At 42.4% G+C, this 252,348-nt stretch overlaps 5 protein-coding genes across 15 annotated transcripts; 2 read left to right on the top strand and 3 right to left on the bottom strand.

Annotated features, from left to right (window-relative positions):
- Positions 1-6,587: 6,587 nt before the first annotated feature.
- On the bottom strand, positions 6,588-73,547 carry NPNT (nephronectin). Of its 4 annotated transcripts, XM_083571325.1 has the most exons (14): positions 73,029-73,547; positions 67,076-67,176; positions 50,007-50,057; positions 46,889-46,981; positions 43,299-43,391; positions 37,672-37,791; positions 35,896-36,015; positions 33,434-33,568; positions 29,869-29,991; positions 23,829-24,293; positions 17,340-17,435; positions 16,037-16,135; positions 13,810-14,066; positions 6,588-11,840 (listed from the first exon to the last, which is right to left on the bottom strand). In XM_083571325.1, exons 1-14 carry the CDS (start codon positions 73,097-73,099, stop codon positions 11,745-11,747), a joined length of 1,920 nt encoding a protein of 639 aa, XP_083427451.1. In that variant the 5' UTR covers positions 73,100-73,547; the 3' UTR covers positions 6,588-11,744. The 4 variants fall into 4 exon arrangements, with proteins under 4 accessions (XP_083427451.1, XP_083427452.1, XP_083427453.1 ...); XM_083571326.1 differs by lacking the exon at positions 50,007-50,057 and having other exon boundaries at positions 73,029-73,546; XM_083571327.1 differs by lacking the exon at positions 43,299-43,391 and having other exon boundaries at positions 73,029-73,544.
- A 9,336-nt stretch (positions 73,548-82,883) lies between these two features.
- Positions 82,884-141,968, bottom strand: GSTCD (glutathione S-transferase C-terminal domain containing). Of its 4 annotated transcripts, XM_083571316.1 has the most exons (14): positions 141,829-141,968; positions 135,299-135,456; positions 131,335-131,752; positions 130,599-131,051; positions 129,825-130,079; positions 129,038-129,131; positions 100,427-100,542; positions 100,189-100,233; positions 98,118-98,246; positions 95,031-95,164; positions 93,097-93,127; positions 88,780-88,849; positions 84,212-84,330; positions 82,884-83,047 (listed from the first exon to the last, which is right to left on the bottom strand). In XM_083571316.1, the coding sequence occupies exons 3-14, from the start codon at positions 131,743-131,745 to the stop codon at positions 82,934-82,936; spliced, it is 1,971 nt and encodes a 656-aa protein (XP_083427442.1). In that variant the 5' UTR covers positions 131,746-131,752; positions 135,299-135,456; positions 141,829-141,968; the 3' UTR covers positions 82,884-82,933. The 4 variants fall into 4 exon arrangements, with proteins under 4 accessions (XP_083427442.1, XP_083427443.1, XP_083427444.1 ...); XM_083571317.1 differs by lacking the exon at positions 135,299-135,456 and having other exon boundaries at positions 141,829-141,938; XM_083571318.1 differs by lacking the exon at positions 82,884-83,047 and having other exon boundaries at positions 83,900-84,330.
- Positions 141,969-142,024: 56 nt separating this feature from the next.
- INTS12 (integrator complex subunit 12) lies at positions 142,025-155,127 on the top strand. Of its 3 annotated transcripts, none has more exons than XM_083571526.1 (7): positions 142,025-142,150; positions 144,460-144,617; positions 145,639-145,791; positions 146,945-147,135; positions 150,453-150,612; positions 152,177-152,329; positions 154,312-155,127. In XM_083571526.1, the coding sequence occupies exons 2-7, from the start codon at positions 144,468-144,470 to the stop codon at positions 154,888-154,890; spliced, it is 1,386 nt and encodes a 461-aa protein (XP_083427652.1). In that variant the 5' UTR covers positions 142,025-142,150; positions 144,460-144,467; the 3' UTR covers positions 154,891-155,127. The 3 variants fall into 3 exon arrangements, with proteins under 3 accessions (XP_083427652.1, XP_083427654.1, XP_083427653.1); XM_083571528.1 differs by having other exon boundaries at positions 146,948-147,135; XM_083571527.1 differs by lacking the exon at positions 142,025-142,150 and adding an exon at positions 142,186-143,226 and having other exon boundaries at positions 143,450-144,617.
- A 684-nt stretch (positions 155,128-155,811) lies between these two features.
- On the bottom strand, positions 155,812-208,940 carry ARHGEF38 (Rho guanine nucleotide exchange factor 38). Of its 2 annotated transcripts, none has more exons than XM_083571244.1 (14): positions 208,564-208,940; positions 198,683-198,873; positions 191,169-191,292; positions 184,455-184,602; positions 183,169-183,186; positions 176,160-176,359; positions 174,240-174,373; positions 170,766-170,870; positions 169,747-169,869; positions 168,395-168,715; positions 165,499-165,639; positions 162,043-162,241; positions 160,653-160,918; positions 155,812-158,841 (listed from the first exon to the last, which is right to left on the bottom strand). In XM_083571244.1, the coding sequence occupies exons 1-14, from the start codon at positions 208,763-208,765 to the stop codon at positions 158,656-158,658; spliced, it is 2,358 nt and encodes a 785-aa protein (XP_083427370.1). In that variant the 5' UTR covers positions 208,766-208,940; the 3' UTR covers positions 155,812-158,655. The 2 variants fall into 2 exon arrangements, with proteins under 2 accessions (XP_083427370.1, XP_083427369.1); XM_083571243.1 differs by having other exon boundaries at positions 160,644-160,918.
- Positions 208,941-217,850: 8,910 nt separating this feature from the next.
- PPA2 (inorganic pyrophosphatase 2) lies at positions 217,851-239,555 on the top strand. 2 transcript variants are annotated; one of them, XM_083571677.1, is made up of 12 exons: positions 217,875-218,788; positions 221,735-221,799; positions 222,885-222,929; positions 225,136-225,189; positions 225,616-225,735; positions 227,082-227,168; positions 228,046-228,172; positions 232,166-232,293; positions 235,684-235,769; positions 237,227-237,296; positions 238,608-238,647; positions 239,318-239,555. In XM_083571677.1, the coding sequence occupies exons 1-12, from the start codon at positions 218,587-218,589 to the stop codon at positions 239,344-239,346; spliced, it is 1,053 nt and encodes a 350-aa protein (XP_083427803.1). In that variant the 5' UTR covers positions 217,875-218,586; the 3' UTR covers positions 239,347-239,555. The 2 variants fall into 2 exon arrangements, 1 of the variants encoding a protein (XP_083427803.1); XR_014538442.1 differs by lacking the exons at positions 235,684-235,769; positions 237,227-237,296; positions 238,608-238,647; positions 239,318-239,555 and adding an exon at positions 233,514-234,770 and having other exon boundaries at positions 217,851-218,788; positions 232,166-233,381.
- The last annotated feature ends 12,793 nt before the right edge of the window (positions 239,556-252,348 follow it).

Here is a 252,348-nt window from a genome sequence, read left to right on the forward strand (position 1 = left end):
GGTCCTCCGTGTGCCAGTAGTCGTTTAGTCATGTTGGCCACATGACCCGAAAGCTGTCTGTGGACAAACACCGGCTCCCTTGGCCTGAAAGCGAGATGAACGCCATACCCCATAAGTCTCCTTTGACTGGGCTTAACCCTCCAGGGGTCCTTTACCTTTTTTACCTTTACAATACAGTGGTACCTCGGGTTACATACGCTTCAAGTTACAGACTCCGCTAACCCAGAAATAGTACCTCAGGTTAAGAACTTTGCTTCAGGATGAGAAAAGAAATCGTGCTCTGGCAGCGCGGCGGCAGCAGGAGGTCCCATTAGCTAAAGTGGTGCTTCAGGTTAAGAATGGACCTCCGGAACGAATTAAGTACTTAACCCGAGGTACCACTATACAGAACAAGCTAGGTCAAAGGTTTGACTCGGTATAAGGCAGCATTCTGTGTTTCCATGTCCATCTGCTGCCGACACAGCCACCTTTTTGGAAATTATATCCATGTGACTTTCTTAATACAGGTTATTTTTCCTGTTATAAAAACACAACACAAGGTCATTGCATACTTATTTATCCTCACAACTTCAGTTGGCCTTAACTGCTCATGACTGAAATCTTACCTGACTGAGAATTTGCTCCTTCCATCAGAAAAGAAGTTGCTCTCACTGATCTATTGCCTTTCAGCTCACGTTTAATTTCATCTATTGACTCTAATCTATGGCCAAAACAAACAAGCCCGCCGATGCTGCAGGGAAATTGGCCCCTTCCAAAAACAAAAAAAAGGTGGTGCATAATGTTTTAATATGCAATTAATTTAACAGCTTCCCCTGAAGAAATTAGCAATCAGCGCTGGTGTTTGCAGCAGTCAAAAAATCTAATTATGAAGAACCCTTAGAAAGTTATATGGAGGCGGCTGGCTCATTCATTCCCTGCTTAATGGTGCCCATAACCGCTAAATAGTCCAATGTGTCTGGCTTTTATGTAAATCACTGACCAATTCAGCGCAGGGCTAGGAAGCTATTTTTCTGCCTTCAGCTTGAGTTACATAATACGTTGTGCAAGGCATTGCTATATTTTACCTGAGGGCACCCACAAAATATAATAATATGGCTAATATTCCCCATGCCCTCAGTTAAAAATTAAGGACAAATCTATTAAGAATCCCATCTGCCTGAGGAAATTTCCTGCAGAGATTTGCAGTACATTTCTTCTCTCGCACCTGCATGGCACTTGGTCCAGGGAAAGAGCAGGGTGGGAAGTGTGAGGGTTTCAGCCTCCAGTCATGCCTTTAAGGATATAGGCAAAAACCCAGCATTCTTCCTTCAGCGTTGGGGGCAATTTGCCCCTAGTACCAGTTGTTGGGGAACACCAGTGTGGAATGTGCTGTGGTCTTGCTTTCTGACTTCCTGCAGGCATCTGGTTGGCCATTGTGAAAACAGGATGGTGGACTAGATAGGCCATTGACCTGGTTCATGCTGTCAAGTTAGTGTGGGGAAATCTTCAGTACTTGCAAAACGCTCTCTGCAAGGGCACACCATTGCTCTTAAAACTCCCCCGTTTGCTGCACTGTTAGAATCTGAAATTACAACTCAACATTATACCCATTGCACACCTCTCAAATAATAAACCACTTCCTTAGTGTTCATGCACACCCACACACCCTGCTTGGGTTCTTTGTGCAATTGGTCTCATCCTGATTCCTGCTTTTTAAAGTAAATCAGGATGGTTAAAAGGTAAAAAAAGGTAAAGGACCCCTGGACTGTTAAGTCCAGTCAAAGGCAACTATGGGGTGCGCTGCTCATCTTGCTTTTCAGGCAGAGGGAGCCAGTGTTTGTCCACTGACAGCTTTCCATGTAGCCAGCATGATTAAACTGCTTCTGGTGCAACGGGACACCATGATGGAAGCCAGAGTGCACGGAAATGCCGTTTATCCTTCCGCCGCAGTGGTACCTATTTATCTACTTGCACTGGTGTGCTTTCGAACTGCTAGGTTGGCAGGAGCTGGGACAGAGCAACGGGAGCTCACCCCATCATGGGGATTCGAACCACGACCTTCCAATCAGCAAGTTCCAGAGGCTCAGTGGTTTAGACCACAGTGCCACCCGTGCCCTATTGTTAACAGAGGAACACTTAAGTGATTTAAGTGTTATATAAGTTGCAATGCAATAGAGTTAAACATACATAAGCCCAGTCACATCAAGAATCTTAAACTTGCTTAACTCTGCAATAGATTGTGTCTAGTATTAAATATTGGGGAACATGCACGTTATTTAGTTTTTTTTAGAAGAGTGATCACAGCCAGTGTGTTTATGTAGCAACATGTTGATGATAGTAATACTAATGACGTTATTATTTTTAAAAGGCCCATATTGGCAGTGGTTGTTCACCCGCAGCTAATTTGAGGAATGTTCATAGGTCTGTGGTACAGTAACTGCATTGCATGCAGAAGTTCTCAATTTCAATCCCGGCATCTCCAGGTAGGGTCTTCCAGTCTGAAACCCTGGAGAGCTGCTGCCAGCCAGTGTATACAGTACTGAGCTAGATGGATCAATGATGCTGACTGTGTAAGGCAGCTTCCTTTGCTACTGATAGCTCCCAAACGAATCATGATCTACTACAATAAGTAATATATAAATAAGTGACGACATTGTTTCACGATCATGTTATTATACGCAAATCCTTGCATTAAAATATCCAGCTGATGTGGCATACTACGCATGGTTTGGGCTCAGAAAGCCGGGAATGCTTCCCTTTGTGGCAGAGCTGGGTGCCGCATGCCTTTGTGTACTCGATCACAGCTGATGACACAAGCCATCCGAAAAAGCAATTTGTACAGAGAGGAGCAAAGGATGACAGGTTTCACTGATTGCTTGCCAAGGCCAAAGAAACAGATGGAAACACTGGCCTCAAAAAGTCTACAATCACAGGAAAAACAATGAAATGACTGGGTCAAAAGTGTGATTTCTTTTTTTAATTTTTTAAATAAAAGCTTGGACTACTGCAATGTGCTCTACATGGGGCTACCTTTGAAGGTGACTGCAACTAATCCAGAATGCGGCAGCTAGACTGGTGACTGGGAGTGGCCGCCGGGACCACATAACACTGGTCCTGAGAGATCTGCATTGGCTCCCAGTACGTTTCCGAGCACAATTCAAAGTGTTGGTGCTGACCTTTAAAGCCCTAAATGGCCTCGGTCCTGTATACCTGAAGGAGCGTCTCCTCCCCATCGTTCAGCCCCGACACTGAGATTCAGCGCCGAGGGCGTTCTGGTGGTTCCCTCATTGCAAGAAGTGAGGTTACAGGGAACCAGGCAGAGGGCCTTCTCAGTAGTGGCACCCGCCCTGTGGAATGCCCTCCCTTTAGATGTGAAGGAAATAAGCAGCTATCTTATCTTTAAAAGACATATGAAGGCAGCCCTGTTTAGGGAAGTTTTTAATATTTAATGCTGTATTGTTTTTAACACTTGATTGGAAGCCGCCCAGAGTGGCTGGGGAAACTCAGCCAGATGGGTGGGGTATAAATAATATATTATTATTATTATTATTATTATTATTATTATTATTATTATTATGGCACATACACTCATCCTTTATTGTCAGGCATTACCCTATCATTAGGCAGAGTGAGCCAGCTGCCTTAGCTGTCTGAAGCTGGGAGGCAGAGGGAAATGGCAGGCTGTTGGAGGGGGAAAGGATATATGCCACACAGCCGGCCCTCACATCCGAAGACGGCCCTGCTCTCCTCTGATGTGGTAGAGAATGGTGTATCACGCCTGGCGTTGAAGTAATATTCAACGGCTAAACTTATCAGTTTCTCTGAGTTAGGTGTGAGGAAACTTTGGTCCTCCAGAAGTTGCTTAACTACAACCGACATCTTTCCTGGCCATTGGCCATGCTTGCTGGGGATGGTGGGAGTTGTAGTTCAGAAGCACCCAAAGGTGCAAAGGTTCCCTATACTTCCTCTAAGAGGAATACGAGAAAGGCCACCATTTTGTCCCTCTCCTCAGGCAGCAAAATATCTTGGGCCAGCTCTGTTACTCTAAGTCTGTCTTCAGGGTGCATATCTTATTCTGTTTTCTTTTTTTCTGATAGGATTGACTTCGTTGGCTTTCTTGTGGGACATCGGGCACCGGCAGCATTTAGAGATGGGGGCTCCAATTCAGTGGCAGGGAATTCTCCTCCTACCCCAATGTCAAGCTCCTTTCCACGTTCACAAGAATCAGGTTTGTTCCTTTAAAAAGCTAAGCGGGTGTCAAGAATGTTACTTTTTGAAATATGGCAACCCTACAAGAATACAATGTTGATATAAATTCAGCGTGGATCAAGAGGTATGCTTAATTTAAAAAAAAACAAACCACAGTGTAAGCATCATTGACCTCTCCGCCCCCACTGCTGTAAGAAAGAGGAAATGATCTCCCATACAGAGATGTAAACCTGAAACCCAGTAAATTGTGACACTTAGGCTGTAACAAGGCAGTGGAACAATTAAAAAGACATTGCATTTCTTCAAGGCAAGGGGGTGTAACTCCAAGAAGCGGGGGATATGATTGAATGAGCACAGGCAATTTTCACAGCAACTTGCTGTTGGGTTTTTCTGCCAGAGGGATAATAAATTGGATTTAGTGGGTCACATACAGAGTTATGGTGAGAACCAGATGTGCGATACTTCCTCTATCTTTCGGGAAACAAGGAACATAATAACGAAAACATTTGCTATAGTTCAGTCTGCTTCTAAATGGAAAAGCCTGTTAGGAGGGTATCTGACCAATTCTGAGAGGAGATGAGAAGCCTGTTGTGCATGAGGATTCCATCCCACCCCCCGAAACAAGAATGCATAATGGTGGCTGCAAAAAATTGGGCACTATCATTACACATTCAGGTGGTGCTGGTGACCAAGATTGGTGCTTTGTTTTCCAAAGCATTTTCAAATGATTTGCCATCTGTGACTGAAGAAAGGGACTGAATTTTAGTTATGTATACAGTAGCTCCTCGGGTTACAGACACTTCAGGTTACATACGCTTTAGGTTACAGACTCCGCCAACCCAGAAATATTACCTCGGGTTAAGAACTTTGCTTCAGGATGAGAATAGAAATCGTGCTCTGGCAGCGCGGCGGAAGCAGGAAGCCCCATTAGCTAAAGTGGTGCTTCAGGTTAAGAACGGACCTCCAGAACGAATTAAGTACTTAACCCGATGTACCACTGTATATTGTTATAATCAGAGTTGCCATGCGTCCTCTTTTTCCAGGACACGTCCTCTTTTTTCAGGGATAAAATTTGGGACAAATTGCATTTATTTGCTTTTGATGGCCATCATAGCATTCTCTCTCTTCTTTGCTCTTCAAAATATGGCAGCCCTAAAGTATTGCAATGCTTTCTGTGTGGAACTAGCCTTAAAGTTATATGGAAGCTTCAGCTGGTGCAGTGTGTGTTCCAATGCACATATAAAACATTACCCATGGGCTTCAGTGAAAGGATAATCTTCTAATCTTTGCTCATGATTGCTGTGTTGCTGGAACTCTAGCTGGTATTCTGTAGTCTGACTGGCCTTCACTGGGTTGAGGAAATCCAAGTCAGTTGTATATCGTGTTGGCTTGCATCTTATCCAATGTACCTTGCACACAATAAATGCTTGCAATTCCTTTCCTCCTTTTTCTGTCCTGATTAGTGTAGCATACCCATCCCCTTCAAGCTTCCCACACAGATCTTGGCTCCCCTAACCTAACAGGCCTCTAAATGGACACATTTAGAGAGCCAATGTGGTGTAGTGGTTAAGAGCGGTGGACTCGTAACCTGGTGAACCGGGTTCGCTTCCCCGCTCCTCCACCTGCAGCTGCTGGGTGACCTTGGGCCAGTCACACTTCTCTGAAGTCTCTCAGCCCCACTCACCTCACAGAGTGTTTGTTGTGGGGAGAAAGGGAAAGGAGGTTGTGAGCCACTTTGAGACTTCTTAGGGTAGTGATAAAGCGGAATATCAAATCCAAACACATTTATGTCAAACAATGTCCTTAACCTGCACAAGGTTCTTAAATTGTAAAAAATAAAACTGTTTCGGTGGTGCAATATTTGTGGTGTTCCATTTCCATGTGCTGTTCAACACATGGTGTGGCTGTCATCATGTGGAACTGGGATGTGCAAACCAGCCCTGCATTCCAGTTATAGTTTTCCCTGTAAGGATGTGTAAGATGACAAGGATTCTTTCTCTCCAGAGCTGTTGAGTGCAGTCTTAAAATGATTCAGATGTCAGCAGTGCAATCAGCTTTGTTTCTACATTTGCTTTGTAGAATTTGTAGATGTTGTCTAGAAGATGCAATATGCATGGCCTTTTGGCCTCTCTGTTTAGTTTTAGTTTCTAAAGGAATTTGGCCATGGAGTTAATGATACACATCAAAGAAAATGAAGGGGAGGGGAAGGTTGAAAATAATGTACAATGGTCAATGATCAGAATAAAATCATACCAAGATTAGGACTTTCAGAAATTATGCTTGTTTATTTCACCAAATGGACATAGCCTTACATGGATGACAAAACCAGATATTGTATTGTACCCATGGTTATCTGCATTTATTTTGCTTTGAGAAATAACAAGAATGACAAATGCATGTGAATTTACAAAGATGTCTTTATTTTGAGTCTGTTTTGGAAAAGTATTCATTTCTTTAAAACCATATTAAATTATTAAGATGTCCTACAGTACATTTGATAAAATGTGTTCCACTTGAACTTTGTGCAATACAGGTTTGTTGGCACCAAAAAAAATATTTTTAAAAAAACAAAAGAACTGTTGTCAGAGAGGAAAGTAGTCACTGAATGGAGGAAAGATATATATATATATATATATGAATGATATTGGACTTTAGGTACATTTTAACGCCCAAGTCGAGCAAGAGGGATCTGTGTGTACAGAAAGCTTGCTACATGGGCATATCAAATGCAGATGTCTTGATCCAGATCTTTTTATTGTTTGGACACACATTGACATCTTTACTGTAATGCAATGATACTTCACCCCTTATCTGCTCTTGTGCAATACCTTCTTTCCCCATATATACAGCTGGACCAAAATAATTGTGTGTAAAATACTGTGTGTATTGCTTGTCACGATAGTGAGATTTGTAGTTTGGTTTTGTTGCGCTTGTCTATAAGAACCGTATTTCCATAAAACACCCTGTGGAACATAACTAGAGCTGTTCTATATATAGCATGAAAACAGGAAGATCAGCCAAAAATAAAGAAGGGAATAGCACACACACAAACAAAAGTCAGCATTTATGTTTGTTAGATCAGACTAAGCCGAATAGTTGGGGAAAGGTAAGATCAATAAAGCTGCCAGTAAAAATTATGGAAAAATGTATTTTGAGATAGAAGAACTTTCGACAAGTTATCAGAGGCTGTCTTGAGATGCTGTACTGCAGACTACATGAACTAATGGTCTGACTCAGTATTAGACGGCTTCCTATGTTCCACTGAAGATGTGCATGCAACTTGGCTTTAACATTGTACGGGGAAGTCACTCCCTCATCCAGCCATGAGTACATGAGCTTTCATGACATCTGGTGCCCATGCATGTCACCACAAAAAGAGATATAAGACTTCCCCCCTGTAGTTATTGCACCAGCAACATGGTAAGCAGATGCGAAAGCAATTCATGCATCTACTTTTCCGATTGGCGATTTGAAAAACCACCCTTACTGAAATCCTCTTAAGCTGGATAAAGTGATGCCAAATTGTAGCCATTGGAAGCAGCAAGCCTTGTCTTTGTCAGGGACTTTTCTCTATATGGGAGACACTCAGTGGCTTTTGCCCATTGCAAAAAGCAAAGCACAATATGTTGGGTGAGCTGTATCAAGGTTAAAATACCAAGTCCTCAGTGTTGAATGTCCTGCCTACTCTGACATGCAGAAAGTCTCCTATGTGAGCAGGCATCCCATTCACTTCAATGGATAGGGCGTCTCTGTCAGGGCAGAGTTCTTCCATTAAACTGAATTGGGATGCGCTTTTTGGTGGTTGCATTGGAGCTCCAGGCCCTGTAAGATATTATCATGAAAAACTGTAGACACACACAAACACACACAAAAATCTCATCTGAACCAAGTAAAGTTGTTAAGAGCATACACATTTTTAGGATTCCAAAAAAAGGTTTTGTGAACACTTGCTCTCCTATCATACAACATGATTCAGGCCCATGATAAATACACACTTTAATACTGCCAGTATATGAGTAAAATCCATGAACAATATGGAAACGTTTGGCCACAATCTAGAAAAAAACACTTGATAAGCTTTTGAATTTCATCCTCTCCCCCCCCCCTCGGGAGCAGGAAAAAAGCCTCTTGGACTGGTCCAAGACACAGGCAAATAACAAAATTATGGCCGCATTCCAGATACAGAAGCTAACCAGCTCGGCAACTGAATTTTGCTCCAACGCTGATGGTTGGGACAGTGTCTTTCACAGCACCTGAGAGCAGTGGGCTAGTTTAGGAGTGCAGGGCAGGCCATGTGCTAATCATAGAATTGTAGAGTTCGAAAGGACCCCAAGGGTCTTCTAGTCCAACAGCCTGCAGTGCAGGAATCTCAGCTAAAGCATCCATGACAGATGGCCATCCAACCTCTGCTTAAAAACCTCCGAGGATGGAGAGTCCCCCAGTTCCTGAGGGAGACTGTTCAACTTTCAAACAGCTTCCAATGTCATAAAGATCTGCCTGATCTTTGGTTGGAATCTTTAACTTCTCTTCTAACACCTCACTGCTGCTCACCACTCTGACCCCCCAGCATCTGCTGCCTGAGGCAACTGCCTGGCTATGTCTACTGGTTGAGCAGGCCCTACCTGGCTCTGAGGAACGAAACATCTTTTGGAACTTGGGATAGCTTCAAAATCAGATTGCAGTGCAGTGTGAGAGGACGCTGTACAATGGGAGAAAAGTCAAAAGTCTCAGGGTGCAATACTTCAGATTAAGGAATTATAGATTGTGGCAGATGCAGGGGCGGAGGAAGGGGGTGTGATGGGTGTGGGCCGCCCCAGGTGTCACCACTGAGGGGAGTGACAAAATGCCGGGCGGCACTCACTACAGGGCCTGCAGCATGCCCGAGCCACAAGTGTCTCCTGGGCTCTGCCCAAACGGTCCACCCGCTGCCTCCCCCCAGCTGTGGGGCGGCTGAGTGGGAGGAGGCACGTAGACTCCAGAGGCCCCGCGATGCACCCTGACCCTATGGGCAGCTCGCCCCGCTGCCCCAGGTATCTGAGTGGCTTCCTCCGCCGCTGGGCAGATGGCAAGCTATGTGCCACTAAAAGGCTGTACTGGAATATACTCTGTCTTTCAGCAAGAGTTAAGTTAGTATCACCTTGCATGTTACTGGCTTAAATAGAAACAAAAAGCAGTTGTGTATAATACTGGGCTAAATTCAGCAAACATTAATCATGGCCAAGTAAGTCCCATTGAAACCAGTGGAGCTTAAATAGATTGCATGAATGCACCAATAAAACAGCCACATTCCATGCCTTTCCTCTGATATTTGACATGACGAATTTGCAAGATTCTGCCCATTACCCTTAATCTGCATTTTACATTTCAATATAGTTTCTCTATAATAGTACAAGATTCAAACACAGCTGTACCTTCTTCTTTTTAAAAAAATATAAAACAAAAGGATGGCATTTGGTCTGAGAAAAGAAAACTCTGAAAATATTGGTTGTGGTTAAAACCCCATTTCACACACCAATCCAACCAGAGAAAACCAAACAGTGTGCATTTAATGATTCCAAAACATACTTAGACGGAAACCTTACCAAGTTATATGTGCAGGTGAGGGACAGGGGTCTTGCTCATAGCAGGAATGCTGCAACAGGTTGCCTGGCAGAACAATCAAGCTGCATTCAAAACTTTAAAAAAACAGCTTGCCTGTTCAGCTGTGCAAGTAGCAGCAGTTTAAAACTCCCTTGTGCACACCTTTAAAATTGCAACTTTAACTGATAAAAAAAAAAATCAACTGCCTAGATAAACATTATTCTGGCCCAAATCTAATGACATCATTACTTCTATAAATGGCTCATTTGGTGTGTCCCAAAAGCTGCATGGTGACTTCAGGGGGCTCGGATTAACCTTGGAGTAAATTGAAAAGATCCTGGTATCTGTGTATACTGCTAATGGCAGTATGCTTCATTCATGGCATCGTTCACTGCTAGGATGGTACTTAGCTGTACCAATGACTGAGCTACCTAAGCATTCTTTAAATGCACAAATCCTTGCGTACTAAGGGCATACAGGCCCTTAAGAGTGAAGACTTTAAGGGCAGGGACATCAAGCTTGTTCTCTGCATCTTGCACCTGTTGGACTGTCTGCACCCATAATATATCTGCCCATACACCGAGACTTAGATCTACAGCTCTGCTCCAAGTGCCCCCGTGATCTGGAGTGAAGTGAGTGGCAGGCAGGGAGGGAGGGAGGCTTGTTGGTGGTGGTGACCTGCCTGTGGAATGGCCTCTGGGGTAAATCTCGCTTGCTCATGTTGCTGTCGTTATTGTGATGCCATATGAAAAACCCTCCCCAGGTTTCTTCATCTTTGCAATCTTTAACTCTTTTAAGCCATTTGAATCTCTATTTGACTGGAGTTTTGTTTTATTATCATTCCATTGTGTTTACTATTGCATTTTTATTTTCCTTTTAAGCTGCCCTGGGCAAAGTATGGTAGACCAGTCAATAGCTGGAAACCAGTCTGCCGGCTGCTATAGTCTTTTGCTCAAGATGGCCAATTCCTGACCCAAAGAGAGCTCTTTTGGCTTTTAATAGCTGCTGAGAAATGACATTAGAACCTGGCCAAATATTCCCTGGCCACATGCCTATTAAATTCACAAGAGCACCTTTCAACGCTGTTGCTACCAGTTATGAGCGTCTTTCCTTCCGACATGAGACCATTGATTTGAGTAACTCAATACTGTTGCAGTGAATCTAGCACCCAACTCATCATTACATCTACTTATAGGTGAAGTTCATTGCCACCCTATAAAATTGTCCGCACATGGCAACCTGTGTCGTAAATACTTACTGCATGACTATCATTGTGGGTTTCTGTGTTCTAATCTAACTTGAATGTGCACAGCTGCCACTTAATCTTACAAATAGATCCTGCAAATACACAACACATATAAATACATTAATATCCATACACATTTATACATAACACAGCACTACGAATATTAAGGGATGCAGTGCCTACTCTATAATAACTGTCTCTTGTTATTAAGATACAACTAAAGAATAAATGCTATTATATATATATATATACATACACACTCTCTCTCTCCTTTAAAAGTTGATGGCAGTAGAAGAACAGCTCAGGTCTATTCCTGAGTTATTTTCGATTTATACAGCTGAACCAGTCCCATGGTAGAGTATAAACAGCAAAATGGAGAAACACCCAGAAGTCTATTAATGCAATTGCTGTATGTACTGAAGTTTCCTTTCGATGAATCCTAGCAACAGTTGGTTCTTCTTCATAGAGGATATTCATAGCCTTAATTCAGAATTTAGGCCTTTATCACATATGCAAACGTGAGCTGGATAACTCATTTTCATTAACAATGAAAATCCCCAATATTGGCTTGAGCTTACTTTGTCCTTTATGGAAAGTTCATTTTCTTTAGATGTAGGTTCACTGGGATTTCATAAAGGCAAGGGAGAACCAATTGTCAGTCCACCATCTCTCTTGGCTAAAAGCCATGGGCAATGTAAGTATGTTCTCCTTACCAGTTTGTCTATTACCACTAATGGTCTTGAGAACACAGGCCTTTCCTTAAGCTCACATCATCCAATCCAATTTCCCCAGTTCTTCCTTTTCCTTTCTCGCCTTTGAAAATAACCTGGGGGAGAGAAATATTTATTAATTAATTAAATTTATATACCGCCCAATACCTAGGGGTCTCAGGACGGTTCACAGAATAAAATCAATATATAAAACCACAAAATACGTAATAAAAATAAAAAACAACAACCCAATAGCCCCCACTATTGTGAACTGTGAGTTTATTGTATGAACCAAACTGTAGCACAGCTATCATCCCAATGTAGGAAAATGTGTGTATTGGTGAAAGACAAGAGGTTATTTTACCATGAACACATAGGTTAGACTGCATCACCTGTATTCTGACAGTAAAATGAACTCTCAAGTCACACTTTATATGTGGTATTGATGAGCCTAAGAAAAAATATGCAAAGAAAAATATGACCTATATAGCATTTTCTTAGAAGCTGCCTCCGGTAGAGATAGATCAGCACCACTTTGATAATCAGAAAAGGTCCTCCTGGTCATGCCACATCCTGCAGAAATACATCACATGATCATATGGAGAAGGGCCTTCTTGGTGGTGTCTAGAGTGGACTTTCCTCAAATGTCGAATCCCGTATGCCTATGAATACCAGCTGCTCAGAATCCTAAGTGCAGAAAATGCTGTTGTACTTGTAGTAGGGATGCCATATATCTCGGACATATATGGGTTTTGCGTGTTGGAAATAGCATCCGGGCAGAATTCCCCAAAATTGGTTAAAATCTCATGGAAAACCCAGTCGTATGGCAACCCATGTTGGAAGTGTTGGGGTTTTTTTGTGAATTTCCATAAAAATAACTCCAAAACATCTTCTTTTTTATTTTTGGAGATTTTGCATAGAAAGCTCAACAAAAAAATGTCAACAATTTTGCCTCCCCTCCAAAGAAGAAGAAGAAGAAGAAGAAGAAGCTCAACAACCAGAATGTATGCAACCCTAGGCATCAGGTTGGTTACTCAAAGAAGAAAATGCTGGATTAGATTACCTTTGGCCTGATCAAGCAGGTGTTAACAGTGTTTGCATTTCACCAATTCACCAAGGCTATTTTAAGGCCAGTTTTGCTGCTTCATGGATGTTGCGGTTTGTGAGTGCATGCATCTATACACACACAAATTTGATTTGTTTTATCATGTCACGAACCACCTTGCTGTTGTTGTAAATGAAGGTGGTATATAAATAAATCAATAAAATAATATGGATAAAATCTAACCATGACTCCAGTTCTGATCATCTGTCTTCTCAATGCATCTGGCTCAAACGCTCCAAAGACACTGATACAATCCCTGCTCTTACAGAAACCGTGAGAACTGCCGCCATCTTCATAGCTCATGCAACCTGAGTTTGGTCTTAAATATGACAATGCCTCTTGTTTAATGGCAACAGCGAAGGGAGACATTCTATTTCAGGGAGATCTCCACTTCCTGCCAGCATGGCTTTCTCCCAACAGTGAGGAAGTTGATGACTTCTTTTGAAGTACAACAGGAATGCTGTCATCTATGGTAATTAGGAGAGACTGGATAACACATGGGCCACAGGCAGCCATGTGCTCTTGTTATAATCTAAGATTTTTTTAGCTCCACATGATCACAAGGATGAAAGTAACGAAAGGGTCTGAAACACCACAAAACTAAAAGAGAACCCCGAATTACTTATAAGCACAGGCACACCAACAAACCACTGTTTACTGCAGCATGAATGTGTGATATGGTTGAGTTCTCCCTCCTCTGCTGCCTTCTCCTCTTGCATACCTGGCTATGGAGGAAACATCATGGTTTGTTAAGCCACAGTTTCCTGTGGCCAAACTGGGAATGGCAATTATTCTATGTCTGGGAAGGAAAGCTTAATTTTTAACTTTTTATATTATTATTAACCATACCCAGGAATCTCAGGGATTCAAACCCAGTAGCCACATTTTACAACATAATAGTTTAACCCATGTGGAGTTTAACAAAGAATAATATCATTCTCAGGAACTCCCTTTTTCATGCACCCGAGAATGATACTCACACTCTTGATGCCAGATCCTTGCAGACTTATTTGTGTTTGCCTCCAGCCATGACCGCCATTCCTTCCCCAAACTGCTGGTCCGTGAGCCCCGGCCTTTCTCACAAAGACTTGAAGTAAACCAGAATGGATCCCGGACACCTTATGCCTGAAGGACAGACACAGATCCCCAAAGTGACCTAAATGGCCAAGAGGAAGGACCAAGCGTGCAACGTGTCCCGATTTTCCTTTGGGTTCAGAGACAGATAAATACTGTCCTCCTATAATAATAGAGAGAAAGAGAAAGAAAGAAAATGTTTGACTCAAAATGCTCATAGTCATCAAACTTAAACTAAAGCACAAGTTGAAAACTTCAGGCTTTGGGGGCAAATGTGGCCATTCAGGCATCTCTGTGTGGTGCTCTGAACAGGTCACAACCCTTCACTGGAAATGCTTTGCACTCTGAGTGTTTTAACCTGGCTGGAAGATTGTACTCCGATAATGCCAGCATAATATAACCAGCAAAAAAAGGTAAGGTAAAGGTAAAGGGACCCCTGACCATTAGGTCCAGTCGTGGCCGACTCTGGGGCTGCGGCGCTCATCTCGCTTTATTGGCCGAGGGAGCCAGCGTACAGCTTCCGGGTCATGTGGCCAGCATGACTAAGCCGCTTCTGGCAAACCAGAGCAGCGCACGGAAACACCGTTTACCTTCCCACCGGAGCGGTACCTATTTATCTACTTGCACTTTGACATGCTTTCGAACTGCTAGGTTGGCAGGAGAAGGGACCGAGCAACGGGAGCTCACCACGTCGCGGGGATTCGAACCCCCGACCTTCTGATCGGCAAGTCCTAGGCTCTGTGGTTTAACCCACAGCACCACCCGCATCACCCGCAGCAAAAAAGGTAGTGTAAGTCAAATTCCTTCTGAATGGAGTTTGGAAGAGGAGTAACTTACCCTAGTGTGACACATGTCAATAGAACTTATGCCAGCTTTCTATAATTCTTTAGTTCTCTTGCTGCGCAAATAAAGAGCAGCAGCAACAGAACAGTGTTAATAATCTAGGACTTACTAGACAATCCTCCCTTGCTTAACTCAGATTGTTCATACATCAGTTGCTTGGATGTATGGCCTGAACTTACTGTCTGAAACTTATCATGGGAGATTCACTTAGTTCTCTGAGTCTTGCTCCCTAGTAAATGTGCATATGATTACAGCCTTGGATTCCCACCCATTATTTTTAAAAAAAAAAACAGCATGTCCATATTTGTAAAAATTGCCCCAAACCCAATAAACATGGAATAAGACCCCAGTACTCCCTAGTGTCCATTCCCTTGCTGCCAAGCATGTGGGATTCATCTGAAGTCATTCATGCACCTCTTCCTCTCTGGGATATTATCTGTTCAAAAGTCATCAGCTGCTAAATGAAAACCAGAAGACTGGCACCATTCAGAAGAGCCAAAATCAAAAAGCATGTAGTATCAATCACTTATTTCATGGGGCCTTTCATGCAAGAAGTCAAAACTCTGCTGAATGAGTCTTCGTGCCACATAAACATTAATGTGGATTTCTTTATTTTGATCTCATTTTATTAAGTGTTTCAAAGTTGGGGGTGGAGTTCATGACAGGATACATAGTTTTTATACGAAAGTGGTAATAGAAAAAACAATCAAACATACAAAACAATTGCCCTGATCCAACAAGAGAGATCCATGCATGTAAGCAAGTCTTATACATACACATGCAGAGTTTCAGTAGAGATGTCTATCTCAAAGAACATCCTATTTTGAAACATGATACTCTTTTAAGCATTATTGAACTGGCTAGATGTGTCCTGTATGTCAGAGACACCAGTTACTGTGAATGTCTAGCTGCTTGTAGCAACAAATAGGTGAGAGACCCACATGTTTCTGGGCTTAAATATCCTGAGTATCTTAGGAGAAATGCACACTAAAATTGTGGTGAATTGTCATAAGGAAATTCCATGAAATGTGGTAAAGCAAACTTAAGACTAGAAAAAATGAGAAACTGAGAGGGGAAAAAATTGACACCTGTCAATTCCTACTAAAGAATCCCCCCAAAATAACCTGGAATTGGCTCCACACATTACCTCCCCTCCATAAAATCTTTAAGTCTGGAGTAGAAAATTACCCAACTACACAACTGTGCGGCTGTTCAGATTGCTTGTTTCTTGCCCCTCAAACTTTGGTGATAAAATAGGCTTGAACTAAATCTGAGGAAATCAAGCAATACCTGAGGCATCTTTCACAGGTTCCCAGTGCAAATCATCGTCTTTTTCCTTCATCCACCCACACAGACCAGCATCAAAGTTACAGCTGTGAACCAGAACACCTGCAGATCAAAGGTCAAAAAAAGAGTGTAAGGTCTTGACTGTTGGAGCTGGTGAACTTTTCAGCCTAAAGCTGGTTGGTTAGAATTTATAGCCAATGTTGGGGGTGGGGGGGCAGAGTGATCAAATCAGAGAAAGTTGGGCCTATGGATTTTATTAAGGCTTCACTATTGTGGGTGTGGTGGTTTTTTTTTGGGGGGGGGTGTGAGAACTGTCCCTAGTGCACTTGTTTTGCTAGTAAATGTGACCCATATTTTTATGGCAAACACAAATACTAATGGTGACTATGTTTGTCCCAACAGTTCTGTTTGCTGCAGGAAAATACAGCACACACATAGCAGCATCAACTGCAGCCTATAACATAGATTCACTCTGTATTACTAGCAGTTGGAGAATACTGGTAAAATATTTTATCTATTTTATTTCATTCCCCCCCCCCTTCATGGAATCCAAGGTGACATGTGTATGGTTCCCAGGTGGCCCAGGCACCGACCAGTCCTGCTTAGATTCAGCAAAGAGGTGTCTTCAAACACTTGGACCTTAAGGGGCTCCTTAGTGCATTTTCATAGGTAAAGGTAAAGGGACCCCTGACCATTAGGTCCAGACGTGGCCAACTCTGGGGTTGCGGCGCTCATCTCGCTTTACTGGCAGAGGGAGCCGGCATACAGCTTCCAGGTCATGTGGCCAGCATGACTAAGCCGCTTCTGGCGAACCAGAGCAGCACACGGAAACACCGTTTACTTTCCCGCCAGAGCGGTACCTATTTATCTACTTGCACTTTGACGTGCTTTTGAACTGCTAGGTGGGCAGGAGCTGGGACTGAGCAACGGGAGCTCACCCCGTCGCGGGGATTCGAACCACTGACTTTCTGATTGGCAAATCCTAGGCTCTGTGGTTTAACCCACAGCACCACCCGCGTCATTTCCATAGGTGGCACCAAAATGTGTCATGATGACCCCTGTAGCTGGCAGTGATCTGGACACAAGAGCTGGGTACTACAGGGGCACCAGACTGGGAGGCAGGTGACGATCTGGGCTCAGAGCTTAAAGTAAACAGATCTGAAAGGTGGTGTGTCTCAGCGCCAGATTGCAGGCCAGTTGACTCAAGGATCGCATTGCAAATGAAAGGAGTAAAAATGTTGCACGCACACACCATAAGCCAACAAGAAACACAATTAAAAGAAGATGTGAGAACTGTGGTGGCCACCTGGATCATCGTTCGCTTCATCGTCATCGGCACTAATCCCTCTTTCAATTTCAAATGTTTCAAAGAGATTATTGCTCACTCCAGGCTGGCGTGGAACTGGGGGAAGGAAAAAAAGGGAAGCTATTTAGAAGGAATGAATGCAGTAGATAAGGAAGTAGGCCACTGAGTAATTCCAACTTTAACATTAAATAAATAAGGAGGGAATGCTTTGTGCTCCTGGAAAATTCAATCTATTTAATCGCCTTTCATATGTGGATTTATAGCCCCCAACTCAACAACTTATACAGTAACGTTTATCTGGTTTCTGTCAAAGGTAAGTTGAAAAAGCTCAACGACGTTTTGAACTTAGCAGACTTTGCCCCATAGAAAACTTCTACTGTCTCCTTCTCCTCCTTTCCTATCCCTGACATAGCAATTGTTATCGTGGCAGCATTTCGAAACACAGAGATGCTGCTACTGCAATGCAACCTTTTTAGAGCGGTGGCATCTTAGAAAAAGTAATCAATTTTGTCATGAGCCTTTTGCAGACAAGACCCACTTTCAAATCCAGTAGGTACACATGATTACCAGCTGTGCAGAAATCATGTGAAATGCCTGCATTCTGCTGGCTTGTGTCCAACTAGTTGTGTGCAGGATCTAGTTGCAAGAATCATAGGAAGCAACCCTGTACTGAGTCAGACCAGTGGGCAGATCAGGATTGTCTACACTGATTAGGTGTAGCTCTCTAGGGTTTCAGGCATCCTGGGGCACCCCAACCCTACCCGTAGATTCTAAGGATCAAACCGGAGGCCGTCCGCATGCAAGGGTTTACCACTAAGCTACGGCTCTTCCCTCACATAAACAAGTCAGGTGTGTATTGGTTCACCAAGGCAAAGTGGAGGATGCTCTCCACATTAACACAGTGCCCAAAGGAAAAGGCTGCCTTAAACCACTCCTTGTTGAAACTGACCAACCACCTGCAATGCAGGAATCTCAACATGCGGTCCCTCAGCCACTTTGAAACCATCCTGGACCCTGCTTAGCTTTGCAATTGTGCTAGTAGTTTTATTGCCCCACTGGATGCAACCTTAACTGGTTAAAACCTTTAACTATGGAGAAGAAATGTGGTCAAATGCCTTTTTGTGTATGTGAATTCTAACTGAAGGAATGTTGCAATGGATACTACTTGAGATATGGCTTTCATCGAATATACTCTGCACATGAGCCTTGTTGCTTTGTATCTTGAGTGGATATAACAGGGGAAAGAACCAATAAAGTTATTTCTTGCACATCTTCAAAGAAATGAGTTGTGTACCAGAAGATTTACTGTGACCGCTGTACAGTGGTATCTCGGGTTACAAATACTGCAGGTTACAAACACTTCAGGTTACAGACTCTGCTAATCCAGAAATAGTACCTCGGGTTAAGAACTTTACCTCAGGAGGCCCCATTACCTAAAGTGGTACCTCAGGTTAAGAACAGTTTCCGGTTAAGAACAGACCCCCAAAACGAATTAAGTTCATAACCAGAGGTACCACTGTATAATCATAGATATCTAGCCATATTGTTTTAATTTTTTTAAACTATTCTATATGACATCTGAATGCCATTTTATCCCCTTATTATCTCTGCACAGCATGTTTGGCTTTCAAAATAAGGTTGACAAATAAACAATACAGCCATTGTATTAATACAAGTTAGCCTTCATTTAATAAAAGCTTTCATTGCTCTTCATTTTTTTAGCTCTTTCTCCCCTTAGACACATTTTTGTTAAAACTGAAGGCAGAACTAATTCGTCTGAACACATAACTCTAACTTTGCAATAAATAAGGATGGATGGGGAATCCTGTGACAGATCTCCCAATATATGCACAATTCATATAAATTAAAAGTAGGTGACAAAAATCCTAATGAGAAACTGTTTAAATTTCCCATTTATTTCAACCTATTATGTTCATTAAATGTAATTTTGATGTTTTCTGCATTCTTTGGCAGAAGGGTGGAGTTGTGGTGGAAATGCTTGGCTTGCTAGGGCAACATATTAATTCCAAAAAATTAACAAAAAGTAAATAAAGATCTCTAGAAAACAGGAGTGCCAAGAGGAGGGAGTGGGAACAGAATATTTTGAAGGTCTAATTAAAACCATTTTTTCACTCTGCCTTTTAATCTTGAATGCTTTTATCTATTTGCCAGTGGCTGAATTTGGTTGGGAAAGAGTTGCATTGTGGTAAGCCATGATTAAGGGTCTCGGTTTCAAGTTGATTCAACGGGGCAAAAAGAAGCTTACTCAATGCTGTCAGAAAACCTGAGCACTAAATATCAGCCACAGGATTAAAGAGAGTGTTAAATTAGGACTTTCTTGAGAGAGAGGATGCAGAAAAGGAAACATAACCACCCTATGAGCTAATAGAAAACTCATTCTCGACTGCTGATCCTTATGTACTCAAAACTGCCATCTGCACACCAGGAGGAGATATCAGCAGGCCTCAGGAGATTGGCAATACTGAAAATCTTTAAGACAACACAAAAGCTTAGTGAGTGGGATTAGTGGGCATGGAATGCTCATTGAATTTAGAATTCAAAGTCCTGATTTTGACCCCTAAAGCCTTAAATGGCTCAGGACTGCAGTACCTCAAGGACCGCCTCTCCCCATATGAATTGATCTGGATCCTACAATCATCATCTGAGGCCCTTCTTCATGTGCCCTCTCCACAAGAGGTCCAGTGTGTAGCACATGAGAACAGGCCTTTTCGGTGGTGGCTCCCTGTCTGTGGAATGCTCTCCCCAGGGAGGCGTGCCTGGCACCTTCACTACATATCTTTAGGCGCCAGGCAAAAACATTCCTCTATAGCCAGGCATTTGGCTGATTAAACAAACCATAGCCTTCTAAATGTGTTTGTGGGAGGTGGGTGTTATTGGTTGCTGTTGTTGTTAAGATATTATTTTGTATTTTCATTTTGTATTTTTATTCTGTAAACCACCCTATGATCTTCAGGTACACTAATATGATTAATAATAATAATAATAATAATAATAATAATAATAATTGGCCAAGGACACATCTCAAATAAAACTCCCCAAACTGGTCCAGACTGAAGGCATGAAACTGAAAATGTAAAGGGGACAGAATCTAAAATCCTTCTTACAGAGTTTATCACTAAATCAGTTATTTTATCTAACACAGAGTATTTAGTAAGAAATTGTCTAGGCAAATGGGTTTTGAATACAGAAGGGAAGCTTCCCATCACATGCCCTGCACAAATTTTCTGTCTAAACTGAGAGGGCGCCTGTTTATTGTATCTTTAGATAAAGTTAATTACAGTGCTAGTTTTCAGCTTATGTTGTATCTTCCTATTATTTAACGGTTATGATTAAAAAAAAAAAAATTATGCACTGCTAACAGGGTCCTCAAGGCAGTTTGTAGCAAAACACGATTACAGTATGAACATTAAACTAAAAAGAAAATCATAAAACCCACCATTAGTCATCACCAATTAAAATAGCAAAAAAAACGACAAACAAAACTTTTTAAAAAATCAAATAAAAAGAGTTTGCCCAATTAACCTGCTCAAAAGTACCTGCAGAAAAGTAGTTGCCTTTGATTGTCCTTCTGCTCAGGGCAGTTTCTGTGGGCTGGCTTTTTTTCCCTATTAGCCAACATGCTTTTATCCTGGACTACGTCATCGACTGTCAGGGACAAGAAGATCCCTGGCAGTTGATGTGCCCTTATACAGTGTGCCTTTTAATTTCAAGCCACTTTGGGCGATAATCTTGTCAGAAAAGAAAGCAGCTCGTGAGCTGAATAAAAAGTATTTTCTAGGGGGAGAAATCACCGCTCTGAAATATTTTGGTCCAAATTACACAAAGAGCAGTTTATTTAAGTAGTTTGTTCAGGACCGGGCGCAATCCTTCTTGAACAAAATGTAGCTGGAGGGGGGAGACTGTTCTGGAACGTTTAACTTTCTCCTTTAATGCTACTTGGAAGTCGGTTGGCTCAGTTGGTTAGAGCATGGGGAGAGAGGGAGAGAGTGCCTTGCCAGGCAATATCCACCTAAAACTTAAATTTAAAGCTTTATTTCATTGTCCACGCTATTTTTCAAAAACTGCCCTCGAGTTAAGTTAATAAAAGGCAACATAAACTGGCCCTGGGCTCTCTGGAAAGAAAAAGGCCCCAGGGCAACCACCATAGGAATGCTTAACAAATCGTTAGCATCCAGAGAATGAAAGGAATCTTGTGTGCAGAACACACAGCTGTGCCTTTGCTTCCATGTATATCAACTAAAGGATAGCATTTGGTTAATATTGCCTTGACTTGCATATATCTGTAACTCAGAATGTCAAGGCATGCATGCTGAGTACCTGACATTTCTGCAAGGCTGATATGTGGTGTTTGCATGGCACACCTATCACCCTATACTCCTTACACCCATATGACTTCCTTAAGTACTGGGCAATTTCTTCCAAGTATCCTCTCTCACTTGCTCCTTTCTATGACAATTCCCTTTTCCTCCACTTTCTTCCTCTTTTATGTAGGTACCCTCGGACTTAGAACCTGCAAAAGGACAAAATTCCAGCCAAACTGGGAAGATGGGCTGCTTTTTCAGAGGTGAAACCTTAGAACAGGGGTAGGCAACCTAAGGCCCGTGGGCCGGATGCGGCCCAATTGCCTTCTCAATCCGGCCCGCGGACGGTCCGGGAATCAGTGTGTTTTTACATGAGTAGAATGTGCCCTTTTATTTAAAATGCACCTCTGGGTTATTTGTGGGGCCCGCCTGGTGTTTTAACATGAGTAGAAGGTGTGCTTTTATTTAAAATGCATCTCTGGGTTATTTTGGGGGCATAGGAATTCATTCATTCCCCCCCCCCAAAAAAAATAGTCCAGCCCACCACATGGTCTGAGGGACAGTGGACCATCCCACAGCTGAAAAAGGTTGCTGACCCTTGCCTTAGAACCTGTGAGCACTCCATGCCATCATGCTACCCTGGCGGCCAATCACACTGTGGCTTTAGTGCCACAAGCACATTACAACATAGACCACTTGAATGGTCAGCCAGAGCGTTGAAAATACTTTTATCTGTACAAATGTACTTATAACTTATTCTTTGACAGTGATACCTCAGGTTAAGAACTTAATTTGTTCCGGAGGTCCGTTCTTAACCTGAAACTGTTCTAAATCTGAGGTACCACTTTAGCTAATGGGGCCTCCCGCTGCCACTGCACCGCCGCCGTATGATTTCTGTTCTCATCCTGAAGCAAAGTTCTGTAACCTGAAGCGTCTGTAACCTGAGGTACAACTGTACTTGGATACATTAAACTGAAAGATGCTTACAACACAATATTCTTTTCCAAAAACAGACAGAAAGGAGACACTTTTTAATAATGCCAACACAGAAGCAATATTTTGGTCACACTGCGAACAGTGCCCGCATGAGCACCCTTGAAATGAATGGGAATCGCAGTATGGTTCCTCTTTATTTCAACAAGAATTGTACGTTCCCAGATTGTCACTTCATTTTCCTTAAACCTTTTGTCGTGTTTTGTTTCTTCTGTCCCAATTTATCAAGCCTTCATATCTGCAGCATGTACTTAAAAGGAACAGATATCAAACCAGATAGTCGTTTCAACAAGGGGAAGAGCTTAACATGCCTCAAACTGTGCTGCTGGGAGTTGCTGAAGCCAAGCCAAAATCACTCCCAAAGCCATTAAGGAATGCGCTTGTCCAACTGCCATAAGATAACAAAACTCACAGACTATTTTGCTCAGCAATGCTCCTGTTTATGAGGCTGAAGAGCAAGACTTGTCCAAATACCAACCCCAAGCTCTATAATTAACCTCAGCCCTGGTGCTATAGATGAAACAGAGTGCTGGGTATTTCTTGGCAGGCATGCTAAAATGAGCAAGCCAGCAAGTGTCATCTGCGGCATGAAGTCAACTTGGCATAAAAGTAATGCAGTATCAATACAGCTCTCCGAAAGATACTTCCTCATACGAGGAGCATCTTTACAGCACCACGAGCTTTAAACGTGTCTCCTTTTGGTGGGCACATTCCATAAAGCAGGAATCAAAAGTTATTTTTAATTTGATTTTTGCAGTTGCTTAGCAATAAATACCGAGGGGATGACTCTGTGAATTCATGGATAAGAGCATTGTGCCACTTAAAAGCTTGCACTCGAAAATAGAAATGGAGCCAATAAAGTCACCGCTTTATCTATTTCGGGTCCCTCGTTTCATTCAGCCGTAAAGTGGAAGAAACTTTCCATAACACAGCAACCTGCTCGATTCATGGCCTTCCAGATGTTTGGTTAAATGCTTTCATTTAAAAAAAGCATTTAACCAAAGTCACAGTTGATTTACCAGTTTTAGCTATGGCACAAGGCCCCCCCAGGCCTTGAGTGACCAGAACTACAGTTATAGCTATGTACAGTTTTGTGTGTTGCATGAGACTTCAAATGTTTTTCATGTACAGAACGGCAAGGTTCGTTGATAGAAAAAGATTCGGTGGTACTTACTAAAGACATCTCCTCGCGGTTTCTGAGGATCGATTGGTATCCTGTTGTCAACTGTGAATCCCTGCGGAGCTGTGGTTTCACTAGGAAAGTGCAGCGGCTCTTTAGTTGTGAGTCGTGGTGTTTTTGTCGTTACAGGCTTAGGCGGAGTTGGAGGCGGCGTTGGGGGCCTTGTGACTGGTGGGAGTCTTGTCACTGGCTTCAAAGCTGGCCTTGTGGTTGCAGGCTTGGGTACAAACCTGGTAATTGGTTTGTGTGTCGGCCTCGTGGTTGGCTTTGGGCTGGGTCTCATTGTTGTCCTGAAAGGAGGCCTCGCTGTAGCTGGAGCATTCGGTGGTTTGATAGGATGCCTCACACCACCAGTTTCAGGTATCCTATTTGTCATGCCACCGCTGCCTTTAGGAAAGGTTGTATTTCCCTTAAATACAGTATGTGGGCCAGATGGATCAATCATAACTTTGGGAATAGCTGAAGGAAAAAAACACATGGATGATGTTATCTCTCTATGCAAAGCATACCAAGGACGCAATTGAAATATTCGGAACTTATGTTTGCTTCATGATTATATGAACAGCATCGCATAACTCACAGCATCTGTTAATATCAGTTCCTTTCCTCCTCTCTTTTACTTTTGAAATGTGATTGATATTATTGCTCATACACACCCTTTCATAATAATGAGAATAGTGTGCAAGGTTCAAGCTGATCAATGGTCCCCAGACTTTATTCCCATGGACCACTTGAAAATTGCTGAGGATCTTTGTGGACCAGTTATATATTTTTTTTCTGCCTGTTGCAGCAATTGTAACGCTCTGTGCCAGCCACTGGTTTTTCATTATATTTTTACAGACATGCTGCAAACCACCTGAATGAAGTTTGTGAACCACTGGTCAACCACAGACCACAGTATAGGACATGGTCTTTTCAGGGATGTGTTTGAAAACACTGAATCAAATCTGACACAACCAACACACTCAAGAACCCACAAACTGAGCACATGAAAAGTGTATATGAATACCTCTGAAGTGAAGAAAAACTAAGTTTTGAAGAACTATAAGTACAAGACTATCTGGCTGAAATGTTAAGGTATTTGTTCAGGGTGGGGTGAGTTCTACATATATGAATTGGCCTAAGCTGCAGTGCCATAAGGCGTGAATTGAGTCCCTGCTGCTGAAATGTGATTCTACACTTAGAAAGAGTTCCCCAGGGGAAGAGACTGGCACCTCTGTGGTTTCTGTGGGCCTAACTTACCCATGTTGTGATATAGCCCTATCCCACCAGGATAGTCTTGCATGACAGTGCTAGGCTGCATGGTGGTGCTTGCTAAGCAACATCAATAGGCTGTAGCATTGGTGCAGGGACTCAAGCTGTCTTTGACCCTACTCTTAGGCTGTACGCCAGAACATATTGGAACACTTCTATTACCGTATTGGCCTGAATATAAGCCTCACTTTTTTCCTAAATTCGAGACCGTACAGTATGCAGCCAGGACCGTGGGGCAAACAGTGCCAGGAGAACAGCAAAGTGGCGCCCGCCCCACACATAGTCCCCCATCCTCTCCCCCAAGGCCAGGCAGGGAGAGAGCAAGGAAGAGGAAAGGCCCCTGGCAATGCAGCTTATATTTGGGTATTTTAATTTTTTTTCCCTTTCTCACCCTCCTATTTTAAAGGTGCAGCTTATATTGGGGCCATCACGGTACAATCTGTGTCTCCCGTGTCCTTGGCATTAGCCACTAGAAATGTGAAGCAAGGCTCTGGAGATTCACAATGCAATGTGACAATTTACACAGCAGGTAAGTCTAGACTTTGTGTTGTGTCAAACAAAGTTCCACTCAGAGTCAACCCATGTTCATTAATTTCAAAGGGTCATCTCTGGGTGATGTAATCAGGATAGAAGGGAGGACATTTTTAGCAGCTTCTTCCTAGCAAGTTTAACCTGTGCTTTTGTTGTAGTTTACAGGCTTCGTCTATAAGGTAAATACAAATAACTTCCGGGTTAGCGCGATCGACCAATGGCGGATTCCCTCCGAGCTCCGGAGGGAATCTGCTCAGTAGGGGACGGGTCCTGCCGCGACGGCGACGCGGGGACCCTCAGAAACCACAGGCGCTGAAGCCTGTGGACTTGGTGACTCGGCGGGCACCATTTGCGCCCCCCGACCTGCGAAGGAGCCTTTTTAAAGGCTTCGGAATGGGGGACAGGGAGCGGCGCGGTGCTGTGAGTCGACTGCTTCCCCTACGGAGTGAAGCCGCATGCCATGGTCGGAGAGCGCTGACTTCTTCCTTTGAACATTTGGACTAAAAGTAACAACCCGTGAGTAATACGGAAATTGGACTTAAAATTTCTTTTTTGGATTTGGCACGAGCGGGGAAGGCGCAAAGAGGAAGTCCGTCTCCCCGTCTTGTAAACATCTTAAAGCAAGGACTAGATAACTAAGGTTGAGAGAACACCTTCTTCTTGAGAGGATAAAGGTAATTAATTTCACGTTTTGGCAGTATAAGTGAATTTGCTGGAGGATAAGAGTTAATTTTGAGAGTGGAACCGTCACCCTCCCCCCAGGACCCGGGAGCGATCCGTGAGAGAGCCTGTCGAAGAGACATAGAAGATTTTGACAGCTGTCAAACTAGCTGTCAAAGCTGGGGGAAAAAAGAAAACTTTGTTTCTGTTGTCTTTGCTGGTTATATTTGTTACATTCAGGTAATAAATTGTTGAAAATAAAGAGAAAAAGTTAATTTGACTTTTGGATTGGAACTGGAAGGAATACTAAGTACCAGAACTCCTCTAGAGGGGGCTCTGGGACATTACAAGAATGGCTGCAAGTGGAAAAATACTGACTGAACTGGAGAGGGCTTTCCTTCTCTTGGGAAAGTTACAAGAACAAAGCAATGTTTTGGCTACAAATGTCACAACATTGAATGAAACAGTAAATAAACTTGCTGAATCTGGAAGGGACTTGACTCAAGTCTTTGTATCTGAACAAAAAGTTTTTGTAGCTGAACTAAAAATCTTTGCAGCTGAACAAGAAAAGAAATCTGAGAATTTTGAGAAAGTGGGGAAAGAGATATATGATGATTTGGAGGGAAAGGAAGGAGGAGCTATAATGCCGCAGATGATTAAGGAGAGCCAGAGGCCTGCTAAGATGGATATAAAGGAAAATAAGAATCGGATCATGAAAATCTGGTTTGAATTGAAGAATGAGGAATGGAGAGATCCCCTCATGTGGAGATCTGAAGACCTATGGATTATAAACTTGACTAAAGTGGAAGCTGGAGTTTCTGGGACATTTGGACTTAAAAGAAGTAAGAAACAAGATTTGGGCTACACTTTTAAATATGGAGGTCTGGCTGGAAGAAATATGGACCTTATTGGGACAGAGCTTCTCCGAGATTTGGTGTTTAATACAAAGGACTATCAAAAAAACCGGCAGAGAGGAATTGAGAGAGAATTAAGAGCCTCGGACGTGAGGTCACCAGGCTGACAGCAGATAGACTGATGGACATTTGTTGGAGTTCGAAACCGGGAAAGGCGGGGAGTGGGGCTTTGGGAATCCAAAGGGTGTACAATTATACTTTGTTTCTTTGTATTTTGTTTTGCTACTTATATCAAAATGGGGAACTCGTGAAAGGGAATTGGGGTCGACCTTAGAAAAAGATATTAAGAATAAGTACTGACGTATAAAGACTGAGGTTTATGTTAAAATTGGTTAACTAAAATGAATTAAATATAATAAGGTAAAATTTGGGGATAAGAACTTGCTGAACTAAAAATTGAACTGGAATACAAGAAGGGGAGGTGTGGGGAAGTCAGGGAAATATGTTATTGAAAGTAAGGAATGCAAATTATATGTGTGGTTTTTTTGTTTTTTTGTTTTTTCTCTATTTTTTGAAAATTTCAATAAATATCTTTTAATATATATATATATATATATATATATATATATATATATATATATATAAGGTAAATACAAATAGCCATCTAGCCTTGACATAGAACAAATAATCTTTTCAAATGACTGAGACACTTAGTGTTTGAAAAGCTATAACCACATCCTTAAAGGTTAAGGGTAAAGGGACCCCTGACCCTTAGGTCCAGTCGTGGCCGACTCTGGGGTTGCGGCGCTCATCTCGCTTTATTGGCCGAGGGAGCCAGCGTACAGCTTCCGGGTCATGTGGCCAGCATGACTAAGCCGCTTCTGGCGAACCAGAGCAGCGCACGGAAACGCCGTTTACCTTCCCGCCAGAGTGGTACCTATTTATCTACTTGCACTTTGACATGCTTTTGAACTGCTAGGTTGGCAGGAGCAGGGACCGAGCAAAGGGAGCTCACCCCATCGCAGGGATTCGAACCGCCGACCTTCTGATCGGCAAGTCCTAGGCTCTGTGGTTTAACCCACAGCGCCACCCGTGTCCCTAACCACATCCTTACTTCCCCACAAAAATGAATAAACCAACAAAGGAATTATTGTTAAGGAAGAGGACTTATCATTTTCTGCAACTGTTACATTGGTTATCTGTCATCCAAACATCTAAGGGTTGAAGCCTCACTGCATTAGGAACGGTACAAAGACAGACGGAGACCATCCCTTACCCCACATTTCCCTCTGATATGCCATCTCAGAGAGAAGCACATTAAAAGGATCCCGTTCACCTCTGCCATGCGCCTCAGCTGAGCCAAAACCCGTCTCATTTTCAATAATATCGAAAGCTGGTGAAAGATTTAGCACTATCAGCAAGGCTATCAGTCGTGTTCTCGAAAGAAAGACATCTTTGAAAATCACCTATTTGGATCCATCAAAGTCTTTCATGCAGGTTGCCTGACCAAGTCAGGTTTCTGTGCAGTCCAACAATAACCACACTACCAATCTTGTTTCTTCACAATGACAGGCAAGCACGTTTCTAATTCGCATGCGGAAAATTCCTCCCAGCAAGCAAAGCAAAAGAAGCCAGAAGCAGCTTCTCTTGCACAGATTCTCAGATCTCTCTTAAAAGCTAGTCACATGCTGTCAAAAGCATGCAGGAAACAGAAGTTACTATTTGCTTCTATAACTTTATAAACTCTCTAACTTTACAAACTCAGAGGTGACTGTACCATGCAAAGTCCCTAAAGATTTCAACATGCTTCAGACAACAGGAAGGAGTAATTTGGGGGACAGAATTTACAAATGCGGATGTCTATAAAGACATCTTTAAAGGTTTTCTTCCTTTCTCCTGTGATTCTTCACATATAACTATTTTCAGCGAAAACAGTGAACATACTATGCTTCCTTATACTGAATCAAACCATTGGTACACCTGGCCAAACTCTGTCTTCTTTTCAGGTGGCCTTAACCTCTCCAAGGTTTCAGACAGAGGGCTACCTGCTACCTGAAATCCGAATTATAAAGCACTGAATTTGGAGCTTTCTGCACACTCTGCCACTGAACCTGACCAGAATCCACTGGGTTAAGCCAATGACTTCCAAATGTTCAGTTAAGATCAAGTTATAACTATATGCTTCAAGGAAGGCTTCTTGAAATGGGCACTGAGGCCCTGAGCTGTGAAAAGCAACTGATAGTGCAAAGTAGGAAAATGGCTTTCAACTCAAAGAGGGACTAGTGCATAAATGGCTGGGGAGACTTCTTAAGAAAGACCACATTGCTTAGTACTTGAACTCTATAATGAAATCATAGAGATGTGTGTGATCTGCTGAAGTTAACTACTGAGAATTACAATTTTATGCAATGCACTCCATGACAGGAAAAGCATTAATAGCAGTCAACAGGAAAGGCTTAGGCAAGCAGACCATATTCCTAAGAAAAACCGCAGACTGCAAAACATTAAAACAATTAGAGCAATGTACAGAGATGTAACTGCAAACTACGACCACTGGCTTTTCATTCTAAAAACGAAAAGTGCTTGAGGAAATTTATTTTTACACTGGCATATCAAGGCTCATAAAACTTTAAATACACTATCCATTCCTTCAAAATTAGATGAGTGTGATGGCACGAGAATGCCTGGCGATGTTTCGGGATTTGGAATTCAAGAAGAAAATGATCATTACGTACTTATGCAGTTCATTCCGTCACCTCTGTATCCTTCTTTACATTTGCATTTGTAAGATCCCTGCGTATTGTAACACTGTGAAAAACTCCCACACTGATATTGGCCAAGTGAGCATTCATCTATGTCTGAAACGAAAAACATTGCATGAAACTCGTGTGATAGCAATCATAGGGCACATTTTAAAACTGAGCATCAATTATCATTCTCTTGCTTGCTGAAATAGTGAAGCAAATCAGGAATAGGTAATCTGTGGCCCTCCAGTTATTGATGATCTTCTATTATCACTGACCATTGGGCATGCTGGCTGGGACGGATGTGAGTTGGAGTCTACCAACATCAGGAGGGCCACAAGCCAGGATTTAGGTTTAAGCTACTGGAGGTAATGGGGCCCTTTATATGTCCAGCTGTCCTTTGTCGAATATTCGGTATGCTATATGGTAATTTATGGGCACCCTGTATATAGAAATGAGCAAACCAGTGATATTTTAGGGAGCAGGCTAGCAGGCAGGGCCTATTACAGTGGTACCTCGGGTTACATATGCTTCAAGTTACATACACTTCAGGTTACAGACTCCTCTAACCCAGAAATAGTGCTTCAGGTTAAGAACTTTGCTTCAGGATGAGAACAGAAATCATGCTCCGGCGGTGCGGCAGCAGCAGGAGGCCCATTAGCTAAAGTGGTGTTTCAGATTAAGAACAGTTTCAGGTTAAGTACGAACCTCCGGAACAAATTAAGTACTTAACCCGAGGTACCTCTGTACTTATATCATAGGAGCCTACACAACACAAAATACTGTTGCTGTATGTAGGTTTTATTTTATTTATTTTTTTATCTTATATTTTGGAAATGTACATCCAGGTTTTTTTTCCTTTAAATTTTTTTGGGCCTCCCAAGAGAGTGGAGCACTAAGCTATAGCTTGTTTAGCTAATACGTAAATCTGGCACTAGCCACAGGTTTCCCATCCCTAAAAGAAATTGTATTTATATTTTAACATACTGAAACACCAGTTGTGAAAATAAAAAGAAGTTGTTGACAAATGATTGACTTTATTGGTATTCTGAGGCCCAGCCCCAACACTAGATGTTCAAAATAGTCTTTGGAAGTAACCCTTCTGCCGCAACAAATGCTTGCATATTTTTAGTAAATGGTTTTTAAAGAGGCATTGGAAATTTTGTAGGCAGGCAAGCGAGAAGGAATGGCTGAGATATTTTAGGCCATTCTAATTATAACTTACAAGTGGGAAAGAAAAATATATATATATTTTTTAAAAAACAAAAAACTTACGTCTAGTAATTCGCTTCATGAAAACATTCAACACACTTCCAAATGCATATTAGGATGTGCAAAGTCAAATTATATTCGGCTGACTACGTGGTTCCTCCATAAACAGTTGGAAAAAATATTGGTTATTTACAGGAGTTTGGCCATTGTTTTGAGGATTCCAATCTTTTGGGTGAAAGTTTTAGGAAAGTTTTATGTCTTCTACTGAGTCAGTGCATTGATCCATCTAGCTCAGTACTATCATCACCATTATCTACCGCCCTTCATCCGAAGATCTCAGGGCTGGCCACATTAACTGGCAGCAGCTCTGAGGGCTTTCAGGAAAGGGCATCTCCCAGCCTCACCTAGAGATGCTAGGAATTGAATCTGGGACTTTTCACATGCAAAGCAGATGCTCGAACCCTGAGATACAGCACTTTTGCTTCACTGCTTGCATGTTCTCACAGTTCCCCTGAGGAACTGTGGTGTGGGGTAGCTGAAGCAGCTGTGCAGCACTCCTGTTTGTTGTCTTGCCTATGGGTAGGCAACCTAAGACCCGGGGGCCGGATGCGGCCCAATCGCTTCCTCAATCCTGCCAGCAGACGGTTCAGGAATCAGCGTGTTTTTACATGAGTAGAATGTGTCCTTTTATTTAAAATGCATCTCTGGGTTATTTGTGGGGCATAGGAATTCGTTCATATTTATTTATTTTTTCAAAATATAGTCCGGCCCCCCACAACGTCTGAGGGACAGTGGACCAGCCCCCTGCTGAAAAAGTTTTCTGACCCCTGGTCTAGTCCACGTTTAGCTATGAGGCACTGGGCCCCTATTTGGGTGCTGAAGCATGGAGGAATATGTGGTATCATCAGTTTCAACAGCAGAAGCAGTGATGCCAGCTAGATGACTAACAACTGCTACCATAGGGCCAGTGTTTGCTCAATGGCACATATCGTCTTCTCTCCTCAGGTGGGAGTGGAGCCTAATGCATGTGTTAGCTTCCAGTTTGTCAAAAATCTTTTCGAAAAACCTCAGTAACGGATTGCTCAGTGGTGATCAGCAATAGCAACGTTCGGGATTTCTGCGGCAAAGAGTTCTCTGCACCTGAGCCTGCAATAAATCCGAATGTGGACCTTTATTTGCACAGGAATTGTTGGAGAGGTCACCAAAAAGTTTGTTATATGCACGGGCCTTCGCAAGAATGAAATCCTGCTGACAGGTCATAGATTATTTTAATGGATAAGGCCTACGTTAGCTATTTCAGGACTTTGCAAATTAGTTCATTGTGAAGAGCTTGTGCAGCAGCTATAAAAAATCTTTCCCTTCCACAGCCTCTTATCCCCTAAATCTCAGTAAATCTTAAATTAGTATTCTACCACACGCAAATCACATTGGAATCTGTCTCTGTTTTAAGCCGGCTGATTGGGAACGAGAAAACTCATGACCATCAAGATGAGGTATCGGCTGTAATGCCAGTTACAGTGTGAATGCAATACTTTTTAAAAATTTAGCACTGAAGTAACTCTTAAGGAATTGAAGACAACTTCTGTGCAATTACAGAAAAACGGGGACTATGCAGATTTGTCATTTGTTGATGTGCTGTCTGAACTGCTTTATCCACCAGAGAGGAGTTTGTGGACTTTGTAGTATTATCCCCAGCCGCAAAAATGGGACGAGTAGTGGAGGCAACAATTCTAGCCCAATGTGAGGGAAAGTTTCTGTATTCTAAGGATGGAACTACACATTATGGGAGATATAGACCTGCATATCTCAATAAAGGTAAAGATAAAGGACCCCTGACAGTTAAGTCCAGTCGCGAACGACTCTGAGGTTGCGGCGCTCATCTCTTTACTGGCCGAGGGAGCTGGCGTTTGTCCACAGACAGTTTTTCCAGGTCATGTGGCCAGCATGACTAAGCTGCTTCTGGCGAAACCAGAGCAGTGCACGGAAACGCTGTTTACCTTCCCGCCGGAGCGGTACCTATTTATCCACTTGCACTTTTGACGTGCTTTCAAACTGCTAGGTTGGCAGGAGCTGGGACTGAGCAACGGGAGCTCATCCCGTTGCGGGGATTCGAACCGCCAACCTTCTGATCGGCAAGCCCAGAGGCTCAGTAGTGGTGGAGCTGTGCTGAAGATGCAGGACTACTGTGATTTGGGGGGGGGGGTCTCATGATGGGCTGTTGTGCACATCACAGAAGGGAAGACTGCCTATGCCTCCTGTAATAAGTAGGTAGATTTGGAGTAACATTATATTTTGCACACAGTTTTCTTCTAGGAATGCTTTTGTGATCAGCTCATTTCATTACCGTAGCACTGGTATTTGCCTCCAATGTACATCAAATCAAATCCTTTATGGCACTTGCAAATATAGCTTCCAAAGGTATTGACGCACTTCCTGAATCGAGGACAGGTAACTCTGCCAGTGGCACATTCATCCACATCTACAAGTAGAAATCCATTAATTTCACCAAAAGGTTTAATCATAGTACATTCAAAAGTATGTTCATGCGACAAAACCCGAAGGTCAAAAATACTTTTTGGAAATTACCTTTTGCTCTAGCTTTGTGTTTTAAACTGCCTCACGGAAAATACGGTTTTGTTTTTAAGGCATATCCATGCTCAACTTTTCTGTCTCTCCCCACCCATTTCTCCAAGGCTCTCCCCTCCCAAACTCAGGTCACACACAAGACTTCCTTTTGTGCCACAGTTCTAGGTACAGGACTGGACTTTAAAGTTCCATGTATGAGTGCTGGAGTTTTATTGTCCCAGAGCTTTCCCTGGGGAAATCCACGTTATACTGCATTAAAACCAGATTTTTTTGCAGATTGTTGTTTGCTCCAATTCAGCAGTAAGACACAGGTCTGCCCAGGAAAACGCCAGAACCCAAAAACCCCCCACCAAGCTTAGGCACAGAGCTTTAAAGCGTCTGTAAAACTGGATAGAGGAGTAACACAGTTCAGTTTTGTTTCCCAAACCTGAATGGATTTTAGTATAGTATACAGTTACCCATGTGATTTTTGGTGAAGTACTGATTGTAGGAGAAACTTGAGGGGCATTAGCAACAGTTTTTGTTGGGGGGCAGTAAGGGAAAGATGCAAAGCCTCAGACTCATGCTTAAAATAGGTGGTTTGTTATAGTCTGAAAGTTGTCTGACACATTTCAAGAACGATCAATCCTGGGGCAAAAGGTCTTCATATATATTACTCTGTTGAACCAGTTGAATAAACTCACTCAGGGAACATTCCTTCAGTCATGAAAATGTTCTTTCACAAAAATATTTCCTGAGTGAATTGTTTCTGCCGAGGTACCAGGGTAAGAAATACAGTGACCCTTTGCTCCTGAGAAGATTATTCTCAAAATGTGTCAGGCAGTATTTTCAAAACTCCACTCTGAGACTTTGACCTTTCCCTTTCCCCCCAGTGCTGATGCGCATCAATTCATTCACTATTAGATATTGCCTTTAATTTTAATTAAAAGTCACTGGGTGAACTCACACAAAACACCCATGTATAGTTTTGTGCCCTCCAGATGTTGCTGGACTCCAACTTCCATCAGCCCTAGAGCCAGCATGGCCAAGATTGAGGGCTTATAGGATCTGTTATCCAGCAACATCTAGACGCATGGTACCCACCCCTAGTTTAGCTGTATCCAGCCTAATCAAAGTGTCAGCTCCTGTGCTTCTCCCCTGCAACATATAACCTAAGTCGTCTTTGTAGATGACAAAGCGGCAGCAGGATTGCCAGCTTTTTAATTAGCTCTGCTCTTGTTAGTCTATCAGGAAAAAATAAGTTGGCGAAGGCTGCATTTAGGAGTAAGCTTCCTTGATCACAATGCGAGTAACTTTCCAGTACACACACAGAAAGGATAGGCAACAAAATACAGAGACTGTCTCGGGTAAAAATGGGCAGTTTTAAGCATGTGCTATTAGGGTGTGTATGTGTTTTGCTGCTGGCATCCATCTGTCTCAGGAGATAATGAAAGAGTTCATCTTCAGGGGTGAAGTCAAACCATTGGAGAGTTACAGTGCCTGCTGTGGCTGTAGAGACAAATACAGGAGAGACATGTTTTGTTGCAGCTGGGGCAGATGACGGCATGTACCATGACATTTTTCCCCTCTGCACTCCTCCTAGTGATCATTTCTCCTCTGGTCACTGCTGTGGATACATGACCTGACTGATTGTCTCCAGGCACTGTGGTCATCTGCAAGGGGTTCCCCCATGTGTTGTCAGCTATCCTGTCACATTTGCGGACATCTTTGTAATGCAGAGTTGGTCTGCCAAGGGACCTGGTGCCTGAAGCCAGCTCCACATGGAGCACGTCCTTGGGGATCCTGCCAGCTTTTGTTCTGTGGACATGACCAAGCCAGTGTAGATGTCGCTGAGACAGGAGTGTGAAGATGCTGGGAATATAAGCTTGGGAGAGCACATTTTTGTTTGAGGCTCTGTCCTGCTATGGTATCCCCCAAATCTTCCTGATGTAGTGCATGTGGAAGGCATCGAGGCATCGTTTTTGGTGAGTGTAAGTTGCTCACGACTCACTTCCATAAAGCAGTGTGGTCAACCGTGTGTGTGTGTGTGTGTGTGTGTGTGTGTGTGTGTGTGTGTGTTTCAGCCAAACAACCATCCGATGTAGCAACAACAGCTCCGTGTAAAGCTAGGTGTCTTGCCTCCCACCCACCAGTGCCAATGGCCAACAACAACCACTGCTGCCCAGAATTCCCCAGTGTGCATGAAAGGGAGAAATAACACGCTTACAACTTTTGACTTACCTACACAAGTTCTACCATCAGGAGCTAGTTGCAAGCCTGGGGAAGGACAACGGCACCGCACCTCCCCTTTCACGACATCACAGCCGTACTGACAGTTTGCCATGGAACATGAGAGAGCGTCTGTGGGAACATCGTACAAATTAAATTATTTGTTATCAACAACAACATTTCAGAGGCTTTGTGAGATTGGGGAAGGGAGGCCTAGCTCAGTGGTAGAGCATTTGTCTTGCTTGCAGAAGGTCCCAGCTTTAATCCCTGGCATCTCCAGGTAAGAAGGTGAGAGATTGCCTGCCTGGAACCCTGGAGAGCTTCTGCCAGTCAGTGTAGACAATATGGAGTTAGATAGACAGGGCTTCTTGGAGAACAAAACATGTTTTGTTTGATCTTACCTACTTAGTGCAGGAACCAGCCTCAATCTGGTGAACCTCCAGGTGTTGCTGGACTAAGACTGCCATCATTCTTGACTTCTGGCCAAGCTAGAAGGCACTGATGGGAGTTGTAGTCTAAAACAACTGCAGGGTACCCTGTTGGAGAAGGCTGTTGTACAGCAAAGCTCCAGTATAGAGGGAGTCCATTATTCAAATGACCACCCTATCCTGTGGTGATTTTAATTGTCTGTATTCTTCTGTCAAACAGTCCCAGTTACTGATATGGGAAAAACCTGTGACAGAATGGCAATATCTGTAACCACCCTATGATTTCTGTACCTTGAAGTTACTCAAGAGGTTGGCTGCTGTGTTTTTGCAGAATGGATCTTTCAGTGAACTGACTAATGAAAAGCAATTTCCATTCTTAGAAGAAACTGGTATGCTTTTATCTGAAACCCTCCTTCTAAAAGCTAATCTCTTGGCTGTAGGGAAGGTTCTGTCATTCCCTCTCCCATTCTTGGTGTGGTGAAGTATTCAAAATATTCACTTTTGTAAGAGGAAGGAAGAACCTGGCCACTGGGGAGTTTTGTACTACGGTTTCCAAACACACAAACCAGCAGGCACCTGACAGTTTTAGTGAGTTGTGTTTACATTGTACAGTAACACACAGCCAGGTATGTTGCAGCTCTTGCTAAGAACAACATTCCCAAATGAGCTGATTGTGAGAGAGAGGCTGTGCTTGTATATTTCGAAGAAATTCAATTTCTGCGTACTCCAAAATTAACTGACCTGATCCACACCACCCAGACAAATGTGTGAATTGGAAGCTACAGTAATTGTCCTTCTACTACTCCAAATATTGCCTTTCAGTTCTTGGCTCAAAAAACCCAAACCAAAATTCATCAAGAATGTAGATTTTAAGATAAAATATATTTTGAAATGCATGCATTGACGAAGTACAGTAGAACTTAGTTACATACAGTTCATGACAAAGTACAAGGGCTGTATATAACTAAGTTCTACTGTGAGTAGGGTCGTTGAAATTAAGGACCTAAGTTAGGTATGTCATTTAATTACTGTTGGTCTACTCTGCTTATGACTGACATTGGATACAACCCCATATTTTTACACACACACACACACACACACACACACACTCAAACACTAATTTATATTTTTAATGTGATTATTTTCTGAAACAGGACAGAACAGATTTATCGATGAACATGGGCTGCAAAGAAACTGCTCTGTCCATCCCATATATCTTGCAATAATAAAAATAATGGGATGAATTATTCCATTTTTATTGTTTGCTTTTCCAGTTTAGCAGACCGTTCATCCTTTACTCGCGGCAACGTTTTCTTTAATCAATTAAAAAAAAACCCTAAACAGAAGGGTCTTGACTTACTAGAACATGATCCATCTGGCATAAGCATGTATCCATTCAGACAATAACACTTGTAGCTGCCATAGGTATTCATGCACCGGTGTTTGCATGGTCTTGGTTTCAGACCACACTCATTGAGATCTAAAAAGGGCACAGAGGGGAGGAATCAAAAACAGAGCAGGCATTGCATATTGGCATCTTTAGAATTGCAGGAGATGGTAGTGATAAGGTTCTCAAAACCAGACCAGCCTTGATCCTAAAATGCCTCTTGCCATATATTCCCATACCTACATATAGTCAGAAGGACAGTCTGTTTGCAGTACTTCTAATCTCATAACAATAGAGGCATTGCACACTCCTCACTTCCATCCCACATCAATTTTCCTTGCCTATGTAGCTGTAGTCAATGTAGTCAATTATCCCTGCCTATGTAGCTTTGTTGGCACCAGACTTAACCTGCATCAGTATAAACGATTCCTAAGGTCTGGGTTGGTGTAAATCATAATCATTATTAAAGCTGACTGGCTGGGGAGAGGAGGAGTTGTAAGTTTGGAGTGTATGGTTCAGCATCCCTCAGAACAGGGACAGGCAACCTTTTGTCTGTCAAGGGCCACATTCCCACAGGGCTAATCTGTCAGAGGCCACCTGCCAGTGAATCAAAGTCAGCATGGGATGGGGCCAGAATCAAAAGTGTGTGGAGTCATCCATTTTCTCTTTCTGCCATTTGCTCTTCCTTTCTGCCATCCCCTTCCTTTCTTCCTTCTCTCTCTCTCTCTCTCTCTCTCTCTCTCCCATCCCTTTTCTTTCTCTCCTTTTCTGCCACACCTTCCATCTTTTTTATCTCCCTCTTCCACCACCCCACTCCAACAGACTGAAGGGAGAGGGGCAACATAATTTTTGCCAGAATATTTTTAGGACTGACATTCTATCAGCCCTAGGATAGATTTGGCTATAGATAGGCACGTATGACTCAATTGCTCCATTTCCTTTAAAATCAAGTTCAGCTAAACTCTATAGGTTAGAAGGCAGATATTAAGTGAAGAACATAAACTAAACCCAGCAGATAGAGTAGGTTCCTATCTTTTTCTCTCCCAAATAATGCAGTGGCTTAGTAAAACTAAATCCCAGTCCACCTGTTGTATTGTTTGGATCATTCTACTGAGCTTTGAATCTGACACCATCTGGCATAATATATTTTGGTACTCAACTGTAATGATATTGGCTAGCTATTAGTGGCATAGTCTAAGAATAATGTGCACATACTTTAAGTGTTTCTGCTGGGAAGTGTATTCATACTTTGTTCCAGTAAGCTTCTATAAGTTGCTGAATTTTAATTAAATAGGCACAAAATATTTTTACTGGCTTTACTCGATTGCTTCATCAGCAAGACAGTGCGAGCATCTACTATTGTGCTAGAGTTTTGTTTAATGTTTTGAGATTCACTTCTTGCAAAACATTCTAGAAACTTTAGGAAGATGCATAAGGTCACATTTGTTTTCCCACCACTGGTGTTCCATTCACTGGCCAAAAGCAATACAAGGGGCTTAATTAAGGGTCTCCATTATAATTCCACTAAATCTAAACAAACATTGTGTGATTCCTTCCCTTCCGCAGCCATAGCTTCTTCTGGGAAATGGTTTACACTTTCAAGTTATATTTGTAACAGCTTTCCCTCTGCCTTGTTTAGAGCACATAGTACACAGGCAAGTGAAAGAAAAGTCATCAAAACCCTTTTTATGGTTGCTGTGGCTAGTTTGTTGTTCTTTTCGCACACTTCTTACCATTTCAGAAGCACATTCAATATGTGTGTGTAGCAGGTTTTGCTCTGTGGTATTTCTCTCAGTGGTTTTCTCTTCCATTTGAACTAGCTAGGAAATGCCACTGATTCCATGTGCCTTGTGAATATCAGTTATGCTGAATCAATGCAATGGACATCTGAAAAATACATCACCTGGAACTACCTTAGCATAGTTGCATTGGGTGGCCACAAATGCTGATGGACACCAGCTACCATAGACTCTAACCAGAGGCCATACTGGCTCAGCCTGATGGGAGATGGAGTCCAAAAACATCAGGTTTCCCTTCCCTGTTTAAAATATATTCTCCACTTCTTCAACCATGGCACAGCTTCCTTTCTCAAGAGTCAAATGGTTTCCATCAGTGGGGCGGTGAAAGCAACCACTATTTTCTCCAACCATGCCCCTGCAAGGATAATATATCATGACTGAATCAGGGAACTAGACACTTTAAAGAGGAACATGTGCCCTGTGACACTCAACTTTCATCAGCCTTGACTGGAACTGATGGCTGGAACTGATGGAAGTCCAAGCACATCTATAGGGCACCATGTTGTCTGCTGGTTCCTTGGTGTGTGAAATCATTTCACAAATGTTGCATTGGAGAAATATATACATATTAGCTTTGTCTAGGTCAACAAATAATCCTTTCAACATCCCTGTAAATTAGATCACTATGATTATCCCTAAATGCCAAAGAGGGTGTGTGTGTACAAGGCTAAAAGAGAGAGTGCAGCAAAGAGAGAAAAGGCCATCCATTTTCATGGAGGAGAATAGTGTTTAGCCAGGAATTTCCTGGGTTTTTAAACAACTCATTCTCTTAGCCACTACACTTCACAACTCATCTTACATATGGTTTTATATTGTGATGTTTAGGGGAGGACTGTTTATTACTGAGCAGGTTCAGGCTAACATTAACATTTAGCTTGGAGTCAGAGAAATGTAAGACTCTTAATAAATTGGCACGTACATGCTGTGTTTACTGAAAAGGTCAGGAAACTTTATCTTTTGTCTATTTCTTATTTCACAGGCTCTCCAAACATTTCACTTAGCACAATTTCTCTCTGGACAAAAGAGGGGAAGAAGTATAACCCAGCAGCCTGAATCTTCTAAGATGAAAAGTTCCAAAGACTTTGCAGAATCTTTTCACAACATCTATCGCAATCCTCCTTGCTTCTTTGCAAAACTTCTAATGGGGGTTAAGAGGGTTTTTTTTAATGAACCCACTTATACTCCTCACTGAGATTTCCCTTCATTATTCCAAGTTAAACAATTTGACAATGATGCTATTCACACTCATGGGGTGGGGTAGGGAACCAACAACAACAACAACAACAACAACAACAATGCAAGAAGAGTGTCACCGTCAAAGCTGCATACTGAAAAGCTTTTAGAGCAGGTTGGATGCTGCAGCACTTTGGAAAAGCAGTCTCAGAAATAAGCACAGGCTGCTAAGCTTGAACATCACATTGCAAGAAGAAAGACAGTTAATGTGAACACATGAATTACTCCAGAAAGACAACTACTTGTGTGCTGCTATATTTGCATGAGAGCTACAAAGAGATAAGCAAGACTCCTCCTACAGTAATGTGGTGTGCTGTATGTAATAATGAATTATTAGTTGATCCTGAGGATATAATTGCATCCCTACATTTCATTATTGGCCTGAAGCTGCTTTCAGTCATGCATCTGGGGTCAGTATCAGGGGCTGGCATCAATGGATACCTGCAAAGAACCACAACCTGCTGGGTGCCCATCTCTAAGCCCTGGAGGTGCCAAATCCTGCCGCTCTTTTTCTTTGCTGTGTCTACCTGTTCACCTGCTGTCTCTAAGCATGGAAGCAATGACAAGGATGATGCAAAGGTTGGATGGACCCTGGGGAAGAAGACAAATTGGCAGCAATGACAATGAGGAGGAGGAGAGCCCCCTCAGAGAGGTGAGTCCCCTAAAGGAAGTTTCTTGCCCAAGGCCCACCACAAAAAAACTAGCAGTGTCCTCTTTTCACACAATTAACTCTGCAGATTCCTAGTATATGGAAGTGACAAGTGTATGGAGGACACAGCCTGGGGCTGTTTAAAAAAAGCATAGGGAGAGATTCATGTCACACCTTGTGTCACATCTCAAGTACCATCCAATGAATGGCTTTGACACTACTGAGAAGACTTTCCCCACAGAGGAGGAGATGCTATAGTGTGACTTGCAGGGGGGAGGGCAATGGTCACAATTTGTCAGCAACAGGTGATCCTGGACTGAAGTGTGAGCACAATTTTCCCAACAACAAAAGCACCTGCACCCAGCAGCCCTCCTTTTCCAACCACCACCAAGGATCCCTAGCAAAAACACAGCACTGCTCAAGAGCATTCAGATTTTGATCGTCAGCTTCAAACTGTACTGTGCCAGCGAGCATCACAAACAATCGGGAGCAAGGATCTGTGTGGCTTGATGCAACTTTTAAGAATTGGTTGTTGCTGGCGCTGTCTCGAAGGACAGTGGAGTGGGCCTCTGGGGGTGAAGTCAAACCACTGTTTTAGCAGTACTGAAGTGACGTCCCTGGGGGCGCAAGCCTGGGCAATGTGTTTAGAGGTCCTCGGCTGCCCAGGCAACAAGCCCCACCCCACCTCGGCCTCTCTGATTTGGTCCAAAAGGAAAGCAAAGCAATACGTTCGGCACCAGCTTGGCTTCAGGAGTTGCCAGAAGGAGGCGTACAAGATGCCATCCGTCTTGGGGACTCCAATCCGGATTTGTGCAGCGTTTACTCCTTTCCCTGTTCTTCTCCTGAAGATATCCCACAAGGAAGTGGAGATTTAGGATCAGAGTTTTCCTTCTCCTAGATGGGCTATCTTCCCAGGTTGATGAGCTCCATCTGCTCCTTGCTTCCCTCTGCAGCGTGTACAGAAAATGCCTTCTTGACTGTTGTTCTAATACCAAGTCAAGTTATTTAACCATCCATCCCAGTGCTGTCTTCTCTGCCTGGGAGTGGCTCAGGAAGAGACCTCAAACAGAGATACTCCTGTTTGAAACCCTCAGGAGCCATTCCCAGTCAGCGTAGGCAATAGTGAGATGGATCAATGATTTGACTTCAGATATGGCAGCTTCTTAATGTCTACTTATGCTCCTAACTGGAGATTCAGTAACTGAACATGGTCATTCTGCATGCAGAACATGTGCTCTGCCACTAAGCTATGGCCACTCTTCCTCAGATATTAATGCCTATGTCAGGATGGCATGTAATGCTATAAGTTGCAAGACTGCCTGTATTGGTCATGTGTCACTGCCATTCCCACAGTACATGTTATGTTTTACATGCATTAAACATGCTAACCCAGACATTAATATCTGTGTCAGAACTACCCCAATATTAAAGATTATTAAATAAAATTCTTCGGCCTATTTCAATCAGACTGTTTCCTTAACCAATGCAGGATTTGGGTTTTGTTGTATTTTGTTTTTAGTGCTTTGGTATTTTATGGATTTGTAAGTTGCTTTGAGACTTTGTGAAAAGTGATGAATAAATGTAAATAACAACTATGGCAACAGACTGTTTTCTTGGTCTGAAAAAGAGCTTAGAAAAAGCAGCATGTGTCGTAAAAGATCTGAGTAGGAAGGGAACTATGAGAGCAAATGAAGAGAATTGTCTAAGGTCAAGCCTTTCCAGGAGAGAGAATTGCAGCCTCAAGGAAGTGTCAAAGCAAAGTCGCTTTGCATGCCAATTATATTGCAGGCTGGGCTTTCACATGGCAGCCAAAATAAGTTCATTGTCCTTTCAGCACACTTGCAAGAGGTTTCATGGTGGGGGTTTAAAGCCGTGCAGGTGGAAGGAACGCACCACCTGAAGTAAAGGATTGTCCTCACCCCTCCACGGGAAATGTGTTGCATGATGATCTGGAGGGCTGAAAAAATGTGGTTCACTGGGCCAGTCGTGTGAGGTTGCATATGGGTGGTCAGCTTCACATGTTGAGGAGAAGGCATAGCAGAAGTCAAAAGACCGAGACCCAGTAAAACAACATGGCAAATACCATCAAATACCTGTATGTGCAGGCATGGAGCTCTGGATAAGGAGAATTTTAGGCGTATCCCGTTATAGACCTTCACACTGAACACCAAGCGAACTACAGATTGCACATGAAAAGTCTTTTGCATGTAACTTATGCTTCCCTCCTAATCCAGAGGTGGAAGTGCTTACTTTCTGGGGAGAATCAGCAGATATTCAGGGCTATTTTACCCTTTCTTTGCATACAGATTCTGTCCACCTAGTATTCTATCCCACCCCCAACAGTTTAAAATCATTTCCCCTATGTCAATTCCAAAAGCAGAGATGACACTAGCTAGTGGCTGAGTGGCCTGCCCTCTGGGAAAGCTGTTTCAGGGAAGAATTAGTGACCACAGGGCAGTAAACTCCGCATGTCTGTTATCTTAGCCAGCACACAAATGGATCCACAGGTTTGCCTCCTAGTTCTACTGTAAGATTTGTCGAGGTCCTGCTGATTCTTTGAACTGTGACTATTTCAGATTATTATTTCAAATAAAATGTAAGTGACCACTTATATGTTATAAAAAGAGGAAATGCGTCATCATCACCACCATAAAAAAGGAATGACACTATAAATAGAATGCAATAGAACGGTAGAGTTGGAAGGATCATTTAGTCTCAACCCCCTGCAATGCAGAAATATGCAGCTGTCCCATGTGGGGATTGAACCTGCAACCTTGGCATTATCAGCACCATGCTCTATCCAACTGAGCTATCTCCCACAGTATTACTATAAATCAAGTAGAAATCCAATACGTCTCATAGTGGGAAAGTCTGTTACCAGGTAACCTGTGTGCCTGCTTAGTCTATTCTCCAGGTGTGAATGGCTGGTGGGCAACTTCAAGGCCCCCACTCTCCCTTCTTCTGACCATCATTAAGCCAGACATGGGCCAGTCAAATAGAGGACTGTCCTCTGCAAAGTAGGATACATGGCTACCATGCAAATGTGTTATGGCAAAAACAAATGTGAAAGTCACTGAAAAAGTACATGGTAGATTTTCTATTTTCTACTCACTCAATTTACTGTACAATCTTATGAGAACATCTATGCATCTGGTCTCACTTCAGGTAAAGGTGTATAGGATTATAGCCTAAGGCAGCAGTTCTAATGCACACCCTCTACCCTTAGGACTTTACAACTCCACCACAGAATCACAACCCAGTTGCTCACAGCATCAGCTGCCAGAAGTGGGAAATTTTAATGTCTTCAGCTCAGCTAAGTTGGGGAAAGGAGAAGAATTTGGAAGTCATGTATGCAATCAATTAATTAATTAATGCAAGCAATTGATCACATAAACATCATTATTTCATTTCAAAGTTCTGTGTTTAGTGTGCAAGAAATGGAAATAAATATTAAATGTTCTGCCTTATGAAAAGGAATAGTCTTCCGCTTGTTAATGAGAAGACCCTTAAATGTGTTTAACACACAAACACTTGCACATATATAGAACTCTGTTATAAAGGGAATGCACAGGAATTGTAGCCTTTTGGGATTATGACAATCAGAAATGCACTGGAAATAAATTGCCACAGACAACACCATCCTGTTGGAGCTGGACAACTCCATCCGATCTCATTTCCAGCAGGAGAACTTTTATTTGATGATGGTGCGATAATAATTTGGGGAGACGTTTCCAGTTCAGGAAAGGCCATTCATATTACAAAATGACATTGACCTATAATAGAGCCAGGCAGTGGATGCCAAAGAAAGCAACAATAATTACACCCATCCGGCTGCTTGACGTGTGATCGGCAGATCTGCCTTGTAAGTACGGTTTGTTTAAAATACAGGCAACTCTTTGCAGCCAGGGCTAGAGGAGTGAACAGCTTAATCTGGTCAGGTGAGGTGCTGGGCCCTATTGCAAAGCTCTAATTGATTCCTGTTGAAATCAATGAGAGGAAGAGCATATCAAAGCCACTGGGCATGGAGGTAAATGTGTCTTTGTGTTCAACATGCAGGTTTTTAACAAATGCAAATAGTATCAGTACAAGCACAGTCCTCACCCCATACATCAGCTGATTCTATTCTATTCTATTCACCCCATACATCAGCTGATTCTAAAATCACACTGGAAAGCTCCTCATTGAAATGAATTGGAGTCCTATGATTAAGTAGCAGATTTGTCAACAGGATGCTGTGTATAATCTAAAATCAGCATGAGCTTTCTTCTCTCTGTTGAGCTCGTTTCACAACAGCTCCTCAGTTTTTGATATTTTAAATTGCTGCGGACCTACAGTATCTTTGTGGCGGACACTTCTGAGAGCTGAAGTTCTAGAATAAAAGCAATACATAACAACATTTATCCCCAAAGTAAAACAATATATATATATATATATATATATATATATATATATATATATATATATAGCAAAGTGCCTGTAAGACGGAGAAAAAGAGGGAAGCAGAGGAAATGAGGTCACAGGGAGGGTGGGCTTAGATTCCCCATGAATCCATCAAGGAAGGATTAATATATCCAAACAAATGAGTTTTAAAAAGCGTTTAGAAATCATTATGCCATCAGAGGATTAGTAACTCTCAGGGAACACAGTTCTGTACAGCACCACCTTACTCAGATTGTCAGGTTTTCTAAAACACTCGTTTGCTTTTCTGTAATGAGCTTAGGAAAGCTTTATCAAGGCTAGCTGGAGAGAGTGGCTGTGACTTCCTTAAGTACCTGGCAGTGCTCAGCACTATATAAAATAATACTTTGGGGAGAAGTGAATAAAAATAGTGTAATATGTTGACAATACTGGTCATTTTAAACAACACTGTTCTTTTTCATTATAATATGACTGGGGTCATTGTGGGTAGTTTGCTATTACAAAGTGAAACTGGAATAATAATAATAATAATAATAATAATAATAATAATAATAATAATACTTTAAATTAGCATGGGGACTTGCTTTCATAAAAGCAAGGTCCTTGTTACCTAAATCAAAACCAGCATTTTAAGTTTTAGGCCTTACAGCTGATCTTGGAAAGGAACCAATCTTGTACCTCTAACAACAAAAGCACTTTTTTAAATACTTTCATAAAATGGATTGTGCTAGGATGCAGTATTAGCAACTCCCAAGTGGGTGTCTTTGAGAAGGGTGGAAGCTCTAATTCAATTCAAGTAGGTGATTGGTGCTGTGATTTTCATGCAGGGAGACCTAGAAACTCCAGTTCATAAACTGCATCTGGCAGGAAATGACCGCCATAGATATTTTTCCACCAGTTCTTCTTGGGCATCACCAATAGGGCTGCAAATATATGAACCAGCTTTCACCCTGCTAAATTCAGCAGCATGTCAGCTGACCCAAGGGCAGTTGAAACTTGAACTAGCTGCAGAACATTTAGTTCAAGTTTCAATTGCTCTTTTCAATACCTTGAAGCAATATCACATTCCTTAAAATAACATAAATCTTACCTTGATTGCATGTTTTCCCAGTGTATCCTGGATGACACTTGCACTTGTTTGGTCCAACGCATTCCCCATGTTTACATCCAGGCTGACATACAGCTGTGAATACACGTAAGCAGACTTGTCACTCTTCTTGTCAAACTGAGGTGCACAAACATTATTTGATTATAATGCATTTGACGCAGTGGTCTTATTCACATGAAATGCTACAACAAACCATGGTTTAGTGAAACTTACTGGGCAAATATCGTGGCTGGTTTGCTCCTCCTCTGGGCCTGTTGCTGCCATGCTAACCTGAGCTAAGGCATGGTTTGAACCTGGGCTTGTGGTTTGTGTCACTCCCAACAATCCACGAGCTTGTCCTTTGCCTACAGGTTGTGGTTTGTTTGGGGGATGTGCCATGAGCCCAATTTTGCACATAATGTGCCTAATGCATAGCTCCAGGTACTTGGGGAGCAGCAGCACAGGCTGATGATGGAAGCAGTTGGAATTCCTCACCCTTGCTAAACCATAGTTTAGGGCCAGTGAGGAGTAAAGGAGAGTGTTGGAGCACAGAAGTGATGGGAAGAAGCAGTGCTCAATCCTTCCCTGTTCACCACTTTTCTGCTACAACTCTCCCCTGCCGCCCAATATGCTTCCATTAAAATACACACAAACAAGGGGGGAAATGGCTAGCCTCACTTTTAAGCAATTTAATTTAAAATGCAAAATATAACATGTGGGTTGCTGAGGGAATGTATTGTATGTCCACTACAACTTCCAATGACACTATGAAGAACCAGTAAAAAAGGATATAGCAAAATAATAGGCCTATGCATGTCTACAACTAAGCTGCATTGAGTGCATTGGGATTTATGCCCAGATGTGGCTGGGGCAATGCAGCCAGATGGGTGGGGTATGAATAATAAAATTATTATCATTATCAGATATGAATAGGCTTGCAAGCTAAGTGTAGTGTGTATAGAGTTACAGCCTAAGAGTCCATACATTCATACCATAATAAGGTGATAGTTATTAAAAGGAATTTTTAAAATATATCCTACAGATGCATGCATTGTGTATGTTTTATGCATATTTCGGAATGTCATGCTTGAACTTTTCCTGCTATTAAAACTTAACCAGATGTATCTGGACACATGTTGGGTCCCTCTTCCACCATACATACATAGCCTCATGATCCAGTGTTGGTTCATTATTTGTAGGCAAGGAAGAAGCTTTCAATTAAATGAAGAGTAGCCCTTAAAAGCTTCTCTAGACAGGCACTGCAAATGTATTTTCTTGTCAAAAGCATCTCCATGTATCTAGTATGGATGACACTGAAAACATGGAACTTGATAGGTTGGCAGTGACATTTCCTGAATTTTCTATGAAAAGTTAGTGCATAAAATATCACATTTCTAGAGTACAGGATTGGTGGGGAAGCAACCTAAGTCAATGATTAAACTGCCCTTTCTGATTAAGGGACACATAACTATCCTAGTTGTGCTATTAGTTTAAGTTTTCTTAATCCAAATAAAAAATAATATGTAAGTTTATAAAACACATGCTTCATTCATGAAACGTATTTTACTATAAAGCCATTGTAATGGTTTGATGTGCACATTTACAACCTTTTAATGTGCTTTCCCAAAACTTTATTGCGGGCAGCTGGCCTTTAATCTTTAAGCAGCTCTCTCTCTCTCTCATATTGGAATGACAGTGCCAAATGTTGGACATATGCTTCCATATGCAATGGGGAGAAGCACTGGAGAACTAAACTTGTGGCCATCTTAAATAAAACAGGTATTGGAATTCCAATCACCCACCATATTATGGCATTATTATTAGGATTGTGTATGAGAAAACTAGTGCAAACAACATGCTGCTACTGTTTTTGAAAATGGCTTTCATACTGCACATACAGTTGCTTTACCAAAAAATAAAAATCAAGTCCCAGGTACCTAACCAGCTAAGCTACTTACATTTTATGTAGCAGTAAATCAATATTGCACATCAAGATAATATATGACAAACATTCCTTTTTATGGTACATAATGTTGGAACACCTCCAGGAAAGTTCAGTGCAAATTACTCATACACCGAAGTCTGAAGCAGTATTTCCCAAATCTTATGTTGCAACAGAGGCTGAAATTGGCTTCAAAAAATTAAGCCACCATGTTGGATGAGTTCACCATTTTCCCCCCACAAGAGCTGGGAGGCTCTGGGGCAGATTTGATCCTCATTCTCTGCCAATATTTGGTCAAATGGCATCAGTCCAGGAGCCCTTGTTGTGCCTTGCATTAAAACTGACAGGTGTGAGGAAATCTCACATTCGTCAACCTTGCTCAAAAGGCACAATCGCATCCCTAAGCCTAGCTGACTAGGCAAAAGAGACACCAGAAACCAGAAGGCAGCCTCTTGTTCTGTGAGCTGATTGATAAAATACGTATGCTCACCAGAGTGTGCCTGAAAACTCAACATGGCAAGTGGAGTTGGGGTTCCCAGTTTTCGTAAAAAGTAGAAGGAATCAAACAATTGTTTTAAAATGTATACCATGCCAATCATGTGCCCCCTTCCTCTGCTTGTTTACTGGGAAGCTCTGCTAAATTAAACTGAACTTTCTTTCAAAAAGTATTCAGAAGAAAGTCCAATTGAATCCAGTGGGGCTTGCTCCTGAGTACTCGTGCATATCAGCTCTATGCTTATTTACTCAGAAGAAATAAGTCTTGCTATACTTAATGGGTCTCTCTCCCAGGTAAGTGTGTATGGGTGTGTGCTACTCACACCGATTTCAATTCACAATGAGGTAAGACCTCTTTAATAAATTGTAAATATATTACAAAACATATTAATAGCATCCATAAAGGGATAAAGCAAAGTATTTGGATCTTAAAAGCCAATCATTTAAATATCAAATCATATATATATATATATATATATATATATATATATATATAATGTCTACATTAGTCATTAAATACATTCGTGAAGTGCTGCTATCACCCTAAAACAATAAGCAAAGTAATTACATGCATATTTCTTGTTGGGTTGTTATATCATTCTTGCGCTCCATGCATGACTTTAGAGATCATGCCTCCAAAACACCATCTTGCCAAAATTATTTTGAGAAATATGTTCAGCTAACCTTTGGGCTGGCACCTTATCCTGGCTATTCTCTGCCTTAAGATGTAGAAAGCTGCAAAACAAATGTCCATAAAAAGCAATTCCAGCTTTTTGTGTTTCCCTGCAAGGAGGATGGACTTGGCTTGGATTTTATCAACTTGCTACATTCCCGGTGACTTACACACATTCAACATTCAGAGCTTTTCTTCTGAAATAAAAAAAATAAACTGGGACACGTTTAAAAATAGAAATGTCTTATGTCACTATCTTGTTATGAGATGTCTGCAAACAGATGTTGCAATGCACTCTCTATGAAAGTTACAAAAAGGAATGATGTTGTGCTATTCTTATTTCACCCATCAAAGAATTCCAAGTAAACAGTGAATAGGACAGTGTTTCCCCCCACTTCCAGCAGCAAAGGTGTGCACCATTCCGCAGTCTAAATGTAATGCATCTTACAGAACAGTGTTGGGTTGTGGGTTTTTTTTGCCTTTAAAGAGACAGTATCCCTTCATATCTAACTATAATAACAGATTTCCCCCTAATTGTCTTCAGGGTGCTAACTCTGGTTAAACTGACATCACTTGCAACTTGAATAGATTTTTAACAGTTGGGGACCAATAAAGGAACCAGCCATCTTTTCATTCTGGTTTTCATTAAACCTAAATAAAGCTTTCGGTCCACAAACCCTTTCGACTTCCCTAATGACAGATCACGTGAAAGGCAGATCGCCGTACTGTAGAATCAAATGGAAATTAGATGAAATATGTTTGGCTTCAAATAGTCTGCCATGCCTCAACAGCTGATTATAGTACTGGATTATTTAAAAACATGCAAAATATCAAGTCCAGATTTTGTTTTATTGCATTAACAAGATGGGATTGCAACACATCTGGAGCCTAAGAGTTCAACTTCAGTATCACTCGTGTGAGTTTAAATTCTGATTTAAAGAGGAAGTTCTGACTCAAACTCAGACCCTGATGAAGCTCAGGGCCAATTGCTCCCTTTTACCTTTTCAAGGAGTGTGGCCAGCAGGGATTATCCTGCTCTGCATTGCAACATGCACCCCCTATATGTACACCATATTGTGTGAAAAGTCTGTCCAACACTGATGGAACAGTTTGCCAATAAAACAGCAGCAAGTGGTATGGAGGGGAAGTTTAAAAGAGGCACACCGGCATGGCTTTTTGCCCCCTAAAATATCTGCTACTGAAGGCCACTTTTGCTCCTGGGCACATGTCTCTCTGTGTTGGTGCTGAAGCAGCAGGATTGGATAGATATGAGAGGAAAAGGTAAGTCTCTTTAAAGGTAAAGGGACCCCTGACATTAGGCCCAGTCGTGGCCGACTCTGGGGTTGCGGGCTCATCTCGCTTTATTGGCCGAGGGAGCTGGCGTACAGCTTCCGGGTCATGTGGCCAGCATGACTAAGCCGCTTCTGGCAAACCAGAGCAGCGCACGGAAACGCCGTTTACCTTCCCGTCGGAGCAGTACCTATTTATCTACTTGCACTTTGACGTGCTTTCGAACTGCTAGGTTGGCAGGAGCAGGGACCGAGCAACAAGAGCTCACCCCGTCGTGAGGATTTGAACCACCGACCTTCTGATCGGCAAGTCCTAGGCTCTGTGGTTTAACCCACAGTGCCACCCGCGTCCCAAGACCTCCTAAATGTAGCACAGTACAAAACAATACAGCCAAATTTCACATATATACCTTTTTTTCTGAGTTTTGTCGGAAAGCAAATGGTGCCAATTACATGTATGGGGAAAATGGGTCTGTGTGCACATGGGGAAGGATACTGTTTCCTTAATACACAATTCATTCTTCTGCAGTGTTTTGCTTAAAATACATTTTGCTGTTTTAAAGCAACACGCTGGGGATGGGGGGGGGGAGCGGAACAGAATAGCAGAACCTCATTTTTGACATAAACATAACAATGCAGTTCTGTACTATAGGTACAGCATAGTTAAAGATTCACGAATTGAAGTACAAAGAGTTAAAATAAGAGTCCCAAATTAAACAGCTCTTTTAGTGAGAAAGGTCTATTCCAGGTCATCTTCAAGACCATCATTTAATTTCTATTTAAGAGTTCAGATTAGGGCATATTTAGTTATTATACAGAATTGCATTTATGTTCAAGCACACAACCCCCCCCCCCAAAAAAAACAACAACTAGTAGCTTCCCCACCCCCCACCGACCCCAATATCTGTAACTCATGAAGGAATTTCCTATGGGCAACATTCAAAAACGATCCCAACAATTAAGCATAAACATGCATGAAAAGGAATATAAATAATTTGAGATGGCAGAATCTAGCATGTATTTTTATCCCCAAAGCATAAAGGAGGAACAGCAGTTTCTAGAGTGTTGTTTCTTTGCAGCTGTAGCAAGAAGGCAGAAGCATGCAGAGCTCTTGGTTATATAGCGGCATCTCCAGCACCCTCCATAATCGCTTTCGCAAGCTCTGAACTTTCTTACATGCATTCTACTGCAAGTAGAATATCCTGCACAGATTAAAGAGTCACGCTCTTAATCTCAGGGAGGTGGGCTTGAGCCCCACACCTGGCAAAAGATTATTGTCAGTGGGTCCTTTCAACTCTACAATTCTATGATTGAGTGTTTTGTTGAAGAAGGCTAAGCAATGCAGCCGGTTATTACACTATATTTTCATTATCAAGGATATTTTACTGGTGATGACTTTAAAAACAACAACTTTGGGTCGTATCCAGTTGTCATGTTTAGTCACTTAGCAGTACGCATGCTCTGCTGGTGAAATGTTTGGCACCTGCAAAATGTTGCTACACAAGAGAATGCATAAGAAGATTGCCGAGGACTTTGTTGCACAACAGACTGTGCAACCTGTTGCGCAACAAGTTTCCACTAGTGCAACTGTTGCACTGGATTTTTCTGTTGTGCAACTCAGTACTCTGTTGTGCACTCGGCAAGAGCCTGTTTGCTAGCAGACAGATGCTATTGGATGCAGCCCTTTGTCTTATTCTTTAACCGTTAGCTCAGTTGGTGTTAAAAGCTACATTCTGGTCTGTCAGGAGCTTTTTCAGATGTTGCTCAGTGTCACTTGTAGTAGAAAAGTGTCCCTGAAATACAGCTTGCTCAGTGCTGCTGAGCTTTCCCTGCAACGCATAGCCTCAGGGTTGTGTTAGGTCCTCCCTAAGTTCAGTGATGTAGTGGGCAGGCAGAGGAGAAGTACCAGAGATTTTCCTCAGAGCTGAAGCAATGGTGCCCTCATAAATGGGTGTGGGGCACTCCACTTTTTCTAATAATGACAACCCTGTGAGGTAGGCTAGGCTCAGATAGTGACTGGCCCAAGGTCTGATCAGGGATGTGAACCCAAGCTTCACCACTGTACCACTCTTCATCAGCTTCCTATCCTATGACTGTCAGCTCATCCCAGTAAATTAGGTATTTATGCTATGCATTGCTGCTGTGTGTGTGTCTGCGTGCACTTGTATGTGTGTTGGGCTCAACACTGTTGGGCTCTCCTTGGGGGTGTTAACAATGGACTCTCCTTAGGAGATAATAAGGTTTGAGAAACACTGAGCTAGGCATAAGCAAGATTCTTCCAGAGATACTTGCAGTCTATCATTAAGGGGTGACAATTATTTCCCCTGACCATACTCTAAAAGCATGACATAGACCTGTGTTCTCAGTGTAAGGGCATCTTGTGATCCTGAAATGACCAGAACAAAGCCAGTCAAGTTCAAAAACTTGAGATTACATTCTTTAAAAATCTGTGAACTGTTCTGCTTGCCATGCTTACATTTTTAGAAAGAAGTCCACTATTGCTCTGAAGATGGAGCAACTTTAAAGGCCACATGTGCAACATAGCTTGATTTGTTAAAGCTGCTGTGCAAACAACAAGCAACAATCAGGCATGCAGGTCAGCCCAGAATAGGTTCATCTTACCAAAATAACAACAAAGGCATCTATTGGCATTTTAAAACTATGTTACAAAGAACCCTGATGCTCCATGTAAGCTTCTCAGAGGTTTCTAAATGAGAAGATCAATAATGATAGGCAAGTTTCTCTGAAAGACAGCTTGAATGTCCATATATTGGTCCATATATTTAGCATGCTCTCTCGTTTCTCATAGTGCTATTGTACAGCTCAGCAGGCCTGGCGGAATTCTGTGCAAGCTGACAAGACCCTAAGTTAGTGATGGCCATTAAGCTCAATAGGTCTACTCTGAGAAATATTTGTTGAATACAATCCAAAAGCTAAGAAATAAAATAAGTAAAAAAAAAACCAACATAATTTAAAATCATATAGCAGCTAGCATATCACTTTACAATTTGCTGCAACAGGCAAAAAAATTCATTAACTGGTCCACCAAGACCTTCAGCAATTTTCAAGTGGTCCAGGTGCAAAAATTTAGGAATCACTTTATTTGCTGTTGAGTGGTACACAGATTCTGTTAAACAAATAAATAAAATAAAAATATGTGTAGTAGATTGAGCAGAACTGTCACTCCCATTCAGGGGGGAGGGAGAAAGACACTCAGAAATGATGTAACCCATATGCCTTATATTCAGCTATCTTTGCAAGTAGCCTTTCGTTCACCCAGCTCCTTAACTGCCTGGCATGCTAAGACCTTAATGTAATCGTAGCCAGTATGCAATAGTATCACATAAATACACCATTTGTGTCATCTAGTCACTTAACGTATTCCAGGCATTGCTGATTTCTAATTAAGGGGCAACTTCTCAGCTGATGCAAAGCAACATTACTTTATAGCCTTCATCATGTGGACAAAGGGAGACGGACACAGTTTTGCCTTCCTGCACAGGGCTGGGGAACTGGGACCAAATTAAAGGACAAGTGGATTCTGAATATACACTAGAGGTGTGGTCTTCCAGATGTTAGACTCCCAGAATGGCTAATGGTCAGGGGTGATGTGGCTGAAGTCCGGCAACATCTGGAGGACCACAGGTTCCCCATTTCTCTCCGATATCCACAATGTTCTAGAAACCCATGTCTTTCAACCAAGTTATGCTTGCCTCCATCTGACAACACTAACAACTCTTCTCAAATTTATGTTGAGCGGAACCTGCCTTTGCCCTATTTCAGTGCAGCACCAATGCTTTGTGCAACACTAGCCCTGACCGGAGGGACGCGGGTAGCACTGTGGGTTAAACCATAGAGCCTAGGACTTGCCGACCAGGTGGTCGGCAGTTCGAATCCCCACGACGGGGTAAGCTCCCGTTGCTTGGTCCCTGCTCCTGCCAACCTAGCAGTTCGAAAGCATGTCAAAGTGCAAGTAGATAAATAGATACTGCTCCGGTGGGAAGGTAAATGGTGTTTCAGTGTGTTGCTCTGGTTCGCCAGAAGCGGCTTAGTCATGCTGGCCACATGACCCAGAAGCTGTACGCCGGCTCCCTCAGCCAATAAAGCGAGATGAGCACCGCAACCCCAGAGTCGGTCACGACTGGACCTAATGGTCAGGGGTCCCTTTACCTTTACCTTTACTTTTAGCCCTGACTGGAGAGCCAGAAGCAGATCACAGTCATACACAGTCATGCACTGTCTCCCTTGCCAAGAGCCAGGTCTGCACAGGAGATGGACTTGAGGGTATGCATCCATCGCATGCGGTTAATTTTTTTGTAGGGGAATAGTTCAGGTCAAAGGCGCCAGCTTGTGAAGGCAACTGGGGGCGGGCGGGCGATTTCATGCATGTGATATCTTGACATCCTGACGTGAGTGTTGTGCCTCTGTCCCTAAACCAATCAGAACATTCCCGGACTTTAGGAAGGAGGCACTAGGGGAACATTTAGGCGAATAGCCTAATCACCCTAGTCCACTGACCGCACCCAGTGGGATGCATCCATGTTGGGTCAGAGAGACAGAGTGGAGATTTTGCTACTAACCACCTTGCCCCCCAGCAGTCTCTCTGTCCAATCTGACAGAGGTGGTCTTGAGTGTGATGCCAGAAACCCACCAGATGCTTGTCTTGGGAGAGTTTAGCATCCATGTGGAGGCTACCTTGTCTGCCCCAGCTCAAGACGTAATGGCTGCCATAACAACCATGGGGCTGTCTCAGTACATCACTGACCCAACTCATGAGGCAGACATATCCTCAGCCTGGTTTTCATGACTGGGCAGTGGGTTAATGTTTTGGCTGGAGGGGTAGATATTGAAATGATCTCATTATCAAGGACCAACCATTTCCTGGATTCCATCTTGCCCCTAGAAGCCCAAATGACTTTGGCGGCATGGGATGTCTATTTCCAGCTACACCTGCTAGCTACAGCCTAGACAGGGATATCCTGGCCGCTGTGACCCACATTCTAGTGGATTCCAACTTAAACTACTGCAGGGTGTTTCATATGGGCTGGCTTTGAACACAAGCCTGGTCTTATTTATGTGCATATTGGGATGGAAGGGAAATTCCTATTTTCTGTGCAACAACCAAAACTCTTCTTTGCAGTATATAGAAGTGGCAAAGAGTTGGCATGGCTACAGGAAAAACCTTGAGGTACATACCACTCTTCATCTGTATAGGAGCAAGGCCAAATTCTATTCCCTCAAAAATGTGAGTGGGAGCTTTGCATTTCAATGGAGTGGGAAAAGGCTGACCATTTGCAGACCTGCATTTCTGGACACTTTTCAAAGATTTTTCTTCTCTATAGTAAACATGCTGAAAGTTCTTACTGAGGTCAAATATGTCATTACCACACCAGCTTAGTTCCTCAGTGCAGGCCCATGCCACTAGAATGTTCTTGTGTAAATCTCCCATCTTCCTTACACAGGAGGTGGTCTGGTGGATCATGCCCTGGTTTTAGATCACCTGTCCTCAAAGTAAACAGCAGAGGGGAAAGTCTTATCTGAGCATCTATAGATAAGAATTTGCTTTCATTTGGCTTAACGTCCTTCTATGAGCCACACTTCTCTTTCTTGCCCAGATGGAGGACCAAGGGTTAAAACTCAGTGTGTTTTGCAAGTTTAGCATATACAGTCAGAAGCACCACTGAGTTCAAGGGAGCTTACTTATCAAATCATAGAATTATAGAGTTGGAAAGGACCACCACCCACCGGCTCACTCCAATAGTTAAAAGAGAAGATGCTTCAACACTGTTCCCAATTGCCTTATAATTTACAGAAGTGATTATTGCATAGCAAAAATCTAGTACACCTGCAACATTTGTCCAAGATGGGGGGGAAATACATGACCAAAAAAGGACAAGTTAATCCACATAGTTACATATGACTGAGTTTAGTGAAGTTCTCTATTACGGAAAAGAAAAGCTGTGTTTGGGATAATTAACCAGATGCTCATAAACGGAGACGTATAATTATTTGTGTCTGCCTTTTTTCGGTACACTGTGGCTGACTTAATCTGCTGAGTAAAATTTAATAACGTAACAATTCTGGAACTTAGCACACAGTTTGCTGTTGAGGCAAGCCTCAGCTTTGTTGGAGCAGTAAGAGTAGAAATAGATTCCTATATATCTCACTGAAGCAGCCAAAACAGAATCCAAAAGCAGAAGTGAGCTATAAATCACTGTTGCATCATACACCCAAACCCTTACAAACAAGTAAGTAAAGGTAAGAGCATCCATTATTTCTAGGTCCTTTTGTAAGAGGATTTAAAAAGAACTGTTGCCTTCGTCTTCAGCCGTGTACAGAAATTAAATACAGCTATAAACTGCATTATAAATCCTCATAAAAGAACAGGCACCTCAACAAAAGATTTCGCTGGTGTAGCACTCAATTGACTTTTTGATATTCCCTTCTCTTAATATTAACTGAAGTCTGGAAAACAGAATTTACCACACCCAGGACCTTGTCTTCACTTGTTTCTGGGGGAAGCTGGTTGCTGGGAAGCTAGATGCTATAGAACCCGGACCTTAACATAAGGGGTTGATAAGACCAAAATCTAAATGGATTTGTTGCAATGAAGTTTCATTTACTTCATTCCAGTTACTGGCATCGAAAGATTCTCTAGAGCTACACAAAATGAGTTTATCTGAGTTTCTTTTTAAATGCACTGTCGATTCTTATTTTCAAATCAAGATATACCATAATTTCCCCAAGTTCAGTAATTTGGTTTGGGTGTTTAGAATTCTCTTCTGGCTGACACCTACACTGAAACCAGGCTTCCATGTTTGCTGCAAGGCTAATCAACTAGAAGAAGATGCTAAACAGCTGTAGCCAAAGTAATGCCCTCTAACTAGTGTTGTGGTGCGACTCCTATTAGCCCCAACCAGCATAGCCAATGGTTAGGCATTATGGGAATTGTAGCCCACCAAAGATATTTGCTACTCCTGGGATAAGGATATGTCTCCATCTATTGCAGTTTTGTTCTCATTTCTCCTTTTATTGCTCCTCACTTGTTCAGAAAAGAGAGTAAGGGACCAGTAAACACACAACTATGTTGGTCCAGGTGACCATGTTGGTCCAAGTAGGCATGGCAAACTGGTAGAGATACTCTGAGATAAATGCAGCAGAACACCTTGAAACTTGGATGTCAACGTTCTTAAGTGCATCATACATTGCAATGGATCCTGAAGGGAAATTAGTACTGACCTTTCTGTGACAAATGTGGAAGTGGAGCTCTAGCCAGGGACATTAGCCAGGATGAGATGCTGACTGCACCAGTTGTTCACAGTATGTTTTGGGACACATGACGTGAAGAACAGCTGGTGCAAACTTAGTTTTCAACAGAGTAGGATCTAAGCTATCAAAAAGCAGTATCTCGCTAAGTACCTGATACTGGAGACAAACAGCAGGGATTGCGTATCACCATTAGGCCCAGTTTGTGATATTTGCAATGTCTTCCAGCTGGTTAACCATTGGGAGAAAGTACGCTAGTCTAGATGGATCTTTGATCTGACCAACCAGGCTATTATTTTCTTGTTAAGAAGTCAGTGGCCATGTTTGCATGTAACACCAAGCCCTGGTGGTTTGTGTTAGCCATGCTTTGGTTAATAAACAATGGCTTACAAAACCACAGCTTAGTGTTGCGTGCAAACCGGATCATTGTGTATGGCACACATGTTTCTACAGTGCCTTGTACGAAACTGGTTTTAATGGGAGCAGCATTACCTAATCCAGGCATAGGCAAACTCCGGCCCTCCAGATGTTTGGGATTAAAATTCCCATCATCCCTGACCACTGGTCCTGTTAGCTAGGGATGATGGGGATTGTAGTCCCAAACATCTGGAGGGCCGGAGTTTGCCTATGCCTGACCTAATCTAACCCCCAGCCTGAGAACTTGCAAGGATTCTCAACACCTTTGTTCTGCTGACACTGATTTCGAAAATCCTAAACTGCAAATCCAGCAAACACAGCAAGCTATGCCAGTCTCAATAGGGCCCTGCTCCGATCCCATTAAGAGAGCACACGGCTCATGAGCAATGTCAAGAAAAAACAGCAGCTACTTAGCTTAAAAAAGAAAAGTTTTAATATATGACTGCATGCACACACGTGTACACATATGTGTGTGCAGTGGCGGAGCAAGCCGATCGGGCGCCTGGGGTGGAGCGCATGTCCTGTGCCTGGGGGCGGGGCCAGGCAGGATGCTCCACAGGACCTCTGAGTAGTCTGCCTGCCTCCTCCCACTCAGCCACCCTACAGCTGAGGGGGAGGCGGCAGGCGGACTGTTTGGGGCAGCACAGAGTCTGCAGGTGCCCAAGCCACCGCGTCACTCCCAGGAGAGAAGTGTGGCTCGGGCGCGCTGCAGGCCCCGCGGTGAGTGCCGCCCGGCATTTCGCCACCTCCTCAGTGGTGACACCCGAGGCGGACCGCCCCCACCGCCCCCCCTCCTCCGCCCCGCTCCCCTCTCTGTCTATCTATCTTTTGAAGACTGTGTCTTTAATCCAAACATAAGGTGCCATTTCTATAAAAATAGAGCACACACGTTTAAACCAGGTACTGCCTGCAAGGGCTCATCACTAGATTCATCACATATTAGTTTATGTGATGAGTCCAGTGCTGCCACTTAAGAAACTGCAGAACTTTCCATTCCATAGCACAGTAGGTATTTCTCCTTTGGAGCCAAAGTTGCACATTAACTTTTAGAGGATGTGCTATGTTTTATGCCGACTGCACTCAACGGTGAAGCAATACTGCTAATCTACTTTGCTATACAACCCTGTCATACTTCCTGAGAAATGTCACCTGGAGCAGTCTGTACCACTTAGGATCCTAAATGAATCATTGGTATAAAGCTTTTAAGAAACCTGCCAATTTATCCTATAATTTTTTTCAGGAGGTTTTGTCTCAGGCACATTTCAAGTCAATGTAAGTGGTAACCGGTTGGTCTCAACTAAGTAGGTCAGGAAAAAGTAAATCAATGATCCAAAACAGATCTGCCTTGTCTAAAACCAGCTTGCTCATGAAATGGAACACTTCTATCCAGTCATCTATAAATGTTTCATGTTATCATTTACTAATAATACTATGAATTATCCAACCAAATACAGGCCAGTAAGTCTTCTAACTTTTTGGCCTGTTTGCTTGGATTATTCACAGTCCTCCTCTTAAAACTGGCATCAGACTTGCCCTGCTCCTGTCTCTTGTCATTCATCATGGTTTGCCTATATGTAATTGTAGAAAAAGCTGCTAAAATGGGAGCCCATCGCTTGATGCTGAAATTCCATCTTTAGCACAAGCATGAAAAATCTCTTTTCTATCTGACTAAAGCTGAAAATAACAATGACTTTAATACTATTGGCAAGCAGGTGGGGGGACGGGACTATGTCTTAACAGCCCAATCCTGTGTTTATTATTCTGCTATTGCTTCCCTGTTCCAAGTGTCCAATGTGTTTTAAAATTTTGATTTCCATGTGGTTGTCTAATGCAGCCTTTGCAAAGCTGATGCCCTGCAGATATTTTGAACTACATCACCCATCAGCCAGCACATACTAATGGGAGCCGTAGTCCAAAACCTTGGGAGGTGTTATGTACTGAGTTGAATAGGATCCAAAATGCAGCAGTCTGATTGGTCCTAGAACAATAGGATTCAGAATGCAACAGTCTGATTGGTCCCAGAACAATAGGATCCAGAATGCAGCAGTCTGATTGGTCCGCAGGAGCCACCCAATCCAATTCCAGGTGGAAGTGATTGGGCAACCTGATTAGCCTACAGGAGAATCCCGGAATTAGCCAATCACGTGGGGCCCATTGTGTAAATAATGTATATAAAGCAGACATTTCAGGGGAACTGGCATTCCTCACTACTATGAGCTGAATAAAGAGCATGAAATCCACACTCAACTCAGAGTATATTTCAGGAGGGCAGCAGTCTGGCAAAGGTTGCATCTAATACATCTATTTTTTATTCTGTTTATGAAGCCTGAGTTTTGGATGTGTAGCCTGCCTGCCTTGGTGTCATGTTAAGAAGCTCAGTCCCTGTGTCCATTCAGGTTCCTGGTTTTCTCTTGGCTTGTACTTTCTGCTTTGGTCTTGTCAAAAAGCTTGACGGCTAGAGCTGTGCTTAATGTTTGCCTACAAATATTTTCAATGATTCTATGGGATCTGAAATATCCCACACCTTCTTCCACAGCCCACGCATAACTACTACATTAGCAGATACTATAGTGCTTCTCAAACTTCTTTCAGGGAACACTGATGCCATTGTATAGCAAATCCACTTGGACAAAGCTAATTCAGAAGGCACACAGTGCTTAACATAACCAGTCAAATTTAGTTGCTTGATGGTGTCTCTGGGGGCAAAGGGAGCTATTTCAAAGTGAGAAGGCAATGTTTCCTGTGTTGTATTGTTAGGAATCTGAATGTGCAAACACTTCCACACCTTTTCAGAAACTCCTCTTTTTTTAAAAAAAAGAGGAAGCTGAAAGGAAGAACGGATTTGCTGGTGGAGAAATGTTCACAAAGCACCCGCCTCCATTGTTTCAGATCAGCCCTGCTGGTGACCTTTTCAACACACCAAATGGTATTTGTCACTTTAGTGATGAACTTTTAGTTTCTAATAGGAAGGAATTCTATCTTGATGTATTTATTTCAGGCATTAGGTAGATACTTTTTTTCTACTGGTTCTTGCTCCTTTGCCTTCAACAGATACTTGTTCAGCAGACATTAATGCTTATCTACATGTTGCGTATAGGACACGGGTGGCGCTGTGGGTTAAACCACAGAGCCTAGGACTTGCCGATCAGAAGGTCGGCAGTTCGAATCCCCGCGAAGGGGTAAGCTCCCGTTGCTCGGTTCCTGCTCCTGCCAACCTAGCAGTTCGAAAGCACGTCAAAGTGCAAGTAGATACATAGGTACCACTCCAGCGGGAAGGTAAATGGCGTTTCCGTGAGCTGCTCTGGTTCGCCAGAAGCAGCTTAGTCATGCTGGCCACATGACCCGGAAACTGTATGCCGGCTCCCTCGGTCAATAAAGCGAGATGAGCGCCGCAACCCCAGAGTCGGTCACGACTGGACCTAATGGTCAGGGGTCCCTTTACCTTTACCTTTACATGTTGTGTAGATTAGGCATAGGCAAACTTGGCCCTCCAGATGTTTTGAGATTACAGTTCCCATCATCCCTGAACACTGGTCCTGTTAGCTAGGGATGATGGGAGTTGTAGTCCCAAAACATCTGGGCGGCTGAGTTTGCCTATGCCTGGTGTAGATCTTTATCCACCGATCTCTGTGAAGCAAGCTCCTGCTAAGTCCCAGGGATTTTTTTCCTGAAAATGTATTTGAGCATGAAGTCATTGTGTAACCTCAAGCAAAGCATTTTCTCTTGCTTCAACTTTCAAATCTGACCTTGGCTCCATCCATGTACCAATAGCTGGGGTTAGGTAGAGGAGCACTAGGTGCCTCTTTCTTTTTCCCCAATAAATGAATGCACGTGGAAGAACAACCCATTTGTGTTCTGTACAAACTATATTGTAATACGCATGCATGTTCAACTTTCAGCACTGCCTGAGCACCTGTATGTTAGGTAAAAACACACACACACTTCATAAAGAAGCCCCCAAACGGATAATCAGCACGGCTACCTTAGGCTCAGAGAGCACAGTGGTCTGCTGCCCTCTACCCCAAGTCTCCCTTGTTCTTGGAGACAAAGGGCAGAAGGAACAGGTGCTGCTGCCGTAACCTGTCGAGTTTGCAAACTCCTAGGATGGAGGTTAGGTGAACTGTTGGCAGAACACATTGGCTCTCCCTCTGTGAATCTCTCTCATCAGATAGGGACCTATTGCACCTGCAATAAGCAGCACCCACTCAGTGTGGGATGCACAATCTCCATCCTGGTTCTATCTTCCTGCTGCCTCCACCCACCATGACGCAGTGTGACTCCTCTTTCACCTACAGGCCTGCACAACTTTTGACCCATTAAGCTGAGCACAGCCCAGCAGTCATGCATGGGAGCATACTAGGGACTTGCTAAACCTGTTTTTGTTGCCCACCTGAGACTACAAAAATTGGGGGGTGGGGAGATATGTTGTCAAGCACATTGCAAGCCACCTTATAGTTTTAGTGGGCTGAATTCAACTTGGCAGGTCATTCATTTTTCAGACTTGCCCAGTAGTTAATGGTGATTTCCTTCGCAGGGTTACTGCAAGAGTAAATTAAATGGGAGCTGCAAAGTATTCTGTATATTAAGAGTGATAACAGCAGCTACAAAGATGATGCGGATCATTCTCAGAACAATTACTACTCTTCTTATATAGCATCTTCCTTAAAACCCAGTTGAAATCTCAAGTAGTTCTCTGTTAATCATTGCAATTTTGTTTGCTCTTCCTTAAGGGAATGGCCCCAGTGACCATTTTTAAATAATGTTTAAAAATAATTACACAAAACCACTGGCTATTATCTGCCCTTGGATCCACAAATGGTATTCTTGAATTGTTTGAATAAAAACATGCCTTCTCCCCTCAAAAGAGATGAGATTGGTTTATTTCTGTCTTTAAAGAAGCTAAATGGGTAACAAAAAATATGTCATTTAATGTGGCTCGGAAAATAATAGCCTGGTAACCTATTTATTGTGGATAAGAAGAAATAATGCCAAATGAAAGTGATATTGCTGGATCCTACTATTCCGGACAACTTCCTAATCATTTGACCAGCATTTATTACATTGATGTAAAGTAATGATTTTCATGCCTTGCATCACCAAATGTGAATTGCTTTCACATTTTTATGTGAAACTTCAGCGGCATTTCTAGGAAATGTATCCAAAGCTGTTATTACACAAGCAGAATAAACTTCTACTTGCACAATGGAACTTCCTCCCCGCAGCAGATCCTCAGCACTATGGGTGGAGCCAGGATTTGGGGGGGGCAAGACTTTGTCAGGGGGGCAGGACTTTTGTTAGGCAGGACAGAACCCATGTGATTGGTCAGTTAGTTAAGTATTTCTATTGTTTTACTTGATCTAGCGGTGGGCTGCTGTTCCCCCGCCTCTGTGTGGCTACACCCATGCTCAGCACCCTCAAAATTTGCTCCAGAGAATGAAAGAGGGGACCTTCCCAAAAATATTTTGCAGGTGCATAGGGTCTTAAGCAAAGGAAGAGGAAATCATGTTGTGTAAATGCATTGCTCTTTCCTTCAGTTTCCTCCCTCAATACTTTGTTTTGTTTTAAGATATTTGCAAAGTTTTAGGTTTTAGGTTTGCATTTAAATGGTTTGAAATGTTTTGAGATGCAAACTTATATAAATAGGGTTCTTTTTTTAAAAAAAAGAAAAATAAATATTTTTCATTGCCCAACTAAGTTAAGCATTTTTCATTTAGATTTATTTCGGTGGGAGAATTAAGCTTAGGTGCAACTCTTTCCAATTAGAAACAGTGGGAGACTGAAATGTTCAACTCTGGTTGGATTGCACCCGTTTGTGCTCAGAGTACAGAGGTAAAATTCTAATTAGATTTGTCAACTGCGGAGCATCAATCAGCAGAACCAATAAAGACCTTAATTTGGGGCAGGAGAGAAGCAGAAATGTCACACTGCAACCAACTGCATTCCATCACAATAATGAAGACAGATTGATGCTTGAAGAAATGTACTTTATCAATTGTGAAGAAAGCTTTGTGGTTGATTGTCTACAGCGTGCCAGATTTTGCATTTTTATTGTTGCCACAGGCTTCGTTTTGTGCAGGACTAGAACCAGCTGATAGAAATTGCAGAGAAGCAGATTTAGGATAAACACTAGGAGAAGCTTCCTGGTAGTAAGAGCTCTTAGATAGTGGAAACATGGCGGGTGCAAAAGGTTGCACTGCCATCACCCTCTCCTCTGCCTCTTTCCCATCGCTGTTGCTTCTCCACTCCTCCTCCTCCTCCTATGCTCCATTCTCCCCCAACTGCCATTCATGTTGCCGCCACATTATTGTGGCGGCGGCACCAGCAGTTTTCCTGCATTCCCATTTGCCTCCTCCCTACCCCACTCTGAGGAAGGGCCATGGAGCTCCTTCTTCAGAGCAAGGCTGCTGCCACCACTACTGCTGCAACAAGCTGAGTAAATGCTGCTCAAACTTTAAAAAGGTTTAAAGTTACTCATTGTAAACATCTTTTTCTAGCTACAGCAAACTACAACAATGGCACCTGCCAGGCCTAGAATGCCTCAATCAGAAAAAACAACCCTCAGAATGAGGCAAGGAGGAAGAAAATGTGGAGAGCAATAAATATTATTATTACTACTATTATTATTATTAATTTATAATTTATACCCCGCCCATCTGGCTGGGTTTCCCCAGCTACTCTGGGCGGCTTCCAACAAAATATTAAAATACTGTAATACATCAAACATTAAAAGCTTCCCTAAACAGGGCTGCCTTCAGATGTCTTCTAAAAGTCTGGTAGTTGTTGTTCTCTTTGACATCTGGTGGGAGGGCATTCCACAGGGCAGGTGCCACTACCGAGAAGGCCCTCTACCTGGTTCCCTGTAACTTGGCTTCTTGCAGCGAGGGAACCGCCAGAAGGCCCTCAGCACTGGACCTCAGTGTCCGGGTAGAACGATGGGGGTGGAGACGCTCTTTCAGGTATACTGGACCGAGGCCGTTTAGGGCTTTAAAGGTCAGCACCAACACTTTGAATTGTGCTCGGGAACTGAATGGGGTGGCTGGGAGCACAAGGAGGGCCAGCAGGTGGGTGACAAGGCAAGTAAGTGGAGAGGGGTTGCTAGATCACCATCCTCTCCACCTGCTATAGAAGACAAATGTCTTCTTAGCTTCCCTTGTTATGTCATTGGCCCTGAGTGAAACGGACTGCCTCAGTGGGCTCTTGTTTTCTGGAGGTATTCAAGCCAAGGGTAGCTAGGTGTCAAGTAGGCATCCTGAACTGTAATCTCTGGCTTGAGCAGGGAGTTGACCTCCATGGTCGCTTCCAACTCTGATTATTTTATGATTCTGTGATTGTGAGATTGTGTCTAATCTGGTGCAAACATAGAAAAATATGCAAGTAGGCAACAGAAAACATGGCAATCTATGTCTGGCTACTTTGGTCAGCTCTCCAATTCAACTGAAAGCTAGCATTTCTGTATTCCCATCGCTTCTATAGCTTCTAGCTGAATGCTTCTTTTTCAGAAATTGTAGTTGATAAAGTTGACAGGGCAATGAGAAAGTGAGAAATGTTATTAATATATGTACCACCGCAAGACACTGTCAGGTTAAATACCGGAGCATAATCTGGGAAGGATTTACTTTAATCTTTTTCCTTTAACTTCAGTAAGGATGTTTCTGAAAGGTTTTTGTTTAACCTTCTCTAAATGTTATTAAAGAACAAAATATACAGCTAAAAACTGCTTATGATTGCAATAAGTTCTGCCTTTCTTTGGAAAATTGGGAACAGAAAATGTTAATCTACAAACAAAAATTATGTAGATAAACTTTTTCAAAAACAAAAAAACACCCTGAATCAAATGTAATTCTGTAAAAAAAAAAATGAAATGAAGATACATTTGGTTTAATGCTGCATTTAATTTCCATAACTTACAGTACTGTTAATATGGAAATCTGGAGTTTAAAATGGGTAAGATTCTTAACCTGTCAGTGTCCCTCTAGGTGAAAGCAAAAGCCCCATGTACATTATAAGCCCTGCATCACGTGAGTGTCTGTGATTATATGAAAGCCATTATTAGAGAGGAACAAGCCCTGTTTTAAAAGGCTCAAAGCCCCAGCAGTGGTGATACTCACGTTGGCATTGGCCCCATGAGTGGCGAGCCCAGCCCCAGCAGCAGTCGACTCTGCTTCCAAAACGGCACAATCCAGTCGTGGAAAGTATTTGCCTGGGCCACCTGCACCAACGCCAAAAATAAATTTGGAAAAGAATGAACATAAGGACACATGGTTGCAGTTCTGCTGCCCTGTGACACCATACTGACATTCTATACTTTTAGGATTCTTGACAAAAGGCCCCTAAAACCTTTGGGCTGAAAATTTCCACTGGAGGCAATCACTGTCTTCATTAACAACTCGCTCCAGTACACTGAACTGCACCTATTACTTTAAAGCAGGATTCGGGTGTATTTAGACACACAAGTTCGTGATGGTGCATCTGCAAGACATTACTTGATATCACAGCTATCACTTGATGATTATGCAGATATAGCATCATAGCAGAACTTTCCATCTTTCTCATTTCAACTCAGAGGCAGTATTTTTCACTGGACTATGCTCGTTCAGTTGCCAGCTGTTAAGTGGGCGGGGGGGCGGGAATCAGTGACGCACATGCTGGTGTGTCACAGGCTACAGGAAAGTTTTGCAAAGGTTAAGATTAATGGACCTTCCTGCCAACTGAACTCTTTTTCAGAAGCCATTGTTCCTTGTCCTATCCTCAAAAGGTAAAGTGCACCCTTGTTTTATCTCTTCATGCTTCTATGTAGATATTTTGGTTAACTAAAATACCCTCCTTTATCATCTCTTCTTCGCTTAACATAACCCATTTCCTAAGTGTTGCATCTTAAAAAGAAACACACCTTTATCATGCTTTTAGTTTTCCTTTTAGGTCAGATTCACACAATAACTACCCTACAAGGAGGCTTCTCAAAATCCAAAGCATGGGGAAACTACCATATGTTATTAGGCCACATGCCCTAAAATCAAAAATATTGAAAAGCATTTCCTGGTGATTGTAATGGTGCCATGAACTCTTCAGAGCCAATGGAGCTCCTACAGACAGAACTGCTCACCTGTATGGGACAGCCTTTGCAAGGTCTGAATTGTAAACAACCACCCTCTTCCTCCATAATGTTTAGAAGGTTTTACTATCTCGTTCCCTTGTATCCCACCATGAATAGTCATCCATCCCTTTGCTCTGTTTGTTCTATGCTCGTCTCTTCTACTCCATGTTTTTTTAAGAAACCATGGCTACTCACAGTGTAATGGGCCAGGGTTCCAGCACCCCCTTAGCTTTGGGTGGAGGGATTCTGAAGGCTCTGTATAACCCACCACCAATGAGACACAGGTCTTTGTTAGCTTGGACAACCGCTCTTACATTGCTCTCATACGTTCTCATTTAGAAACACAGGAAGATTTCTTATACCGAGTCAGAACATGTATACAGCAGTTCTCCAGGGTTTCTTCCAGTCCTAACTGGAGATGCCATAGATTGAAACTGAGACCTTCTGCATGCAAAGGAGATGATCTACCACTGACCTATGGTCCTTCCCTTTCTTTCATGATACTGTGCTCAGTGGAACTTGTTATGCCCCACAGGGATATTACTAAAGTTATAAACTAGGTGTGGGGAACCTTTGGCCCTCCTGGTGCTGCTGAACTACAACTCCCATCAGCCCCGGCAATTATGGTCAGTGGGCAAAGATGATGGGAGTTGTAGTTCAGCAACATCTGGAGAGCTGATGACATCCCCACAGCTATGTACAAGTCCTGGCTATGATCTTAGGACCAACATCGAGAAAACTTATACATGTAACTTTCCTATTCTCCTCCAAACCCATTTGAAGCACATTCTAACTTCAGAAGATGATTTCCCCTGCTTCTTCCCCATCCTCAAGATGTGGGAGGTGACTGAGCCTCTTGTGGGTTGCCTTGTACCTCTGAAGCTCTTGTGGCACCTTGGAATTGCAGCACAACTGTGACAACCTCCAGCTCTCCTCCCGAGTTTGAAGCAACTGAGGTGTGGAATTGTCCCCAACACCTTGATGAATTTCAGAACAGCAGTGCAAGAACCCAATAAAAATACCACCCTTGGGGAAGAGATGGAATCCTGGTGAGCACAAATGTTGGGTTGACTATCATGAACAAGTGAAATTTGTGGACCCCGACACTACACTGCAATACGCAATGAAGTAGGAATAAAACATACTTTATTGGAGCAAAGTGTCCATATGAGATAAATATCAACTGCTAAACAAATTGAGAAAAGCACAGTTAAAGGAAGGACCTTTTCATGCAAGATCCTGTTTAGTCTTTTCTACATTCTGCATGACCTACTCCCTAATTTGCATCAAAGTTTTTCATCACATTTTGACATATTATAGCTGTAGCAATTACACACACATTCCAGCTCTTCAGCGCTCATTTTCGCATTTCACTTATCTCGATTCATGTTTAAACTTGAGCTGCAGTCTTCTCGGTATACTGATTCACTGACTCTGTGCTCAAGACATCAACTTCTGACTTATTTAGCTTATAAAATAAGATTTGTATATTAAATGGGATTTTTTAAAATAAGCCATCCAGTAGATCCGTATGATCGTGAAGTAAAATGGATTATTGGGCACATAGCAAGAAGAAATTGCAGGAATTGCTGTTACTGCGTTAGTTCTCATGCTACATTTACTAAATAGAGACTCAATGGCTGTGTTCAAACGCAATGCAAAACCGCAGTTTAGCACTACGTAAATGAGCCTAGCCTCATTCTGGGCTCTCACACTCCTCCCTCCCCTTTCTGTACTGCTGGGATAAGAAGTTCAGAAGCTTTTGCTTTCTGTTTTAATTAATCACAGTTTGTCATTTCATCTGAACCGAGGATAGTCATTCAACATTAACTATGGCTGGCTTCCGAACAAGCCAATTTAAAACCATGGGTAGTTGAGCTAGCTTGTTAAACCACAGTGAGTGTTAAAAACCAGTTAGGATGTAACAACAAATCACAGTTAATTAAAAGCAGAAATGAATGCTTCTGAACTTTTCCTCCCAGCTGTGCAGGAGGAGGAGAGAGAAGGGAATGTGCAAGCCTGAGAAAAGTTGAAGTCTTCTAGGCTCTTTCACATAACACTAAATCACGATATAACATTATATTCAAACACAGACAATGCTGCATAAATATCCAAACCAGGTAAAAAAAATGCATGCATGCATGAAAATAAGTTTCTGAATGTGTATTATTAGGATCTGTGAGCATAAATCAGATGCACATCCAAATGTGTGTTAGGAAGTGCCCCTAGATACACATCCGGCTACAGATTTCATCCATGCACACTTAATCACTTTCAACTGGATGAGTATTCAGTTGGGTAAGCATCTCCACACTGCTGCATCTAGTCACAAGTAACTACCATTTTTGCATATAAAAAGAACTCAATCAAGACAACTGCATAAGGTGGATTCACACATGTGGCTTAACTAGTTGAACCTTAACTGTTGTTAGGTTCTGTGGTATTTCTTTTACAAAGAAAAAAAAGGAAGAAGCATTTCCAGTCAATCATTCTACCACACAGATCTGCAACCTTTGGTAAAAAACCTCCATACTGCTTAAAAAGATGAAAGACAACTGAGCTACCCCTGGCAGTGAGCCAGTGTGGTGTAGTGATTAAGAGTGGTAGACTCGTAATCTGGTGAACCGGGTTCACGTCTCCGCTCCTCCACATGCAGCTGCTGGGTGACCTTGGGCTAGTCACACTTCTCTGAAGTCTCTCAGCCCCACTCACCTCACAGAGTGTTTGTTGTGGGCAGAAAGGGAAAGGAGAATGTTAGCCACTTTGAGACTCCTTCAGGTAGTGATAAAGTGGGATATCAAAATCCAAACTCCTCTTCTTCTGGCAGAGGCAGATTTAGGGCAGCGTGAGCATCTTATTGGTGCCCCCCATTTAGTTCAATGTCATTTTATTACATGCTATTTATATCATTGCTGTATTGCTATAAACATGTTTATTGCTAGCCAGCTTACGAAGGCTTGCTTCAAAATTCAGGGCAGAAATAATACGAAGTGCCTCCATATGTGCAAGCTTCTCCAAATTAGGTGCAGTTGCACGTGCAAATTTCAGATATTGTGAAAGCCACAGGAGCTCATTACATTGACTGCAAACTATATACAAAAAGGGTTGGCTACACCTCACTATCCCCAGGTGTCTTCATAAATTCCTTAAGAAAGAGACACCGTGTCAGTTTGCAGACTTTCGTCATTTCCAGTCAATGAACGAGGCAAATTTCCAGGTGTGCCTTTTTTCCTTGGCTTGGGGGATACCAGAGAACATTAAACAGATTCCACTGGAAACAAACACCTCCCAGTCAATTTGCTTGCCACTGCCGCGTGCACCATGGCATCTAAAAAGGAAACTGTTTTGTAACAGTCATCAGTTCACCACAAATTTCAAATTGAGATGGCTTTATATACAAAATACACAATAGCCATGATCTACCTGATAAATCACACAGAGATTATTGGCTATTTTGCATGGAAGTAGCAACTGAGTAATAAAGTTATAAAGAACTCTGGGTTGCCCAAACCTGTCAAAGCTTGTCTATCTCACATCTTCACACAAGTGAAGTATGTACATTCCATGAGGGAATGCAATCTAACCCTACATTTCACAGCTTTTCTATTTCCTACTTTAGATACCTGTTTTGCAGCTACACAAGTATGTCTGGAAAACACACACACACACACACACACACACAAACACACACACACACGAGTACTTGGGGTATTATGAATATTCGCAGACTTGATGTTGGTTGCACAATTCACCTGAGGGCTGTCCCTTCTCTGCACCATGCAAATATATATACATAAATTAGTTTTGCAGGTTTCAGCTATTCAGATTTGACAATCTGCACAATTCTGCATAAATAAAGGGGAAATGGTTGCCAATGCACACACAGCACAATAATCAATGTACTTTATTCTGAAGTTCTTGTTGATATGTTTCCCTTTTGTGAGATGTGTCAAAAGTATCATGGAAAAATAAATCCATGGAATGCAGCCAACATCCATTGATATGACTGCCACACACCCTTGTCTCCTTCCTGTCAATTAATCCAGAGCAATTTTCCTTTGGTTTCATACGCAGCACAATTCCTAATCCAGATTAGAACCCCCAACTAAATGGTTGCCACCTGCTCTAAGTAACAGGATTCCACCCTTTTAGTTGACCTTGCAGTTAAAAGCCCATAAGGAAGAATCAGTCTAGATTAGGAGTTCAATTGTGCACGCACTTACTCAAAGGCAAGTTCCGGAGAACAAAAATGGAAGTTATTTTCAAATAAAACACACCTAGATTGTGTTTAACATAATCAATACTACAGTATTATAAATAATAGGCTCTGATAAATAAATCGGGTTGAAAACAACCCATTCCTACAAATGCAGCCCCCCAGGTCAAGAAAACTGCTGTAGTGACACTGACAGTGAAATCCTAGCCATGTCTACTCAGAAGTAAATCAACGGATCTTACTCCCAGGCAAGTGGACTTCAGATTGCAGCCTAAATTGTGCATCAGAAGTTCCTGATTTGACTCATTCTTCCATGAAACAAGCCATCTCTCTGTGTGTCAATGCCCCATATTTGCCCCATATTAGTTACTGCATGGGGAAAAGGGGAACAAACTAACCCTCCCCCTTCCCTTATTTCTACTGATTACATTATGCTCCTGTGCCCTCTGCAGTTGGGGTTTGCAGGTGCGTCTGCCGCGTGTGTTTTTTCCCGAATGCCGAGCGCGCGCCAAGCGCCAGATCTGTACCTTGCACGCTCCGGAAAGAGCCCTGACCTCTCGGGCAAGCGTGGGGCGAATGTGTCACGACGAGGAGTCTCCCCGGCTGGCAAGTTGGGACCCCCAGGTCCCCCAGAGGAGCCTGAGCCCGCCCGCCTGCCCGCCGCCCTGGGTCTCTCTCGCCTCGCCTCGCCGCCCCATCCATCTGCCCACCCGTCGGTCCAGTGTCCAAAGTGTCCAAAGTCTGCGCTTACCTTCCGTCGAAGTCCCCTAAAGCCTCCAGGTAGAGCCAGGACAGAATGATTAACCTCAGGGATAAATCCATGGTCGGGAAGGGAAGACAGAGAGAGAGAGAGAGAGAGAGACGGAAAGAGAAAGAGAAGGAAGGAGGAGAGTAGCCTCGGCGCGTCTCTAGTAATAGAAACGACGGCAGCAGGTTGGGGAGGGATGCGAGGCGGCGAGGGCGAAGGCGCACGGATTCCTTCTCCTCTCGGAGGCGCTCCCAGCCAAGCGCGCGCTGTAAACTGAACTCCGGGTGCCCTCGGGGCTGTTGCTAATCCTGGCTGGCGGAGGGATGGGCGGAAGAAGAGAGAGAAGTCCAGGAGCAGCAGCAACAGGAGGAGGGAGCCCCCTTCTCTCTCTCTCTTGCGTCCCTGCGTTTCTCTCACTCTCTTCCTCCCTCCCTCTTCCTAAAGCGAAGGAGACGCTGCGCTCTGAAGGCGGCGCTGCCGCTCACCAACGAAAGAGGCGCACGCGAGCGCAACCTCGCCACCTTCCCTCGCGGCTCTTTCTCTTTTGGCAGCGGGGAAGAGGAGCGCAGGCTGGGAGGCGGAACTTCTTATTTGTTTCTTTTACTTATTCCCCACCCCCACCCCACCATTCATTAAATCTCTGTCCTTCCCTGCCTCTCACCAGGGAGTGATAAAGCACCTACAAACAGCCAGCAATTAAAACCATTCGAAACCATCTCCATCTATAAAAACAATTGCAGTTGCAGACTTCTCAGCACCTCAATGGAGAACTTATTCTACCAAACAGGGACCATTTTGGAACTCTGTTATCGTTTCATCGGCAGCGGCACCACTGTACGCTATGCGAGAACTCCATAAATATATTATAAAAGCAAAACAACACCTCAAAACACATTTTGAATCATAGAATCATAGAATTGTGGAGCTGGAAGGGATCCTGAGGATCATCCAGCCCAACCCCCTGCCATGCAAGAATATGCAGCTGTCCTCCAGGTCCTCCAGAAGTGACTGAACTACAACTCCCATCAACCCCAGCCAGCATGTTCAATGGTCAGGACTAATGAGAGTTGTAGTACAGCAACACCTTGGGGGCTACAGGTTCCCCAATTCTGTTGGTATGGGAAGGAAACACAGACATTATTTTACTCATTTACACAGGTGGCACTGTGGGTTAAACCAGAGCCTAGGGCTTGCCGATCAGAAGGTCGGCGGTTCAAATTCCTGTGACGGGGTGAGCTCCCAGTTCGAAAGCACGTCAAAGTGCAAGTAGATAAATAGGTACCGCTCCGGCGGGAAGGTATACGGCGTTTCTGTGCGCTGCTCTGGTTCGCCAGAAGTGGCTTAGTCATGCTGGCCACATGACCTGGAAGCTGTACGCCGGCTCCCTCGGCCTATAGAGCGAGATGAGCGCCGCAACCCCAGAGTCAGCCATGACTGGACCTAATGGTCAGGGGTCCCTTTACCTTTACTTAATGTTTAATGACATCTTATTGCAGCTGAAGAGTTGCAGCACCAGCTTCTATGTGTCTACTCATAGTAAGTCTCACTGAGCTTTACTCCTACATAAGTGCAAGCAGGACTACAATATTTTATGTTGAAACAAAATTTTTAAAAAATCATTCCAGTAGCACCTTAGAGACCAAGTTAGTTAGTTATTGGTATGAGCTTTCATGTGTATGCACACTTCTTCTTGTTAGTCCAATTGCAGTCATTAACAGTCATCAACAGGTTTACCACACCTATCAGCCAATCACCCCTTCCCACCACCCTTCTGAGTAATATCCCTTCCCACCCTCTCACTATATATAAGGGTCTGGTGACTTCTGTTTCAGTGTATCTGAAGAAGTGTGCATGCACACAAAAGCTCATACCAATAACTAACTTAGTTGGTCTCTAAGGTGCTACTGGAAGGATTTTTTTTTTTTGTTTCGACTACAGCAGACCAATGCGGCTACCTACCTGCAACTAAATCTTTTATGTGTTTGACCTTATCAGGCACCCAATGAATCCCACCTGACATTGGCTGGAAGGTGCCTGCTGCTGAGATGAGGTTCAAGACTGCAAGGAGGTCAGCTGCTAAAAAAAGCCAAAACCAATAAGCCAACTCTGCTAGGACAAAGCCCCTTGCATGAATCTAAGCAGCTTTTTGAATCCCAAATTTTGTCTTTTGAACCCCAGGCACTTGATATTGGTATCCCTTGTCCTTTTATATTGTATTGTAAAATAGGTTACAGAAATGGATGTTGTGGCATTGCAAGATACGTTTCAAGTAAGCATGGAACATGCAAACTTGCAACATCCATGGGTTTTGTTGCTGTCATTGAGTAAAGGGGTTTAGAGCAGGGATCACCAACTTTTTGCATTTTGAATCTGAGAGAGTACTGGGTGTGCCAGTCACAAAATAACTAAAGGTGGTTGTTGTTGGCATAGCAGAACATTAGAGAGCCACCTCCTAAGAACTTTATGCTTACCATGGAAAGCCACCTGTGTCCTGATTCTGGAGATCACACACTGATGTTACACACACACACCACAAACACACTGGTGCTTTTGCTGTCCAATAGCAATGGGTACCTGCAGAAATATACTAGGTGGCTCACAACATCAAGTCTTATTTCACAGAAATCCTTTAAAAGCTACCCACACATTTTGCCCTGTAATGTCCTATCTAGGAGGACTAGAGATTTGGGTTTTTTTTAAAAAATAAATGAATTAATAATAAAACTCAAAGTCTGGGGCACTTGCCCTGGGTCAGCAGTGAAAGCATTCACTGGAACAAGGTTGCTGACCCCTGGTTTAGAGAAAGAAGCATCTAAAGGGAAAAGAATGCAGAAATGAAGTGTTCAGCCCAATAACAAAGGGCAGATAACTCCTTGAAAAAAATGTAACTGGCTAAATTCTAGCACAGCCTTTCCATATGGGGAAGCACATGCGCATATGCATAAAGGACCATGCAGAAGCTTTGTGAGTAATAGTGTCCTATCATAGCCACCTACAACCCAGAGTTCTGCCCAATCTGTGCTTGGTTACCCTGTCATAAACAGGGCACAAATTTTCATGGGTGTGGTGGTGGTAGCAGTGGAGATTGTATGGCTCCATCAAGGTTGGCACATGCCAACTTATGAATTCGTAATTCAGACTTGTGCACTTTATGGTGTGTGTGTGTGTGTGTGTGTGTGTGTGTGTGTGTGTGTGTCAGATGCATTGGCTAACCATGTGTTTTACAACAGCTTCCACTGACCAAACCTTTTGGAGGTGGGACTGTGAAATCATGACTGCTCACACCTATGTAGTTGCAGACCGCACAACTTGGGAGAACCACTTTGTACACAACCTGCGTTGTTATGAATGTGGGTCGTCCCAATGACACATCTGTAGTCTACTCATTTGGAGCTATAGTTGGCAGCTTGCATCCCATCTACTTCTGGAATGACAAGAAGTTCTCCCTGCTTTTGGAGATCATGATCCTATTAGTGTTTGGCCCAGCCTACATGCCTTGCCTTTGAGTGGACACTGCATAGGTCCTGTGAGATGGGTGGTTGACCCTGTATATACATTCTAGTTAGAACTAATGGAAATGGGGTGAAGAAGCAGTAGGCATACAATACTCAAAAGCAGTACACTTCAAATTGCTAGATGTTGTGGGTCTATGTTTTGATGTCATGGATGCTTTAGTTGAGATTCCTGCACTGCAGGGCGTTGGTCTTGATGACTCTCAGGGTCTCTTCCAACTCTACAATTCTATGATCACCTTCATGCCTTACTTGTGAACTTATACAGCAGGGATACAGAATCTGCCACCTTCTAGATGTTGTTGGACTTCAGCTCTCCTCATCGCTGATAACTAGCTATGCTGGTTGGGGCTGATGGGAGTTGGGAGTCCAACATCTGGAGGGCCACAGGTTCCCCATCCATTATACAAGCAGCCAATCAGAAGACATTGCTGAACTAGTTGTATGTCGTGTTGATTCAGCAAGGCAATTCATAATACTCCCAAGAGTATCCCCTCTGTGTCTTATGTCAGTGTGTGTGCTTTGCTTCATCAATGCAAGAGAACAGGATCAAAGACCCTCCCTTGTGGTTGACTTTTCACCCATTGATGCATTTTAGGAAAATAAGTTGAGAGCTCTGATCCTGGATCCCCCAGATATTGTGTAGCTTGAACTTAAATAAATTTGGTGGGGTCATCTCATCCGTCTTCATAATGCATAGTTGTGGCACTGAACATGATACCAGAATGCAAGTTAGAAGCTAATAATAAAAAGAAAGGGGGAAAATGCTTTGAAAGCCACTTACCAATCTGAAAATATATCCATGGAATGCTTTGCTAACACACCCTAAACCATGACCTCGGTTTGAACATGAGTATCATATGGAAAAAAATAAACAACCCACAAAAGCACATAGTTGAGCAGATAAAATTACAAACTGTGTGGATTGGGAAACCATGCAAGAATTTAAACACAAGCTCCAGTTGTTGATGCATTATGGCAAACAAACATAGAAAATGCCAAATAAAGAGATTCTGAAATTATGTTGCACTGTGATTCCAGCAAGTTGGGTCAGAGTGAGGCGATTCAAAGCATCACAAACCTTGCATGTCTTGCTTACTGTAAGATTTTCATCAGTTCGTTTTAGTAAATACACAACACAGAACGACTAATAAAACATGGCTTTTAGGAAAGGCTTGGGTTTTTATAATCCCAGACAGAGAGAAATGAATCCAGGCAGAAATATGAAGGATCATGCACTCTTGGGAGGAAATACACATCGAAGGCATTGCAGCAAGCAAACAAATCAAATTCAGTGGTGACACTGGCAAATATTCCTCTTGGCTCCTTGTTCACATGCCAAGTTGGAATGAGTTAAAGCAGGCAAAGGAAACAAGCATACCAGAGACAAAAAGTGTGGCAAGATAAAGCAAGCTGATTTCTTGCCCAGAGACACTGAGCTGTGTCCAGGGTCTTATTGGCTGTGTGTATACACATCAGGTGGTGTCCACAGCAAATCCTCTACTTAACATTCCAATGTTAAATTGCTCTTGCATAGCACGGGTCGACTGTGACCTATCTGTAAAATATTCTACCATGTCTAATTTACCAAAGGACTTCCACTGTGCACCCGGACCTGATTTTCTACAGCCATGTTGTTCACAGCTGCTGGCTCTTCTCCAGACTTGTCACTTTTGAAATGTCATTACCAGTGCATGTGACATATCTGTCAGTCTGTTTGCTTAGCCATCTGCTTCTCTCTCTCCCTTCCACTGAGTACCTGAGCTGTGACTGTGTTGACAGGGTTCAGGGTTCCCTCCTAGAGTTGATGCCAATCTCCCAACATTTTTCCTGTTTCTGCTAGGTGGCTGCTAGGTAGGATCAAGAGCCATTTGCCTTATCACATTTCTCTTTAGATGCTGGAAAGCTTTTGGACACACCTTTGTAACTTATACACTGTTAATGGAGTAGACTTGCAGGAAAGAGGACAATACGATACATTGCTTGCTATCACCCTTGTAAAGAGGTAAAGGTAAAGGGACCCTTGACCATTAGGTCCAGTCGTGACCGACTCTGGGGTTGTGGCGCTCATCTCGCGTTATTGGCCGAGGGAGCCGGTGTACAGCTTCCGGGTCATGTGGCCAGCATGACTAAGCCGCTTCTGGCGAACCAGAGCAGCGCACGGAAACGCCGTTTACCTTCCCGCCAGAGCGGTACCTATTTATCTACTTGCACTTTGATGTGCTTTCAAACTGCTAGGTTGGCAGGAGCAGGGACCGAGCAACGGGAGCTCACCCCGTCGCAGGGATTCGAACCACCAACCTTCTGATCGGCAAGTCCTAGGCTTTGTGGTTTAACGCACAGCGCCACCCGCATCCCTACTTATCACCCTTGTACCAAACTTCAAATGTTGTTGCCTTTTCAGTTCTGATAGTACCATGCTACTAGGTTTACACATGTCCCAGATCAAGTTCCCAACTGAATTTTTCTCGGTTTGAATCTTCCTGACCACGCTACTTCCTAACTTGGGAGTTGTGATCCATTAGTTTTAGTATTTGGGAATCAGTTTTTTAAGCTGACGATACTAAATTGTTCAGGGTGGTTAAAACAAAAAGGTGTTACAAAGAGCCCCCAAAGGAGTTTTCCAAACTGAACAGACAGTAAAATGACAAACGAAATTCCATGTAAACAAGTGTAAAGTGACGCACATTGGGGCAAAAACTTATTAATTTCAGCTATGCATTCATAGGATCTGAATTTTCTTTAATTTCATTTCATATTACAAAGGCACATCCAAACATCTCCAGAAACAACAAAGTGTGTCTTCAGCCCTCAACTTCACTTTTTTAGCTTTCGCTGATATAAATTGGGGCCTTCTTATTAAGCTCCTGCTGCAGTCTTGAGTGAAATGGTTTGTGGGTGTGGTGAGCTCAATGGGTCCTTTTCCAATTGTGTTGTGCTGTGTGTATTGAACTGAAAACCAACTGAAGGGAAAGGTTTAAGCAGGCTCTCTCACCATTCCTCCACTTAAGACTGTCGCTTCCTGTCCCCGCCTTTCATTTAATGATAATAAAAATAATAAATAGTTGGGAGATTGTTACTCACATCTGCCATGTGATGTCTAGTTTGGCTTTAAACCAATGACTATTTGCTCCATATTTTCACTGCCAAGTTAGTTTCCCCACTCTGTCACATTATATGCAACATACGTCATAGGATGGCTTAAAACCATACTAAATAAGTGCTGCTGTGTTCCGCTCTGCCGTAGTCATCTATTAAATACAGAAACTTTTATCTCCACTTTTGCAGATAAGGGTTTGGTTATGAACAGAGTGCTATGAACATGGCTTGTTTACTATAGTTTTGATCCACTTCCTCCGATGAAACACCTCTGAGAGTGTGAGGGACATTTGATTTTGCTTATATTTATTTTGTCAATTTTACTCTGGTATACTTAGTCCAAGCAAAGGCTCCTCCAGTGGCTTACTATGTTTTTCCTTCCTCTTAAATCATACACATGGCTGGGGGCATTAAAACATGCAACATCTAAACAAATGAAGTGGAGCAACATTGAGAATGCTAATATTTTATAACTGTAGATGGAACACTTTATCATCCAAGGATAAAGGGTAAAGGTAAAGGTACCCCTGCCCGTACGGGCCAGTCGTGACCGACTCTGGGGTTGCGTGCTCATCTCGCTTAAGAGGCCAGGAGCCAGTGCTGTCCGCAGACACTTCTGGGTCACGTGGCCAGTGTGACGAAGCTGCTCTGGCGAGCCAGCACCAGTGCAGCACACGGAAACGCCGTTTACCTTCCCGCTATAAAGCGGTACCTATTTATCTACTTGCACTTAGGGGTGCTTTCGAACTGCTAGGTGGGCAGGAGCTGGGACCGAACGACGGGAGCTCACCCCGCTGCGGGGATTCGAACCGCCGACCATACGATCGGCAAGTCCTAGGCACTGAGGTTTTACCCACAGCGCCACCCGCGTCCCCTATCATCCAAGGATAATAGAAGCAAATTGCTTTCTTAAAAAAAAAGAGCAAATGTTTTGCTTATTTGCTGAAGATGCCCAGTGTGCTGGGTAACAGCACCTTCCTGGGAAAAGAATTGCAAAGTGTGAGTGCCAGGACATAGGAGCTCCAAGATTTCACTGCTCACATTTGCGCCTCCACATATTAAGGAACTAGCAACAGGGCATTCTTTGATGCTCCTTGGCCATTTCTCATATCCCTTAAAAATCTGATATTCAAAGACCCCCTTCATATTTGCATAGTTTGCAAGATCTGGTATTCAAAGAACCCTTTGTACCATCTCGCAATGCTTACAAACGATTGTGTGAAGAATTACTTGGAAAAGTAAGGTCAGACAATTAACTAGAAGTGAAGTAATTCTAATACTAAGAGGACTCCTCTGTCCAGAAACTGTGCTGCCCAAGGGGACAAACCAATAGTGCATTCTTTGCTCTGAAAACATCTACAGTGGTACCTCGGGTAAAGTACTTAATTCGTTCTGGAGGTCCATTCTTAACCTGAAACTGTTCTTAACCTGAAGCACCACTTTAGCTAATGGGGCCTCCCACTGCTGTTGCGCCACCGGAGCACAATTTCTGTTCTTATCCTGAAGCAATATTTCTGGGTTAGCGGAGTCTGTAACCTGAAGCGTATGTAACCTGAAGTGTATGTAACCCGAGGTACCACTATCAGATAACTTGATCATTAATATTTTTTTCATGGGTTGATCAGTCCTATATCCAGCAGGATAAAAAATTTAAACACAACAATAATGTGCATTTACCATATTTTTCGTCCCATAGAACGCTCCGTCCCATAGGATGCACCTAGTTTTGGGGGGGGGGGAAATAAAGGGAAATTTTTTTCCCTTTATTTCCCTCCCAAAACCAGGTCGGGGAAACCGAACCAGGTCGAGGAACAGCGGGATGGCGGCACTACGCCTTCCTGCTGTCCCCCGAGCTTGTGGGGCTGGCCAATGTCTGCCCGGCGCGAGGGGCGCTCTGCTTCAGGGCGCCCCTCGTGCCAGGCGGCAGGCTGCTATCCGCAGGGTGGGGAGCCCTGCGGGGAACTCCTGCAGGCCTCCCCACGCTGTGGATGTCTGCCCAGCGCGAGGGGTGCTCTGCTTCAGGGCGCATCTCACGCTGGGCGGCAGGCTGCTATCCGCAGCGAGGGGAGCCCTGCGGGGAACTTCCGCAGGGCTCCCCACGCTGCGGATGTCTCCCGCAGCGCCGGACGCTCTGCTTTCAGAGCGCCCGGCGCTCCGGGAAACAGGCTGCTATCCGCAGCCTAGACAGCCCTGCGGGAACTCCTGCAGGGCTGCCTAGGCTGCGGATGTCTTCCTGAAGCCTGGAGAGCGAGAGGGGTCGGTGCGCACCGACCCCTCTCGCTCTCCAAGCTTCAGCAAAAGCCTGCATTCGCCCCATAGGACGCACCCAGATTTCCCCTTCATTTTTGGAGGGGAAAAAGTGCGTCCTATAGGGCGAAAAATACGGTATATCTCAGAAACACAACAGTGAATTGAAAATTGCTGAGATTAAAGACAGCAAGCACAACAGAAACCTGGTAGGAAGTAACATGCTGAAATGTTATAGCAACAGCAGCCACCATCTTCTGTGCATTACTAAAAACTGTGCAAAAAGAAGAAGCAAAATATCAGATCTCATTAGATGGTGAGAAGTTCTTAAAACGAAGTGTGATTTCTATAGGCTTGTTTAATAAATTTAAGAAAATGCATACAGGTGTTGCCTTTATGTTCCTTGCCTATATACAAAAAAGCAACAGATGAATCATTCACAAATAAATACTTTTACTGCACAACCACAGCACTGCTTATTTATTATTTCATAAAATTTATGCACCACTTGATTGTAAAAAACACACACCTGAAAGTGGTTTACAAAAAAGTAAAGCAATAAAAATCAAGAAAAATTTACAACCATACTTAAAAGATACAAAAGTTAAAATACTAAAACAGATTAAAATTACCTCAGCTTTCTAAGCATCTGGGTAAAAGGTAAAGGTAAAGGGACCCCTGACCATTAGGTCCAGTCGTGACCGACTCTGGGGTTGCGGCGCTCATCTCGCTTTATTGGCTGAGGGAGCCGGCATACAGCTTCCGGGTCATGTGGCCAGCATGACTAAGCCGCTTCTGGCGAATCAGAGCAGCACACGGAAACGCCGTTTACCTTCCCGCCGGAGCGGTACCTATTTATCTACTTGCACTTTGACCTGCATTCGAACTGCTAGGTTGGCAGGAGCAGGGACCGAGCAACAGGAGCTCACCCCATCCTGGGGATTCGAACCGCCGACCTTCTGATCAGCAAGTCCTAGGCTCTGTGGTTTAACCCACAGCGCCACCCGCGTCCAGAAGCATCTGGGTAGGCTTGTCTAAACAAGAATGTTTTTAGTAGGCACCAAAGAGAGCACAGTGAAACTGTGGTATCAATAGGCAGGGTATCAATAGGCAGGGAGTTCCAAATTGTAGGTGCTTCCAAATGCAGAATGGGCTTGGAAGGAGCTGTGGCAATGGAAATGGAAAATGAAAAGACAAAAGGAAACTATAAAGCTTAACCAAGGATTATGCTCCTTAATGAGTTCAACAGTTAATTAAGTCGGAGAAAGTTCTCTAAATTGCTGTTGAGGCAAGTCGGCATAAGATCATGAGAAGAACCTGTTGGCTCAGGTCCATCACGTCCAGTATTCTGTTCTCAGAAGCATACTGTCTCTATGAGCAAAGCCACAATGGGCAGTAACCAATAACAAGACTTATCCTCCATGAATTTGTCTAATCTTCTTTTAAAACCATCCAAGTTGGTGGCCGTTACTGCCCCTTGTGGGAGTGAATTGTCCACACTTCTGCTTGTCCTGTGCCTAGAAAGCAGGTGTTTGAGTGGTCCAAGCATTCCGGCCCCCTTGCCCCACTCATTTCCCAAGGAAAACCCACTCTTTAGCTCTAAATCGGAGCAAACATCAATCCAGAGAAAACCTGAATTGCCGTTTGCTCCAACTGAAAGCTAGAGTGGTTTTTTCCAGGTGAAAGCAGCGAAACTAGAAGAATTGTGGATAAGCCCCAAGTGCTGCATGAAAAAGTACTTTCTTTTGTCTGTTCTGAATCTTCCAACATTCTAACTCATTAGTGTCTCCCAGTGTTATGGGAGAAGAAGAAAAACCTTTATTGTCCACATTCTTAGCATGGCTGCAGAATAAGCATTTTACTAGATTTTAATGATGAGAGTTGAGTTCTGTAGTTGGGTACCCTTGTTAATATAGTCAAAGTCTGAGTACAAAAATACTTGCAAAATCTGTTTTCGAACATGCAAGATCTATCTTCATAGAAAAGGAAATGAAATCACCTTGCCAGTGATGAAGCTTTTTTTTAAAAAAAATCTTTATTGGTATTGCTGTGGGGGCAGATGGACATTTTGGGATATTCCTGCTCTGAGAACCAGCTGTCATTTAATCACACATTTCAAGGAGGATTTAGGAAGCTTTGCAAGCAGCCCCACTGCCAACCCCTTTCCTCTCTGCTTCCTTATTTTGGAGACAATGGATTCAAGATGTGCACTGTCTGCTTCACAGCTGCAGTTTGTATCTCCAAAATGTTACTGGACTTTGATCACAAGGAGTGATTATTAATTGAAATTGATCAGAAAAGCCCTTTGAACTAAATTGGGACACCCACTATCAAGTTGTTCTTTGGGGAACATGTCTCTGGTTCCATTGATATCACTTGCGCAGAGTAGTTGCATTTTTCCACTCCCCAAGCCCGGTCCAGATCCACCAGTCCCATGCAGTGTTTACCTAAAAATAAGAACAAATAACATATACACTTTCTCATAATTATTGTAATACTACAAATGCAAATGTATATTTCAGCATCAACACACACTGATGAAAACGGGTATCCTAGCATCAATTGTAACAATAGTGAATATGATCATTTTGGTATCTATTATTAACAGCAGTGGTGCCAGTATATATTTTGCAGTGTCTCAGACCTTTGTTTTGCTTATTAATGCAACTTGGGATAATTTCCTAATCTGGTTATTTCTAATACAGCTGAAATGTCTCTTTATAGCAGGTGTAGGGAACATTTGGCCCTCCTTATTTTGAGGAACATCACCTTGCCAACAAAGGTCCGTATAGTAAAAGCTATGGTGTTCCCAGTAGTGATGTATGGAAGTGAGAGCTGGACCATAAAGAAGGTTGATCGCCGAAGAATTGATGCTTTTGAATTATGGTGCTGGAGGAGACTCTTGAGAGTCCCATGGACTACGAGAAGATCAAACCTATCCATTCTTAAGGAAATCAGCCCTGAGTGTTCACTGGAAGGACAGATCCTGAAGCTGAGACTCCAATGTTTTGGCCACCTCATGAGAAGAGAAGACTCCTTGGAAAAGACCCTGATGTTGGGAAAGATGGCGGGCACAAGGAGAAGGGGACGACAGAGGATGAGATGGTTGGACAGTGTTCTCGAAGCTACCAGTATGAGTTTGACCAAACTGTGGGAGGCAGTGGAAGACAGGAGTGCCTGGCGTGCTCTGGTCCATGGGGTCATGAAGAATCAGACATGACTAAACAACTAAACAACAACAAATGTTGAGGAACAACAACTCTCATCATTCATGGACATTGGCCTACTGGGGCTTATGGGGGTTGTAGTTCAGCCACTTCTAGAGGGCCAAAGGTTCCCCCCACCTGTTTTATAATATTTAGAGTAGAAAGATGTGTAACCAAGTGAGACGGATTAAGGGCTGATGTTTGCATACTAAGTTACGATAAATGAAAGATGTGTGGCTCAGTGTTAGAAGACATGCAGAAGTCCATGGATTCATCCCTGGCATTACCAGTTAAAAATGACTTCTGGCTGAAACACAACTGATGCTAGCCAGGGTGGACAATATTGACTAGAGCACTCATATTTAATTGCAAGAACGTTTTGTAATATTGTTACTAATTAATATTCTTGCTGATAATCTGCACTGTTGCTGTTGTTGAACATTTGACTATTTTAAAACATTTTAAAATTTTATTTTTATATTTTAAAATAATACATTGTTAACATTTAACTCCAGAATGTTGAATACAATATGGGCAAAATATCCCATTATATTATGGATAAAATAAGCATGTTGAGTTACTGAAGAACTCTGAAATACGAAAGAAAAAATAAAATATGCCACCTCCCTTAAAATAATAGAATTGAATTTTTAAATGTCCTGATTCTGCATTTGTTTAAAGTGGACTTGTTACACATAACAGCATATATCTGCAACTTCTTATGTAGGTAGATTGTACTATCTTAACATCTAATACTGGAATCCTACACCCACTTGCTTGGGAGTAAGCCCCATTGAATTCAGCAAGCAGAAACACACTGGATTGTGCTGCAAGTTATTTTTACATGATTACTGGTAAGGCATGAGTAGCGGTGCAGTGGTAGAAAAGATATTTTTGTTGTATTGTTTTGTATTGTTTCATTTTGGGTTGAATTTTATTATTTCAGTCACAGACCAGTTCCAGACCACATACAATATCAAGGAAGTCATAGAACACGATAGGGATACATTTGAATTTGCAATTAGGTATAACAGGACAATACAGATACAGCAACAGTTAAAAATACATAAATTAAAACTTAGTCACTAACATATAAGCTAAAATTATTATTTAAAACCTTCATCATTACGATAGCACAGCTTGGTCCCTAAGTTTTATGGCAATCACACACAATTTGGCTACTCTTAATGTGATCTCAGGATCCTCATTTTGGGTTGGAACTTTAATTCAAAAACAATCATCTTTATAATAAACGAAGCAATGGTGGTGGTGACCATTTTAACTACGCAACCCTGTGTGTCTTTTTCAGAAAGAAGCACCATTGAATTCAATGAGGTTTACTCCCAAGTAAGCATGCTCAAAATTGCAAGCTAAATAGTACACCTTATGTAGAATCTCACTATCTGATTCTGCCTCTAACAGAGCATGTGGTTAGTGCTGATCTGATCTGACCTTTACCCTAGTCATTTGAAAACAAAACTTAATCCTCACCAACCACACGCCCATTAGCAAGTTTAAAAGGTGAAGAAAGATGACTGAAATGGAAGAGATTCTTTTAATGGAGCGAATAAGCCTGATGTCAAGTATATCTTCAGAAGAAACAAGGAGAAGAACAAAAATGCCAGTGAGAGATCATTTTTGTGGTTCACAAATGTCTGCTCTACCTACTTTATCTTTGAAAGGGGGGGGGGTAGAAGTACTATAGTGTCACAACATCAAATTTACCTGAAATGCTGAGTTGACACTCTGTGATTCATTTACAGCCATCCACTCCACCCTTCATTAAGTGATACATTTCCTTCCCACATCACCAAAGGGCTGGAAGAAATGCCCACTCCCATTTGGTGGAGTGGCACCTCTTGAACTCACAGCTGTGACCTTGTCAGCATGTTTTCCTTTCCAGATACGGGAGTGGCTTTAAAGTTTTGCCAGTTTTTGTGAAAAAATAGGTAAGATTATCTCAAGTCCTCAATGCTTCCTGTTGTACTCTTAGCAGCCACAGAAATGCTTACATCAGGGGTCAGCAAACTTTTTCAGCAGGGTCCACTGTCCCTCAGACCTTGTGGGGGGCAGGACTATATTTTTTTGGGGGGGAGAAAGAATTCCTATGCCCTACAAATAACCCAGAGATGCATTTTAAATAAAAGCACACATTCTACTCATGTGAAAACAACAGGCAGGTCCCACAAATAATCCAGAGATGCAATTTAAATAAAAGGATATGTTCTACTCATGTAAAAACACGCTGATTCCCGGACTGTCTGCCGGCCGGATTTAGAAGGCGATTGGGCCAGATCTGGCCCCCGGGCCTTAGTTTGCCTACCCATGGTTTAGATGCATAAACATTGTTTCTTTTTACTGCCTGTTATACATTGGGACTGAATTTTGTATCCAAAACATGCAACAGTATCAAACCCTGTTTTGTCTATTTATCCCAAACACCTTGTCTTTATTTTTTGAAAATCAATGCCCATTTACACGTCAACAAAATTCCCAGAGCAGCTTGCAAGAAAACGTAACTCTAATATAAAAAACACTAACAAATTAGTAGAACTGATTAAAAAGGCAGAGAAGCCATTGAGTCTAAGGAAACAGCATAAAAACAAAAGGATCTAAAGTGCCCGACCATGTTTTAAAAAGACCTTTATCTGGTGCTGAAAATAAAAGAGCTTTGGCACCAAGGGAATCCCTAGAATATCAGCTCACCCTATGCAAACCAATCTTACATATTCTGAAGACATTTGAACAGCTGTAAAAGAGAAACACAAGCTCAAAGTTTCTTTGGGCATATGGAACTAGCTATGCAGTTGTGTGGATCCCAGCCAGCTACTCTTCCTGTTTTAAAAGGTTCCACTAGATCTATTCCCATCCTTTGCAAATGCGTCCTTGTTACTGTCCTTTTTTTGGCAAGAGGGACACTTTCATAAAAAGGGAGAAAACTTTCATAAAAGCCACCACCCTTTTCAGATTCTATTTATTTTGTTTCAAATACAGTGGTACCGGTTTACGAACTTAATCCGTTCTGGAAGTCTGTTCTTAAACCGAAACCGTTCTTAAACTGAGGCGCACTTTCCCTAATGAGGCCTCCCGCCGCTGGTGCCCTTCCACTGTTTGGATTCCATTCTTAGACCAAGGTAAAGTTCTCAAACCGGGAAACTATTTCCAGTTTTGTGGAGTTTGTAAACCAAACCGTTCTTCAACCGGACTGTTCTTAAACTGAGGTACCACTGTATTTCTATCATGCTTTTTAAAGTTCCCCAGACTAAGGCTGCTAGAGTACTGGGCTTGCCTAAGGCCATTTATTTAGTTCATGGCTGATGTGAGATTTGAACGGGTGATTTTCCAGCTCTTGCACTATAGTAGCTCCCTTGCACTGTTACTAACTCCCAATGGCATCAGAAAAAACATTAGCATGTTTCCCAAATTCTATCATCTCCTTTATTGGACTGTAACAGATGAATGTTCACTGTATCACTGTGTGATACTTTCAACCCCAGATTTAAACTGAGCTTCAACAAAGAAAACTATTTCACTGGATCTCTAAAGATACCTCCCTGTGTGTTCTGAGAAACCAGCACTTTCATTCCTTGTTGATAAGCATGCCACGGCAACCCATATATAGTAAGCTAAGCACATCACCAAGTAGAGTGTATGTAATCTACACAACAGCTGTTCTGTGGAAAAGAGTACCTATTTGCCTGCGTTCAGGGGGAAGCTGGACAGCTGTCTGATCAGCAAATCGGCAAAGAATCATGTGCTCCTAGAATAGAAAAAATACAGAGAGAGATAAATATTGCCAGCTTGTTCCATTACGTTATTCCAAACTAGCTACCATAGTAGCACATACTGAGACTGTGTACATCTGAAGCCCCCAATATCGACTGGAGTTGCCTGTTTTGCTATGCAATATTATTCAGAACAGGTCCATCTGGCATGACATCAGTTTTGGAAACCAATGAAAGGGATGCTAGTAGAGGGTATAAACTGAAGCATTCAAATTAGCCTAAGATGGCCTGGTATGACCTGTGTGGACTCTTTCAACACTGTAGTTAGATCCTTAAGCATCTACAGTGGTACCTCGGGTTACATATGCTTCAGGTTACATACGCTTCAGGTTCCAGACTCCGCTAACCCGGAAATATTACCTCGGGTTAAGAACTTTGCTTCAGGATGAGAACAGAAATTGTGCTCCGGCGGCGCGGCGGCAGCGGGAGGCCCCATTAGCTAAAGTGGTGCTTCAGGTTAAGAACAGTTTCAGGTTAAGTACGAACCTCCGGAACGAATTAAGTACTTAACCTGAGGTACCACTGTATATCACGTCTGACCCATGGAAACTTTGTACCATGCAGCTTCACCAACACAGGCGAGATGGGAAACAGGCAAAGAAAGTACTTCGTCATGCAGCACATAGTTAAACTATGAAATTCACTTCCATTAGTTGTAGTGGTGGTCAACAACTTGGACAATCTGGTGGAGGATAAGGCTTTGAGCCATGATGGCTATGTTCTGTCTGTCTGTGCCTCTGAACACCAACAAGCGAGGAGAGACTTCTGTTCTGCTTGCAAGCTTCCCATAGGCATCTGGTCAGTCTCTATGAGATAAGGATGCTGGACTAGATGAGTCTTTAGCTTAATCCAGCAAGGATCATATTATGTTCCCAGTGTTTTGCTACTGCAACACCAGACTCACAACACTGCAGTGCCCAAAGAGCTCTTGTACCCAGGCCTTTTTGTTTTCCTTTGTACAGCAAATCATAGAATTAGGCTACAAAATCTATCAGTCCCACCTGGTGAACCACAATTAGGTTACGCTGATCACATCTTATGACCCACAGCGACATGGTTTATAAGATACTTTTACACACACTAGACCTTAGAGGTGATTATGCTTTTGACAGGGGGGGAGTGCAAAAGGAAAGAAAAATGCCATAACAGTGCTTTGGCTGACAGCTGCACTAGCTTGGACAGCTGCAATTTCAAGTGCCAAGTCACAGCAATCAGAACCATTTCAGAGCTGTATATCTTGACAGAGCTATTTGTAATGTTAGATGGAGATAAGTATGTGAGAACACAAAACACTTTTGGAAGGAATTTAGGTAATACCATTTACAAACGACAAATCCTCCCATTCTGCTTTTTAAAAACAACAGGGATTTTAATTTTGCAGGATTTCTTGAATTTTTAGGTTTCCAAATTACAGTTGGATATTACACTCTTTGTTTTTGTTATAGATAGGTAGCCGTGTTGGTCTGCCATAGTCAAAACAAAAAAAAATTTTTTTTTCTTTCCAGTAGCACCTTAAAGACCAACTAAGTTAGTTCTTGGTATGAGCTTTCGTGTGCATGCACGAAGTGTGAAGAAGTGCATGCACACGAAAGCTCATACCAAGAACTAACTTAGTTGGTCTTTAAGGTGCTACTGGAAAGAAATTTTTTTTTTGTTTTTGTTATGTAATAATTGTCCTGACAAAATATTTGTATTGCATTTTTAACCCCAACTTTCTATAAGAAATGCCTAAGATGTCTAAAATCCAATTAAATAAATTAAATAAATTAGGAATGCTGAAAATATGCAGTATCAGGATTTAAAAATAAAACAGTCTTTTTGTTTAACAGAGAATATTTTTAGAAACTATGGGAAGGGTGCTATTCCTGTACCTTGACAAAACAACACCAAAAAGGTATTTGGGATAGCACAGAGCGCAAGATAGGCAATATTCAGCTTCAGGAGAGGGAAAAGTAGAGAAATGGCAGGCAAGGTATTGGTTAAGCATCCTCTCATATGCGCCATTGCTTGTCCAATCAAAATCACCCTGGCCAAATTCTTTTTCCTTTAAAGGCTGTTTCCCATTATGTGCCCTAATAGGTTTCAAACTGAATAGTCAGTTTCAAACTGAAATGTGTGTATACTATTTCCCATGAGAAAAGAGAACTTGCTACAAATTGTTCTAAAAAGTCAGCAGTGAGTTGAGTCTTCACGGTGGGATGTCACAGTTGCCATTTTGAATAGGGTGGGTGGGAATCATCAAGTCTCTATAATAACGCTTCGGTTTTACTTGACACTAATCCTTGAATTTCCCAGCAAAAGGAAACAGAAAATTAAGATGAACTATGGAGACAGTGACACAGTGTCTAGCCACCACATTCCAACTTTTGGCAACACATCAGTAACTGAAAATATATCAATCCAATATGCAAGTTGTATATTATATAAAGCCTACAGAACCAAAAATTATAAATTTATACACTGAACTGAGATACCATCTGGTCTAGATCCATGTAAATAATACAATACTGATTTTAGAGGGGCTTCTTAGCACAAGTTTTCTTCTTTAAAAAAATCAACTGATACAAATTTATTAAAACAATATGCTTCTTAGAACCTGTGGAGATTTCATATCTGTTGTGTTCTATTTAAAAGGTTGCATTAATTTTTCTCATAAAATACAGTCTTTTCAAAATTTATGTGAAGGTTGGAAATGTAATGCAATGGAAACTGTATCAACTATTATTTTCCAGTGAACTACGTGATGGTTTTAGACAAAGTTAAAGATGCATATACTCAGTGCCAGATTTATGTATGAGCGAAACAAGCTATAGCTTAGGGCCCCACTCTCTTGGGGCCCCCCAAAAAATGTAAAGAAAAAAATAACTGGATGTACATTTCCAAAATATAAGATAAAAAACAAATAAAATAAAACCTACATACAGCATCAGTGTTTTGTGTTGTGTAGGCTCCTATTTGTTATGTGCAAATGGCTTTAGATACCTATTAGGTTCATAAATTACCATATAGCACATATTCAACACAAAAAAGTGACAATTGGTTGTTGACAAAGGACAGCTGGACATATAAAGGGCCCCATTACCTTCAGTAGCTTAGGGCCTCATCAAATACTGCCTGCATATACTATAAATAATATTTAAGTTATTTTTCAAATGAATATGTCATATTTTCTAGCCAAATAGGGCATTAAAGTAAAATACGGTTTTCAACAAGCCAGAAAGAAGGCAGAACATAGCTCTTTATGTATTCTTAGAAAGACCTCAAAGCATATCTGTGTGAGCTGAAACATACATGGTTATCTTCTACATTTTGGAGCAAGTTTCAATGGAAAGAAACATTCCACACATGAAGCGCTTGCTTCTGCTGAAATGAATGGAACATTCATTGTGGGTGATGAGCTTCATCTATGTGTCCACAACAAATTGGAAGGAATTATTATGAAAATTTATTTTTACTTATTTTATTTAAACTCTTTGTTTCTGTAACTATGTCACTAGGCTTACTTGTGCCAAAAGCAATTCAGCCGCCCATCTTATGAAAATGTGGTTATTAGTTCACATGCTGTTCACTACGAAAACTACATCTCAAATACAATTGGGAGAAAAATAAAGCAATTTCAAGCCATCACTGTCCAAATTGAATCTGGATAGAAGAAAATCAAATGAAAAGGGGAAATAGCAGCCATAAAGAAGGAAAACGGTTAAAAAATGGGAAACTGGCATAAAAATGCACATAAAAGCCTTCAGGCCTATCCAAAATATCCAGTGGAGCAGACTAGGAAGAAAGTACTCCTAGAAGGCTCAACAGGTTCTTGACATCTATGTATATTTGATGGATGAATATGGTTCTTTTATAGTGAAACAATTCAGTTGTTTTATCATTGTTCTTTTCATGGTTTTATGTTTTAACTAATAAATAGTTGTTTTAATTTTTTTAATGATCTTGTCATCTACTTTTAGAAATTATTGAAACTAAAAAATGAGATATAAACTAAACTACACACAGAAATGTATTCCATACTGTATTTACGAAATGTCTTTTTCCTGCACTAAAAGAAAAAAGAGGAAGGAACACATGGAATGCAATGGTGAAGTTTCCGTATTCTGATGTGTTTTTAACCCTATCATTAAAAGAGAATTACCCATTCCACTCAAACCATACGGAAAGACACAGAAAAGGGCACAGAAAGAAATTCTAAACCACAGCTTCACCTTTTGCATACCTTATAGGATAACACTTCCTTGAACTGATGGCTGAAATAGAAAAGAAGATGGATTTGATCACCATGAGAAACGACGATTTTAAAATAGATGCAGTCTTTAAGGCATATGGCTGAATTTTAAACAAATACTTGGGTGGGTTGTTATCTGGAAGTTGAACAAGATCCAGAAGCAGACACTACTGAGAGTTTCTGTTCTTTTTTAGTAAATGTCTATAATGTGCCAAGTTTTATCACTTACAGACATTTATCATTTAAGATATTTTAAGTGCTAAACAAATGCATAGGGCTGTATCATGTCACTGCTACTGACTCACTGAAAGCAAGCATCTGACTTTTAATATATTTATCCTACATAGGGCTGATGATGGATTCAATGTTCAGTCTGCACTGGTTGGGATTATACCCTTTTTAGAATCAGGTTTGCAACTCGGGAGTACTTTTGAACATAATAGCATTGCTCCTAAACTAGTCAGGTAGCCAGGTTTGCTGCACATCTTGGTGGGCCCGGTGCACTTGTTCCTAGAGAAAGATGGTTGTGCCACAGCTACATCCACATGAACTGGTTCTACATAGGGCTATCTTTGAAACTGCACAGAGAAAAATGTAGCAGATAAAAGGTTTCTTTGCAGATTGTCTACCACTGGTGTTGTACCAACTACTGAGAACTGTTATAATAAAGAATGAAACAGAGGCATGGAGTTTAATTTCCTTCTCTGCACAATATTGTGTACTCCAGTGAATCACAAAAGTCAATAGATTACAACTGGAAAGTGAAAGGACTGTTTTCAATCCAATAAAAATAATATGACTGTATGAAAAGGTATATGATCAGGCACTCAGAATTCTTGCACCTGAAGCACTACTTGACTTCTACTATGTTCTGTGGTCCATTCATAGGTGCATCACAGCTGCAATCCTGACTGAGCCCCACTGAGACTTATTTCTGAGAAAGCATCATGGGATTTGCATTGCAGAAGTTTCTTATTTTATAGATCAACAACTTTATTTAAAAGAACCAAGGTTTACAACTGTGGGTGTAATAAATGTTAAAAATAATGTGTGCATGGATGATTAGGCGAGGATAATTAAGCCTCTCAACAAAACGATAAACATAATGTGACGCAAGCATACCGAGAGAGATCTTTATTGCAGGCATGTATTATGTATTTTTTATAGCTGCTACTAACTTCCATTTCAGAAATGTCACTGGTAATTTGCAGAACAGTTAGAAATGTATCTTTACAGCTAGAATTATGAAGTCATAGCTCTAGGTGACACATTCAGCCATTGTGACAATGAGCAGGATGTAACTCATCTTTGGGACTACCTGTTCCCCTTAAACAGAGGCAACACAACAAACCTATTATTCTCATGTCTTCTTCTAAATATCTGAGCCTAAGGTGGAGCTTCACATCACTTGACATCTGTCTTCTAGCGCTTTAAGTAAGGTGTTAAAAATAAAGGTATTGTTGGACTTGGGTATTTTTCTTGTTCTGCAGGACCAACACATTTACTACCTATGCAATCCTTTGCAAGTTTTCTCAAAAGTAAACTCCAGTGGGTGGTATCCAACAAAGTAGTTTGCTAGCACAAGGACTTTGGGCTGCAATGAAGCTCCCTATCCCACTCTTCTGCCTGTGTGTTGCCTACACCACCTACATCTGTTTTGGATTTCCCCCCAACCCTCTGGAGCAGATCTGAGGAGGGCACAGCGATGCATGGCGAGAGGAGAAGGAGGAGAAGTTTCATTGTGCAAGCAGATTTATTTATTTTTTGCACTAGCAGAAGCTCTTTTGGGGAAACCACCCACTAAGCTCAACAGAACTTACTCACTAGTAAGTTCGTATAGAACTGTAGGCCTTTGTAGTCAATGCCATACATGTCAGCCCAGGTTCCTCTCCATACATACACATTGATGTCAACAAACCACTGACCTTTGTGGAAATGCAAACTTGGCTGTGTTCTGAATGAAGCCATAACAACATGGAGAGATAACAAATGCTGCATGAGCTTTGACACAGCGTTCAATCACCATGTCTGTTGCCACACCACAAGCATGCAGTGCTACCTGTGAAAGTAAAACAATGGAATTTAATGATAACTGTGCATTCAGTTACTATTCAGCCATTTCTGGATGGCTGAATTATTGCAACATCAAAGAAAGAGAGCAATCTGTTGCAAAATCAATCTCTTTTTAGCCAGATAATACAGCATCCATTATTTTCTTTGCTTACATTGAGACAAAATGTAGCTAGCTCAATAAAATATATTCACATTTGGCACTAGATATAAAATAAAATACTAATCCAAAACGAACTAGTGCAACAGCATTATAAAGTTAAAATCTGGCACGATACATAAAGGTCTCAACCCAATGTTTTTTGACAGTTCTAATCACCATATAGGGCCAGATGCCATTTCTTTTCCAGATAAGAACAAAAACTGCAGGCCTCAGATATTAATCAAACAATGCGTTAAAATTGCCCAGAAAGTTTCATAGGTAAAGGAATGTTCCAGTATTACTTATGCATTTCATTCATAGAGCTCCAAAATGAATCATGGCTGATTATGCTGAACATGGAGATAGCTGAAATTTGACAGTGTTCTGGCATAGGTTTCAAAACAAACTGAAATGCTTCCTGCCAGGTCTACTCTCAGTCACCTGAGACGACAGCTTCAGCCACAGATAGTTCTACAAGCATGATAACTACATAGGGCTTAAAAAATGTTTGGGTTTGGTTGATGAACTGAAGATACTGTGGTTGTTGTTTTTTAAAGACTAGCTGAGAGTCTAGACTCTACAGCACTGCTATGACAGATTACAGATTACATTGCAAGAAAATATTTAAGTAAATATTTCATCCTTGGCAATATTCAAATTATGCATACAGCAGCAATAATTATTTCAACGCCCCACGCCCAAAGTCATTTCCGGCTCAGATATGACTGTATAATGAAGGTGTTCAGCTGATATGGGTCATGCACCTTTTTAACACCATCTGCTGATAAGAACAACTAAATTTATAAGCATCCCCTCTCTGATTCTACATTTGGTTTGTGTGGCACCTCATCCAATCCAGATTTGTGTTTTTAATTCCCATCTTTTATGTCACAGTTCTCTCTGTCCTAACTGCACTATCATTTCATTTTCTCTTAGGCTGTTCAGTAGAGCTTACTTGTGAGCTTACTTCTGAGTAGACATATATAGGATTGCAGTGATAGCTCTTTTTCACATTGGCTAATTCTTTGGGCCAGAGGATGCTTAATGCAGCCCAGCCCTTAAGTATGTGATTTCCTCTCCTTTTAGCTCCTCCCTTCCGGAGTACAAATCGTCTAGTCTTTCCCCGACAGTCTTGTCTGTGGGCTAATATTTAACAGTTTGAACTTAGCCAAGATCTGAAACCAAACAGACCACGAATGGGGAAGAAACCATGGCCCTTCAAATATTGCTGGAGTACAACTCCCATCATCCCTGAACATTGGTCATGCTGTCTGGGGCTGATGGTCATTGGAGTTCAACAACACCTGGAGGCTTAAGGGATCCTCATCTCTGCCATAGATGTTCTCAATGCGTAACAGGACTAACTCAGAAGGAAGTCCCACTGAGTTCAATAGGGAGGGGAAACTCAGGCCTGAGGGCCAAATGTGGCACTCTAGGCCTCTGTTTGGTTCTTGGGACTCTCCCAAGCCGCTCTCTCTCTAGGCCACCCCCTTCACTGGCTTTGCTTCATATGCCCCTTGAGTGTTTTTGCCTGGCTGGAATTTGCCCTTGAACTCTGACCATGACTCTTGCTTGCCTGGATAGAGGCTAGAGCAGGCATAGGCAAATTCGGCCCTCAAGATGTTCTGGGACTACAACTCCCATGATCCCTAGCTAACAGGACCAGTGGTCAGGGATGATGGGAACTGTAGTCCCAAAAAATCTGGAGGGCCGAGTTTGCCTATGCCTGGGCTAGACAGTAGGGTGTGTGTGAGGGGTGTGTGTGTTGAAAGGTAACATTTACAGTGGTACCTCTGGTTGCGAACAGGATCCATTCTGGAGGCCCGTTTGCAATGTGAAAAGCCCGCAACCTGAAGCGCAGTATCTGCGCAGGTGTGGGGTGCAATTTGGCACTTGTGTGCATGCACAAAGCATGATTTAGCACTACTGCGCATGCAGGAGTGGCAAAACCCAGAAGTAACCCTTTCCAGTACTTCTGGGTCGCCGCGGGACGCAACCTGAAAAACGTAACATGAAGCAAATTTAACATGAGGTATTACTGTACATTCATTGTTCTACCCACTTTTGCTTCAGGCCCTGCCCATCTTTGGCATGTGACCCTAGGAGGCTGCCAAGAAGGAAACACCACCCTTGCACTGGAAAAAGTTTCTCTCCACTATATTACAGCCCTAAGCATGTTCAAGGACCAGACTGCCTTATGTCTGCATCATCTCTTAGTATCTTCTTGCCTCCTTGTGTATCAACTGAACTTGTATCAACTATTCCTGTCACTATACTATTAAGAAATCATCTCTACTGACATTTCATACTTCTTCGTGTTGAATAATGTAATAATTATTGGAAGCTGACATTTCACAGAGCTAATTATGTTCTGGTTTTAAACGCACTCTTCCCAGAGCTAACTTCAATGCTCCATTATTACTATTTGCTTGCAATAAGATAAAATAAAATCCTCCTGCCTCCTCTTTGCCATGCCACCATTTCAGTACTGCACTAATTAACTTCAGTTGTTTTCTGAACTTGTGTGTTCATTTGGCCTTATAAGGTAGCATGGAGGACACTTGAATTCCTTATTTTGTGCACAGCACAACCGTTGGGAATCAACAAATTAGCAATAGCTCAAAACTCTAACTTCTGATTTCCCGTTAACACAAGTTTATACAATAGCAGGGTTTATAGAAAAATAAGTTGAGGTTACATAATATTGATATGTTATAAGCGATAAGACAATATATGAAGACAGTATTTTCTTTTTAACATTACATAACAGCAAAGTCTGAATATTTTCAAAATCACTTACCCCTATATTAAAATTTCCTTTAAAATAGTCCATATTTGCTTGGATGAACCAAATGTTGTCTAATCCTAGCACACTGCTTCTTTCTTCAGCACGTGTCAGTGACAACTCTTTATTTTCTACCAATATGATCTATATTTTACACAAAATAACAATTAGTTATGGTAAACTTTTTGGTGAAATAAAAATTGTTGCAATAGCATGTTGAAGCACTTGCCGGGGCAGGGGCAGGCGAGAGAGCTGTATTCTGAAACAGAAATGTATCTGTCCAGTCATTAATAACAGCAGACTTCAGTTGACTCTATCCTTTAATCAAACCAGACTATGCAGGATTTTGTGCATGCCAAGCAAACTTCACTGCTTTCTTAGTGAAAGATTGTACGGCCTGCTTTCAAAGCATAACGCAAAGTACCTCCATGTTGCTAACCTATCGGAGGGGCTTCCAAGCCTGACATTGATGCAGCAACACATCTATGACTGCTGCTGCCCCAGTGAAAGGGACAGTCTGGTTCTGCCAATAGAGATTCAGCAGGCAACACTTGTGTGCCAACTTTTAAATGCATGCCGGAAACTTTTATATTGTGCTACACCTATGCAGGCAATTAAGAATACATCCTTCCACATTGGTTAGTTGATGTCTGTTTTTAACTTGTTATGGTTTTTAATGTATGGGTTTTTTTTTATTGCTGTAAACTCCTTTGGGAGTTTTTTAAGGACACAGTGGTATACAAATAGCTTTATAAATAAATTAATCAAAGCAGAAAGAAAAGGTATCTTCTTCTGGTACTGCGCAGAATCTAGTATCCCATCTTGTGAGTAAGTGCTACTCTGCAGAAGACCATAGGCTGGGAGCATTTAGTTATATTGCATATGGCAACTATCCTATATGTAGCCAGGCTTTGCTCTTACAAAGGAAAAAATTACAAAAATTACTTTTTTTTTTTTTCAAATTAAAACACATGGTGCCTGTCACATCTAGTTTCTTCAAACACATTTGTGGCAATTGGACCCAGTTAACACAATTTTGGAGAACTGTGGAAGTAGCAGTTCCCAAAGGTATCTGTGAACAGACCTCTCTGGTTCATTTTTCAAGCATTTGGAAGAGGGCCAACTTTTTCAGGTTCACTTGTAGGCCTGAACATGATAGACTCAAATTTCCCAGAGAAAATCTCCTCGAGACTTAATATGGAGATGTGTTGCTCCTTAGGGAAGCATACAAATCCCGCTTCTATAGTTTATCAGCCAGTAACTGCATCTGGGCATTTCTCTATCAGCCAGTAACTGCATCAGGGGATTTCTCATACAAAATCCTTCTAGAAGAATGGGAAAAAACACAGATTGCCAATCTGGGTTTTTTATTGTGATTTCCAATTGAGTTTTTGTTTTGTTTAAACTGTGATAGGATTGCTCACTCTTTTTTTGGGGGGGGGGTGTTGATGGTTTTCTCTGTTACTAAGCCCAGAAAGGAGTAATGTTGTCTGTAAAACAACTTAGCCAAAATGAAAAACTACCCCAAATTAGCCACAGTTTGAGATTAGTTCATGCAAGGTTTTATATTGGACCTAAAATAAGGAAGGGGCTGTCAGACAATGAAAGCCACAAACCCCACCTCCTGCTTGTCCACCAGGAGCCTCTCCTCATAAGCCATACCCCCAGCTTGTAGGATCTTGCTTAACTGCACTGAAATGGAAGAATTAAGTTCATGTTCTCAAACAATGGCTTTAGCTTAGTCGCAGAATCAATGTTTTGCATGCAAAAAGGTTTTAGAGTGTCTATTTGAGAGTTTGGAGAGCTGGTGTGAGGATGTCCCTGTGCTACTTTTATTCTTACTTTTTAAAAGTTGCCTTCAGTCATACTAATTTTATTGCCGGGAGTGAAAAACAGTGCTTTATCTTACTCAGAATATGAGAATGGGTAAATTAAGTACTTTATTCTACCACGAAAAAAACGTGAGTGGGTGTTTGATTTAGATAATTCTATCACTTTCACATATTTTACAAACAGCCTGCGTTTAATTGTGTATCTGAAATTCCAGGTTATTAAAGTCTGAATTTACATTTTACTGAAACCTTACCTGACATGATGGAAGTACGTGAGCAAGGACAATTCCAACATGGCCCTGTTCAAAGCAGAAGAAAGTGCACAAATAAACCTTGATCCCAAAGAGCTGATCCATTTGACAACAAAATATTCCAATAAAATATTGACAGAGACTTTGGAAGCAGATCAAATTCCAGAGTTTTGGACTCTTGTGCTGTACAAAACCAACTGTGACTGAACTTACAAACAAACAAACAAATAAAATACTTTACCCCACCACTGCAAAAATCCACAATTTTATCTCCAGGTTTAGCCAGCTTTTTCACTAAGGCCACCATATTGTTGAGCTGTTGCTGCTTCCTAAAAGCGCGATCACTGGACATTTTTCCTAAGGATGACAACAAGGAATATACATTTGCAATTGCTTATGGCAAAAATGTGGTTTTTACAGTATTTCCTTTTAAATGTAAGTGATTAGATACAGACTTGCAGCTCCACATATTGAATGACTTTTTCCATTCACAGAAAGGGCCAAGATCCAATGGAGGTTGCCGGATACAGGAATCAACTGACACTGATTCCCTCCTGCCTGCAGTTTCTGCACCACTTCTCAGGCTGCTCCAGAGTGTTCCCCAAACCCTCCAGAGCAGATTTTCAGGGGGTACAGGGGGCTGCAAGAGGAAGGTGGAATAAAAAAAGGCGTCTTCCTTTCATCCGATTTATAGTTTGTCCTAATGCCAAGGATTTTATGTTGCAGGTGCCAAGGAAAAGGAGGAGCCTGTTCCCAAAGAGCTTGTGATACATTTTAAGCATTTATTATTACTTGTGTTATTAGTCACTTGTTACTCTGAGGTCTCCAAGTAACTTGCAAGACATTTAAGAACATAAATATGAATGCATTGATTATACCATATCAATAGAACAAAACAACCACCATAACAGCCCCAGGAATATTATTATATGGAAGGTTTAGAGACCAGCAACGAAGTGCTAACAAGGTGAAGAAGAAGAAGAAGACGACGACGACAACCAGAGGAACTACAACACATTTAATACTACAACACATAAGTGCATTCATATATAATAATAATAATAATTTATTATTTATACCTCGCCCATCTGGCTGGGTTTCCCCAGCCACTCTGGGCGGCTCCCAATCAAATATTAAAAACACAATACAATATAGAAGGATTTGATCTATAAGGTGTTTTTCACATATATGAGCCATCAATTGACATTGCAGCCATCTAGAGATAAGTTTGCATTTGTGTCCATGGGTAACAAGAGAAACAGAAGCTACTTCTCCTCCTATGGGGGAATCTTTCATATGTCTATGCTCTCATCCAATATTCATTTTCCAGATAACTGTATGGTGTGAAAAGAGTTTCCACATGTCCTTGATTATGAGGGAATAAGTCTTATATTAAAAATTGTCCCTGTTCCATAGCACTCTGCTGCATGTGCTCTGGCACAGCAAATGATGGCTTGGATCCAGAGATGCTTGGACTGGATTCCTCTCATACAGAAGAGTTTTTCTAGCTCCTTTCTGATAATGCCCTTTGCATTCCTTGAAAAGCTGCTCTAGGGAGTTAGAAGGTCCTCTGGAAGCAGGTATTGTTGGAAATCAGTGACACCACCTGTTAAATGCAAGCTTAAAAGCGCTCCACCTTGCTCATGGAGCAAGGCCCACTCATTATGTGGAATTTGGGATACTCAAGAGAGCTTGCAGGGCTGTGCCAGTTCCCGCAAGATCTCGCATGAGCATTCCTAGCTACGCTGAGCAGGCCTAGCCCAGCAAGCAAGGCAGAGCACTTAAAAGCTCTTTCCATGCCGGGTCTGCTTATAACAGTAGCTCTCCAAGGTCTCAGGCAAAGAGGTCTTCTTACTTATCTTACCCTTTTAACTAGAGGGCCAAGGATTCAACTTGAGGTGCTCTACTTGTCAAGCATATGGTCTATCTCCCAAATGAACTACTGAACAGGTATGATTTGTGTAATAGCTCCCCAGCATATATATTTTATTTTTTTAAAAAGATATTTATTGAAATTTTACAAAAAACAAAAAATTACAGAGTAAAAAGAAAACAGGAAAAGAAAAAAAGAAAAAATACAAAAAATACAAAAAAACATATAGAAAAAGATACAAAATACATACAAAGATAAATAGAAAAAATTAAAAACAAATTAGTTTTTTCTATCTTAAATTTCGTTTGCTTATTTCCCTGACCTCCTCACACCTCCCTTTTTTGTATTCCCATTCACATGATTAGTTCAGCAAATCCTTACCCTCTTTCATTTATCTTAACTCAATATCTCAACACATTATATCTATGTATTTTCATCCATTATCAACCCATTTTTACATATTCTTATTATCTTTGTTGCTAAGGCCACTTAATTTCAATCCAGCATCATTTTAACATTCATTAATTTTACAATGTTTCTGTAAATAATCTTTAAATTTCTTCCAATCTTCTTCCACCAACTCTTCTCCCTGGTCTCGGATTCTGCCAGTCATTTCCGCCAGTTCCATATAGTCCATCACCTTCATCTGCCACTCTTCCAGGGTGGGTAAATCTTGTGTCTTCCAATACTTTGCAATAAGTATTCTTGCTGCTGTTGTAGCATACATTAAAAAAGTTCTATCCTTCTTTGGCACCAATTGGCTGACTATGCCCAGGAGGAAGGCCTCTGGTTTCTTCAGGAAGGTATATTTAAATACCTTTTTCATTTCATTATAGAACATCTCCCAGAAAGCCTTAATCTTTGGGCACGTCCACCAAAGGTGAAAGAAAGTACCTTCATTTTCTTTACATTTCCAACATTTATTATCGGGCAGATGATAGATTTTTGCAAGCTTGACTGGTGTCATGTACCACCTGTATATCATTTTCATAATATTCTCTCTTAGGGCATTACATGCTGTAAATTTCATACCTGTGGTCCACAACTGTTCCCAGTCAGCAAACATAATGTTATGTCCAACATCTTGTGCCCATTTAATCATAGCAGACTTAACCGTTTCATCCTGGTTGTTCCATTTCAGTATCAAGTTATACATTCTTGAAAGTATCTTTGTTTTGGGATCTAACAGTTCTGTTTCCAATTTTGATTTTTCAAAAATTGGAAGCCAATTTTTTTGTCCAAATTATAAGCCTCCCTTATTTGATAATAGTGAAGCCAGTCTAGCACTTTATCTTTTAATTTCTCAAAACTCTGCAATTTCAATTTGTCGCCTTCTTGTTCCAAGATTTCCCAATATTTCGGCCATTTGGCCTCCATATTGAGCTTTTTCTGAGCCTTTGCTTCCATCGGTGACAACCACCTTGGGGTTTTGTTTTCAAGTAAGTCTTTATATCTTATCCAGACATTAAACAATGCTTTTCTAACAATATGGTTAGACCTAAGATCCAAAAGGTATTTCGGGATGTCCTTAAATACCTCCACTCTTGATTCGTTTATTTCCAATGTCTTCTGGAAGTGCAGACTCAATATTCTGTCTGTCTCCTCTTTTGATCGGAGGGTAATCAAACAGTCTCTCACCCTGTTCTTTCTCCCCCCTCTTCCAAGTCTGAAAGCGCTTACTATCTTGAAATCTAACTTGTCTGCATCTAGGTTCCAAAAGTCTGCAAATTCCTGCGTAAGAAAATCACTCAAACTGTCTTTCTCAAGTTCAGGTACAGCCCTGATCCTAAGATTTATCTGTTTTTCTTTTAATTCAATCATAGACAGCAATGACTTGTGGTCCTCAAGCTGCCTACATATCGGTGGTATCTTTTCCTCTACAGCCAATACTTTTTCCTTTGCTTCCTCAGCTGTCTTTCGATTCAAAGTGGATTCCTGCAGCAGTTTCTCAATAGATTCAGTATTTGAGTTCACCTTCTGCCCCAAGTTATTGATGCTTGAGGTGTTTTGATCAATTTTAGTTGTTTGCTTAATTTTTCCAAAGATTCAAAAAAAATTTCTAATGCTGAAGCTAAACCCCCTTCAGATGCCATTCCTTTAAGCGCCACTTGAGCAGAATCTTCCCCTGATGGGGCAGGAGGGCCAGATGCTGATGCTCTATGCTGCTGCAGTCTGGTTTTGCCCGATCTTATTGTTTTTTCCTGAGTCAAATTTGCCATAACACTTTATCTAAGGATCAAGGTCAATCCCACGGTTACAGCTTGTTTTGTAGTGGGAAATTCCCCTGGCCAGTTTAGAGTGGAAAATTCCTTGGCCAATTGTAACAATTTCAAAGTTCCTCTAGGGGGACACAGTAACAGTTAAAACTTGTAACAATAAAGTAACTTTTCCAACTTTCACAAGTCCCCCTCTAACGAAAAAAGCAACAGTTTCAAGTCCGGAGAAACCCTTCAGATTTAAAGTATCTCTCTTACAGAGTTAGCTGTCAAAAAGTTGCATTGTCCTTAAACAGCGCGATTCACAGTGCGGCAGTTCTATTGTCCCTTGGCAGTCCGTTCCCAGGCATTAAGTGGTGGTCTTTGTTCCCTTTTTCTCTCTTTTTTTGCAGGCAAAAAGTACTTCCCCTTCTCCCTCCCCTCTCCTGCACCTCAGGGAGGGAGTTCTCCTTTATTGATGTTAGGATTTAAGTCTTTTTAAACGTTTTTCAAGGTCTTAGCTTAGGCAGTCTTTGCTTTGATCTATTTACAAGAAACGGAAGGCGGACTTCCTGTTTGCACCTTCCCGCTTTGGTACCAAATTTAGTATTTTTTCCTTTAATCCCCGGTCTTTAGACTTGACCTACTCATGGGTAGTTATTTAATAGCCGAATTGTCACAGGAAAAAGGTCAGCGCTCTCCGGCAACAGCTGTGCGGCTTCACTCCACGGAAGAAGCAATTGACTCTCAGCACCGCGCCAAACTCCCTGTTACGCTCCGGAGCTCGTAACCGAGCTCCTTTGCAGATTGGGGGGGCGCTGAAGGTGCCCACCGAGTCCCACGGTCACAGGCTTCTCCCACCTGTGATTTGGAAGGGGTCCCCGCTTCGCCGTAGCGGCAAGACCCGGTTTCCGCGGAGCTGTGTCCCTCAGAGCTAGAGGGATTCCGCCATTGCCGATGGCGCCGCCTCCGGAAGTGCTCCCCAGCATATATAGAATGGATATCTCTTTTGGATTTAAAAAGATAAAGTAAAACAATATTTTAGTAATAAAGTATACTACTTATTTGTTATAGGCAATTACATTTGTTTTTAAACTGCATTCCCTTTCTCGCAGCAGCTGAGCTGACATACCGTATCTTAAAACTATCAAATTGAGATTGTACTATATTGGATTGGTACAAGCTAAAAACAATGGAAACCTGTAAAATGGAAACCTGTAAAAACCTGTAGGAAACAATAATACTTCTAGAAAGTAGTTTTTTTCTCCTCTCCACAACTAGGCTTGTGGAAATCTGATACTGATACCATGTTTGGTGGTGTTCAGCAAGTGGCTATGATTTCTTGCAAAACACAGGTCTCATTAAAAGTTTAAGTATTTGTTGAAATGCCACATTTTCCTTCACAGTCTCAGAGCAATTTATACAATAGCCATAAACAGGAGCTGAAACTTATAACATGGGAATTAGAGCCAGCTGTGCATTTTTTAGGAATAATTTATGCACCAAGATCAAAATATTTCTTCTTCTGTAATTACGTTTGGTCCAAACACATTTAACTTGACGTAGAGGAACAGCAACAAATGTCTCCGAGTTATTAATGTCACTGTGGCTTTAAAGTATATCCCAGCTGGCTTTGTTCTTCAAAATTATGCACACAACCAGGTAAAACACAGGAAGTGATTCTATTGCCTTATTATAGGAGGATCAGAAATGAAATATTATGACCAAGCAAATGAAACATCTGATTGCCTCTGTGTAAATACCACTGCCATTTTTAGAACGTTGGACAATAAATTGCAGTGAGGGAGCTGCTTAAAAACTCACTGCAGAGGGAACTGCAACTTCACAGAGAAATGGACACCTGCAGTTTTCACTCACAAAACATGGCAAGTGCTACTATTATTGTTTGGTGTGGCTGGGGTCGGCCAGATGTTACAGGAAACCAATTCTCTGCATTGTCGTAGTCATGTCATCTCATGAGCAAAGCTTTAGCACTCCCATAGCTCAGTGGCACAGCATCTATTCTGCAGGTAAAAGGTTTCAGGTTCAACCCCCAACATCTCTTGAGATGCTTGAGGTAAATGCTCTCCTCCTCCTGGCTTTTTCAGGGCTTTTGTATTTGGCAGCAGACTTGCCCCTGCCCGGCAACATGCTAATTCCATGGGAAATGCTAATGGACTATGCTGCATTCACTTTATTTGGGAACCCTATGACCTAAGTTGATATAGCTCATTGAGGGCACTTCAGGAGCTGTGGCTGGGGCAAAATTAAAAGAAGGATGAGGCCAAGTGAAGCCAAACTGAATGAATGCCTGAACAGGGGTTGTGGAAGATGCCAAGCATAAAATACAAGGCTTTCAGATACTTCACCCTTTTGTGTTCTACAAAGTACAAAGGCCCTTCTCCATCTCTCTCATTTTCAGCCAACAAGATTCTACTTTTAGACACACACACTACAGTTGAAAAGTTGGTTTAAAAGGTTGTTGAAGACAGAACAACACAATAATGGTTGTTTTTAAAAAAAAATCTAAATAGTACCCCCCCCCGCCTAATATTGCTAACTAATTTGTTCTGCATTAAGGTAAGCTCTGCAAAATGGTTTTTATCATATAAGGTATCAGAAAATAAAGCCAATTTCTTCTTGGATTTTTAAGATAAAATTAAGCATTTCAAATTAACATTAGCAGCTTGCTTTACTTGCATTTATTTTATCAGATGTCAACAAAAGTTTAATAAAATTCTGTACTGAAGGGAAAAGCACACCTAGTTTTAATTATTTCCAAGCCTCTTGTTAATCTGTCCTTTTATTGAAGTTCCCACTGGTTGTGATTTTTGTATAGCCTGCTTTGTTTTGCTGTCCAAATAGACTTCTTAACTGCAAGCAAAGTAGGGCTTAAAAAGAGAAATCTGATTCACATTGTATAAATCATCAAGGGAAGTTTTCATAGTCATTTGACCTTTCCAGGAAATAATGGAAAAGGCATGTGTAGGACAATACATATGCGTGTGACTACTTTTGTTATGTTTGTGGTTTTTATATGTTGTAAGCTGCCTTGAGCATGGTTTTAACTTTGGAAAGGCGACATACAAATAAAATGATTGATCAACAAAGTTATTCTCATATGCAAAAATGTGCAGGTTTCCAAATCTCTGAAGATAGAAATAATTTAGCCTTCCTTTCCCACTATTTTCTCTCTTCTATTATTATAATAAATTTATGAATCATCTTTTACATATGCCTCAAGATGATTTACAGCCATATCATAAAACAGCTAAAAATCATGGTTAAAAATACAAAAGCAAATTGCCATAGATTTAAAAAGCAAGCAGGGACCTTTCCATTATTCTGGAAAAGCTTGGTGAAACAAAAAAATTATTTGTTTGCAGAAAATACAGATAGCGCTAGACAGCATGTGACATCTCAGCAGTAAAACTATTCCATGGAACAGGGGCAGCCACATTGAAAGCCCTGCTGCATTTTGGGGACTTCAAGGAGAAACTCTCCTATGGAATCCAGTAACCTACAAGCAACTTGGTCCTAAGCTCTATAGGGCCTTATATTTTAGTACCCAGTCCCTGAACTTGGCCCAAGAGCAGATTGGCAGCCAATGCAAATCCCACAAACATGGTATTCTAGGCTGTTAGTAGTGTGCCTTCCACAAGCAACCTACTGTAGTCACTGTGTTCTACCCTAGTTGAAGCCTCCAGACCTCCTTTTTTTTACAGTGTTGGCATGCTTGTTTCTTCTTTGTAAATATATTTTAGTGATTTTCGATGTACAAAATGAAAACAACCACCACCATGCAAGGTAACAGGCCACTAATGCTTCGATCCAGAGATAAAGGGTGCTTCCAGGGAGGTGAGATTATTGTGGGATTGATACTCCTCAGGCATGCAAGTTTCTCACATTGTCCACATGACATTGTCTTCATCTAAATGCTAGATCTTAACTCCCTTAATCCTAATTTACCCTTTCCATGAAAAATCCAATGGTTAAAAAACGCCCAACTGTTGCCAAGAGGCTGTTTGCAATCTCGGAAACCCATTTGCAATATTAAGACCCATCTATAAGTACCCAAAGGCACCCTGTATAACCAATGGGTAGGAGAGCTTCAGATACTTCAATTCCCCAATTTGGCAGAAGGTAGTTCTGAAGTTCCACATCATTACAATTGTATGCTAATTTATTCTGAAAACATGAAATGGATATTTATTCAAAGTGTGCTCAGTCTATTCACCATACCATAATGCCACTGCTTTTCTGCTGGTTTTGATTAGTAAAAAGAGGAAAGCGTCACTGAGAAATCCACATGTTTTTAATTTAACATGCAGAGATGGTTTGGTTACTACATGCAATGTTTAATTTCCCCTGTCTTGGGAGGGAGGAGGATATCTGAATTAAACTATAGGGTTTTTTACACATATGAATATTAAAATATGGTGAAATCCTATTAACTAAACATTTCTTGTTCTACTGTTTATCACCAGTTTAAGTAATTCAAGAAGTAAGTCACCTATTATGGATGGAATGATAGAAAGTCCCTTTGGTTTGATTCAGAAAGGGCTCAGCTAATAAGCGTTATTTCCCCTACTAAAAATAAAATCAGAATACAACCTGTTTCACCACACACACAAAAATTCTACATTTCGAATTCACTGCATCCTCAATGGCATCAACTGGGTAGCAATAAATCCAAAGTCCCACTGTTGATCCCATGAGCCCTCTTGCTTTGTCTATTCCCTGAAAATGTACTTAACTGGTGCTGGTGGTGATGGCAACAACTAGGAATATCTCACACAGGCCTCTGTGTGGTTTCTCAGTTCATCCCAGATACTGGCATACTGAAATGGCGGCATTCCAGACAGCAAGGACTCTGGCAAACAGTTTTCCAGAATGACTAAATATATAGTAGGGACTTTAGCTGCCTGGACATGGGTGGCGCTGTGGGTTAAACCACAGAGCCTAGGACTTGCCGATCAGAAGGTCAGTAGTTCGAATCCCTGTGATGGGGTGAGCTCCCGTTGCTCGGCCCCTGCTCCTGCCCACCTAGCAGTTCGAAAGCATGCCAAAGTGCAAGTAGATAAATAGGTACCGCTCCAGTGGGAAGGTAAACGGCATTTCCGTGCGCTGCTCTGGTTCGCCAGAAGCTGCTTAGTCAAGCTGGCCACATGACCTGGAAGCTGTACGCCGGCTCCTTCGGCCAATAAAGTGAGATGAGCACCGCAACCCCAGAGTCGGCCACAACTGAGCCTAATGGTCAGGGGTCCCTAGGCACCTTAGGTGCCTAGGAATCTGAAAGTCCCAGGGCTCTTTGCACCTTTGTGCTTCATGAAGTACCTAGGGTTTAAGAAGCCCAGGGACATACGGTTTCCAGGCCACCTAATAGCAATATGAAGTGCAGTGCTCAGACACGCAAGGAAACTATAATTCCAAAGGATTCTGTAGATATTCCAGACACAAGGGAGCAATGAAGAATTTGGAGAGGTCTCCTTGTAGTATCTACCACTGATAGATACATTTTCAGGGAAAGGTCTGGAATGAAGACACCATGACAATCTTATCATGTGATAGACACTGTGAAGTTTGGGTGGAACTCATATTGAATTGGAGGGGGAAGTCCATTAAAAAGCGCTCCCCTTCAGAACTTTACTAACTACAGGCAATCTTCATTTTGTGCAGAGGTTACGTTCTGGACACCCCCATATGTTGGCAGACTGCACGTAAGTCCGCTCTGCCCCTTCCCCGTCCACTCTGCCCGTTCATGACATCTTTATTTTGGGGCTATTTCTGGATTCAGTGCTGTGTATGCAGGCATGTGCAACTGCATGTCATTAAAGGTAAAGGGGCCCCTGACCATTAGGTTCAGTCGTGGCCGACTCTGGGGTTGCGGCGCTCATCTCGCTTTATTGGCCGAGGGAGCCGGCGTACAGCTTCCGGGTCATGTGGCCAGCATGACTAAGCCGCTTCTGGCGAACCAGAGCAGCACACAGAAACGCCGTTTACCTTCCCGCTGGAGCAGTACCTATTTATCTACTTGCACTTTGACATGCTTTCGAACTCCTAGGTTGGCAGGAGCAGGGACCAAGCAACGGGAGCTCACCTCGTTGCGGGGATTCGAACCGCCGACCTTCTGATCGGCAAGTCCTAGGCTCTGTGGTTTAACCCACAGCGCCACCCGCGTCCCTAGGACACGTCTAAATTGGTCATTGCCTGTATAGCTCTTTGCAGCAGCTATCAAACTAGCCCATGAATAACAAGAATAAAGTTTCTTCACAACCAGAATGGTTAAATCTTTATAGCTACGACTTAAAATAACAACCATTTTTATGTTATCTTTACTAACATAAATTCTCATACTGTCTCCTAACATGAAGTCATGTACAATGTGCAAAGAAATGTAAATTAGGAATAATTACCTCATTTGCTTTTGTAATAAATCATATTAAAAGTTCAGCTTCAGGATAAAGCTATTTGCCCTTCAGTTGCCTAAAAGGGGCAGGGAAATGGCAGCAGCATTTCTGAATTGTTGTTACATGGAATTAATAGAAATTAAAACATTTTTGGAGAAGTTAATTGCCTCCTCAGTTCCTGAATGTCTGATTTCTTGGCGTAAAAGAAAAGCAGCCTTTTTTTCTGAAACAAATGTACCCCTCAACCCCAAACTTTTCCCAAAGACGGTAACTCACTGTCACACAAATATCAAGCTCAGCTAATCCTGTTAAAATAAAGACAAAAATCAGAACATGTCCTAGAGATTTCAAGTTTAGAATATTGTGATTTATAGGTATTCCCAGCCTAGCTATCTGTTAATCCAACTTCAAAAAACCAACTAGCACTCTTGCACTCAGCAGTCTTTTCAGGGTGGGCTTTAGCACTACTCATTCTGTTTATGAAGATAAAATGCCAAAGCAGCCCTAAATCCCTTTATTGGCTTTCGAAAGAAAGACCAAGATGTGGGTGGAAAATTAAAGGGGGGGAAAGTTTTTCATCACTACTGAGAGATTGGACACCAGCCCAAATCCTCTGAGCCTTAAAGCTCTGTGATGAAAATAAATTAGTAAGTGTTCACGAAAATATTAAATGGTTAAATATATTTATGCCTTTCTATATATCTGTTTTGCTGGTTAAAATACTAGCCATGTTGCAAATGAATATATGTCATTAGGCATCCATCATGTGGCTGAGTGCAAATATAAATAATAAGAGGCATGAGATATTTGAAATATGCTCCATTACATTTAATATATAGGGCTGCTCTGGGCAAAAACACTTTTTCACCAGTGGTACATCCTGCCCCAGCTGTCAAGAAGTCCATCTGTCCATTTTTCCTCCTGCTGTACAGCAGGTGTCAGGGAACTGCCATCGGAGCCAAGAGTGGAGGTAAGACTCCCCAACGATGCAGGAGAAGGGACCAGCAGGGAGAGAGAGAACACTTCCTTTGGGGAAGGAAATGGGCGTGACACCAGGAAGAGAGGGGAGGAGGGAAGGACTTCAGAGAGATGGCTCCAAGACTCTTCCACAGAAACCAGCGGGGAGAGCCCAGGACCTCCGCTGGCCACGCCCACTCTGCGCAGAAGACTTCCACGCAGGGAATTTAGGCGGAGACTTGGCGTCAAGCAGCTTTTATGTTGGAAGAAGTTTAGGAAACACCCACTGACGGATTCTGCCAGTGATTGACACAGCCACGGAGAAAGTGCTGTCCAGCCAGGGAAAGGTTTAGCCAGACAACGTTGCCTAGAGCAGCAGCCCCTTTACGCACGAGCAACCCCAATTCCCTTTACAGCAGCGTATCGGCACAGAGAAGAGGAAGGAAGGATCAATGTACTATATGAGCACTGGGGCATTGTCTCTGCAGGAAATTGTCTTACCACCATATCTTTTATTGCTATAACACAATGTCTACATCTTCATCACCTTAAATTCCTTCCATCTTCTAAGGTCAAGGTGGCATCAAGCTTCTTCCTCTCTCCCTCATGCCTCATATTTTCACAACAACACCATGGGGTACCTCTATCAAAGATAGTGACTAGCCCTAGACCAGATATGTCCAACTTCAAGTAGGCTGTGAACTACAATCCAATATCAAACACTGGCAGTGATCTACCACCCAGGGATGGGTGCAGGGTGGGCAAGCAGGAGTGGGTGGGTAGGCAGGCGCTGGCTGCTTCCCCTGATGGTGCAGGTGCTGGCTGCTTCCCCCAAGGGGGCAGGGATGGGTGCAGGGAGGGCAGCAGGTATTGGTGCAGGGTGGGCAATGCTTCTCCTCTCACCCTCCAACCAGCTTGCGATCTCTAGATCTCTTGCCTCAAACCAGCTGGGCTGGGAATCTCTAGGTGATGCTTCTCCTCTCCCCCCCCCCCCAACAGCACACAATATTTCAATCTCTCCCCTGAAACCAGCTGGGCTGAAGATCTCTGGGTGATGCTTCTCCTCTCCCCCAACCAGTGCACAATCTCTCTCTCTTTCTCTCTCACACACACGCACACGCACACACACACACAAACACATGGCATGCCTTCCCATCTTCATATGCACTCTTCCTCCTCCCTGCTCCCACCTCACACTGGCTTCTCTTTCTGCCTTTGTTGTGCGTGTGCTCAGCCCGCGATCGAACCCCGCGATCGACCAGTTGATCACGGTTGGCAGGTTGGACATGTCTGCCCTGGGCTATTCAGTAAGCTTCATAGCCAAGTGGTATTTGAACATCCCCATATCTGACAATCTAACCATGATGCCACACAGTATGGAGCTGGTAACTCTAGTAAACCAGTAAGATACCCTATTATGCATGAAACTCTTAATTATATTAGTAGAGCCAGAAATCTTTCAGCTCGGTTGTGACCCTATCTGCTCCACACCTATGTGGGGCAGGTGGGCATGGTTTGATCAAAATAAGACAGGCAGGCTAAATGGGGAGGCCTGATGCACCCTACCTGGCTCCCAGGCCAGAGGTTCTGCTTTACATAACATATAGCTCCTTCAGCCATAGCAAATGCAATCTTACATTTTTGAGCCAAAACAAGAGATTGTGGAACACACAGCTTCTGAAGTTCCATATTAATCATTGAAAAATGAGAGTACTTCTTACTTGAGTGCTAACACCCCAAAATAAAAGTCGCATTATCGTAACTGCTAATAAACTTCATAAAGAACCCACAAGGCCAGCAAGTTCAGGCATACAAAATCCATCTGTCATGGGGAATGATTGTGCTTCGGGATGATCTTGCTCTTTATATAAACAGCTGATTCTTGCATAAAGCTTAGCAGAAACCAAAATATTAACTTGATTTCATGTCAAGTTATTTAATACTTTCTGAGAAGGCTGACTTGTCTTCTCAAAAGCTCATTCAGTTATATCTAAAATTGTTTTTTATCATGAGCTATGTAGGGAGACCCATGTTGTTCGCAGATGGAAGAGGGGAGCTGTCTGTCAGTCTCCATTCTATCTCCTGAGAATGAGGTTTCCATGGTAGCTATGGAGATGGGTTGGACTTGGTTTCTGTCACTATCAGTAGCACTGGGGTGGGCAGATCCAGCACCCCCAACTCCATAGGAATGCAAGATCGTGCAAGCACAATCTTCTCGCTTGGGACAGGAATAACTGGCCCTGTCCTGCTCTTTAAAAGTGAAGCAGGAGGAGTGTGCCAGGTGTTGGGACAATGTCTTCACTACTTCTTAGTATTTTAGAGCTCTGTCACAGACATATGAATTGTGTGCTCTGCACTATGGGCTAATGTTTAGACTGTGTGCTGACTTCTTGAACAAAGTTTTCAGCTTTCCTTGACCAGGAAATCTGACTGCTGTGTCCTCAGGTAGGAGTCTGGAAAGAATTCAGTGTAAGTTATCCTAAGGCATAATATCAGAATGACTACCTTATCTCCAGGACCATTTTCTTCCAACACCTGAGCAGCATGTTTCACTGGAATTCCCTTTCAGCAGCTGACCACCTCCATTTCCCAGTAGTAATTCCACAGTTAGGGCTTGACTTGCAGTAAGCTATATGGCATTGCTCCTGACACCCTCTTGAGTTTTAAAGAAGTTGATCTACATGTGTACTATAATAATGGAGCTGCTTCCTATTAAAGCTTTTAGAACCATTGTAAAAGAGCTATATATACGGGTTGGCTCTAAGCATTTGTTTTTGCTATGTTTTTTCCTCACCTTAGTTGCAAGTGAATGTTATGTTTTGGGGGTTTTTTTGGGGGGGGTTGCTTTAAATTTCCTATCTTAAATCTTTGGGATGCAGTGGATTACTTAAATAACTGCTCTTAATTTTGCCTGTTCCTAATCTCTACTTGTTAACTATACATGGAAAACTGAGTTGCTATATCAATGGCAAACTATTTAATAATGGTATCTCCTGACTTGATATCTAAAAATCAAAGTGAGCAATTAGCTTGTAAGCACCAAACCAAAAAGCCTTTGGGGTGTGGGGAGGAACACACAAAATATGCTTTTAATTATATGCATGCAGTATCAACTTTGTGTGTTATGGCTGGACCATGAAATCTTTTGAGATAGGTTTAATCTGTTTCTAGTTAATTTTCAAAACACTGTAATCTCCTAGTCAGTAACAAACACTACTGCTAAATTTAACCGACAGAATTTAAAATGAACGGTACATTCTGTTCTTTTAGATACTTGGATAAGATGAACTACAGAAGGAAATGAATATTTTTGGAGCTTTTTGGTATGTGGCCTATTTTATTAAGTATTCACAATACACTAGAAGAAAATCAAGACTTTTTTTATTATTATTCCTACAGCCTTTTTATATGCTGCACTGAAAGCCAGACTAAGAGAGAGACTGGTGATCCACTGAGTAGATCTCCAGTCTTTTTAAATTTCTGTAAAAGCCTGTAGGGTGTTTCAATTCAGATCAAGGCCATTGCACTAGAGGGAAAGGGGTGTATCCTTTCCTTCAACACCATTTTCCAAATGAAAATCCCCTCCACCAAGCACTTTACCCCATTAGGGAAATGTATGGGCATTTGTAGGGGAAAGCGCTGGCAGATTTGTTTGAGCATTAAGCATTATGGCACAAACCTTTGTTAAAGCAAAGGACATGATAAGGCTGACCCTCAAATTATAACACAGTGTTGTTCAAATACTTGCTGCTGTGCTTCACTTATAACACCAGTGATCCCTAAGTTTGGGCATGTACAATTCATACACATGCCAGTTCATCTGAAAACAGTGTCCCTCTTCTGACTGGCTCATAAAGCTACATACCACTTTTAAACCCTTCACTGAGGTTTGCTGCAAGATGTGGAAATGAAAGAGGCATTACTGTGCTAAAAACAAAACATCGCAGAACACACTAAATCCCTTTCGATTACACAAATTGCTTTTCTGGACAATGACCAACAGATTCACATCTGAAAACACTTGGTCGCAAGCAATACTACCACCTTCAGTAGGACTAGTATCAGTAAGGTGTTCTCAGGGTTTCTGCCAAATTAAGTGTGAATGAGCACATCCATAAATCTAAGCACATACGTAACTATATTTGCCAACTTGAAGATTTGGCTTGAAACTAATTGTGCATAATGTAACTTTACATTTTTGTTTTTAAACAAAATAAAGGCTCTGATATAATTTTTCCAATGAAAATATTGTTTCTGCAATTGGCTGTTGCAATTTAATGTGTCTGCAAATGAGTGCCAGTCCCTCTGCAGGGACTTTAATTGTGCTTAACAGAAACAAAAAAAGTAAACAAGAACGCAAAGTATGGGAAGACCATTTTTCAGTAGGGTTTCTGTATTATTAGCGTCTATATATGGTTGTGTTAGAAAGCCACAGCTTTAAAGAAAAGTTAACGTTATCCTCGTAAACACTCTCAAAACACAAAATTAACATTATCCTTGTAAACATTCTCAAAATACATTTACAAAGGACAAACATTAAGTTTTTGATACACAGAGAGATACTTTTATTTGTATCAAGTCACAGAATGGCTAGTTTCTGGCAACGGTTGACTTGGTGAGCATGCAAACACAAATATCTACTGAGCTAGGCCAAATTTTGGCTTAACACATCATCTAAACCGGGATTCATAGTCAAGCTCTTTCCTTACTAACCATAAGCTGTAGCCAAGGTTAGCAAAATAAATAGCTTAACCAACAGCCAGGGCTTGGACAGCAGAGTCAGCCAAACTTTAGCTTAAGTCAGCATAGCAAGCAATGAAAAATGATCAGAGAGCAAAGCAGCTGGGAGCTCCTCTCTGGGAGCTTACACAGTCTCACTAAGTCTGTGTTTGACTTAGTATGTTTTGTGAACCAGCTTGTTAAGTGGTAGCTTACAATGGCATACATATGACCAAGTGATAAGCAGATGGCCAGTAATGCCCTACCAAAGAAAATCTTAGCAATCCCCTGCTTCCCTGGATTTTGAATCGGGTGCATGAGTGTAGTAAGATTTTCTTCAGCTGTCACTTAGCAGGAAAATACAGACCACCCAGCTTGCTGAACAGTTACGTGCACATTATGGTTAGCCATTGCTTGGTCATCTGTATTCATTCTTCATATCTTCTCTAGGTTTATTTCACATGACAAAAGGCAGTATCAAATTTGAAGTGCAAAAGTCCCCTAAACATATCCGAACATTAATAGTAAAGCAAAGTCTTTTTCCAGGATCTGATAATGTATTATTGTGCTTTCTGATTAAGTTTCAACATGTTTCAGTATTTTTATTGTTGCATTTTACCTCTGTAAATTTCTTCAGGACTGATATCAGAAATGATATATATATTTAATAAAATTTTAATAATAAATGGTGGGGGAAAAAACATCATTCAATGACACACATAAGACCCATATTTCATACTTGAACTTTACCACTATGACATAGGGATGGAGAAGAAATTCAGTTTGATTCTTGTTTTAATACAAATCTATCCAACTTGCAGTTACTGAAACAATGCAAAAACCAAAACACACTCATAACTTGAAATTCATACTTCTTCAAATTTTGCAATGCAAAATGTGTACAAACAAAAATGTGTACAAAACTGTAAATTAGGGGGGAAGTTGGTATAATATTTCATGTATTAGTGAATATAGCACACAGAATGCATTATGTTAGAGGAAATTGCTTGCAAAAATGTGTAAGGATAAATTGCATACAAAAATGTATATATTAGGAGAAATATGCACTACAATGTAGACCAATTCTTGAGAGGTTTTCTTTAAAAAAAAAACACAAATGTGGCGAGGTGTATTTAAGATAGGAAAAAGGAGGAACTGAGGGAAATAGAAACTGACAGATTTGTCTATCCCTACTATGTCATTGCTGTTGCACAACACAGTTGTAACATTCAGAATTTGCTATCACAAGACTTGGATGGTTATCTCCACCTGATGGTACAAGTTCCTTAAATGTATTTATCACTTCTGATATCAGTCCTAAAGAGATGGGTCTGGGGCTTTATTTCTTTCCATCAAGCTAATACATGAAATTTCACCTCATCTCTCCTTTAAAAATAGAACAACAAACTGGACTAAGAACAGCTAAGTACATCTTGACAATTTCACATTCACGAAGAAAACATAATTGCCCTAAATACAGATTTTACCTTGATCTTTATCTCATTTTTGTATGTATCAAACACATCACAGCTGAGGCAGAGCCCAAACAAGCATGAAAAAAAAACCAATGTAAAAATGTACAGCAGATAAGATGTACCAGTAACTTAAAACCTCTAATGCAGATGGTATTAGATGTCATAAATGATGGCATGAAATTGGTCCATGACGAATCAAGTATGCAATGGATGAACTCTTTCAAGGAAATAGGATTTCTAATGAATCATTCCCAAATGTTCCAAAACAGAGTACCAGAATGGATATTTTGGGTACTGGTGTATGTCTGTTGTCACACAAAATCACTATTATGCCTTTTGTTGTTGTTTAGTCGTGTCCGACTCTTCGTGACCCCTTGGACCAGAGCACGCCAGGCACTCCTGCCTTCCACTGCCTCCCGCAGTTTGGTCAAACTCATGTTTGTAGCTTCGAGAACACAGTCCAACCATCTCGTCCTCTGTCGTTCCCTTCTCCTTGTGCCCTAAATCCTTCCCAAAATCAGCGTCTTTTCCAGGGAGTCTTCTCTTCTCATGAGGTGGCCAAAGTATTGGAGCCTCAGCTTCAGGATCTGTCCTTCCAGTGAGCACTCAGGGCTGTAAGAATGGATAGGTTTGATCTTCTTGCAGTCCATGGAACTCTCAAGAGTCTCCTCCAGCACCATCATTCAAAAGCCTACACTACTGTAATTCATGGCTTTTCAATAGGACTCATTCATATATAGTGGTGTCTTAAGGTATAATTGCCCTTTCCTAGAGTGAAATTACTGTTTTTTCTTGTCGGAAAAACAGACAATTTCTTAGAAACCTGTAGTCAATCAAGTGTTGCTTGATTTGGTTTGGCTATGCAGGACTGTAACTTTAAAGCTAGGGGTGCTTCAGACTGCACAACAGGGATGCAAGGGCCATTCAATTTTTATGGATCTTTTTAAAGAGGGTTCATCAATTTGCTATAGGGCCTTTTTATTTTAGTTGTAAAGGTAAAGGTAAAGGGACCCCTGACCATTAAGTCCAGTCGTGATTGACTCTGGGGTTGGGGCACTCATCTCGCTTTATTGGCTGAGGAAGCCGGCATACAGCTTCTGGGTCATGTGGCCAGCATGACTAAACCGCTTCTGGTGAACCAGAGCAGCGCACGGAAACACCGTTTACCTTCCTGCCGGAGCGGTACCTATTTATCTACTTGCATTTTAACGTGCTTTCAAACTGCTAGGTTGGCAGGAGATTTTAGTTGTACCTGAAGTTAAAACAACAGCCAACTCTTATTTCACTCATAGAGGGAAGGTGTGAGGCTAGGGAGCAGATAAGGCAGTAACACCCACCCAGGAATCTCCAGCTGAGATCCCACCACCTTGCTGTGTAGTGTCAGTAAGCCTAGATGTTGTGTTATCATGTGTTGCTTTTCTGTCCCATAGACTGAGGACAGGTTTATACTACAGCACACTTCACTGTACAATGGCCACAGTTGCCCTAGTTTCAGTAACATAAAAGGAATAATGAAATAGTATTAAATTATACAGTAATCAAATCATATCTGTCACAATCCCTAAGTCCTCAGCCAATGACTGAAACAAAGCCAAAGTTTAAGTAACTTTAAGTAACTTTATTTACCTATATTCATGCTTTGTTGTCCCAGGCTCTTCTCCACTGTTACAACTACAGGTTGTAAGGTCCTCAGGGCAGAGAATAGTTGTTTTGCTTACGTTTTGGTACTTAGAACAGGGGTTACCAACCTAGCCTCCATGGGCACCATGGCGCTCACAAAGATTTCAAACAGTTCCCCTGGACCATTCGTATCCATTCTTAAGGAAATCAGCCCTGAGTGGTCACTGGAAGGATAGATCGTGAAGCTGAGGCTCCAATACTTTGGCCACCTCATGAGAAGAGAAGACTCCCTGGAAAAGACCCTGATGTTGGGAAAGATGGAGGGCACAAGAAGAAGGGGACGACAGACGACGAGATGGTTGGACAGTGTTCTAGAAGCTACAAACATGAGTCTGACCAAACTGCGGGAGGCAGGAGTGCCTGGCGTGCTCTGGTCTATGGGGTCACGAAGAGTCGGAAACGACTAAATGACTAAACAACAACAACCAAGAAAGAAAATTATGGGGCAAAATGTGAAGGTACCTTCTTAGGGGGTTCTATTAAATCAGAGTGGCACAGCTACCTTGTTTATTTTTCCTGGTCCCAAGTTGGCACATGCTCTCCATAAACAGAACCAGCAAGACATGATTGACTTTCTCATAGGGTTGTTAGAGGTAGTTGCTTCTCTAATTTTGTGTTATTCCATGCTTCCATGTCAGCCATTTTGTGTTATGCCATGTCTCCTGCATGGCAGCCATTTAGTGATTGGTACCCCCAGTAATCTCTCAAAATGGAAGTCCAAAAATTGGCAACCCCTGAAGTCAAAATATGAAAGAAGAGGAGGAGGAGGAGGAAGAAGAAATCCATGAAGGAATTGCAAAAATTCAAAATCTAAAGGCACAGTTAGGACAATCTAGAGTTTGTGGAATCCAACACGGTTGGTCAGAGATTATTTTCAAAATAGCCTATGTTATTGTCTTCTAAACCTCCTAGGCAGAAATAAATTGAAAGCTTGCTGCCACAAACGGACCTGCTTTTTGCTGGATAGACCTGGATGTGACCTTGTGTTTGATATCCTGCCAGTTTAAACAAGGAGAAAGAACCAGCCTCTACAACAACATTCTATTTAAAATAATCAAACCTGTTGAAATGGTGTCAAAAGAAATAACAACAACAAAAAAGAAAACCCGCCCTGGATGTACTTTTTAAGGGATTTAGGCCACAATGCTGATTAAAATTTAAAAATAGTGGTACAGGGAGTTTGCCAAACTCTTTGGCTGCTGTGGGAACAGTAATGTGGAATGAAGACAGATAATTCAAATAGTGGATTCTAGAAAATGAGTAGAATGTCTGATGGCCTCTTCTTCAAGAGTGACAACCTGGGCCCAGAAGTAGTCTAAAGGTATATGGTGTGGTTCTAGAGCCGAAGTAAAAAAAAGGTCTAGATTTGTAAGCCAGGTTAATGAGATACTGCTGGAAAACTAAGCGCAAGCTTCCCTGAAAAACAGCCTGGTATAACATAATGTAGAAATAGAATCTCATTTTATCATTCATGCCAAACTCCTTTGCATAGAAAAAACCACTTACATTACCGTAACAGCCTAAAACTATCACTTAAGCACTGTTAGATCAGGAAGGAACCACAAGTTCACACACTTTCCCACGTCTCTCTTCTGCAAGCTAACCATTAAGAGGAGTTAGTGCAGTATCCATGCTGTGTCAGAGTCATAGCTAAAAAAATGCCTTTGAAAAAGGAATTTTTCTTAAAATATGTTCTACTCTAAATGAGCACTGCTCGGTCTCCAGACTCTTGATCGTCTTGGTCGCCTTTCCCTGCACATGTTCCAGCTTGTCAATATCCTTCTTAAATTGTGGTGCCTAGAACGGGATACAGTATTCCGAGATGTGGTCTGACCAAGGCAGAATAGAGCAGTACTATTACTTTCCTTGATGGGAACACTATACTTCTTCTGTTGATGCAGCCTAGGATAGCATTAGCTTTTTTTTTTTGCTGTCCAGCCTATATAATGCAGCATTTTCTAACACAACAGGATTTTGGGACCATGCCAGGTTCCAACCCTGGTTGCACACTCTGAAAACCTTGCATGAATAATGCAGTTAGCTTCAATAATTGAACGTGTAGATAATTCTCCAGAGAGTGAATAAGCCCAGAGCATGGCTTTGGTTTCCTAACCATGGTTAGAAGTCTGAGAAAGTCACAACCAATAGTCTTGACTGAGGAACTCTCTAACCTCTCTTTTCAAGTGATGTACATTTTTAATTTTTTTGAGTATAAAACTCAGCAAGTCTTAAATGTATCTTGATCTAGAATCACCATACCAACAGGATTAAGTATTTTAGTAGGGAAATAGGTAGGAAAAACCTCCTTTAAGATTATTAATTTATATGTCACTTCTTTTTTTAAAAAACACACAGGGTAGCTGTGATGGGCTATTTATTTTTTAGATTTAGGCTGGATTTTTTTCCCAATGGAAAAAATAAGTTATGTTAGGTCTGCACAGTTTTATAAATAGAGTGTCATTTAATGACAGAAGGCCAAAAGGTTTCATTTTCCCTTCCTGTCATTTCCTATCTAAAAATTTCTCCTGCCAATGAGAGATGACAGATTTACAGTAAGTTCTTTGTTTTGGTTATCTCTCAGGTATTGAGCCATGAAACTCTGCCTCATATCAAAGTCATGTCATCATCTGTTGCTACAGGCTTTAAAAACCTTGCACTGGATGGTCTTTGTCTATATATGCACATACTCTAGTAACAACTTTAGTCATAAATATATCTGAGAAACTAATCACTTGGCATCAGAACAAACTCTGCCTCACCTTAACTCTTTATGTGGCACTTAACTTGCTTTTAAGTTAATGCAAAGCAGATTTTGGTCTAGGCAGACTTAGGACAGAGGCATCTGCTATCTAGAAAAAGGTCTTTCTTGCATGTCCAAGTTTGTTCGTGTAAAGGGTCATGGCTGTAATTGTTCCTGCTAGTTCAGATATAATTAAATAATAATAATAGGAATGTAATGAAAGATAGGAAAGACAAAACAGGAAAGGTAATAGATGGTTGTTTTGTTCTTTATAAAATTACCCAATTACATACTTTTATCTTCACAGAGAGAGATACTGGCATCTATAAGGTTAGCAAAACAATCATCAATAATTTCTCTTGGCTTTCACCTTGAGTTCTATTTTGATTCTGCCTGCAACATTATTCCACTTATGACACCTGTCTCGAGTCCTTGACCTCTGAACTCCTGAACACGCTTCGTTTTGATCGTACCTTCCATTTGTTGCTTGATGTCTCAGACATTAGTCATAGCAACTCTTCCTTGAGCAACTTGAGGAAGCACTACCTGACTAGGAGGTCTCATGGTTCCTGAATTTGTTGGGATTAGAGTTTGAGAGGGAAACCCCTGAAGACCTCTTGGAGGAAGATTCAAGACCTATCAATGGTATTTGAGGTAAAGAATGGGAATCTACTAGGCAAAGACTCCAAGTTGAAGAAGTCAGAAGACACAATCAGAGGTGCCACAGCCCTTGGGCACAAGCCATTGTCCCACCCCGATCAGAAGGTCGGCGGTTCGAATCCCCCGCGACGGGATGAGCTCCCATTGCTTGGTCCCTGCTCCTGTCAACCTAGCAGTTTGAAAGCACGTCAAAGTGCAAGTAGATAAATAGGTACCGCTCCAGCGGGAAGGTAAACGGCGTTTCCGTGCGCTGCTCTGGTTTGCCAGAAGCGGCTTAGTCATGCTGGCCACGTGACCCGGAAGCTGTACGCCGGCTCCCTCGGCCAATAAAGCGAGATGAGCGCCGCAACCCCAGAGTCGGCCACGAGTGGACCTAATGGTCAGGGGTCCCTTTACCTTTATGGTCAATTGAGGACCAAGGGGTTTAGAAGTCATCAGGTCTTTCTAGGGGAAGCTGATCTCTGAACCTTGCTGGAACAACGCCTGCCTTCTGAAATAATTATACATATTAAATCACTGGGCTGCATTCAATGCTGTCCACTCACGAGAGGAATGGACTTCAGTCTGGGCAATGGGATTTCCCCCTCCCCTTTCCCATTCTGCTCTGGAGATTTTGGGGGAAGTCCCATTTTGCAAGCAGAAGTCCTCTTGCACAGTGTTGGATTCTATCCAATACACACAGAGCAGTCTGGCCTTTAATTGGGATAATGAAAATCTTTTTATGTATCTGAACCAATGATGAACTGAGCATAATGAAATACTTAAGATTCATTTGGTATTTTGTCAGAACAATGCTGTAAACATGTACAGTATAAATTTACTTTTAAACTTGAAGGAAGAAACAAGATAAAAGTCTGACCCTGCTAAATATAGGACTGGATCCAGTTTATGAAATTCATCTGCAGTTCTTCATTTGGATATCGGAAACTACTACAAAGGCAGATGGAAACAATAAGCAGATTCGGCAGATGAGATTTCCTTTATCTCTGAATTTTGTAGCAATTTGTGTTACCAAAAAAGTCAGCATCAAATAAAAAGCTTAAACTGCTTAGGATGTTTTTCCTCCTTCAGATATTTAACCTAATCTTAGCTTTAATTAATTTAAATCAGCTGCTTCTTTTCATACCCTTGCTAGCTAAGTTGAACACATTGCTTTCACTTCTTCTTGATGACATCTGTCCAAATCTGCTCTTCCATTCTTGATCCAATTGATCCAATTTTAGACATACTGAGCAAAGAAATCAAACTGTGGCCAGGGAAGATTGGAGTGACAGAGTCACCACACCCAAAGCCTTGCCAGCTCGTGACAGTCAGAGTACTACTTCTTCTTCTTTTTAACAATCCAGTATAATTTTCTTTAAGGTCACTAATGCCTTGCTAAACATAATACCAAGAATCACAGCAAGCCATATGCATGCAGCATATCCTTTGACAATGTTGAGTGTTATTTTCTACCAAATAGGCCAGTGGTCATATAAACAGATTTTGCTGCCCTCTAGTGGGAAACAAAGGTTTCCAGCCTACCAGAAAGTTCCTGTGGAAATTTATTAAAAAACAGGTACAACACAGATAATCTGTCTGCATCCTATAACCTTTGTACTGATTGCCAAGCTGATACAGTATAGCAATGTGGATACTTACAGCCAGGATGAATACAGTTTAGTTTATACAATACAAGCCAAATTGTTTTTGTATCTAATAAAATATATTTTTAAAAAGTGTTATATTCTTGTTTAAAACACACACTAAAATTTGTTATTTGCTAAAGAAATATTCTAAAATTTGAATTTTCTTCTAACAATGAATACACAGATATAATATTATAAACAACTATTGAAAAGATTAACATTTGTTCCAGCATCAAACACAGAACTGGACTGCATATTTGAGATGTGATTAAAATAGATTCTCTCAAGAACCCGATTTTGTGCACAAAGCAATCTGTACTACTACTACTAATTAAATTTGTATACTGCCTTTTCACCAAAGATCCCAGAGTGGTTCACAATGGAAAAATACAAAATGAGAATACAAAATACATAACAAAACTTATTGTATCTATTAGAGCAGTCATGTCTGTGCCATATGTGAGCAATGATACAAAAGACTTATATAATGAAATTTGGGTGGGGGCATGGATTATTTGCATGGAGGGGATGATATTCTATGAAACATGAAAGTACCTTTAACATTCTGAACCAGTGCAGACATTAATTGCAAATAAACATTACGTGCAGCAATGAAACTGCAAATGATCTAAAACTGCTGCAAACTGGGGACAAAGACAACAAACTATATCACTCAAAATTCAATAAAACTGTTTGCTTTTCCCAGAAAATGCCAGAAAAGAATGTCAAAGGCATTTTTTCAGCTTCTTTATTTTTAAGAATAGGCTGCCAAATGGCATATCAGCCATGTTCACAAGACACATTAAGTCACACTTTAGGTGCAGGGGTGAAGAACTGGATTCAGCCTGAGGGCAGGTTTTCCTCCTGCAGGGCAGCATGGACACATGGGCAAAGCCACCCATCTGTCAATCACCTGGTATACAATGACATCAGCTGACCAATTTTCCTCTGCCCATGCAATTTGGAACTCAACCATGTGGCAAAGGCACAGAGCTTTGCAGGCATCAACAATCAGCTGATTATTGTCAGGCAGTGTTTGCAGAAGCAGTTTTGCAAGCACCGATGATCAGCTGATTATCAGTGCCTGCAGAGCACTGTGCTTTGCAAGTGGTGCCAATCAGCAGCATGGATTGGCCCAAAACGACCTGGTTTAGAGTGATGTGCATAAGTCACAGCTTGCATGCTGTCCTCTTCCCTCTCCGCCTCCCACACAGTTTGGAGGAAGAGTTTAGGAATTTCTGCTTCCAGAAATTCACTTTGTTTGTAAGGCTTTCTGGGAGATGATCTATAATGAAATGAAAAAGGTATTTAAATATACCTTCTTGAAGAAACCAGAGGCCTTTCTCCTGGGCATAGTCGGCCAATTGGTGCCAAAGAAGGATAGAACTTTCTTTATGTATGCAACAATAGCAGCAAGAATACTTATTGCAAAGTATTGGAAGACACAAGATTTACCCACCCTGGAAGAGTGGCAGATGAAGGTGATGGACTATATGGAACTGGCGGAAATGACTGGCAGAATCCGAGACCAGGGAGAAGAGTTGGTGGAAGAAGATTGGAAGAAATTTAAAGACTACTTGCAGAAATATTGTAAAATTAATGAATGTTAAAATGATGCTGGATTGAAATTAAGTGGCATTAGCAACAAGGTTAATAAGAATATGCAAAAATGGATTGATAATGGATGAAAACATATAGTTATAATATGTCAAGATATAGAGTTAAGATAAATGAAAGAGGGTAAGGATTTGCTGAATTGATTATGTAAATGGGAATACAAAAAGGGGAGGTGTGAGGAGGTCAAGGAAACAAGCAAATGAGCTTAAAGATATCAAAAAATGGATTTGTTTTTAATTTTTTCCTATCTATTTGTTTTTTGTATTTTGTATTTTCTTTTTTTCTATGTATTTTTCTATGTATTTTCTATGTATTTTTGTATTTTTTGTATTTTTCTTATTTCTTCTTTTTCTTTTTGCTTTCTTTTTATTCTGTAAATCTCTGTTTTTTTTTGTGAAACCCTAATAAATATTTTATAATTTATAAATATTTGTGCAGAGCCATTCCATCTGCTGTTAGGATCACCATTACTCTGGTACCATTATGCAATGAAATTTTCAAAAATGTATGAAGATTTTAAATGTAAGACACAGCAGAAGAGATTAATTAGAAATATTTGTTGATTCACTTGAGATTCACTTGCATTACATTGCTATCCTTGCAGATTATCAGGCAAAGAACAGTCTGTTGTGAGAAACAAGCAGCAGCAAAGGAAGCTTAAGAGGAAGGAAAGCTACCCAAAAAAGGATGAGGTACTTCTCAAAGCCATGCAAAAAGTTCTGACAGACTCAGAAAGAAAATAAAGGACTTTCAAGTACAGTTTTTAAAACCTTATTTTACAGGGTAAATAGCTATTTGAATCCTACTTAAGGGGGGGCTGTTGTGTTTGTTATTGAAAGAAAAGCAACGTTTACAGCAGTGATCCTATCACTTTAAACTGGCAATAAATTTTAATAATGTATCTGTTTTCACAAGAGCTTTTGCTTTCAAGCTTTCTGTGCTAAATACAGCACTGAAAGAAAATTCAGCTATATTACTTACTGTTATTTATTGTGACATGTTTTGAGAACTCCTGTGAATTATTTTATTCTTCCAGTGAGGATGCAACTGGTAGATTTGCCTAGATTCTCTTCCCCACCTCCACTCCCATGCTTATTTTAAACAGATCTTTGGAATGAGTGATGACATGTGTGCATGGGGAGTCCAGGAACAGGAAAAGGTGAAATCTTCCCACTTCAGGCCTCAAAAGACTTACATTTCAATCCAGCCCCAATGCATGGTTGTTGATTTTCAGAACAATGGAGTCTTCTCTAACATATATTAAGCAAACACATCTGTGTTGTGAATTATTGCAGGTAATTGTTTTATGGTTGAGAGCAAGGTCAAATCTGAAAGATCAGGGAACTGCATCACAGTTGTGCAATGTCTTCAGTTATTTTCTTTTATTCAATCATTTCCACAAGTGAACTAGTCCAATACATAAGGCTTGGTGTTCCTTTACCATACACATCTCAGCACCACACATTTGGTGGCCTTATACATCAAACTCTTAAGCCCACACAAGAATACTTTTAACTGACAGCCCCTTCCTGTTTTGAAAAGCTTAAGGAACTACTGCTGAGACTAGATAATAGGGTTATCAAAAGGCAAATGCCTTAAGATCTATTCCTGCATTCAGACACTATTCTGTAGTGATTAAGCCCTTTAAAAATAAAACCAAATTGCAGCTGTTTTGCATGAGTGTCAACCAAAAGCCGCCAGAGGTAGCAGATCTGGGGATGTTTAAATAGATGGCATCTGCCTGTGCAAAGGACATATCATGCCTGTGAAGAAAGTTGTATTCACAGCTGGGACACATGGTGCAAAATGAAAACAGGCAGCAGTGATGTTAAAGGAATATCACCAACAAAAGCATTCCTGTTAAAAATTGATCTGAGAAGCTGAAGAAACTGCTTGCATTATGTGTTTATGAGATCTTAAAAGAATGGCAATACATCTGGGCTGTCTATTCACCTTACGTTTGAAACTAGATATTCAATAATCTAAGTGAACAGAGACAAAAAGATATGGATAAACACAGGATTAAGTTTCAGAAGTGTACAGATTTTTAATAATGTTAGTTTGTCTAATAAGCTGATTTGTAGAACAATCATAGAATTTAAGGGAGAAATTGATCTAATGCACCTTTTATGGAAGGGATGGAGAATCTGTCGCCCTCCTAATGTTATGGACTCCAACTTCCATCTTCTCTGACTCTTTGCCATGCTCTCTAGAGGTGATGGGAGTTGAAGTCCAGCAATATCTGGAGGGTTGTGGATGCTTCATCGCTGTTTTACAGCCCAATATTTTGTCTATTCATAATTACACCCCTCTGTCTTTAATGATTCCAGGTAACTATGCCTAGGACTTAAATCTTAATCTCTTCTTAACCTTGAATATTTTAGTATTGATGCACAAGTATATGCCGGAGCTAGGGTTGCCACCTTTGTTCTGGCAAAAGACAGGACAGGAAAGGGCAGTGTGGTTGGGGCTCCCCTATTTTTTTTATCTAGTGCTGAAGTGATTTCAAAGCAATCCATTACAATCTACTGCAGCCTAACAGGATGGCCTCTCTGGAATTTGTCTCTCTCACACACGTATTTGTAAATCTGTCTGTGCTTGGCTTAAATACATGAACTTCCACACACCCTTTCAGACGCATACATTTGGAGATGATCCCTAACTTGGTAGAGGCAGGGGACGATGACACCTGAAATACGGAACTGAACTGTATCAATACAGAACGTAGCATTTGAAATAATAATTAAAAGTTGGTCCATTAGAAGAAGAAACCCCCCCCTCCAAAATCCACAGTTGGACATATACTTCATTAGGACCTGCCAAAGTTTTGTCAAAACTTCCGTTGGCAAACAAACGAATTTCAACAGGAATAGCATAAGGCAAATAAAACAAACTTACCTTCTCCTGGATTAACAGCTGCTGGCAGACTGTCCCAATCTAGTGCCCAACTAGGGCAAGGATGAGGGGAAAATGTTGCTTCAATACCACTTTTCTGCATTTAAGAGGAGGGGGGAAATCTTAAATCAGCTAAATAAGAATGTGAACTTTGCAAGTACTGTAATGATGTCCAAATGTTATGGGAAATTATGTTTGTTAAACAACACATGTAAAATACAGAGCCACTCTGTTTGTCTATCAAAACATGCTCACTGGGACTAAGGGGAGTTGCAGTCCGAAACATTTGGAGTGTACCAGGTTGGGGAAAGCTGGCGAACATGAACCAGGAAATCTCCATTTCAAATCTCAGCTGAGGCATGAATTCAATATTTGGGTAGGCACCTGTTCTTTCAACCTCAGTCTCCATCTGCAGTATGGTTATAATGCTGATCATCTTTGCAGAGCTGTTATAAGGGTTACTTGGGAGTTTTGTCTACTTCAAATGAGATGTATCAGCACTATAGGGTCCTCCCCCTCCCTGGTAGGATTATACCATCAAACAAAATACAACCTATTTTTAGTGACAGAGGCCTTTGATAGAGAAATATGCTTGATATTGCAAGAAGCCAAATAAAAAGAATCTATTATGGATGAATGCATTGAAAAGTGCCTATTTTGTGTTAAATATGTGTACAATTTAAATGCTGACTTTTTGTGCATTCTTTCAAAATATCTGCACAATCCATTCTATGACTCAGTGCCAGTGAGTGAGTGAGTGAGTGTGTTGTGTGCGAAACTATTCAGTTACCATTAATTTTGTCATGGTTGGCCTTGGTCCACCTATAAATGAAGTGTCTTCATGCTCTTCCTCTGGCTCATCAGAAGCCGTGCAGATAAACTGCATGTGTTCATCTGATAAAGAGACCGAGCCTTGATGGGGTAAAAACTGCATATTGCATTTGGCAGCAGCTCTCTTTATTCCAGGTACTTCCTGAACTCTCTGGAACCAACTAGATATCAATGGCAATCTTAACAAGTTCTCTTGGTGTTTCTTGCTGAAATCCTGCAAGGAAGAAAACAAAGCTCTGGTTATCAGAGAAAATTTATGAACCTGCCTGATGTACAAGCATGAATCAAGCATGTCTCTGTTATCTTAAGACATTCACTACCTTGTGGGCTTACCCAGGAATATATTGGCTTTCTGCCTCACTCAGATTCAAACTGTGGAGTGGTAGCGGTGGAGTTGTACACAAAGAGAGATTCTCATGCCTAACTTAACCACTATGACTACAAAGAGTGACATAATAGATTAATGGATTTAAAGCTTAAAAATAAATAAATCAGAGCCACTACAGGAATAGAGCTTTTAGTGGTGCCAGCATTGTGGTTCTACCAGTCTGCAGGGGCTGCAGTCCTAAGCACACTTACTAGGGAGTAAGTTGCATAGAACTCAGTGAGATATACTTCTGAGAAAATATGCTGAGAATACATAAGCCCCAAGCGATTCGTCTCTTCTCAACATCTACTAGATAATGTTGACAGTTTACTGGGAAGCAACATACATAAATGTGTAAATCCTTACCAAAAAATGATGGATGCATGGAAAGAGGACTACATCAGCCAAAGTGAAGTATAGCCCTTCAGCAAAAACGTGTTCCAAAAGTGGCAATTCGGATGTTTTCATCTTCCTAATATGAGAGGGCTCCCTTTTGGCAGCAACTGGTGTTTTCTGCACAGTTAATTTAGATAAAGCTAAACTCAGTTCCAGTTCTGCAGGAGAGGAGTCCAGATTTTCTGCTAATCTTCCCTCTTGTGAAGAAACATCTTTACATGTTTCCTTGACGAATGTCTTTTGCTGTTGAACTTTCTGTCTTCGAATTTTGTCATCATTATGTACTCTTACAGGCTCTCCCAGCTTCTTTTCAAACCGTAATACTTCCTCCGGAATACTCTGAACCTGATCCGAAGACACGCTCAGAAAGTTTTCAACTGCCTGAGGGATGCTGATTTCACAAAGTCTGGTCCATTCACTAACCTGCAAATAAATAGGATTAATCAGCTGACTGTTTTCCAGGCCTTTCGTAATAAGGTGGTGAACCTGTGGCTGTCAAGGTGCCGTGGGACTCAAAACACTCATTAGCTCCATCCAGCATGACCAATGGTCAGGGATGATGGGAGTTGTACTGCAGACATATATTAAACTTTGTTCAGTGCATAGCCTAACTGGTCACTTCTGCATTAGGGTCATGCACTGAACAAGGTTTAATATATGTGAAATCTATTACGAAATAGATTTACGAAAAACTAGAAATACTCACTTCAGCACAAGCCTTCAAGCAGGTCTTTTTAAATCCCAAGAGTTCCAAAATGTCCTCCTTTGATGGATCTGCTTCATATGTTTTTTGTACTATGTGCCTCAATACCACAGCAAGTCCTGCTCGACAAAATCTTCCATTCTTCTCGACGACAGCAGGTAAACAGCAGCTCTGGACCACCAAAGGAAGTTGACATCTTTTGATGAAGCAAATATCCAGGTCCTTGGGAAATACTTTGTCTTTAGGCTGGGCATCTGAAGCTGTTTCACCTGGCAGTACTAAAAATACTCTGAATGTCTTGCAGTCATAGTATGACAACAAAAACAAGGATATGGAGGTGTGGAGAGGAAAGACACAATCTGCATTCTGATTAAAGTAGTCCAGGTACAGGTGATCTTCAGTCAATCCTTTCATTTTTTTTCTTAAAGGAAGAAATGTGATTAATAAAATTATAAAAGGTTTAATATAAAGCTATGCAAAGCAAAAATGAAGATGATCCAGAACACAACCCCTGCACAAATTGGGGGTTGCCTGTATATATAAATAAACAGAAACAGTAATGCCTAAAATCCATAAATTTCTCCCTTTCCCAATATAGTATGCAAATATTAATTAATCTTTGTTGTTACTCTTTCTAAATGGATTTTAATATTCTGCATTTTGAGTATATTTCTTATTGTGTTTTGAAAGGTAGGACAGTTAAAATAAAAATAAAAACAATAAATATTGCCAAGATTGTTTCAAGGTCACATAAGAGAAGGGTCTTCTGAAGCAAACATTTGATTATTATTAATGAAATGCACTTTTTGGAGGGCCATTATAGGGAGGTCACAAAAATTAGTAATGCATATGCAATTCTTTCAAGTATAAAATATATTTGGTTCCATCTAAATGTTACTCAGAGCAGACATATATATATATATATATATATTTATATATATATATATTTAAAAAAACACAAAAGAAAATCAAACTAAACTAAAACCAGAATGGAGGGAAGCAATAAGACGAGAAGAGGAATGGGTCAGCATGCATAGGTTTTGTTCACTTTCAATGTAGAGGCATCATAAAAAACCTGTACATTCAACTAGGGCCAGAGTTCAGTACAGAATTGCCACAGAGCATGATAAGTACCAAATTTACGTAATCTGTAGCTAGTTCATGTATGGAAAGCAAGAATAAATCTTTTGTCCATTGTTGGATTGTTTGTCCGTTTACTTTTCCAATGTTGTAAAATGATATGTTTGGCAACCAACAGAGCACAACTAATCCATTTCCGTTCCACGGGATAAGCTTCCACACAATAAGGAGGTGTTCTATCAAGGCCCTTTTGTCCATAAATTTTAGTTGTTTCCAGAACCAAGTTGATATGATCAGTGTGACCTCTGTCCAGAATTGGAAAATAACAGGATAGTACCACATCATGTGAAATAAGGAGTGTATTGACTAAATTAAATCTAGATAGCTCAATGGATCTATTCTAACTTTGTCCACATGCAATCCACTGTAATTTTCTACCCACAACCAAGACCATTAATATCCCTATCATTGGCTTGGATCAAAATATGCAGTTCTGCTAGCAGAAAGCCTCTTCTGCTCAGGGAAGACTCAATTTATAATAAATCCAGAGATGTTCTTCCATTTTACTGAAGACCTTTGTTTCATAGACATATGCTACAGGCATCCTTATTCTCAGTTTCTCATACTGTAACACAAGCCCTATATACTATGGTAAAGGTAAAGGGACCCCTGACCGTACTTGCACTTTGATGTGCTTTCGAACTGCTAGGTTGGCAGGAGGAGGGACCAAGCAATGGGAGCTCATCCCGTCATGGGGATTCGAACCGCCAACCTGCTGATCAGCAAGCCCTAGGCTCTGTGGTTTAACCCACAGCACCACCCGCTCCCTATATACTATGGTAAAGGTAAAGGGTAAAGGGACCCCTGACCATTAGGTCCAGTCGTGAACGACTCTGGGGTTGCGGTGCTCATCTCGCTTTACTGGCCGAGAGAACCGGCGTACAGTTTCCAGGTCATGTGGCCAGCATGACTAAGCTGCTTCTGGCGAACTTGAGCAGCACATGGAAACGCCGTTTACCTTCCCACTGGAGCGATACCTATTTATCTACTTGCACTTTGACATGCTTTCGAACTGCTAGGTTGGCAGGAGGAGGGACCAAGCAACGGGAGCTCACCCAGTCACGGGGATTCGAACCGCCGACCTTCTGGTAGGCAAGCCCTAGGCTCTGTGGTTTAGACATATACTGTGGTGCTACATCTTTCACTACATAGCCCAAGAATTCACAAAAACCTAAGACTTCAGTCCTGTTTGCTAGAAGTAAATCTAAGAAACATTCTTAGAATTGCAGCATTAGGCTGAACACCTAAACACTTCCTAGGAAATAAGCACTAATATACCTGGTGAGACTTATTTCTGAGTAAACTGGAAACTTGTACTGGGTTGCATTGTAAGACATTTTCTCCATCTGATCAAAGTTATTCAGATCAAAATAATTACTTTTCTTAGACTACAGTATTCCTGAATTGCAAGGGGTTGAACTATATGACCCTTGGGGTGCCTTCCAACGCTACAATTCTATGATTCTATGATTTCAATTAAAATTACCTTAGTTCTTGACTGAAAACTCAATTTCCGCACCCTTTACATTATTTTGAAAATAGTTGAACACACAGAACTTAAGGGAATAAATTATATGCACAATTAGTTATGTTTCTGCACCAATTATATCTGATTTATGGAGACTATATGCTTAGGATCCTAGACTTGAACATTAGTACATATTTAATAAATCCCATTGACTGTCTTTTTTTTTTTTAATTACAAATCAGGCTGCAACTCTTGGACGCTAGATGGCACACTTTCAAAACAATTGCAGCTGAAGAACATAATACCATATTAAAAAAACCCTTTACTATACCAAGAACTGTGATTATTTATTCATAATATTTTTTTCATCTTTAAGTAGAGCTGAAGTGTGTTATCAGCCAATACAGCTACAACAGATCTGTGCACTGATTTTCCTTTGTATTAATTGTCATTGTTTGTCCAGATGCTTTGCACTGAGGGATGTTTGTCTTATCAAATGCTAATGTTCTGTGTAAACTGTGTCTGGAACTATGTAAAACTTGCTAAATCCTCAGGAATATCACACCTTGGCCTGCCTGAGCCACAGTAACCCCACCTTATGTGTGATGTAATTTCTGGTTGTTTGTCCTTCTCCATGCCAAAATACAAACCCTTAAAAGAGATGTTTCTTCTTGCTTCTGGGTCTCTCTTGCCTCCTTGATAGGAGGCGAGAGAACTCTGTTGCAACAGAAAAATAAAGATCTACCTTGCTTTCACTGCATCCTGCCTCCATCCATTCACCTCTGACCGATCATAGACTTAGGGGACTCAGTCCCTTGTGTAGGAGCCATCCTAGTCTCGTGTAGGACCCTGGTGGAGACACATGCCCGACTGGCATGTTCTCTCCCTCCTGGTCGATCGTTCAGGAGCTTCAAAAGCTTTCTTCTGCAAGAACATCACAGCGACTGATGCCAACAGACATCAGCACACTTAGGGATCCGCAGAATGTTTGCAGTTTGCATAACAGAACTCAATAGCTCAGCATTTGGCTAATCTACATTTATTTACATATAATACACTTGGAGCATTCTGACTTAGCTCCTTCCTCTTTCTCATCAGACAGCAAAGAGAAAGAACAAGGACAATAGTCCCACTTCACGGAACACAGTAACACAAACATCCTGTCTCCGTCACTTCCCACTCTGTGGAGTCAAAACCTACACCGTCATGTGATAGACAACAATCCCATGACTGCAATCACGGAGCAGGAATCTTAACACCTTGGGGAGTTGGGCAGTAAAAGCCAACCATCCCTAATTTTCTATATCAACCCCAAAGCTCCAAATATTGGAAACAATTATCTTTCAGAAAAACACTCACCAATTAAAGAGCTAAATGTTCCAAGTGATTTGGAACACAGCAGTGTTTTACATTCTGCTGTTCCCCTTTTCAACATCTGAAGTTCAATTACAAAGTTTTAATGGCAGTTGCCTATGAAGGATTTAATCTCCATCTCCACCCTGTTTGCACACTGATCCCTGTAGAGAAAGTCAATCCATTGTAAAGTTGAAATAGAATTAAATTGTTGCCTTTCCCAGTTTTTCAAGTCAGTAAAAATACAGCCTCTTCCATAAGGATACTACTGTATATCTTTTTATAAATATATTTCATATAGAAGAAGTCATACGCATCCAGAGCAGGCTAACTGCATGCTGCCCAGGGCTACATTTATATGATTTCTAAGGGCACCTATTTCTGAGTAAAAATGCATAGTTAATGCTAAGTCTCTTAACTTGAAAATAACTCACATTGAAGCAAACTTACGGCTAAATAGAAATTTTTTTTAAAAAAAAATCAAAGTATCTAGAGGGATTTAATAAGAATTGTTGGTGTAGTCAAATTTGGAAAATTAACTTGAAAGTTAAGGTGGAGAACAAAGAAAAAAGTTTTTAACTACGTGGCAGAAAAAAATTTATGTAGAAAATGATAACCATGTTTGAATGCCTCCTGTGAAATATGCTACTACTTGAAAATCTTTGTAACTTTTCAGCTTCAAGTTAGAACATCATGACTTCAAGGACAATATACCAGTATTTATAAATAAAGGAAATGTTTACCACCCTCAAAGATCAGTAACAATAATTATTATTCCCAGGAATTGTGAATGAAATCACCAAAATTTGTATTTAAAAAAACATTATCATTTGTGTGGCGTATGTTTATTTTTAATTCAATTGTATTGCTTCTTAACTTTTGTATGTCATTGAAATATATGTTCTTGGTTAAAGAAATATAGAAAAAGAAATACAGAAAATATTTTTACTTCTGAGTAAACATATTTAGGAAGTGACAGTACTGATAAACGTTATGAAGAAGCTGGTGCATAAAGGGTGTGAGCAGCCCAATGATTTTATCCGGAGTTATTCAACGCATTACTGAAATGGAGTATACAGCCATGTTTTGCAGAACAGGAAGATCTTTTAACTGCTAGTTCTTCCTCTCTCCTGTTTAATACTGCATGAACTGAGCAATTACGGACCCCTCTCAGCAAACCCTAGGGATGTGATTGTCTCACGTGCATGTCTGCAGCCTCCGCTTTCTAGTTGGTACTTGTGAGCAAATGCACCATTTATCCTTTTCTTTCACATTAGCAGTGCACTAGAGTTTGCAGAAGAGGGACACAGCTTTCTACTCCACTTTTAAACTCATTCTGTGGAGAGCAACAAGGTGACATTCTCAATTAAGAGTGTGCCTAAGGCAACAACATTGTTCCTTATTCACAGAGGGCTTCCGAGCAATGAGTAGAGTTCCATTCAGTGGAGATAAAAATAATAAATTCTGCGAACATACAGAAGAACCACCAGGCAGATAGTTCTTCATTCTAGCTTCTTCTGTTGTTTGTTATTACTGTATTTACTCGGATCTAATGCTCACCATTTTTGGCCAAACTACGTTGCAAAAATTGAGGCGTGCATTAGATTCGATGGCACATTAGACTCGAGTAAATACAGTACTTAAGCTTTTATCTACAGGTCCAATTGTTAAATTTCACAACAGGTTAAACGTCGTCATTCCCATTTGTTTATTTGATTTCTATGTCACCTTTCCTCCAAAGAGTTCAGGGCAGGACATATAGTTTCACAGGAAATGTACAGATCTTCCACTTTCTGGTCCTCCACTTTGGTACCTGAGCTCCAGACTTAAACTTCCTTATGGCAATCACAGAATTATCAATAATGGTGTTATTGGCAATTAACATAATTTATTCAAGAGCTGGTCTTGCTAGATCAAAGCAAAAACATTCTGGAGCATCTCAGCCTTGTTTTGGAAGCTTAATGAACAACCCCATGCAAAGGAGCTGAAATTTGCTGCAAACACTGTAGTACGTGATTTAAAAGTACAGTTTGGCCTAAATCTCTAATGTAATAATACTACATTCAAAAAGTCACTGGTTATACACAAACAGGTGCACCTCAATACAGGTGCTACCATTATTTTCACCTATGTCTTCCACAGAATATACCAGCTGCAATATAACATGCTCAACTCAGTCTCACCGATATATATTCTGTTGATATTTAAAGAAATCAATCATAGATTAATCCTGCAGGCTTTCTTTCATTGTCATTCCCCAACCCATCAAAAGCCTTTTTGTCATAAAACAGATAGTTCAATGGCATTATCTCAAATATTTATCTAGGGAAAAAGGTCTTTTTCAATCTAAGGCAGATGGCAGTGATCAATACAAGCCAGCCTGCTATGTTCAAAGGCCTCCTGCCTTTTATTCCAGCTTAGCTGGTCTCTCAAACAATTGGTTCTGCTTTTAAAACCTAGCACTGCCAGTTTCCTGAGTGAACAAGTCTGTTATTACTATTAAAAAGAAATGCCACAAACGATTTTAAAAAAGAATGCTATTTACCTAAAGCAGACCAACATGAGAAAGACAGTCTACCCATCACTAAGAAAAGGTATTTTTTTAACAACCATTCTACAAAAATAAGAGGTATGGATGGCTAAACAATTTCAGTATTTTCACGCCCGGAATAGAATGAAACAACAAACTATTCTTTTACAAACTGATTTGCGTAAATTATCCCCAGTTTACATTTCATATAGAATACAAAGCCTGCTCTAGAGGTGATCCAATGCATGTGCCACTTTCTCATGTAGTTTCCTGGGAAATTAACCAAATATGTATGTGTGTATACATACATGGACAGACATGCACACTTGAGCTTCTAAGCAGGAGATGGAAATTTTCCGGGAAGGTACATTCTATAATTACAGGGTTGTATCCAACATTAGTCATACTCAAAGTAGACCCACTGAACTCAATAGGCATAATTAAGTCCATTAATTTTAATGGGTCTAATCTGAGTGTAACTTAGTTGGAAAGAACCCAGTTTTTAGGCTATTTGTAGTACAATAACCCCTCCTTAATGAGTTAATGACAGTAACAAATGCATGGTTTACCAATCTGTCACCAAAGGTACCATAGTCAGGATTTTTGTTTTCTGTTATCCTACACAGGAGCAAGAGGACCTGGAGACCCAACTACAACCTATGTCTGCACTCTTGCCTTGCACTGTGTTGCAGCTGTTTACTCCCAGTTCAGTGGACTACATGAAAACCAAACTACGGTTTGTAGTGAGAATGACAACTGCATCTCCAAACAGCAAGAGCAGTTATTAACACAACAGAAAATCACTTGCTGAGCAGGACAGTAACTCTCATCTACTTTACCACAGACAACCTTCTAATTAAGTTGTGACTACGCAAGTAAGAGGTATAGAATATAAATAGTATCTCTAACTGCTGGGAGTGAGATAGGATGAGAAATGGAAACCATAGAGAATTGGATCATGGAGTGCCCTCATGCATTGAACAGTTAACTGATAAAATTCACAGCCACAAGATCTGATAGTTTAGATGATTGTCAGAGGGGATTAGATGAATTTAAGAAGAATAAATCTGTTAATGGATACATGTCATGATGGCTATATGCTTCTTCCAGGTTCAGGGGCACCATGCCTCTCCATATTAGTTGCTGGAGAACAATGGGAGAGAGCACCATTGTCTTCTTGTCCTGCTTATGGGCTTCTTCTAGGTATCTGGTTAATCACTGTGAGAAACAAGATGTTAAGCTAGGCAAGTCTTTGTCTGATAAAGCAGAGGTCCTTATGGAAACAGCTCCAAATTAACTATATTGCATTATTTTATATAGGACCCTTTGGGGAGCCTTTTAATTAGAAAGTGGGTAAGGGAAAAATAACATACAGCTGCGCTACATCTAGTTAACAATAGTGATTAACTTAAAAGCTGCATATGGACAATCTCACTTTAGGAGACTGGGAGAACTATTTAAGCATTCACAATCCTTGCATTAAGTTGTGAGTGATTGTGCATGCCCGTACAAATGCATGAGTACAAATGAGTATGTTTGTATGTCTCCTAAATAATAATAATAATAATAATAATAATAATAATAATAATAATAATAATTTATTTATACCCTGCCCATCTGGCTGGGTTTCCACAGCCACTCTGGGTGGCTTTCAACAGAGTAGTTAAAATACAGTAGTCTGTTAAACATTAAAAGCTTCCCTAAAGAGGGCTGCCTTCAGATGTCTTCTAAAAGTCTTCTATGCCCATCCTAGTTTGCCTATTGTCAGTCCGTATGGAGAACAGAGACTAGCACATGAACAGCATGTGCGCTGCAATCTACACAACTGACTCCCCACCTACTCCCCATGCTAGGTGCAAATTTCAAACTGGATTCAAACTCCACCCTGGTCATGGATTTACTGAGTGCTACATAGTCTCCACCCTACTTCCAATAGATGGGAACAAATAGTAGACTACTTAATTGAAAACAAGCAGTCCTGTACCACGAGGCTGAATTATTCAAGAAGTTGGAATCAATTTAAGCCTTACTTTTATATCCTTGTAATGTGCTTAGAATTGGATCTTAAAATTTCAAGCACTCCAAACTCTGTTAATGTGCAGGGATTCTAATCGACAAATAACCAGAATTCAGTAGTTTTTTGCAGATAATCTTTGTGTGTTGCCGTTTAAGATTTATCACTGCTTTGTTGCTCCACACTAGCATGCAGCGTAAACAAACAATCTCTGTTTTAGCATGATGTTTGAACCTGGGATAGTGGAATTGTTTCACTCCAACAAACTACTGTACAATCTGTAACCAAGGTTTATTGTTGGCTGGCTAGCTGTACTTAAAGCAAATAAACCATGTTCTCCTGACTACTAATGCTGAGGGGCAAAGTAGCCCAGATCACATGTTCATGGTAAACCATTAATGTGTGAACAGTGTAACTTTCTTCCTCTCACTGCTACATATGCTATATTTCAGGAGCTATGCGCTATCCCGCACCACAAACCTTTTATTAAGCCTTTGAGAAACCTTCATTGTGGTGGTATATGCTTTTGTGCTTGTGGAAATGAGGCAAGCTCGGTGTCTTCCTTACTCATAAAGGGAAAGGGAAAGGGACCCCTGACCATTAGGTCCAGTCGTGACAGACTCTTGGGTTGTGGTGCTCATCTCGCTTTATTGGCCGAGGGAGACGGCGTACAGCTTCCAGGTCATGTGGCCAGCACGACTAAGCCGCTTCTGCCAAACCAGAGCTGCACACGGAAACGCCGTTTGCCTTCCCGCTGGAGCAGTACTTATTTATCTACTTGCACTTTGACATGCTTTTGAAGTGCTAGGTTGTCAGGAGCAGGGACCGAGCAGCGGGAGCTCACCCCATCATGGGGATTCAAATTGCCGACCTTCTGATCAGCAAGCCCTAGGGCTCTGTGGTTTAACCCACAGCGCCACCCGCATCCTTACTCATAGCAGAACATAAACATTCAGGAATTTAGGAATACAGTATAGGAAGCTCATACACATACACCATCTACAGTGCCTGCCGGCAGCTTTCTAAAATTTTAAATAGGGTTTTCCAACCTTAGCTTGAAATGCCAGGGATGAAACTCTTTTTGCATACAAAACATTTGCTTTATCACTGTTCTAGCCCTTCCTTACGTTTTCCATCAGTTACACTGTGCAGAGTGTTGCCACGTGTTTAAAAACCAAAGCATGCACATCTTTCAAAAGTTGCCTGATGTGCAGACATTCAACAGATGCAGCCTCCCACCCAGCTCCACATGCTGGAGGAAAACACCACCTGTTGAATTTTGGCTGTGCCCCGTGAAATCATCTACTTAATAAGCTCACCAGCAGCCAGTATTCAACAGGTGGAGTTTTGTTCCCCCCCCAAAAAAGGGGGGGACATGCTTTGTAAGAAAGAAGCTGGCAATCTTATGCTCGGTCCTGCGCTGAAGCTCAACCCTGTCTGGAAACCACCCACCTCCCTAAATGTATAGGTAGCAACTAAGTGGAGCCCACTGTGCCCAAATCCTTTGGATCACCACCTCACCTCCAGCAGCAAGAGGAGACTGTAGAGGCAGCAATGGGTCGCTGGCACTAAGCAGCTACAGATTTCTGAGAATCGGGTGGGGAGGGAGGACTAGATCACAACCCTCCACCTACCCCCCCCCCTTGAAACAAAACCTAGTCAAGGCATAGGCAAACTCGGCCCCCCCAGATGTTTTGGAACTACAACTCCCATCATCCCTAGCTAACAGGACCAGTGGTCAGGGATGATGGGAGTTGTAGTCCCAAAACATCTGGAGGGCCGAGTTTGCCTATGCCTGAGCTAATCAGAACCGGCCCTGGCTGGGTCTGATCCGAGGGGGAAACGGTGATGCACTCTGCACGCGCTCAGGAGGCTGGATTGCCCAGAGCACTATCGCCCCCCATGAATTTCAGCCAAGGGGTGGCGCCCATCTCCCTCTTCGGCCCTCCTCCGTCGCCCCGCTCCCCCGGGGACCCTCCGCTAGGCGCTTACCCTCAGGAGCTGCTCCCTTATTAGCAGGCAGCCGCCTCCCGGCTTGAAGTCGCAAGCTCCGCCTTTTCCTGCCTTCCGTCATGGCTGCCGCCCGCCGCTTCCGGTGCCTGCCTCCGCGAAGGAGCAAGCGCGGCAGGGCCGGCGGCACCTCCGGGGAGAAAAGCCGGGAGCTTCGCGAGGTGGAGGTCGGGGAAGAGGAGGAGGTTGCGCCGGCCCGACGGGGGCGTCGTCTGCGTGGTTCTCCCGGGCCCTACGAGCGCTCGGCGGGGGAAGAAGGGGCGAGTTTTATCTACGGGGTTTCCCGGGCGGAGACGCAGCTGAGGTAAAAAGAGCAGGGGCGCTGGCGAGAAGCGCCTTGATCTGTCTGAGGAGCGGCAGAGGGACCTAGTCCCGCCTCTCCCGTTAAAGCGCTTCTTCCCCGCGGCATTCAAACACCTCGCTCCCCTAATCTGACAGTTTATTAAATCCCCGTCTCTCCCGTTAATGTTATGGCCGCTAAACCGCTTTCAGGTGTTGTGGCTTCCCCCTCCCCGCCCCCCTCACAATCAAGCGGTGTATAAAATTTTAGGAAACGAAACAAGCGGTGGTTTGTAACCCGGATGTTGATGCTCGTATAGAGAATGAATCGAGGCGTTCCTTGCCCGGAATTTGGGTCCGCCTTGTTTCGTTTTCAGGCGACATTACAGCTCTTTATATCGTGTGTTGGAAAAAATGTTAAGGTTAAATTTATATACCGCCCTTTATCCGAAGAGCACAGGGCGCTTTGCAGCAGAAAAACACAATACATAACAACAAAGAAGCAAATACACTTCCCCCTCCTGCCTATTACAGTATTTCAATCATCAGCTCCTGCTTTCCACCCCAGTTCTGGTTTGGTTATTTGTTTTTTGTCGGATTGTGCTATTAAGATAGGCTTGTATTATAACATTGCAAAACCCAGTGCTTTTTTCTTTTTTAAAAAAAAGGTTAGGGGGCTCACCTTTTGACTCAAGAAAATCACCATTTTAGAGTTGAAATCAGGAAAGATAAATACAGTAAATGGACCAAAGTACAAAGATTCATAAAATGTTTAGGGGCATGTGTACCCGTGTCCCTCCAGAAAAAAAGCACTGGCAAAACCTAATAAAAATTACTTTAAAAACACACACAACATGAATCAATGCATAGTGTGAAGAGCTTTGTACAAGTTAAACGTGTAATCATCATCATAATTTTATTATTTATACCCCTGCCCATCTGGCCGTTTTCTCCCAGCCACCTTGATAGGTAGGCGCACACATGCGCCTGATGTTGATGGGTTGCAAACACATAAGAACACAACACCAAAAAGAGTCTTGTTGGGTCAAACCAAAAGGCCCATCTAGTCCAGCATCCTGTTCTTACAGTGACCAACCCATTGCCATTGGAAAGCCCACAAGCTGCACCTGGGTGCAACAGCACTCCCTCTCCCTGTGTGCTCTCTGGGAACTGGCATTCAGAGGCATAATGCATGTATAGGCAAACTCGGCCTTCCAGATGTTTTGGGACTACAACTCCCATCATCCCTAGCTAAAAGGATATGTGGTCATGATGGGAGTTGTAGTCCCAAAACATCTGGAAGGCCGAGTTTGCCTATGTCTAGTGCCTCTCATTCTGGAGGTAACCTTATGCTTGGTAGCTGCTGGTAGAATTTGTCTAAAAACTTTCGAAGCCGACCAAGAGGATGTCATTATTGCTTTTTTTGGCATTACTTGGAGTTCCTGGACCAAGGTCAGGGTGTTAAACGTTGGTATATACCGTAGTTTTCCGTGTATAAGACACTTTTTAAAATTATAAACTAACGTTAAAAATTGGAGGTTGTCTTATACACAGATAGTGCGGGGGGGGGGACGGGCGATTGGTTGCAGCTGCGAGCAGGAGATTGCCAGTGGCGATTGGGCGGGTGATTGGTGGCTTTGGCAATGCGTGCGATTGGCAGTGTCAGTCAGGCGGGGTGCGATTTTCGGCAATTCCCCCCTCCCCAAAAAAGCTCAACAACTCGTGGCAATCCCCCCCCCCAAAATAGCTCAACAACTCTGGGCAATCTCCCCCCATTTTCTTTATTTGGAGTCCCCAAAAATAGGTGTCATCTTATATACGGGGGCGTGTTGTACACGGAAAAATACGGTAGGATAGCTTGAGACCAGAGCAGTGTGGGGCTTGAGAAATAACCTTGCCCCAGATATGACTTTAGTCTATGGAACTTGCACTGTTAGAGATGCTAAATAATCCTAGCTGCACACTTAGTGCGGTGGCATCTACACTTTGAAACTGCTCACTTATAAACACCAGACAGGCGCCTTCACTGTAATCTTGTTTTATTTTCTGTAAATTGGTTAGAGGTTTTATTTACAATCAAGCAGTAAATACATTGTTTTAAATAAAATAAATACAGACTGTAACTTTCTTGAGTAACTTGAGTTAGTTACCGAGACTGTGCCAGATTCATAAGTCTTGCAACCTATATTCTAAATGCACAGTATTATTTCCAGAAACTGTTTTATTTTTGCTAAGAATAAGGTGACAGATTTCCTCTTAAGAAACTTGTACTTTTGGAGGGGGGCATATATTTGTTTAAAGTTCTGCTCTTTAATTATTTATTTTCATTTAAAGATACTGCCATGGCTGCTACTCTGAACTTGGAGCTAGACCCCATATTCCTGAAAGCTCTGGGCTTTCTGCATTCAAAGAGCAAGGATTCAGCTGAAAAGCTAAAAGCACTACTGGACGAATCTTTGTCTAGGGGGATTGACTATCGCCCATCACAGAAGGTACTGGAGTGAATGAATGAAATGTGTTAGATATATTTGTGCTATATATAACTTCTGAAATGGGAGGCTCTTTCCTATTACTTGAGGAAGCCAGTAAGAATTGAAAAGAACTTCAAAAATAATCAGTATCTACTTTCATTTGTCCTTACATTTGCATTCTGATCCAGTACATGTATATGAGAGGTGAGCCCCACTGGGTTCAGCGGGCTTATTTCTTGTTAAGACTGCTTGGGACTTATTCTGAATATTAGAAATCAATGAAATTTGTAGCCCGTGAGCAGAATGTGTCTCAAGAAGGCTGCTAAGTAAGGAGTGGTGGTGGTGCTGTGAGTCATGTTTCAGGTTCTTTAAAGCACAGGAACAAGAACTGCTGTTATAACAGACCTACCAGATTTCTTTCATCTGGGCTCCAGAAGGCCATTTTAATGGTTCTGATGTGTTGCTGCAGCCATCAGCATTGTTCCTTCGCTAGTAAAGGGTTGGCTAGTGGGTAAGTTCTGCTTAGCCTTTGTAGTACCACGAGTGATAGATTGACCTGGTAGCTGATTTCATTGTTGACTTCGGATGTAAAAATAAAACCTGATAGCAGAGGAGAGAGAAGTTCTGGCTTGCATAGTAGAAGTGCTGACATTACTGTCAAAATGGCCCAGATCCTTAGCATACACAGGCTGCTGCCATCTTCTACTTAAATAATTTTGTGTAGGATTGGCATGTAAGTGACTGAACCGGAAAACCCCTGCTGCTTTTAAAATGCCTATACTATCTGTATTAAAGAAACTCTATTTCATCCCCTTTGTTTGGCACTTTAGGGCAGGGGTAGCCAACATTGTGCCCCCTAGATATTATGTATGGCAGTTCCCATCCTCCTTGACAACTGGCTGTGCTGGCAGGGGGAAATGGTATTTGGGGTCGGGGTAACATTTGTCACCTCTCAAAGTGAAAACAAAATTGTTTTGATCTCAGCATAGCAACTATATCTAATATTACCATTAATACAACATTATTGTTATGCTTTATACAGGAGGTAGATCAGCCCAAAGTATCTATTACAAAACCAGTTTCTGTTAAGCAAGAGCCTAAGGCTTCCTCAAACCTTCCTTCAGGTAGCAATAATGGCAAGCCCATTGCGGCTGAAAAGGTGAAAAAAGAAGCAGAGAAGAGGTCTGCTGATAAAGTAAGTTCTACTGCTACATGTAAAGCATTATTTGGATAGGAATTTTAAGGGTTACATATTTGTATTTGCAAAAACTGACTCTTTATTATTTCTTGCTTTGGGGGTGGTATTAATCCTTGTGTATGAATGTGTTCTGCTTTGCTAGCTGTGTCCTCTCCATAGTTAATTGCTCACTTCTTTCAAGAGTAGGAGCTGTGTGCTTTCTCTTCTATGCAGATTGTTTAGCTTTCAAAGGGTGCCCTTTTCCTTGTCTACAAATTCCTTAGCAGCTTTCCAGTGCTGCAGGCTGACAAGCAAGCATGTTAATTTTGCTTGGGCTTTGTTTATTTTGCCTCGCTTGCAATCTCACTTTACCCACCACTGTTTTTGACTGCATGACAGCAGGGCTTCTATTTAATGCAAGGCTGTAATTAAATCTAGCTGGTGCTAGCATGGAAATTAAGAGCAAGAATGATGGGCCTGGGAGCATCTTAGTTCAGCCATGAAGTTGCTTGGGTAGCCTTAGATTAACCACTACCTCTCAGCCACAACAAACTTGCCCCATTTATAATATGAGGTAAGAATACTGGTGTGCCATGCATACCAGGGTGACAAACAGGTATAGAGGGTCCTTGTAGGAATGAAGTGCTCTTAATAAATCAGGAAAATCACTTTAGTATTCATAAGTAAGAATTCATTTCATTTTAAGGGATCTACAAACTTGGTAAGGCATTTAATCCAGAAGATTAAGTTATGAATAATACACCTGATCTTCAGACGATCCATTCTGCTTCATATTCTTGGTAAAGGAGTAAGATCAGAGTAATACTAAACTATGAATCTGCTGGAAGAAAAAGCCTGAGGCACTTTTTCCAAATGCTTTAAGCAACAGCAGTAAACTACTTTGATTTCAATGTGCCAGTACACTTTGGTTCCTTTCATAGTGGCGATAAATATGTTTATCAGTATTACTGGACTTCTGTAATTTTCAGAGCACCTCACATTCTACATAATTTGGAGATATGGGGGGAAAGGTTATGTTAATTAATGTAACGCATTCTGTAAATTTTGTGTTATGCAATGAACAAGCTTTCTTTCAATTATAAACTGATTTCTTATTTACTTGCTCGAAGCTTTCATGTTTTCACCATCACTGTGTGTATATATCATTCAGCAGATAAAGCTGGAAAGCAGTGAAGGAGTTGACATGCCAAAGAAACCAAGACTAGAAAAGCCAGAGACTCGTTCATCCCCAATCACAGTACAGACTAGCAAGGATTTGGCCATGGCAGACCTTTCAAGTTTTGAAGAAACTAGTGCTGATGATTTTGCCATGGAGATGGGTTTGGCTTGTGTTGTTTGCCGGTGAGTATGGGAAAATTTGGCAATTGCAGCAGATTTATAGGGTGTAATTGACCATTTTGTTGTCAATTCTAAATAGTCACTTTTCTTTATAAGCCAAGCTGTAATTTCTAATAGGATTTTCCCATGGTTCATGAGATCAAAGACCTAAAATTTAAACAATAAATTACGTCTGTAAAAGACTAGCAGCCCAAGCTTGTGCATGCTCACTTTTAGGTAAATATCACTGAGTAAAAAAAGATTTACTCCCAGGTAAGCAGGTATAAGAATATAGTCTTAATTCACTTTGTTGTTGTTGTGTTTGTGCTTGGTGAGGGTATTTTGTGGGCATGCATAGGTTTTGTTTTTAAGCATATGGGTATTCCGTTCTAACTGAATGTTCCTGCTGCTGTTTTAATGTGGTATGAGAAACAGGTTCACATTGCACAGCAGTATATTGCAGATTTATTAAGTTAATGGAAAAAAAGAAATATTTGGGTCAAAATCTGTCCCCTACTGCAGCTACTAATATCATAGTTGCTTTGGGTTTGCAGAAGATGCCTTTGTGTAATGCACTGCATATCTCTGCAATTTGAAAATCTTAAAATCTCAGTTCTCGGGTATCTTTCAGATATTAAAGACTTTTGACTTCACCAAGCAAAGGAATAGGGCTGTGTTCAGTCTTCAAATTGCTCACTTCAAGTTCACCCTAAGTAATCTCATTGAATTCTAGGTTACTTCTCTTGAGTAAATACAACTGGGGGGGTGGCAACCTGGGCTTAGACAATTGTTGAATTTAACTTTATGTATGCATATATACTAACCAGAGGCATGAAACTGTCAGTAGTAGAATAAGTATAAGTATAAAAACCATGGTACTCTGTAGGGAGACCTTAAATAGCTGTTCCGCTTAACAAATATTGTTAAGCCACTGTCTGGTTTCCAAGTGTAACTAAATATTCAAAAGCAAAATGTTCTGTGTGATTTGCAAGTGACACTTCAATCCTGTCAAAGTAGAGGATTTATTAGGGAGAAACCTATATACCTTTTCAAGAACTCTTCTGTATCATACCATATATATTAATGATACTGTATTTTATTTAAGGCATCAAACACTTTCAACTGTTTCCATTTCAAACCAGCTTCAAATGAAATTTGGTTTTGACAATTTTTGTCACACAAAGTTTTTATGTTTCATTTGGCGTGGAATTTTTAAAATCTCGCCACAGTTATTATTTTGTAGATTTAAAATATTAAGGCATGTGTCATATAGTTGGAAGATCTTAAAATTTTGTGATCCAGGTTTTTTTTGTTTTTTTAAGAAACTGTAGCTGCTCTATTTAGCAGTCAAGGCTGTAAATCCTTAGCACATTTCCTAGGAAGTAAGCTCAGCCTGCTTAGAATCACACGGCACATACTCCCGAATTGGCACAAGATTTTTCTTATTTGTTTTCAAATTAGCCCACCTTTAAAAAAAAAAACTGTTTCTGAAGCCATCTGAATATTATCTTCTGTCTTCATTTTCCTGTTAAATAAAGAAATAGCGTATTTCTCTTACCACATCCACCTGCAAATAGAGTTTCCATGGTTACCTATGTACATGTACCATGGGGATATGTGCCAGAGCAGCTTAGAAGTAACCTGATTTGTCATCTAAAAGTAGTAACGGTTTGGGAAATTGTGTTTGGCTGACTCCAAGCCATATTTCCCTTAACGTATAGTCTCCAAATTGTCATTTATATATTTTTCCAAGAGAAGAACCCCCTCCCCTGACATAGTAGTAATGTTTTAACTGTTAAAAACATAGCACCTTGACTACTCTGATCAAAGCTGCTGCTAGAATTATCTCATTTTGCATAACAATACATTAGGATAATGCCTTTCAATTCTGTATGCCTTCTTTCCCCCTTTACATCCTGTGTGAACTTCCTGGGTGACATCTAGCAGCGGGCAGACTTCCACTGACAGACAGGGACTTCTTTTCCTCTTTGTCACATTGTAGGTCCCTGTATGTCCCCAAAATCTGCTCCAGCGGGTTGGGGGGGACCCATGAGCAGATTTGGGGGCATGCAGGAGGCAACAAGGGGAGGAAGAGGAAGGGGAAGTACTGTTGTGCAAGATGGAGTCTGTTGCACAGTCTTGCTCGCATCGTTGTCCCTCACTGTTTCTTCTTGGAGGTCTCCTTTTTTAATCTGTCATTATTCTAAGATTTGGCTCTTCTTCCACAACTAAATCAGTTTTTTGTTGTAACTGGGCTCTCCTTGCTCTAATGTCTTCCATTATCTAAATGGACTGGATCCAGTCTTCAAACTGTATAACTTGTGGTGACGGTTTGGACAGTTTTCTTCCCAGTTAGATTTACATAACTCAGATAGTAGGAGTCGGCACTGAATACAAGAGTAGTAAAATAAGAATTAGTCATGATAGTAGTAGTTCAGTTTTGACCCTACTTTGCCGCTCTGAAAACAGCTGACCTTGGTCCAGATACTTCAATGACTGCTTGATATGACTCTGGGCTCAAGGCCAAACCTGCTTTGGGGAAAGAAAATATTTCTCTCCCCTCCTTTTTTTATTATGAGGAAATCAAAATAGCTATATTTTTATATAAATGATTTGGTAGCATAATATCACATCTAGAGTGGATAAAGTCTGCCACATAGATCTGGAGATTTTTGTGAAGGGTATCTTCAAAAAAAATTTTTTTTAAGGAACCCTTTGTAACTTCCTTATTTTTTGGCAGAATTGGATGAAATTTGCAGACATCCTGAGGACTTTTATGGAAGACTCAATCTATCCTAGTATTTTATGGGCAATTTGTATGAAACCATCTTAAATGAGAGAGGTACCCATTGGTAATAAACCAAGTATATCTAGTGCTTTTCATACTATACAGCTTTTTACACTTGATTTTTTGGGGAAGGTGAAAAGTAAAGAGAATCATTTTCTTCCTAGTGGCTTTGTGGGCAGCAATTCATTATTAGTGTATCTAGGCACACAGAGCAAGCAAAATGTTTTGAGTAAGGGAGCAAACTTTTTTAGCAGGGGGCCGATCCACTGTCCCTCAGACCTTGGGGGGGGCGGACTATATTTTGAAGGGAAAAAATGAATGAATTCCTATGCCCCTCAAATAACCCAGAGATGCATTTTAAATAAAAGGACACAATCTACTCATGTAAAAACACGCAGACTCCTGGACTGTCCGCGGGCCGGATTGAGAAGGCGATTGGGCCGGATCCAGCCCCCAGGCCTTAGTTTGGCTACCCATGGACTAGATGAACCTCAGGGTCCCTTCCAACTCTACAGTTCTATGACTCTTGGGCCGTGCATTTTGTGCTTTGCAGACAAATGACGGTTACTTCAGGAAATCCATTAGTAGAGTGCCAGGAATGTCATAATCTCTACCATCAAGATTGCCATAAACCTCAAGTGACAGACAAAGAAGTGAATGATCCTCGCCTAGTGTGGTATTGTGCCCGATGTACCAGACAAATGAAAAAAATGGTAAGAAGTTTCCCCCCTTAGAATAATTGATAGCATGCACTGAGCCACTAATTGGGTTCTTTAAGTAAGGAATTTCTTGACTAAATATAAAAAGGGGAATTAGAAGGGAGGAGGGTTGATGGAATACATTTTCCCCCTATATTGATTTATTGTCAAGTAAGAAATGCCTTAATAAATAGTTATATATGCTTTTTGAAGTCTGCTGGTGTATTTTTAGCTGCTGCTGTATTGATTTTTATATCTTAATATTTCCCATGCCAAAGGTAGGTATTTGGATTACAAAAAATGTAAAAGTCAGGCAAGGTCATTGGAGCACGGGAAGAAGGAATCAGCTAAATGAATCAATAACCCCCTACTCTGTGCACTTATGTCCTGAATGGATTGCTCTCTGCAAATTATCTTTTAAGTAAGAGAAAGTAACAAATATTGGGCTACATTAACCATCTTTAGCTCCCGTAGAATCTTTATCTTTCATAGAAGATGAAAGGCTTCTGTTTCATTGCTTCTCTCTGGGGACATACCATTTTGCATGTTAATTGAAGATATGTGAAGAATATACAATTCCTGCAATTTTAAAAGTTGGTTAATAGAAGGAACATTTCAGTGTTAGGAAAAAAATGCGCTTCTCGTAACTTTAATTTAAAAAAAACAACAACCATGAAAGAATCACTCAAATTACAGATAAACTCCTGTATCTTACTTTTGAAATCATATAATACTTAACTTAGATGCTTATGTCCACTTCGGCAATTGTTTGAGGCTTCATTAATTGCTGTTTATGAAGCCATGAATGAGCTTTGGAGCTAAGAACTCATTCCCTTGCCCATTTTCTCCCTTCCATCACATACTAACTTTAGTGCAAAGATCCTGGCTTGCATTAGGACAGAGTTGCCAGTTACATCTGAAGCAGCTTAGCATTAGGTTGACAAACCAGGAAACTATAATCTGAACTGGGCCATTGACTGATAAAACAGCAATATTAACTAGTCTGTTTAAAAAACAAGCAACCTTTGAAATGTTAAAAAATTTAAATGTTGACTTATTTCTTCCTAGATTGCACCAGCCAACAAATGTACTATTTGAAGGACCTCATCCTTTAATATGTTGGGATGGGGTGTTGACATTTGAATGGGAATTGCACTGCTCATTGCATTTGCTATTCTGCAATTAGGAATAAATTCATATAACCCTGTCTTTCTTATGACTTGTTTGACTTTTGTGATTGATGCCAAAAGAGCAAAACCAGACCTATTATTAGAATCCACCCCATACTAGTTTTCCAGTTCTGTTTCCTTTGACTAAATGCTTCCACCTTACCCACTTGTACTTTTTCCGTTTTCCTTGCCATTCTTGCTGCTCTTTTCCCAAATTTGAGTTCTTGATTTATGTGCCCATTCTCAAACCTTTTATTTCCATGCAGCTTAAAATTCCACACTCATTTTTGTTCCAACTGTCCCTCATGCTTTCTCATGTCCAGTGACGAATATTTCCATTGACATTGCTAAGGCATTTCATTTTGTTTTTAATTCCATATAAAGAATGATAACATGTGTAATTTATACAGGCTCAGAAAACGCAGAAGCCTTCTCAGAAGCCAGCCCCTGCTGTAGTTTCAGTGGCTCCAGCTGTGAAAGACCCGCTGATAAAGAAACCAGAAATTAAACTAAAGATGGAGACAACGTCAACTTTCCTAGCTTTTAAGAGGACAGAAGTCAAGGTACAGTACATTTGTTTTGTGGAAAAAATAAGTTATTTTATTGTGTTTAGCACAGGTCTCCCCCCCCCCAATATCACACAAACCTCATTAGAATCCAAAACTGAAGCACTTTTATTTTACACTACTAGTTTTCCATAATTCTGAATGGGTGATAAAATATCTCTTCCATTTGGATAGCAGCCCTCAATAAAATACTGAATTCATCCTTTCTAATTTATAAGAATCATTTTGTGTTTGATTTGGTAGACTGAAGGGGTAATCTGCATTTCTTCCTAGGCTTAGATAAGATGAAAGAATAATTTTGGCTGTTCTTTTCATCCCACTTGTGGGGAATGCAGATAGGTTGGAAGGGCCTAATTGATTTATACTGGAATTTATAAATCACTTTTCCACTTCAGACTGATATATAATAAAATAATTAAAATTCAATTTTGAACAGTTGAAATAATAATTAAAACTAAAACTAGTCTTATCTCACTATCAGCTGAAGAAGTGGTGAAAACAAGCCAGGGGGATAGCTCGCAGAGACTGTAATAAAAGCCTTGGCTTCTGCTATTGGCTTTCTGGATTAGGAAGCTTTCCAAGGCTTAAGCTGACAAGCTCCAAGGCTGCACAGCTTCATTTTTTCCAAAGCTTAAGGGCATCACTGGGCTTGCCCACCAGTAACTGAAACCTTACAGAATCCCTGTTTTGTTTAAGCTGAAATTAGTATGTAGGATTTTTGAACAAATGGAAAAGAGGACTTTTTAAGCCAATCTAATATTGTAGTGTATCATAGTCAACATTACAAATCAATTCAGACCTGGAGGCAGGGGGGGAAAGATTTAATTTTCAAAGAGTTCTCTAATAACACGTGTAATTATTGACCCATTTCCGAATCAATGTGTTGGGAGTTTTAAGAAATGATCTTTAGAAACAAAGATCAAGAAGTTCAACATTGCCATGTTCTTATACAGCATCCATTCATTTCCATGGGAAACTGTGCAGCAGAATTCCTAGCCAATTGTGCCCAAAGTTTGTGCAAGTGTGATCTATGTTGAGCTGAAGTGTAGATGAGTTCTTTAGTAGGTTTTTCCTGGTGATTGTCTTCTAAACAACTTGTCAAAAGCCTGGGCAAATATTTGCAAGGCATTGCAGGCAGCCAACTTTACTGTCTATTAAGGCTAAATGGAAGCAATTCCCTTTTTCAAAACATGCAAAACAGATGAAGTCTATATCTGGGAATTCACATTTTTTGTCCTGATAACAGCAATTTCAGGTAATAGAAGAATAACCATGGATTCTGCTGTTTATCTTTTTAATTCCCAAGTGCTGAAGTTTTAGGTGCTGCAGATTGTTTTGTCATTTTTACATCGGAGTGAAGGATCATTGTGCTTATTTAATTCGTAGGTAACAATGTTGGTCTTGTCTTAACCTGGAGAATTAAGATATACCTGCCACTTTGTGCCCTCCGGTTTTTTTTTTATCACTATACACTAATACATTGCTTCCTAGATTCATCTGTTTCAGTGTATCTGAAGAAGTGTTCATGAACACGAAAGCTTATACCAAGAACAAACTAACAGTGGTACCTCGGGTTAAGTACTTAATTCGTTCCAGAGGTCTGTACTTAACCTGAAACTGTTCTTAACCTGAAGCACCACTTTAGCTAATGGGGCCTCCTGCTGCCACCGTGCCACCGGAGCACAATTTCTGTTCTCATCCTGAAGCAAAGTTCTTAACCTGAAGCACTATTTCTGGGTTAGCGGAGTCTGTAACCTGAAGCGTATGTAACCTGAAGCGTATGTAACCTGAGGTACCACTGTAGTTGGTCTCTAAGGTGCTACTGGACAATTTTTTTAAAAAAATATTATATATTGCACTACTTCCTGTTGATTTATTTCTAATACCAAGAATGTGAAAAATATTATTATTCATGCTGGTCTGTGTTCTGCGGGGATCAGCTTTAACTAATGTGGAGTTTGTATTGGTCTTTATTTTAGACTTCAGCAGCTATTTCTGGTAACTCCAACAGTGCCAATGTTTCCTCCTCGTCAACCAGTGGCCTTACAGGATGGGCAGCTTTTGCAGCAAAAACGTCCTCCGCAGGTCCATCAACAGCCAAGTTGGGATCCACAACCCAGAGTACTAGCAGCAAGCCAGCTACTGCCTCAAATAATCAAAAACCTGTGGGTTTGTCAGGGTTGGCGACAGCCAAAGCAGGGCTAGGCTCAAAAATAGCAACGCCTAACAGTGGCACAACCCCTGTTCCGTTTAAGCCCCTGCCCCCTCTCACGTTGGGAAAAACAGGTCTTTGTCGTTCAGTTAGCAGTGACAATGTAAGCAAAATAGGGCTCCCCAGTCCAAGCAGTTCAGCTCCAAGTATCAGCCAGGCTGCTGGTGGGAACGGAAGTGGTGGAACAGCAGGCAGCAGTGGGAGTAGCACCAGCAAAGCAAGTGCAGAATCTGGCAATCAGTCCCCTTCTCTGAAGGGTCCTACTTCTCAAGAATCACAGCTCAACGCTATGAAAAGGTTACAGATGGTAAAGAAGAAAGCTGCTCAAAAGAAGCTAAAGAAATAATAGAAGTATCTGATGAAGTGCAGACAAGTCTCTGGGATCAGTTGAACAAGAGAGTAATAAAGTCCTATAATAAAAGCTATAATCAGATGTCTTTATTTGGTGGCGGCAGTTGTGCTTTCAAGTCGAAGCAGAATTGGATTTTCAGGTAATGCCATATTCTGAACCTGCTTTAGACCCGAAGCCTAAGGGTATGAACTATTTCTTTAAAATATTTCAATAAAAATATTGTTTGAAATACATGTGACTTAGCACTTTTCTCTATAATTCCTCAAAGAGGAGTTCATATAGGAGGGGAGGAGGTGTCTTAATGCCAGCTTTACACACATTTTTGGTGATTTTCACCATGCAACAACAAGCCTTCCATTTTTGTGAACGTCTCAAATTGCATGGGCAGTTATGTACTGATTGAGATTTATTTAAATGGTGGGCTACACTCACACCCAATGATGTGGCTTTCACATTAGGACTTGCCTTCCCTCCTCACCCATACAGCCCCCTCCTGTGAGCATCCTTTACCTCCTCTGAAGTGTGGAGACATCCTATAGAGTATAGGGGGTTGCGATTGAGAGAGCATCAAGTAAACATTGGGCGGGCAGGCAGGTATCCTCGCCTGCTAAATAACTTTATTTGAAGATAAGGAAAATAAAAAGTTTTTCAGATTTGTAGAGAAAATGGAATAGGATGCTTGACAAGTGCAAGTCAACAGCTGTGTAAGAGGAGCAAGCGCAAGAATGAAAAGAGGTGTACTTTGTTTTTTAAAGGTCCTGTCCTTTAATAGCAGCAATAAAAATGCATACGAATGACTGCTTTCATAAAGTATTGGAACCTGTTTTTTGTTTCATGACACATGTCAAGATCCATGATTTGCAACAAAATGATCACCTAAGATAATCACAACACAGCAAGTATTTAGACAACAAATATTTGTAAAAATACATTTTATTAAAAGCAAATACCGTATTACTCTGAGTCACAAACATTGCTGTAGTTTAAATTCACAGTAATAAATCTCTAGTCATACAGGCTTTGTCCCAATAATATTTGCTGTAGAAGGAGCTAAGCTTTCCATTTGTGTTTTGATGAACACTTTTGAATGCAAAGGCATTCTTTAGGATTATAATTGAGATCACAAAAAGATGGTAATATAAACATTCGTGAAAGGAATAAGTACAGATAGTGTTTGGCCTAGATTCTTTGTGTGCCATCAGAATAAGAAGGTGTATATGCAGACATTGGTTTACCAAAGACAGGCGTGAATATCCATAACAATATTTTGATGGCAATCAGCTCTGATTGAAATGAATAATTCTTCACACAATGCATTCCATGAGCAATTGCTGCACAAGCACCTTTCAACTGCAGGGTTATTATTTTTTATTATTTTTGCTTTAGCTTTGCTCCTATTCAGCTGAAGGAGGCTCCCAATTGTTCAGTTAATTTGATTCTTGATCCTCCAGAATAAACTAAAATACAGTTACACTTCAGACATGACCACAGTTCAGATTGACCAGTTGTGTTCCTACCATGATCCCAGTTATTTAGGCTGTTGATGCTATTAGGGTTGCCAGATCCAGACTCTTGACAGCTCCTCTGCATTCAAATTACATAGAAAGGCAAACTTTGTTTTTCCGTATGCAATTTGCTGTGGTGATGAAACAATGTGTAACAGAATTTGTCTTTCTATACTACTGCTTAGCAGGGGTGGGCAACCTAAGGCCCATGGGCCACAAGCGGCCCACAGGAGTCGTTTTACAGGCCCACAAGCCACCCCAGAAACGAGCCGCCCACTCAGCAAGTTCCTGCATGCTGCGCTAAACCATCGCGGTGTGGTGACTCATTTCCGCGGCGCCAGAAATTGTGTCTGCGCAGACAACAGAAATTGTGCGCCCGTTATCTGGCCCCCGGAGGGGGCTCCACGGCAGTGAACCGGCCCAGGCAAGGTAAACTTTGCTGACCCCTGGCTTATAGCACAATAATCCCCAAAGAATCTACACACTGAATCTGGAGTTATTTGCTGAATTCATCTGCTTTTATAAGAAAATAAGTACGTTCAACTAGGTATACTATATAATACGTTTCATGCAAGCCCATCATAAGAGTGAATACTTGAAACATAAACACATTCTAGACTCCATTGTCCGTGGTTGGCAACCAACTCCTTACAATTCTACTTGAATGAAATTGAGTTGGAATAGAATTCCTTATGCATCTTTTAACAAATCTAGCTGAAACAACTGTCCTTCATTCCTCCTTGATCCGACACCCAGTAGGTAAAGGCACATTAAATGGCTTGTGGATCTTTATTTCTGGCTTGAGCTAAACATTTTTAACAGGACAAGTGCCTGGAAACTAGAGACTTTAAATATCATATTTCAACACCTCAGAAATGAAATCCTGAAAATAACTCTTTGTCACAGATAACATTATACCCTTTCAGGGTCTCAAAACCCCCCGCGGATAAATACAATAAAAATAATATCAACTTGTCGGCCCAACTGTTTCTTCTTGGCCTCCAAAGCTTCATCAGTGTGTGAGTTCAGCCCTTTGCACACCGTTCAGCTACTGCTGGAGGAAGGGAAAACTGCTTCATCCCATTTTGAAATGCAAAGCATACCATAAACGGTGCGGGGAGCCTTTCAGCAAAGGAATGCTTTCTTCATTACGAACCATTTGGTATATAAACAAAAGACAGTGCAACAGATAAGGGTAGTCAACTCAACCACATAAGGCTTTTAAGCTTCATAATCCCCATTAAGATACAGAAAAGCGGGACAGCATCAAGCAGATACTTCATTCCACCCCCATTTCTCAATTTGAAAGACAGGTAGCATTATTTACAAAGCCATGTTTGTTTTCTAGTCTGCTGAATTTCACTGTCACTGCAAAAACATTGGTGTGAGCATTCTGTTTATTACAGAAACTGCAAATGCTTAAATGCATGATAGGCTTTCCCCGGGACAGCCTTCTGGTGTTAAGAGACAACAGATAGACTTAGTAAAATAAAAAAAAAAATTAAAAAGCCCAAATCTAAAACTCTTTTAGGGGCCCAATGTATTCCTTCTTATCACAAGGCAATCAAATTGGTGCCATGCAATAAATGTCTGGAATACTTATCCTCTGCCCTGTTGCAGGCACATTAAATAGGGCACTAGGGATATTTATAGCCCAATCCTGAGCACATTTACTTAGAAGCAAGTCTACATTCAATGGCGCTTACTCCCGCCATTAAGTGTGTTTAGATTTCCAGCTGTACAGAAAATCCTAGGCATGTCTACTCAAAGGTAAGTCCCACGGTGTGAGGCCATGCCTTGCCTCTTCAGAACAAACTTGGGAAGGCCCCAGTCCTGCAAAGTCCTATCGGTCACAGGGCCTGGCTCCTGCATGCACACCTGACACAGCCCTGATGCACAACAACCCTTCGAGGTAGATTTGGCTGAAAGGCAGAGACTGGCCCAAGGACACTCAATGAGCTTCATGGCCGACTGGGGAATTTGAACCCTGGTCTCTCCAGGTCCTAGTCAGACATTCTAACCACGATGCCACACTGGCTCTCCATACACCAGGGGAGATTCCAACAAAAGCAGTGTGGCAAAGTGAAAAGATGCAAGCAATTCAGGACAACAGTTTTTTCTTTGTTTTAAATACCTCCTTCATAAGTTCTTCAGCTCTTGATTTACCAACGAACTTTTGAGAAGACCAGAGCAAAACGGAAGACTTTTGCCTCTGACGTTTCAGAGAATGAGGTGTCGTAAGTGTTTCCGATGTTTACGCGTAAGTCATCTTCCCAAGGTAATTTGCTGGCACGTATCCCTTTTGTCCTTTCGCTTCCGCTAGCCACCATTCCTTGTTGCCGCTCAGGTCGGAAAAACGAAGGATCCGAACTCGCTGGTACTCCTGAAGGCTGAGCTCCTGGTGGCTCCTTGCTTGAAATGCATGAACCGCATAAAATGTCTGAGAGGAAGAAACAAAAGAGAAAATGTCTTTTCTGTCCTAGCTGCTCTTTCAGCATACGATGGCTACATACACACATTTAAAGCACATAGCTCCCCCCAAAGATTCTCAGCGACTGTCATTTATTAGGGGTGCTGTGAGGGTTGGACTGCAGTTCTCAGGATCCTTTGAGGAAAGCCATGTGCTTTAAATGTATGGTATGTATACACCACCAATGGAAAAGGTGGCAGGTCAGTGGGAGAGCATCTGCTAGTCATGCAGAGGGTCACAGGTACGGCTGGTAATGTCTCCTGTCACAAACCTGGGATATAAGCAACTCTTACGTGCTATGATGATATGCAGCACTCCTATAAACACAAGCAAGTTTGCAAACCAGGGGCAGCCAATGTGATGTCATCCAGATGTTGCCCAATTACAAATATTGGATGTCCCATCAACCCCAGGCAGAATGGCCAACATCTGGAGGGCACCCCACTGGCTAACCTTGATGCAGAAAGACAAACAGCAGGCAAGAGGGAACTTCTTATTTTTCTTATTTGCTGATTACATTTCTAGCCTGTCCATCCTCCCAAAGGAGACCAGGGTAGCACCTGGGCTATGCTATCAGCTGGATAACTCAGTTGGCTAGAGCGTGGTGCCAAAGTTGCAGGTTTGATCCCCCATATGGGACAGCTGTATATTCCTGCAGTGCAGTGGGTTGCATTACTTGATCCTCAGTCCCATGATTCTCGAATCCAGGTGGGCAGCCTCAGAGTTCCTAGTTCAGACACTGGGCAGCATGACAGGGCCTCACAGTTTCCAGAAGCACCACTTCACAACTTTAGAATATTTCCTATGGGCTGCTGCTAAGTTTGACATAAGTAAAGGTAAAGGGACCCCTGACCATTAGCTCCAGTTGTGATCGACTCTGGGGTTGCGGCGCTCATCTTGCTTTACTGGCCGAGGGAGCCGGCGTACAGCTTCCGGGTCATGTGGCCAGCATGACTAAGCCGCTTCTGGCGAACCAGAGCAGCGCACGGAAACGCCGTTTACTTTCCCGCCAGAGCGATACCTATTTATCTACTTGCACTTTGTGCTTTTGAACTGCTAGGTTGGCAGGAGCAGGGACTGAGCAAAGAGAGCTCACCCCGTCGTGGGGATTTGAACCACTGACCTTCCGATCGGCAAGCTCTAGGCTCTGTGGTTTAACCCACAGCGCCACCCGCATCCCTCTAAGTCTGACATAGTATTTTTCAAATCTAAAGCTTCCTTTGACATGCTCTTCCTCTCACCACAGCAAGGGACAACAGAAAAAAAACTTTCTGACAGTAAGAGCTGTTCGACAGTGGAATGGTCTCCCTCAGGAGGTTGTTGACTTTCTTTCTTTGGAGGCTTTTAAGCAGAGGTTGGTTGGCCATCTGTCATGGATGCTTTAGTTGACATTTCTGCATTGCAGGTGGTTGGACTCTATGCATTCTATGATGCTATAATACTATGACCTTTGGACAGGTCTTTGGGCAAAGTAGGACAAACTGACTTACATTGTCTAGCTTAGCATTATTCACACTGACTGGCAGCTGCTCTCTCTGGTTTTAGATGGGGCTTCCTCCAGTCTGACCTGGCAATGCCAGGGACTGAACCTTAGACCTTCTGCATATGAGATGGATGCTCTTCCACCAAGCCACACCCCTTCTGAAGATTCTCTGAGTGGGCCCACCTCCTTGCCGCTACTCATTTGTGTGTCTTCTCCTTGCTGCTCACACACCTGGAGAGAACAGGTGAGCAAGCAGCTACAAGGAGGAGGGGAATGAAGGTGAACTCACGATGCTTACATCTTGGTCGTCCACTCCGTAGAAGCAATCCACCTCTGTCCCATTAATAGTTGCCTTTTCACACAGGCTATTGTAGGAAGAGCTGCTTCCACTTCTCTTGTGCTGCCCTGCGGGTTTTGTGCTGCCGTCATCCACTTGCCTCACGGAGACAAAAAGGCTGATGTTATCAAAGTCACCGTCACAGAAACTGGCATCTGAAGCCTCCTTTTGTGCCTTCGCTGGATTGTAGGGCTTCAGGAAGGAGGAGTAAACGTATCCTTTCGAAACTAGGGAGGGAGGAGGAAAATGTAAAGAAATTAGGATATGCTTCCCTGCTCCCCAGTCCTTCTGCCCTTCATAAAAAAGTAAAGAAATTCTTGCCACCAATAAGGAGTATGGAAGCAGCGGGGAGGCCACTTGGTTTCTGTTACCCACCATGTTCTCTCATTGTACCTAGTCTGGTCCATAATCCCCCCAGTGAGGCTGTGCAGAAGTCACTGGCGGTCCCTAGTCTTACAACTAGTGTTGTTGTGGTGTGGGCAGGCCACTCTGGGTTGGGTGACACAGAAGTGGTAACAAAAAAGGGGTTTGGCCCTTTGGGGTCATCTAGAGGGCAAGAGGGACACCTCCTTTTTTTGTTGCTTTAGCCTTTGGAAGTGAAGGAGGAAATATTGTGGGTGATGCCCTATTCCATGTAAGTAGGAGAGATAGCTGCCGAGGGGGAATGTAACCGCCACCTATAAATACATGTTTGTCTATTTGGTGGCTGACGCTGGTTGGATTTTTGTATTTTGGATCTGCTAATAGTTGTTATGGTGCCCAATACGTCAGTTGTTCTAGCTTATATTGATGTTTAAGAGGATATCTTAGATAACTTATTTAGTTATGTTATCTGTGCTACTATAAAATGTGCATTTTAATTTTCTTTTTTCTTTTGTATTTGACTTCAGTCTGGGATATTTTTAGGATGTTGTAAAGATTTTATTTAAAACATGAAGATACACACACACACACACACACACACACACACACACACACACCTTCCTTAAAATATATACTGCAAGTTAAAGACCAGAATTCTGCAATTCAGAAACTCAGTACAAGCAGGATAGAATATAAATTAAGAACACCTTATGTGTTTTCGTAAACTCCATCATGTTGGAAGTTGCTCTGTTTTGCACCAGCAGCGCCAAATCCTTACTCAGGATAATGCCACTCATGCTAGGTTAGGTACTTGTGATGTGAGCCATGACCAGCTCACAGGGCAGGCTAGAATACTACTTGCAACCTCTGAGAGAAGTCACTGTGGCATAACGTGGAGGCTGAGATCACAGGGCTGTTGCGTCCATATTTAATAACCATCACAGCCAAAGGAAATCCAATATTGTGATGAATGTGCCTGAGGACTTACTTCCAGTGTCGACAAGCCATCTGCCAGTACTTCCGAAAGGATCCTTTCGTTCCACGACAGCCACCAATTCTCCTTCGTAGAGATCAATATCAAACTCCTGAGTGGCGTTGCATTTGCGCTTGGCTTGGTACAGCAAGTCTGAGTTGTATGTGGAGAGTATCACAGACCTGTGGCTTTCAGTCTGCCGTGGAAATTCAGGCTGGAAACCAAACAAAACCCAGCTTGAGACATACTTTCAATTGCAATGCCATAGGAAAGCATATTCAGGGTATATCAACATTCCTGCTGCTGTTTTCTCCACCATATATGACAATCTCTGTCTCATTCACTTTCCCAATCAATCCCCATCACACTCTAAAGGCAAGTCAGTATTATTCAGTATCTCTTCTTCTTTGGTGATCACTTGTAGCCCAGTAGGATTGTCTTCCATAAACACAGTTTTAACAGTGAGGCCGTAAGTATCTAAATTCAGTATCTGATAGGTATTTGAATTCTGGTAACCCATGTTCAAATCTAGCCTATTGGAATACTCTTGCTTATTTAAACACAGAGCCATGGCCAAACCACATATAGCATTCAATGCTCCTTTGTATTTAACACACATGCTTCTTTAAAAAATGCAGATAGTGGCCACTGGGTGTGTTGATAATTAAAAAAAGGGTGCAGCACATGTGGGAAATGGTTTGGCTCTTTTTCAAAGTCCTGACAAAAAACACTTATTTGAAGCTATTTTCACAGGGCTGAAACCCTCCATTGGTAGCACGGGAAGAAAGGGTTAAACTTCCCTTCCTCACCTGCTCTAACCCCCGCTAGTTATCCGCTCCCCCCAGGGAATGCTATTCAATATATATTTTTAAGTACACTTTAACATCATGCCTAGTTTCACGCTCATTTATGCTGACCTGGGAAAATAACAGCTCGCACACAGTGATTTGTCATTTCGTAGAAGACGGGCCTGATCTCACACTGCCTATGTGAGTAAACTGCTCATGTAAGTAGGGTTTTTGTGGAAATCGGCTGCTGGGCTCATTGTTAACCATGAACTATTGGGCAGATTGCAGTGCCATGGCATTAAATTCACAGGGTAAAGCTGTGTACAAATTGCTGCAGCGAACAGAGGCTTATTGTACATGGCAGATAGTCTGAGGTACCTGTGCGTTTTACTTTGACGGCTGTAAGATTAGTCCTCTATGAAAAAAAAAAAAGAAAAAAGAAAAAGAAAAGATTAGTCCTCTATGAATAGTCATGTAGAGGAAATTTGCCTTTGCCTCCCGTCTTAATGCACTTATCAGTGTTGGTGTCAATTAACGGGAAGCATTTTGAAGTCACCCCGCACAAAAGTGACAGGGACGTGTAACATCACAAGGCTTGAGAAACCCGTAATCCACGGATTATGCTGTTTTAGATATGGAATGGGAAGTTACCGATAGAGGACAAGCAGGACTTCTACACAGCTCTTGGTGACATTGTGCACTAGACATGTCTAAATCCCAGCACTTCTTTTTTTAAAAAAATAATAATAATAAAATCACCTGCCATCACTATGAAAGGCATTTAAAGGTTTCCTGTGTAATAATAAAAAAAATACATCGGAAGATTAGAATTGCTATACAGATGTTTAGTGGGAAATGTGTCTGCGGACTGAATATGCACAAATCGAAGAGGAGCTTACGACAATGGCATTGCCAAGGGCTGTGGAATGAAATGTCAAGCGTGTTTTGGAGAGGAATGGTACAGGGTGGCATTTGCTTTCAGAGGAATGCATTGCTAGTCATACTTTTTTGAAGTTCTGGACCAGGCTAGGTGCAATAAGAGAGATCCCATGCATTTCTGCCCCCTGCCCAATGTTAATAACAGAGAGATACCCAATTCAGATTGGGAGCATGATCCTTCAGAAAAGAGGGATTAACTCCTGATCCTTGTGCCTTTCCCCTGATTAATGCCAGCTACTCCCCCAAGCTGTATTTCTCTGCTTTCCTTTGGACCACATCAGTGAGGCTGAGAGAGGGGTCTTGTTGTCTGGGCAGCCCAGGACCTGCTTGCTCCCCAGGGAGGTCACTTTGGTGCTGCTAACACAGCAATTTGACTTCCCCCAAAGGCACACTCCATTGTCTCTTGAGACCGATGGGTGCCAACAACAGCAACACAACAACAATTCCCACAAGTTGTTATTTGTTGTGCAAGCAGAAAACCCTGTGCAGGGCTTTGTTAGCTCTTTTTTAGTCCTGCCCTTAACTTCTATGCATACCTCCTGGAAGTTAAGTCCTGTTAAAACACAACAAAACTTTGGATCCAGACTAAGACGAACTTACACCACATTTAAATCAATGGGACACATTAGTCATGACCCATGGATTTCAATGAGCACTAAGTGCAAATCCTTAACCACAAGCCAGGTCCTTTTGAGCTCTTGACTCTATACATCAGGAATGGGGAATCCATGCCCTTGCCCATATCTTTGGACTACAACTCCCATCATCTGTTGCCATTGGACATGTTGGCTGGCACTGATGGAAATAGGAGTCCAACATTGTCTGAAGGACCACAACTTTCCCATTCCTGCCGTGCATATCTCAAGTTTATAAGCAAGATTAGTCTTTTCTTTCCAAAGCAAATGACTGCTGATTTAACAGATAAAGTATACATATTCATGTATTGAAAGTAGACAGTAGAACAACCCATAGAAAGTTAATGAGCACTCCACAGATTTCCTCGACCAAACACACATAGAACTCCAGTTCTCTGCAAACCTCTGATAGCGCACTGAACTCAGCTTCAGTAGATGAAAGCGCTATGAGACTTTGCTTCCGGGACCTCCACCCAATCACTGAGTCCCCAAACTTCACCACTAGGCCTGACACTGATTTGCGGTCCTCAAGGTTAGCCCAATCCGAATCCACCCAGGCAGTCAGCTTAACATCACCCTCAGCTGACATCTTGAGGCAAAAGTCTTTGGTATCTTGCAGGTAACGTAGCACCCGCTTAACACCATTCCAGGCCTGCACACTAGGACTTGAAGCTTCTCTACTGAGCAGATTGACAGCAAACGCTATGTCTGGTCTGCTCCAGACATGTTGCTGTGATCTCCTGCCAGGTCAGCTTCTGAACAGAGCTGCGCAAGGGAAGCGTGACTGGACGCAGGGGTTTTATTTACGCAAAGTTAAGACAGTTGAAACTGACATGCAGCCCAGTCAACTACTGCTGCTGACACAGCAGTAGTTTGTAACAACTCAAACGGGACTTACTCCCAGGTAAAAATGCATAGTAGGATTGGGGCCTTAACAGTGCATGGGTGAAGGAATAGGATTGGAAAGGAAGCTAAAGACATTTAGCTTTCAGTAGATTCAATTGGCAATAAAAATGTGGTTTCTATATATTAACTTCTCTGCCCTGCATTTTGCTTTTCCTAGTTCCCAAACTTCCAATGGGGACTCCTGTCAAATATATGCTACAAACCTGGAGAGGGGTTGGCTTCTTTTTTTCAAAGCTCAGCTTTCTCTCAATGAAATTTATGCTGTTGTTTTCTTTGACAAAATTCAGACTGTGTATGTCTTCAAGAACCTGGTGCTGAACTTCGCTGATGCTTGGAGAGGACAGCTGTAAGTTCAAAAGAGGTTCAAGTTTACATGATTAGTCACAAGCTGTGATGGATCGGGGAGTATATATACATAATGCTGGTTCTGATTCGGCAGGCTTAGAACAGCGTCACTGCTTTTTCCTGTGGTGGGGCTTCTGGCAGAAGCTCATCAGGGAAAGCATTTCCTGTTGTACCCCTTGACTTTCTGCAGACAGAATGCTGAATTTTTTGATGCGAACAACACATAGAATCATAGAATTGTAGAGTTGGAAGGGACCAAGAAGACCATCTAGTCCAATACCCTGCAATGAAGGAATTTTTTGCCCAACATGGGGCTTGAACCCATCACCCTGAAATTACCAACTGAGCTATCTTCTCCCATGGGTAAAAAAAGACTACCCTAGTCTAGATGATATCCTTTATTATATATCTAGCTATCACTTGAGCCTTCAATTCCCATTGGCTTTGGCCCAGCATGGGAACGACAAGGAGTTGGAATCCAATTACATCTGGAGGCCCATAGGTTCCCCATCCTTAGTTCAGCAAGATATGAATAAGCCCACCTCAAAAGCTACCATGCTTCCCTTTCCCCTATGGCTAATGGGGTTTGGCAGCTTTCATTTCTGCTTTTAACCATAGCCTGATACAGTGGTAACTCGCAAGACGAAATTAATCCGTTCCGCAGTCTCTTCGTCTTGCGTTTTTTTCGTCTTGCGAAGCACGGCTATTACCGGCTTAGCGGCTTAGCGGCTATTAGCGGCTTAGTGGCTTAGCGGCTTTAAGAAAACAAGGAAACAAAGGAACAAAGGAAACAAACTCGCAAGAATTCGCAAGACGTTTTGTCTTGCAAAGCAAGCCCATAAGGAAAATCGTCTAGCGAAGCGACACAAAAACCGAAAAACCCTTTCGTCTTGCGCGTTTTTCGTTTTGCGAGGCATTCGTCTTGCGGCGCACCGCTGTACATTACACAAACCCAGAACTGTTCAACTGGCTTTTTGGAAACTTGTAGATGTTAAAATTAACTTGAGTTTCCCAAGACTGACACAACAAACTGTGGTTAATCACAAGTGGAAGCAGAATCTTCTAAACTCCTCCTTGCAGCCATGCTAGAGAATGAGAGAGGGGAGGGAGGGAGGGAGGGCGCGAATCAGGAGAGATATTATGCTCATTAAACTAAACTACAGTTTAGTGTGACATTCCTGCACCCTCATTATCTTCCATGTGTGTCTTTGAGGAGTAGCGGTATCCACTAGGACACTCTCTCCCACCCAAACAAATATTTCCTTTGCTGTTTTCATTTTCCTTCCAACATGCCACTGGACATGAGAAGAGAACTACGCTTCCCACCGCTGCTCAGTTGCATATATTAAACTCATTTTAATACATACACATTGAAAAGCACTTATTACCTAGCAACAATGCTGAGTCAATTAAAGGGAAAGAACATCCAACCAGGTGGCACAAAACCTGGTTGAACCAAAGGACACTAGAGGGCACCCTTCACACACTGGCAGAACCGCACTACAGGAAACCAAATAATATGCTAAGAAGCATGTCATTTTCTGGGACAGCGGGGAAGGCGAAACTGTCCAAGCACACAATCATTTAATAACCCAGGCAGCCCAGCCCCATATCTGTTTAATTGAGTTCAACAGGGCTTAATTCCAAATCAATGAGCATCGGACTGCAGCTGTACTATATCCAGGATTAATTCTGGATAGAGATACCCTAAACCACGGTGATTTTTTGCTCTGGTATCATCCAGATCAGACAACTTCAAATCCCGAGTGGCAAGCCATGGAAAAAAGCAAGCTGGTTGTTCATCTGGAGAGAGATAAACCACAAGCCTGGGTTTGGACATAGCACTAAACCAAACTTGGTTCACAGCAGCAGCAGCAGCAGGACCAGAGGAGCAAAGCAGTCACAATATTCTCCAGGAACCCACACATCTGCACGTTCACACTGAACCATGGCTTGGCTTAGTGTTATGGGTGAACTGGCTCATAAAATAGGGCTGCCATATGTCCGGACATAGCTGAGATTCGTCCGTCAAAAATGTTCAAAAAGCGGCAAAAATGTCTGGGGAAACCCAGGCGTATGACAGCCCATATCTGAAGCATTGATTTTTTGATGATTTTCCTAAAAAAAAAAAAATTAAAAAAATCAACAACTCTGGCCCCCCAAAAAGCTCAAAGCTTTTGGGTCCAGATTTTAACTTTTTGAAATATGCCAACCCCATCATAAAACCACAGAATTGGAGGTGGCCCTTGCCCTAATTTCATGAGGCCTGTTAAGGGTGTTGGGAAATGTAGCTCTGTCGGGGATAAACTACAGTTCCCAGGATTCTTTGAGGGAAGCCAAGTGCTTTAAATGTGCATTAAGTGTATGGTGTGCGTGTGACCCAAGTTCATATTACATTGGTACCTCAGGTTAAGAACTTAATTCGTTCCGGAGGTCCATACTTAACCTAAAACTGTTCTTAACCTAAGGTACCACATTATCTAATGGGGCCTCCCGCTGCTGCCCCGCCGCTGCCATGCAATTTCTGTTCTCATCCTGAGGTAAAGTTCTTAACCTGAGGTACTATTTCTGGGTTAGCGGAGTCTATAACCTGAAGCCTGTAACCCGAGGTGTCTGTAACCCGAAGTACCACTGTATTTGTCGAATATAATTCTCCTAGGCTTTTGGTTTTTAAATAAGATTTCAAAGGTGCATAGCAGACAGGCAACCTTAATTGTAATCATCTCAATATGAGCATATCTACAGCCGACTTACCGATATGAGGGATTGCCCTGCGGAATAGGACCATAGAGCTGATGACATCATCCCCTGCAGGAGAGTGACGAGGCAACACAGGCAGTTGGTCACGATTTGCTTTGCTGCCCGATTGAACGTCTGGAGTTCCTCCACCAGCTGGGCATTGAGAGCCTCGTATTCTTTCCTGGCCAAATCCATCTCCTCTCCCGCGGCCTTTTGGTGGTAGCTATTATAATCCAGCAGTTTGTCATAGCGCTTCTGGATGAGCTTCTGAGGGCCTGGGAAGAGGGCCTGCAATGCTGACAGGGGTGCCAAAACCATCTTCTCTACTTGCTCTGCCTAGATGTGCACAGGTAGGGAAAGAGAGACAACAAATAAATATTCACCACCCACCTCTCCTCCTTTAAAGCTAACATTTCTCCTTCTGTACCAGTTACGTATCCACAGAATGGTCTTCCCTCTGAAGCACGTCTCACCTAAACCTTGTATCATTCCTTTGTTTTGATTAGAGTGTCAGACTTGTACCTGGGAGGGCAGGGTTTGAATTCCCACTCGGCCACGAAGCTCGCTGGCCAACCTTGGGCTTCTCAGGCTAACCTACCTCAAAGAGTTTTCGTTGTGGGGATTAAATGAGGATGAGGAGAACCATGTACCTGGAGCTCCTTGCAGGAAAAGGTGGGATATAAGGGCAATAAGACAAATAAATGCATTTTAGGAACTGATGGGTTAAGTCGCTTTTTAATGATGATGCTAATTATGTAACGTGCAATAATGATTTTAATGTTTCCGTTGGCTATGTATTATGTTTTCGAATTACCATATTTTTGTAAACTTCCCATTTTTGGAGTAAAAGAATGGAGGGACATAGAAATCTATAAATAAATATGTGCCCAAGGATTAAGGAGGGAACTAATCACAGGGTATAGCCCTGATCCAGCACAAGAGCTACTCACGCCACATCTGTTTGTGACACAACGTGATTCCAGAAAAATTGTTGTAAGACTATCAACACATTTACCCTGAATTTAGAACCCTTGGCCCTGGATTTGTGTTGCTTGCCTACACAAGTACAGAGGCCTTTCTGCTGCAGACATTTTCCCTGAATATGTGGAAAACTGGAAGGAACCATGTGGCAGCCCTTTTTTTTACTCATTTTGCCCCTTCATGCCAGTAATGACTGACTACGGCTGAAATCTTCCTTCCTCCTCATTGTGGAAGGCTAGAATTTTTATTTGCAAGAAACCAGGGCTTCAGTAAGCTGGGTAAAAAAACAAAACACCTTCTGCTGGCTTTGTTGCAGAAGCAACAAACTTCCTTAAACTCCCTATCCCTTATCTTTTGTTTGAAACCAGTATCTTTCAAGAACGTACATATCGTTCGCTGGGCTTTTCAGCATTAATCAAGGTGTTTGAAGAGCCACTTTCCTCATCTTCTTTCTTGTGCAGAAAATCTTGAAGTTCGGTTACGTTCTGTGCAGCTAGAAGCGTAGACTCCTGGAAATGATGAAAACAATGAAATGGGCAAAAGATGCGCGTGCTCAGGTGTACACGCAAATGGAAGAGGATGCACATGAAAGAAATGAAACGGCTAGGTCAAGCTTGGGCAATTTGTGGCCCATCCAGATGTTAATGGACTGGAACTCCCATCTGACCAGTGTGGCCAATGGTCAAAGATAATGGGAATTGAAGCCCAGCAAGATCTGGAGGTTCCCCACCCATGTGCAAAGCAGTCTGCATTCCCCTCCAATGCTAGCATGTGTGTCAGTGGATGTCATCCCCACTAAGGAAGCTAGAAGTCTGTTTGACTTGATATACACTTAAAACAGAATGAGGTGCACCAATGGATAGTAGGTTTCAGAGGATCTCGTGTGAAAAGTTCTACCCAAGCAGGAAATTATCCCTGCAAAGACCAGACTCTGCTACAATCTCTCTCGTTTAGATTTGTCATATTTCCTAGTTGATCCAGGAAGTGTTTTAGTTTTTTCCCATGCTTACACCACCCTGCAAACCACCATCTTATTCTGCACCAGGTCTTTGACGAAGGATGAGGAACCTGCGGCCCCCACAGATGTCCACTTCTCATCCTCCCCAAACAGCATGACCAACAGTCAGCGATAATGGGAGCTTCTTGTCAAGCAGCATACAGAGGGACATGGAGCCACCCATGCCTTGGACTAATATAGCGCTAATAGCTTTTGCCACAAGTCACACTAATTGAGGTCTAACCTTCGTATCATTATGCAACTTGAGAATTCATCCTGGTCTTCTGATTTAAAATGTCTCATCCAGTGGATTCAAGTTTCACACTCATTCAGAAGCAGCTGATATTCGCTTGCAACATGCAAGTAGCAAATGGATTCTTTTTTTAGTTGTGCTGTGTTAACACTCACCTTCAGATGCTGTTGAGACACCGAAATATTCTTCACGCAGAGTTTGACCGTCTTTTCCAAACTTCTAAATAACTTCTCCTCTTTATTAAATGTTTCATCTTTCACCTAAAACACAGGGCAACACTGAGATCAGGAGCAGAGGCCACTCATTAGTAATTGGTGGAGTAGTTCTAGCAGAGATATTGCATAAAGTATTTCTGCATTCCTTCCACTGAAGCTACAAGAATAGCTTTAAGTGCTCTTAGACTGTGGCCTCATTCAGACATAGTGATAAATTATGGCTTATCATTATTGGAATGAATGAGCTGAGCCAACCTCAAGCCAAGAGGAGGAGAGGAGGTTGGAAGATTCTGTTGTCATTTTTATCTATGGTTTGTTGTTTCTTCTGGAGGCAGACAAACCATGGTTAGTCTTAGCTAGAAAGACACCTTCAGACTTTGGTTTATGTAACTGACTTGTTTCAGTTCAAATGAAATGCTAAAACATGGCTAACTGGAAGCTTTTGTGTCAATTTTCAATCTCCTCCTCACAGCTGCATGAGAAAGGGGAGGAATGCATAAGTCCAAGGCTCACACAAGCTCATTCACAGAACGCTAAACCATAGTTTAGCATTGTGCCCAAACCAGGCCTATATCTTGTCACATTTCATTTCATTTCAGTCCTTTTGCCCGTGTTCCCAGATATACCCTTCATCCTCTCAGAATTACAAGTTCCATTTCATTCTTTTAAAAGTAATGCTGAATTTATGCAATTGTCATCATAAGGCAACAGTGGCACAAATTTGATCAAATTTGCTGGCGGTGGGGGAGAGATGTCGTGTGGGAATCTGCGAAGGGAACAGTAAGCAACCAGTAAGTTGTATCATCTGCAGAAAGTGGAGAATTGAAGAAGTACTGTGTGTTTTTATGAATGGATAGATACCCAAACAGATATCCTCCGCATTGATGAGTCTGCCTTCTGTATAATCAATAAACTTCCACAAAAAGTGCAGATGAATTAAGGGAGTGTGTGTTTGTGTGGATGGATGTATAGATAGATGTTCTCCACCCTTATGAGTCTGCCTGCTGCCTGGGGTCATGCTCCGTATCCCCCCACCATTTGAAGCACAAAGAGTGAATATGATGGACAGGGACTTTTCTGTGGTGGGACCTTTTGATGAACAGCTCAGCCATGATGTTTTCATTGGAGTTTTTCTGGTGTTGCTTTTTAAACTGCTCCATTGATGCTGCTTTAATTCTGTTCTTGATTGTTATTCCTGTGTCCGCTTTAAATTTTTGAATTTTTATGATTTTGCTCTATTCCATTAATTTTATTGCTAGTGAGTTCCACCTTTTCTACTTATTTAGGAGGTACAGGGAAAGGGATTGAGGCAGCAGGGAGGTTGACACAGTGCAAATGTATCGGCGGCAGCATTGGATTGGCTCTGCCAGTACATTTGCACCGCGCCAACCTACCCACCCCCTCTTTCTCCTGGTATGCAGCAGTGACTCGGCTTTCAGGAGATCGGGTAAGCACGACAACCCCAACATGCTGCCCGCTACAGGATAAAAGATTTTGAACACAGTGTGTATTGCAAAGCCATTCCACTGCAGTTCATAAACACCTGCTAACCTCCTGCGTGCTTGGAACACACATGCAACTGTTTTAACAGCAAAAAGAAAAGGAGGAGTGGGAAGCTTAAGAGAAGTGACAGAAATTTCCCTTTGCTTGTTAAGTAGGGTCAGCAAGATATCAGAGAAGCACGGGGTTGATTTTATGACACTTGCCTAGACTTTCATCTTTATGATGCTCTCTTAGCTTGCATAAAAATGTATACGAGCAATGCATCATTTTATATCATGCATTTGTCTGTCCCTCTACTCATTACTGTACTTCTGCAGAATTAATACTTGCGCAAAGTTTGAGAGAGAGACTATTATTTCAGAGGCTGACCAATACTTGCCCCGATTTGTAAAAGAGGGTTGGCATTTTTATTTGCTTCAGTTTTCTTTCTTTGTATAGAAGAGAGAGAAAGAGAGAGAGAAGATGACGGCAACAACCTTGGAAGTGTCAAATCTGGTCTTCTCTTCTAATGCAGTAGGAGTTGCTGCAGATGTCAGAGATGTGAAATGTGAGTGCTCTGAACCTCTAATTAAAGGGGGGGAAGGATGCTCAGTCATTCATAAAAGCATCATCTCCTCCCCCCTCTCAAAGTGTTTCTCCAGTATTTGAGTCTGAAAAGTGTTTGGAAAAAGAACACCAAACCAGAGAGAATTTACTGTCTGAATAAAAATAGCTTCTCTTCGCAATTAAGGACATTTCACGGTGGCTGGCATTGGAAGGCTATGAGTACTGCTAGCAGATAGTTATAACTTGCATGTGTGTGTGTGTGTGTGTGTGTGTGTGTGTTGTGTAGTTTGGAAGATGTGGGAGAGTCACACGGCTCATCCAAACAGGCCTCACTCTGGGGACTGGGAGAACTACATTAGCAGTCTTAGTCAGTGCTATTTTTCTAGAAAAAGAGGTGCCGGAATTCACATGAACGTCTCCCCTGTTCTCTTATAATGCAATGGTGGCCACCTGAGAGATGCTGGAAGAGAGTTCTGCTGAGTTCTGGCTGAAAAAAACCCTGGTCCTAGCCTCCATAGTCCAGATGTAACATAGGATTTAATTCACAATGGCCACCATCAGTTTGCACAGCTGATAAGGCCACATTCATTGCCCACACTCTTCTCAAGAGCCATCATAATGCCTCTTACTTGCCAGGATGGAGAGATTTTTGTCTCCATGTGTGTAGAAACCTTTGGCCTTTGTGTGGCTTAGCATTTCAATGTAATCATTCCATCCATCGCTGTGCCCATTTTTTACTCTAGTGTCACGTACTATGACTTCCAGCCCAGCCCACTCCTGACACGTGGCCTCACAGAAGGTTGCCAGTGGGGGAATCCGTCCCTTGTTTGAGAAACATGAATACAATATCCATTTGGATTCCTGAATTCCTTTGCAAAACAGGGAGCCACGCTGTACTGCAGAGCCAGAATGAATGTTGCCTGCTGTGCTCTCAAGTCCTCTTCCTGCCACAATAAATCTATTAATGATGGACAGTCCCATCATATGAGCAGCTGCAAAGACTGTGCGATTGCAACTACCTGGCTCCAAGGGGGTGACAGTGATGGTTGGACACTCCTGAACCTCTGTGCTGCATCAACAAGCCCATTCCAGAGCAGAAGATGCAATACAAGCATTGCCCCTTCTTATCCCATTGGAAAAGCAGCCCCATCAGAAACCCAGGACTTCTTCTGAAAATGCCAAGCACAGGGCTATCAATGAGCCTTGTGCTGCAGTGCCCAGTGGGCAGTCCCGTCTGCCTGTCGAATTTGATCTGCAAGACCGACCCTGATTAGGGGTCTGGCCAATGGAGCAAAAAAGATTCTCCACTCCTAGTTTACACCCTTTAAAACACTCTGTAAAGAAAAATGCCAGACACCTAAATACCTGAGGTTCTCCTCCAGTCAGAATTTTCAGGTGGCCAGTTACTCTCTTCGATTTTTTACTAATCGAGTGAATGTTTAGTCTTGAAAATTTCTCTTTTAGAGATTCATCTTCGTCATTTTTCTTATACTTCAGCACTGCAATTAGAAAAAAACACATCAATACATCAAATCTGCATTTATATGGGGCTTATCCTACTGTCCTTCAAACTGATGAAGAGACCAACAAAAGACAGAAAGAGATGAAGGTTACTACCTATGGAAATAACAAGGATAATGAAAATCATTGCGGCCATATAAGCTTTTAAAAATCCATCTCTCTAATTGTTCCTGTTGTTTGTAGTAGCTCCTTTCATGCTATTTACTGCAGAACATATAATTCTGTGTGCTATAATAATTTCCATGCCTTCACGATTTAAATCCCTAGTGAATCTGCTTGACAGAAGCTGAAACATAACAAGAAAAAAATGCCCCAACTTTCTTATACATCTTATGCAAATGCAAGAATCCAATGGTGGACCTGAAACAAATATAATATTTCATTTTCTCCCTCACTACTTAAGACTAGTAGGCTGGAAGTCAAATACTGTATGCTGTTTTTTTCATAAACATCTGAGGTCACCTAGCTGGTAACTTGAAAAACAGAATGTTGAACAAGATGGACTTTGGTTTAATTCTGCAAGGCACACACTAACATCTTTACAGGACCCATTTAATTATCACGGTCAGTGGCCGTGTTCAGATAAATTATGGTTTATCACATCATGAATAAGACTTACATCCTGCCCCACTTAGCTAATCCTGACCTACTCCTCTCCTCTCTCACCATGCAATGGAGTTCAGAGGCCTTCACGTTACGAAGTTTCTTTTCATTAAATATAGCAGGCATGGCCAACAGGTAGATCGTGATCTACCAGTAGATCAGTGGACGTCTGTGGTAGATCACTGGCAGATCACTGGCTCCCTCCAAAGAAGCCCAAGAACTTTGGCTCCTCTAAAAAAAGCTAAACATTTTAGCCCTGCAGCCCATAAAAAGAAGCTCAACAACTTTGACCTGAACCCCAAAAAAGGGGGTAGATCACTGCCAGTTTTTAACTCTGCGAGATCGCAGTCTCTTGGGAGTTGGCCACCCTGAAATATAGTTTGCACTGTTCTCCAAACCCAGAAAAACCAGACAACTTCAAACCATGGTTTATGAAGCTGCCTTGTTTCTACTAGCCATACTTGAGTTTAGCCACAGTTTAGTGTTTAGACACACCATGGTTAGGGACGCGGGTGGCACTGTGGGTTAAACCACAGAGCCTAGGACTTGCCGATGGGAAGGTAGGCAGTTCGAATCCCCGCGACGGGGTGAGCTCCCGTTGCTCGGTTCCTGTTCCTGCCAACTTAGCAGTTCGAAAGCATGTCAAAGTGCAAGTAGATAAATAGGTACCACTCCGGTGGGAAGGTAAACGGTGTTTCCGTGCGCTGCTCTGGTTCGCCAGAAGCGGCTTAGTCATGCTGGCTACATGACCCAGAAGCTGTACGCCAGCTCCCTCGGCCAATAAAGCGAGATGAGCACCGCAACCCCAGAGTCGGCCACGACTGGACCTAATGGTCAGGGGTCCCTTTACCTTTAAACTGTGGTTAAACTAAAATGGAAGCTTCCAAACTCCTTCTCACAGAGCATGCATCCAAACTGACATGGGAACATAAACAATACTTGGAAAGGCAGTTGAAACATAGGTTGAAGCCAAGACTTACTGCACTTTTGAGAGCACAAGCCAAAAATTACAAGAACCCCACTGGATAAGGCCAAAGGTCCATGTGTCCAGCATCCTGTATTCTCCAGTAGCCAATGTGATGCTTCTGAAAAGCCCTCAAGCCAGGATTGAAGGAAATAGCCTTTCCCTGCAATTACCCCACATTGTTGACACTGTCTTACCTAAATCCTTTCTTCTTTTAAGTTCATTTATATTTGTGTTCATGCCTTTCACAGCAACCAAGGCATCCTGCAGCGCTGTGTGGTCTGGGTGGGACCTGGGAGTTGCATTCAAGAGCTCACATAGCAACAAGGGATACTTCATCACACGTTGGATGGGTTTGATCATCAGAGATCCCATGTCCAGCAGGTTTGGTTTCCCCCTGAAATTTAAACAAAGCCATGTTAAGTCAACAAATGAGTTCCTAAAGGTGGGGAAGAGGATGGTCTTAGTTCTTTGTAGTGGCTCCTTCCACAACAAATCCATAACTGGCGAAGCTATTCCCTTTACTGTAAAATATCTAGTGGATGAAAGAATATATGAACTTTGGAAAAACAAACAACTGTTATCATGAGTCATTCTAATTGCAGGTATACCTGCTGCTAGCTAATGCTTTATATTCTTTATTGATGTGGCTAATGCTTCCAGCTGTTGGATGCTAAGATTAGTTGTCACAATCAACCATTTAGTTTTGTTCCACTTGCCATTTAAGCCTTCTTGCCATCTTAAAAAAAAGTATACACAGATGCTTCAAGAAACAGGACCTAATAATAATAATAATAATAATAATTATTATTATTATTATTATTTATTTATACCCCGCCCATCTGGCTGGGTTTCCCCAGCCACTCTGGGCGGCTTCCAACAAAGTATTAAAATACAGTGGTTTGTTAAACATTAAAAGCTTCCCTAAAGAGGGCTGCCTTCCCTGTGTTTAGGGTGCTGCATGTGAGATCATATGACTGCTTCCCCCTAAAGTGAACAGCAAGCAATGGTGGCTATAATCTGTCACCACTACATAGGTACTCAGTTTGACTTTCCCAAACAGATGACATCTTTAAGCGTACCTCTTTATTACATTTTCACATCAAAGCCAGTAGCAGACAGTGTGACGGGGCACTGCCACTCACCTGACCTCTGGTCAGTCACTTTGCTGCTGCATGGCAGGGGACAGAGGGCAAGGAGGGAGGCACAAGTGCACCTTGTGTTATTAGAAAGTTGGCAACCCTAATATAGAAGCATCATCATGGTCAGCTTGTGTATTTGGCAACCCAGTAAGTCAATGCTTGCTTGCAGCATATATGCTTCTGATATATTCATTCTTTATTAGAACACAGTTGTACCTTGGAAGTCAAATGGAATCAATTCCGGAAGTCCATTCAACTTCCAAAACGTTCAGAAACCAAAGCGTGGCTTCTGATTGGCTTCTGATTGGCTTCAGGAAGCTCCTGCAGCCAATCAGAAGCCCCGCTAGATGTTCGGCTTCCCAAAATAGCTCGCAAACTGTAACAGTCACTTCTGGGTTTGCGGAGTTCGGGAGCCTAAACATTCGGGAACTAAGCTGTTCCAAAACCAAGGTACGATTGTATGATGTTTTTAAGGCATTATCAAAGCCTTTCATTCTCTCCTGTCTTTTCGTTTTAAACAGTTTCATTCTTTCCTCTCCATCTAAAACATCTAAAAAATCTTAAAATTCCAGCAAAGATGCAAGCTGGGGAAGATCTAGGCTTGTTGGAAAAAGGTCTTCAGTAGATGCTGGAAAGACAGCAGTGACAGCACATGTCTACTATTGAACAGGAGTGAATTCCAAAGGGTTGGTGGCACAACACCAATGGCATGATTCCTACATTGTTTGGAATGGACCTCTTGATAAGATGGCATAGGGTGAGATGATCTTCAAAAAATAAAATTAAAACCCAGCATTAGCAACCTTACTCTTCCTTGCTTGATGCTGCACCAAATATAGAGTTCTGCTTCTGCAGCACAATTGATTTTAAAACAGCAGCAGCAGCAACTTGAAATTACTGTTGTTTTCCTCAGAAAACCCATACGAATGCAAATATTTAAAAGCAGCTTCAGGAATGGCGTGAGGTAGATTTCAAGTGTGCCTTTGCTTCCACAGTTAGTCTTTGGATGGCTTCCCAAGTGATAAACAGCACTCTGCTTGCATTTGTGCATGCCAAAATCTAGCAATATGGGTTGGAAAGATAGGAAGTTTGCGAAGAGATAATGTTTCCCTGGGGCATGAATTGCTACCCAGTTCAGCCCATCTAATTTGACCGAGTCAGATTACCCAGTGATAACTCTCCTTAGATTAGTTGTGTTTTTAACATGCATGTTTTTGCATTACACCGCAACCCTAGAGAGGGAAGGAAGGAGAGATAGAGAAGGAACACAGTCTCCCTGCATAAGTTAAAACAGACCTGTAGCATCTTGTGACATACATTGTGCAGAAAATTAAGCCGATAATTCATTTGTGATGCTTCTTCAGCCATCCACCGTCTTCGTGCGGATTTAGTAAAAAAAAATTCTAGCACCATAGGTAGCTACACTGATCTCATCGCAAATCGCTGCTACTCCTTTACACTCATATTAACGCAGCTGGCTTAATTCTGACAGAATCCACTTCCTCTGCAGATGGCAGGCAATGAAATGAAGTCATATGCTGAATAACAACATGTAGCTTCTCTCCTCCCCCCCCTCCAAAAAAACCCTTGAAGTTGATGCAATTGTAAAATGGAATAACCTCATGTTCTGTCGCCCTGAGCAACTTGAAAGGAGGACAGGGGGCGCAAAATGGAATAATGATCACAGATATTCTCGGTTCGTGAAAAACCCAGGTAATCAGGCCATCGTTTGAAATCCTCTTTTCCTAAAGCCCTATCTGCACCATACGCTGAAAGCACTTTTGTGCCACTTTAAACAGCGATGCCTTCCTCCAAAAGAATCCGGTTTTAGAAACTAGTGAGCTCAAAGACAGTGACTGGAACTGATCTTGAACATTGACTTGGGGCAGGGAAGCAACAAGGTTTTGAATTTGTTGGACTAAGCCTCTTTAGCTCTCCAATGCTAGAATGGGATTCTTAGCAGAAGTCAGCAAACGATGGGTTAAACTCAACAGGATGAATCATTTTTTCAGAGGCTCAAGCAGGAGGTTGGGGAGAGAGCTGCTTGAAAGCCATTTTCCAAGCAGCAAAAAGGCTTTCAAATAGTGCTGTGCTGTGCTTTGAAGTCTCAACAACTGGTCCTTCAAGGCACAGCATCACCTGGCATCGTAAGTGGGTGGCCTGCCTAATAAAATGCCATTTTACAGTTTAGTATTGTTTTTATCTTGAATTACATCTTGGAAGCGCACCATGATCATTTCCTTGCTTCGTCCCTCTAAACATGATCCAGCCCTGCTGTCAGTATTTTGTGGGAACAAGTCAAGCACATACTGAGAACTTTACATCTGTGCAATTAAAGTGGACTAAAGGACACGGGTGGCGCTGTGGGTTAAACCACAGAGCCTAGGAATTGCCGATCAGCAGGTCGGCGGTTTGAATCCCCGCGACGGGGTGAGCTCCCATTGTTTGGTCCCAGCTCCTGCCAACCTAGCAGTTCGAAAGCACGTCAAAGTGCAAGTAGATAAATAGGTACTGCTCCAGCGGCAAGGTAAACGGCGTTTCCATGTGCTGCTCTGGTTCGCCAGAAGCGGCTTAGTCATGCTGGCCACATGACCCGGAAGCTGTACACCGGCTCCCTCGGCCAATAAAGCAAGATGAGCGCCGCAACCCCAGAGTCAGTCACGACTCAACCTAATGGTCAGGGGTCCCTTTACCTTTACCTTAAAGGAGTCTTGTTGATGTAATGCAGAGTTTCCCAAACTTGGGTTTCCAGCTCTTTTTGGCCTACAACTCCCACCATCCCTAGTTAGCAGGACCAGTGGTCAAAAATGATGGGAAACCCCTGTTCTAATGCAACAAATCTAGTTGTTGTTTTTAAATTTGACTTTCTGCAGTTTGGAAAGCGACTGAAATATGTGAGATAAACAAATCATTAATGGGAAAATGTATAAACAGTCTGCAAGCAAATCAGGAGGAATTTAGGAGGAATTACTCCATAAACAATTTGAAATGAATGCTCAATAAAGACTGGGCATAATCTAACCACTGCATAAGCTTTACACAAGCAAATCACGATGAATGATGAATAATTGGTTTATCTATACAGCAGTGTTCATTCTCAGATGTTGTTGGACTACAACTCCCATTATCCTCAGCCATGCTAGCCCTTGGTTTCGGATGATGGACATTGTAGTCCAACAACACTGGGGACCTGATGTTGAAGAACACTAATCTAGAGGGACTCTTAGTCTCTGCTTGGGGATGTTTCCTCTATTCTATATATGAAGGGCATTTTGTAAATTAAAAAAAAAAAACTAAGGCAGGAGCAACATTCAGTCGTGAATCTCCTTACCTATAGCATTCTGCTTCTCATTCCAAACAGGCTACCAATATTTTAAACTTTCCCACAACTGGGGAAGTTGCTCCCTTGTTATGTGATAAGTGATGAACCAATATGTTCCAAGCTGCAAATAGTTTTAGAGGAGTCCAGCAAATGGGACAGCACAGTGACTCTCTCTTCATAGAGAAGTTATCTGGTACATTATCCCAGTTTAGGGAACAACACTAGCTGGGATCTCGCACTACAGCGCACTTAGCCTAAAGGCTAATTCAGCTCTGCATTGAACTCAGCGACAGTTATATGGGCAGAGAAAGAACCAGGCAATTTAGCTTGACAGCTTGGGGGAGCTGCTACCACACAAGAAAGTACAATATTTCTCCCTGCTTAAACTGAGCGGCAAACATCTATCCTCAGAAGAATTCTGATTTCATCGTGGCCACATATTATTTCTGTGTGCGACTGTCAAAAAATTATTCACAGATCTCACAGAGGTATTTATTCTGCTATAATCGCCAATCTGCTGCCTTTGCTGTGAGTTATGGGGCTCGGCACAGAGGCAAGAGAAAGGGTTACTGTGAAGCTGAAATGTCTTGGAGGCAGGTGTTTCCAGGGCAGGAATCCACAAGCTAAAATGCTCATTAGGGTTTCCAAGAACAGGGACTGTTATTGTGCCTGGATTGTGAAAGCCAGAAGGTTTCATGGGTCCCCCTTATTCAGCCACCACGGGGTCATCCATAAACTGGCCTCTGAAAGGTAATTGCTGATGAATTATTGACCAATTTACATCCCATGTGCAACTCACAGTTTATGGCATCTGTTTTTGAAGGTGATAAGCGCACGTTAATTTGTGGAAGTGCGGCACAAGCAATTTGTGGCAAGTCTGTGCTCTTCTTACACACACACACACACACACACACACACACACACACACAGGCTTTTCTCTCTCTTTTACAGTGGTGCCTCAGGTTACATATGCTTCAGGTTACATACGCTTCAGGTTAGAGACTCCGCTAACCCAGAAATATTACCTAAGGTTAAGAACTTTGCTTCAGGATGAGAACAGAAATCGTGCTCAGGCGGTGTGGTGGCAGCAGGAGGCCCCATTAGCTAAAGTGGTGCTTCAGGTTAAGAACAGTTTCAGGTTAAGAATGGACCTCCGGAACGAATTAAGTACTTAACCTGAGGTACCACTGTCTATGGCTTGTCTTTTGTTTAAAGCTCCACAATCTTCACTCAGAATCTCTTGATCTTTATCTGGAGAGGAAACTTTTTAATTTCTGCCTCATCCTATCCAAGAGGAATCTATTGGATGGACCCATTCATGCAACACAGACATTCAGCTTCCTGTAGATCCCCAGAAAACTCTTCCACGGTGCATGGGAGGGGATTATTTTCAGCCTGAGGCAAAAAACGTGGGCAGGACAACAGGTGTGAAACATACCTCTGTACAGTAAGCTACACTGCAGCCAGTGGCCCATGAAGAATAGCAAGAAAGGGGCATTATCGCAGTTCAAGGCACTTGAGGCGGGCATGTGGGTAGGACCAGTGAAGGGTATGACCTAGGGTGATGGGGTGTGGCCTAGAGTGGAGGTATGACCTGGGGAGAGATGTATGGAGTGCCCTACAAGACCATTTTGGACAGGGCTGTAGCTAGGGGGTGGTGAGGTGGAACCCCGCCAGGGGCGCAGGCGAGAGGGGGGGGAGCAAAATTGGCTTAAAATATGTCCATAAATAAAAAAAATTGATTATTGCCTCATAAGAAAAGGTTTTTAATAGAGGGTGAATTGAACTGGGGTGGGGGTTGGAGGAGAGGTGGAAAGAAGAGCTAATTTGTCAGTGGCTAGGGGGCGCAATCTGGATGGCTCTGCCAGGGGCGCAATATCACCTCTGATTTTGGAACCCCTGGCCTCAAGTTCCCAACCTCCGGCCCAGTGTACTCTTTTCATGGATCAGTCAAATATCAATCTGGCAGCATAACATATTTTCCCCCCTGAGATGACAGTCTGATGAAGACCTCACAAAAGCCATTTCCATTGCTTTAAATTCAGCTAAAAATAACCCCATCAACTGCCCCCTTGCTCCTTTACATATTGCTCAATGGCACAAATATCAGGGCTAAGAGGAAGAGAACAGTAGTCTCTGCTTTCGTAGAATTCCAGCTGGAAAACTAGAATTTCAGGGGGAATTCCCATGACTGAGACACGTGAAACAGCAAAGCCACAGCTCAAGTCCTCTTGTCCCGAGGGTCTTCAGCAGAAGAATATCGTGCCCTTCCCAACCAGTGGTTTTCGGAACTGCAGATTTATTTATTTATTTGAATTTTTATTATCTGCACTTTCATAGAATATATCAAAGTGGTTTACAACATAAAATACAATAAAATCCACCTATAAACATCTCCTTTTAAAAAAAACCAGTCAAATTATTTTGAATGTAATTCTTGCTTTTATGCTTTGTTCTGGTACTACTTAGGCTCACCTTCATTTTGAAGGGGGAAAGTGGGATGTAATTTATGAATGAATGAATGAATGAATGAGTCATACCAATTTCCCAAACATGTTCCAAGTGCTGTTGGATTCCCACTCACATCAGCCCCAGTCAGCAAAATCTGAAGGACCATCAGTTCCTCACCCCTGCTGTCCCTCACCCACCTCCCTACAGATGTTTTGGATTACAACTCCCATCAGCCCTGGCTAGCAAGGTAAAAATATAATAATAATAACAAAGAAGAAATATGGTACATACCCTTCTTCATATATCTTTCTGCCAAAAGAGAGAGAGAGAGAAAACACACAGAAGGATCTATTAACAGTCTGATCTTCATTATATTGATTTAAATGGCCAAGTCCATACATATTGCTAAAACATTGTCTTTACAAGGATACAGTGCAGTAAGCCTTGATTCCTGAACTACCCCCTCCAGCGCAAAGAGGAGACTGAAAGCTTTCATTTCTGTTATAGATTAATCATAGTTTAGGGTAACATCCGTACCCTAAACTGTGGTTAATGTTAACTATGGATTTTTTTTTAACAAGCCAGATTCTTAAACCATACTTTAAAAAGCTAAACTGATTCAACCAATCATAGTTAACATTAAACACAGTTAGAGTTCAGGTGACATGGCCAACGGTATAAGCTAAAATTAAAAGCTTTCAAACTCTTCCTTGTAGCCATGCAGCAGGAGGAGGGAGACGCAAGCGAACCAGATGCTTGCCTAGGCCTATTGTTGCAACACTAAACTATGGCTAGCTGTTACATCCAAACCATACCAGTGGGAGTTACTTCTGAGTAGACAAGTTTAGGATTTGGGAGCAAACAATATTAACTTCAAGGAATACTTAAATCAACTGCGTTATTAGACTTCAATCACTACCAAAATAATAAGGCAACCTGCTAATAAGGCTTTATATATATATATATATGTCCTAAATCAGTCTTCCCCAATCTGGTGCAGCTCTGAGGTTTTGGACTGCCTGGTCAGGTATTACGGAAGTTGTAGTCTAAAGCATCTGGGAAGGCTTTTCTAGATTCTCTGGGGTTATACACAGAAGCCCAAAAATTCTGATAAATCTGATCCTACAGCTTCCTGAAAAAGCAGTTTGTAACGGGAAGGGCCATAATGAAAAGGCTTGCTGGGGGGGGGCAGCAAAGACAAGCCCCAATATATTTATGCACAATTTTACAAAATGAGGGTTAAGGATTTTATTATGGTGATAATTTAATTTAGACACAGATGTGCTCAGTGCATTAAAAGGATGGAATGCTTCAGTTTAAGATGGTGCTTCCCTGAAGCAACCTATTTTTTTAAAAAAGCCTATTTTTGGTGGCATCTTGGATATTCTTTCCATTTGGGATCCCTCTAATAACAGTGAAATATATTCATATTTCCAGGAAAGGAGCATAAGTGTATGTTCCTAGTAAATGCCATAAAACTCTGGATTTATAGGAGATATTTTGTTTTATATCCATTTAAGCTCTCCCATGACAAGCAGTGAGCAAGAGATGGAAACAACCATTTGAAAAGTTCTTACTTTAAGGACAGTAGGCAGTCACGTATATGCTGCTTCAGTTCTTCGTCTTTTTCGTAGGATTCCAGCAGGACGTGTGCATCATCGTGCTGGTAACAGTAGATTTTATATGTGTCTTCTAGTAGGTCTTTCATCTGCAAAAACACTTGCCCTGTTAAAGTGTAAACAAAAAAGCCAAGAAGATGAAAAAAAGCTCGTCAGACAATTTAAAGTCTGCTTCAAATATGTGAACCTGCCAGGCCTTGATAGAAGATCTGCTCTCTGTCCCATCTACTCACGAGATCTTATATTCCAGTACAAGAGACAGGGACTTCTTGGTGGTGTCACCAAGAATGTTGCATATGAATACCTTCCTGGGTAAGATCTACTGGTTTTCTCTCTTTGCTCCATTATCTAAACATTTTAAAACCCAAAGCAGCTTTCAATGTGCATTTTAACTCTTCTAATGTTATCTGCTATATGCTGGGACCTTTAAGATGGGAATGTGGTCTGACCCAACATTCTTACGTTGCTAAGAATGGTGGAAGTTGTAGTATCTCTCTCTCTCTCTCTCTCTCTCTCTCTGTGTGTGTGTGTGTGTGTGTGTGTGTGCACTGATGATAGCCATTGTTTGGATGGGGGGCTTTTATCCATTTCTGCAGTCACACAATCAATCAGTAGCTGAACTGGGTTCCACACAGTCACAAAAACAAGTCACAAAACGAAGTCACAAGCCACAGTCACAAAAACGAAGTCACAAGCCACAGTCACAAGTCAGTCCCATAAAAAGAACAAATCACAGTCAAAAAGATGAAAAAGCGACGCAAACAAAAATGCAAATTTTTTTTAGCAAAAACAAAAGCTCCTCTGTGTTGTGTGGGTGCTCATTACTCAGTAGCCGATAGATTCAACAGGAAGCCTCTGATTAGCAGAGGGGGGCTTAATTTACAAATGGAACACACTCAATAGGAAGCGGAACATGTTCTGCTTCCAAGGCAAAGTTCACAAACCGCAACACCTACTTCCAGGTTTGAAGCATTCTATTTCCAAGTTGTTCATAAACTAAGCTGTTCTAAAACCAAGGTACCCCTGTATTTTGTTTCCCACAGTGGCCAATCAGACGCCCATGGGAAGCCCAAAAGCAGGGCATGAAGGTAACAGCCCCAAAATGACATTCAGAGACATCCTGTCTCCGATTCTGGAGGTAGCAGATGCAGCCATCACGACTAGCAGATAAAAATATTTGTTTTATTTTTATTGTCTTTGTTTAAGACATTGATATCCTGTTTAATCATTATCAATTCTAAGCTCTAAAAGCAAAAACAAAAGGAAACCACACAGAAAATGAAGCAATAAAAACTCATCATAAAACTGAAGTCTACCTTAAAATGCCTGCTGGGACAAAGGAAGTATGGGTCTTGCATCTGAGGTTCAGCAAGGGTGGTGCTTGTAGAATTTCAGCTGGCAGGAAGTTCCACAGGCTTCTAGTATTTATGAGCCATGCAGCTCGGCCATTGGGGGAACCACCAACAGACACTTAAAGATTTATATCTCTTCCCTTCCCCACAACAACCGAACATTTGGAAACATATGGAAACTTTTCATACTGCATTTCCATCTTTGCATATTACAGGGAAGTACAAAAGAGGAAGCGTAAGGGAATTGTGCTTCCTTTATCCACTGCTGAGATAATGTGTGCTTTTTATTCTGCCCTTCAACACCTGACACACAGAACACACCTGCTGAACTTCTGCATGCAAGACTGCCCTTAAAGTCATAGAAGCAAGACGGAAGAAAGGAAGGAAAGAAGAAAGGGGGAGAAGAAGGCAGCCCTGTTCTTCCGCTGTAAGAGAAAACAGCAAACAAAATGAAACTATTTCCCATTAATGTATATGACATAATTAAGAGTAAAGGTAAGGTGAGGTGAGGTAAAGGTAAAGGAGCCCTGGATGGTTAAGCCCAGTAAAAGGTGACTATGGGGTGCGGCGCTCATCTCACTTTTCAGGCCAAGGGAGCCAACGTTTGTCCACAGACAGCTTTCCGGGTCACGTGGCAAGCATGACTAAACTGCTTCTGGCGCAACAGAACACCGGGACAGAAGCCAGAGCACATGGAAATGATGTTTACCTTCCCGCCGCAGCGGTACCTTCTTATCTACTTGCACTGGTGTGCTTTCAAACTGCTAGGTTGGCAGGAGCTGGGACAGAGCAACGGGAGCTCACTCCATCATGGGGATTTGAACCACCAACCTTCTGATCAGCAAGCCCAAGAGGCTCAATGGCATGGACCAGAGCACCACCCTCATCCCATTAAGAGTCAGGCCCATTAGATATATGATGCAGATGCCAGTTGGTTTCTACAGTGGGTATGAAATTGTTTAAACTGTTTTTTTTATATCCAAATGTTTATATCTATTATGAATTGAATTGTTGAATGCATGTTTCATTGTGGACGTTCTTGTTGTCCTTATTCTTTATTGTGGAAACATCTCAAGATCTGTCATAGAAAGTGATTCATAAATATGAGAGAGAGAGAGAGAGAGAGAGAGAGAGAGAGAGAGAGAGAGAGACTGAACTATAACAGAACAAAACATGGCCTCATCTGGTATGTCAGCTGCATAAAGGCTTGCAAATAACATTACTTTCGTCTAAGAAGGAGTGCATCTCTATTGTACATTTCTTTAGGCTTCTGGCTAATTCCAGCCATCCTCTGACTTTCTTTTGTGCCTAATGACTGCGATGAATGGCAGATACCAGTGAGGAGGGGGAGGGGGTGAATTCAACCGACAAGAGGTTAAATGTGCAGCTTTCATTAAAGACAGTGTGCGTCCACAATCTGGCTAAATGGGGCCATGTCCTTTATATTTCAGATATACAAAGAGAGAGCTCTCTACCACTCACATCATTTGCTTTCCTCTTTTAAGCAACAACAACATACCAGGCTCACCTAGTCAGATCACGCTTGGATGTTGCAGAAACCTGAAGGTTACTTCAAACAGCAATTCTTTATAGCGCCTCCAGACTGTATGTATTTTGGAGGAGGGATTCAAGAAAGTTAGGTTTGTGCATTTATTTATTTTATTGACTGCCTTTGTGCCTCACCTTTCCAGCCTAGTCTACCTCACAGGGCTGTTGTGAGGATAAAATGGGGGAGGGGGAGCTCATTTGAAGCGGATTAAGGGGCTCTTTTGCTCTAGTGAAACAAATCTACTTAACAAAACACACACAGAGAGAAACTTTTCATGGCTTGGAAAGTGATGGGGAAATAAACTGAAAAGTATGGGATGAAGGAATAATTAATGGGAAAAGGTATAAACACCCTGCAAACAAATCAGGCAGACTGCAGGATGAGGGTTCATAAATAGACTAAAGTGGACAGTTAGGTCCAGTCGAATTTGACGATGGGGTGCAGCTCTCATCTCCGCTTTCAGGCCAAGGAAGCCGGTGTTTGTCCACAGGCAGCTTTCCAGGTCATGTGGCCAGTATAGCTAAACCGCTTCTGGTGCAATGGGACACTGACAGAAACCAGAGCACATGAAAGCGCCATTTACCTTTCTGCCACAGCGGTACCTATTTATCTACTTGCACTGGTGTGCTTTCAAACTGCTAGGTTGGCAGGAGCTGGGATACAGCAACGGGAGCTCACCCCATTGCGTGGATTCGAACCACCAACCTCAGCAAGCTCAAGAGGCTCAGTGGTTTAGACCACAGTGCCACCTGCATCCCTTAACAAACTGGAAGGAATGCTCAGTAAAGACTGGACATAATCTAATCACCATTTAAGCTTTGCGCAAGAAATATCAAAATGAATGCTCAATACACAGGTCATCTGTAGGAGCATTTACTGTCTAATGGCATGTTGCTGGCACAGATTTCCCCTCCCTTGCTGTCCAAACTACAGTCAACCCCAGCCAGACTGACCAATGGTCTGGGATAATGGGAGTTGTAGTCCAGCAACATCTGGAAGACCTCAAGGTTCCCCATTCCTGCAGCAGAGGAAAGAATGCAAGATTTAACAATCCTGCATTAAAAACAACAGCACCTCCTTGCCCTTGGAAAGTTAACCTGCTTCTAGCTAACTCACTGCCATGCTGGTTTCCTATGTACAAGGAACTTTTAAACATGGGGAATTCCCCACTTGCCTTCTGGAGTTAAACCATGATGGATGGCTGTAGCAATTGTGGGAGAGAAATGAGCTACTACACAGGGGCACTCCTCCCTGTCCCCCACATCTCTGCTTAGCACAACCCATGCTGGGGGGTGGAGGAGGGTGGAGAGCTGGAAAGGGAAAGGCCCTCATTTCTCCCCTCGCCATAGCCAATTTCCTGAAAAAAACCTCCAAGGTAGGGTATTCAACTTGATGAAACTACACAAATAATAAAAAAGGAGGGGTGTAGGAAGCATTTGAAAGTAAGCAAAAAAAATAATGTAGGTAGCCAACATGTTCTGTTAAGACAAAAACAATCTAAAAGTAATATCTTTCTTAGGAACCACTTCAAAGATCACTTCAAAGAAGTTAACAGACTTTCAAGTCCATCGAAACTCTGAATCAGGCTGGAGGTTAAGCTGAAAAAACAAAAGGGGGGGCAAGGAGGAGAGAAAGCAGTTGTTGGGCAAGGTGAAAATGACCTGGTCTTTAAATAGATGGCGGGGAGATGTTGCTCATTAACCTTAGGGTGCCCTTGGTATAAATCAGGGGTGGAGGACCTTTCTCAGGTCAAGGGCCACTTTTCCTTCTAGGGAACCTTCCAAGGGCCGCATGCACCATCTGGAAGGCTTGGCTGGAAGCAGCTGGAATGACAAAGACCCCTCTAACCTCCATCTCTAGGCAAGAAGGAAGCATGTCTGAGTTCAAAGACACAGTCAAGGCAAAAACAGTCAAGGAGGGTGCAAAGCAGGGCAAGAGAGGGGTCTGGATGGGGAAGGGGAGCAGCCTGGGGTGAGGAAGGGAGGTCTGGAGGGAGGGATGCAGTCAGCGCCCAAGCAGAAGGTTCCCCATCCATGCTGAAAACAGAAGACTAGGTGAGGCACAGCTGCTTTGGATGCATTTGACTCTAGCACTATTCGGACACATGTGGGTTAAAAACTTGCATTATATCAGGTGGGGAGAACCTGTAGCCCTTCAAGTGTTGTTGGACCACGGGTCTCATCATCCCTGATCACTGGCTAAACGGCCTCGGCCCAGTATACCTGAAGGAGCGTCTCCACCCCCATCATTCAGCCCAGACACTGAGGTCCAGCGCTGAAGGCCTTCTGGTGGTTCCCTCACTGAGAGAAGCCAAGTACAGAGAACCAGGCAGAGGGCCTTCTCGGTAGTGGCACCCGCCCTGTGGAACGCCCTCCAGTCAGATGTCAAAGAGAAAAACAACTACCAGACTTTTAGAAGACATCTGAAGGCAGCCCTGTTTAGGGAAGCTTTTAATGTCTGATGGATTACTGTATTTTAATATTCTGTTGGAAGCTGCCCAGAGAGGCTGGGGAAACCTAGCCAGATGGGTGGGGTATAAATAAATTATTATTATTATTATTATTATTATTATTATTATTATTACTAGGCAGAGGGTCTTCTCGGTAGTGATGATCCCCCTGTGGAACGTCCTGCCTTCAGATATCAAGGAGACAAAGAACTGCACAACTTTTAGAAGACATCTGAAGGCGGCCCTGTTTTGGGAAGATTTGAATGTTTGATGTTTTATCGTGTTTTTAATATTCTGTTGTGGTTTTCCCGGCCAGATGGGCGGAGTATACATTTAGTATTTCTTCTTCTTCTTCTTCTTCTTCTTCTTCATCATCATCATCATCATCATCATCATGAGAGATGGCACCTAACAACATCTAGAGCAGAGCTTTCCAAACCATGTGTCATGACATGCAAATGTGTTAGCTGCAGTGTGTAGGTGTATCGTGCGAACACTTCCTGCTCTCCTCCCAGGGCTGGAAAGGGGTTAGTTTAACCTCTGGTTTGCTAGCAAAACTGAATTAAAGGTAAAGGTAAAGGGACCCCTGACCATTAGGTCCAGTCGTGACCAACTCTGGGGTTGCGGCACTCATCTCGCTTTACTGGCCAATGGAGCCGGCGTACAGCTTCCGGGTCATGTGGCTAGCATGACTAAGCAGCTTCTGACAAACCAGAGCAGCGCACGGAAACGCCGTTTACCTTCCCGCTGGAGTGGTCTACTTGCACTTTGATGTGCTTTCGAACTGCTAGGTTGGCAGGAGCAGGGACTGAGCAATGGGAGCTCACCCCGTTGTCGGGATTTGAACTGCTGACCTTCTGATCAGCAAGTCCTAGGCTCTGTGGTTTAATCCACAGCGCCACCCGCGTCCCAAAAAAAAACTGAATTACTGAGTCACAAAATGATGCATGTCTAAAAAGTATGTCACCAACATGAAAAGTTTGGAAAGCTCTGACCTAGAGACTTGCAGGTTCCCCATCTCTACTTTATATGTTTGTCAGTAAAGAGACATCCCAGTTGAGAGGACCAACGAACGTCGTCTTTTATTCCCCATGTCTTTAGCATGTATTATCATTACTTTCCACGCCGCATGAATCCACAGCTGGCCTCATGATTATGGGCCTGCTTTTGCTGAACGCTAATTGTTTCTTTTTTTATCCTCCAGTTATTTATTGAAAGAAATGGCAGCTTGGGAAAAAGCACAGGCTGGAGAAATGCGCGTTTTATTGCATTATCATTATTCTGTGCAGCTTCGAAGAGCTCACAGAAGACAGCAAACATACCGATTACTTGCTTGGCCGGCTCCACGTCCGCCGTTGCTTCTTCCAGCGATGACAGCAGCCTGGTTGAGATCTGATGGACGGATTCAATGTTGCTAAATAAGCCATCCACATCGAGCCTAGCAATCTGGTGAAACACAAATGTTGGACAGCAACAGTCGGGGGGGGGATAGTAAGGGGATGCTGTTTATTGCCGACCCTCCCCTGCTATGCCGTTTTTGCCGTTAGATGCAGTTTCAGCAAAGCCTTCTTATTACTCCTCTCATGTGGAACAATGGCTTGCATGGGCAACATTGGTTGTTTTTCTTCAATTAATACATTTCGGGCTGACACAGTTCATTGATTAAATACATAGTTATTTGAGATATTCCTTCGGGGATGCCTTGCGAAAGGAAATATTGGAATATATGTTGGATCCAGAGCAGACCTACTGAAATCAATGATACTCGTCCATCATAGAATTGTAGAATTGGAAGGGTCATCTAGTCCAACCCCCAGCAATACAGGAATCCTGCCCACAGCTGTTCCTGGGTGGGCTCGAACCACCAACCTTTTGGCTAATAGCCAGACACACTAACCCATCACATCACAGGATATGGGATGGTCATTGTTCAAACGTTATGCCAAAGACATAAAGATGGTAAAACCCAACTTGGTGACAATTGAGGAGGAGGAGGAGGAATTATACACTTGATTTATTCTATTACTTAAAGGCAATCTCCCTTGAAAAGGACCCCTGACAGTTAAGTCCAGTCACTTTATAGGCCAAGGGAGCTGGCATTTGTCCACAGACAGTTTTTCCGGGTCATGTGGCCAGCATGACTAAGCCGCTTCTGGTGCAACAGAACACCAAAACCAGAGCAGCGCACAGAAACGCCATTTACCTTCCCGCTGGAGCGGTATCTATTTATCTACTTGCACTTTGACGTGCTTTCGAACTGCTAGGTTGGCAGGAGCTGGGACCGAGCAACAGGATCTCACCCCGTCGCAAGGATTCGAACCGCCGACCTTCTGATCAGCAAGCCCTAGGCTCTGTGGTTTAACCCACAGTGCCACCCGCATCCCTAGAATCTCCCTTAGAAACACACAAAACAAAGCAATAATGTAAAGACATGCAATGAGAAAAATCACAAAAATCTATAAAGAGATTGCCAACGTGGTGCCCTCCAGCTGTTGTCAGACTCCAAGTCCCATCAGCCTTAGCAGCATGGTCAATGGTCAGGGATGACGGGAGCTGTAACATCTGGAGAGCATCCCACTTTGCTGCCCTGCTGTAAGTTAAATCAGAAATCTAATGAAGCTAAACCTAAATAGGTACAAATTTGACAGGTGTTGGAATATTCAGGACAGGTAACAGAAAGCCCTTCTGCACACAGCACATGTTAAACTATGGAACTTGTTCCCACATGAGGCAGTGATGGCTGCCAACCTAGATGGCTTTAAAAGAGGACTGGACAACCAAAAAGAATTATTATTGAGATTTCGAGAAATAAAAGAAAATCACAATGAGAATATCGAATAAGTAATAATAAAAGCCCTAGTATCCTGGTTGGAAATCCAGGAAAAGGACATCTCTATCTGCATGGACAGAGATTTCCAAATTCATATGGCAGTATAAAAAACCAAGAATTAAACACAAACTTCTAATAGATAAAAAACATAGAGGTGGACTAGCGCTACCTGACCTAAATTTATATTACGACGCTGTCTGTCTAAATTGGCTAAAAGAGTGGATTGTATTAAAGATGCTGATTTGTTAGATCTAGAAGGATTTAATAATCGTTATGGTTGGCATGTGTATTTAGCTTATGAAAAAGGGAAAGTACACAAGGGATTTATGAATCATGTCATAAGGAAATCATTATATAAAACATGGACAAAATATAAGGATCTCCTAGAACAGAAAACACCATGGTGGGCATCACCTCTAGAAGCAATTACAATAAAAAAGAAAAATATGGAATTAGAATGGGCCCCATATAAAGATCTGATTAAGGAAAAAGACAATAAATTGGTAATTAAAGATTATGAAGAAATTAAACAACACCTTACGGGTTAGATCCAATACCATCAATTGCATGAAGTGTTCAGGACAGGTAAGAAAAATGTTTCTCAAACGAACCTTCATTATTGGAAAAAGTGTTATTACATAACAAAACCAAGGTAATATCAAAAATGTATGATACATTATTGGAGTGGGAGGTCAAAGACGAACAGGTCAAGGAGGTAATGATCAAGTGGGCTTTAGATATTGGGAAAACCATTAACTTAACAGCATGGGAAGAACTATGGAGAAAGAACTGGCAATTTACAGCCTGTGAAGTATTGAGGGGAAACCTAATCAAGATGTTTTATAGATGGTACTTAACACCTACCAAAATAGCTAAAATGTATAAGACAAAAACGAATCTGTGCTGGAGGTGTGGAAAAACAGAGGGGACACTTATACATGTTTGGTGGACCTGTGAAAAAAATCAAAAGCTTCTGGAACACAATATATGACGAGCTTAAAAAAATGTTTAAGTATAACTTTATGAAAAATACAGAAGCTTTTCTACTAGGGATAACGGACACGGGTATAGCAAGAGAAGATCAGAAAATATTCCTCTATGCAACAGGAGCGGCAAGGATCCTAATTGCTAAAAACTGGAAAAAAGAAACTGTGCCAATAAAAAAAGGAATGACAAGACAAACTGTTAAGAGTATATTGAACTGGCTAGAGATCACACTAGACAAGAGTTTCAAAAAGCATGGGGGAAATGCAGAGAACACTTCACAAAACAGTGTCCTAAAATACATACCTGGACTTGTTTCGATTAATGTCTGCAGGAGACTTTGTGGATATTTAACTTATAATTAGAAAAATCTTCAAAATTATTCATGAAGGAAACAGTTTATAAGAAGTAAATAAGGAGGCCAGATACAGGATAAAGGAAGTCTTTTATTTGGTTGTTTGTATTGTTGTATGCTATGCTCACTGTACGTCATGTTCACATTTAATGAGGGTGGATTTGTGTACTGGGGGGTGGGGGGTTGTGTTATGTTGTAAAAAAAAATCCAATAAAAAATAAAAATAAATAAAAGAGAACTGGACAAATTCATGGCAGAAGAGAGGAGCTATTGATGGCTGCCATCCATGATGGCCATTCTCTGCCTCTATGGCTGGAGGCAGCAAAGCTTCTGAATACCAGTTGCTAGAAACCACAGGAGCATGGAGTGTGCATTGTGCTGAAATCCTGCTTGTAGGTTTCTCACAGGCCTCTGGTGGGCCCCTGTAAGACCAGGCCTGATCCAGCATGCTTCTCTTACGCTCTCAGCTGCTGCCCATCAAAAACAGTTCCTTTGGAATCATTCGAAAACAAGAATCCAGCTCTCCTTTGCCCACATCTGTTTTTGCCTTTTAAGATGAAGGGAGAATGACTCAGCCTGCAAAAATCATGGAACATACAGCAAGGAGCAATGCATGACGCGAACAATAGTGTTGATTTTGGCAGATAGGTGAGCACCTTCAAACATGCCTGCCCATTAGTATTCATTAGTAACAGAACTGTGTATTTACCCAGCCGCTTTCAGAATACAGCCCTAAAGAATCAAATTGCACGTTGTAGTAATGGGAACAATCATACACCACAGTAATTGCCAGTGGGAGTAATGTTTGATTACAGAGCCCAGTAACATTTTCAGTGCATAAGAAACTTCAAAGCAGTCTCAGCTCAATTCTGTTCTTCATTCAAGAATAACAGATTTCCTGAGATTTGTCCTGAGAAGAATAAGTTGGTAGCTACTTTATTAAAAAGAAACGAACAGAGGGTACAACTGTCAAATTGTAGGTTTGGCTGTAGTCCCCCTAACAGCACAATCCCATGCAGTGTGTAGGAAGTTAATTCAGAAATAAATACCACTGAATTCAATGGGTCTTACTCCCATTGGGATCTCAATTCCAATGTTATGATTATTTTAAAGCCATCCACAGGAATTCCATAGTTTAACTAAGGGCTGGATGAAGAAGGACTTTCTTTTACGTGTTCTGTTGGGTGCACAAGATCTCTTAATTTCAGTTAAGGGCCAACATGTTACTTCTGCACTGACCCAGAGACAGAAAGAAAGGTCAGCATGTTAGGTGTCGGCTTTTTAAATAGAGCTTTCTCTGATCAGCAAAAATATGTTTCAAAGTTATACTGGACCGACACCCCCTCCCCAAAAAAGTTGTGTCAAGGAAGAGGTAGTCTTTTAACGTGACACAGTGGTGGATGCTCTGTGCCAAGGCTTCAAGGTGGGCTATGATATAAGAGTGTAATTGTGGTGCAGATCATTGACAAGTTGCAATTTGTCCATCTCTCCTGCTGTATTCCAGCAGGTGAAAACAGCTCCTGCCCGCAGAGCATGCTGGGATTCCCAACAGGGTTTTGCCTTGATAGCTCTGGGAAAACAACAGCATGTTGCCGTCTAAATGGTAGCTAGACAGCTTTGAAGCCCCTGCTGAACAACAGAGCGGCGGAGTAAAATCTGCATGGAGAGATATAATTGTAGTAAGCACTTCCATTAGCTTCGCTGTCTAAACCACAGTCCCTCGGGACTTGTTCTGCTTCTTGGCAAAGTATTTTCCCACAGTTGCTGTCCACAGAGCCGTGGTGCAGTGCTTTAGAAAGAATGTTGCTGAAGGATCGCATTGTCCGCAAAACTGGTAGGACCAGCTAGGGCTTGAAGAAGGAACTTGATGGTTAGTGGGCTTTCGGGGATCTGCTCAAGACTGCAGAGACATGGGGAAAGCATAACAGTGATAGTCCATTGCCTCCCCTCGCCTCTGGCCTAGAAATGTTTGCAGGCTGGGCGTGGGATGGGGTCTGGGATAGAGCCAGTGTGGTGTAGTGGTTAAGAGCAGTAGTCTCCGCTCCTCCACCTGCAGCTGCTGGGTGACCTTGGGCTAGTCACACTTCTCTGAAGTCTCTCAGCCCCACTCACCTCACAGAGCGTTTGCTGTGGGGGAGGAAGGGAAAGGAGAATGTTAGCCGCTTTGAGACTCCTTCGGGTAGTGATAAAGTGGGGTATCAAATCCAAACTCCTCCTCCTCCTCTTCTTCTTCTAGTTTAGGTCTTCCTTGGCCTTCCCTTCAAGCCCAGAGGTGGGAGATCAGGACTCTTTCCACATCACATCCTCTCCTCAGCCCTTCACGAGCCCTGCTTCTTACTCTCCTTGAGTGCTCTTGCCTGGCAATGACTTGTCCTTGGACTCTGGGTCATGCCCCTTGCTTGCTTGGATTGAGGGCAGAAAGGGGTCTGTCAGTGTGTATGTAGATACTAACTAGCCTACTGTACAACCGTATAATGTACATGTTCTTCTCCTTCTCCTTTTGCTTCTGGCCCATGGGGGCCTGGAAGGGAATGCATTCCTTTGGCTGAAAATGGCCTCCTACTTCTGCTTTCCTACCTATCTGTCATGACCCTTCATGAGCCAGGAGTCAGCTTCGCCTACTGAACAGCAGCCTGAAGTGGATGAAGTCAGAGCGACTCCACCTGCAGCTGATGAGCCTTCACAGAAGAAGAGGCACTGATGAGAACCGCTGGCCCTGGACTTCTTAAACGGAACTCTCAGCAGTAGTCAGATGCCGGAAACAACGCCTTTGGTTCCCAGCTCTACCTTGGTCTCCATCTTGACCCTTGGCTCAGGATAATCTGGATGCCTGACCTCTGGGCTGTCAGGCTTTGTATGTGGATTCTGCTCTCAGGCAAGTGTTCCTCAGAGGCTCCTAACCCGTGCTTGCTCAGCAATGGAACTCAGTCAAGGCTGCGGCACTACCTTTGAGCACATACTGTGGTTTTCACTCCAGACAGTGTGTGATGGCCTGGGAGTCTGATTCAGAGGCTGAACCAGAGGAATCCCAGCCTGCACAGGAGTCCCCGCCTTCAGGGCCGGCTGAGCCGGGGCAGGGCCTTGAATCTGAAGTGCCTGCACCTGTGCCGGATCCTCAGGAGCAGACACCAGATGAATCCACTCTGGCTCCGGAGGTGATTGAGGACCCATTGCCTGCAGGTGCTCCTCTCCCAGCCCTGTCAGGGGAAGGTGAGCCTCCCCCTGGGTCCAGTAACCCTCCAGCCTCTCCTGAGCTGCAGAGGCTCAGGGCAGAGAGGCGGAGGGAACTGGGTTCTCTCAGGAGGAGTGCTCGCCCTAAGGCCAGGAGAGGTGGGTCACCTGTGGGCCGGGACTGCCCCTGGCCTCAGAGAAGATAAAGGCCAGTCAGCCCGGTCCCAGGTTGCGGGAGCAACGTCGTTGGAAACCTGTTTCTGCCAGCACCCAGACCTGTTCTTCCGGAGTTCCTGACCACGCCCGGCTTCCTGCTTTGGACCCTGCTTCGCCCTTGGTGGACAGTCTCCAGACCCTCGACCCAGGACCGGACTCTGACCACGCCTCTCGGTAACCTCCCCCGGGTCCAGCATACAGTGAATGACTACCCCTTTCTAGATACCACCGCCCCCTAACTCACCTGTCCACCATCCATTCAAACTCAACTCTGCCTTGGCTGCTCATAGCCAAGAGAAGAAAGTAGCCTAACCCTCAGAAGGTGTCTAATCCAGAAAAAGCTAGAGCAATCCTAAGGTAGGATGTCAGGTAGTTCAGGTAGGATGTGTCTATGATATGGCAGATCTGCCAACACATCTGAAGCTTGGCAGATCAGAAGACAGCAGATTCACCAAACATTTCAGCCTAGCAGATCTTTTACAAATGTCCGCCTTTGAAAGAAAAGTGATGGGAAGATTAGCTACAACAGCTCTGATTCAGGTCCCTCTCAGGGGAATGCATTTAGGAGGTCCACAGCTGACATGCTCCATTTCAGAGCCCAGCACTGGCTAGAGCCAACCAAAGCATCACTGGCAAGAGCTCTCCACCCATCAAGGTCTCCACAATGGTGGAGTATTCCCCCCCATAGCAAAAACAAAAAACAAAACAATGGGGAACACATCCACCATATCCTGACTCAGAGGTGGAAAACCTGTGGTCCTCCAGATGTTGCTGGACTACAACTCCCATCATGGCTGACAATTAACCATGCTGGCTGGGGCTGATTGGAGCTCGAGTCCCACACCATCTGGAGGGCCAAGCGTCCTATGACAGTAGGGTGAGATTTCTCTCTTGGTTCATCTCTCTCAGAGTACGCTAGATGGTGAATACATTTGTTTATCATTTATGTATTAAACATATTTGTTACCCACCCTCCACAAAAAAATTGCAAACTTCAATACCTGTATAGCAAACAGTTAAAACCACAATGAACCAATAAAAACATTTATATAAATAAATAACCATCGCACTGTCCCAAAAGCCTGGTATTAAGCATATTTCAGGTAACATAAAATAAAAAATACAAATAGGTCAGAAGAACATGGAGAAAAGCAAAGGAAATTCTTAATGTGAATTCAGTCGCTATTCATTGCTGTTGAGCAGAGTAATACTGAATCAATATCTTTATCAGAAACCTGTCCCTGCCAAAACACAGCTGTGATAACCCAGGACTTCCTTACCTGCCTTCCTCTCAAGGGTTCGACCACTATTCTGATGCACAGTTCCAGATCATTGAGATAGTCTTTTTCGGTCTGGACCATTTCTGTAATTATCTTGTGCCTTCTAGCCATCAGACGCCTGTTCAGCTGTTCTTCACTTTCCAGGGGTGAGCCAACTGGCCCCAAGGACCCTGCTTGTGGTGCCATTTTTTCTGTAAGAAACAAACACCACTTCTGTTTTTTTCTAAACATTTTTTTAAAAAAAATATCAGTAAGGGTTAGCAACTTTTGCTACTTTCAGACAAACCAAGGTGAAGTTCAATCGTAGTTTGTCATAAGCAAAAGCTTATGAACTTCTCACAGCTGTGCCAAAGGAAAGTATGAGGAACCATAAGAGCTTGGGGATCACCATGGCCTGTTTCCTACACAGTAAACAATGGCTTGCCTTGCCTTTCAAATACAGCCACTCACATCATTTTGATATATATGAGAGTGGTAGGAAGAATACCCACCTTTTCTATAGGGTTTTATTTTCCTACGAAAAGCACACACAACCACACCAATGCAGAACAGCAGAAAAACCCATTCGGACAACTCTGAGTTTGCTATCAGCTCATATATGCTGCATTATAGAACAATCCTAACATTTGATTTGAGCTGATGGAGGGGATTAAAGTAAAGGACCCCTGACCGTTAGGTCCAGTCGTGGCCGACTCTGGGGTTGCGGTGCTCATCTCACTTTATTGGCCGAGGGAGCTGGCGTACAGCTTCCAGGTCATGTGGCCAGCATGACTAAGCCGCTTCTGGCGAACCAGAGCAGTACACGGAAACGCCGTTTACCTTCCCGCCGGAGTGGTACCTATTTATCCACTTGCACTTTGAGGTGCTTTAGAACTGCTAGGTTGGCAGGAGCAGGGACCGAGCAATGGGAGCTCACCCCAGTCGTGGGGATTCGAACCTCCGACCTTCTGATCGGCAAGTCCTAGGCTCTGTGGTTTAACCCACAGCGCCTCCCATGTCCTGCATTATATAACAATCCTAACCTTTGATTTGAGTTGATGGAGGGGATTAGGATGCAGCAATTTCCTTCCACTTGGCTGTGCCAGCATCTCTGTGCACACTCCAGCTGGGTCTGCCAATGGCGTAGGCTATGAATGGGCTACCACTGCTGCATTCCCATTGGTGGTGGCCAATGTAAACCCCCCAAATAGGGCATGGCTGGAGAAGGGGTCGGCCACGGTTGGTTTGGATTTTTAAGGAGGTCCAGCAGTACAAGAGGAGACTGCTTCAATCTCTCTGCCCTGCCAGCGCAACAAAAGTATTAAAAAAAACACCCGGCCTTCTCTATCTTTTGGTGAATGCATTGCAGGAGGTTGAACTAGATGATCCTCTACAACTCTACAATTCTATGATTTATCCTCCAAATGAAATGAACCCTAAGCAGGTCTAACTTTATTTGCACATTTTCATCTCCTTGCTTCTTCCCTCCCTTCACAATCTGAGTTTAGATTGTAAGCTTATTGGAGCAGGGACCTGTCTTGTTTATTTATAAAGCGCCATACACGTCTTTTGCACTACAGAAATAAATGATACAAGGACTGTTTTCACAAATAACGTTCCCAATGTTATACTGCACGAATTAAAAATATGAAATTAAACCAGTTCCCCCTTCTTTGGATGCAGTGTGCTGCCATTGACACTGTGTGGCCTTGGAAATAAGATCTATGTCCAATTGCATTGTTTTATAATATTACTAACTTTTGAGGGCGGTGTTTGAAAAATCCATAGAATTTGATCCACCTTCTATGGATAAAAAAACCTTCAGAGGTAACATAGAATCAGTGTGACAGATGCAGGCACTAAGTATTTATTTGTTTATTTGTTTATGTATGCATTAGTCACATTTCTAGATCATCCTTCCTCCCTAGGCAGCCCAGGGCAATCCACAACGAAATATAAACATGCATACAACAATAACTTTTAAAAAATACCTTTGTAAAACTCAGAACTATAAAACACACCAATCTGCAGTCATTTTTGTCCCATATAAGAGACCATCCTTCCTTTCGATCCCCCGTGTTTTACAGATAATGCGATTTGTTTTCTAACTAGCTCAGTGGAGGGCTTCTACGTTCCAAGTCAAGAGCTTGCACATCCTACTCTTGATTTGATAGTAATGGCATGGAAGTTGGAGTAATGTACCCAAAAGCACGTATTCCAAGCACCAGACACCCACCTCTCTCAATTAGACATTTGCATCCACAGCAGGGTGGATGTGGGGGAAGGGAAGCCTTGCTTTTGGCTCCTTGCCATTACGCAATACAATAGGAGCTCGGTGGTTTGCTTGTCCTTGGTGGTGTCGGGTTACATGCCTGCAAGGCTCTCCCTGAGGGGATGACATTGCCAAATAAGCTACCTGTGTCCTTTGCAAACAAAAAAAAGTATATTGGAAAAATTAGAATAATAAAAACAATAGTAAAAAGCAAACCATTGCCCATGTCATGCAAGGTAAATCTCTGCACTTACCTCCACAGGTGTAATGGGGTGGGTGGGTGTGATTCTCTGAGTGAGAGAGTGGCAGGAGAATGTGTGTGTGTGTTTGCAAAGCCCTTGGCAAGCTGTGCAGCTCTAAACTCTGCAGCAACTCTCTGTGCATCAGCTTGCAAGAGGTGTGTTGGGGGCAGCGTTGGGACCGGCTGAGGGAGGGTCAGCCGCCAGGAGTGTGGATATTCCAGTCTTTCCACTGCATGGATTCTTCCATTCAAGGATTTAAATAAGCCCTTTTAAGTGTGCAAACTTTCAGAAAGCGCACCCAGCTGTGCTACATGCCACTTAAAAAGACACAGACACACATGGCCATTATTTGAATATTTCCTTTGTGGGGGGAAAGGCATGGAACCACCTGGCTTGCCGAAGCTTACTGGCTTATGTGCTTGCCAGCTGAAAGATTGCCATTTGGTGCCTTGGAGCCATGCCACATTTAGTCTTCTGTAGCCACACAGCCAACCCCCATGTTGCCCCACCCCACAGCTACTTGGAATTCTGGGAAGGCAGAGGAGCAATGATGCTGGACGTAAGCATTGTCCATTTAGTCCAGCATCCAGGCCAGCAGGCCAAACGTGACCAACCAGGGATAAAATTTGGCCCACAAAGCTGTCCCCCCCCCAAATTATGCCATCAGGGGTGTGGCAGATAGGAATGTGGCTGCCAGTGCCACAGTGGGGCTGGCAGCAGGGTCAGGGAGGGGTCAGGGGTCAGATCTGCCACAATGACCTTGGTAGCATGTTAGGTAAGGGTGCTGAGAGTTGCTGGCAGACCCCTATTCCCCTTAGGTAAAGGTAAAGGGTAAAGGGACCCCTGACCATTAGGTCCAGTCGTGGACAACTCTGGGGTTGCGGTGCTCATCTCGCTTTACTAGCCGAGAGAGCCGGCGTACAGCTTCCAGGTCATGTGGCCAGCAGTGGCGTAGCGTGGGTTGTCAGCACCCGGGGCAAGGCAAGTAATTTGCGCCCCCTAACCCATGGATTTGCGCCCCCTAACCCGTGGATTTGCACACCCTAACCCTAACCCCCAGATGTTGCGCCCGGTGCGGCCGGCCCCCCCTGCACCCCCCACGCTACGCCACTGGTGGCCAGCATGACTAAGCCGCTTCTGGTGAACCAGAACAGCACGCGGAAATGCTATTTACCTTCCCGCTGGTGTGGTACCTATTTATCTACTTGCACTTCGTGCTTTGGAACTGCTAGGTTGGCAGGAGCAGGAACCGAGCAATGGGCGCTCACCCCGTCGCGGGGATTCGAACTGCCGACCTTCTGATCGGCAAGTCCTAGGCTCTGTGGTTTAACCCACAGCACCACCCACGTCCCCCTATTCGCCTTACAGAGCTACAATTCTCAGAGTAGTTTAACTGTCGATTTGCTATTCCCACTGAACTCTGGGAATTCTGGCTCGGTGAGTGGAATAGGAGTATCCTTAACAACTCTCAGTACTCTTATCAAACTACATTTCCCATGAAGCTTTGGGAGAAGCATTTATAGCGGTATGATACTGATTCATAGCGCAGATGGCGCCTGAGCATGTTTTGCTCGGCATAAAGAAGTTCTAAAAATACGTGTGTATCTAGATTTCCAGGGTATTTGAACAGAGGAAACATTATAGTCTCTGTGACCTTGCATGAACCGCCACCAAATTTGAGAGTGCTCTGATACTATCAGGTCCAGTGACAGATTATTGATTAAGTAATCCAAACTCCAGACACTGGGTTTTGTTTTCCAATGAATTATTTTTTTGGCAATAGATATGAAAAAGGCATCCCTTCCAGGAAATATCTGGTTTCAATTTCCTGACCATAGAGTCTTTTAATTGCTAACCGAGTGCTCTCTGGAGTGTTGAAAGAGCTCAATGAAAGAAAGAAGAATTGCACATATGAAATAATATCCTCACTGCCTCACTGTGATTTTTTTTCCCTGGTTGATTCAGGTGACCATTTTCTCTTCTCACTGGGTGATAATTTCTGAAGTCAATGCATAAAAGGATCCCTGTATGGATTCTGCAATAGTCATTTCTGAAAGTTACAGGGGTGGAATTCGGGGTGGGATGGGTTTGCAGCATCTCCAAAGAATAGTGGTCACAGAATTTATTTATTAGAAGAAGAAGAGTTTGGATTTGATATCCCGCTTTATCACTACCCGAAGGAGTCTCAAAGCGGCTAACATTCTCTTTTCCCTTCCTCCCCCACAACAAACACTCTGTGAGGTGAGTGGGGCTGAGAGACTTCAGAGAAGTGTGACTAGCCCAAGGTCACCCAGCAGCTGCATGTGGAGGAGCGGAGACGCGAACCCGGTTTCCCAGATTACGAGACTACCGCTCTTAACCACTACACCACACTGGCTCTTTACATTTACATATATTATTACATTGATAGCCTGCCCTTCATCCAAGGAGCTCTTCTCACCTGTGTCGAAAGAATTCTATTGGCCATGGGATAGCTCAGTCGGTAGAGCATGAGACTCCTAATCTCAAGGTTGTGGATTTGAGCCCCATGTTGGGCAAAAAGTTGGGTTGGACTATATGACCCTTGTGTTCCCTTCCAACAATGCTATGATTCATAGCTGTCAACGTTCCCCCCCCCTTTTTTTAAGGGAATAGGATTCCTCACAAGAAAAGGGAAAAGTTGACAGCTATGCTATGATTCCACAAGTTTGTTTCTGAGCCTGCTTGGAAATTCTGCTTCCTCCTTCAGGAAGCAAGAGATCAGTAGTCACTGTAACCTCAGTTAAATTTACCTTCATTTTTTTTTACCCAAAAGATCAATGCTGTGTCTTGTTAATAAAGAGTTCAATATGAAAAGGGAAGAAATCAAGGCCCATAGAAAATATTTTTTACCTACCTGCTGCCCCCCCCCATGTAATTATAGCCTCAACCTTATAGGCTGCTGTATTCCTATTTGTAACTTGATTCTATTGAGGAAAAAGGGCTATATATACACATGCAGCAGGACATCAGCAATGGAAACAAATCCATTGAAAAGAAAGTGCGACTGACCTGCATGGACAACCTCCAGAGTTAAAGGAAATTTGGCAGCCAGTAAGAAAGAATCAGCATCCCTAAGGGCTGAGAGATGGGGGGGGGGAGGCCCTGCCCTATATAAACTTTAGCTTAGGAAAGAAAGTTGCTGCCTTGATGGGTTGCATATACCCCACTCCCCACAGACCAATGGTATTTTTTTTCTAACCTCTGTAGTGCACTGCCTGCTTAAAGATGGTAATTGTCCACTTAAATTACACTAACCTGTCAAAGTACGGTAAGTAGAAAAGGGGGGAAGTTTGAGATGTGTCCAACAGCAGCATTGGTAAACCACTGAAAGAGATTTCAGAAACATTCTTGGAGGACAAACTTTCTAAATTTTAATAAGGAATGTTTCACAGATAACTACACCATTTTTCAGAGATGCATGGATGGAGGAGGAGATGCAGTACAAAGAATCGTGGGGATCCAGAGCAAGTTTCTATGATTTGTAGAACCTGTGATATGAGGCAAAATATACAAGCACTGTTTGTCTTATTTTTCTGGTGAGAAACTAGCCTGTTTTCCCCCCATCCCTCAGTGTTTTACTTATCTGCCAGTCCACCCCTTCCTTCTGGGGAAAAAATCCTACAGGCACCTATGCAAAGAAGTTAGTATTGCAATGACCAGCATTGTGGTTTTTTGTTTGTTTGTTTGTTTGTTTTTGAGACACTGAGAGCCAGTGTGGTGTAGTGGTTAAGAGCGGTAGTCTCGTAATCTGGGGAACCGGGTTCGTGTCTCCGCTCCTCCACATGCAGCTGCTGGGTGACCTTGGGCCAGTCACACTTCTTTGAAGTCTCTCAGCCCCACTCACCTCACAGAGTGTTTGTTGTGGGGGAGGAAGGGAAAGGAGATTGTTAGCCGCTTTGAGACTCCTGAAGGGGAGTGAAAGGCGGGATATCAAGTCCAAACTCTTCTTCTTCTTCTTCTCATGTAAAATCATGCAAATTTCCATTTAATTCTACTGGATCTGACTTTTATCCAGGTATGAGTGTGTGTTTCTGTCTATGTCTTGGAGAGATGACCCAGGCAACAAAGTATATTATAACATACATAATAGAACTGACAAACCTAGACAGCATCTTAAAAAGCAGAGACATCACCTTGCCGACAAAGGTCCGGATAGTTAAAGCTATGGTTTTCCCATTAGTGATGTATGGAAGTGAGAGCTGGACCATAAAGAAGGCTGATCGCTGAAGAATTGATGCTTTTGAATTATGGTGCTGGAGGAGACTCTTGAGAGTCTCATGGACTGCAAGAAGACCAAACCTATCCATTCTTAAGGAAATCAGCCCTGAGTGCTCACTGGAAGGACAGATCGTGAAGCTGAGGCTCCAATACTTTGGCCACCTCATGAGAAGAGAAGACTCCCTGGAAAAGACCCTGATGTTGTGAAAGTTTGAGGGTGCAAGAAGAAGGGGACAACAGAGGACAAGATGGTTGGACAGTGTTCTTGAAGCTACCAGCATGAGTCTGACCAAACTGCGGGAGGCAGTGGAAGACAGGAGTGCTTGGCGTGTTCTGGTCCATGGGGTCACGAAGAGTCAGACACAACTAAACAACAACAATAGAATTGCAACTTCCTATATACTAACAGCCAGCTCATTCTGCAGGTGCCAATCCTTATATCACCAAAATGGTTCTTCCCCCATCCCAAACAAGAGGGAGATATCAGCTGACTTGGAGAGGGGAATCCCAAAGCTTCGCAGCAGCAACACACACACACACACACACACACACACACACACACACCCCAGGTACCATCTAAAGAGGCAGGGACCCAGCAACAAATGTGAGCATGCTCAGTGGGCACTGAGGGCTAAGCGTCTGATGGAGGGAGGGGATGGAATGGAGTTTCCTTGAAGAGGGCATTGCTGGCTGGCTCAGACACTGAACAAGACATTGCAGCATTTTGCTGAAAGTCCCACTTTTTCACTGGATTTGCAGTGCAATCTTACCCAGGTATATACTACAGAAACTCAAAAGATTGCCCTTATTGAGTTACTTAACTGAAAGGGAAGCATGTAGCCTGAAAACATCTTGAATGACTAAAGAAGGCACCCAGGTTAATCAAGCCACAGGTTTAAAAATGTTGTTTTGCATTACTTTTAAAATGCAAGTATTTAAAGCACCATTGGACACAATGGGATGTGCATGGCAGAGCAGTATACAGCAGCAGACTCCGCCCCTTGACCTATATGCATATTCATGGAGCTCTTATATGTTTGAAACTTCAAGTCGGCCATTGGGTTTTGGCATCATTGGGCTGATGCTCACATCCCAGTAGGGGGACCAATACCAATCCATGGGGTCTCCTGGCCCTGCTATTCCCCCTCCTGGCTTGTCTGTGCAGGCTCTCTTTAGGCGAGCAGTGAGAGGAGCACAGAGAAGGAGCAAAAACATCCACATTCCTTGTCCTCTCCTGGTATCCAGCAACTGAAGCCAGAACCGAGGGAAGCAAGGAAGGCTTCCTTTCCCAGGGAACTATCCACTGGGAGCATCTTGATCAAGAGAACCCACACTATGGGGCAATTTGATTTTTCATGTGATCAAATGAATGACTGGACTCTCTTCTATGGAATGACAGCCCTGATAGGAAATGCTCTTTGAACAATAAAACAAGCTTACTGTGAATCATAGAACCATAGCATTGCAGTGTAAAGTCTAATGTTTCAATGGCAAGGTCAACCGTATTCAGCACCCGACATCAAACGAGAGAAAATTACAAAATGCCACTAACAGGCTAGGCAAAGTTGTGAAATCTAGTTCCCATGCAAATTGGGCCAGGTCCAACGGGCACGTAAGCTCTGGGGCATCTTTACTGCTCACCAGGAACTAGATCATATGACATGAAAGTACGTCCTGGAATTACTGAATAGGTATTGTGGAAGGTGGGGTGGGCAGAACACTGCCGGCTCTGGGTCTGTATATATAGCAGAGCAACATAGCCTTCCCTTGACACACCAAGCAAATGCACACATGCTGTTTCCTTGTGTGTTAAGAAGAATGTTCTGTGCAGCCGAAGTGTTCTGCCAGGTAGCCTTTGCATATAAGGAAATGCCATGTCTGCAGTACCCTTTAGAAGGGCTGGAGGGAGGGAGGGGGGACTAAGAACAACACGGACTATTGTTCATCACAGAGATCTAGTTCTCCCTGGAAAGGGGGGGGGTGAAAGCCTATGGGGACATGGCCTTAGGGCAGCATAACCAAACCTGTTCCGTATTACCAGTGTAGTTTTACAGACTGCATTCCTCCAGTGAGGCGAAAAGAAATTTCACTGTAGTTATTTAAACCATTTTGCTGATAATCCTATGCACACTTACAGGTAAACATACGTAGAACTGGCGTGTTGATCGTATAGCCTAACCCTCTTTTAGAGGATAGTTGTCTAGGAAGTCGTTTTAATGGTGCACAGATGGTTCTGCATTTTTATTTTCCCTGCTCAGAAACGGCACTTTATTTTCATTATTTCAAATCTGCTACAAGTCCTAGGAACTATGCTTTTTCTCCCTGCACTCTGGGAGATCAGAGTTCTGCTGAATTCACGGAGACAGCTGTGCAATAAATAGCACTGGGGATTGCAGTTTGCAGGAGAGAAAACACACCCTTCTGCCCAAAGGGAATAGATATGTGTAAAATAAAATGTCATTGTACTTATGTGTGGCCTCAGGGGTGTGCAGGGGTGGAAAATGTATGTTGTCTCAGATCACCTGTTCCTAATCCAAACAAGAAAATAACCAAATCAAAGCATCTCCCCCCACCCCGCAAGACAAACGTTCACCAGGTGACTTCTTACTATTTAAGGCTGCCTACAAAATATCTCACCCTGTCTGTATATTTCAATGCGTGGCTTCAATGCATTAAAATTGCCCCTTGTGTTACTTACAAAGTGTTACAGCAGGAGCAGTATGACAGTTATAATGCTGCAAAATTGCATTTAATCACGCACTTCCCCTCAACGTGAGATGAACTAGGTTCCCTTCAAAGTATTTCCTAGCTTAGTGGTGCTACAGTGGAGAACCTATTTCTAACAACAGCAACAACAATAATACCGGCAAGTGCTTAATAAGATCTATTTCATAAAAATGTTTTCCACCAGCTCTCACCACATCTAACCTGCTCACCACTTTCCATCACAGCTAACACCATCATGCAAGCTTCTCTGGTATGGAATTGTTTTCCAATAGTTAGACCAGTACTTCAGAAATGTGGGTCACAATGCAGTCCTAGCCAGGTCTACTCAGAAGTAAAGATTCACTGAATTCCATGAGGCTGGCTCCCAGGTTAGTAGGGCTAGGACTGCAGCCTCAAGCCCTTCCTCTCCTCATTTTTATTACCTTGTAATTTCTGGTTGTATTCACTCCTGTCGGACTGACTCCTCCTCAAAGTCCCAGAGCTGTTGTGGTCTCCAGAAATATGACTCTCCACCACCGTGTCTGTCTTCCTCCTCTCCAGCATGTACAGCCTGTGCCTTATGAAGGTCAAGTTTTTTTTCCTGGCCCCCACACTTTCTTTCCCAGGTGGCTCTTTGGCATCCATTTCCAGACCAGAGCAGGAAAAGAAAGGAGATGGAAAAGGAGAAGGAAAAGAAAGAAACCTGATTGAGTAGAAAAGCTAAGCTGGTTCTCCCTTGCAGGAGGTGTGTTTGCCAGCTTGTTGCTTGGGTGAATGGAGCAGCTTCTCCAATGGATCAGCTGTCTTGCTCAAAGTTCCACTTCTTACCTGGCTCACCTGACTGCCACCTCTGCAGCCTAGCAGGGCTCCACCCCTATGAGGTCATCCTTTAGTTACACTGACTGGGGAACCAGACACCTGTTACCTGAGAGACTTGCAGCACAGGGCATGGCATAGCAGCAGGGACTGATCAGCTGGCAAGGCCCTTTCGGAGCAAGCAGGCTCACTTGCATATCTTTCCCTCATTTTTACATCTCTTTCTTTTTATCACCTTTTTATCTATGTGAAAACAAACTAATGCATGGTTTTAATTCTGCTTCTCCACCCTCGGCATATCCTGTCCTTTAGGTGAAGTAGGTGGAGACTTTGCATATCTTTACACTTGACAGGCAGTGGACACCTGAGTCATTGTCATGCAAGGCAAGGTGAGAACATCTCTATTCTCATGCTTCAGGGCATGATTAACTAACCCAGATAGAGGTCAATGTTTTTTATAGCTCAATCCAATGCTCAGTTGCAAGGCCTTTTTATGATTACAAGGTTGCATTTATTTATTTTATGGTTGGAACAAAATTATACATATATTCCCTTCACTCAGTTGAAACACTTTGTATTCTGTTAAGCAGCAACTGTAACATCTAAGTTCTGTGCACTGCAAGGAGCAAAATAAGGTTTTTTTTTTAAAAAAATGCTTTTTAAAAACCAAAACTTGACCTTCCTCCAAATCGCTGAGAGTAGCATACAAGGCTACCCTGCCCGATTATCCTCACAATTACTGTTTATTATTTTTTTTTAAAAAAAATAAAACCTGCCTTTCTGTTTATACAGATAGTAGATTGGAGTGCAATCTATATATTTTTTTAAAAACCCACACAATACAATTCTAAATAAACAACAGAGAGGGCAACAGTGGCAGAGCAGGTCAAACAGTAAAACCCTTAAATTGCCCAGGTGGATAAACTTAAATCTTGACATGGTTCCAATATGTTAACAAGGCTGGCACCAGTTGCACATCTAAAGGGGGGGGGCATTCTGCAGAAGGGGCACCACCACAGAGAGGGTCCTCTCCAAGCATCACCACAAAAGGCAAGTGTCCTCAGGATGGAATGCAGGGAAGAGCCATCTATGAGGATCTTAAGGCACAAGAACCCCGTGAGATAAGATTCAGGTAGGTAGCCGTGTTGGTCTGATGCAGTCGAAATAAATAAATAAAATTTAAAAATTGTCCAGTAGCACCTTAGAGACCAACTAAGTTTGTTCTGGGTATAAGCTTTCGTGGGCATGCACACTTCTTCAGATAGCTGTGAGGTAAGTGAGGTTGAGAGATGGCAACTGGTGGCCCAAAGCCTACCAGCGAGCTAGCTTAGTGGAATTTGAACTCTTGATATGCTAGCACACCTGGACAGTTCTGGAGTCTTGGGTGCAGAATAAGGTGAATAAAGTGGCAGGGAAGAGAAGTGAAATGTGGGTGGGGAAGTCATCTTCCCACCCATGTTTTGCCACCCTGACACAACAAAAGCTGTTGCTTCAGCTGCTGCTAGAAGTACTTCTTCTTCAGTAACCATTTCCTCCTTGAAAGAATGGCCTTAGGGAAGAGGACCTCAGGGAGGAGAAAATATGGCCCGTGTAGTATCATAGAAACACAGTCTATTCAGTCAGTTCGTAACAGGAATATGCTTTATTAGCTCATTGCAGGCAGAGCTTTATCATGGATCTCTCTGGCTCACATAACAAGCCTCTACGGAAGCACCACAGGGACAAACTAGGTCTGGCAATAACAGACAGAGAGCAAGTGGAAGTCGCTCTTTTAATAACATTGCCCATATGCAAAGTGCCTAAAACAAAAATGTTCCTGCCCAGAATATTAAATCTTTCATTTGCAGAGAGAATGAGCGTTTGGGTAGATGCAAATGGAGAATTTACTGGTAGGATGTTAAAAATAATCCGATCAATGATAGTAAAATGGCCGTTACTGTTTAGCTAATCAGGTTTCAGATGGAAGATGCATACTAAGATTCACTGAAATATGTAGCAACTAGTTTCAACAAAAAGCACTTATATGTACAAGGAAGAGCATAAACCATTTATTTCCCTGCGCACAATGGAAGCACACACTGTCCTCATGTTAGCTATAGCCTTGCCAATGTTAATGTTCCTATGAATTTCCTTTTTATAAGATAGCTTTTTCTTAAGTGGGGAAACAGGTGCTGGTCTCCGAGCAGAAAACATTGGTGCTGTGTTCCCAGGCAACATCATTACAAGTGTATCAGTAGTTATTGTTCTATGCTCACTGCTAATCCTTGTCCACATCTCCAGTGGTGAATGTGCCTTTATCATGCCTCTGATAGCTGCTAGGTAAACCAAATGTTCCTTTTCCTTTGCAGCCAACTCCTTCTCATTGGTATAGGGCATTTCTTTGTAATCTAGTGAAAATAACATCTGGGTCATTATTAACAATGATTGCAATTTTGCAAACCGAGGCTCAGTTCTGATGCAAATATGACTTAAAAAAAATACAACAGCAGAGCCATAAACTTGGAAGAGCTTCAAGGTCGTCTTGCCCAATTCCCTGCAAGTGCAGGAAATCCACTGATAACCTTATCCTTCATAGGTGTTCATCTAGCTGCTGCTCAAAGACCTCTAACCAGACAGTTACAGTTAGGTAGCCGTGTTGGTCTGCCATAGTCAAAACAAAAAAAACCCTAACTATTCCCACCACCCTTCTGAGTAATACCCCTCCCCACCTTCTCACTATATAGAAGGATCTGGCAACTTCTGTTTCAGTGTATCTGAAGAAGTGTGCATGCACACGAAAGCTCATACCAAGAACTAACTTAGTTGGTCTTTAAGGTGCTACTGGAAGGAAAAAATTTTTTTTGCTCTAACCAGACAGTACATTTCACTGTTAAAGAACCATTGCAAGACTTCAGTGGGCTCTCAGAATGGTGTTTCTGATGGGCCCCAATATGAAGGGGCAGTGCAACAGTTGACCTTGGCTTCCAGTCAAAAGTGGAACCATCAACTACACTGAACCTGGCCCAACTGCACTGGTGCCAATTAATTTCCGGGCCCAATTCAAATTGCTGGTTTTGACCTACAAAGCTTTAAATGGCTCGGGACTGCAATACCTGAAGGACCATCTCTCTCCATATGCAACCATCATCTGAGGCTCTTCTTCGTATGCCACAAAAGGTCCAACGGACCTTTTCTGCAGTGGCTCCCCATTTCTGGAATTCTCTCCCCGAGGAGTCTCTCTTGGTGTCTTTATTATAACATATTTTTAGATGTCAGATGAAAATGTTTCTCTTTAATGAGTCCTTTGGCTGATTAACATTCCATGTGGGGGGTTTTGTAGAGGGGGTTGTTTTTGTTTTTATTATGTAATTTGTGTTTTCATTTTGCATGTTGCGAACTGCCCAATGAACTTCAGATGAAGGGAGGTATAATAAAACTGAAATAAAACTATCCATGGGTACAAAGGCTATCCTGGGGGAGAAAGTGGGGAGCGGTGGCGCCTCCACATTAGGAGAGGGCTACTGAACTCATGTTCCTATTTGTGAGCTTCTCAGAGGCATTGGGTGGATCTGCTGTGAGAAACAGGCTCTTGCATGACAAAGCCCCATAGTTCCCTTATACAGTCATACCTCGAGTTACAGGTGCTTCGGGTTGCGCATTTTCGGGTTGTGCACCACACTGAACCTGGAAGCACTAGAACAGGTTATTTCCGGGTTTCAGCGCTTTGCACATGAGTGCCGAATTGCAACCCGCAGACAGGCTGCGGGTTGCGAACGTGCCTCCCGCACGGATCACATTCACAACCCAAGCGTCCACTGTATAATAAACACACAAGGACACGGATAGTGAATGGTTTGGCTTAGGCATTGGAGGAAACCAGACTACATCCTGGCTCCTGCACTCTTAAATCTCTTAAGGGTCAACCCCCGGTACGGGGAGCACCCCCAGGGTCCCCAATGGGGTTGTGGCATGGCCCTAGCCCACGCACAGGCTTTGGACAGAATCCACACCCCCAGACCCCTTTAACGGGATACCCTTATCGAGGCGGGGCAGGCAGAGGCAACAACCTCTCCTCCCATAAAAAAGGCTTACCTAATGCCTACCCTCACAAAGTTATGACGATTGCTACAAGGTAGGCGAAAACCAAATGGCTGGTGCCAATTTGCCATGTGGGAAAACTTCCTATGTGGCCCCATCAATATGGCGGCCGACATATGTCCATAGCAAGGTCATATCATACCAAAGCTTAAAAAGAGGGCGGGTGGGCTGGGAGATCTGGTGAGGAGGCAAAAGGAGGCAGCCCCCCGGCTGCACCGCAGTTTAAACATCTTGTGGCCACATCCCCTGGCTGCACAGATTGGTCGGCCAGCAGCGTGACACAGCTGGGAGTCTCGGTGACATGGGCAGCATCCCTTCGCCCCCAATCCGAGTCACTGGGGCTCCGGATGCCAGTCTGCAACACCGCTCCCCCCTCCCAGGGAAGGGGAGCAGACTTCTCATGTTCTTATCGCCAGAGTCTCAGGAGGAAAATCTCTCCCAGCCAGGCTACTTGAGATCCTCTGATGAGAGATGCAAGAGATTGAATCTGGAATCCTAACACATAGAAAGGCTGTGCTCTCTGTCCGCCATCACTGTGAAATGAGCCCTTTTTGTGTCGCACAATTTAATTACATGGCCATTCAGGCTTTTACAAGAAGACTGAAGTCACTGCGAACGGAAGACCATTGTCAATGGAAGTAATCTACGGGTAAAAAAAGTAAACATTTCAACTGCTTTTTTCCCAAACTTTTAGAGCTCTGCAGAAAGCACACATTTGAGATAGCATTTATCAGTGAACCCTTTCTAATGAGCCCTTGGCTGCAGGAAAGCTCCCATGGAAGAAATCACAGAGGTGGAAATGAGTGATTAAAAAAAACAAAACCACCAAACCTATACATGGCTGTGTTTCAGAGGACTTTGAACATTGCACCTATGAACTTTTATGTAATTTCTCCTCAGTTAACAGTGGCAAGATAAGAACAGACCCATGATGAAAGCAACAACAAGAAATGTAGGTAGCCAAAGGAATAAATATGGCACTTATTGGCTGCTTATTAATGATAAATCAAAGCTCCAGTGTTAAGACAAGAGTAGTTTCTCATGGCGGGGTAGTAAACTGATAGAGTTAGCAGCCATTATACAGTTTCTGTGCTTGCCATGCCTATTTAGAGAACACTGGATATTTATTTGATTGATTGACTGATATACTGCCCTTCATCATAAGATCTCAGAGCGGTTCACAGAATAAAATACAGGATAAAGGTAAAGGTACCCCTGCCCGTACGGGCCAGTCGTGTCCGACTCTAGGGTTGTGCGCCCATCTAACTTAAGAGGCCGGGGGCCAGCGCTGTCCGGAGACACTTCCGGGCCACGTGGCCAGCGTGACGAAGCTGCTCTGGCGAGCCGGCACCAGCGCAGCACACGGAAACGCCGTTTACCTTCCCGCTATAAAGCGGTACCTATTTATCTACTTGCACTTAGAGGGGTGCTTTCGAACTGCTAGGTGGGCAGGAGCTGGGACCGAAAGACGGGAGCTCACCCTGCCGCGGGGATTCGAACCGCTGACCATGCGATCGGCAAGTCCTAGGCACTGAGGTTTTACCCACAGCGCCACTCGCGTCCCTAAGTAAATAAGTGAAACAAAATAAGATAAACACTCCCCTTCTCAGATACGTTTAAAAGGATGTAGACTCTTAATCAGCCCAAGGCCTGGTTGAAGAGGAACATTTCTGCCTGGCACCTAAAATATATATAATGAAGGCACCAGGCTCAACTCACTGGGGAGAGCGTTCCACAAACAGGGAGCCACTACAGAGAAGGCCTGTTCTTGTGTTGCCACCCTCTGGACCTCACATCTGCTCAATATGTACAGAGAGAGTGTGTGCCAAACCACAGGCTCAGTAAATGCACTGGGAATGTAACTTGCAGTGTGGCATTCAAGATTCCAGCTGCTCCTATCCATTCATCTTCACCACCCCATTACCCACCCCTACCCAGAGTCAATCAGCATTTCATGGTCACTGAGCATGCTCAGTCCTCCCTGGCTGTCTTTGGGAGGCCCACTTCCTCTTTAGCCCCCCCCCCCATCTTCTACAAACCCTGGAATTCCTTCAAACCAGCTGACATCTCCCTCTAGTTTATGGGTTTGGGCTACATGAGTCTTGGCACATTGCTGGCCAAAAAACACAGGTAAAGAAAGGGCATGAAAATCACTAACTCTTTGGCTTTAGTGTGGTTTTTATCATTTGACACATTGCCCTTGATCTGATGCTATGGCATGTTGAGTAAAGAGCAATGCAAATCTACTAGGAGGCCTGATCTCTCAAAGCCACTGTGATGCATTTTATGGCTGAAAGGTTTATGCAAAACGTTGGTTTAACAAAGTTATATTCCCTTTAATGATCTTTGTAAGACTTTGCAGAGGAGATAATCCAAATGAGGATCCACAATAGCAGGGAAAAGGAAGGCACATTCTTCTTGCTTCAGAAAAAAACAACCCCCAAGGAGTCTTAAGTTTATACATATACAAAAAGCAAGTGTATTGCGTATATACACAGGTGAGCATATTTCCAAAATAAGCAGTCAGAAAAGGAAAGGGACAGATTTCTCTGTTTCGAGGAGCCAAATGACCTCAATAAATGAATGGGGCATTTCATCAACAGAGCTTGCGGACACACATTTTTGAAATTTGATTTAATGCTGGTGGGAGGAGGGGGGTCACAGAAAAGCCAAGTCAGTAATTAGGAAATATCATACATGCAACTTTATGTTTCAAAAATACTGTGTAACTGCACCTGGAAGAATATGCACATGCAATCTTCTGGGCTAGGATAGGGCTTCTGTGTGAATTAAATGGCACTTTTTGTTTTTAACCCATGGACACGGGTGGTGCTGTGGGTTAAACCACAGAGCCTAGGACTTGCCACTCAGAAGGTTGGCGGTTAGAATCCCCGCGAGGGGGTGAGCTCCCGTTGCTCGGTCCCTGCTCCTGCCAACCTAGCAGTTCAAAAGCACCCCTAAGTGCAAGTAGATAAATAGGTACCCCTCCAGCGGGAAGGTAAACGGCATTTCTGTGCGCTGCTCTGGTTCGCCAGAAGTGGCTTAGTCATGCTGGCCACATGACCCAGAAGCTGTATGGCGGCTCCCTCGGCCAATAAAGCGAGATGAGTGCCACAACCCCAGAGTCGGCCACGACTGGACCTAACGGTCAGGGGTCCCTTTACCTTTAATGGCCAGCCACAAAATAAAAACATCCAGACTTAAATCCTAGCATGCAACCTGAAAGCTCACACTTTCAGTCCGTACAGGGAATTGATGGATTGAGCTTGATGGATTAAACCACTGGCCCACCTGGTCTAGTATCCTGTTCTCATAGGAGTCAACCAGATGCCTATGGGAAGTCCAAAAACTGGACCTGACAGCAACAATTCTCTCCGCACCTTTGCTTTCCAGCAACTTTTTGCTTCATTGATTTGTTATAGGGTCTATGTTTGCATTTAAAATGCTGTGTGGGTTATATTCTCTGCAAACACGCCTATCTCTCTCACACATATTAGAGCAGATATATAGGCCAAAGGGAGGAGTCACTGTAGTTTTACAAGCTTTTTTGGAAGATGTGAATCCTGATTTGAGGTCAATGGGCTAGATTTGAACTGGCACAACCAGTTCTCTTTTAGCCTTCTGGCTACTCTCCCTTGGCTTTTGTTAACAGGATTAAATATTTGTGAATATAAGCTAATTAAGATGCACAAATAGACAAAAGGAATTTCCTCCTCTTCCCCTGGAAAGACATTAAACCCATTTGTAATCGGCACAATTGCATGCTTTCCGTCAGATATTACGCTGTCCATTTTCAGCTGCCCCTCTGCACACTGATCTATGTGTTTAGCCTGCAGTAATTAGGAGGTGGCAACATTTTTCTCTGAAAAGCTTCATTTGCAATTTCTGCAGATCAAGGCTGCTATTAAAGAGACAACCACAGAGGACAGTTGGAAAGCTGCCATTTCTACTGAGTTCAGAACCAGACTTACCGTATTTTTTGCATCATAACACTCACTTTTTTCCTCCTAGAAAGTAAGGGGAAATGTCTGTGCGTGTTATGGAGGGAATGCCTACGGGTGGCATGCCTACGGATTTTCCTCCTCTAAAAACTATGTGCGTGTTATGGTCGGGTGGGTGTTATAGAGTGAAAAATACGGTAATTTCCTGCAACTATTATTGCTTATACCATTGTTGTAAGTTGACGGTGCATTTGTGGCATCCCACAGCTCATTTCAGGATCTGACCATAGATGTTGACATGTTTTAATCTCTCTTTTAAAACTTGCTAACCTTTTAATTATCCTTAAATGTTGTTTCTAACTGTTTTTGTTGACAACTGTAATATTTCTTGTAAACTGCCTAGAGGTTTTACCTGTGCTTTTTTTCTTTTTTTTTTAAAAAAAGTTTAGGGGTACTCTCATTTTGGCTCAATAAAATCACCATTTTATAGTTCAAATCGGGAAAAATAAATACAGTAAATGGACAAAATTACAAAGATTCACAAAATGTTTAGGGGTATGCATACCCCTGCGTCTCCCCAGAAAAAAACACTGGGTTTTACTACAATCAAGCAGTGTATACGTTTTGTTAAATGAAAAATATGTTAAGTACCAGAAAAATCTTAGAAAACAAAAGTAAATCCTATTGACCTTGTGTTATCTGACATATTTTTATCCCACCTTTCCATAGTAATCAAAATAGCTTATGTTGTAATTAAAAACAAAACTATACAGCAATATATGTATTAGGGAATAAACACAGGAAGACTGGGAACTTGCCCACAAGTCTGTCAAACTTCAGCACTTTTAATAAGGCTGACTAGAATTCATTATTTTCCATTTACGATGATGAAATTAGAGAGACAAGGATCCCATGTGGAAATTTTCAAATCCCTCCACGTGCTTTCTTGTCAGCGCACCAGCCTGCAGGGGTTTCAATCCTTTGCACACTTTCCTCGGAGGAAGCCCACTGAAAACTTACATTCGGAAAGTATTATTGTACCGGAAGTGGATACAACGCTCCGTTTTAATCTGCCCGCGGCTGTATCTGCGAATAGGTTTTTTTGGTTTTCAACTCATTTCGCTATTTACTGAGGTTGCTCATACTCGGGAAATGCAGAAAAATAGCACAGTGCAACCCGATCTAACGTTAAGTTTTGCACGAATTAAATCGTACTCAGTTACCAGGGACTTCCTCCTAGGTAAACGTGCTCAGGACGGCGGCAGCCCGTCTCTCTGCAAGTTTACTCGGAAGCAAATTCCCTCCGAACTCCATGGGAAATAGTGCCATTGAAGAGTACTGGAAGTGCGGAGCTACGGGGGAGGGACGGCTTTTGCCCTCCTTCAGGCCTCGGGCTAGGCTGCTAAACCAGATCCCCTCCTTGCGGGTTTCCCGCCCCCGCGGGACTACCCACAAGCCCCATTGCCCGGTTTCTGGCTGGCTGCCCGTTTCCTACTGATTAACCTAGAGGTGAAACCAGGCTGCTGGCAAAAGCGGCCGGGCTGCGACTTCAAGGCCGTTTGCTGAGCATGCTCCGAGCTCTACCCGCTGCGCCGCCAGAGGAACTGCGCGGAGAAGCGGAAAGCACGAAGCATGCGTGCGGGGGCTGGCTTGGGTCGGCTGCTGTGGCTGCCTTGGGCGCTTCAGTGCCACCGCTCTTCGTGCAGGAGAGGGACGCCGGCGCGGCTTCTGCAGCCGTGGGTGCTGATCTGCCGCTCGCACGGCGGCCTCATGGCTCAGTACGGCACGGAGCAGCGGGGGCAGCTCCACTCGCCCGATTTCCGCCTTTACTTTAGTAAGTAGCCGCTCGGCAGGACCCGCGTGGGCAGCGCCAGCGGCGACGCTTCCTTCGAACGCGCCGGCGTTCTATAGAACGCTGCTGGCACATTCGCTTGCTTTCATCTTTGTTACATGGCGTTCTAGGGCGGGGCTTCAGCGCCTAGCGAAGACCCGCCCCTCTCTCTTCTCTGATGGGTGAAATTTAAGAGCAATTAAATAATAATAATAATAATAATAATAATAATAATAATAATAATAATAATAATAATACAGGGTTCTAGGGCAGGACTCGGGGTTGTTCCGCCCCCTTCCCTTCTGATTGTACTGTCGTTCTAAACGCGTAATGAATTACCGGGCGTCCTAGAGTGCTGTTTAGGGAAAGAATCCTTTCCCGGTGTCGACTGGTTATACAGTAATTTAAGATCCTTTGCTGGATCAGATCAGAGGTTAATCTAGTCCGCTGTTGGCGTTTCCTAGTGGGGGAGGGGGACAGTGATTCATTTTCGGGTGCCAACTGGAATCTGCCCTGGCGAGGCTCAAGCTTTACGTTATAATTAAATTACAAAAATCAAAGCCTGATTCAGAATTTGGGTGCGTGGCCTGCCTTGCACCTACAATCACTTTTCGCATGCCGCAGTGACAGGAGACTCGGTTCGTAACTCTAACCTGTGGATCTGAACAACTGATAACCCCACAAAGTACAAATAGCAAACATATTGCATGCGGGGTGCAAGTAGTGTAGAGCCAAGGCCACTTGTAAGCATCCTGGAGTGTGTATTGGAGAATAAGGCCATCTGGCTACTAGCCATGTTGGCCCTGCTCTGCTTCTGCAGTCGGAGACAGTACACTTCTGAGTGTCAGTGGTTGGGAACTGCAGGACGAGGGAGTGGTCTTGTGCTCTAGACCTGCTTGCTGGTTCCCCACAGGTGTCTGGTTGGTCACTGAGAATAGGATGCTCTACTAGATGGGCTATTGGCCTGATCCAACGCATGCAAGAATCACACATACACATCAGGCAGATTCTTCCATGATAGCTTAATTCTGAAGCAGCCTGTAGCAGTGGGGTGAAGCATCAGTATGTACAGTACTGGAGATCTTCAGATGCAACCAGCTTTTCCAGTTTGGAAACCATATGTGGACTGCCCATGTCTTCTTCTTCTTTGGCGAGTAAGATTGTCTTCCATAAACACGGTTTTAACAATGAGTCCGTAAGTGACTATGGAGGCCAATTCTGGATCCACATGTCCTTCCACAGTGGGGACATTGGTTTCTGGGCGGGATTTTATCACGGTGTGGGTTTGCCAAGTGTGCCTTCCTCTTAGCATGTTTCTCCCTTACGTCCTGAGTTTGAGTGTCTTCAAAGCCAACGACACCTTTGGTAAAGGCTGTTCTCCAACTGGAACGCTCGCAGGCCAGTGTTTCCCTGTTGTCGGTGTTTATACTACATTTTTTTAGATTTGCCTTGAGACAGTCTTTAAACCTCTTTTACACTTTCCATTTTTAAGTTCGGAATAGAGTAGTTGCTTTGGAAGACGATCGTCAGGCATCTGCACAACATGACTAGTCCAACGAAGTTAATGTTGAAGAATCATTGCTTCAACACTGGTGATCTTTGCTTCTTCCAGTACACTGATATTAGTTTGCCCATGTATGATGTATGTGCATTGCCGTGCATGACGTTTGCACGGGTTTTGCTGAGTATACCTGTGCTAGGAAGTCTTGGCCACAGCTAATAATAGTTTCCACTGTGCAATGAAAATAATAGGCCCTGCTTGTAGCTTGGGGCCACTGAGAACAACAAGTTCTCGCCAATCAAGCTCTTATCTTGGCTTTGTGGGCAAAATCCCCTGGTGAATGCTTGTTATGCAGGTCAGCCCTCTGTATGTTTATTCAGAAGTCAATTCAGTGTGCCCCGCTGCTGAGTAGACATAGAACTGAGTTCCTAGGAAGGCACACCTTGAATGCTTACTTTTCTCATCGTTGCAAAGCGTGCCCGGTAAGTGTTGCTGCATTTGCAGAGCAGATGTACAGCAGCCCTCGTGGTTAAAAAGTCCCATGAGAAGACTGGGGGAGCCATAGCTTAGGGATGGAGTGCATGAGTTGCGTGCAGAGAGTCCCACATTCAACCACCAACATCTCCATTATAGTATCTCCTCCCTTGCAGAGGTGCTATAGACTCGCAAGCAATGTACTATAGACTCACAGGTACTGTCCCAGTGTTGACCTAGTGACTAGCCTCCCATGAAGGTAGCTTCATACATTTATATGTAAATCTCCTCTACCATCTGATGAAATAAATCTGCATAAGCACACACAGCAGGTTAACCACGGCAGCAACACCTTCCTATAGCATGTTAGCGGTACAGTTCTTTGTGATTTACTCACTGTTTGTAAGGAATGATCCATCAAATGGTGAAATGTGGGCAAGTTCTAACACTGGTTGCTAGTCAGACAACATAGGATCTGCTACCCTAAGGTTACCAGATTTTTTTCAATGAATCTGGAGACACTTTTCAACTTCAATTGATTTTATATGGGGACTGATTTGTAAATCCGGGGACTGTCCCCAGGAAACAGGGACGTCTGGTAACCTTACGCTACCCTATTATCTAGAAAGTTAATTGAATTAATTGAGTTTTTTATCATTGGTTTCTTAGATCTGAAAATCATAGTGTTGAGGTGTTTTAGGTATGCTTGAATGTATATTATTGCTTACTGACTGTAGAGCAGGAAAGCAACCCAGCTTTTAAAACAAGCTGAAAACTAGTTCTCTGCCACGATAACGTGAATTGTTTGTACTTTGAAGAGGAGGTGGTTAAAACTGTATTGCCAGTGTTTTAGCTGAGCAAGCAGAGTTTATAGCTGAATAACTGCAAACTAGTTTTTTGTACCAGTAGAGATACAAGCAATTGTATACACTGCCTGTGTGTTTGTGCTTATAACGTTTTGTTTAATCTTGTAGAGAATTCAAAGGGAAAATACATTTCCCCATTCCATGACATTCCTCTGTTTGCTGGATCAAATGAGGTAATTAACACATGTAACACTCTTTATTTGTTGAAATTGCTGGAAGTTGAGATCTTTTAAGGTAAGAATGAGTCTTTCACTTTTAACCTAACTAGTTCTATAGTCATAACATTTTATTGTCAGGGGAAAAAATCATTTCAGCCGAAGTTTGATTTCATCCACATCTCATCAATTCTGAAATTATCAGTGACATTTGAGTTGTGATCTTGTTCTGGTAGAGGTCAGGAGACCTCATTAATTGCAATGGCCTGCTTCCTAAAGCAAAATTCACAGCAATGTGTGGTTACCATCCTTTTTTGCATTCTGGGTTCTTTGGACATTATTTGGGCTAACTTGTATGGTCCACTTGTTACTAAAATCCTCATGGTCATCTGATGTACTTTAAATGTGAGAAGCAAAAGTGAATATTCAGTACACAAATTTGTTACGCCTTAACTGCGTTATGTGCTTTTGAGAAGGTATTTTTTGTTTTGGGCAGAAGCAGTCAAAGAAGCACCAAGTCTAGAATTATTTGCAAGAATTGCAGTAATGAGGATTTCCTATTCTGGAAGATAGGACAGTCTGCCGATCCATTCTTTATTTTTTTATATAGCATTTTATTTTTACAAGAAGAGACCAGGATAGTGCATTCTATAGCAATCCTCGTGATTACAAATCATTACAAATTCAAAGATCAACACATCTCGGGGATGGGGAACCTCAGGATGCATTCCAGTCAGGCAAAATCTCTCAAGGTTTGTGCAAGCAGGAGTGGCCTAAAGGTCATCAGATAGAGAGACCTGGAGGGATGCACTTGGGATGCAGGTTCTCCACTTCTACTGTAGATGAGTTGCTCATTCAACAAATATCCACAACCTTTAAATAACTTTTTTTGGGGAGGAAGGTGTTGAGTCTAGTTAGCAAAGTCACAGTGCCAGACCTATTCACAGTAATTAGCCAGCAAACTCATAATATTTTTGAACACTCTGGTGCTGAGCTTGACACCCGCATTCGGTAGTCACTTTATCACTTGGCCCCATTTTTTAGACTTGTCTCTTTACGAGTTAGCCTTGTGTATTCACTGATTTTTCTATTTTCCTGTGCAGGATAAGGAGATTCCTGCAAAGAGATCGAAGAACAGTGAAAGTGAGGTATGATCACGGAGCCCTTTATTGAGATTATTTGCTATACCTAGTTTTGCAGGGGAAGGAGAAATGTGGGGGCCTTTTTAAAACTAAAGGCAGCTGTCTGATTGTTCTCTGATGTGTTCAGTTCCTTGCCTTCAAGCCAGGGTTGAGGAAAATTAGGGTGCAATAATTCTGGGCATCAGTAAGAGGATTTTGTTACACTTCTTGTCTTGTGTCCACTGTATGGTCTCAATTAACATTCATACATTTGAGCAAAGCCTGTGCTTGTCATTGCCACCAGTCCAGATGGAATTTAATTCGTATTTCAGTAGACAAATGTTTCAAGATACAAATGTCATCACTTGAAAGTTCTCAGATACCCTTTTTGTGTCTCTTTTAACTGGGCAACTTTTTTAAAAAAGTAAATCTGTCTGCCTATAGCAGGGACACCCAACTTCCAAGACACTGTGATCTACTCACACAATTAAAAACTGGCAGTGATCTACCCCTTTTTGGGGGTTCAGGTCAAAGTTGTTGAGCTTTTCTTAGGGAGAAAAATCACGTTTTTTTGGGGGGGACGACAAGCCTAAGTAATACATGGAAGAAGTTGCTCAACAAGAGATCACTAATGAAACAGCCTCGCAGCAGGAGCTCTGACTTCCGTTCTAGGGATCTGGAGGACGGGGGCGGGGGGAGGGGCTGGATGGATGGAAGAGCTAGCGATTGACCACAATCTACCAAAACCTCCTGGGGATCAACCAATAGATTGCGATCGACCTGGACATCCATGGCCTATAGCAATATTTTTCTGGAAGATAGCTATACAGTGGTACCTCGGGTTACATACGCTTCAGGTTACAGACGCTTCAAGTTGACTGTACCATTACAGGCCAGGGTGCGTGTGGCTGTGTTCATGTGTGCTGTTTTTGAACACTCTTCCACCTAAAAACTCCGCTTCCTTAAGAAGTTTACCAGGCCCACTCTGTCAAATCTGTAAAAATAGCTATGACATGGTTTTGTGGGACAGCCTTGCACCAGCCATTTTGCCTATAGCAATCATGAAGGACCATTCAAAGTTTCAGATTCCCCAGTGTTAAGTAGGACTGCCCATGAATTGATGATTTTTTTCTGGAACTTCATTCTGCTATCAAGAACTTTGTGGATTAATTTGCCATGCTGGTCATCTAGTTTATCATCACAGGCGTGGGCAGAGATTCTCACCTGAACTCTGGCTGGTCACATCACTGATGTTAATGTTACGTAGAGAGGGAGGGGGAAAGTGTTGTGAGATGTTGGTGTGGTGCAAACATACCAGCAGGAGCACCAGACTAGCTTTCCCAGTATGTCTGCATTTCATGACCCTCACAGCTGCCTCTTCCCCTCTACCTCTCCATAAACAGCCATGACACTACCAACCAGAGGTATAAATCTATGCAATCATCAGAATCGCTGTATTTGACCAAGCAGTTTCTTCCACTGATGCCCCATGCAAACAACTCAGATCTGCCTGTCACTTTCATCCTGTAAGGCAGTCTTCATGGTCTATGGCTGATGTTTGCCAGATGTAAACATCCCCCAAAATTAAACAATTTATTAGTTTACACCACACTTTGTCTGTAGATGTCTATAGATGTCTATAGATGTTTCACAGAGCCCATGGAAATACTGATAACCAAGGTTCTACCTAAAACTACAGTGGTACCTCAGGTTAAGTACTTAATTCGTTCTGGAGGTCCGTTCTTAACCTGAAACTGTTCTTAACCTGAAGCACCACTTTAGCTAATGGGGCCTGCCGCTGCCGCCACTCCGCCGGAGCACGATTTGTGTTCTCATCCTGAAGCAAAGTTCTTAACCCAAGGTACTATTTCTGGGTTAGCGGAGTCTGTAACCTGAAGCGTCTAATCTGAAGCGTATGCAACCCGAGGTACCACTGTATTTTAATATTGTATGGTGTGAATGTGGTCTTTGTTTGGAGGTGGGCCGTACTTGCCAATGGGCTGCTCTAACCATGTTTAGGAAGGGGAGGGACTGTGATGAGCGAGCATGAAGTCTTGAGGCTGGCTCCCAGCTGGCCAGCCATTGCCAGCAGAGAGCTAGCGCTGTGTTTCCTTTGACCCTGAAGAGTATGATAATAACCATGGTTGCTCTGTGCTCATTCTCTGTAGATTTGTGTGTTTCCCATTAATTTCTTAGTTGTTCCTTTCCACCCGCTTTTTCTTCTTCTGTTAAGGTTGTACTTAACATGGTTGTAGAAGTGCCTCGCTGGACGAATGCTAAAATGGAGGTAACCATGGACAGCAGCTTGCAAAAACGTAATACAAGTGGAGCTTGGCAAAAGTTTGTGGCAGTGCATCTTCAGGCCCGAAAAGGATTCTTTTGATGAGAGTATAAGATATATAAATTGTCAACGGCTTGAACACACCACAAACAGCATTTTAAATAAAGCCTCCCTTAAATGGAAAGATGCATTTAATATCACTTGGACTGGCATGTCAAGGGAATTCCCTAACCCACCCCAATATTTTTTATCACCATAAACAAATATGTTCAATGTACTGTTTCCTTCACTTTGGGAGATGGGGCAAATATATAAAGCTTGATGCTTTGTTGTGTTGTACGCTATGGGGATAATCAGTTGAATCATTTTACAGTAATCCTCCTTTCCCCTTCCTTCCCAAATCTCTCCTCTCCATTTTGCAACATGTTCCAGATTGCCACAAAGGAGCCATTGAATCCCATTAAGCAAGATGTAAAGCAGGGCAAGCTGCGATACGTGGCAAATATCTTTCCCCATAAGGGCTATATTTGGAATTACGGGGCCTTCCCTCAGGTAATGTGGTCCCCCCCCCTCTGTGTGAAAGTTTTCTGTCGTCTCAGTAAAGTCTAGTCATAAATCTTGTAATTTTTTATGAATGCAAAGTGGTTGCATGGAAAACAAAGGTGTTCAGGAGCCTTGTGCATTGGCTAAAGGGCTGGGGAGACATTATGTAACAATATTTGCCCATTAGTTTTGAGAAGTATTTAAAAGCAGAATGTATGTGTTCCTGGTAAAATAGTCATGCAGGCTCATAGTGGTCTGATTCATGCAGAATTGTAGAGTTGGAAGGAGCCACAAGGGTCATCAGTGAAGGCGTCTTTTGCCCAACATGGGCCTTAAACTCAAAACGCTTCAGATTAAGAGACTATCATACTGCTAAACAATGGTTTATTAAACTATGGTTTACTAAACCATGGCGTAGCATCATGTGTGAACCCAGTCCAGTAGCTTAACTATGGTTTATCGACTATGGTTAAAGGTTGCCCATTAACCAATGTTTGTAGCCGATTTATAAAACTTAGGTTACATTATCCTCATCTTAGCATTTTGTGTGAGACTGGACCTACTCCTCAATTACGGTTAAGGAGTTGTCATGTCCCCAAAGCTATAGACCCACAACAAAGAGCGATTTTCCTGGCTTTTCCTCCTTAAATGGGTGAACCTAATAAACCAAGATTTAAGTCATTGTCTGCCAGATGTTTCAGTTTTAACTATACTCTATTAACTATGGTTATCCTTAATAATGGTTAACATGAACCATGGCTTAATGTTATGTGTGAACCAGGCTAATGCCCAGGGGTTTTTCTGCATAATGCATTTATGTTATATTCAAAACTTTGGGCAGATGGTGAATAGCATCAAAGTGGAGGTGGGACAACTGCTGGCCTATTGTGCCTATTATGAATCTGTTCCTTAGCACTGATATGTCATTCATTATATTTTTGCCCAGGACTTTATGTCAAAACACACACCCCCATCCTGATTATAGCTTCACAATACCTTATAAAAGAGGGCTGTTACTTTTCTACAGCAGAGTGAAGATTTGATCCAGATCTCTACCCTAGCCAAACATCCTGTAACATGTGCCCCTCACCCCCAGAAATTGTTGGACTTGAACTCCTACCATACCTGACACTTGGAGCCACACATCATCTGGAGGGCCACAGGTTCCCCTGTGTTATTTGTTGGTGACACCCGTATGCCGTGGTCTCAAGGGAAATGAGAGCCACTATTAAACCTAGTCGATGCAAGAAGCATAGCTCTTTATTTTTGGAATCTTTATAACCTGTACAGACCAGTAATAAGGCAAACGTTGATCACCAGAGCTGAAATTTGAGATCTTTCCTTGCTTCCAACAGACTTGGGAAGATCCCAATCACAAAGAAGATAGCACAGGATGCTGTGGTGACAACGATCCCATTGACGTCTGCGAAATTGGTTCCCAGGTCTGTGTTAACTACTTGCTCTAGATTTTAATCTAATGTTTCAGCCATTTATTTTCTATTATGAAGTAGGAGAATAGGCCGCAGCAGTCCAACTGGGAGATAGGGATCAAAACCTTAGTTTAGACCCGTGGTAAAGGTAAAGGGACCCCTGACCGTTAAGGCCAGTCACAGATGACTCTGGGGTTGCGGCGCTCATCTCGCTTTACTGACCGAGGGAGCCAGCATACACCTATTTATCTACTTGCACTGCATGCTTTTGAACTGCTAGGTTGTCAGGAGCAGGGACCGAGCAATGGGAGCTCACCTCGTCGCGGGGATTCGAACCGCCAACCTTCTGATCGGCAAGCCCTAGGCTCTGTGGTTTAACCCACAGCGCCACCTGCATCCCATGGTACCTGCAACCAAATATTGCAGAGTTTCATTTTAGCTATACAGGGTTCTAGCCAGCTAGCTGTAAACTAGCTGTGAATGCTCAAAGAAGTCCAGCAAGACATTTTCCTTCTTCCCTCCTGTTTTCCATTTTCCCATTCCAGATGACGCTTTACGCTCTGTTTCCAGTAAGCATCTGCAATGAATAGGTGGTGCTTGCTTGTTTTTTTGCACTTCTGCAAACCTTGGGGTTCCCTCAGCACCCTAATACCTCTCTCAACCCCATTTTAGCTCTAGTATTGTTGGTACTCACCACTTGAGTTTGCTATTAGAGGGAGCGATGCTCAGACCTTGGGAGATGAAACAACACCACTGATGCAGTAGAAGCACGCTGGAAAATTAACACGTCTAGGAAAGAAACTAGGACATAGCTGAAAAAAACAATTGTGGAGTCTTTCCTCTTTGCAGTACTTTTCTAATTCAAAAACTCGTTTTCTATGCTTTTAAGGTTCGAACTCTCGGTGAGGTGGTTCCGGTGAAGGTCCTTGGAGTTCTTGGTCTTATTGATGAAGGAGAAACTGACTGGAAGGTCCTTGCTCTCAGTGTGGATGACCCAGAATCACAGAAGATTCATAGTAAGCATTCTTAACCTCCCTGTTAAATCACCCATTGCACCTAATCTACAAATATCCTGTGTTTTAACTGTCATTGTTAGGAACCTTGAGAGTTGTGAGGCTCTATAGAGCATTGAAGATTGCAAGCAGAACTTTCTCAGCTTGCCCACCAAGCTACAATTTGTAGTGTTTGGGGTCAAAGCCATTGTAGCTAAAGAGGTTAAAAATTGGCTTGAGTTTGTGTTTATTAGATCTGAGTTGCTTTGTGACGTGTGAAGGCATTTGAATTTGTAACACAGAATCTTTTAATGGCGTGACTCTTTCCAGTATATATAATACCCATCAGTATTGTTACTCTGTTGACGTTTGGTACCTTAAAGACTAAGATAATTTGTTATGGCATAAGTTTTCATGAACTGGGTCCACTTCTTCAGATGGACAAAGCGTTAGCCTGAGTTACATGTGGATGCAGGTGAGAATTGTAAACAGAATTGTAAACCGGAGGGAAATGACACGTTTAAAGTAAGCACAGTGATAATCGCAAGATTAACAGCTGCCATTTTTATTTGGAAAACGTATCTTTATTCTTTTCAACCTGAAAGCAACTTCCTCCAAGTTTTTAAGGGACTCCAGTCGGTCCACCAGTTACGACATTTTATGGACAGGGATGACTTGGCCCCTGAACTTCATGCTCTGGATTATTGCAATGTGGTCTATGTGGGGCTTCCCTTGAAGACTATTCGGGAACGTCAATGGGTCCAGAATGCAGCAGGAAGATTTCGGCTGGGTTTCTATCTAGATCTCACATAACCCTTATTTTAAAAACAGCTACACTGATTGCCAGTTCTTTTTGGGCCCAATTCAAGATGCTCTTGTTAGTGTTTAAAGCCCTAAACAACTTAGGCCTGTCTGAAAGGCCCTCTCGAGGGACCATCTTGATAGTTCCTGTACCTTAGGAAGTCTGGGGATGGGTGGCTTGGGAGAGGGCCTTCTGAATGGCAGCCCCAAATTGTGGAACTCTCTCAGAGGTGTGTCTGGCACCTTCATTGTACAACTTCTGGTGAATGCTGAAGATACACCGCTTTACCCTGGCTTTTTGACACTTGAGGTGTGTATATTGTTAGAGCCCACCTGGTTTTGTGTTTGCAACCTGTTCTGGGACCTATATTATTGCTATTAGTGTTCAGTTCTCCAGGTTTTTTTCAGGTGCAAAACCAGAACCATTAACGTACTGTATTGGTTCTCCACAGATAGTGTTTAAATATGTTGAGCAGCAAGGAAGATTTATGAATGCATTGGAGTGTATTTGAATAAACATTCAATATTGAGCAGCTTGAAACGTGTGTGAGCTCCCTTCCCCCCGCTGCAAAACATTGCAAATGCCTTTATATTGTCTGATGTGGTGCTTCCTGTAAATGTTTAGAAGATGTCATTAAAAACATATGTCCTCTTCCCACAGGCTCCCCCCCCCCCCCGATTGCATGCTGCAAATTGGGTGTGTTAGCTTTGCTAGAAAAAGAAAAAGGGAGAGGGGAAATGGCCACACGCGCATGTGGAGACACACACATGCACACAAAGTACCGTATTTTTCGTCCCATAGGACGCTCCGTCCCATAGGACGCACCTACTTTTTGGGAGGGGAAATAAAGGAAAAATTTTTTTCCTTTATTTCCCCCCCAAAACCAGGTCGGGGAACAGTGGGATGGCGGTGCTGCGCCTCCCGGCTGTCCCCCGAGCTTGTGGGGCTGGCCGATGTCTGCCCGGCGCGAGGGGCGCTCTGCTTCAGGGCGCCCCACGCGCCGGGGGGCAGGCTGCGGACACCTGCGCGAAGCACGGGGCGTCCTCCGGAGGGCGCCCCGTGCTCCGCGCCTCAGGCTGCCGCCCGCAAGCCTTGCGCTCCCGGGGGGAGATCCCCTGGGTGCGCAAGGCTTGCCGACACCTGCACGAAGCACGGGTGTCCTCCGGAGGGCGCCCCGTGCTCCACGCTGCAGGCTGCCGCCTGCAAGCCTTGCACGCCCGGGGGAACTCCCCCCGGGCATGCAAGGCTTGCGGCTAACTTCCTGGAGCCTGGAGAGCGAGAGATGTCGGCGCACTGACGCCTCTCGCTCTCCAGGCTTCAGCGAAAGCCTGCATTCGCCCCATAGGACGCACACACATTTCCCCTTCATTTTTGGAGGGGAAAAAGTGCGTCCTATAGGGCGAAAAATACGATAGTTATGTACAAATTGTTTCTCATGGTGCCAGTCCCAGTAGAGTTGCGAACTGGCATTCAGTTGCTCAAGGCTGCTTTCATGCGTTCATCAGAAACATGCACCAGTTCACATTAGTGATCCAACTAGCCTGGCGTTGTCTGTTTTGACTGGCACCAGCACTCCAAGATCTTGCTGGGGCTGAGGGGGTGGGGAAGGAGCCCAAAAACATCCTGAAAACTCCTCCCCCTGGTCTTCACGATCCTTTAACTGGTGATGCCAGAGAAGAGCAGTGGCTCCGTGGTAGATGAGATGCTTTGCGTGCAAAAGGTCATGGTATCTCCAGATAGGGTTGGGAGAGATCCTGGTCTGGAACCCTGGAGAGCTGCTGCCATCCATTGTAGACAATACTGAGCAAGATGAGCCAGTGGTTTGACTCTGTATCAGGCAGCTGCAAGGTCCACACGAACCTTGAATCTCCTGTGTGCTCTGCCGCTGAATGATGGTACTTCCTCATTATGGAGGAAGAGAGTCCATTATTCACCTTGGAGGCACTTTTAGGCTTGCCAGGGAGTTGTGTGTGTGAGTCATAACTCCCTGCTGCTCAGTGGCATAGCATGGGTTACTAGTGCCCAGGGCAAGGCAAGTATCCTCAGCACCGCTCGCTGATAAGCTGGAACAAAGGGTCAATAGCTCACAGCGCCTTATGAGTGTTGGGCACGGCAAAGAGCGGGATGGGGGATTGATCAGGAGTGGGTATCTTTCTGAAACCCATGCAGAGGGTGCCCAAATCTGCTCCTCAGTCTACCCATGCAAACATTGGGAGATTTTCTGTGTGAGGAGGAAAGAGCGCTATTTTTTATTTTTATTATTACTACTTTCTCTTTTTTTTCCTCTTGAAATTTTGCTCCCCCTCGAATTTTGCACCAAGGGCAACAGCCCCCCCACACTATGCCTGTGCCGCTGCTGCCTCAGACAGAATTGAGCCATCATGTACAAAGCATGCCTTATTCTTTCGACAACAGTGGAGCGGTAGTTGCTGTGAAAGTTTGCTGCAAGATTCTTCCTGTTGTGTTCTAGTGAGCCTCCATGCCAAATCAAGAAAAAATACAGAGCTTCTGTCTCTCAACAGGGCGATGATGTACCTGTGTAAATCGGTGGAACTGCCTCCTGAGCTGCCAAAAAGGAGCAGTCTCTAACTCAGCCTTTCTAAGTCTTTTGGACTCCAGCTCCCATCAGCCCCAGTCAGCATGGTCAATAACCAAGGATGATGGGAGTTGTAGTCCAAAACAACTGGCAGGCACCAGGTTGTGGCAGGAGAACCTGCGGCTCTCCAAATGCTTTTGGACTACAACTCCCATCTCCCCTGGCCGTCAACTATGATGCCTGGGACTGATGGAAGTTGGAGTCAAACAACATCTGGAGGGTGTTCCCCATCCCTGATTTGGAGTGCAAAACCAGTGTAGTAAATTACATAGACTTCCAGTGTTGGTTTTCAGAATCAATTGTGTACATTTATGGCACAGTAACTGAAATTATATACAATGCACAGTATCTGTTGTGCATCCAGAACTCTTTGCAAGCAGGGACTAACCCATAACCCATTGACTTTAGATTTACAGAAACCTCCATGCACTCACTCACAGAAATGAATCAAATTGTTTCTATTTGTAGGGTGTGTTTTATTGGAGACCTTGCAGGTGTCACCTTGTAGACCAGTGGAAGCACTTGCGTGTACATTTAGACCCGATGGAGTTGGGGCAAATTGGGATGTAGCGCTATTTTGTGTATAAGTATAGATACCTGTTCTTCTAACCCTTTGCAGATATTGATGATGTCCGGAAGTTCAAGCCAGGTTATCTTGAAGCTACGGTTGACTGGTTCAGATTATATAAAGTTCCCGACAGGAAACCAGAAAATCAGTTTGCTTTTAATGGCACTTTTAAAGACAAGGTGAGGTACTTCCTTGTGAAAGATGACGGATTTGCTAATGGTTCTTGTTGAAATTGTACTCTTTGGAATAAAACTTTCAGAAGAGTTCTGGAATCTCATGCAAAAAAGGGGTGGGAATCTCCAGATAGAGTAAACTTTTATTTGTGTTAAAAATGTACACCTGATATTTCACCTTTATAGTTCCATGCTCAGCTATGGAACAAAAAGTATTGAGCCTCACCATGTAGGAATAAAGCAGAAGTAGTTAACACACAGGGTGCGGGCCAAATCTGGCTGGCCAAGCCACAAGAAGTGACCCTCCAGCCCTTCCCCTCTCTGCAATTTTATCACTCCATTTTGCCAGATAATAAATCTCCCTGTCTCTCTTGCTGAGGGTGATTTTTTTATATATATAAAAGAGCTCTTTATCTCCCTATGGAGGATCTCTGAAGAACGTTCTGAGTGATCTTTCGTCTCTGATCTCGGCAGTCATCGCCACAAGCGCTGAGATCCGAGATAAGCCCCTCTACATCTTCTGTAAGAGTACAAGACAGTGTTTTCTTCCTCTCCAGTGCTGGCGTGTGAGGAGGGTTCAAACCCTGCCTTTTTCGACAGATCCATTGACGGTGATGGGAAGGCTACCAATGCTGACTTTGACTATGTGCATGTGCGAATATGTCTTTGTATTTGTGTTCATACGCAGGTGTGGAGGTCAGAGGGATGGAACAACTCACCTTCGAGGAGATTACTTGATACTTCTTAGTTTAGGGGGAAAGGCAAGCAAGGCAAGGAGCATAACAGAGATGGCATGGAGAACGTGGAGAAGGTTTTCCCGCCTCTTTCATAATCCTTGAGCTCGGGGACATTCAGTGAAGCCGAAAGCTGGAAGATTTGGGACAGATAAAAAGAAAGGACTTCTTTAAACTATTGAACTTGCTCCCACAGGAGACAGTGATGACCGCTATCTTAGAGGAGGACACAAATTCTTGGAGAAGATGGCCTCTACCTACCCATGATGGCCATGCTGTGCCTCCTTAGTTGGAGGAAGCAGTGCTTCTGAGTACCAGTTGCTGGAAGTCACAGGAGTCCTGCATGTAGCTTTCCCACAAGTCTCTGGCTAGCACAGTAGCCTAAGGCACAAAGAGGGAAGAAAAAGGTTGGGGGTAACGAAACTCTTATGTTGGGGGAGGTCCAAAAAAAGACCACTCCCGGATTCTGCTAGCGATTGAGCCAGACATGAGCTTTGGAGCTCTTCACTGTGAGAACAGGATGCTGAAATAAATGGGACATTGGCTTGATGCAGCCGGCCCTTGTGGTCAGCAGTTGTCAGGGTTATAAGCAGATGTCAGGGAACTGCCATCGGCTCAGAGGCGAGGAATAGAAGGGCAGTTGTATTACAGGGAGCCCACAAAAATCTTGCGAAGCAGTTCCCTTCCGGGGAGGAGGAAAACCCCACCTCTAGTGGGGAAGAGGTGCAAGGACCAGAGGATGCTGGTGGGAGCCTTAACACCGCTTCTGGGCAAGCCAGACAGGAGGGAAACACGCCCTTGCCATCGCCCATACTGCGCAGTAGCCTAAGGCGCAAAGAGGGAAGGAGAAGGTTGGGGGTAACGAAACTCTTATGTTGGGGGAGGTCCAAAAAAAAAGACCACTCCCGGATTCTGCTAGCGATTGAGCCAGACATGAGCTTTGGAGCTCTTCACTGTAAATAGTTTGCACCAAAATAAAACCTGTAAAACACAGGTTTGGAGTCCTGCCTGGTTACTCTTGAGCAACCGCAACAGCCATCTGACAGCAGATTTTGAAAGATTGTGACAACAGCAACTAGAAAGATATCCAGTTAGTCTTGTAGACAATTCTGCTGTAACTTAGGATGTTTTGGAAGAAAACCCACCTTGTCTTCCCAGTGCCTGTGACTTCCAAATAATTGCATGGTCGTTTGAAAGCTTCCCTTTCCTGAAGTGCATTGTTGTAAGCTCGTTGACGGTCTGCAGTGTTCTCCCTCTTTGAGGTTGAATGAAGCTCCCAAGTCTCAGTTATATTCTCAGACTGACCTTAATTAGACACTTTCCAGCTGTTTTACTGAGGTCCAGGGAGGGCCGTTGGCATTTAAAAAATTAAGCATCTGCTGAAAAGCTTTGCCTAGAGCAGAGCCAAGGCATGAACTGAATTATTTCACTCTCTGTTTGAACTGGCTTGGAGAGGCTTCACAAAACGGTTCTGGGAATGCTAAGAGGCTTTAGTCTTTCCCCAAATATGGCTTAGTTCCCATGGCCTGCATGAAGCATAGCTGTGCTCAGGCCATTTCATTCTTATGAAATGCGCATTCTCATTCCTGGTGTGTTTCACCCCCCCCCCTTCTACTTTTTTGGGAGCAGGTCAGTGTTTTGTTTGGAAGTTTCCACAATGTTTGGTCTGAATTGGGGGAGGTTACAGCTTCTTATTTTTAGAATGGAAGTGGCTTAGCAAATGTATTGGGACCTTCCAAGCTCTTGTTCAGCCTGTAGTCTTTTTTTTTTTTTAAATGAATATTTATTAGATTTTCCAATTTTATATAAACACAAAAAAAGAAAAAGAAAAATATTAAAAACAATTCAGTTTCAATAACAGTTTTTCAATCACATATTTCTTTGACTTCCTCATACCTCCCCTTCTTGTTCTCTAGTTCACCTTATTAATTCAGCAAATCCTAATCTCTTGACATTCCTTTTAAAATAAAACCTTATTTTCCATTCAGCTTTTTTTTAAATTTAATAACATAAACCATTATAATCCCCATTATCTTTATCATAACAGCTAGTCCCCACCAAAGTTCAAACCAACATCTTTTCAAAATTCATTAATTTTATAATATTTCTGTAGATAATCCTTAAATTTCTTCCAATCTTCTTCTGCTGACTTTTCTCCCTGGTTGCGGATTCTGCCGGTCATTTCTGCCAGTCCCATACAGTCGATCAACTTCATCTGCCATTCTTCCAGAGTGGGTAGATCCTGAGTCTTCCAGTGCTTTGCTATAAGTATTCTTGCTGCCGTTGTAGCGTACATAAAGAAAATTCTGTCTTTCTTTGGCACCAGATGGCCGACTATGCCCAAGAGAAAAGCCTCTGGTTTTTTCAGGAAGGTATACTTAAATATCTTTTTCATTTCATTATAAATCATTTCCCAGAAGGCCTTAATCTTTGGGCACGTCCACCATAGGTGAAAAAATGTACCTTCAACTTCCTTACATTTCCAGCATTTATTATCGGGCAAGTGATATATTTTTGCGAGCTTGACTGGGGTTATGTACCACCCAGCCTGTAGTCTTAAGTGTTCTTTGAGTTCCTGTTTTGTTTTGCAAATCATACAATGTAACATTGATTTTAAAGAGGGGGTGGAATCACACCTTATTGTCATTTTTTTAAAAAACAGGCATTTGCTTTTGAAATCATTCAATCCACCCATGAGTTCTGGAAGGCTTTGCTTCACAAAAAGGCTGATGGAGGCGCCATAAAATGGTAAGCATTCACTTGGCACCCGGATCTATTGAAATCCAGTGTGAATTAATGCAAAATTGACATGGATGGCTTTTATTACAGTGGTTCCCTTTCTGTTCCTGAAGATCACTTCTGCGTACTGCCTTTGTTGGCAATTTCACTTAAATAAAATAATCAAGTCACAACCGCATGAGCCCCGCAGATTATTCAGTAATTAAACCGTAGTAACGGCTCAAAAATAAATTGGCCTGTAATCTCCCACTTGTAATTTTGCTCACAAAAAAAGAGAGAGGAAAACCTTGGCTTTTACTTGAGGATATATTGAGTTCCTTGACTTTGCTCATTCTAGGGCCTCATCTGCACCAGAGGTTTAAAGCACTATGATGCTGCTTTAAACAGTCATGGCTTTCCCCAAAGAATGCTGGGAACTGTAGTTTGTTAAGAGTTGTTAGGAGGCTCCTATTCCCCTCACAATTCCCAGAGTTCCCTGGGAAGTGGGGTTAATAGTTAAATCCAGGTTGAATCCTGACAAGACAGAAGTACTGTTTTGGGGGGACAGGAGGCAGGCAGGTGTGGAGGACTCCCTGGTCCTGAATGGGGTAACTGTGCCTCTGAAGGACCAGGTGTGCAGCCTGTGAGTCATTCTAGACTCACAGCTGTCCATGGAGGCACAGGTCAATTCTGTGTCCAGGGCAGCTGTTTATCAGCTCCATCTGGTACACAGGCTGAGACCCTATCTGCCCGCGGACTGTCTTGCCAGAGTGGTGCATGCTCTAGTTATCTCTCGCTTGGACTACTGCAATGCGCTCTACATGGGGCTACATTTGAAGGTGACCCAGAAACTACAACTAATCTAGAATGTGGCAGCTAGACTGGTGACTGGGAGTGGCCGCTGAGACCATATAACACTGGTCTTGAAAGACCTACACTGGCTCCCAGTACATTTCCGAGCACAATTCAAAGTGTTGGTGCTGACCTTTAAAGCCCTAAACTGCCTCGGTCCAGTATACCTGAAGGAGCGCCTCCACCCACATCGTTCTGCCTGGACACTGAGGTCCAGCGCCGAGGGCCCTTTGGCGGTTCCCTCGCTGCAAGAAGCCAAGTTACAGGGAACTAGGCAGAGGGCCTTCTCGGAAGTGGCACCCGCCCTGTGAAACGCCCTCCCACCTGATGTCAAAGAGAAAAATAACTACCAGACTTTTAGAAGACATCCGAAGGCAGCCCTGTTTAGGGAAGCTTTTAATGTTTAATAGGTTATTGTATTTTAATATTCTGTTGGAAGCTGCCCAGAGTGGCTGGGGAAACCCATCCAGATGGGCGGGGTATAAATAATAAATTGTTGTTGTTGTTGTTGTTGTTGTTGTTGTTATAAACTACTCTGGGTAACACCAGCTTCTTATGTTCCTTCCTGTTCACGTTTTCCGTCATAGCACTTGACAGTAATGCCCCAATTGTTGGTAATTCTGTTCTGTTTTCAGCACCAACACCCAGCTGGATACCAGTCCATATTGCTGCAACGAAGAGGAAGTGCAAGCTATTGTGCAGTCTGTAAGGGAATTTTTTTACATCCCAATTCTTAAATGTATGTCATTAATTGAAGCATAAAATTTCCAAGTGTGCAGCGAGGTGTAAAACAGAGGAAAGGCCTGACTTGAAAATTAAATGGAGAACACAGGTAGGGTGTTTGGGTGTGATGGAGGGAACGGGGGACTGGGAATCTAGGTGGCAAGGGGTAAAAATATTTCACAGCTTTAAGTACTGTTTTATTTACCATTTCTCAATCGGAGTAATTCCATTACCAGTCTTCTCAATGCAGTGAATGCATTTCTCTCTTTACTTATTTCTCTGAAAGCTCCATAATGCTGGATTTTCTATCTCACTAATACTGAGGTGGACCATTTGTATCTCGCCTACTCAGTGTGCTGGCTTTGATTTGCCTGTTGTCATGTGCTACTAGCACTTAAAGCTCATTGAGTAGCAGCAGTATACTCTTAATCACAAAGAGCATACTTTATTGCCTTGTGAAATTCAATGTATCTTGCAGGAAAAGATAAAGTGTGTGTGTGTGTGTGTGTGTGAGAGAGAGAGAGAGAGAGAGAATTATTTAAAATATTATTTTCAGTCCATCCACATGTTTCCATTTTCTTTTTTAAGAACACAAAAACTTAAGCAAAGGAGCTAAAAATATCAGAGCCTGCTTTTATCCTAAAAATAAAGCCTCGCGTTCTGATCTGTTTATAAATGGGCTTTGCCAGCTGCAATGATTGCATCAGTTACATCGAGAGTTTTCCGCCGCCCCCAGGAGTGTTCCCAGCTATTTAGCCAGCTGATTTTTAACTATTAATGCCCTGAAGTGCCCATTTTGTAAACTGAGTCATGGCAGTTGCACAGATGCAGCCCGTACAAGGAAGCTCCTGTTTTCTATGAAGAATCTAATCCAAGCTTTCAGAGACGCTTCTTCCCCCACTTTTGATTACAGCAGAATGCATAGTGCATGTTCAGAATGTACAGCTCATGGTTTAAATGTGCTGTAAAAGTATGGTGCCTTTCAGTGCAACCTTTTTATTAAATGAAATGTATGCTTGTTTGTTTTTGTTTTGTTTTGTTTTTAAATCCCTATGCAAAGTCAGCCCCTTTTTGTGTGTGCATGAGCTCTTCAGCTCAGCCTCCAAATTGCTACACCCTTCTTCAATTAACCCTAAGTGTATGCAACTGAATTAATTGCAAGTTCTCCTTTTGTTGACCGCTGCCTCCCCTTCCCTAGTTTCCCCTAGTGTCAAATTTTTGATTTATAAGCTTGTTGGATCGCTTTGCATGTTGGTGATGCAAAGTAAATACAGCAGACTGTTCTTTCTGTAGATTCCATCCCCCGCAGAAGACTATCCTGTTTCCAAAGAAGGTAAGACCCATTTTCCAGGTGTCTTCATCCCACAGCTGAAGCCTGCCTCTCAGCCATACATGTGATAATTTACACTCCTTGTTCAATGTCACATACAGTTTTGTTCTAGTTGAAAGCAATATGATTGTGAAATGGTGTCCTGTGGTCCTATTTTCTGTGACCATTCTTGAGCAAGTAGGATACCCCCCCCATCCCCAAAACACTGGAATGATGGCATGAGACGTTTGCACACCACCTCTAGAACTGGAATTCTTAAAGGAAATTCAAAATATCTTGTAGGAGGTTTTATGCAACTTAACATATATTATTATATCAGCGTCTTTGCTCCTTCTTGCTACTTGTAAGCATTGGTAACTGCTGGACATCTGTTAAGCATAAATATTTAGCAGATCTGTGAGATCAGGTTGGCACAAACTTGGGGGGGGCATCTGCTAGAAATTAAAAACATGTCTGTTTCCCTGCCCCTTTATGCTTGTTCCTGATGTTATGCTTTATGTTCTTAACATTTTCTAAGTTGCTTAGAGAAACTTTCTGCAGCAAGCAATTTATAAACTGAACGAATGATTATATATTGATTCATACACAGACAGCAGTGGTCTGTGTGTGAGTATTCTGTCCTTTTAAGGAACAGTCTAGTAATGAATAATATTTGTTCTGTTTTTTCTTTTAGTTGATAAGTGGCATTTTCTCAGGCAGTGATCATGAGCATTCCCTGAAGTCAGTCTGTGCCATCTATCTACATCTATCTATCTTCTTTACACACATTCATTTACTCTCTCTCTTTCACACACACACATTTTTTTTGAAAATATGCAAGAGAGTATATCACCAAATGGATTCTAAAGATACAAGTCTACATGTGCTGTGCAAATTTCTATCATGTAAATAAAAGCGGTGATTTTACATTCTCTTTGTGGTATTGTGTGTGCGTGAAATTTTAGATTGTTACCTAAAATACACTTTTAACCAAGTCTACCATTAGGTAATAACTGCAACCTCCCTATGTGTGCTTTACAAAGCAGATTGTGTTTTCCACCTTGCCCCACTTTTATTTTACTTTTTAGACAGAGCAATTAGGACTATTGACAAACATTGCCTTCTCTGAGCCTTCGTTCACCATCCATGCCCCCCCCCAAAGCAGTTATACCCAAATGTGCTGGCGTAAATAACTCTGAAACAGCCCTGTCACAAATTTTGCACTTTAGTACAGGCAACTCACCGATTTGTGCACAATTACGCACGCAGCGCCGAACCCAGAAGTGACCCGAAAATGTCATAAAGATGTCCCTAAAAGAGTGGAATGGGGGCAGGGCAGGACAGGGTGTTTTCAGACTTTTTCAGTGGGTTTCCGATTTCACACAGTGACCCGGAACGTACCCCTCCCAACACACTAACGGGAAGTTGTCTGCAATTAAAATTTTAGTTTCGTTTCAAATATGGCATAAAAATGTGTTTTTATTCCTTGTGAATTTTTAGCTACGAAGGTGAAAAAGAATGAGTGTGGTGTAATAAAGAGTGTTGGACCTGGGAGGCCATGGTTGAGTAAGGAATCGAACCCTGATGCTCACTGAGTGAATTTGAGCCAGTCACTGTCTCTCAGCCTGACCCTACCTCACAGGGTTGTTCTGAGGATAAAAATGGGGAGCCATGTACCCCACCTTGAGCTGAGGGGGGGGGGGAGCTAGTATATAAATATGTTCGAAGTAAAGGGCACTCTCCAGTCAAAAGCATTTTAAAACCACTGATTTGAAAGGAAGTGTTGGACATGTTCTTAAATATTTCCATTGGAATATATGTGCCACAGCAGAGCTACATATGGACTATCAGATACCTTTTCTTAGTTAATGCAAACAATTAAAACAATTGTGCGTTCCTGACTGCACAATTGACTTTGATTTTGTTTACGTAGCCTGGAGTTGAAAAGTAAGTTCTTATAAAGATTTGTGGCTCAGTTTAGGTCAGAGTATGCACCTAATAAATACTTGCTCTAAGAAGGGCTTCATTGACCACCAGTGCTTGGGTGGTCCTGACCGAAGTGAATGGAATGTGTTCTACATTAAATCAACAATAAAGTCAGCCGGACGTCTCTGCAGCCAGTGTTCTGTACTTGCCAGTTATTTACAGGCTCAAACATCTAAACAAGACAGAAAAGGGTGGAAAGAACAACTTGCTGGCATTTCTCTGTAGAATGGTGAGTAATGAAATGAAGTAGACTTGAGGAATTGCCTGAGGAAGAACTGAGAACCGTAAGATGTCTTGTGATGTGTGCGTTGACCTGGAGTTCTGAACATCTGTCAATGGCCACTGTTTAACTAGAATAACCGGAGGTTACACTGGACTCAGAGTTCAGTTATGTCTTATCTGCATGCAACAATGGGAGTGTTTGCTTTAGTCCACAAATGAAGCTGCCGTCTGCTGAGTTGATCTATCTGGCTCAGTTTTCTCCACACCAGAGTTTCCCAAACTACAACTCCCATCAGCCCCGTCAGGGATGATGGGAACTGTAGTCCAGCAACATTTAGAGACCCAAAATTGGGAAGGCTGGTCTACACTGAATGGCAGTGGCCCTCCAATCTGAATTCAGCAGAGGTCTTGCTTCTGGTTTTTGAGTCTGAACATGCATGCAGGAAACCACTTACTTGGGGAGATTGGCTTGTTCCTGGGCTACAAGCTGCTGGTGCCAGCTGTGCCCTTGACTTTTCCCTGTGTAAGAACATCATCTCTCTCTCCCCACCCCCTGCCCATAAGTAACCAAAGAATGCACAGTTTTCAAAGAGACCAGGAATCACTGGCATCCTGTGTATTAATGACATCATCCACAGGATCTGTGTAGATAAACTAAATGATAGTTCAAAGGTTCATTGAAGTGGAGAGATGGGCACTAGCAGCTGCCCTATTTACTCCTGATACATTACATCAATCTAATTTACATCCCAGGAAGAATTGCCAGCAGTTCCCAGAGCCAGAGGGGCCCCAGCCTCCATGAACATAGCAGGCTCTGATGTGTAGGGAGCTCCAGGAGGCTGAGGCAGGCAAGCGGCCGCAGCCCAGCTCCCAAGCTGGCCAGGTGGGGCTTGCTAGCTCTGGGAGGAGGGGTGTGATTCCCCAGATGGATTAGGCTCAGGACAGGTGAGGGTCACATGTCTGATCAAGCCCAGATGCTGCAATCAGCAGGCAAAGCACAAAGGGAAGCAGAGCTGAAGTGCTGTGTCTGCTCAACTGCCCACGTTGATGGACCTTGGCTTGGAGGCTGGTGGACCTCCGTGGGACTGTGCTTCAGGTTTGACTCTGGACTGCATCCTGACTGCTGGACCTTGTAAGAAAAACACTGGGGCCTGATTTGGTCAGTGGAATGTTTGGTATCTAGTGGGCGGGGCTTGTGTGTTATGCTCTAGAATTGGCTCCTCCCTTCAGGCTGTTCCATTAAGTTTCAGTTAAGAAACTTGTCTCTCCTTGTTTCTTGCGTCAGACTTTCCTCATATCGTTGTATTGAGTTTCTCTCATTATGCTATTTTTGTTATTATTAAAGCTTACGGGGGTTGACATTTATGTGAGCCACTTATTTTTCTCAAAGAAAAAGCAACTCTGCTGAGGAAAGGTGTGGAATACTCTAAACAGCACTAGTGAGGGGATATTCCCAGTTTGCCAGGAGGGTTGGTTTTGTTTTGAGCTTGGGATAATGTCATTGCATATTATTGTAGCTTCTTATTGTGACCTACCCTGGGCTATACTACCCTTCCTGTAGGAAGGGTGGTTTAGAGCTAACTTGACTGAACTAATGTGGTTTCCCATTGGCATGGCAATTTGAGATTGTACAGTCCAGGGCGGACTGTACCACTTGCTACTTGTGCAGATTTTGAATGGCCAGCCAGATACTTTCTATGGAATCAACTCACAATGAGTGGTAATCTAATGGGAGTCACATTTCAAGTGACCCTTTGCAATCTATGGACTTTCAATGGATTTACTCAGAGTATTACTAACCCTAGATACTGCCCAATGTGAGTACAGAATCCCACATCCTTCAAAGAGTGATGTATACTTCAGAAAATGCATACACTTCAATATCTCTATTGAATATATATATGTATATGGAAGTTTTTAATGTTTGTTGTTTTACTGTGGTTTTATAATTTGTAGGAAGCCGCCCAGTCTAGCTGGGCCAACCCAGTCAGATGGGCAGCATATAAATAAGATGTTGTGGTGGAGTTTTTCATTGTTACCGTTTCTTACACTTTCTCTTGTGACTTTTGGAATAATTCATTATTCTTCCACAAACCAAGCTTAAAGTCCTCCTCATAAATTGCTTTGACCACACTTAAATCTGTGGTTTCCAAGATCCTTTGAGTGCACATGTGCTTACAGTCTAAGAAGCAGCTTGAGTTGGATATCTGTTGTTGAAATCCCCTGGTTGAGTTGTCCCGTTGAGCTGCCAAAGAGATCTTAAACAGCTTTCCTTTTTGGTATCTGGAAGGCATCAATCAAGGCACTTCATTCAGAAAGAAGACCCAGGGATTGCGGGAAGGGGTTTCTCTCTCTGTGTGTGTGCGTATGTGCGCACAATGGGATGTTTTGTTCTATATCTTTCTTTTTACAGTTAGCTTCAAATGACTAGGCAGCAAATGAATGGCTATTCTGTACCGTAGGCAACTCTCTTTGCATTAAACCTCATCCCAGATGAGAATCAGTCCTGTTTTTACTGAGTTAGTGCTTTGCCAGCAAGCACGTAATTCTGGTGAGCTCGACTTCCACGCAAGCCAAAGCGGGACGATAGGTGGCATCATTAGAAGTCGGGACGAACTAATTTGCCATCTCCCTTTTGCCACTGCCAAGTCAGCAAGGCCACTTTTGCTCTCTCTTTTTGGAAGCGCATTCTCCATTTCTTATTGATGCGGATAGGAGTTTGCAGGCCGCAATTACATTTTCTTTATTGACCACCTCATAACAAATCAATTCAAAATTTGCCTGGGCTGTCAGTTCGGTGATCTGAAATGACAGAGGTGAGCGGCGATCATTGTGACTGAGAACTGAATACCTCGGGGTGTCCAATTATAACTGCGGAGAGAGGAAATTCAGAAAAGTCATTTTAGCTTCCTTTATGTTGGCCCCCGAATGAGCAGCTACTCCGCTCCTTTCAGGTTTCACAGTGGAAAGAGCATTAATGGCAACGCTGAACAATTTTGGATTCTCATGTTCAGGAGGTCGAGAATCAATGCTTCTTTCCCCTCGCTTCGACTAAAACAAATTTACCATCCATGCTGTGCAGGCTGTTCCCATCTATACCTGCTCCGAAATGGCAAGAGACAAAACTGCAATAGTTTTATATATGAATGTTTCTCTTCACGACCCCCCCCCCATAAAGTAGACTTTGTGGGTAATGCACAGTGGGAACAAAAGGGGGGGAAAGCAGGGGAAAACCTCAAGCAGGAGCAGGCACCTACTTTAAAGAGGGCTTGACATTTAGCAACAACATGGGGGTCTCAAATATAGAACTACAAAGGGAGACTGTAGCAGGAATTATGAAGTTTGAATCAGGTCAAGGGGCTGCACTCACATGGTAGGTTATTCCATTTTCCAGAAAATCATTATTTTCCATCTTGGAAAAATTTCAGTCAGGTTTTCTGGGATCTTTACAACATGAGATCCAGCCATTCAGAGATTGGTGAGATTCCCTAGCAGCTATTTCATATACCCATAAATTTTGTGGTTTTATAGTTTGGTTATATTCTGTGAAACACCCTGAGGCCTCTGGGAATAATAATAATAATAATAATAATAATAATAATAATAATAGGTTGATTATGAACCAATTTTGTGCCTGCTGGTCCGTATTGGCTGGCTCATGGCAATAATGTACATGTGGCAATTTTGCATAAAGGAAGAGTAAAAAAAGAAATAAAAATCTAACCTTGTTTATTCCCCCAAACCAGGCTTCCTCAAACTCAGTCCTCCAGATGTTTTGAGACTACAATTCCCATCATCCCTGACCACTGGTCCTGCTAGCTAGGGATCATGGGAGTTGTAGGCCAGAAATATCTGGAGGGCCGAGTTTGAGGAAGCCTTCAGCAAACCTTCAGAAGTTCTGCCAGTCAGGAGTCGGACCCAAGCAGTCTAGTTTCCAACGACGCAGAGAACAGGATTTCCTATAGTCATCATGCCATGCCACAATTTATTTATTTGTTTTAACCTGACATATGATGTGAAACCCTAGAGGTGTTTCGAAGGTGGCGGGTTCCAATCAGATCATTATTAAATTCCAAAAGGATTCAAAGTGTAACAAGAACGCAGCCTTCTGCAGAGGAGCTGAAGAATGGCTGACTGTTGCAGCCGCACCCCCTCCACTCTCAACCTCACCTCTGACTCTCTTCACACAATAGTGCTCTGCTCAGCTTATGTTTCCACAGAAAAGCTCTGCTCCAGAGATGGGGAAAACTGTGGCCCTTCAGATGTTGTTAGACTCCAGCTCCCATCAGCCCCAGCCAGCATGGCTAAATGGCCATGGATGATGGGAATTGTAGTGCAACAAAGCCACAGGTTCCTCAACCATTGTTCTGCTCTCAAGGCGTAGCAAGCTAGATGCTGCAGTCAGGGGCTGAGTCCTAGAGATGGACATCTCCCTTTCCTTTATCAATTAGCCTTGATTAACTAGCCTTGATCAGAACTTCAGGGTTTGCTTGTTTTACGTGTGTCTGTGTCTGTCTGTCTGTCTGTCTGTCTGTCTTAGCTCTCTCTTGGCCAGTCTTAGAGGAAAGTCAACTTTCGTCCCAGTCTCTTGATGTCTGAAGTTCTTCTGTCCATCAATCATCTACATATTTTTGATATCTTTCTTTGACGAGAGACGAAGCCCTACTCAGAGTAGACCCATTGAAATTACTAATCCTCAGTCATATCCATTAACTTCAATGATTCTCCCCTAGTAGGACTAGCACTGAATGCCACCCAACGCATTTTTTTGGTGTTGATATGCTGATATCTGTCCATGCTCTTGTCTTTAAGGAACAAAAGTAGTATTTCAAGTTGGAGTGTTTTAAAACTCAGGGCTTTTGAAAATTTGAAATTACCACATTTTGTTCTCCGTGACATTGACATACATTTTTTGATTGCATTTACAACCCACTTGGGCAGATCCCAAAATACACAAAGGGGGGGTGGAGATGTATATATAGGAGAACTTCCTTATATATATTTTTAAAACCCCCTCCACAAGTCAACAGAACCACTTACTATATAGCTACCCAGTAGAGGGAGCTCAAGTTTAATTGTTAATTATTTCCTTTAGAGTTGTATTATGGAGGAACAAGTTTTATTTGCCATGATTTGTTTATTTATACTTTGGCAATGCATTTTTAGAAGGTTGCGTTTTTAGGTTTCAAAGGTCATGGCAATTTATGTTGAAAGTTTTAATTATGAATGTGTACCTCTCTGAGCTCTCGGTTGGGTGGAGAAGCAGTATAAAAATAAAATAAATAAATACACATATCCTGTTTGATTTAGTGCGCGCGCACCCACCCACCCACCCCTTTTGGAATATTTGAATTTCTTAAATATTTTTCTACTTTTAAGTTTGTTCAGGGTTCGGGTATGTTTCTAAGGAAAAGCACTGTGTGGTGTCTCATGGGGTGGTTTAACTCTGGCGTGCAGGCAGCTCAGTTGGTTTTGCATTGTCTTTACTTGTGGAAAAAGTATCATTTGGTCAGAATGACTTGATTCTTGGCTAATTTGTAGTTGTTTTAGAAACAGCGGCTACAACATTCAAACTCCCTTGAATGGACTTCCGGAGCAGATTACGTTTGAGAACCAAGATAATAATAATAATAATAATAATAATAATAATAATAATTATTATTATTATTATTATTATTATTATTATTATTATTATTAATAATAATTTATTATTTATACCCCGCCCATCTGGCTGAGTTTCCCCAGCCACTCTGGGCGGCTTCCAATCAAGTGTTAAAAACAATACAGCATTAAATATTAAAAACTTCCCTAAACAGGGCTGCCTTCAGATGTTAAAGAGAAGATAGCTGCTTATTTCTTTCACATTTGAAGGGAGGACGTTCCACAGGGCGGGCGCCACTACCAAGAAGGCCCTCTGCCTGGTTCCCTGTAACCTCACTTCTCTCAATGAGGGAACCACCTAAAGGCCCTCGGTGCTGGATCTCAGGGTCCGGACTAAACGATGGGGGTAGAGACGCTCCTTCAGGTATACAGGACCGAGGCCATTTAGGGCTTTAAAGGTCAGCACCAACACTTTGAATTGTGCTCGGAAACTTACTGGGAGCCAATGCAGATCTCTCAGGTGTTATGTGGTCCCGGCGGCCACTCCCAGTCACCAGTCTAGCTGCCGCATTCTGGATTAATTGCAGTTTCTGGGTCACCTTCAAAGGTAGCCCCATGTAGAGCACATTGCAGTAGTCCAAGCGGGAGATAACTAGAGCATGCACCACTCTGGCAAGACAGTCCGCAGGCAGGTAGGGTACAACGGTACAACTCTTTTTGCTCTGGCCTGAGCCAAGAGTCTTAAATTCTTGGATCGCTAGCTGAGAGATAGGGACTCAGGTCTGGAGGCCAAATGTGGTTGCTGACTCTCAGGGTCTTCCCTAGGCCAACCCCTCCCCAGCCACAACCTCTTTCCAAAGGCCAGATTCCTTACCCGCCCCTTCAACTCTGATAATGAAGATGGGTGTGAGAGCATGTGTAGAAACTATCCTAATGGACAAATTTCTGGCTTTGTCCACTTTTGGCTTTGATCTCGCCAATCACAGGCCGGTGGCCCCTAGGAGGTTACTTGGAAGGGAAAGTGGTCCCCCAGGCTGAAAAAGCTCCTCCTATAGGTGGACAACTCAGTCAGCAGAGCATGAGACTCTTAATCTCTGGATTATGGGTTCAAGTCCCACACTGGGTGAAAGACTCCTGCATTGCAGGGGGTTGGAATAGATGACCTTCGTGGTCTCTTCCAACTCTATGATTCTGTGAACAAGACATGATTCCACAAGACAAGCACAGAGTGCATTAAATAAATATAAATTTTATTAAAAACACCCACATTTCAGCATTATCAGGAATGATATAATAAAACAGCTTTTCAAATAACCTGCATTCATTACATTACAATACTTACAGTATTTATAACCACTCTCAGATTTTAATGGACCAAAAAAAAAAGCCCCTTTGAAAAATGAGGGAGAGTTTCTTTAAAAATAAAAACAAAAACAACTCAAACAGTAGAACATAAGCTTAGAAAATGCACGTTTTTTTAAAAAAGGTCATTATCTTAGTGTCAAACTGTTAAAGTTTCCTACACAAAAGTTAACCACTAGCTTTAAAAGTGAACTTTTAACCCCACTGTGCGTCAATCAAGATGAAGGGAACAAATCATTCAAGTAAAGTTGACACCACTCAGAAGTATCTTCAAGTATGGCTATAGTCAACCTGATAATCCTATACAAGCAATGTTATGTCTGCTCCCCCCTCCCCCCAGTTCACTGAGGCAGGGTTCTGTACATCAAAATTACAACTTTTATTTACAATACATATTTCTCCTCCCGGCCCCACTCCCCCTTCCCAAATCCCCAAACTAAGTTTTCTTCTGCCTGCAAGCAATTTGGCAAATGATGGGGGTTGGATACAAGCCCCCCCTTCGGCATGTGGATGGGGTCTTCCACTCACAGAAGGGATGCCTGACACGTTGCATCAGAAGTACCACAAGAGAAAAAGGGAACTGAGCAATGTTCCTGCACCTTCTTGCAGAATTAGCAGCACCCCTAGCTGCTCTAGAACTGAGCATGGCACAGTGTTGAACTCTCCTGCACAAACATGTGCAGAACAGCTCTACCCAAAATGTGCATGTTGCTCATGGTTCTTTGGCAGGGCCGGATTTAGGTTTGATGAGGCCCTAAGCTACTGAAGGTAATGGGGCCCTTTATATGTCCAGCTGTCCTTTGTCAACAACAAATTGTCACTGTTTTTTGTGTTGATATATGGTAATTTATGGACCTAATAGGCATCTAAAGCCATTTGCACATAACAAAACATGTATTTTATCAAAGTAATTGATATAGAAATGAGCAAACCAGTGATATTTTAGGGAGCAGGCTAGCAGGCGGGGCCCATTATGTACATCATAGGAGCCTACACAACACAAAACACTGTTGCTGTATGTAGGTCTTATTTTATTTGTTTTTTTATGTTATATTTTGGAAATGTACATCCAGGTTTTTTCCTTTAATTTTTTTGGGGACCCCCAAGAGAGTGGGGCCCTAAGCTATAGCTTGTTTAGCTTATACGTAAATCCGACACTGTTCTTTGGAATCCAACCGAGAACCTGTTTTTAAATCGGCACTTTTCGCCTTAAGTCAGCAAAGAAATGGTAAATGGAAAAACATGATATTACTGGAAGATGGTTTGATTAAGTGGATTCAGCAGCTCCCATGTGGAGCTCCACACAAGCAAAGGCTGTTTGGTTTGGGTTCAATGCAATGTCGAGAATCATCACTGATGAGGTTTTTCTCAACATGCAGCAAAGCAGAGCAGCCTTGGCTTGTACTGAGGTCTCCGAGATTCACCCAGCTTTGGGTGATTGCAGGGATGCTCATTAATTAAAGTTGCAAAGGTTAAAGATTTGTTTCCAAGTTAAATATTCAAAGGACTTGTATTTACAGTGTGGTGTTGGCAGTAGAATGAGGAGGGGATGTCTCTAACTGCAGTTCTCCAACATCCAACGGTGATTATAATGCTGCTTTTAAAAGGCCAAATTCAGGCACTGGTCCTGTAATGGTCAATATTTACGTTGGCCAATTACACACAGTGCTATCGGTGGGACAATAAAATGTATAGAGTGAAGCAGCAACTTGTTTCATGGGTCAGGGTCTTTGCCTCATAATATATTGCCCAGCCAAACATTGAGGCATTAGGTCTGCATTTTTAAAAGCAAGACGTCCTAAGAAGAACATTGCTGGATCAGACCAACATTAGCCAATCGGATGCCTCTGGGAATCCTAAAAGCAGGACATGACTGCAAAAGCCCTTTCTCATGGTGGGTCCTCTTCAGCTGCCTGGAGGCAGCATGGAGTCACCTTGACTAGAAGTAGCCGATTATTCTTCATAACATTGTCTAATCTCCCTACTCGCAGCTCCTGCTCCCGCCAATTAACTTTTAATCTTCTTGGAAACGCACAACCCTCTAGCAAATGGTCAGTTGCCAAATCCTTGCCTTCACAATAGGAACGAGGAGTCTGTGGCTAGCTCCTATCTTCCCTAGCCCACATGGGAGTTGTAGTCCTGCGACAGGAGGGGAACGAAGTTCCCCCCTCCCTTACTTTACAGTTTCCCTTTTGACTGCTCAGTGCATTCTACTTTCCACTTTGTGATTGGAACATACAACCCCTCCCAGAAGAAAACAGAGTTTAAAACGTTAAAACACTCTCATCACTGTATAAAGGAGCGGATGAATTTACACAAAATATAGCTTTAATCGCCATCAGTACATTTACAAGTATTAGAGAAAGATAAAGATTGAATCCTCAAACAATAGAATAGAATAAAATAAAATAAAAAACCCTCAAGGATAATATTTTGATCAACATTCACAACACATTCACACACCCTCGCACAATATTCTCTCTCTTGCACAGACCCTCTCTTGCACACTCACTCTCACCCCTACTCTCTCACACACTTGGATGATATGTTGGCTTACAAAGGAGATCATGAGCTGATATATCCCTGAATTTTTAGAACAAAAACATTAAAAAGTCGAAGTTCAAGTTATACTTGCTATAATATCAAGTAGCGAGTGAGAGAGAGAAAATATCTTGTTTTTCAAAGAATCAGGGGGGAAGAGAGGGAGGGGAAGGTGATATAACAATGTTATAAGCTTCCGCTCCCAATTTAACATCCTATTGCCAACTAGTGTTGAGGTATATGACAAGTAGGAACATCATTCAAACATTTTAATGTATTTTTAGATCACATTATATTTTAATAGCAGGCTGAGTAGCACCGTGATGTGAATTCAGCTCCAAACCCATATATATATATCTATGTATATATATATATATATATCTAGATATATAATAGATTTATATTTATATATTTGTACAGTATTAAAATACTAAAGCATTAAAAAAAATTGTTTACAAGTTAAGTTACTTACTATACATCTCTTTTGCTTGCATTTTGTTTAATACAAATTACCAATTTAAAAACCCGCCACAGCAAGCCAGCTGCCTGTTCTGTATCCTTTTCCCCCCGCCACCGACAGAATCGCACAGAATAACCCTGTATCTCATGTCTTGATTCTACTCAAGCCTTCCTAGCGAAGATGGGCACCTTACACTGAGCAGTGTGACGTATACTGTAACATAAATAATCCATTGAACACCTCAGTCTGCCCAGCTATTTGGAGAACTTTTATGGATCCTTAAAAAAAAAAAAGTAGACTAAACTACACAATTATCAAGTCTAACCCATGCTGTTAATTATCCAAAGCTAATATTAAACAAAAACAAAATGTATATACGATTTGAGGGATACACTCGTCATCATAATGGTAAAGAAAAACATGTTCACAGTACAGCTGTGTAAGATGAGCACCAAGGAATTGGAAGATTGGGAGGGGGGGCAGAGTGTGTTGTAAAGGCAATGCCTTGCATCCATTCAACCCAAGCGTGATTCTGCCTTTAAAAGCGGATGTTCCTCTTGTACACCAGTAGATGTTTAAGTAAGAGGCTTATCTACATAGTCTCAACCCCTATTTTTAGTGGGGGGGGGGAGGATGCTGCAGGGAAAGGGATAATCACTCCTCCGCTACTTCTCAAGATTGAAATTGCCCCTCCCATTTTTATTTTTGAAAAAGCATAGTATCAGGGCTCTTCTACATGGATTTGTCCCAAAGATAAAATAAGCTTCTAACATGTTTTAGTACCCCAGTGGTGTTTGCCAATGCTTCAGGCAGACAAAGTACTTTTCAAGCACCATTAAATAAAACAAAACAACCCCACACATTTCTATTATTTTTTCTCCTTAATCAGGCCTTGACTTGATGGATGCATTCAAATGAGATCCAACAGAGCTTATATGGGCATGCAGCCTAAGGGCTATTGGGCTGAGGGGTCTTTCTAGATGACCCAAACCCTTGATTTTTGCCTTTATCACTCAATTTACTTAAGTCAGCAGTATGCTATTCCGTCTCTGCACAATAGATTGTAAGTCTCCTTGCTGAAGCATAGCGCCACCAAGAAAATATTTTTAAAATCCAATATTTCCAGCAGAAATATAGCAAGCCAGAGGAAGGGATGGGCTAGGAATTAAAAGTGAGAACTAAGAACACAGAAACATAAGAAGAGCCTGTGAAATCAAGCCAATGGGCCATATTTTTCAGCATCCCATTCTCACGGTGTCTGAGGGAGCAACATGGCATGTTCCAGTACTGTGGTAGTGCATTGATAACATAACCCTACCCATATAGCATGTAAACTAGTCTTAGTGGATTGCTCACAGGTAGCAATTCTGACTGCAGTCCCAAACAACCATAAAGCTGATGGGAAATAAATTTGCACCCAGCCAGAGGCTTTTTGGAATATTTTTTTACTGCAGTTTCCCCACAAGGTTCAAACAGGGAAGTCTAGGATTGTGACCACTGGGGATTAAATTTCTTTTGACCCAGGGTGCTCAGAAAAATCTGTCAAAATCTTC

This window comes from Podarcis filfolensis, assembly GCF_964270895.1.
Source record: "Podarcis filfolensis genome assembly, chromosome: 9".
Taxonomy (NCBI): Eukaryota; Metazoa; Chordata; class Lepidosauria; order Squamata; family Lacertidae; genus Podarcis; species Podarcis filfolensis.

Coding starts and splice junctions, on each gene's coding strand:
- NPNT (XM_083571325.1), bottom strand. CDS start 73,099: ATGGATTTATCCCTGAGGTTAATCATTCTGTCCTGGCTCTACCTGGAG. Junction 37,792..43,298: donor AACACATTTCCCGTGGAGGG/GTGAGGACAATC, acceptor TGCCCTTTTTAG/ATCTCAATGAGTGTGGTCTG. Junction 33,569..35,895: donor TGATGGTAGAACTTGTGTAG/GTAAGTCAAAAG, acceptor TTCTACTTGTAG/ATGTGGATGAATGTGCCACT.
- INTS12 (XM_083571526.1), top strand. CDS start 144,468: ATGGCTGCTACTCTGAACTTGGAGCTAGACCCCATATTCCTGAAAGCT. Junction 145,792..146,944: donor AGAAGAGGTCTGCTGATAAA/GTAAGTTCTACT, acceptor TATATCATTCAG/CAGATAAAGCTGGAAAGCAG. Junction 150,613..152,176: donor CCAGACAAATGAAAAAAATG/GTAAGAAGTTTC, acceptor TAATTTATACAG/GCTCAGAAAACGCAGAAGCC.
- GSTCD (XM_083571316.1), bottom strand. CDS start 131,745: ATGAAAGGATTGACTGAAGATCACCTGTACCTGGACTACTTTAATCAG. Junction 100,234..100,426: donor TGGATTTTTGCAGTGGTGGG/GTAAAGTATTTT, acceptor TGCTTTGAACAG/GGCCATGTTGGAATTGTCCT. Junction 95,165..98,117: donor AAGGAAATTTTAATATAGGG/GTAAGTGATTTT, acceptor TTACTTTCACAG/GTAGCACTGCATGCTTGTGG.
- ARHGEF38 (XM_083571243.1), bottom strand. CDS start 208,765: ATGGATGCCAAAGAGCCACCTGGGAAAGAAAGTGTGGGGGCCAGGAAA. Junction 168,716..169,746: donor AAAAGCCCAGCGAACGATAT/GTACGTTCTTGA, acceptor GTGCACATCTAG/GCAGAGCAAGTAGAGAAGAT. Junction 158,842..160,643: donor ACGACCAAGATGTAAGCATC/GTGAGTTCACCT, acceptor TCTTCCTCTCAG/ACATTTTATGCGGTTCATGC.
- PPA2 (XM_083571677.1), top strand. CDS start 218,587: ATGCGTGCGGGGGCTGGCTTGGGTCGGCTGCTGTGGCTGCCTTGGGCG. Junction 225,190..225,615: donor GGACGAATGCTAAAATGGAG/GTAACCATGGAC, acceptor AACATGTTCCAG/ATTGCCACAAAGGAGCCATT. Junction 235,770..237,226: donor GATGGAGGCGCCATAAAATG/GTAAGCATTCAC, acceptor TTCTGTTTTCAG/CACCAACACCCAGCTGGATA.